At 38.8% G+C, this 285,340-nt stretch overlaps 10 protein-coding genes and 1 long non-coding RNA gene across 15 annotated transcripts; 6 read left to right on the top strand and 5 right to left on the bottom strand.

Moving 5' to 3' along the window:
* The first annotated feature begins 5,738 nt into the window (after window positions 1–5,738).
* LOC131689993 (uncharacterized) lies at window positions 5,739–15,145 on the top strand. Of its 2 annotated transcripts, none has more exons than XM_058975424.1 (4): window positions 5,739–6,745; window positions 9,450–9,729; window positions 13,120–13,234; window positions 13,513–15,145. In XM_058975424.1, the coding sequence occupies exons 1-4, from the start codon at window positions 6,697–6,699 to the stop codon at window positions 13,675–13,677; spliced, it is 609 nt and encodes a 202-aa protein (XP_058831407.1). In that variant the 5' UTR covers window positions 5,739–6,696; the 3' UTR covers window positions 13,678–15,145. The 2 variants fall into 2 exon arrangements, with proteins under 2 accessions (XP_058831407.1, XP_058831406.1); XM_058975423.1 differs by having other exon boundaries at window positions 5,740–6,741.
* Window positions 15,146–18,756: 3,611 nt separating this feature from the next.
* Window positions 18,757–19,665, bottom strand: LOC131686874 (sex-determining region Y protein-like). Its single transcript, XM_058970875.1, has one exon. It carries the CDS (start codon window positions 19,663–19,665, stop codon window positions 18,757–18,759), a length of 909 nt encoding a protein of 302 aa, XP_058826858.1.
* A 22,826-nt stretch (window positions 19,666–42,491) lies between these two features.
* On the top strand, window positions 42,492–44,496 carry LOC131691515 (ATPase WRNIP1-like). The gene is made up of 4 exons (XM_058978001.1): window positions 42,492–42,595; window positions 42,654–43,643; window positions 43,704–43,875; window positions 43,932–44,496. Exons 2-4 carry the CDS (start codon window positions 42,670–42,672, stop codon window positions 44,454–44,456), a joined length of 1,671 nt encoding a protein of 556 aa, XP_058833984.1. The 5' UTR covers window positions 42,492–42,595; window positions 42,654–42,669; the 3' UTR covers window positions 44,457–44,496.
* LOC131691516 (uncharacterized) lies at window positions 44,480–46,123 on the bottom strand. Its single transcript, XR_009305787.1, has 5 exons — window positions 45,911–46,123; window positions 45,667–45,763; window positions 45,438–45,484; window positions 45,206–45,243; window positions 44,480–44,881 (listed from the first exon to the last, which is right to left on the bottom strand). It is a non-coding gene; the product is annotated as an uncharacterized LOC131691516 (long non-coding RNA).
* An 8,840-nt stretch (window positions 46,124–54,963) lies between these two features.
* On the bottom strand, window positions 54,964–55,491 carry LOC131686873 (uncharacterized). The gene has a single exon (XM_058970874.1). It carries the CDS (start codon window positions 55,489–55,491, stop codon window positions 54,964–54,966), a length of 528 nt encoding a protein of 175 aa, XP_058826857.1.
* A 3,804-nt stretch (window positions 55,492–59,295) lies between these two features.
* Window positions 59,296–133,210, top strand: LOC131688099 (sarcolemmal membrane-associated protein). Of its 2 annotated transcripts, none has more exons than XM_058972252.1 (10): window positions 59,296–60,301; window positions 120,427–120,759; window positions 128,682–128,837; window positions 128,909–129,258; window positions 129,321–129,633; window positions 129,699–129,845; window positions 129,909–130,046; window positions 130,108–130,237; window positions 130,300–130,781; window positions 130,923–133,210. In XM_058972252.1, exons 2-10 carry the CDS (start codon window positions 120,430–120,432, stop codon window positions 131,919–131,921), a joined length of 3,045 nt encoding a protein of 1,014 aa, XP_058828235.1. In that variant the 5' UTR covers window positions 59,296–60,301; window positions 120,427–120,429; the 3' UTR covers window positions 131,922–133,210. The 2 variants fall into 2 exon arrangements, with proteins under 2 accessions (XP_058828235.1, XP_058828234.1); XM_058972251.1 differs by lacking the exon at window positions 59,296–60,301 and adding an exon at window positions 99,689–99,840.
* A 15,860-nt stretch (window positions 133,211–149,070) lies between these two features.
* Window positions 149,071–151,321, top strand: LOC131691688 (uncharacterized protein F21D5.5). Its single transcript, XM_058978267.1, has 4 exons — window positions 149,071–149,284; window positions 149,381–150,300; window positions 150,369–151,000; window positions 151,061–151,321. The coding sequence occupies exons 1-4, from the start codon at window positions 149,080–149,082 to the stop codon at window positions 151,182–151,184; spliced, it is 1,881 nt and encodes a 626-aa protein (XP_058834250.1). The 5' UTR covers window positions 149,071–149,079; the 3' UTR covers window positions 151,185–151,321.
* Window positions 151,165–152,008, bottom strand: LOC131691689 (perlucin-like). The gene is made up of 2 exons (XM_058978268.1): window positions 151,688–152,008; window positions 151,165–151,628 (listed from the first exon to the last, which is right to left on the bottom strand). The coding sequence occupies exons 1-2, from the start codon at window positions 151,784–151,786 to the stop codon at window positions 151,245–151,247; spliced, it is 483 nt and encodes a 160-aa protein (XP_058834251.1). The 5' UTR covers window positions 151,787–152,008; the 3' UTR covers window positions 151,165–151,244.
* A 9,438-nt stretch (window positions 152,009–161,446) lies between these two features.
* On the top strand, window positions 161,447–162,264 carry LOC131690385 (C-type lectin 37Db-like). The gene is made up of 2 exons (XM_058976100.1): window positions 161,447–161,649; window positions 161,713–162,264. Exons 1-2 carry the CDS (start codon window positions 161,542–161,544, stop codon window positions 162,091–162,093), a joined length of 489 nt encoding a protein of 162 aa, XP_058832083.1. The 5' UTR covers window positions 161,447–161,541; the 3' UTR covers window positions 162,094–162,264.
* A 2,835-nt stretch (window positions 162,265–165,099) lies between these two features.
* On the bottom strand, window positions 165,100–185,533 carry LOC131692662 (leucine-rich repeat-containing protein 15-like). Of its 2 annotated transcripts, none has more exons than XM_058979827.1 (2): window positions 185,422–185,533; window positions 165,100–166,401 (listed from the first exon to the last, which is right to left on the bottom strand). In XM_058979827.1, exon 2 carries the CDS (start codon window positions 166,230–166,232, stop codon window positions 165,201–165,203), a length of 1,032 nt encoding a protein of 343 aa, XP_058835810.1. In that variant the 5' UTR covers window positions 166,233–166,401; window positions 185,422–185,533; the 3' UTR covers window positions 165,100–165,200. The 2 variants fall into 2 exon arrangements, with proteins under 2 accessions (XP_058835810.1, XP_058835809.1); XM_058979826.1 differs by lacking the exon at window positions 185,422–185,533 and adding an exon at window positions 166,786–166,830.
* Window positions 185,534–185,792: 259 nt separating this feature from the next.
* Window positions 185,793–277,769, top strand: LOC131694300 (diacylglycerol lipase-beta-like). Of its 2 annotated transcripts, XM_058982925.1 has the most exons (12): window positions 185,793–185,936; window positions 186,561–187,206; window positions 226,895–227,204; window positions 249,923–250,020; window positions 250,228–250,443; window positions 250,533–250,645; window positions 260,082–260,634; window positions 260,702–260,825; window positions 272,822–273,325; window positions 274,331–274,483; window positions 274,542–274,654; window positions 274,712–277,769. In XM_058982925.1, the coding sequence occupies exons 4-12, from the start codon at window positions 249,926–249,928 to the stop codon at window positions 274,896–274,898; spliced, it is 2,058 nt and encodes a 685-aa protein (XP_058838908.1). In that variant the 5' UTR covers window positions 185,793–185,936; window positions 186,561–187,206; window positions 226,895–227,204; window positions 249,923–249,925; the 3' UTR covers window positions 274,899–277,769. The 2 variants fall into 2 exon arrangements, with proteins under 2 accessions (XP_058838908.1, XP_058838907.1); XM_058982924.1 differs by lacking the exons at window positions 185,793–185,936; window positions 186,561–187,206; window positions 226,895–227,204 and having other exon boundaries at window positions 249,884–250,020.
* The last annotated feature ends 7,571 nt before the right edge of the window (window positions 277,770–285,340 follow it).

The following is a 285,340-nucleotide window of genomic DNA, read 5'->3' as shown; positions in this document are numbered from 1 at the left end:
CGACTTACTATTTGTGCTCGTGAAATAATTCACGAAAACATAAAATATTATTAATGTATTCGCGAACTGGTTCACGATTCCTAGTACATGATTTACGATCAATTTTGCGTGATGGTAATATTTAGAAGATATCCCTAATCATTTTCAATTCCATGTAACATGGTAATGAAATTTTCAGGTGACACAAAGTTTGGGGTATTGTTCGGGGAATCATTTTTGTATCGTGTACTTTTTCACGAAATGTCCAGCTGCTAGCGACCAGTAATAGGTACGAGCAGTAGATAAAAAGAATACCATTGATACCTCAAACATCTTTATTCATTTAATAAGATTCAGTTTGATGTCAGGACAGAAAACGAAAACTTTTATGATCCAGTTCACATTGTCACGTTACTCCGATTGAAAAAAAAAACTATAGCGCGGAGATCAGATATATAAACTAGAACAAATTTTTCCGAAAAACCTGTGTAAACATTTGATTCGAAATACGTTGAAAATAATCATCGCACACAGGATCGCATGCGTGAATCACCATTGTATTCAAGTTTTCATTCAAAGTTCGTATAGCGTTTGCTACCCGATCGTAGCGCCGGCTAGTGACAAGTTGCTACTTGCTGCTAGCATTTTAAATTGACAGTTTTATTTCTTACACACATTGAAATCTTGATTTATATGTGCTTATCGTAACCAAAAAAGAACACATCGCGATAAGGTGTAGATAAATTACAAATACCATAATAGAACTTCTGAAATCATGAACCAGAGTCACATTACTCCACATGTAAATTTCAAAAGTAAGCTCTAGAATAAAATATCACGATAACGTGAATAGCAATTACGAAAATCGTGACTATGATCCTGAAATCATAAACACAAATCTCACAGCTCGCGACAAAAATGTCAAAAAACGTGACCAAGATCCTGAAATCATGAACATGAATTAGTCTACTCATGACTAAAATATCACGATAACGGAATAGAAATTACGAAAATCGCGATAAAGTTTCTGAAATTATGAACATATATCTAGGTAGTCTGGCAGAAAAGTTCGACAGTGAACGTATGATTAAAATAGCATGGACACGTGATGATAAATCACAAAAATATCGAATAAGCTCCTGAAATCATGAACATCGTTTAACTGTCGGCTGTGTATTCCCAAATCATGGACAAGAATCATAACAAAAACTAAACATGTGCAGGGAATAACAACAGTAACCCAACCAAACATTCGAATGTAACGCCATGTACATATTCAGGGCGAACTAGTCTTTTGAAAACACAAATAGTTTCATGAATACGAGGTTTATTATTCATAATTTTAGAAACTTGGTCACAGTTTTCGTAAATCGTTCACTTCACGAAATCGTGATCTTTCGTTCTTGAATTTATGAACGGATTTTCTTCTACGCAGACCTCAATTTCCAGCACCTACTCATCAACCCCATTCCAACCATAAACATACTGTTGAGGTTTTTGAAACTTCTAACCGGAAGTCGCGATCTTGAGTGTCAAAAGAGCTTCAGACATCGATTACCGTCATCTAATCACCAACCCCATGCCGACAATGACAATGACCATATCGTTATCGGTTATCGAGACTTTATCTAAACCCGAGGTTACCATAATGGGATTCAAAATGGCTTCAGACACGATATTCGTCATCTACTCTTCAACCCCATTCCGAAAATGCCTATATTGTTAAGGTTATAAACAATTTGTCTAATCCGGAAGTCACCATCTTGGATTTCAAGATGGCTTCAAACATTGATTACCGTCATGCACTTGTCAACCCAATTCCGAAAATACCCAACTGTTATTAGTATAAGTTAGCTAAAAATATGTTAAATTCTATACAAATTCATACTGTACTGTACGCACTCAATTTTTTTACGAATTTGGTTCAAATCTTACCATCGCGTTGGAGTTTACGTCATAGTGGAAAATTTCGCAACAAATCTGCTTCTGTTTCTTCCAATTCTCCTTCCTCCTTGTCGATTTAAATAATCACAAAAACGAGTCCTGAGTTCTGATCTATCTCTTAGGTGCCAGTCCTGCATTCCTTCCCTGAACTAGCCTCATATCCAAGGTCATAAGAGTCGACCACTAGCAGAATCCATATGCCCCCCCCCCTCTCCCGTCCCACCCCACATATGCGAATTGATCTAATACATTTACAAATCGGAACACACATCTACCAACCAGCCAAGAAGACTTCCGAACCAATGAGAATGGACCATGCCTGTCGAAGGCCACAGGCCCGGCGCCATCCCGTACAGTTCCTGAAATTAAATGTATGTTAGTGCTACTTACAGATTTCATTTCAGTGGTAGTAAGCGAGTGTCTAGACAACATCAATTGACTCCCTTCGACACCAGTTTGGCCTTACCAAGCCATAACGCGAGTGGCGGCGTGAAAACTGCCGAATAGCTTGAAACAACCTCTGATGTTGCTCCAAATGTATTGTGGTCCAAAAATGACTTGGATAGCTCCTGCATACCTTACATAGCTAGACTCACTGTTATCCATTCACCCACTTCTTAAGAGCATGAGTTAATTGGATGAACTCTCGCAGTTCGCATAGGGTAAGAGGGTATAATACGGCCCACCGGGACAAAATGACTCCTGAATTATCTGAAAAGGTAAAATGACTGATAACTGTATAATAGTATGAAATCAGCGTACTAAGTTAATTTGGTATTTTTTATATTTTGGAAAACAAAAATATAGAAAAAAGTTTCAAAAGATCTATTTCGTTGCCTCTTTTCCATTATTTTTCTATAAGTATTTCAACCAATTAGAAAAGTCGGATGTGATAGAACTATTTCCAGTAGCTTAGTAAAATATTAAAATTTCTATCTTGGACTTCAGAATGGCTTAGAACTATGTGTGCATGTAGTATTATTCAAGTCTTCTCAACGGCTAATAGGACATCGCAAATTTTTTTTTTTTGAATTCTCAAAGGCCCATCTCATATTGTGAGAAATGTCAAAGTCCCGTCCACTTCGCTTGAATTTGGTGCTATGAGAAAATCTGGAGGAAAAATATAATGCTATAACTTTTGAAGTAGCAATCAGAAAATTACAATTTATACCTCTTTTTAAAGGAAATAATTAATTAGTATTTGAATAGAGATATTTCTGTTTCTAGAAAAATACGGGAAAGTGGGGTACTTGGTCATTTTGGCCCCACAATCTTCTATTTTTAATAATTTTTCTGCTCGGTGCTGTAAATGATACATATTTTGCAGTTTTTCTAATGTGAAAAAACCTCAGAAATCGAACGGAATCTTTTTGATTTTTGTGCGAATACGAGAAGTTGGGGTTATAGGGCCTTTAGTCATTCATATTAAATTGTATCATTCTCTCGTGCATATATCTCTATTGTTCTTCATTCAATTTTCATAAAATGTAGTTTGTTGAGCGTGGAAAATTGTTAGAAATACTACAAAAATAGATTCGTTAACGGTAAAATTCAGAAACATCAAATTTTTTGACATTAACTCTAAAAATCACATTTTTTTTCTTTAAAAGTCCTAACGCCTCAACTTCCCCTAATTTTCCAGGATGGAAACTTTTCTCATGTAATCCCCAAACGTATTTTACACTAAAAGTAGTAAATTAAAAAAGAATTTTGTTGTTAAGGGATCATTCATAAATAATGTAACGCAAAAATTGCCCAAAATTGACTCCCCCCTCCCCCCATGTAACAAATTGTTACAAATGTCTCCATCCCCCCCTCCCCTATTACGTAACATATTCCCAGAAAAAAAAATTTTCTTCGGTGAAAATATGTTACGAAACGATCTAGCTAACTCCCCCTCCCCCCTATGTCACAACTTGTTGTACCCCTCCCCCTTAAAAGCGTTACGTAATTTATGAATGGTCCCTAAATGAAGTTAATATGTGCGATTTTATGATAAAAATGTGAAATCGAGACTATATGTCAGATAATTTGATGTTTCTGAATTTTACCGCTAACGAATCTATTTTCATTTTGTTCCAAAGGATTTTCCACGTTCAACAAGGTACAATTTATTAAAATTTAATCAAAGAATAATAGAGGTATATGCACGAGAAAATGATAAAATTTAATATGAACGACAAAAGGCCCTATAACCCCAACTTCTCATATTCGTACAAAGATCAAAAAGGTTCCGTTCGATTTCTAAAATTTTTTCACATTAGAAAAACTGCAAAATATGTATGATTTGCATCACGGAGCAGAAAAATTATTAAAAATAGGGGATTTTGGGGTCAAAATGACCCAGTACCCCACTTTCCCGTATTTTTCTAAAAAAAGAAATATTTCCATTCAAATAATAAAGTTATTTTCTTTAAAAAGAGGTATAAATTGTAATTTTCTGATTGCTACTTCAAAAGTTATAGCATTTAATATATTTTTCTACCAGATTTTTTTATAGCGCCAATTTCAAAAATTTCAAGCGAAGTGAGCGGGAGTCTAGAATTGTCCAAATGGTGTGAAATTTACTAATACTTTGACATTTGTCACAATATGAGAGGGGGGCCTTTGAGAATTCAAAAAAAATTGTTTTGCGATGCCCTAACGGCTAATCACCGGACAAAACGCCCTACTAAATTCTTGATGGTATTCCCCATTATTAACACAACTGATAAGTAACTATTTAGGAAATTTTGTATTGTAAATAACAGTCATGTTGATATTTTTAAGTAAATCGAGGTTTTATACATTGTGCGACCTTCTTTCAGTATAATAGAAATTTTGATTTTTGCTATGGGGTATACCATCCTTTTGTTGTAAAGTGGAGCATTTTGGGTGAAAGAAGAAACTAGAAGTTGAGCGTGTAATAATACTTGTATTAGGATGTTTTTAATAAAAAATGAAGCAGGAGCTAATTTTTAATTAATATAGGGTTACTGCTCCCTAATTCATCTTAGCTCCTCTATTCATCTCACCCATTTGAACACGTTAGTTAGAGCAGTATCTGCTATCTCTATTCAACGCATTAGCTTAAATGGTAGGATGAATAAGGGTACGTTGTACTCGACTTTTCGCTTCGCTCAAACGGGAGCATTTTACATTTTACATGCAAAATTTTTACATGTTCTTCTTCTTAGGTACGTAGCAAAGATGATGATACCTATTTAAGCGCAATCCTATCCACTATAAGTCGAGTTATCAATTAAATAATGTGATATACTGACTAATAAGATGAATAAGGGCACGTCTACCCTAGCATTGAATTAGAGTACACTCAGGTTTTTTTTTACGCGGGGGATACGAGCCGCGTAAATGAAAACCGCGTAAATGAAAACCGCGTAAATTTCAAAATCCGCGTAAATGAAAACCGCGTAAATTTCAAAATCCGCGTAAAAAAACCGCGTAAAAAAATACCGCGCAAAAAAAACCGCGTAAAAAAAAACTTGAGTGTAGTTGATTCGGAGATCATGTGTCCAACGTTAAAATATAGCAATTTTTGCTTAAGGGGACCGTATTAAACCTGTTTACTCAAAATTCAACTTAACTTTTCTTTATGTCGTGAGATTAAAAAATAAATAAAAAAAGAGATGAAAACAAATTATTCTTACACCATTAAAGTGGTGAATTCAAAGAAACAATTAATTGGTAGAAGTTTTTGCCAAAATAAAAAAAAAACAATTTCCAATCGTTAATTTTAATTTTTCCCCTACAAAAAACAATCGAAAATATACAATTGGGTTCGCAGTAATACGCTATTTCAATGCATACTGATGAACTTCAGTATGTCCGTACGGCGCACAGTCTTTAAAGCAAATAGCATTGAACTTTTGCAGACTACCGAGAATTCCAATTTCGGTGTATGTACCTACATAAAATGGTTGCATGATGTACGCGATAGCTTCTGTAGCTAGCTATGGAAGCACGTGTCACAAGTTCACACGCATATACCCACTATAGCAACAGGAAAGGATGGACATCTGTCAGCATTTGCGAAGTCACCCAATGAAATATAAATGAGTGTACAAACTGCCGTAAATTTATTCGCACCAAATAGAGTTGAGTGAAAAAAAAATCCAATCCTACCTATACTATTCTATGTAGCAAACTGTACAACAGGAGATGACAACCTTCCTGGGACGGACTTTCAATATGTTGCAAAGCTCTGGACTAAGACGATTTACTGAGCGTAGGTCCAGGACCGGCCCCGCTGGATGATATGGCTTAGAACAAACAAGACAGATGGGAACGGTTACACATGTAATATGATTTTCCCTGCCGGCAGGTGTCTGTTCCTTTCTGGCTTTCACTACTTGTTATGTAAGCATGCAGTGATAGCTCAGCGCAGAACGAACAGACACATCTCAACTTCTTATCTGTGACTTTTGACATAGGCGTGTGTCGTTGCTGTGGCGGGAGTGGAAATTAATCGATTGACCTTTTTGACACCGTTGGCTAATCTTTTTGTCATCTACTTGAACATGATACTTGTTATGTTTAACTTTAGAGTTGAAAGGGTGCGATCAGCTCCATTTACGTTTTAAATCCCTTTGTTTTGTGTAACATCTGACCCTAAACAAGTACACAATGCTAGAATAATAATTTACAATAATACAGATCTTCTCTTACTATCAAATAGTGACCTTCACTCCGGGCTCCATTGTATACGAAGCTACACGCGACGCTGCATGAACATACACCAGAGGGATCACTTCAACAAGCTATACCACGGCACCAATGAGGTCATCCATGAGCTGTGCGAAGAAGGATCGTATCAGGAAGGCACGTACGTATTGTACTAATTATATTCATGTTACTTGTGATCCCACCGCTGCTGGATAATTGCATTGTCACTGCTGTCCGCATTATACAGCTTGTTACATTCCGTGTGTGGCATCATTCAAGCACCAAAACTCATAAAAGTTTCCCGTTCACTGTGCTAGGCTGGGTAATTAAGAATACAAATAATTTGTGTATCTTCCTGTTTGTTCAATCTTTGGGACAAAGTATCTTCAAACTATTCCCCATTCGTCTTTAACTCGTTAGAATACAGGAGAAAAATGCCAAATTGCGCAAATAAGTAGGTTATAGAAAGTTCACGGGTTTCCTTATAATCCCTTGACTCTAATCCCATTGTGAATTAGTTTTATCTCGTGACATATTAGCTCAGCCCATCGTAATCCGGCATAACAAAGTCAACCTCGCGTCCAAACAGTAGAGCTCTATTTTGCTCACACGTAACCCCTCAAAATATGCTTATGCCAAACTCAACGAAGCACAATAGTTCATATCCTATCGTATCCACCCCAAGGTACGTGAGCAGCAATAATTACGTGGAAAACATCAATCCTTTTGTGTGTTACCTCTGATCTAAGCATTCAATATATCGTTCCGGGTTGGTCGTCCGAAGCGCCCTTCCTAATGCACTTGACTGACGGTCCATCCATTTTCAATAAATTCACTACTGGTTGGTATCGCAGAGAATGCAATGTTGGACTGTGCCTATATATGTACACTAGAGTGACAGGAAAAAAATGACCCCTATCGGCCCACTTTTGAGTCGATTCCTAGGCCCACCAGGAGTACTTGCACCAAATTTGAAGCAAATCGAACAAGTCTAACTACCGGACCAACGTGGCTGAAGTTTGTATGGGATTTTTCAACAATTTACATGGAGAAAACCCACCAACTCACATGTTCGCCGCTAGGTGGCACTGTATGCATCGTATTATCACTGTAAGTGAAAATAAGAAAGATAATTTAATTGTCTACAACTTTGTCGAAGACTGCTAGTAAATCCGGCTTTGTTGAAAGAAGTTATTAAACTTTTAACGAAGTGATGTCTGAGTCAGTTTTGCACGGGGCCTAACAGTGCATGGTTGTGCATCAGTACTCGATTCACACGAACTAATCATTTTTGTGAAATACTCGTTAGGTTTAGCTCAATGGTATGTTCAGAAGAATTATAGTAAATAATACGAGTCATGCTCTGATTAGAAAATTTTAGTTCCACATGATACCGTATAGAGGGCGCCAACACTAACTTTTCAACGGAGAGAGATAGAAATTTGGTGTCTTCTACAAAGGTATAGAACAGGCATTTTTAAGTATTTCTTCCGAACATTTTGATACTCTATCTCTCTTCTATGAGAAGTTAGTGGTGGCACCCTCTATGCGGTCACAGTTGGAACTAAAATTTTCCAACCAAAACATAACTCGTATTATTTACTACAGTTCATGTAAACATATTATTCAGCTAAATCTAACCATTATTTCACAAAAATGTATAGTTCGCGGGACTCGAGTACAGATACACAACCATGCACTGCTAGGCCCTATGCAAAACTGACTCAGACATCACTTCGTTAAAAGTTCAATAACTTCTTTTAACAAAGCCGGATTTACTAGCAGTCTTCGACAAAGCTGTAGACAATTGAATGATCTTTCTTATTTTCACTTACAGCGATAATACGATGCATATAGTGCCACCTAGCGGCGAAAATACGAACTAGTGAGTTTTCTCCATGTAAATTGTTGAAAAATTCCATACAAACTTCAGGCACGTTGGTCCGGTAGTTAGACTTGTCCGATTTGCTTCAAATTTGGTGCAAGTACTCCTGGTGGGACTAGGAATCGACTCAGGGGTGGGCCGATTAAGTTTTCAAAAATTCATCATTTTTCTGGGCAGTCTAATGTACACACAGGTTTGGTCGAACACAAGAGAGATCAGCAAAACGATGGCTATTCATTATTCATTCTCTAGAGCCAAACAGAGGCATTCCAACAGAGTGTGTCTTTACAGAATTCAATTTTGTTTGAGGACGAATATCGCATACAGGGCCACTGACTAGTCCGCCGGGCACGGTGAGCCCTCTTGAACTCCAGTACATCCAGATACAGAGCCTGACCAACCATCCGTCCGTCTAAATACGTGCCACAATGTGTTGTACCGAATCCAAGAAATGCTCCCCCATTGACAGGATGCCCACCATGAATAGCTCGATATCATATCAACCGTCCCCGTTGGCTCTGGAGCCGTCACAGGGACGCCACACATGTGTTTATCCACTTGTTCCTTGTGAGCGCTTTCAAACACTTTTCATTATCGGTTGTAAAATGTTGTCCGTGTACACTACACAATGCATATAACAACAACCCGGGTCAATCCATGCAATGAACCAAACGGCACACCCATACACCAGCATCGGTGGTACTTTTAATTTTCTATAAAGCATTTCCAAATCAGCACGCTTTCTCATGTCCTTCGCTCTGTTGCATTGTTGTCAATATAGGTACCTTTCCGTCTTAAAACGAGACGGGATTTATTTTATCATCTTTTTCAATGAGCAGCGCAACATCACAAATACATTATGCCCTTCATGCAAGCATGACATGACCTGAAAACTGGTGAAGAAAACTCGTCTAGCTCATCTAACCTTATCTCTTTTCTACTCAAAAACCCCCCTGCCACATCCGGTTTTTGGTTACAGACTTTCTTAGACATGCACCCTGCATGAGACACGTGAAAAAAGACTACGAAGTGTGTGCGGTCAGCTATCAGAGCACAATGGCCAAAATTGGACAAACGGTGGCCAGCAGCAGTACATCGAGGCCCCCCACCCAGCCGACACCGAATGCTGCCATGTCGCTCTCAATGAATGACATGCAGCAGGAGCAGCAGCAGAACCAGCAGTCTCATCATCGCCAGCAGCGGAACTACACGAAAAGTGCTGAGGATGCGGAAGAGGAGCGACTCAAAACTGTTTGCTGGTGAGTTGTTGGTTTGTGTTGTACGTTATTTGGATTGCTTTGGTTTCGGTTCCACAGCTGGGAGAAATTTATATTGAATGGGGGAAAATTTTGCTTAGTAGTTTCAATACTCCACATTCAGGTGCGAACTTAATTTTGCTCCTGTTAGATTCAATATTGTGTAATTGCATATGGTCAAAACTTTTGTCTGTCACGTTACATGTTAGCGCACTTTTCATGAGTTGAGTTTTCAAAACCGATAAACTCAGATTATATCATAATTACGCATTATTAAGGTCTCTGAACCCTACATTTTTCGATTTGTTAACATTTTAATGCGTCTGTCAGTACAAAATCTTCGCACTGAGTTTTAGGGGTGTCCAACAGTTCTAAATTGTAGTTTGGAGCATTAAGAAGTGATTTGCCTGTATTTTTTCGATGTATAGTTTTTCTCAATTGTCTGTCAACCAAAATTTGTCACGTTACACTTGTATATTTTTATACATTTATGAATATCTGCATAGTGTTACACAAATCACATTGGTCGACAGCCATTTTGGTGCAAGGTTGTGATGGTATTTTCTTAGGTAAATCAATTTCGCTGATTTCAAAAATTACCATTGTTTTTACTGCTCCTGTTTTAAGTAAATTCCGTAAATTCGTTTGTTACTGGTCTGCGTTGAAAAAAATTTCAAATTTTTTTGAATTTACAAACTGTATCAAATCTATAATTAAAAGTTGCTAGAAACATCTGACAAATATTTGGAAATCTGAAATGACATATTCAATACTGTCAAATTCGAAAAAACACGTGTAAAAAATGCTACTTTTTGACGAAAATTTGACATTTCGGTGTGCCGGGCATAACGTACTGAATAAATACAACGTATAAATACCTGATCGTATTTACTTCTTCAATACACATCCCATGAAATATGCAGGTGACAAAGTCAAACAAAGTGAAACGCCAAGAACTATGGAGCTGAACTGTCAAAGGCCTTCAATCGTAATGAAGTGAGGTGCAAAAATTGTTGTCTCTTCGTAACTCTTCAACCACGTGTTTTTGTTTGAAGTATAATTATTACAAAATAAAATTCTTTTAGGTTTTGTTAAAATGTACCCATAAAACGACTTTATTACTTTTAAATTATATTCAGAACATCGAAGACTATTAAACATTTATTTTTAATAGATTTTCCGAAGTTTTTGTCGTGTGTGTAGTAATACAAAAAAATACCAAAAAGCGTTGTTTTAAAGATTTTTTTTCTTCAATTAAGTCAATCGATCAGAACTCTGACAATTTTCGTCTTTCTGGCTTGATCTTTTTTTCCGCTTTTAGCTACAAATATGGCTATTGTTGATCAAAATCAATTGAGAACTTTTGTTATGGCACCATTTTGAATTTCGCAAAATGTCAAATTTTCGTAAAAAAGTGTCATTTTTTTGTTCACTTGTGTTTTTCTAATTTGACAGTATTGAATATGCCTTTCCAGATTTCCAAATATTTGCCAGAAGTTTGTATCAACTTTTAATAATAGGTTTGACACGTTGCAAATTCGAAAAATTTTGAAAAAAAAATCAGCACTGACTAGTAAAAAAACGAATTATTTAAGGATGAAGAGTACCTCCGTCAAGTAGGAAAAATGTTGGAGTAGAGCGGCTGAAACGTTTATTACCTGAATCTGGACAAGATTAGCAAAAAATTCTTCTTATATACTCCATAATGTGTAACTTTAAATGAAGCGAAGTTGTTTATAATTTCTGAAATACTTCATGTACCTTTAAGATATTAAATCTGAAATTCCTAATCTTAAGACTATTCTATGCCAGTAGCTACGAAACTTTGTTAACTGATAGGCAACTATTGCTATTTTAGAAGACTGTCACTAAAAAAACATATTTTTAATAGACACTTAGCATTAAAAATGTGAAAATAATAATGTTGATAGTTTTCAAATGTATTTTCTATAGATTTTTATGGAGTTTTTCCCCTTTCTCTAAAGCAAATGAAAGCCTTTTCTAGGGGCGGGCATAGCATAGTTGGTAAATCAATTGCCTTGTGCGCAGTTCACGTGGGTTCGATTCCCAGCCCCGCAGATAGTCAAAGATTTCTCTAAAGAGATTTCTCTAACTCGAAAAATAGCGAAAGACCTTATTTTATTTTATAATTTTAATACCTCTATAATCGAAACAAAAAAATCCATTTTTCTAGAAATATACACGATACAAAGCACTACAATGTCAAGGATTCACATTCACATTCATGTCTATTTTGTTTACGATCCAGACATGGTAATGTCGTGGAACATATCTATTTTTTTCCTTTTTATTTCGACCAATAAGTATAGTCACATTTTCTTTTATAATTAGAATTTTAATTAGAGATTACTGAGTAGCGAAGTTTTGAAAATTTAGAGCCATAGTACTCAACTGATAGTAAGGATGTGAAATATACAGATCGGATAACTAGAAGTGGCTGGGTCATTAAAAACAGGCTTAAAATCGTAGGATTCAAGCTTAGGTAACATTACTACGAATCGCTTAAGTCTATCAACATGACTCACGGCAAAGACAGACTTGTCCTTCTTTACCGTGAGAACCGACAAAAGAGAAGTCACATAAGATCACCACTGAAAACCTCTCGAAGATTCACAGCATCAATGAAATGCTGCTGTTCATCTCTATTTGCCTTTCGAATGCCAGGGTAGATTTTTATTAGACTATTGCCATTGCTCTTGCAGTGGTAGCGGATTTGCAACTGTGTGTAAGACTCGCAGCTCGCAATGCATATCTATTTATTTCAGAACTTAGACTAGGAAATATACAATAGTTACATTGTTCCGTTTAGTGTTATTCTCAATTCTCTTCCTGATGAACTGGTCGGAACTTTGGAAAAGCCAGATTTTTTCTTTCAATCAATATTCTACTTCGCATTCAAATGGCCGAATTTTGCAACCTTTGAAATCAATCACCGCGTTACGTCGTTTATTTTTTGATGTTCGCATTCCTTGCTGTAGGAATAGAAATTACGATTCTTTGGAATAATGTCTCTTTTTTAACGGATTGTTAGTAAAGTAGACTTTTGTAATATGTTGTCCGTGAACTGAGGTTTTAAATTTAGCAGGGGAAAACTGTATTCAAAACAAAAATAAACGTTTTGCTTGTGTTATACATACTTTTGCTGGGAGCACACCACAATACAAGAAAATTTATAAAAAATATTTTTCCTGGCAAAAATATTGAGATTAATTGAAAAAAAAATGCACTTTTAACTAGATTTGCATTGAATGTAAAAGCATTATTTTTATGATTACAATTTGATTTTCATTCTAAAACAGAAGTACTATTGTATAGCCAATCAAAATACTACATTAATTAAGTGATCCTTAACTCGTTCAATCTTTTTCACAGTGCATTCCACAAGTACATGCAGTGTTCGGAGTTCACCGTTCGTCACGCTTGCGGAGATGAAACAGCACTCTTCACACGGAAATTCCTCGACAAGATGTCCAACACACTGATGAGGGTAAGAATCACTACTTCCCATTCCCTAACTTGCAGTCACCCATGTAATAAATATCCCGATTATCGTGAGCCCGTTCAAAACAACCCAAGCGAAACGCAATACATAAATCCAAGTTAATCACTGATTGTTCGCCAATTTGACAGCGGCATAACAGTCACTAGTCTCACGCATTAAAACGACTTACAGTCATCTGTTGCTCCAACAACAACATCCTAACAGCCACCAGCATTTACATCGAATGATGTTATCCTATTTTTTTTATCTCATCACTCCTACAGATGCACTGTGTCGATTACACACCGGAAAGCGGAAAATGCCGGGATTATTTCAGTTCACACGCGACACGTGTCCGGATGACCACCTTCACGCTGCTGTTCAATATTCTAGTGGTCTTCCTCGTTGCAATGGCAGGTCGCGTGCTCAACTCCAGCAGACTAATTTAATCGGTTCTGCACCTAGGACTGGCCCTTGGGCGAAATAATAGTGCTACGAGCTACTAACACAACACTATCCAATAGAATGGCATGGCATGAGTTTAGTGCAATAGTTGTACGAGGAAATACCCATTTGTGATCGCATTGTCATGTGTGCGAATGAAGCGATTGAGTGAGATGGGCACGCGTGTGAGATGGGGTAGACGTTGAATAAATAAATTATGTAAACAAACAAAAAGCTGTTTGAAACGCACCGGGAATGACTTTGGTGCGTCGATACATACTGTATATAATTGTTGAAAATTAATTCGTTTTTGTTATCCCTGGAAATATATGTTGACGCATTCTGTTAGAATAAAAGCATTATTTTATTATTTTTATGATAGGACTTATTTTGTGCGGGCTCGATATTCTAACAGCACTTATTTACTCATCAACATTAATTTGTTTTGTTCTATAGAAATGACCATTTAATCTTGGCTGACTTATAGTTCAAAGTAGTTAACACCTGTAAAAGAAGGTGTTCGAAATATGTTTATTGACAGGCAATAGACTTTTCCCGTGAAACAATCTCATTTTTTTCATCGAAGTGGAGTCTTTTTTATAGTTTTGAATGATTTTTCAAAAACACACCTCCAAGAATTTCGTCATCACATTTTGCGAATTTATCACCTTAGGATTTCAAGGCAACGTACGATTCACTGAAATAAATCGAATTTTTAACAAAATATGCAATGAATAACGAGCTCCACCATGCATATAAAAATACTGATAATACCGGTGAAGAGACAAGGCAAAGTGATGAAAGAGAGCAGGAGGCGGATTTTCGGCCACTACTGTATCGTTGATCCACCTACTCTGTTAGCTTGCGTGAAAGCAGTTTTTATTTTATATTTAAAATAAGTGGAGCGCGATTTTTGAAAGATAATATCAGAAAGTAGAAATAGTCAAAACTGTATTTGACTGATCATAAAAAATAATTATAGCAAAATTAAAAATGGACTAGGTTTGACGGGATTGGTTTGTTGTTACAAATAACACTTTTAATTAATTTCCTCATAATTTCGCAATGAGCAAAAAATCTATATCGAAATACTTTTGTAGTTATACAGATTGAAATTAATCAGTTTCGCAACAGCATTTAAAGTATCTGTATCATAAAGCAGCAAATGAGCACCGCAATAAAATATATATCAATTTGGACTGGTATTACTTTAAATTAGAAATATTACACTTTTGTTGAAATTGTGAAACCTGTGTTTAAAGCTTCAGATTTATTCTATCATATTTGCGAACATCACCTGAAAACGAGCAGAAACGAGGAGCGTATGCAGAAGTGTACACCCGCTGCGGGGTGTTTATGTGTGAAGCAAGCGGAAGGAACATGTTTCATTTAAAATCAGCCCTGTGAATAATGGGAAAATGTTGAAAGCTAGCCATAATTTTAATGAACAAATAAAAGCACATTATGAACAAACGATTTTTCTCCTTTTTGCTAGTTTGGGTGCGCAAATGTAAATAATTAATAACTTTATGATTGAATGAACCAATAATGACCGCAGTGGAAATGGTAGTCCACATGACGATCGGATCCAGCATCCGACTGGCGATGCATAACATGAACAGAGAGTCATACTATAATTAGTTTAGACAATTATCAAAGCTGTAGCGGAGGAATACATGACGCTCTACGGTTCAGCGAGTAGGGATAACAAACGGTTGGCAAAAAAGGTGATACTCTAACCGTACCGTAGACACCCACATGCAGCTCTAAATTCAATAATCATATAAATGGTTGGATGCGTGGAATTCTGCGGACAAATAAATTAAAACCTGTGGGGACTCCAGAGCTGTGTATACATATAGGTATGCAAAAAAAAAGCCTCGTTCGTCGTTTAGCGATTTTCGTTTACGAGTGCGATCCTGTTCTATGGCTATTGGATCATAGTAAAATTCGTTTGTTTCTGGTTTGAACCTTGTAATCCTTTGCGACTCCCATAGTAAATGAGATATTATTATAGTTAATTTCACACTAGAGTAGAGCTTTTAAAACAAGATAAGAGTTTCGTTGAATAAATTTATGACATAGGTAGTCATATAATGAAAAGAAAAGATATTTGTATGTAAGTGATAATTTATGATTTGATCATAACAAAATACCTGGAATATTAAAAATAGAGTCAATAGTTTTAACTAACCTCAGGACAAAAGCTTGGATAATTTCTTAGATGACTGCCCTCCTGTTTCTTCAGTATTTGACTGACATCCTTAGCAAACGAAACACCGTTATCACTCATATGCTCATGACCAAATTTACAACCCCTACCCCTCTGGCCCGATGCTTCTACAATTTTTAAGATGGGATCAACCCAAGACGATGAACATCATCACTATGGTCCATTAGATTTCATATAGGAACGAAACACCATATGTTGGTGCATTTATGGGTTCTACAGACCATGTTATAGGGTTTTGATGGTTGTGAAATATGACACGGACCATGGTTAAGGTTATTGAAAAGGCGGTGAGGTTTTTTAATTCGGTTATCATACTTCTAACATCGAAATTTGACCGGTTCTCGTGTTTGCAGAGTAGACGTAATGAATCAACTTAAGTGTTTTGTAGCAAGACCAAGGCAAATCCTTGTATCATTAAATTTTCCTGCTTTTGTCTCAAACGATCCATTGACCGACGCCTCAGAAAGTCTTCAACGGCACCTTGAATGGAGGTACGTACTACTTCCTATCAGTTCAATTCAAAGCTTACCTTTCAGTGGTGAAGTCTTTACGAACCAGAACTTTTTTACGTTTGGAAGAAAGTTCTTCAACCAAACATTTTGCCTCACCATGGGCAGCAAACTTTCGCCTCTTCTGGCAGATATTTCCATGAGCGACTTTAGAGGTGGCTTTAGAAAACGACAAGATTTTTCCTCGAATTTGGATACGCTTCGTCGATCATATTTTTTGCAGCTGTAAAAGACTGCATCTCAGCCGGTTGACCTGTTGAACTCCCGCCACAGCACAATAAATTTTACGGTAGGGAAGGAAACTGAAGGAAAATTTTCATACCATATAGGGATAACATACACAACGCTGCTGAATTGAACGGGTGAAAGAAGGAATTCGCGAACAAAATACTAAAATAACGTGAAAGAAAAAGCTTAGACAGAACGCAACAATGTTACAGCCGGATAAGAAACAGGAACAACGAATCTCCCTGCCTAAAGCACCATGGTTAGTATGTCGCATACAAAAGCAGAAACACTCTGAATGATCTCTTGTGTAACCATAAGGATAAAGTTCCGGCTGATCAAAAATCAGGGATCTACCAAATCCTTGCAAAGACTGCCATGCAGTGTGCATCGGTCAAACCCGCCGAAAATTCAAAGTTCGCCGTCGAGAACACAATGAAAGATTTAGGATATTCATCCCCTCTCACTCTTCCTTCATAAGTAAAAAGTACCCCTCCCTCTGCCTCGGTTGATGTTGTTCAGTTTTCCATTATGTTGAAAAAAATTGGATGTTTCATCTTTTAGACAATGTAGTTTATGATCAAACTGTCACCCCTGGTAACATCATTATTTGTCATAGTTGGGTAGATCACTACAAGAATTCTTGCGAATATGCTATATATATTGGAAATACATCTTTATTTACATATTAATAGTTTTTTGGTTCTTTATTAATTACTCTGAGCTTTCGGCACTCAATATTTTTCTTTGGAACCAGTTATGCTTTTGTTCCTAAACCGCTCATATCAGTGGTAATTTGACCGGTGAGCTCGCAGTTATTGAAGATGCTGGTCCCTTCTTTAAATCATGGAAGAATTAGTTCAATTTTTATATAAAAAGCTTCACTCGTGTCTTTGGTTTGGGGCGGATATGCTATGCGCACTTTTACCCCCCTGTCAGTTTTTTAACTTATTCAATTGTTACGAAAATTACTGAATTTTTTTCATCAAATCAAATATATCTCGCAACGAACCATATGTTGAAGATTTTTAGGGTACTGTAGTTTTATAGATCCTGATTTATTCAAACAGCCAATTTATGATTCCCAAAATTCAAAAAATAATATCAAATCAGCGAAAAATGGTCCTTCCCCCTTAATTTCAAGCCACTATATTCAAACCTTTCATGCTTATATGTGCGATTAGTTGACTTAATGATACACTAAATCCATACAGAGTTTCCAGGTTCTAGCGCTTGTGTGCTTCTAAAAGTCCTATGCGCACTTTTACCCCACGCGCACTTTTACCCCACCTTACTCTACGTAGACCGTGACACTATTCAAGTTAAGCTACATGACTTGGCACTGCGTACTAATCCCGCTGCTATCAAACAGCTCATGTCAAAATACGGTGAAGTGGAAATCGTAACAGAAAATACTTGGAGCAATTTCTTCCCAGGTCTCCGCAACGGAGCTTAGTTCTGTCACTAAGTTAGTGTCAGATTCTGATGAGACGAAATCGAAACGGAAATTCCATAACTAATTTAGTTATAGGTTTTGTGCTTTTCAAGCGCAAAACCGGTTTTAAACCATTTTCTCCTTAATGGAAAAAACATAGTTTCTACCAAAATTGTTCTCCACTAAAGCCTAGTGTATCTTGCATTGGCTTGCTAAGCCAAATCAAATGTTTCGTTTTCATTACCTATCAGCATAAAATGAGCTCCTTTTCTTACAGGACTTGACAAGGGATTTGCTCAAGAACACAAATTGTGTCTCTGTTTTTGGAAACTAGCGTCAATCCGGTGCTAGCTTAGTCCTGTCACTAAGTTACTAAGACTTCTGACCAGGCGTAGTTGAAAGCGCAAATTCTATAACTAAGTTAGTTAAAAGTATTATGCCAAGGTTTTGCTGTTTTATTGGTAGTTACTATAGTTCCGAAATCCGGAATCTTATCAAATACATTTTATATTTAGTAACTTAACACCAGTGAAAAATAATTGCCGTTTCGGATTTGTTAGAATCATTAAATTCCATTAAGTTAGGTACTATGGTTGTGCTTGTTTATTTCAAGCTAGCGAATAATGAAAAATCCACTTGTACATGATGTTGAACCAAATCTTAACAGATACTAAATGCAAAATTACTGATGATAAATTTTGTACCCATGCTCATTCGCTCCAGTATTTCCATCTCTTTTATGGAACTCCTCTCTGTCATGATATTCCTTCTCATCTTTGCGATGTTTCTTGAACTCGTGATGATTGTCGTCATATTTTCCATCCTCGGAGTGGCCCTTTCTGGACTTTTTCTTCTCCGAATGCGATTCTTCTTTATGGCCTCCCTTGGCAAACTCCCCAGCATCGTTGGAATGTTCCTTGTGAGAAGATCCGTACTTTTTAAAATGTCCGCTATGATCGGCGGTATCGTAGAATATTTGTTCTTTTTTGAACTCGTCCTTATGGTAGACGTTGTGGTAGCCCGTGGTTTTGGATCCTTTTTTGTGGTGCTTTTTTTCACTGTGACTTCCTCCCCGGGTTCGGTGAGCCTCATCGTGGTGATCCTTGTGGTAGGAATCTTCATCGTGATACGACTTTTTTCGATCTCCTTCATCAGCATACGATGTCGAATGATTCTCATTGCCGTAGCTACCTTTACTTCCTTTTTTTATTTGATGGTGAGAGTTGAAACCTTTACGATCTTGATCACCCTTCTTGGAATGGTGCCGTTCTTCAAAGGATTCATCCGATTCTGACGAGTGTTTCAAATCTTTTAAGTGTAGCAGCACCTTCGGTTCGTCTTCGTCACTATCTTCAACTCTACCCGTTTCTTTACTGCTCTCATCTGCTTGCTCTAAGTTCGTTTTCACTTCGATTGATTCACGTTTCTTCAACGATGGATACACTAGTCTCGATCGGGCCGGACTTAAATAAACTATCTGGCCGGGGCTGGAATCAAAACTTCGAAACACATACGAACTAGCCAGTGGTCGTTCGCTAGCACTCACTGTGATCAAGGTACAACCAAATATTAGCAATACCTTCCAGTTCATGTTTACTCTAGTTGACGCTGTTATGCGACGCAATTTCTCAACCAACTAACCAAGATCGAGCCACAATGGATAGTTTTATATTAAGGTCCGATTATGTTTACCGCGTTCCACCTGATTGGGCATTACCGCGTGTTGCCCGAGGTGGTCTCTTGAGTTACGCTCCAATGGTTCGCGATCAGCACGCGAAGCTGCTGTTGTGAGATTTGTCACTTCAACACCAAGAACCCGATAGATGCGTGGCTAAAACATAATATCTAACCGAACCTTTCAGCAGCACATGACCTTCTGCAAGTGCCATGGAAAATCATTGTCTGTCAGCCGCCTGCGTGAAGGTGTGAGGAAAATCGCCCTGGTCTTGAGGAAGTACGATGACTTTGCGATCGGAATTTAAAGAGACAATTTTATTCACGGTCTCAGTACCAAAGCTGTCCCGTCGCGTCAGTTGGAAACGGTTTTCAACAAAGGTTGCGACGGAAGCTTGGCACCGTAGAAAATTTTCTTTATTAATAATCTAAATTAAATCTATCGGAACCTAAAGCATTCTTACCTGAACGTTAAACTAGCTAAAATGAGATTGATAGAAAATTGAAATATAGTCATTAAAAATATAACAACAAATGTTATTTCGTTACAACAATGTTGCTACTGCCGTGCCCGGAGTTGTGAAGGGGGCCCGGACTTCGAACAGAAGGAATGATTCTGTCAAATATTATTTCAATAACAAATAACAAATGGCCTGCGTTAGGCCAAACAGAGCTGAGTGCCATAAATTTTTTCTAGTATTTTTCATGATAAAATGAATATTTAGATAACTTACCATTAACATAGCAAGTTAAGAAAGACTTATTTGCTTTCGTGTACTATTTGCGTTCCCAAAAATAAATAGTTGCGGGTATTGCAAGTGCTATGTTGAATGCGATAGCGTTTTTAGGGCATGTATCTCAAAATGGCGCTTGGTCCTCTTTTGCTTAACACAGGCCAATTTATTTAAAATTAAATCAGAGTTTAAATATTGGTATTAATTTCCTCCAATTTTTATCATTAAGTTAATCGTAAATTATATCATAAAAAAAACTTAGAACCCAAAAACGATTTTAACACGCAGTGGGCAAAAAGTCAAAATCGTTTTTTGTAAATTGTTTATTAAAAGACTAAAATTGATTTTCAATTTCATACTTTACTCCAATTATCTTATGAATTTTGACCGACTAATAAAAAAAATTCAGTATTTTTGAGTTTCGGGTTCTCGTAAATGATTTTGATTCGTATTCTACTAAACAATTCGAAACTTTGCATCTATGAATAGGTTTCAAAAAACAGTGTTTTTTGCTTGAGCTATACGATTAACGTAAAATCATTAGTCCAATTGCGATTTCCTATCTTTTTAGGACGATATGTGACTTCTATTTCTACTTATTTCAATCCGTCGTAACTGCTAAATAAATCACAAAAGAATCTATTAGAAGGAAGAAGAAAACTCAGTAATCTTTTAGAGTGCACAATTGGTCAAATAGGACATGAGAAACCAATTCTAAATAGCATTACAAAACAAGAAAGACCACGAAAATCCACCAATAAAACGATTCATAGTAATTTTTCGTGTTCACTTTGAAAAATATTATTTAAATACGAGAACCAGAAAGTTTTTTTTCCATTTTTCCATTTGTTTGACATTTCGTCGGAGAAATTCTAAATTCTTCCTATAATGTAGAGTTTCTGTTGTATTCAATGTTTTCTCTTTCCATTGTTTCATATTTGCATTTTTGTATTTTTTCCATTTCATCCAGGTTTATCATTCGTTCTATTTTCTCCATTTAATCTTATTTTGCCCCTTTTATGTATTTTGCCATATATTTTCCTTTTCTATTTCTACCATTTTTGCTTCTTTTTTAAAAGTTGTGTTTGTCCCATTTTCTTAATTATTTTCATCTTTTCATGTTTTTCTCATATCTTTTCTTTTATCTTTCGTTTTATTTGTTTCTTTTTCATGCGTTTGTTCAATTGGCTGCATTAAATTTATTTAGTTTATTTCACTAAACATTTGAATGGCTGGCGTCCAAAAGGGTTAGCCCCTTCAAATTCTTTCCCAAAATTGACATTTTTGCATTTTTTAATAGTTATAAGTAATCCACGTGGACTGTGGTTTGAGAAATTAGAAACTATTTTTTAGATTTTTTGCTATTAGCAGTCAAAGTTGACCATGGAGGTAACCCCAGTACTAGCTAGTGTCCAAAAGGGACTAACCCCACATTGTGTCTCATGGAAATTCGAGTTTTCTCGTTCGTTTTCTGAGGATTTAAGAAAAAGTAGTCGATTCGCGTTCAATAAATGTTATGTTGTAGCTCACATATCGGTGAACTCGATATAATATTGTTTTTAGATGGATCGTTGACGTTTCGGCCTAAACAGTCGTTCCTGAAGGTGAGTGCGGCTCAGATACTTGCTATGCATGGCTATTTTCTATCTAATATATATTTCTTGCTCGAATGTATATTAGTGAGCGTAATTTTTCGAAAATACAAGTAAAAGTGTCATGTTTCTACTATGAAAGTTGACCGAGCAATAAGGGATCAAGAAAAAACGGTACAGTATGGTCGGAAAATAAAAAAAAAATGAAATCCACTATTATCTTTCATTTAAAGTTATGGTGTCTTCCGCAAAGTTTCTGTATGACACTTAGCGCTTTGTTTGGTGGAACTTATTGGTTCAGAGTTCAGTTGCTAGGGCGACTAAAGCTATATAGAAATATGGTGTCTTCGAGAAAGTAGTAGGTCCTATCATTTTAAATATATCTTCTGAAGATGAAAACTTTGTTGGTCCTGTATGTTTCGAGATAGAGCATGTTCTAGTTAAAAGATTTATTTTCATATTAGGATTTCAAAAATGCGCCATATTTCAAAACATGTAAGACCTACAAAGTTAGCATCTTCAGAAGATATACTTATAATTACATGATATACAACTTTGTCTTAGACACCATCTTTCTTTCTTGTTCCTTTAAAAAGTTGATATCAGCGCCACCCTGGTGACTTAATTCCGAACTAATATGAAATGATCAGATGATGCGCTAGATTCCATACAAAAACTTCGCCAAAGATACCATAACTCTAAAACGAAAGATAAGGAAAGAACGTGTGAATTGTGGGTTACCCACTTTTGGACTCTAGGTACTTCCGAGGTTATCCCCTCGTACTACGAAAATGCTCGTGAATTGAAAGGTAGTTCATGTAATGATCTACTATTAAAAACGTGTATGTTAACAAAACAATGTTAATTTGGAAATACGGAAGTTTAATCCTGTAAAAAATAGAAAATGTGGGTTAGCCTCTTTTGGACGCCCGTCATTCATTTGTTTTCTATTATTTTTTTTTAATTTTTTTAAATTTTTCATTAAACCTATTTTAATATTTCTCTATCCGCCTTTTCCATATTTTTCATTTCAAGTTTGTTTAAAAACATCATTTTTCTATTTTTTCATTTTGATTTTTTCATGTTGTGAATTTTTCTGTTGTTTTTTTATCAGTTCTGAAATTTATGCTTTTCTTTTACAAAATTTCTTCAATATTTTCCTGTTCTTCTTTATTTTATGTTCCATTACCTGGATCCATTTCGTTAATTTCTATATTAAATAACTTTTTGGTGTCACGTTTTTATATTTTTTGTTGTTTAATTTTTCTTCCTTTTGCCGTTTTTCCTATTGTCAATGCTCATATCTTTTTTTCATTTTGATGTTTACCCGTTTTTCACTATTTTAACCATTTTGCAATAATTTTCTATTTTTTTAAATTTTTATCTAATTTCCTTTTTCATTTCTTCGCTTAATTGGATTTTTCAATTGTTCAATCTGTTTTGCCATTTTATTAAATTGTTTACATACTTACAAATTTTTCCACTTCTCCATTGCCTAAATTTTGTCCATATACTGTTCTTTCTTCGTTTAGAATTTTTGCTATTTTAGGATATTATTAGGTTTTTCACTATTTGCATATTATTAATCTTTTTTCCATTATTTGATGTCATTTTTTAAATTTCTCTTTTTGTATCATTTTATCTATTTACTTGTTTTTCCTGATTTGTTCCTTTTTTGTTTTTCTCTCTTCCAATTCTACCTCCATTAAATGTTTTATTTGTTTTTTTAGATTTATTACACTTCTATTTTCACGATTTGTGTAAGGTTTTAATTTAATATTGTACCAAATATATAAATGAACGACTCTCAAAAACACTTGAATTAGTTTTCCCCTAAACGAAAAAAGGCAGCTACACTATCGATCAAATGAGATATTGTATTTTTAGAAGTAGGCGATGTTGTAGTGCATCGACCTGGCCGAAAGTGTTGTTTCTTTAACAAATTCTAGGTGAAATAAGGCAAAAATCCGACCAAATCCATGTAATACCGACACTTGGATAAATATTAATAAATCGGCTACTTTCTACGCTTTTCTTTGCACGATATTCAACAAATTTGAAATCCCATCATTTACCTGCATGCAGAAAGATGCCGATTTTTTATTTTGTGATTTCAGTGATAAAAGTGTTGTTCAAGCAAGAGCAGCAACACAGAGAAATTTTGCTCGCATATAGCCTGAATCCGAACTACTTGCAGGCCATATTAAGGACATCATTAAAAGTGACCAAATCAACTATCACAGTAATGGCAACCGGAGGGAATAGGGGTGGATATTTTCAAGCATATGAAGCTATTAAAGTTCACACAGAATTATCTGGTTTGGCAGGCTTTCTGTACCTGTGGTTTGAAAAGCGGCATTTTTATTGCGACCGGGCCCGTCACCAAGGAAAATTACGTGAAAGTGCGAATGAAAAATCGTCTGGTATCTATCCAAGACGATTGTTAAACGCTATTTTTTTGCTGGATTTTGAATTCTGCCGTTACTGAAAAAGGACATGTGGTGGTATGACACCTACAAGGTTCAGGTGGCGCCTAAGGACAAGAACCCTCCCAACACACTAAAGCTCGGCCCAATCGTGGAATATTGGTCCATTGTCAAGCGGAACCTTAAAAACGACCCAAAACTGTGTAAGTAAACGGCACTGGCGAACAAAGTGGACGAGGTGGCTGTACAGAATTTGATGGCAATAGTTAAAAGATGCTCAAACGAAAGCTTAGCTGAATATTTCCTTGTATTTTATACTAATTGAATTTATGAAAAATGGCTTTTTAATAAGAAAAAATACTCATTCTTGTTTGATCAAATTTTGACCATAGACAGCGTCGGTGGTTGAGTAGTAAGCGTGACCGCCGCCGTAATATTTGGTTAGATCCACTAAAATATCAATTTTACAAATATATCAACAAATGATGAAAAGATTCATGGGTGAAGTCTATATGTTAGCTTTCAATCACTATTTGATACAATAAGACTTATCTAAACTTACCTGATTTCAGGTATACAATATCTCCATTTTTTGTCAATTTTTATATATTCAAATCACAACGCTTTCGTCGGTCAATTAACAGGTCAATCTTAAAGACACTCGATTTCGTCGGTCAAGTGCGCAATTTTGCAACTGTAAATTTTCTATAGGGAAGTGTCTAAAATAACATTTTTCATCTCTGGCGAAGCTAGAACAATATTGATTGATATCCAGGGCAGCGTGATTTACCCAATTCTTCACCACTCTCTACGTGTGCACCTTGCCAGGAAAGGAATTTTCCGAAAACGACAATATCTCCTCGTTATTCCAGTTTAGATTTGCACAATTCTCATACCGTATACAGTTCACGATTCCCATCTATCCACGTTTCCCCCGAAAACATTTCAAGTGTAAATTAAACATTTAGTACGCACCAGTTCATTTGCACCCACTTTGGGCTTAACTGAGGTTTTCACCCATGCTCTCAGAAAAACAGCTTCTGTGTCCTGACTTGCATATGTTAGTCTAGTTGGTCTTTATCCGGTCGCAGTCGTCCCACGTTGTCACTATACAGTCGTTAGAGGCAACAACATTTACCAGAGTGTAAAAAGCAGTCGAAAAAATTAAAAGAAACAAAAGCGAAAGACAAATTTCACAACTTTCCGCACAAAATGGCACGAGACGTGAGAACGCTACAGAGAAAAGATCCCGGAAAACCACATATTTTCCTTTCACTTCCATTTCGGTCGCATTCGTTGATCTCTTTCCGGTTCCCATCCTTCAACCGGTGTACGCGCCAGTTGCTGGCAGGAAGGCGACACTGTTTAGCACAACATCAGAACAGCAAACGATCTCTGTACCGAAAAGAGATAAACCGTGTCTTTGTGTGGCCGTGCGCCGGTTTTTTGGTGGAACGTGAGTGAAATTCTCAAAAGTGCAAACTTTTTGAAGTGGCTGTAAATTTGTGGTGGAAAAGTTTCATTTTCTGCCCTGGTTAGCGTTGCGCTCCCACTACCGTGGTGGAGGAGGAGAATTAACACATTGTCATCTTCCGGAATGGCGGGAACTAGCACCACCCGAATTGTACACCAGACGGTAGTAATCAAGTCAGCACGTACCGGTTGTAAGTAATTGGTCTTTATCGGGACATTACGGGGATATTTTAGGAGGATAAGGAGCATTAGGTATTTCAATGTTGATCGTAAATTGAATGATAATGGTTACATTGATTTGTGTGCTCGCATGTATGATTCGACGCTCAGCATGCCAGAATTGTTGTCATTTCTAAAGAAGAGGAAAATGTTAACAGTTTTAACATATAATACCCTAGTAACAATTGTAGTTTTAAGGCGCTTTTGAAGCCGTTCTTAAAACTTGGATTGCACTTGTAGTGTGCTACAAAACTTTAATTATTACTAGGGTATCTTAACATGGGCATGGGGGTGTTTCACAATAAATTAGTTCCAATGATATATTATTTATTCTATTCGAAAATTTGAACGTTCCGCATGTCATATACAACAATTTGAAGAATCATCCTTAGAACCACTATGTTCCAACAGTTAACGGTGCATAGTGATCACCTTGCAGACAAAAGTCTGACAAATCCTCAAAAATTTCCCAAATTCGATGAAAACTTCACTTAATTTTGTGACGTTGAATTTATATTTGAAGCTTATTTATTTTTTTCAACTTTATTTTGGCACTTATAGTGGTTCAAAATGAGCTTGAGCATGAGCATGATGACCGTACAATTCGTAATTGCTACTTTATGATTGACCAGAACAAGCGAAATTGCACAGAGATTCAACGAATAGGGCCCGAGTAGCTAACCATTCTTAATGTGTACGTTTCGAGAGCTCTATACCTTTAAATGTCAATAACGGTGCCGGCCACATCCTTACAGTCATCGGGGAAGGAAAGGCATGCTAGTACAGCAAACGTTGTTATTGAGACCGTGTATACCTCTGCATCTCCGCGTTTGCCACGGGAAGGAGTTTTTGGTAATAGAATAGGGAAAATAAGTACACAAATCTGGATTCACCTTGATAAGTGATACGATCTATGCAACTTCTAGAAGTATTATCATGTATTTTTGCTCTGGACAGCCGGCTACCGTGAATTTATGATAGATTTATCTTTTGTTAAATTATTTGGAAATGCTCAATTTGTAAAAAAGCAGCTTCAGCTCCGGACAAATCAACAGTCGGGAGTGTTGCTTATGTTTAAATGAAACAAACGGCATGCGAAGATTAAATTATTCCTTGTTTCTTTATTCCGACGAAATACTACATTCCAAAAACAATACAGTATAATGAAAAGCGAAGCGACCTTTACTATACTAACTGAAGCTCATTTTAACGGTATAAAATAAACACTAATGAAAATAATTGTATTGGAGATAATAAGAACGAAAAGAAGCTAATTTAATTTAAAACAACAATGTGCCCAGAAAATACTGCAGCGGCAAGAAATAAAAAAGGAACTACTTATGTGGTCACTTTTTATGTCAATAATCAAGCTATAACATTTTTAAGCTCATGCAGAAACAGATTTGACATGAGAATCAACAATGTAGTGTATTTACAAAGTTTTCAGTATTATGAGAAAAATTAATATAATTGAATGATGATTTAATGGACAAAAGTATGCCAATGAATATGACAATATTTATACTTGCCAGATCGTAATAGCACACATGTTCCATGGAAAATGTCCTCTAGACAAAAACTACAAAGCATTCTCAGAAGCGACAGAACGCTTTTGAATGATATAGCATCAATGGAAGGAAAAGCCCAAGTTCTTTGTTACGCTCTGACAATTGCAATTGCTCAATTAACCGAATTTCGTGTAAATAATTCCTGCAGACCAAATAAATGGTTTGGACCTCGTTTGGCATCGATAAAATCCCAAAGAGATAGTGCTTATAGATTATTTAAAGAAACAAAAAGCTCCGAGAGCTGGCAGGCTTATAAAATCCTACGCAACAACTATGTGCGTGAACTTTATTTAGCGAAAAACCTATCAGTTCAGCAAGAAATAAATGAATGTGCTGGCGATTCCAAAAGGCTCTGAAAATGTTTAAAAGTTCTTATTAAACCTGGAGATGGAAAAAAATCAAAGGTTATTTTTGTTGGTTCGGACGAGGTGTATTCTGACGAAGTTACGGCAGAAAAACTTAATAACTTTTTTATCAAAAGCGTTGAAGAGATTCACGAAGCCATTCCACCACCTACAGGAGGTAACCGAAAATCAGTTTTGTGTTTTCAAGCCTATCAATATACTTAAACTTAAAGAAATTGTCCCGGACCTTAAAAATTGTTCGAGAACGGATAATGTTACTAAGCGGGTGCTGGTGGATACGTTTGACATAATTGCTGATAGACTGTTAACAGTTGTTAATGAGTCACTCCGGAAAGGTGTTTTTCCGGAAGCGTGGAAGAAGACGCCCAACAAACATTTCGTGGTTTTATAAACGTTTTAACAGCTGCTTTATTAAGCTCTAGCTGAACATTCGAAGTATACGTGTAATCATATATCGTTTATTCCACCCTTAAACATCCAGGATTTGGAGAATTTATTCAGCTTGTCTGATTAAGACACATGAAAGAACAATTCTTCAGCACGTATACAGCCTGAAGAAAACAACAGTTAAGCTTTATCAATAAACCTTTTCGTTACCGCTATTCAGCTGAGAGAATTATCATAGGAAAATTGTTAAAAAAGACATTTATTTCAAGTTACACACGCCATCAATCTCTTTGGAAGCCATATTCTTTTATTAGTGTTACGTTACAGTTAGAGAAAAATTGTATTACCTTGTTGGATATCATATCACGTACCTGGGGGGATCCGAACCAGCAACCTGTTGAATTCTAAGCACTTACCTTACCACCAATCTTGCATACATCGAATGCTTAAGATTTTACCGATGTACCGACAAGTCTAGGCTGCTGAATAGAGTCTGTACAAAGGCTACAGTAGCCTTCTATAGATTTGAGTGAACCTAGTTGGCTTGGGTTCGAATCCCAACCTACGATAATTTATTTATTTCAATTTTTTTTTAATTAATTTTTAGAACATTCGGGAATTTTAAATTAGATAACATATTTATTTCAAAAATGATGATTACAGTCGTTTTTGTTTCCAAGGTGAGGATTTATGGTTGTCACAAAACAATTAGATAAGTAAAAATGGGTGTTATATGAAAGTGGTGGTAACTGGCGTCGGTTCCGACAGCATGAAGTACGCTTGTCCGGACATGCTGTAGACTCAGGTGATTCGCATTTCTAATGCCAAAAAATCCTGACTCCTACTGTAGCAGACAAAAAGTTAAGTCGCCGGTGAGCTCTAAGCTTGCATATATGATCCTTCCACGCTTTTCTAAACTTCCTCCCTTCAACACCTTGCTCTCCCTTGAGTACTATGGCTCTAAATATTAAAAAATATACTTCACCTTCCAGTCCCTTGCTAATTAAATGCCGTAAAAACTATTGACAAACTGAATGATGGATTGAAGTCATTTATAATTCTAAGGTGGCAATCTCCTCAATTTATTTACCACTCCCTGCCAAATGATTTTCTTTCCATTGTGATTTTTTTTGGTAAGCGGAAGTCGCTGTTCGAATTCAATAGTTTATTTATTTATATCAATTAAGTTCGCCAACGTGAATAATCATTTCATTGTACCTTTGTTTGCAAGTCGATGGATAGAAAAAAATCATGGTAACAATGCTGGTGTCAAAAATCTATAGCAACGCTGGAAAAAAAATTTCTCTTGTGTTCAATATGAGAATATTCATGTTTCACATGTAAACAGACCGTTTCCAATTAAAAGGCAAATTTACATAAACGAGGGCGCGTGTGATTTGGTAAGCTTGTACATTGAAAAACTGTAAATCGTGTATTTCCCGTGGTGAAAACTCAGTAGATATAAAAAAACTAAATAAACTTTCTTTATTTCTTTATTCATTTATTGATCTATTGCTCCTTAACTGTAATATATGCAAAACATCTCAATTGGAATATACCGAAATAATAAAAAAAATCCTTCACTTAATAGTAAAAAAAATTGTGTGTATATTGGGACTCGAACCCAGGTCGGTTGCCATTCCTCATGATTTGCTAATCGCGCCAATTTTTGTAGTAGTTACAATTACCTTTGTTAAACACATAATTCAGCTAAAAGTCAAAGGTGGCATAACGGCAAATGTAAAGGTAGAAACAGCCTTTTGAAGACATGTAGTGCAGCTTAATGATTAAAGGTAATAGTATTGGTAACAGTATCGTTTATTCAACTCGCAATTCAGTCTAATTAATATGGTTGAATAAAAGCTTTAATATTGTCGCTATTACATTTATTAGCAGTATAGTTCAGCCTAGTTGGAACTGGCGAATACTGGATTTTAAATAGGCTGAATAAACTGTTAATGTTTAAATAGTTCAGCGAAAGTTTTATTCAGCTTACATAACCTTTAATCTGCTTTAAATCAACACGTAGTCTTATAGTTCAGCTCCTAATGTTTGTTGGGAATTTTCAAGTATAATACAGTAAAAGTCATGTTTCCAAACCATTTCAAATAAAAGTGCAACCACTTTGAACATTATGACTTTTATTTAATGCACGATTAATTATTTATTCTACATGTCTAAGCTAGAAGAAAGGCTTATATCAACTAAATCGAACGGCAAGAATAAGAAAAACGAATAACCTTACAAAGCATCAACTCCGCCCGAAATGTGTAACTTCTTCCGCCCACATTTCAGTAGCGTTTTTTCTAAAGGAAATCTATTATTACACCCGCTACAGTCTTCAGAGCATTTTCTAGGCTGAAGCCATCGTCCAGTCCAGCGCCCGATGAAATTCCACTCCCATGCACAGTGGCTCAAAACAGCGTATTAATTCATTGGAGTCAAATTGTTCATATTAGCGATTTTACATATTCTACAATGTTTGTGTGTGTAAAAAGCGCCATCTTTTGGCAACATTGTTGTTTTAAAAAATTGATCATAGTAGGCTATAAAAAATTTATCTTTTGAACCGGAAGAGATAGCGCTTAGCCGTCTTCGACAAAGTTGTAGAGGAGAGTATTTTCATAAATTTTGCACAATACATGTTGTCTCTGTCACTCACAGTTATTGAGTTATAAGATATTTTCTATGATGAAGTCCTCCATTTCTTATTTTAACTTATAACTTTTTTGTTTCTGACTTTTCGCGTTAACAATGTTCAAAGGTATTTTTTATCTTTACAAAACACACAACTTTTTCGAAGAAATAAAATAGCTGTGAATGCTGTGTAAAGACTTATGGCTGATTTTGATTTTATTTTAACCTGTTTTCGAACCTGTGTAGCTTTCCTATCGGCAAAAACTGTAATTATACTATCATAGACGCGTGTACTAGCAGACGCGCTAGTACACAGAGTGCGCGCCACTCAAAAAAACAAGCGAAAGCGTCTTTGAACACCAGCGCCTACTCGTTCAGTGAGCCAAACGCGCGACTTCAAGAGGTCCAGACATATAGCTTTCAACAGGGTATAACTTCTGAACGGGTGATTATGGACAAACGGTTTTGCCTTCGTTATGTAGGTGAAATCCAGTCCTATTAGAATAATTGATAGTATAATTACAGTTTTTGCCGATAGGAAAGCTACACAGGTTCGAAAACAGGTTAAAATAAAATCAAAATCAGCCATAAGTCTTTACACAGCATTCACAGCTATTTTATTTCTTCGAAAAAGTTGTGTGTTTTGTAAAGATAAAAAATACCTTTGAACATTGTTAACGCGAAAAGTCAGAAACAAAAAAGTTATAAGTTAAAATAAGAAATGGAGGACTTCATCATAGAAAATATCTTATAACTCAATAACTGTGAGTGACAGAGACAACATGTATTGTACAAAATTTATGAAAATACTTTCCTCTACAACTTTGTCGAAGACAGCTAAGCGCTATCTCTTCCGGTTCAAAAGTTAAATTTTTTATAGCCTACTATGATCATTTTTTTAAAACAACAATGTTGCCAAAAGATGGCGCTTTTTACACACACAAACATTGTAGAATATGTAAAATCGCTAATGTGAACAGTTTTGACTCCAATGAATTAAGTACCTCAAAACGCTGTTTTGAGCCACTGTGCCATGGAGGGAACCCGCCGAGCTACATAGATCGCTATAAGCTTATTGACCTCAATCTTCTGTCTGTACGACGAGATGTTTCAAAGGCCATTGTCATTGCCAATCTATTCCAATCTCGAATCGCCGGCTCCTAACTTCTGCAACTTTTGGATATCGACAAGCTCGGTATGCTCGACAAGCAGACAAATCTACTCATAAAATAGCGGAATTTTTCATTAAAAATAGCAATTCCGCCATTTTATGAGTAAAAACCCCCTTAGCTGACGTAGAGGTTAGGTATTTTTTACATAGAATTTGTATACAAAATTTGAAATAAATGTAGTTTTTGGCGGTGGTCAGCTATTTTCGTCCGCGTCCCTTATCACCTATTTTTATAAAGTGATTCATCAGCAGTGCTATCTTTGAAAATGAACCACCTTGGTTATGCAACTAATTTTTCCGGTCTTTTTTTAAATGCAAATAATTAAGCAATCTTCATTTCGTTATATTCTGAATTGCACATATTTTGTCGTATGTAATTTTAAATGTACTTTCATTTGATGGCATTGTAAGGGAACACGTATCCGCCGGTTGATGCTAATCGAGCTGACATTTCTTTAGACTGAGCAAACTAAGTTATTTGTTTGTTTAGTGTTTATTTGACCAACTAGGTAACGAATCCACTGGGTCTTTAATGCGTGTGGGAAATACGCATGGTCTTGTCTGAGTGTATGACTTTTGAATTATGTATGAGGGTGGAGAATTGACAATTCGCAAGATCAATTCAAATCCAATTACCAATTTGCGGCAATCATTTCAACATAAAAAACAAATTTTTATGGTCATATATAATGGTTTACTTTTAGTCCATTAACTCATCAGTTAATTATACTGAGCTGAGAATAAGTACGTAGTATTTGGAAACGGGGGGTGTTTGATTCGTGCATCATTAACGAGGTGGAAAATTTCAAGTTACGGGTTCACAATATGCTTAAGGACGATTTATAAATTCTGCCACGCTATTAGGAGGAAGAGATATGACTAATTGTGACATAAATGGGAGGGGAGCACGTCATGTGCTTTGACGCAATCGGCCGTTTTACGCACGATTGCGCCATGTATATAAGAAATTCCATGGAACATGAACACTTTTGCAAGTAGCGGCATTAATCTGCTACTACAAAATGAAGGAAAAACTAAAATCATTTGATTCGTATTAGACCAAGGATAAAAATAACGTGGTAATATGACAGAGACTTAGTTAGTGTTGGGTAATCTTTGCGTGACATAATTTATGAATGTTCCACAATACCACTTTTAAACTCATTGTTTGCGGTCCATTTTACATTGTCGACAACACTCCCGACAGCCGGCTGTTCGGAGTTCAAGTTGTTTTCGATGAAACAATTTCGATAGACGATTGCCCAGAGTTTAAACGCCTAGAACATTTACGTATCCTTCAGTCAATAAACTATTCAAACATCTTATGCACGAAACTGACTAACAACCCACCCACTACCCAATCCGTGGTACTTATGGGAGTGTCACTGAGTCGGGGCCTTCCGTTAAGTAAGTACCACATCAACACTTCCTTTCTCATCCCAAGTTACGGTAAAGATGGTCGTGGCCCGCAATGGTGGCTCTCAGGCGAAATTCTCGCTTGAACTGCATCAATTGTTATTCCCAAACAATGCTCCTCAAGTAGTCTGGCTGGAAATGAGAGTCATCAGTCTGCAATCTACGAAGTATACCGTGCTTACGCAACGAAACGCAACGCAAAGTTTGAAATAAATGTAGTTTTTGATGGGCAGTTAACACCGCAAATCGTGTTTTCCCCAGACACATTCTACAAAAAGTTTCGTCACCGAGTCGCTTGCCGTTTTTTGCACATAGAAAAATTTTAGAATGGTGTTCTATATATGGCCAAAATACTTTTGTTTTGCATCTATCGTATATGTTTAATAAAAGCATTGTTGCAAAATCCCTAGCGGTATGGTTTTGCTAGCAGAGGGTATTGTTTGAACTCCCCTTTGTTTCAACTTACCTCGGTTTCCCCTACATTGGGACTAAAAATAATCTGCAAGAATCAAAGAAACCCAAAATAAACATAAAACGTTCGCTTCGAAATCGCTTAAACCGCAGACAAGGGCACCAAGGCTATTTAGATGAAATCCGTATGTCGATGATGGTCAAACATATCAAATTCACAGCTCAAATATCACACACACTGTGACAAAATGAGGTCATCGGTTAAATAGCCAAACACCGAGGCGCTTATTTTGAAATGCATGTGTAAATTGAAAAACAGAGTGTGCCGGAAATTGGAATATTAAATCTGCAGTTCCTGATGTTGTAGCTGAACCAATCAATGTGTAATCGATCGCTGATTCAGCTGAACACGTCCGACAAAAAAAAATTCGCTTAGATTTTTTTTTTTCAAATCACACAGTGCATGATATATAAATAATTAAATATTCATTGGACCATTTCGTTTGACGTTCTGTTAAATGTATAGTAATAGTTTCTTACAGGCCTAGAATGTGATACACCACGCAAAAAAAACATTTCGATTTTCTTTGTTTTGATCCGTCGCCAGTCATTTTAATGTGGACGCAAGGAGTTGCGGTCAACTCAGCTGCCAAGTACTGAAGACATAAAATCCAAACGTTTATCCTGCCTTACCAACCTATTCCCTACTTAGAGAGAGATCAAACATAGCACAATTTTCTTCGATAGAAAAGAAACCGTGTCAAAAATAATTATTTGGCTAACTAACTAGCGGACCAGTTTTTTTTTTCTCGCTGTCATATCCTGTCGACAGTTATCACTATTGGTACGCAACCATGAATAAACAAATAATTTCCGGTTTATTTTAATACTCCACGGCCACACCGGTTATTTCACCTCTCGTTACGCTCACAGCGGCAGAAAGAATCCATGAGATATGTCTTGTGAAAATAACTCACGCGCACAGTTCACCGGGTCGTCGAGAAGAACTGCCACAAAAAAGCGTCCACAGCTCACTACCATTCCACCACCTACTCGATGCCTATAGCCAAAAAAGAGACGGCCCATACAACCATACAACACAATACAACAAGCATAATTAATTTATGTTGGTAATTTTGCTGATGGGGATGAAATGTATACAATTTAATTCAAATCCCTTTTTTTGCTGTGCAGTGGAGTTGGCTGCAGCAGCTCAGCCCGCCAACCAAACATAGCATACCACCCACCCTTTTAACTGACCGGAAGATTTTCCTGGTTCCCCCTTTCCACAGTTGGTGTGGTGTTTAACCTTGGATTGGAGTCGCACTCGTTGCTGTTTTTATCACATTTTTTCCTCGGTCTTCGGTGCCTACCCCTTCAGCCAACACTAGAAGAAGACAAATCTCTGCTCATTTGTGGAATGATACTATCCGGTCGCTGTGAACCATTGCTCGCCGTACCTCGGCTGATGGACGGGGAGGAAGTGATTTTTTTTTGTCGGAGTCTCACGCCACCGCACACCCACCTGAGAGTTGCTTTTAGGCATTTTCACACGTCGTTTCCCTAGGTTTGGATGTTCAGTTCCTCAAGGGATACCTAGCTAGCTAGCTGGCTGGCAATTATCTTTTGGTGTCCGGTCTCATTTTTTTGTTGTTGTTACTTGGGGACGATCCATAAATGACGTAGCATTTTTTGAGTGATTTTTAACACCCCCCTCCCCCATCGTAGCATTTCGTCTCAAACCTTTAAATGCCCTCTAGTTATTACGTAGCTTGACGGTAATTCTCCCCCCCCCCCCCTTGTCCCCGCATTTTTTTTTTAAAAATATGAAAAACGATGTTAGTTATTCCCCTTTAAAAAAGCTACGTAGCATGACATGACCCCCTACCCCCCTGTCGTCACACATCATCACAAAATACAAAACTCCCCCCTCCCCCATATAATGCTACGTCATTTATGGATGATCCCTTGGCGGTTGTGGAGTTGTTTGACTGAGTGAGAAAAAGTGTTTGAGGCTGAGGATAATCACCGTCGAAAAAGGTCACTCTTGCTTAACACAAAGCAAGATGTTCTCATTCCTTCTGAGATGATTATGAAGTGTGGAGCTGTGGAAAATTTGGAGAAAGGATCAAAGTGGAAAGAATGGGCTTTTAATTGTATTGTTAAGGACGAGGAAACAAGTCTCTCAGAAAGGCAAGGTTTCCCTTGTGGATATAATTAGAATTTGGATAAAATATAATTTTCGACATTTGTGTTTGGCTTTATGGTTTTTACGTTTAGTCAAAACCAAAACCTACAACTTGCAATATGGTTCAAACCATCTTAAATCAATTAACAGAGATTTAGTTTATTTTGCTTTTTCGCAGTCTTGCGAGCTCCTAAAATTTACCCATCATTTCTGTTGTTATATGTCAGTTAAGAAAACGTACTAGGAACCTCTTATCATAGACAAAATAAAGGGTGTTTTTAATATTTTGTTTTTTTCAAAATAATATACAACATACAAACAATCGTTGACAACAATTGTTTGTCTATTTTGGTGTTGTATGACAGGTAATTTTAAGTTTAAAATTAATTTTAGACAAATGTCCACCGCGACTAAGATTTGTATATCCTACTCCGTCGATCCCATTATGGTCAATTTTGGCCTTTTTTCGAGAACGACTGGGGAAATGTCGTGAATAACGCACTCAATGTTAACTTCTAGCTCACCAATTGTTAGCTGTTCGTCGGTGTAGGCGAGAAACTTGACGTAGCACCATAAAAATCTTAAAAGCGTCCAATCGCAAGAATGGGAGTTCCAAACGGCATTATCGTTTTTTCCGATAGGAGTCATCTATCGAACATTGCGTGCAACGAATCAATTGTTGCAACCCCCTTATGACTTGTTACCCATCTTCTTTGAACTAAAAGTTTTCCAAATCTTGTGTAACAACAGTTGGAAGACAGCAGCCATCGACCATGCCTCGATATTATAAATAAATATTATAAATAAGTATTATAAATAAATATTATAAAATATTATAAATAAATAAATAAATATTGCCCGCCAGTGATGTTCACGGCGCATGCAATGGAGTCTCTAGGATCTGCTTCGGCTGCCCCTTCATACCGAATAGGCAGTTTCGTTTGTTTACATAGCCATTAAACCAAATCTGAGCCACATCTGAAAAGATAATTCTTTGGCAGCAACCTACGAAAAGGTTGATTGAAAATTCCAGAATTTGGATACGTTGTTTATGCGTTATTAGTTTTGCATGATAAAATTGCTAAGAAAACTGAACGAATAAATAAAAAATTAAGATTATATATCAACTCAGTTTATATCAGCTAAGTTGTCATAAAATCGCACACGAAAAAATGTTAAAAAACACCCTTTATTAGCTCTTGGTTGACTTGTTCTGATTCAGTCGATTCTTCGGTTATAGATTATTTATGTGTTTATTTCCGATTGTGGAAAATCCAAGTTTCATATCTGCATCAGCACAGGGCGGCAAAGCATGCTCATAGAGTTGACAAGACGTAATCTGGTTTCTGTAGGTACATAGAGTTGGTCAAGTGTAAACAGAATCTTCACTAAGGATACACGCAGAAAAATGTATTGTAGATATAACAGTATTCTGGTTCAAACTCAACAATAATTATTATTATCTCAGGTCTAATAATGCTAATAATATTCAATAATTGGTTCAATCCATACTATTGTTATTTCTACAATTAATTTGGGTTTTGACGTTTCTAGATTTAAATCACATAATCGGTTACATCAACAATGGAATTGTTGAAACGATAGACACTGTGTTATTGATCGAATGATGTGAATACGATTAGTTCAACAATATTCTGTTGTTGAAGTGACAGTTAATATAGTAAACAATAACTATTGAAATGTTCTTCTTTTCAATATGATAAAACAAAATATTTTATTTTTATTTATAATCAAACGTACCAAAATCTTACAGGTTCATTTGCCTGTCGTTATATCAGGATTGTTCTGGAAGCTAGCATGTTAATGTTACTTTCAATATACTTAAATATTTTAATATTGGCACTTACCCAGAGAGTATCCAGTTTTTACGTGCCATAATGGCGGTTATTTGACATTAACCGTTTACGTCAACCGCCCAGTGTGATTAAGTCATCCTTTGTTAGTCCAATGCGTTGGATGTTTATTCAACGAACGCCCGCCATTTTCAACTGGCCGTTGCTGTCAAGCTGGCGTAAACGATTATTATCAAAAAAGGGCAATTAAACGTATTACCAACTGAACAATTTAGATCGCCATTATAGCTATGTTTCTTCCGGTATTCGTGTCATATGCCCAATAGAGTGGGACACGGTTATATGAAAAAAAATAAAATTTTGCTCCGAGTAACTTGTTGGGTCCCATTTAGCTCCCAGAACAACTCTGCAAATTTTAAGCTCGATCGGTGAAACTATATTTTTCGCCCACTGTTTAAAGTTTACATGGGATTTCGTATGGGGAAATCGTCTTTTGCAAAATAATTCGTCCAAGAGTCGCCCGCTACCTCCTAAAAATATATAGATGTCTAATTTTAATAGGAAATTTGTTAATGAAACAAATTCTAGAAGACTGTGGAACGATCTGATACTCGTGAAAAAAATAATTAAGAAAAAACCGATTGATGCCCTGAAGATCGATGAAAATTTCACTTTGCATAGCATCACTGCTGCTGACGATCAAATTATATGCACAAATTTTGACTTTCTCTAATTATGTGGTAAAGTGGCCAAACAGTAAAGATAATTGATTTAGACACATTTGGAAAAGATCAAAATAATATTTCAAATAATTGGACAATCAACAGCAGTGGTGCCAGAAAAAATGAATATTTTATCAATAGTCAGAGCCTCAATCGGTTTCAGCTTAATAACTTTTTTCTCAAGCGTCAGATCGTTTCATGGTTTTCGAGACTTTGCTTCTTTATTAAATTTCTTATAAAAGCCACACAACGGTTTATTTTTAGGAAGCAACGGGCGACTCCTGGAGGAATTGTTTTGTGAAAGTTCATTTTCCCATACAAAATCCCATGTAAACTTTAAACAGTGGGCGCAAAATATAGTTTCAGGGGAGCTAAGAATTTGCACAGTTGTTCTAGGACCTAAATGGTACCCAAAAAGTTGCTCGGAGCTGAAATGTAATTTTTATCTCACCCTAATGCCCAATGGACTGTAATCCGCTTGATTTATCAACCTTCCGATGTCAGCGTGTCCGTACACTGGGAACAACTCGTAGCCTGCATCACTCTTCATTCACAATTGTGCAGCCAAGTATTGATCCTAGAATTCTTTCAAACGCATCGAATGCTCGATAGCCTTTCCATTAATATCCCATGTCCGTGCAGTGCAACATGGAGTATCAGCGAATTGTACAGAACAATACGTGCACCTCTATTGGCTTCGCTGCTTCCACTGACTACGCAAGCCATCGAAAGTACTATTTGCAGTTGCAATACGCTGCTATACCTCGAGGCAAACATTTTAGGTGATCTACTTCATGAGCTTTATGGTTTGCTCCGATTGTTCCAGCGCTTTCTCAAGCAGATATATATCAAGAGAAAACCTTTAACCTTCGAAGGAAATCTCATCTGCTTATAGTTTTAGGAGCAGTAACAGATGTTCCATCAAGATCGTTTAGATTGCACTTTCCTGGACCAAAAGAGCATAATGATTTGTCGTTATGAATGGTGTCTTTAGTATTTTTTCAGAAGAGGACTTAGAGCGTCTTTTAAGGGAAAACTTCAGATTCTTTGGCAGTGTTTGTAATAAGCACACCTTATAACAGTCATCGTAATGATTCCCAGCCTAGCGGCAGACCACTTGTGATGCATTTTAAAAATCAACAAAATTAAATGCATTTTCTTGCCATCAAAATAGAAATTTAGAATGTATTTTGTGTTGCGTGTAAGACGTCAAAACCCTACATGAAACTAGCTATACATCCAACAAAACATCGAAAGAAGTGGATAGTCGTAAGGCGTTTGTCGAACAGACTTGTCTGCGAGGGAGTATAAAGTTGATGCAAAAATGGAAAATAAATGCATTTTTCAAATTCGAAGCAAATTTTATGTATATTTCTTGAGTGATCTGCTCCTAGTTCTCAGCACACTTGCCACACAGGGCCTTGGCGCTACAATGGTCAATTTGCTTGCGTTTATTGCAAAAAACAGAACGTGCGGTACTCGAACCTTATCGAAGAAGACGTAACTAGGAAAAAGAGTCCCGCCAAATGTCACCAGATACGAGCTTTAAAGGACATACAATTTCATCTTGTCCCGTGCGATTACCATCCCGGATACAAATCTACAACAGTGTTTACCCTACAAACAATTACAAAACAATAGATATTATGGTTATTACCGTTTCAACATTATTCGACGCAGAGTCATCGCAGTAGATTTGCAATAAAACTTCATGTAACAACTAACTTTATTGTCCAGCAGAAAAAAATAATACAGCAAATTCACATTAAATGTTACTGTTTCTGAGCAATGCATGGAAAAAGTCGTTTTTTTATGTTAAGATACATAACGACCCCATTTTTACTGTTAAAGTCGATTTTACATTAAAATTTACAGTAGAAACGTTGAAGTTTATTGTTTTTGTATTGTAGCGAAGCATTAAACTTTATTGTAAATAGTTGTAAAATTACTGTACTGTTACAGTAAAAATCATAGTTTTGTTATTGTATATTTCTATTCGGGAATCCAAATCATCATTCACTGTAGCAAGGAATCCTATAAACAGTCAACCTAGAATCTCAGTTGATTCATGCCCAACCAATTCAAATCGGTGACCACACCGTCGATTTCAATTATGTGATCATAGAAGCAGTTCAGAACTTTCTAGATATCTGTCAATACTTTATACACAGACTAACAGACATAATACTATGAAGGAATTCCCTCGATCCGGTAAATTTCTCAGAACACTAGCTCAATCTTTTATTCACGGTCCCAAACACTCATTTGCCCCCTCAGGTTTGAGATCCATCTTTCACTAGTGGTCTAGCCTAGGGGCACATCACTCTAAGAATGTATAACAAATTTGCATCAAATTGAAAAAAATGCATTTAATTTCCATTTTTGCATCAGCTTTGCACTGCCTCGCAAAAAAGTTTGTTTAACAAACGTCCTACGCTGATCCACTTTGTTCGACGTTTTGTTAAATGTAGGGTTAGTTTTTCTGTAGGGTTTTGACGTCTTACACGCAACGCAAACAACATTGCACGCAACGCAAAAACATTGCACGCAACGCAAAATACATTATGAATTTCTATTTTGATGGAAATAAATGCATTTAATTTCGCTGATTTTTAAAAATACATCACAAGTGATCTGCCCCTAGGGTCTAGCGCTATAATTGCAAATGTGGCTACAGTCCCAACTACAAATATATTTAAAATAACCATTGTTTTTGAGTGTAATGTCTGTTAGTCTGAGCTTTAAATATGTTTTTCTACCGTTTAATTCCACTATGTTTGTTTATAGTTAAATCACAGAGAACAGACGTCCATCTTCAGCATTCAACTTGTGTAAAATCTCTAACGGTTTCGAAGGTAGTTGGGATATCCAAACCAGCTGCGCTACTATCGTCATGTTTTTAGTGGCTGAGTTCGATAGAATTGACAGCGGTTATTCCTCTACCCAGTCAAACTAGTTCAGAACCAGTTCGGACTTCCAGCATGAATTTCAGCTCAAATGCATCAACCGATAGAGTCGGAATCGGTTGTTTTCTTTGAGCAAGATTCCATACTGGATTTCAGGATTTCGAACCGGTTCCGGAATGAATTTGACGGATAGTTGGGATAGATTGGTGTGGCGGCGCTAGTGTTTATCGTATATTAATTCAAATGTTTACACACGTTTTTTAAATATTTTTGTTCGATCATGGATGTCTGTTCTCTGTGGTTAAATGCACTTGCACTTCACTGTTTAACAGATAACTTGTATTTCGATTACTACTTGTAATTTTCTTCAGTGTTTGTATCAAACACTGAAGAAGATTATAAGTTTTAGACATTCAATTCGCTAGAGATTACTGGGTAGGGAAAGTTATGAAAATTAGAGCCATAGTACTCAAGTGAGAGCAAGGATGTGAAGTAAACAGATCGGAAAACTAGAAGTGGCAGGGTCATTAGAACAGGCTTAATATCGTACGGGCTTAATCGTTGTCTTTTGTTAATGAGGGTCGAGCTTAGGCAGTATAACTACGAATCACTCGAGTTCACTAATATGTGTCCTGGTGTCGATAGACGTGTCCATCATTACCGTGACAACCGCCGGTTTAATTTCTGATATTGCTATAAACTGTGGCCAAAACGTTCCCGGTCACTGAATACTGTTCGACTTTCCGACAGGCCACATGATGCGTGACAGCGCGCAAATGTTTATAAACAATCTACACCACAGCGCAAAAAAAGGATGAGTCAGTCACGTTTTGAAGCGTTTATCGTGATATTTCTGTAGATTTTCGGTTTTTTTAGTTGTTACATCTCGAAAATGTGTGACGACCCACAACCATCGACTTCCTGTTTGCGTTCGGCTTGTCCGGTATGTGACAAACTGTTTTCCATGGACGAAATCGAAAATCACGTCGATCGATGTTTGTTCCTAAGCTCAACGGATTGTAGCTCTTCAGAAGCAACTTCAAGTAAGGGACAAAAGAACGATCAGAACCAAAGTGTGTCTCGAGATGCAAAGCGGAGCTTTAGTATTTTCGAAAAGTCACCCTCGATTGCTTCCAAGCGAAAGAAAGGCGATCGAGATTCAAAAAGCGTTGAAGATATGGAAAAACAGGTTATTGATCTGTCCGACGATGATGGCCAAACTGAAAAAAAGGATTTGGATTCCACGCAGCAGAAAACGGCAAAGATTGTTAAGGAAGTTTCCAGTGTCCCGTTGGCAGAAAAGATGAGACCAGATGACCTCAAGGATTACGTTGGTCAAGAGCATATCATTGGAAAGAACACCGTATTAAGGACACTATTCCAGAACAACATTATCCCGAGTATGATATTCTGGGGTCCACCAGGATGTGGCAAAACAACAATGGCCCACATTATCGCGGCTCATTGTAAAAAAAGTGAAAACATGCGATTCGTTAAACTGTCGGCTACGATGAGCGGCGTGAATGACGTGAAAGAAGCCGTTAAAGTGGCTAAAAATGAGATGAAATTCAAACGAAGAACAATCCTGTTCATGGACGAAATCCACAGATTTAATAAATTACAACAGGACATCTTTCTGCCTCATGTGGAAAGCGGAACGGTCACGCTGATTGGGGCCACAACAGAGAATCCGTCGTTCAGTCTTAACTCAGCTTTACTAAGTCGCTGTCAGGTTATTGTGCTAGAGAAGCTGGGTGTCGATGGGATGATAAAAATTTTGCAGAGAGCTCTACCAGAGTATGAAACTGTGATGTTTGAAAACAATAATGAGCATCCCGATATTAGCAAACTGCCGTTTGTACCTAGGTACGTTGGAAATTTGAATTTGTTTCGGCAACTTGTTTTCAGTAATTGTTTCGTTTGTAGAATGATGATCAGTTCGGAGAGCATTCGATGGTTGGCTGAAGTTTGCGACGGAGATGCTCGCATCGGGTTGAACAGCCTTCAGTTGGCATTGAATACTGTAGCTACTCGGCAGAAGGAGGAGGGTGCCGACCTTAAACTTATTTCGCTTGACGAAATCAAGGAAGGACTTAAGGTAACCGTAGGAATTACTTATCTCAATTCAAATCCAATGACATCATTTCTTTGTAGAAATCTCATCTCCTTTACGATCGCAAAGGAGATCAACACTACGAGTTGATATCGGCCCTGCACAAATCGGTCCGCGCATCGGACGATAACGCAGCCCTCTACTGGTGCACTCGGATGCTCACTTCCGGTGAAGATCCACGGTACCTGGTCCGTCGGATGATTCGAATGGCAAGCGAAGACATAGGTGTGGCCGACACAAATGCCTTAACGGTGGCCACATCTACACTAGCTGCGGTTCAAGCTGTCGGGATGCCGGAAGCGGATTGCATCATCGCTCACTGTGCCGTTTATTTGGCAAGAGCTCCCAAAAGTCGCGAGGTGTACAACGCGTTCAACCGGTGCAAAGCGGCCATCAAAGAGCAGAAAGGACCGATGCCAGGAGTGCCGTTACACTTGCGGAACGCCACCACGAAACTGATGAAAGATTTGAACTACGGCACCGGGTACAATCTATTGCACAAAGATCAGTCGGGTTTGTGCTACATGCCGGAAGGACTGGAGGATGAGAATTATTTTTCGGAATAAGACATGTTGGATATAAAATAAACTTGTTTATGTTAACAAACATTGTATTATTTCCTATTTGTTATTTTTTCTACATTTTCGATGGCGAAAAAAGTCATCTATTGTCGATGCCGCCCTGATGTATGAAGGTCACTTCCGGTGAAAATTTCAACGTGTCGACATGTTGGTTTTCACCGAGTGCTAGATAATTCGCTTTTTTCACCTTGATTGGGCGAATTACTCGTGCTGTGGTGGACCAATTTTGTGGCGCTGCGAGTTTATCGTCGGTTAGTCACAAAAAGTAAAGTCCATTGGACTATAAACGAAAATTAACTGGCAATATAGCTTTATATGCTGTGCCATTTTGGGCTTTGTTTCACAAACAAGCCAAACAGAAGCGAAGAAGTCTATTGTCGATGCCGCCCTGATGTATGAAGGTCAAATATCTAGAAAAGAAAATAATTTTAGTAACAAAACCTTTCATGAAACAAGCATGCTATTTAATTATCTAACTTCAGATAGTGGTGCAAAATGTCAAATCATTTTAAATTTCATAATATTTTAAGGATATTTATCATCATTTAATAGCGGTACAAACACTAACAATATTTTTAATTATTGATTATTATATCAGTAAGTCAATCTCATCTGAAAGCATATCGTCAATCCGATTGTCATTACACCATGAAACGTATTAACAATAGGATTGTGTCGTGTAAGAGCCGCTAGAAATTATCACAATTTAATAATATGATTTGGATTTGATTTACCTGCTATGATACTGTTCCCATCTTGCATGACATTCGATCTGAAATGTAAACGAGCACTTAGTTTGAATATAAACATGGTTAAATAATATTCAAAGCTAACATTATAACTCAGATAGTGGTGCATAAACAAGGATTAATCATTAGGTTCATTTATTCAAAGGAATTTTATCATCATATGGTAGTTTATATCAGTTATTTGAATTCTGAATTTGGCAAAATTTTAGTAACTTACCGTTTAATTGTAGGGTCTTCGAAATGGTATATGTTCAACATTCACATCTGCAAAAAAAGAGAATAATGTTATTTTTGGAAGATATCACAAATGGAGCTGCTACGCTTTCATGCAATTTTCAGATAGTGGTGCATAGAAATTTTGAATCACTTTGCTTCATAAATTTGATAAGGATGTTATCATCATAACTTCAATTGTGATTGAAAATTAAACAAAAAAAATTATTTACCAGATGTGAATAAATTGGCAGCTTCTCCATTCTGGCCATTGCCTCCTAGTAATTCATCCAATTACATGCGGATATTACATCGCCGAAAACATCCTTTCTGCAAATAACAAGACGTACTCAGATTAAATCTACAATAATTAAAAAATTCTCTTCTCGTGGTGTAAAAAAACAGCAAAACGGAGTAAAAAGGATAGTTTTTTGCTCCGGAGCTACAAGCATTAAGAATAGAAGCAAAAGAACTTACCAGAGTCCGAAAAACACGTGGCACAAGGCCAATCATCATTATGAATTGTATTCAAAATCCCAGATTCTGATTATTTAATCAAAATCTCTCAAGTCGTTGAAACTACATTTTATTCAGCGTTTTTATTTGTACTAAACCTTTCTGACTCAAAGTTAATATTTTCAGCAATTACAACACTTCTCACACCTCGCAGATCAACTATTCAAAACGAAATGGACGACTCAGATTCACGGTACACGGAAACGAAAAACTACCTAAAATTGAGTTCCTTTGACTCAATCTCGTGGTATCGTGGGGGAACCTACCCAGTTAAGCTCAGCCGGAAATGAACCGGAATTCTGGCTGGTTCCAGTTCGTATTCCGGCTCCAGTGACACAACCGATTCTAGTTAGAATCGGAACCAGCCAGAATTCCAGTTCATTTCCGGCTGAACTTTACTGGGTAGGATAGGATCCGCCAGCTGGCTTCTTCTTATATTTTGCTAATCCCCACTGAGACGTCCAAAAAATTGTTTCAAAATCGTTCAACACGGGTCCAACGATGGACGTTCGTTGGACGGTTATTTGGACGATGTCAAAATTGGTCCAACGAATGTCCTTCATTGGACGATTTTGAAACCAACCGTTCTTAGAGGGTCCCTGCTGAAAACGACATACCCCCACTCGACCAATGTTGCCAAAATATTTGTTTTGTTACAGTCGTGTCCAAAACTTAAATTGTTCTGATTAAAATATTCTATATTATGTATCAATTTCACGCTCCGGGAAAAATCAATGATTTAGTCTTTATATCCGCATTTAAATGATCATTACGGGTCTTCCATCGGAATACAGCAAAGCAAAATAATAGATATTTGTTGTTGGCCATTACGAAAAATATTTCCATGCTCATTTTTGTAAGTTGCTTTCTGAGTCGAGCAACCTCATTCACAAGATCAATCTTCTCTGTTCGCATTTAGTTTAAATATTCTAAAACTACTTTTTTGCAAGGCTTAATTTTTGTTTAGTTTGTATAGGTGTTTAGGTTTGTTCCAGTACTTCATGTGATTTTTTCGGAGAAAACAGCAGTAGAAAATAACACTCTCCTATTTACAACGATGATTGATGCAGTTGAAAACTGTAAAATTCAACTGTATCGATAATACTAAAAGAAGAACAACAAGCGATTTCCAGGATAACTTTCTCACGGTTTGCCTCAAAATATTGCGAATCTTTTCTTAAATCCACATTGCGACTTTTCAGCCATGCGCTACCGGGCCGTGCGTTGAATTACGCGCCCATCTAGTTTGCATCAGTGCGAGTGAGAAAACATTTTGACGTTTGTTTTTGTTTCGACCGCACTCGTGTGTATCCTATATAGCAACAACTCGACGAAATCTCTCGGAAACCTGTAGAACTCTACCGGATCTCTCGGAAACCTGTAGAACTTCAGTTCTGGTTAATATGTTTGAATTCGTCTGCCAGAAAATGCCTTGCACTTCATAATTACAGACGGACGTTATGGAAAGAAAGCGGTATCTCGAGAAAACAAAAAAAAACAACAACACAGTAAACAAACGTCGTTTTACGTTTTATATCACAATACGACAACACTTCCAAGCAGCCCTTTAGTACTTTTAGTTTCCAAGCCGAACGTTTGCCAATGTCACTTTCGTCCAATCACGAGCTGGTTCAGAAATGGTTCAAAAACAGAGGACAGAGCTGGCGGATCCTATCCTAGGGGGGAACTTAAAATTAGGTAAACCTATAGTTGCTATATTCATAGTTAGGCGGAGACACTGAGCGGAGCCAATTGAACATGTCAAATGGCGGAGCCAATCGAGCATGACGTCACATAACATGTTCTCTTTGGATGTATATGGAAAAGATATTGTGATTATGGTCATAATTTTTATTTAGTGAAGAGAAACAAAAAGAACAAGATTTTTTTTTTAACGCAAAGACATATTCGCACAAGTATGAAATCATATCATCAGATCTTCGAATTGGTTTTCCATTCGTATATGTCAAGTTCTTACTCACGACGACAATGAAATCATTAAGCTAGAGCTTGAACATTGGCATGGGTTGCCAGTGTTTTCTTCCTGCAATAAGAGCTGCCAGTTTTCCGGCTTTTGTGTCCGCCTAACTCTATATATAGGAACTCTAGGTAAACCGTGTTGAAGGTACCCACACTACTTTTACAGTAAACGGCAAGTTACGGCGGATAGCCTAGAACAACGTTTCAATAGCCTACCGATCGCCAGCATCTAGTTTAACCTGCCTGTCCGCCATTTCGTTTACTGGGTAGTTTCCATTTAACCACGGCAAAAATTACAACTCATTGATAGGTTTTTTATACTCAAATTTAAGTTGAATTTACCTAATTTTGAGTTCACCTCAAACAACTCAAGAGTACCTTCCTCCACGGAAGACCTCGACTGAGTCGAATCTCTCTTTTTGATTTTGACACACTAATAAGTGCGAAAGCGACGCTCAACTCAAAAGTAAGTTAAAAGAACTTATTCTGCAGGTTGTTTTATTTAACCTTGTATAAAGTGCGATCAGGGTGGCCAGATAGAATTCCTTAACATCGGTAGGGTAGAGTTCCTATATATAGAGTTAGGCGGACACAAAAGCCGGAAAACTGGCAGCTCTTATTGCAGAAAGAAAACACTGGCAACCCATGCAAATGTTCAAGCTCTAGCTTAATGATTTCATTGTCGTCGTGAGTAAGAACTTGACATATACGAATGGAAAACCAATTCTCTGATGATATGATTTCATACTTGTGCGAATATGTCTTTGTGTTAAAAAAAAATCTTGTTCTTTTTGTTTCTCTACACTAAATAAAAATTATGACCATAATCACAATATCTTTTCCATATACATCCAAAGAGAACATGTTATGTGACGTCATGCTCGATTGGCTCCGCCATTTGACATGTTCAATTGGCTCCGCTCAGTGTCTCCGCCTAATTATGAATATAGCAACTATACGGTAGGGTCACTAATGGCGATTTCGCTTGAACCAAAGAGAATAGGAAAAGAGACGAATAGTGTGAAGCCAAAAATACCTTATTGAGCAGATCAATCGTGCAATGTAAATAAACATTACTCATGCCTGAGTTGGAGGAGATAAGTATTGTAAATCTATCAAAAAAAAATTTGAATTTTCGTCAGAATTTAGTGCAATCGTGATTGTAAGGTGCATTCTAGAGTCTATGTATGAGTAAAAACAAGTTTTAGAATTATTTCATCTCTTTGTTTCGAAATGCACATCGTTTGATAAACAAATTCAACGATCGACAAAAGGTTTGTTTTCAAAATATAATAGGAGTCATTTAAAGTGCTGCCTTTGGAAACGGTTGCCAAATTCTAGTGTTGAAATAATCGTAAAGGGAGTGTTGCCGTTTTGACTGATTTTCACTCTGCGTCTCTTTCACTATTCTCTTTGGCTTGAACCTGAAACTGAGTCGTTTATCGGTAGGCCGGGTTGTTGTCCCAAAAACATAGTATTGACATACACGCAGCGAAATTTCGCACGATTAAACCAACAATTTTCACTTTTGATTCCGTTCGACATTCTATCGTTGGATCAATAAATTAGTTTATTGAATACATATCATTTTATTGTTAAATTAACAGTATTATTGTTATTTCAACTATATTTGATTTTATTTTGATCTTACGTGGTAACAAATCAGCGTGTATTACACGCAGTGAAATTTCGCACGATTAAACCAACAATTTTCACTTTTGATTCCGATCGACATTCTATCGTTGGATCAATAAATTAGTTTATTGAATACATATCATTTTATTGTTAAATTAACAATATTATTGTTATTTCAACTATATTTGATTTTATTTTGATCTTACGTGGTAACAAATCAGCGTGTATTATATTTTTGTTTTATTCAGATTGAAGTAGCTTTAGGAGAAATGTTGTGATGTGAATTAATAATTAATAATGTTCATTTGCTAGCACGAATCAGTCAACCGTAAGTTTAACACTTATTTTTTAATATATTCAATGCAACATTTTAAACTTTCAGCGCAATCTCCAGCTACTTAAGTTCGTTAGCGAAAAATGAAGAAGCTGCCCCTTGTTTTAACTCGATTCTATGGGTTTCGGAAAATGCCGCAACATAAGTAAATAAATTTTGTACTTATTTTAAAATAAAGCTAAAATGCTAAATAATATAAGCTTTACATATGAAAAATAAATAAGTATAAATGGGCAAAGCACATATTTTAATTTTATTATAATGTTATTTCAACAATAATGTATTGTAGAGCATATCGTGTATACGTCATTAAAACAATGTCATAATAATGATCGTTTCGATAATAATATTTTTGATTCAACCAAAAATGTGGTTTTAATCAAGAAACGTCAAACGCGGATGTTATTGTAAAAATAACAATATTAGGGATTGATTCAAACAACATATACTATTAGCTCTGACATAATAATAATTATTGTTGAACTTGAACCAGAATATTGTTGTACCTACAATACATTTTTCTGCGTGTAGAATTGTAAAATACTGACAACACAGATCTCAGACCAAATCCAACCCAAAAAATGAATGTTGAGTAGGATGCGTCAAATATCAATAAAAATCGGTAGTTTTCGGTAGGAATAACAAAATATCGGTAGTTTTGCCTTGGTCGTCTGTGAATCGGTAGGGAAGACCAAAATCGGTAGGACTACAGATAAATCTGTAGGTCTGGCCACCCTGAGTGCGATATACACGAGTTTTCCGTCACCGTATGAAGCAGTACACGCTGCGTTACATACACGCTGAATTTTATTTATGCATCGATAGCATACTTTTCTATCTGCCTCTCGTTTCTTCTGCTGTAAATTTTATGCATTGGACATATTCGGTCTATCCACTCATTGAATGCTTATTAGAAGTTTATGCATGAAAATGCATAAAAATCACAGCAGAAAAAAAGAGACAGGAATAGAAAGTATGCTAACTATGCATATTTTTGTTTCTCAGTGTAGCGGTACTTTCCGAGCCCCTGCTGGAACGGAATGACATTTGCTGCGCTCTTTGTTTACTCTTGGTGATCAGCTGTTCACAGGTTTTCTAAAGAACAGATGATCAGCCAAGTAAACAAAGAGCACACCAAATGTCATTCCACCCGGTCAAAACATGCGGACAAACATGGTCAGGTGATTTAAACAGTTTGACTCAACTCGCCTTTGCTAATTGCCCCTATACTGAAAAAACTTAACACGTTAACATGATGTAGGAATTAGAAAAACTCTAGTAAGAGAACTGCGGAGAGAAAAACAGCATTTTTGGTAACGTATGCCCCGGCATTGTATGGCAACACGTCCAATGTTATAAGGATAGGCAATGTTCGATTGGATTCGTTTTTTGACAGCTAAACACGAATCCAATCGATCCAAAATGGAGTCTCCGCTGTTCTCTTTCTAGAGTTTTTTTTTTAGTAGAAATCTATTGGATTATTTCAATCCACAAACACATGAAATGCACACGGTTGCCACTTGCATATCCATTCGAGCGTGGGAAATATGGTTTGCAAATGAAATTCATGCGAACAAGGTGTGAAAAGCACATCAAAATCATAAGACATACCATTGACTACATTTTCCAAATGAATTACATGTGAATATCTCGTTGTTTTGCGTATAGATTTCATTGGCAGAAGAATTGGTGAAATCCTAGGTGAAATCAATTATATTACATGTAGAAATGCACTACATGTTTTTAATTCGAAAGTCATGTGGAAAGTTCATATTTTACGACTCAATAGCATGGCAATGAACATTCAATAGGTAAATATGTCGTATTCACGTGGAATTTGTTTGAAATTAATTTGAAACACCATATGAAATGCTGTTCTGCTAGTCTGTGGTTTAATTGCATATGGTTTTATCGTGTCGATTATTTTCAGTGTAGGAACAAATGCAATTTGCGAATGCGATTTAAAGGCAATTTCAATACTTAGACAAATTTTCTGGCGGCTGAAATGGACTTGGTTGTTTTTCGCGTTTTTCTAACATGGTGGTCACCACGATAGATCTAAATACTGGTCGCAGTGGTTCGTCTCCAACCAAAAAAACATGGCGGCTCATGTTTGGCTTAAGCTTAAAATTGTTTTTTTTTTAGACAATTGGCGTTTTCTCGCTTGTATTTTGTTTGTCTAGTGCACTTCATTTAACCAACAAATGTGGAACGAGTTGGCAAATAGGGGGCGTTAGTCATCAACTTGCCCTTTTTGGCTGAGCAGTCAAGCTGGGGCTCGGAAAGTATCGCTATATAACACTACGTATTTTGCATGATACACGAGAAACGCATTCAACCGGGGGTCTGCCCCAAAGGGAAGAAGAGCGTGTCCGGATAAGAATAAGAAGAGTGGCAGATTTGACAAACGCAAAACAGATTCAAGATAATCTGCATAAGGTGTATGCATGTGTACAATAATATTATTAGTGAGTATTAGGCCTTGAGAACCTCAAAAAGAACCTCATTCACATGTTCCGTACGTCAAAACCAACTTGACAGCTCCTATACAAATCGTTGAAACCACTTTTTTGGGTCTGTGGGTCTAAAATTGCGGATCAATCTTTATTTAAGACCAATTTCTAAAAAAAAGCGTAAATTTGTTTACAGTGAACATTTTCTCATCCAGATTTTTTTAAATTTCGATAATTCATTTTTGAAGATATTTTAGGGGTTTGGTGTTTTTGTTTTATAAAAATAATTCATCTGTAAAGCGATCAATCACTCCTGAAATTCATGGTAATCTTTGCACCGTAAATGTTACACCTGATAGGATAGTTAGATGATATGCTGTCAAAAATAAGCAAATTACGCCAATCCCGGCTTTGTTAAATGTAAAGTAAAAAATGACAATCTCAAAACTAAATGTATTTAAGGATTATCGACGAACTTTCGAGAACTGTTATATGCGAAAGATATTGGACACTAGAAGGCACTCAAATCAAACCATGCATTTTGCATTTTACATTCGGCACTATTTGTCATCATTTTATGAAACAACAAAATGACGAATTAACTTGTTTGCGTTTACATTAAATTATTACGCTGTTTTGAAATTATTATCTTAATTATATCGTCCGAATGCAAATAAAAAAAAGTTCGTAAAAGACGTCACGGAATTATTTTCTCGCGTGGAAAACTTGCAGTATCACAATTCCTGGACGGCATTCTAAACACGGTGGTTTCATGCAACTTGGGCTAAACGTCAAGCTGCGGGAGGGCTGGTCAAAACGTTCCATGCCGTTGATGTTGTGTGTGAGATGCTACATTCAACTGCATGTAACTAATTTTTAAGTTCCGTTAACGCTCTGTATCGGTGACGAAAGCCTGACGTATCATGTAAAATGTAGATTTACTATATTAAGAGTTAGGCGGACACAAAAGCCGGAAAACTAGCAGATCTTGTTTTAGGAAAAAAAACACTGGCATCATATGTAAATGTTCAAGCTCTAGCCTTATAATTTCATTGTAGTCGTACACACAGAAAAAAAATGTTGGTAAAAATAAGAGTTTTTCACTCTTAGCAAAAACAACCAACGCATACTCTTTATTTAAAAATAAAACTTTTGTTTTGAGTACTATTCTTCATTTGCTTAAAAGGAAAACTTTTACTTTGATTATTATTCTTGATTAATTTAAAAGTTTTACTTTCAACCTAATAGTTAGCGTAGGTTGTTTTTTGCTAAGAGCGGAACACTCTTACTTTTACCAATATTTTTTTTCTGTGTGTAAGAACTTTACATGCATGAATAGAGAAACCATTTCGAAGATATGATGATATGATTTCATACTTGTGCGAATATTTCTTTTTGTTACAGAAAAAATTGGTTCTTTTCGTTTCTCTACACTCGATAACACAAGATAAGAGAAATATAGTTATGACCATAATCACAATACCTGTTCCATATACATCCAAAGAGAACATGTTATGTGACGTCATGCTCGATTAGCTCCGGTATTTCACATGTTCAATTGGCTCCGCTCAGTGTCTCCACCTAACTATGAATATAGTAACTATAATTTGACCGAAATGGAGTCATTACCCTCTAAGAACGGTTGGTTTCAAAATCGTCCAATGAAGGACGTTCGTTGGACCAATTTGGACAACGTCCAAATAACCGTTCAACAAACGTCCATCGTTGGACCCGTGTTGAACGATTTTGAAACAATTTTTGGACGTCTCAGTGGGTATGGATTTCAAATCAAATGCAACAACCGATTCCGACTCAATCGGTTTCAGAATCGGTTGTTGCATTTGATTTGGAATCCATACTGACTCCATTCAGGATTCCGAACCAAATTCCGAATGGTTTGACCGGGCAGTAAGCGAAAGGGCGGCTAGGCGGGTTAAATCACACACCAAAAATCAGAGTGTATGTAAGGAGAGTGAAGACAACTGTCATGATTATCTGTCAGTGATATTCCAAACAAACAAACGACCTGTCAAAATGCATGAATTTGACTCGTTTGGAATGACACTGATAAATAATAATTGTTCCAATTTTGACAGTATCGTCAGAAAAAAATAATGAAATTTGAATTTGAAAATAATCGTGTGTATTTGTGGTGGAACTTAATTTTACATTTATATTCATGCTTTAAATATGTGCATGAAAATAAACTAAAATTACAAAATATTTTTATATGTGTAGATGCTGGCGTTTGGTAGGCTATTGAAACTTTGTTCCAAGCTACCCGCTGTAACTTTCCGTTTACTGTGAAAGTATGTGTGGGCTGCCAACCAGCGTTGTCCGATGGTTCAATTAAATATCGGTATAACTTTAAGTAGAAAACCGTGGACGATGAACTTAGTCGTCTTCAAAGTTTGGGTATCATAAAGCATGTTTATTTTGCTGATTGAGCAGCCTCTATCGTCATTGTTCGGAAGCTGAATGGGTCTTTTCGCAGGTTTATAACGCAATTTGTAATGTAAATTGCATTCTGTTACAATTCTATCTTTTCGACATTTTAAATAAACGTATTAAATTTAAAACAAGATATGCATTGATATCTTCAGAACAATTCTTCAGCCTTCTTTTGCGAAAATACCTAACACACTAGCTGCTTTGAGGTAAAATGCATAACGCTTTTTTGCAGTCGGATTGCTGAAACTATCCTCTTCCGTTCCGTTAATAGCCTTTGTCGTCAGATAAAAATTAGTAAACGGTGCTGCTGTTGGGCGTACTCTCTTTATCCAGAACCAGACGGATACATTCATACTCGTTTCCGGGTCACTGGACAGCAATTCCGGATTTTGTACTAAGCGATCATCGCCATAGATTTCACTAGACGCCGCTTCGTAGTTGTACTTCCAGGTCAACTGAATATACCCTCTACTGGAATATGGAGCATCAGGATGACCCTTTCCCGGCCTGTCTCGATACTTGAAGCCCCCACTTTGTTGGATAAGGTGAGCTATGAACATGGCCGCTTCATTACGGTCATTGATTGCTATGTTGATCTGGCGAACGATTATGGTAGCAAGATCGCTACTCACTTCGTCGAAGCCACAGTTAGAGAGTATATTGTTCAACTGCGCTACTGAGACAACCATGGTTGAAATAGAACTGCTGTATTTGCTGAACTTTCTAATGATTTATTCGCTACGTTTGCGCTGTTTTGCTTTAAACACCGTAAACCGGAGTGACGTTGACCACTCGAAATATTTTTTGTAGATCGGTTTTTAAGTCTGAATGCTCCATCAAAATCTATATGTTTCAATTAAGTTTACCCCAAAGCATATTGACTTGTCATACTTTTTCAGAATACTGCCATACTCAAATATTTGAAATGCTACATTTACTTATTTTCTTAGGGGGTCATAAAGCTACTATTTTGAAATTTTTCTCACTCTGGTGTACTAATTTTTTTTAAAGAGCTTATTAATTTTAAAATATTAAATTTAGAAAAATTGTGTTGTAACAAAAAGCATGCAATGAATGCTATGAAAAAGTGGTTAAAATCCCCACTGTTTACGGTACCTAAGCTCTATAAAACTGGTGGATAATCATAAGTAATAAACCAACGACGTTGAATAAACCTTATCTTTTCCGTTAATAAAACGATAGGTGTTCGCGGAAAAGGTAAGACGCTCTAATACGAAGAAAGATAACGAAATAATATAAAAGGTGCAAAAATATCATTTTTCGATAAAATCAATAAAAATTCTACTGTATGTGTCATTTACCCGCCTTCTTCGATGTTCACCACACTGAATCGTTTGCTGTGAATTTTATCAAACCACATAAATCTTGCAATATTAATATTAAAAAAATCCTGATGTTATTCATACATGGTTTTCATTAAGCGATTCAATCGGCAAATTGAACAATATTGTTCTTCTTTAATAGTACACTATTGAAAAATGTGTGTAAATTGAAAATTTATACACGTTATTCAGTGCGTTTCCGACCGAACCGTAAATATGATGAACGCAAACGACATACTTGTAACAATGACTAGCTGGGTAGGCATGAAAGATATGGTAGGTATAAATGGCCAAAAATAGAGAAATGCTCGCGATTTAGCGCAATGAAAATTCGAATCAAGAGCACAGACTAACAGACATAGCAATTGTTCGTTTTGCTTTAACAGTCATTTTAAATATATTTTAGTTGGGACTGTGGTTGCATTTGAGATTATTGCGCCTCTGATATATGGGCAGCTAAACGGTTGATAGACCACTAGTGAAAAATTGTTCCCGAGCATGAGGGACAACCCTTTTGCAAATGAGTGATTGGGACCGTGTATGAAAGGTGGAGCTAGTATTTTAGTGAAATTGGCGGATCGATATTTTCTGAAGTAATTGAAGTAAGTAATATGCTCATTACTCTATTTTAAAATCATTTGGCATCAAAATGAAATTTTTGAATTCCAAAAAAATATATGAAACGATTTTTTAATTTTTTTTTGACGTTTTTGCTTTGACAGTAAATTTCGACGTTTCATAGTATTTTTATTAAATTTCTGTCGAAGCGAAATTATGGATTTTAAACGTTCAATGTTTTAAATAAATTGTCGGTAATAGTGTTTTAATATAAAAGGTTCATGAAAGATAACATAAAGGCACGCAGAAAAAAATTATTGTAGATACAACAGTATTCTGGTTCAAACTCAACAATAATTATTATTACCTAAGGGCTAATAACCCGGTAAAAAAATGCGGACGAACATGGTCAGGCGATTTAAACAGTTTGACGTTTGACTCAACTCGCCTGTGCAAATTGCCCCCAGGAACAAATGCGATTTAAAGGCAATTTCAACACTTAGACAAATTTACTAACGGCTGAAATGGGCTTAGTTGTTTTTTTGCGTTTTTCAAACATGGCGGTTCATGTTTGGCCTAAGCTTAATATAGTTTTTTTTAAATAATAGGCGTGTTCTCGCTTGTATTTTGTTTGTCTAGTGCACTTCATTTAGCCAACGAGTTTTGATTTGTATGAAAGAATATTAGTGTCCGTGCACGGAATTGAACCGTCACTAAATCGGATCGGAAAGGTGTAAATTTGGCTTTAGGCTTGTGTATTAATAATATTTTTTCTAAAATTTTACTATTTTTCATTGATTTGATTTAGTTTTATCAATATTATTATATTAAAAAATCAACCTTTCTAATTCTGTTCATTTATTCAAAATTTTGTAATTTCATTCGGTTTATTCAGATTATTCATTTTATTTAGGTTGTTAAATTTTATTAAGTTTGTGGGGCAATCGAAAAACTGTAAAGGATGAAAAAAGTTTATATCATTGTTTCGTGAAAATAACAGAATCATTATTTCGAAGAAACTGTCGCCTTTTTTTATTACTACCGCTCATCGTCCAGCGCACATCTTCTTAAGTCACGATCTTGACTAGCTGATTTAACTAATTCTTCATCCGACCAATGTGGCGCTGGTGACAGCCTTAATCTTCATTATCACCCAATGCTTGTCTATTGGATACAACTGGGGATAATTTGGTGAATTCTGCTCTTTTATGGCGTTTTCGCTTGAACCCGAAACTGAGTCAGGTTCTAACCGCTGTCAGTTCATACATTTTGACAGCAGTTGGGGTTAGAAACTGACTCAGTTTCGCCTCAAGCAAAAACGACATTAGGATGAGCTGAGCTCCATTGCCGTTGAACCTCGTCGCACGCAGAGCTGCCATTTGTACAGATTTATCTGTATTATGCTGATTTTTGAGTGCCAATACAGATCTGATACAGAATACAGATTTAGTACAGATTTTCATAAGATTATACAGATTTTATAAAATCTAATCGGAAACCACCAATAGCTATTATTGCAAAGCAAATCATTATCATCATTATACCGGAATATTATATTTACACTATACTTTGCAGTTCTTATTTCACATTATAACTCGTTGAATTATAAAACTGTCCTTTTTTCATTGAATACAGATTTTTCATTGAGATAATACAGATTTTTTAACAAAATCATCTGGCAGCTCTGTTCGCACGTCCTTGCTGAAAGGACAACTGGCTAGATCTGTTCAATGCGTAATAGATCATCATTCTCGCCATCATGGGACTCGAAAGTGTAATAAATGTCAAACGTACGCTTGAATTGTACTTAACGGGCAGTTATGAAAGTTTCCAACTACTTTTTAACTCATTCATGCCCATGTTGTTTGTGGACAACAACGTTTTTAAACAGCTATAACTTTTGATTGATGCAACATTGGTTCACAAAATAACATTATAATAAAATTAAAATATGTGCTTTGCACATTTATACTTATTTATTTTTCATATATGTCAATACTATGTTTTTGGGACAACAACCCGGCCTACCGATAAACTTTTAGTGACCCTACCGATATTAAGGAATTCTATCTGGCCACCCTGATCTGAACTTATCGAGCGGCGATGCCAGATTTGAAGACATGTCTTCATTTTAAAGTCAATTGAAACGTTGTGAGGACATGCTTTTCATTTTGAAGACAAATTTTTCGGATGTCTAACTGATTTCTGGCTCAAAATAAATAACCGATTTTGAATCCTGACTGTTGAAGACAATTTTTATAAAATGTAAAAACATTTGAAAAATATAGCTGGTACCCCTATTATCCGGTACGCAGGCGCTTCATCCATTAATTGAATAATAATTCCACTTTTATTACATGAGTACTTTTCTACGCAATAATGAGCACTTTATTTTATCAGTGCGGATATAGGATGTTAAAATCGCTTGGGTCTGGCCACCCTGCTATTGTGCATTGATGCAATGACAGAGTTGTCATCTATTTGTCAAAAACTTCAAAATACTTTCAACTTTCACCACTACATTTGTACTGAAAATCAACTGTGATTACGTGTAAAATGACTGAATCGCTACGCTAGTAGTTGTGATAAGTGGCAGTGAAGGAGTAGAAAATCGTAGTTGCTTTTGAAGTCGAAGTTGTGTCGTCCCGCAGTTTGCGTAGTGCTCTGTTCCACTTTATGTGCTATACTATTCTTTTTTGTTTTCAATGCGATTAAAATTTGTCTGGGGAAAGAAGTGAGAGTTTTCCAACGACCACGAAAAAAGTGAGTTTTCCTTCGAACGACGTTTGATTTTTGTTGAGGCAAATGTAAGTGCGTTCTGTGAATACCTCATCGATCGCCCTTGTCTACAGGGGCTGCTAAAAATTTAGCTTTCCTCTGCGGAAGAATTCAGAGTGTGATATTTTTGTTCTCTATACCGACCGTGCAGTCACAATTGCAAAACCTGTCACTTGAAGCTTTCTTCGGCAGGGAAATATCATCGTAATTGGTATGTCCGTCGTGTTACTGGCCGAGAAGAAAATACACCCTGGTGCTGTTGAATAGACGTTTGTTTGTCTAACACGGAATTATCTCGGTGTGAAGCGGAAAGAAAAGATTTTCAATCATAGTAGGTCACAATATTGCATACCAACGACCTGCAGAAAAAGGCATTCAATTTCGACACACTAGTTTCCTAGGTGAAGAGGAGTGGCTTTGAAAAGTGAGAAAGGAAGTTGAATAGAATCACCTAGAGATGTCATTTTCGCCAGAGCAAATATTGTGTGTTTGATAGAATATAAATCAGTGACCCCGTCAGGTTAGGTGTTTTAGGTATGTGCGAAGTTGTCCCGAAGTGAAGTGATAGTTCTGGTGCATGAAAACCACACGGAATAAACGAAAAGAGAATTCCCTTGGCGAAAACAACAGCGCTTCCGGTACCTGCTTTGTTTGGATATCCGATCGATACAGCAACCGTTGGCTGCCTGCGATAGATTTTGGATGTGTAAAAGAACAGGTTATCACCCGGCTTAATTACGCAGAAAACCTACTGGAAACGAAAGCATAGCCAGCCAAAGAGACGAGTAGTCTCCGCCGATCATTCAATTGATCAGTTCAGGTATATTACAATTATTTAATTTGTTGGCCTTAATTTGCATATAAATACAATAAGGAGAGTTCGGAAGTCGGCTATTTCGGATTATGTTATTTTGTCCCTTCGCTGTGTCCCATATAGGTTTAGAAATATTTAATTGTCACATACTCATGTACAGGATAATTGACAGTTTAATGCCTGCTAAAGGATGTATTTTAACTGCTTACCAAAACATCCAGCTGTGCAATTAAAAACCACCTCAACTCCCGGGGTGACGTGAGGGTAAGGCAGGTCTAGTCAACAAAAAGCATGAAATTGAACCAAACAACAGTAAAGCAATAATAATTACTTGGAAAAATTTATTTCCTTCTCCTGTGTCGGTATTCGGCGCGACCGAACGGGGTGCTGCGAAGAAAGTTCGATAAATTTATTAATGGATGCCTCTTGAAAGCGTCCAACTATCACGTATCGCCCACCATACACAGACAGACATGCGTTCGCTCAACGAGGCCAGCCGGACTGTCTTCAATCCGCACTAATCCATCGCGGAAAATTCGCACAAGCTGCTGAAATTTAGAGTCCAGCTGGTCCGTTGGTTGATTATGACCGGATCGCGAGTTTTTTTTGCGAATAAACCTAGCACACATATGCTCACAACTCTTCGGAGTGAATTTGGAAAATTCAATTCTCAAGTGTGTCGAATACAAATCAGATCACGTACCGTATAACATCTATGGATTTATACCAAGTCTAAATAGATGTTTGCTACAATTTCGAAGGGGGTTTGCCGCCGACATTCCGCCATCGTCATGATTTTAAGTGAATTTGATAAACAATATTTGGTGCTTGAACTTAGGGACCATTCATAAATTACGTAACGCTTTTAGGGGGGGGAGGGGGTACGGCAAGTTGTGACAAGTTGTTACATTGGGGGGAGGGGGTGTTAACTAGATCGTTACGTAACATGTTTTCGCCGAAGAAAAAAATTTTTTTTCTTGGAATTTGTTACGTAACAGGGGAGGGGGGGATGGAAAAATTTGTGACAATTTGTTACATAGGGGGAGGGGGGGGGGTCTATTTTGGGCAATTTTTGCGTTACGTAATTTATGAATGGTCCCTTAGCGAGTGAAGGGAAAACAGAAACACAGCTTATACATTTAGCAATCGGTTTTAACCTTCAGAGCGTAAAATGCTGGTTTAAAAATTTGAAATTTAAAGCTTCGATTTCAGCACAATAATTCACACACCAAAGCTTGGAACTGTCCGTGCAAAAAAAAATATATATTTGGTTTATACAGTTTGGAACAAGCCAATTGTTTTTGATCAACTACATTCTATCTGAAAAATTAATGTGGTATGCTCGTATTCAGGAAGCATTTGAACTTGAATACACGAGACTAGTAGGAATAATCCATACATTCATAATCAACCGTGACGTTGAATTGGTTATTTTCTGACACACTCTTCAAAATATTTTCTTGATAACCAATGTACAACAAGAACCCGGTCAATTGATTAATTAACCCTGAGCGCAAATTGAATAAACCGGGAGAAAGTCTGTAGTGTAGCTAGTTGAATTGAGGAGTGTCACATAACAAAAAGTTCTGATTGGACTGGCACTGATGACGTAAACACTGCGTACGTTGTTTCTTTGTGTAGTAATGATGTCTTCTAGAGGAACCCTTGGAGAAATGTCGAACTTGCTAGACTCAAACGTTATGTATAAGAGATTGGACTCGCAAAGATTACAGAAATGCCCTTCGATGCTCTGAGCAAAGTGGTTGGAAAGTCTTTGCACAAATGTATCAAAGTTCGTCGAAGCTAGTAGATTCAAATAATTAGCTATTTTTGAAATAGAAAGACTTTTATGTCAGTTTAATAAGAACTGCTAATGGAGAATACTCAACCGACGAATTTGTACTAAGCTGCCTTTTTGACGGCTTCCCTGAAGGGGTGGGGGAGCCGCTGGACAATTCTTCTGATCATCGCACCATGTAATAAGTACATTTAATATGTATAACTATGAATGAGATGTGCCACTTGATTATCTGACAGGCACCCTTTCCATGGGATAATATTAATAATTATATTCCGATTCGGATATCACATCGGATCAGCGATAGAGTAGTGAGTATGCGGCCAAGTTCCTCCCGGATAGTACTAAACTGCCGTGATAGGCATAACAGTCCCACCTGCATAGGAAACCCATAGCAAATGGGACTGTTATGCGGATCACGGCAGTAAACTGATAGGCCACTACATAAAGTATATTTTTACTTTATTCAGGTCGATAAGCTAAGAACTGATACATGGGGAGTTTAATATGCAGGGGAAATATGTATTGCTTGGTCTGAGTAGGATGATGGTTGAAGTTTATTGTTATCAACCAATAAGTGATTACTTATCAAATGGGGCTTTCGAAGAGTTAAGGACTGGCGCAAATATATTTTGCTGAGATGGAATGGGTTGTTGTTGAGCCTGTGGCATTCGTTTGGTATGGTCCATTCTTGTTGGTACGTGCGTCTTCATGACTGGTTGGTGTATGTATATGTTTATTTCCTATTTCCTATCACTTCGCTTGGGTGGGGCTACATATGGGTTCTGCTTGTTGTCGACTTTTTTGATTTTTGGTATGTTGGCTACTTCAGGAAATGAGTGCGGGACTGAAACCTGGGGGAATGCTGATTGTTTTACTCGATCAGTCAAACAAAAGAGGTTTTTTAATTCGAAATTTGTTTAGTACACATAACGACGACTACAACGCGCTGACAGGAGAACATGTTATAGGAGTAGACAAATTAGAATACGTGACTTCATGCTTTTGAGACAAACTTGTGCAAAAATTTTGTCCTCCCTAGGACAAGTGTTTACTTGGCAGACATTCGCCACTTCGTCCGATTTTCAGGGTCGTTATGAAAGACAACAATAAAAACGCCAAATCGACACGAGATTTTACGCAGTTCCAAAACAAATAAAGAACCTATACATCTTCAAAACATGAAATTGTTTTTATTTGAATATTCTAGGAAACTTTCTATGTATTGGCCACCTTCATCTTTTATTAATAGGTTAAACATATCATGTCTTGTTACTGGAATTTATTCCTAGCATTCAGAGCTATTTTGAAAAATTACAACCCAAAATGTTTGCGATAAAACGTTATAATTGCTGCGTTAACGATTTTAGTAAGGGAATGCAAACAACATTCATTTTAAAAAGCGACCGTCATAATACAGAATAAGGCTGATTAGCAAAAATAATATGCGCAGCAATATATGGGCGACAATAATTCTGACTTCATTCTTCTTACTGCACCGTCTAACTGTGTGCCCACGTGCTTCCTATTCGACTAACGATGAGTGAAGTGCGTAGCACAAAAATGCATGCGGTCTCTTGGGTACACCATATTGACGGCTCTGTTTGAAAAAGGCTAATAAACTTTAGCTGTTCCGCGTCACTTTCGAAAGTTTTTGCGCTAGTTATAGAAATCATACGTACTCACAAATTTAATGCAAAATTGGTCACCATTTTTTCAACTGATTAGCGCAAGTATAATGTATTTCCGTTTAGTGCAACGAAAGCAACTAACGTTCAGAAACTTTCCCTCCAATTTCTTCTAAAATAAATTAAATTGGTCTCTATATTAAATAGTAAGTCCAACAAAAAATAATATGAAATACTTGGATCAGACACCCCACAAGTTACTAGAAGTAATTGTAGTTTTTTTTAGAAATTAATATGAACTCAAATGACAGCAGCTGCTTTGATTGCGCAGGAATACCTACACTTAGAACACATATTCAGTTTTAAGGAAAGGTTCTCATTCAGTATTTTAAATTTTTTCTACGCATTTTGTATTAATAACTGTCTACTACATTTTATTCAACGGATTTTTTGATCCGCGTATCAAAATAGTTTCTACAGGTCATTGTTCAAAGTGGCGTTCTGGCTCTCGGTTTGGAACGCGCACTTCAGATAGAAACCTTTTCATGGCTTTATGCACGTTCCCAGACTGCTTCACGTTGCACTGTACGTGCGTACGGGTCTCGAGGCTTGATCTGTAGAGGCATTGCAGACAAATCATGAGTTTTTAAATAACCACAGAAAACGGCGAAAAACGAAAAATTTTGTTCAAAATTGTCAACCCTTTCATGCACCATCTTTTTTCTGGTGTATGTTCCTTATTTTTCCTTGAGAACCGTTATGTTGAAAACACGAAAAGCCTTTTTTCATAAATATAGGTGCTATCCTCGCAGTGCTAGAAGCTGCTCAATTTTTACCTTCCAATGCTCAATAAAATTCTTCTAGAATATTTACAATGGTCCAAATGCGTGGAAAACGTAGTCAAAGACAGTCTAAATTGATATGTTTTATCAGCTTTCAATAATATTGCAACATGACAAGAAGATATATGAGAAATTAATTTTCCATCGCCAACGTAAACCGTCCTTGGCAGCACTGCTCCAGCGGAATCCAATCAAACTAATAGCAATAACCTCGGTTCTGGAGCTGATCTTTGTAACTGTTAATGCTCAAATGAAAGGCAATAGTCACATTTATTAGCCTTACTTGTTTTTGTGAGCAAATCTTGCTTCAATCAAAAGTTATAACTGTTTAAAAACGTTATTGTTCACAAACAACTTGGTTCTTGAAGCGGTTAAAGTTACATTTTAGTCCACCATATTGGAATCGCCATTTTTATTTTTGATTTTGACACATATTAATTCAAATGCATGGTTATAAATCACAAAACCTTTTTTCTCGCTTTTGGCTGAAATGCCACATATTTTTTGTGGGTGTCTGGCATATTGGATCAGCCATTTTATATTTCGAAAAATTAACTTTAAATTCGTAATTAGCGATATCCAAAACCCATAATTCCATGTAGATGTTACAAAATATTGACATCCTACTACGTATAATTAATCTTTTCTCACAACATCGAACGCCTTTATCTCAAAAAATGATTTTTCAAAATTGCGTGCAGTCTTATTTGAAAACGGTTCAATTTCAAGACTTTATCTTTTGACTTCTCGCAAGAAAACCTTTTGTCGTTTGAAGGAATGAACTATACAATCTACAAATTCTTCGTATTCACTATTTTTAGTGAAGCCTTAAAGTGGAAAAAGGTTAAAAAAATCGATCTCAAAGTTTGAGATCGCACCGTTACGTCAAATTTGAGGTTTTTCACCTGTTTTTAGGTTCTTCCTCCAATAAATTTAATTTATTTTAGAGCCTCATTATTAGTTTTGTGTTTCAAATCGATGCTGAGGAAGCCGGCTGTACGCAGTTTCGGAATTCTACGCGCATCTAACCTTAGACAGAACTTCACTACGGGCGCCATTTTGTTAATTAAGTTTTGTTTTTTTGTGTTTCGAATTCATCTCGTCAGTAACTAGCAACCATCTGGGTGTCTAGTTAGACGATGTATCTAAACTAGTACCCAAATTAGCACTAGTTAGACACAAAAAATTCCAAACAGCTCACACGACATATGTGAACGCCTAAAGCCACGTGTCCCGAGTTGTTTTGTTTCTTTGTTTCTTCCGTCTTGAAAAAAAATTGTAAATTAAGAGGAAAACTTTTTAAATTTTTAAAGTTTTAAGTTTTCTTATATGTTTTTTTAAGTGGCCTATAAAACATTTCAAAATGTTGTTAATTTTTTCGTTATTGGAATGAGAACCTGCCCTTAAAAAATCAAATAGTTCTAAACAAGCGTGTATCTCGGCGAGAGTTTTGTGTATCGTGGATAGCCTACAAAAAGTTTGATAGAAGACTGAGCATTAAAACTTTCGCAAGACAGTGCATTCTCGCTAGTGATTTCCATGGTTAACGAACAACGTAGAAAACAATCCTACCTAATCAGGTGCTCGACACAGGTTAAATGGTATGCAATTTTAGCTACGAGAGCATATGATGCTTTCATCTTAGCTAGAATTAGGTTTGCATGTTTTTAAATTGTAAGGGGATGTGGTCAAATTCGGTCCTAGTAAAGGTTTTTTAGCTATTGGTATCTTTATGCAGAAAAAAATATAGGAGCGCTACATGCTTGAAGTGGATGTTTTGCGAATAAACTGTCAGATCGGTTGAAAATTTTCAAAAATTCACGTATTGCATTTTTATGAAAGTTAGCCATGTCCGTATAAAAAACTTAAAATAAAGACGAAGAAGATGTAAACAAACTGTAGTATATTTTTAAATTTTTATTTAAGAACCGGAATAAAACCACTTTGTACAAAGTTGTGTATGCTAGAAATGACAGCTACATATTTCTTGCCAAAAGTGAACTTATATTTATTATGCTTTGATGAGTTGTTTGAATATTCTTAAATCGGGCGGTTCTAAACCCTAACCTAGAAGCACAGTATACACATTTTCGAAGTTTTCCTAATTTGAACTTTAGTGTATCCACTAAAAACTATTATTATTAGCTTCCAAATCGTTTTTTCTTCCCCTCTGAGTCCATTGTTCACTATGATGGATGCGTAGGGGAAACCGAGAAGATTTGAAACAGAGGAGAGTTGAAACAGTGCTCATTATTAGCAACACAGTACCGTTAGGGATAAAACAATAATGCCTTGTTTTATTTATATCGTACCCACAAACCCTCCAATACACGCCAACTACGTTAAATGAGTGGTTGAGTACTTACGATAAACACACTACAAAAATTAGCAAACGTAAGTTTTCGTTATTTTCTTCAAATTGGTGTAAAGAGGATATTAAGTGATGTTCAATCATGGAAATATCACTATTATCTAGTCTGAGCGTTAACATCTATGATTTGTATGCGATTCTTTCTATCTTTGCAATGTATAATTTGCACTTACTTTTCGACCTAGGAGAGTTGAAACACTTTGTTTCAACTCTCCTCGATGATGAACTTCTAGTCTTATGGTAATGTTATAATCACATTAACGACCTTGAACAAATAATAATAATCAAGATTCTTCTTTCCTGAATTGACAACAGTGGTCAACGTTCTCAATTTATTCGATCTAGGTCATTGAAAACCACGGAATATGCATTTGTTCTAATTGTTTACTCCTATCAGTTTCTGAAGCATGGTGACCATAATCCAAAATGAACTAAATACTACCGACATGGATACCAAATTACCTGTTTTCATAAACCCGTATCACTTGTAGTCATAAATAGTATCATTGGTCATATCAACCTTTTTAATAAATGTAGAATGTTCTAGGTGAAGTGGTTGGAAAATAATACATACTATCCAAATATATGAAAAATGGGTATCAAATTTCTTGATTTTACAGTTATACTTAATTAGTGGTTAGGTAAAGTATCTTACTGCTATTACTGTTGGGATGAGTGCAGAAATTCCTGCATTTGTAACCAAAATCAAACATTAATTTTTAAAACAAGTGTCAGTTTTTACAAGATATACACTGTCAAAAATAGTGTTAAGAATGCATGTCATTTTAAGGAATTATCTTAGCGTGAACGAATAAAAATGATACGGTAGTAGAATTCGATACTTTAGAAAAAGTTTTGATAATATTTAAAGTAATTGGTTACTAGTTACAACTCACATTCATTGCTGTTTCAACTTACCTCGGTATGGGGAGAGTTGAAACAAAAAGAGCACTGTTACAAAAATCAATATATTGATGCTTTGTTATTGATTTGTACCAGTTATTCTGATGTAATTTGATAAAGCACAAACAGAAGTAAGGAACTTTAAATTAAGCAATCATCGAATGACAGTTTTTGTCGATTTATCTAACAAAAACAAAAAATTGTTTCAACCCTCCTCGGACTCTCCTACTTACGGAAAAATATAAAAAAATATTTCAAATCACTTAGCGTTGATATGAAAAACACACAAACATCCACTTTATCTTGTTTATGCTATTAATCTGTAGATGTCGCAGCAGGTAATTGAGCTTTGCAGCAAAATGCCAATAGAACTGAATCGTGTCAACCTTTTGGCAAAATTAGATGTTTTTCTGAAAGCCTCATTAATTGTCTTGCGTCAATTCGCAGTCCCACCCGAAAAGTCTGCTCCAAATTTAAGCGAAATCGGCCAAGTCTAAGTACCGGACCAACGTGCTTAAGGTTTGCTTGGGATTCTTTCATAGTTTACATGGAGAAAGCCAATCTGGACTTGTTTTCGCTGCTTGGTAGCATTGTATACACTAGAGATTGGCGGGTTTCAATATTTTCGAACCCGAATCCGACCCGAACCCAAGAGTTTGAAAATTGAAAAACCCGATTCAAGCCCGTAATTACAAAATTAAAAAAAAACACCGAACCGAACCCGAGTCCGAACATTTTAAAATTGAAAAACCCGAACCCGAGATTGAAAACTTTGTGAAATCGGAACTCGAGAAATCAAAATATGAAAATCCAAACCCGACCTGAACCAGAAAATTTAAATATTTGAGAAACCCGGCCCGGATCTTTCTTGTTAATATGGCTCCTTACTTGTTAATATGGATCCTAGGCTCATCTAGGAATGATAGAATTACTCGAATCCGAAGTAGCATAATTCGCGTCCAGTTATATCTGGCTATGGTAAAACGAATTACTGGGGAATGGAATTCGCATTTATATTTATTATTATTGGACGTCAAATTTGTAATGTTCTGGGAAACTTATAAATCGTCGATATCTTAACCGGAGAGTAGGTTGAATCGGCGGCTAACTTAAGCAAAACTTCTATTTTTTTTTATCGAAAACCATTCTAAAAAACCAAGAGTAGTTTTGTATAGATTATTACATGTATTCAATTAAGCTATGGCAACTCCTATTCGATAGTTTTCACGATGTCACCCGCATTGCTGGTTGGCACAGCCAAACTTGTGTGTGTCGAAGGGTGTCAATCAAGATTCTCTGATGCGTTATTGATGTCGCATCATTAGCATTAGGACGATCGTCTATGTACAATGGGCTATATAATTTTTTTATACTTCAGGTAGTACAATATGCGCGCCGGTAGGATTGCTTCGATATTTGTAATGGAGTTCTCGGAAGCACCTCAAACTTATATAAATCCGTTAATGACTTGAACAGAACAAGCAATATTTTTACGATCAATACCCTAAGATTGGAAGGAATCCGGGTTATCCCTGGGACAATCTGACAGAAAGTGCTTGTTTCAAATTTCAAATACCCGAACAGGAGAAATTGTAATTTATTGAACTCGAACTCGACCCGAACCCGTCCATCTCTAGTATACACTAGATTCTCATGATAAAGAAGTTGGTGTCTTCCATACAGTTGTATGAAATGCTTTTTGGAGTGATTCGTCTGAAGAAGTCAACGGCTTATCTATCTTCGTTGGAAAGTTAGTGGTGGCGTTCTATATATGATGAAATTGGGAACTAATATTTTCATGTATTAAAATTTTTCGAAGCATGGATACTATTTTACTAAATCAAACAATTTTTGTTAAAAACAAAATATATCATATGGATATCGATTTCTGAACCACAACCATGCGCGGCTAGGTCCCGTGTAAAACAAACATAGGGACCACTTCGCTAAAAAATTCAATATCTTCTATTTAAGTCGGATCGCTTTGCAGTCTTCGACAAAGTTGTCTCCCTGGTCTTGACAATCTGGTGTATACTGTGCTATACAGCGCTGAAAACATGACCAGGTTGGCTTTCTCCATGCAAATTTTCAAAACCGGAAATCGCCATCTTGGTTTTCAGAATGGTGTAAAAAATAGATCTCTGGCATCTATTCGGAAAGTCCGTTCCGAAAATACCCATATTGACTATGTTATAAAGAACTCTGCATTTGCCACAAAAAAGGGGTGCCGACAACCGATTTTAGTAACCCTTTTGAGAACTGAGTAAAAAGAAATTGTGACGTGCATTTCAATGGCATTCAATTTTCGAATAACAAAATAAAATTAATTCACTTTAAAAAACATTAAAAACGCTCATAGGGTACACGAGCCCTTATACATCTCATTAGTCACGATGTCACACTATTTAACTGATAACTCGGCTTACACTGATTGGATTACGCTTAAATAGGTATGAACATCTTTGCTTCGTTCTTAAGAAGCAGATCAATAAAAAATCTGGCTAGGAAAATGTAAAATACTCGCGTTAGAGCGAAGCGAAAAGTCGAGTACAACGCACCTTTATTCATCCTACCATTTGAGCTAATGCGTTCAATAGAGATAGCAGACACTGCTCTAACTAATGTGTTCACATGGGTGGAATGAATAGAGGTGCAAAAACGAATTAGGACACATTTTCGATCGATTTACTTCTTTCTATAAAACTAAGCAAACGATTAAAAAAAAATTTAATTGGATTTTCACTTGTTCAAAAAATATTGTGGTTGTATAGCAGAGCAAAAAGAACGTGCTAATATAACACACAAATAATATTTGTTAGAATGACCATGTCTGCTTTCTGTCAAAAGTTACGTCGCGCTGCTGAAAACCGACCACTTTCCCTTACTAATACCAAAAGAAATCTGTTTAAAAATTCATGAAATGAAAAAAAATCGTGAACTGAACGATCTTATAAAAATCGTAACCAAGCTCCTGAAATCGTCAATAATAAACATCGTTTTCATGAAACTATTCGTGTTTCCACAAAACCAGTTTACACTTAAAAAATACACGGCATGACTGTTTGATAGGGTTACTGTGGTTCTGTCCTGAAGACGTTTAGTTCTTTTTCTGATTCTAGATCATAATTTGGGAATACACCGATTAGTATTAGCTATATCGACTAAAAGCGTCGAATGGAATGAACGACGTTCATGGTTATATTTCGTGATATTTGTTCATGAGTTTACTATCGGATTTTTCCAAAAAGGTGATGCGATTCATTCATTCGTTTCATTTTATGATTCATCATTCATTTCATTGAATTCATGCAATGGGGAGAATACAACGGATCGGGATGAAATAAATATGTGTGCTGTTTGCGTACTTAACTGATACGTGAAAATCTGATTTTCATAAGTACACAACGCGGTCTGAGCCAGAACAACACGAACATGAAGGTTAATGACGGTGATAAAACATTCAATGTTTGATTTGGATGAATTCCACTTCTCCCTATTGCAACACGAATTATATTTGAATTCATTGTGGTGAACGATGTCAAATGGTCGGTGTTAAGTCAGACCGGACTAAGTCGCAAAACATCAAAAAATGAGATAATGACTGGATAAGGAATATCGTCAGCTACATTCGACTTTTGCCAGATTTGAAATATGTAACAATAAACAAGAATTATGGCAAATCCTTTACATTATTAAGTTTTTAATTAATTATTTCCAATCATAATGTAAAGGATGCTGCGATTCAAACTTTAAACTAGTTTTTCTCGAAATCAATATTTTATCACTTCGTCCGGTCTGACTTAACACCGAGCAAATAATGTATTTTTTAAACTTCATTATGTTATTGTTTAGATGGGGGGATTTTGGTTGTAATGTATTGTTCTCTTTGCGCGTGGAAGTAGGAAAACAAATTGATAGTCTTTGATAAAGTTTCATTTGCTGTCTAGCTTAACATTTTAAATAATAACGCGAAGCCTAGCCTTCTCCATCGATTAGAATGTTGTTCTCGCGATAGCACCAACCACATCTTCGTAATTTCTAAACCGAAATCTCACATTTGCATTAGCACCTTATTTTTTCCTCCATCCACTGGTACCAGACTTAACACATGTCATCGCTGCATATTCGCATCAAACCAAATTGCTTGGTGTGAAAATATCTGGCTTAACAAATGCTTGAGCCCAGCTGCTCAAATTAAGATTTATTTACACATATAGTGAATAGAAAATTCAACTGAATGCGATATACAATGGTCATACCAGCTGATGCAATTTAGAGCATTGCATTCACTCTTTGCTTAGAAGCATTACTTTTTGCCCCAAGTGCACGAGAAACTTGAGCAGCGGGGGCAATCGCTGATTTCATTCAATTTACATTATAGAAACGTACGCCAGCTGCTGGGATCAGATTCTTTAGGTTAAGCTTTCATTTTCGTCGTTGCTGACGCAGTTTACTGCGCGACCAAACTGACAAAGCATTTTTTTTGTCAATTTGATGCAATAAAATGAAGTTTTATGTTCTGCGGTGTAAGTCTTTTCGTGCGGGTCGTGCGAGTTTTACGACGCAGTGATTATAGTGGATGACGGTTATATAGGAACTTGTAATGTTGGCTTTCTTCATGATTTCACAGCACGTATTCGCCAGAATCACTTTAGCCAAGCTGCGTTTGTTCTAACAAAGTCGACTGTGGTGCACACAAAAGTGGAGCATACTTTCCTAACTACGAAGGAGAACCGGTAACCTACTTTGGGGATCAGAAGTCTGTTTTTGCTGGATACCGGCTCTCTCTATATGGATGATAGACTAGTGACCATTATTGGTGTTGATGCGATAGAGTGCTAGCCTCTTACGTCAAAAGGCAAAGAAACTCGAAACTAACGAGGAGAAGGATGAAATTAGAGACAACCCAGACAAACACTATTAGCCTGCCGAGGTGGCTTTTAGTCGGACGAGTGGACTATATTAGCGCGTGGGGTCTTTCTCTTTCTCATTCTACCATTCATTCACTACTCTTTTCAATTGGCAGGAGACTATTCAGGCAGTAAAGTAATATGTCTCACTAAGCTAATAATAATAATAATTAACGTACAGGTGTGATGTTTTTGAGATACAGCACAAAGCAATGTGGAAGGCATAAATAGAATATTTTAAAACTACTGAACGCCACACTAATCTTTATCATTAAAATCAACATTTCAGCGCAAAACTAATCAGTGTCTCATTCTGCTGATGAAGGCGTAGTATTTATTTCTTGAAACGACATTCCGCGCTGCATGGAACAGGCATCACTGATCCGTCGTTGCACCAGCACTGACTATGAATCAAGACATTCTATTGCAATTGAATCTGTTGTACACACAAAGGCTTGCATTTACCGATGCTCATGAGCTCCGTTAGTATCTGTATAATTCAGTCATGAGAAGCAATCGAGCAATTTGCATAAATTTATCTCCCCAGGGATGAACACTTTAATTAACATCGCACAACCAACATAACTGCTAGAGCCGGAATTCCTGGATTAGTTCTTCGTCGCGTTGCGATATTCGTAAGTTATTGCCGAAAAACCGGAGAATCAATCTGTTCTGCTAATGCATATAACAGCTGCGTTCTCTGTATCCAAATCCGGCGGCAGTCGGGCGGTTGTCGGGCAACAAAGATAAAGTTACTTGTTTCTAATATGCGTCGCTGTCTGATGGTCGTGTATTTAGCGGCATGGCACGCTGTTAGGTCACCACTTTTCCACGCTCGCTCAATGGGTGTATTCCGAGAGCGGTGACTCAGCCAGATGCGTCGCGACGATATAATGGATGGATAACAAACAGAGCGCGTTAGCGAACCGGAGCGCTGTGTGATAGCTTCAATCGGTACTGTTTGGGGGAGCATGTGGAATTTGATGTGATGTAAACAACAACAATTTATGGATATTTGATTAAAATTAAATCCAGTGTGTATATTCATATTGCTGGAAAATATTCCAGTTTTCCCATTTTTATCAACTCATTCAAGGTTGAAACAATGGAAAGTTGAATTTTAATGTTTCATGTTCCACTCGTCAGTAACTGATACCAACTTGCTGTCAGTTAGACGATGTATCAAAACTAACACCAAATTGGCGACATTAAGTCCAAACAGGTCACACAACATGTGTGAACGCCTAAAGGCACTGGCTGGTACCAAGTGATGTCTCGGTTAACCAAGAACTGGGTCGCTGACGAGTATTGGGGAACGAAATCTTTCAATATTGTATTACGAACGAGTTACCAGTGACTCTGTTCAAGGATTTATTGTATCAAGGGCACAGTACCATACGACAAGGAATATACAGTCAAATTCAAAAAAAATACGAGGGACATCTAAATGGAATTGTACGAACTGTTGACGTACTACTGCCCTACTAAATATGGAATGTTTTGAATTTAGCTGTTTTGCACTGGTGGCGGCACAAGAATTACAAAAAGAAGAGGTATTTTTATGAGTATTCATGGATATTGAAAAATTCACAATTTTAACATGTCGTATACAAGAAAATATTGTTGTACTACTTAAATAAAATTTCTGTTGCCTAGAAAACCTCAGTATACTGACAAACGATAAAAGCAAAGTGAACATATAAGCCACGTCGACACGCACGAGTTTTCTATTCCTACATAAAAGAAGATTAGTGCAAGAACGTCCGAACTCCAAAAATCCTGTTTCGGGATACAGCAGAAAAAAGAAAACTATCGAAAATACTCTTTTTTTTGTGTAACAGTGTAACTAGAATACTTTTTTCGTTTCTGTTTTCTAGAATATATTTATGCGGAACCCGAACCAAGTTGTTGGCCAAGAATTTGTGGCAACAAATATCTCTGCGTTATGTTTCTCTCACCTGCATCCGCGTAAAGTAATCTGCAGCTAGCAGTGTATTGACAAAACTAATACGTGACAATTTGGCTTTGGTGATTTAATGGCATTTTCCTAGGATTAAGAATGCATTCACTAAGAAAGACGAACGATGAACTAGAGCCGGTTAAACGCATATGCACTGTTTGAACTCCGTTGTCCGGGGCAGAATAAATCTACGTAAATGACGAAGTTTTCATGTTGCTTTCGAAAACGAAACGATCTGTTTTCTGCGATTTCTTAAGTATTTCAAGTAGTGCGATTTTCACAAGTTAAATGGTTAAAATCGAAGTTTTTCTATGTTCGTAGATGCCAAACTGCGTTAGCGGATGTACAAACATTAGTCACTAGAAAAATCTTTACCACAAAAAGAATCTGTAATAAAACCAGTAGTCTTATTTATAAAGTTTTTCAACTTGGACCGTTCTTGAACTGAACTTCTTGTATGGGTGACGTTGAAATGAGTTATATCACTCTTATTTCTAGATTCGAGAAATTTGAACAATTAGCTTTGGATGCACTTTTAGGCAAACATTACGTAACAAAGAAAACATTGAACACCTTTTTCGATGGATGAAAACATCAGTTTGTTCAGCAGAAATCGTGTAATTTCGTCTATATCTAGGGGTTTGCTCAGAAAACACAATTTGTAATTATTTTAAGAAAAAGAACATTTTCTTACGAGAATTTACATAAAAAATATTCTGGGTGGAACCAGGTATGATCAGCTACGTATTAAGCATTTGTTAGCCTTGAATGCACTGATTCAACGTTAAAATCAACGAGAAAGTTGTGAATTCCCTCCTGACCCATAAGAGAAAATAATTTTGCCTTGGGAAAAATAAGATATCGGTTCAGCCTTGCGTATGAAATTTCATACCTTGAACTACCAGCAGAATTTTCGCAATTGTTTCACCAATTTCTTCCATTTTTTCGCACTGAGCCACATCTTTCACACCTCTCATGGCCATTCGTTCACAATCCGAAACAAGAATTAGTGATTTAGAAGATAAAATTGATAATATGTATTGTTCATATTTTGGTTTGAATTTTGTCCAACTTTGACACCCGAAAACACAATGGAATCTTATAAAAAAGATTATTGAGCATACACATTATAAACTATAGGGTATTAATTAACGTTCTCAGAAGACCAGAAGTTTGAAAACGCCGTTATCGTATAACAAGTATGATCTTGAAATGTGTTGTTTTTGCGTATGAAATTTCATACGCTAGGACGTAATGGGTTAATCCAACTTATTGACAGTGGTAGAACTGGTTCTGGATCAACGATGTCAGTCGCAGCGCCTAGCTAATTCGTCCGCCTATTTATTTCCGTAATACCGATAGTTAAATAGCATTTGCAATGCTAAGCTTTTCAATATAAGTTCGACATGCGATTAGTAATCTCGATCTCGTATCAGCGAACTAAGTTCCTTTAGGGTAGCCTGAGAGTCAGAGCAACAATCAATTCATTTACCGCAAATTCCTTGTCGAAGTACCGATTGTACGCCTCACAGAATCGCGAAGGTTTCTGCTTGGAGTACGGTACAGTATCTACCAAGCGAATGGGATTGGTCTAATCTCATTTCACGACAATAGACACCAGTACCGGCTCGGCCCTCCAAGACCTTAAAACGGTATGCACAAGAAAGTGCTTCTTGTTTCAGAAACACATACAGTGGTTTTACGTTCAAGAGCGCCTCCAGAGCAGCAGTAGGTGTTGTCAAGAACGCACCAGTCATCGCCACCAAGACTATCCTCTAAATATAGTTTAAATTTGGTTAGATTATCGTGACTTCTCCCTTCTGCCACCACATAAGACACCAGTATACCAGTATTGGTCTAACAATTGTGTAGCTCCACTGAATGTACTTGGGTTTGAGCCCCCAAGATTTTCTGAAAACCCGTCTACATTGGCTGAAGGCCATGCAAGCTGTGTTGATTCTGAAATCGATGTGGACCGCCCAATTAAGTTTTGAGTCAAAAATTACCCCAACGTACTTAACTTGATCTGCAACACCAATTTCAGAGTTGAAGAACTGCAACGGACGAGCTCCGGTTGGAATTCTTCGTTGCGTGACAAGCACCGTTGATATTTTGTTTGAATTAACTGATAGTCCAACATGAAGAAACCATTGCATAAAATCAAAAAGTGTGTTAATGAAAATACCGCTGATCATTATATGATAATCATCGGCGAAACCATATGAAAATCTGTAAACCCAAGCTCATTAAATTGCCTTAACAAGCCATTAGCGACAAGGTTTCATAGAAGTAGCGACAGCACACCACCTTAAGGACATCCGCAGACAGTCAGTTTGCTCATCGCTACAACCGACATCTTTGCTCATCGTTAAGGTTGGATAGAGAATGGGCAAAAATTGAAAACGAAAAAGGCAGTTTTTTCCACACCGTATGTTAGATCTTCATAAAAATCAATCAGCTTATGTAGAATGTTGTTACAGTACTGCTGATTGATTTTATGAAGATCTAACACACGGTATGGAAAAAACTGCTTTTTTCGTTTTAGATTTTTGCCCATTCTCTGTTCAACCTTAACGATGAACAAAGATGTCGGTTGCTAAGTATTGCGTGTATCCAGCCCGTGATAAATGAAGGTACTCCATGACTTTGTGCTGCTTCCGATACGAATTCAAAAGACACGTAGTCAAAATCACTCTTCAATATCAAGAAAAACTCCTAAGCTTGATTGATTTTTCAATGTTGTAGACAACATTGTGTAACAGGGTGGTTCCCTCGCTGATATGTATGTTGCATTGCATGCAGCGGGTACTCGCCCAAGCTAATGTCCCGAATATAGTGGTCGATTAAACGTTCCACTGATATGAGAAGAAAGGAGGTCAAATTGATCGGTCTAAAGCTCTTTGCCTCCTCATAAGTGACGTGACCACCTTTGGAAATTAATTTTACAGTTATTTCGCGCCACGCTAATAGAATGTATCCTGTTGCAAGACTATAAGTAAGAACCTTTTTCAAAATATGCTTGAAGTGTTCATATCCTCGTTGTAGTAGAACTGGAATGATTCCATTTTTTTCCGGAGACTTATACTGATCAAAACTTTCATTCGCCCATTTCATCGGTTTGGTTGTCACAATTGTACGAGCAAATTCCCAAGAATCAAAACTACCTGAAAAGAACTCAGGGGCACGCGTTGGTGATGGCTCCGTACAACCTGGAAAGTGCGTGTCAACGACAGTTGAGCACTGTTTCTTCGTCAAACGAGTATTCACCATTAGCAGTTCTAATCGAATTGACATGAAAGTTTTTCGATTTCGAATGTAACTCATGAAATCTACTAGTCTCGTTGACTTGATACATCTGTGCAGAGGCTTTCCAGCCGTTTCGCTCAGAAAATCGTGGCAAATTTCTGTATGCTTTGCGAGTCAATTTAAATGCCTCTGACTCGTCCCTGTGTCTACGATTCCAAGCTATTTTACATTAGTGGAAACCCATTTCTGCTACAGTATGATACAACCCTTCTGAAATCATCAGATGGGGATGGTTCATTGTGCGACAAATACAATAAACATATATGATCAATGTTCATATTGACTGTGACAGCACAAATATCGCGAGTTGTGATGTCGGATATAAGACATGCGTCAATAGCGCTATTCGCCAGTATACATGCACGAGGCATTTTTCGTGGATTTGCCATGTCATTTTTGTTGAAAGCTACGAAGACGTGGTTTAATAGCTTTGCAACATAAGCTTTTCCTTTGTGGAAATTTGGTTCTTGAGCTGAAAGTATGGAAGTTTTTCCTTCCTGCACAAGGCGGGATAGAAAATTTGCTGTGCTGAAGATTAACTTGTACTACTCTAACCACACTCATATTTTATCGTCAGCACTTATGGTACAGCAACTAGAAGATACCAAACACGTTGGATCTCATGAACCCAGTGGATCAATTCTTGGCTGAACTACTTCAACTTGACGGATGAAACACGGCCTTTAGGCTGGTTTTGTCCAGAGAAAGATAATAGGCTGTTATAAACCTCCTACACGGAAAAAAATCCGTTTATAAATTTATAAACAAAAAATCACGTGAACTGAACGATTTACGAAATTTCAGAAACAATTGTGGATAATAAATAATAATTGTGGTGTTGAAACAAAATTTTAAATATCTCGAGAAATAGTACATTTCAGAAAATTTTTGTTATGAGCATTTCAATTTAAAATGGCGTTCAAATATTCAAAAATAAAATTGTTTTTTTGTCTGCATATTTGCCTTTTGGAAAACCTATTTTTGTTGATGGAGAAGCGCGAATAACTTATGAAAAGGTTGTAAAAAAACAAAATAATTGCATTGTTGAAACAAAACTGAAAATATCTCGAGAACAACTACATTTAACAAAAAAAAATATTAAGAGCATTATGATTTTTTTTTCCAATTCGTTTATTTGATAAGGCAGGTTTGCGTTAGCTTAAAGGTGCCAATTTTGTTTTACATTTTAAATTACTTAAAACTAGGGGATTACATATTGATTAGCTATACATATACACAAGGGGGTAATATAATTTTCGTAAGATTAGGGGGTCATTTAGTTTTTATGGCAATATGGTTTGACATTTTTAGCAATGAGATTATTGGAGCAAATAATGTTTAACTAAGGGGGAAAATTTATACGACTATCTTAAAAGTAGAAATAATTAGAGGGCGTGATTAAATTTTGTAAAGATTCGGAGACATTAATTAGAGTTATTTTATGTGGTAGTAGAGTTGGGCATTTTCAACGAGATCATATAATATAATAGTTAAAACTAGAAAAGGCAAGAAGAGCTAAATGCTTCAAGAAGATATTTGGGGGGGGGGGGGGGGGAAGGGGTGTTACTTCTGTGTATAAGAGTCAGGGGAAGTAGGGTGGACAAACATGGCAGGGTGAGAACATTATTTCAGTTTCAGACTTCGGGAGATCAACGGATGCATTACAGAATCAGGGTGGCCTTCATCAGGAAGAATCATGTTCTGGGACGCCGGGTGGTCGTTCTTAGATGGCAGGGGTTTCTCCAGACGATTTCGTAGTGCGGCTCAGATGTTGATCGGCTACATTTCGAGTTGTGCGTGTGATGTTCGTGCTTTAGGTCCCGTGTTTGTTGGCTCATTTGACAGGGATGTTTTGTGTCGCCTTGGAGTCGCATCAAACCATCGTGGGTGTATGGTACAGGTGGAAGAGAGCGTTTCTGAGAATGATAAGGAAAAAGGGGCAGTTAAAGTTGGATATTGATGGTTTTTATGAAGGTGTATATAAGGGACATATAGAGGACATCGCGGCTTGCCAACACATCTCGAACCGGGACGTTGGGTGGTCTTCCTTGGGCCCGGAGGGTGTCCATAAGCCGAGACCTGGCGAAACTGTACTCGGTGCACGCCCAGACTATGTGCTCTATATCGTGATAACCGTCGCCACAAGCGCAGATACCACTCTCCACGAGCCCAATACGTCGGAGATGTGCATCCAGCGTGTAATGGTTCGCCATGAGTCGGGACATCACACGAATGAAGTCACGACCCACATCCATCCCCTTGAACCAAGGTTTCGTCGATACCTTAGGGACTATCGAATGTAGCCACCTTCCTAGCTCTCCATTGCTCCACGAGGTTTGCCAACTTTCGAGGGTTCTCTGATGAGTAATACTGAAAAATTCGTGGAAGCAAATTGGTCTTTCAAAAACGTCACCTTCAATGGCACCCACCTTAGCTAAGGAGTCCGCCTTCTCATTGCCCGGAATGGAGCAATGAGAAGGGACCCACACCAAGGTAATCTGGAAAGATTTGTCAGATAAAGCACTCAGTAGCTCCCGTATTTTCCCCAAAAAATACGAGGAATGCTTTCCATGTTTCATCGAGCGAATAGCGTCAATAGAACTCAGACTATCCGAGACGATGAAGTAATGGTCTGCGGGTAATGTGTCAATGACTCCAAGGGTATACTGAATAGCAGCTAGTTCTGCGGCGTAAACTGAAGCAGGGTCACTGAGTTTGTAGGAGGCGGTGAACTTTTGATTGAAAATACCGAAGCCAGTGGACCCTTCGAGGTTTGATCTGTCAGTATAAAACATCTTAGAACAGTCGACTTCTCGGAATTTATTATAAAAAATATTTGGAACCACTTGTGGGCGTATGTGGTCCGGAATTCCACTAATCTCATCTTTCATGGATGTGTCGAAGAAAACAGTAGATTCAGAAGTATTTATGAAATGCACACGGTTGGGATTGTAAGAAGAAGGATTATTATTTTGCGCCATGTAGTCAAAGTACAGGGACATAAAACGGGTCTGAGAATTGAGCTCAACAAGCCTTTCGAAATTTTCAATCACCAACGGGTTCAAGATATCGCATCGAATGAGCAATCGATATGAGAGTTCCCAAAATCGATTTTTCAGCGGGAGAACGCCCGACAGGACTTCGAGACTCATCGTATGGGTCGACTGCATGCACCCTAAGGCGATACGCAAACAACGATACTGAATTCTTTCGAGTTTGATGAAATGTATGTTCGCGGCGGATCGGAAGCAGAAGCATCCGTATTCCAGTACCGACAGTATCGTTGTTTGATACAACCTAATTAGGTCTCCTGGGTGGGCACCCCACCACGTTCCGGTTATTGTACGAAGAAAGTTGATCCTTTGTTGGCATTTCTGTTTCAGATACCGAATATGGCATCCCCAAGTACCTTTCGAGTCGAACGAGACCCCTAGATATTTTACTGTGAAGACCTGAGCTATAGTTTGACCCATTAATAGAAGCTGTAGTTGTGCTGGTTCACGCTTCCTAGAAAATACAACTAGCTCAGTTTTCTCCGTTGAGAATTCGATACCCAGCTTAATAGCCCATGCAGACAAATTGTCCAAGGTATTCTGTAATGGTCCTTGTAGATCGACAGCTTTGGGTCCCGTAACAGACACCACGCCATCGTCTGCAAGTTGTCTTAACGTGCAGGAATTGTCAAGACATTCATCAATGTCGTTGACGTAGAAATTGTATAACAGGGGGCTTAGACATGAGCCCTGGGGAAGGCCCATGTAGCTAAATCGTGATGTCGATAAGTCACCATGCGAAAAATGCATGTGCTTATCAGACAACAAGTTTAGTAAAAAGTTGTTTAAAATCGCTGAAAGACCATGCTGGTGCAGCTTCTCTGAAAGAATGTTGTTAGAAACTGAATCAAAAGCCCCCTTTATATCTAGGAACACTGATGCCATCTGCTCTTTACTAGCATAGGCCATTTGAATTTCGGTTGAGAGCAACGCAAGACAATCGTTCGTCCCTTTGCCTTTGCGAAAGCCAAATTGTGTATCTGACAGTAAGCCATTTGCTTCGACCCAATTGTCGAGGCGGGATAGGATCATTTTCTCGAACAACTTCCGGATACAAGATAGCATTGCGATCGGTCGATACGAATTGTGGTCGGAGGCTGGTTTTCCTGGTTTTTGGATGGCGATGACCTTCAATTGCCTCCAATCGTGTGGGATAATGTTAGCCTCAAGAAACTTATTAAATAAGTTCAACAAGCGTCTCTTGGCAGAGTCTGGCAGATTCTTCAACAAGTTGAATTTGATTCTGTCTGGCCCTGGAGCTTTATTGTTACACGACAAGAGAGCAAGTGAGAACTCCACCATCGAAAAAGGTGTTTCGTTCGCGTTATCGTGACGGGACGCGGCGCGGTAGATCTTCTGTGCCGGGGCGGAATCCGGACAAACCTTCTTGGCGAAATCGAATATCCAACGGTTTGAATATTCCACGCTCTCATTAGTACTGTTTCGATTTCGCATACGTCGGGCTGTTCCCCAAAGAGTGCTCATCGATGTTTCTCTCGTTAATCCGTCGACGAACCGGCGCCAATAACCGCGTTTTTTGGCTTTCATCAAACTCTTCATTCGCTTGTCTAACGTCGCGTACTGTCGAAAACTAGCGGGTAACCCGTCGTTCCGGAAGGTCTTAAACGCGGCGGCCTTCTCTGCGTACACGTCTGAGCACTCTTTGTCCCACCAGGGATTGGGAGAACGTTTTTGTATGTTCGCGCCGGGTACTGGCTTAGTCTGAGCTTGATTCGCGCTGTCGAGAATCAAGCCAGCCAAAAAGCTGTACTCTTCCTCCGGAGGAAGTTCTTGAGTAGATTCGATGTTGTCGGATATCGCGGCAGTATAGCTCTTCCAATCGATATTTCGTGTGAGGTCATACGAAATATTGATTGTTTCCAATGGCCTTGAGCCGTTATTGATTGAGACTACGATCGGCAGATGGTCGCTACCGTGGGGATCAGGGATTACCTTCCACGCGCATTCTAACTTTAGCGAGGTCGAGCAAAGGGATAAATCTAATGCGCTTGGGCGCGCAGGTGGGGGAGGAATCCGTGTCATTTCACCCGTGTTTAGAATTGTCATGTTGAAGTTGTCGCAAATATTGTGAATTAAAGAGGAACGGTTATCATCATAAAGGCAACCCCATTCCGCACCGTGAGAGTTAAAGTCGCCTAAAACTAGTCGCGGTGCAGGCAGGGATTCTATGATGTCATGTAGCCGGCGATGCCCAATCGCGGTGTTGGGGGGAATATATATGGAAGCTATGCAAAGATCTTTGCCTTTGGTTGTTACTTGACAAGCGACAACTTCAATACCTGTTATCGAGGGAAGGTTAATTCTGTAGAAGGAATAGCGCTTTTTGATCCCCAAAAGCACTCCTCCATAGGGGGTGTCTCGATCCAGGCGAATAATATTAAAGTCGTGGAAGTTGAGATCTATGTCGGAAGTTAACCAAGTTTCACATAATGCAAATGCATCGCAACTCAAATTATTTATTAAAATTTTGAAGGAATCGATTTTCGGGATGATACTTCTGCAATTCCACTGTAGAACAGTGATCAAATCCGTGACCTCGTTCGATGAGTTAGCCATCGAAGGATACAATCGCTGAAAGGAGGGGCCATTTAGCAGTCAACTGCTTCAAAAATGTTCTTACTGTAGGGAGAAAAGCTAACATAAGACTTTTAATTGGATCAGTTATATTGAAAATTTTTATTATCCAGTCCACAATGTCCGAGAGTTTGATAATTCCAGTGCCGCGATTATTCTCGAACTGAAACAGAGGAACACTTGTGATTTTTGATGTTCCGGGAAGTGCTGGGAACTCCTTCTCTGAGTTCAATCCTCCGAGACCAGGAGCTAATTGCTTCGGTTTGGTTGCAACACTTCCAATAGATGTGACTTTCGGAGTCCCGTCAAGGGATACCTTCTGGCCTTTACAACGAACTTTAGGAGAGGAAATGTTCCTCCTCTTCCTATAACTTCTAGGCGCCCTAGTAGATGTTCCCTCTTGTGGGTCATCAGCCTCGCCCTCGTTAGGAGGCAAGTGAGCATAGATGTTTGTTGAGGTTGGTGGTGTAGCTTTCTTTAGCATTTCTGCGAAAGAACGTTCGGATCGTCCCGCAAGGGAACGTTTTAGTTTATCCCCGCGTAGTTTGTACGCGGGACATGCCGAGATATCATGCAGATTCTCTGCACAGTAAGGACACTTCTCAGCATTCTTACTGCACGAATCATCTAGATGATTCTCCCCGCATTTTCCACAGCGGGCCTTATTGCTACAATGGGTGGCTGTGTGACCCAATTGTTTACACTTTGTGCAATTCATGACCCGCGGCACAAACAGACGCACAGGCAGACGAACCTTGTGCAAGAGGACGTAATTTGGCAAAGCGGTACCAGCGAAGGTCAACCGATAAGAGTTTGATTGGGGGTACGTTTTTGAACCATCCCCCGCAACTACTACTGAGTGCAATCGCTTGCACTCGAGTATTTTCACTGGCTGAAGTATGCGGTCTCTAAAACGGCCAACCCCGTACTGCAGCAGATCCTCGCATGTCAAACTGTCATCGGTGACAACGCCTTCAGACTGTACTTTTACAGCTGGAATATACACGTGATAGTCCTTCGTAAAGTGCTCGCAGCAAGCAATATCGTTTGCCTGCTTTGAGTTAGTCAGCACGACCCTCAGCCTGTCTGAGCGGACCTTTTTTATTTCGGTCACAGCCGAGAACCGTTCCGTCAGGTCTTTTGAAATCTGTAATAGATTCAGCGATTTTGTTTTGGGCCGAAAGAAGACCACAAAGGGACCGGTCGAGAGCTCTGGATATTGTTTCGGTCGGGGGAGAGCCTTAGGAGTCGACTCGATCTCCATTTGGCCATCCGGGGAGGAAGCCATCGACACCGTCAATGCACGGGGTCAGCACCCGCGCAGACGGGAAAAAGCCGTAAATGTATCAAAAGGTAGATTTCACTTATCTGTATACTCGTTTCCCACGACGCACCAGTCCAGCTTAAATAGCTGGTTATTGTTCAATCCTCGCTTTACGAACAAAAGGTTGAGGAATGTGGCCTAACGGTTAACACACGCACAAAAGAATAAAAGTCCAAACCTCGAAGAGGCAGAGAATGGCAAAATAACCTTGAACGCGGATTACTGCACTGTTCTTTTTCCAACAGACCGAAAACATAACACTTCTATCTCGATCGAGCGATGCGTAGAGACTGAGCATTATGATTTTAAATGGCGTCTAGAAGAATATTCAAATATAAAATTGTACTTTTGGCTGCAAATAGTATGAATTATAAAAATGTGTCAAAAGTTGTTGTTAGGAAAACGTTTTCATCGAAAGCTTGTCCATGATTCGAATACACTGAAAAAGTTTCTTTTAAGTCTTCAAAACGATAAACATTAGATTGTTGACATTCCATGACGGGCAAATAACTTTTAAAAAGGGCTCAATTACACGAATTAATTGTTTTAGTTGGAGCGAAATTCCAAATATCTCATTCTTTTCTCTTTAGTTTTCTGTTAATAAAATATAAAAAATTAGAAAAAAGGGAATTTGTTGCAATTTAAATTTTTAGTTTTGTATTAAATGACACAAGATTTTTTTCAGCGCATATTTTTTTTCGCGCAGAAGTGTACATTCCCTGTAACTCGTTCTCAGATAGTTTTGCTGTATAAAATACAGTAATTGGACAAACAAATTGAAATGGCAAAGAAAATCGTGGAGATTCATAAAATGACTCCAAACTCCAAAGTTTCGTTCGAAACGTCGATGGTCATATTTTGCGGTCGGCTGATTTCTCATGGAATCCCTTATGTGTGTTTTCAAAAAACTAGTTCGAGCAAAAATGGACATGGCGTTACATTGAAATGTTTGGTTGGGTTACTGTGGTTGTTCCCTGGACATGTATAGTTGTTGTTATGATTCTTGTTCATACTTTAGGGATACACTGGTTTATAGTATATCATTTAAAGCGATGTTCATGATTTCAGAAGCTTAGTAGGGATTTTCGTAATTTCTCATCACATTACTGTGATTCATGAGTTCACTTTCGATTTTTTTTTTTTTGGTAGAATAGCACGATTTATATTCATGATTTTAGGACTTTAATCGCAAAATTCGTAATTTATATTGACATTTTCGTGATATTTTATTCACGAGTTTCGTGTTTGATTTTTCTGGCAGAGTAGTGTGAATTGTGTTCATGAACTCAGTCACGATTTCCGTAATTTCTATTCGCGTTATCGTATTTTTATCTCAAGTAGAGTGATTCGTGTTCATGATTTCATGATCGTAGTCACAATATTTAATGTTTTAGTCACGAGCTGTGTATTTTAAGTTCATGATTACACGATCTTAGTCAGGATTTTCGTAATTTGTATGCACGTTATCGTGATATTATGTTCTTGAGCTCACTTTCGAGTTTGACACGTGGGTTAATGTGACTCATGTTCATGTTTAATTACTATCGGGTTTTTTACTCGGAGTAACGTGACAATATGGTTTGGTTCATAAAGGCGTAACAGATTCGCTGTATCTTGTTTTGTGAACTACATTACGAACACGATAATATTTTTGGTGCCCAGCGCAGTTTTCATTTTCTGTCCAGACATCAGATTAAACCTTATCAAATGGATAACGATGTTTGAAGTCCTAATAGTTTTGTTATATCTGCTGTTCGCACCAATTGTTAGTCGCTAGAAGCTGTACATAGCAATATATATGATATTTCATGAAAAACCCCAAATTTTGTAAAACAGTTCATGTGAAAATTTCAAGACCATGTGCAGAGTTGCATTAAATTGAAAAAGATGACGGATGTCTGCTAAATATCATAAGCACTCAAGATAGGTCGCGAATCATGTATTACGAATCATGAAGCAGTTCACGAATACACGAATAATATTTCATAATTTTGTTATCTATTTCACGGGTATACATGATCAGGTGTGACTTTTATACTGGGAATCAGTTCACGTTTCCATGAAAATGATTTCATGTTTTTGTGATCTGTTTCACGAACACGTATCATGGATCAGTTCACGTATATACGAATAATAATTTTCGATTTTGTGAACTATTGCACAAGTCCAAATGGTAAGTCGTGACTATTATACTAGGAGTCATAAACTAGTTCATGAATACATGAAAATTATTTCATGGTTTTGTGACTAATTCGCTAGAATTCATTAAACAGTTCACGCAAACATGAAAAAATTAATGATTTTGTGAACTATTTCACGAACACGGATATTGATTGGTGATATATTAGAAGTCATGAACTAGTTCACGATGATTGAAAGGATTCATGAATAATATTCCGGATTTAGTGAAAAAGTTCACGAGAAAATGTTTTGATTTTGTGAGCTACTCCACAACCTCGAAAATCAGATAATCTTCAAGATGAATCATGAATCAGTTCACGTCGTGTAGAAGTGCTCTGAATAATGTTCCTAAAGCTATGAATAAAATCACGTTTGAATCTTTGGTTTAATGAAAAATGTTCGTAAAATTGGGAACCAGTTCACGTATAGAAAATCCATTTGATAATGGTATGGCGGAAATCGTGACTGGAATTAACAAAACAAAAACAAATATATCCACTAATAAAAGCGTTATATAGGCGTTACTGAATTGAAATGGAACATAATTATGAAACACATGATTTTATTTTGCGCATGTTTTCGTAACGTAAAAAAGTGATTGTTCCAGAATTCATGACACTTTATTCGCGCTTTCGGGAACAGTTTTTTCCTGGTAGTGGACGTACGTCGCTGGAGACATCATATTTTAATATACAGTTAACTCTCTCTATGTCGATATTGAAGGGACCATCGACATAGGGAGAGATCGACATATAGAACACAATGATTTTCTTTGAGACAACTTTTCCTTCAGGACATCATAATGCATACCGGGAAATGAAGATAGATGCTCGTATTGGGGGGAGTATGGTAGTAGCCGACGGGGTAAAGTGCACACGCACTGCAAAACATCAAGTTTGCCGTTTGAGAAAGTATCCCTTATTTGCAGTTTATCATTCTGCCCCACATGTAGGGGAACATGGGGAGACTTGACCAGGTTTTTTTTAGAGATTTATGTAGGTTTACTACATAAATCTCTAAAAAAGTTTTCAATCCTTCCAAAGTCATTGAGATATAATGTAAAAAGGTATTATTCGTGTTCATAATTTTTTGCGGAATTTTTAATTTACTTTTTCAAACGTTATAAAAGTTTGAGATCGTTTTTTTTGTCAAGTCTTCCCAATGCGGGGAGACCTGACCAATGCCTGGGGAGACTTGACCAAGAGAATTTTGAAAAATCAGAACAAAAAATATTGACAAATAATACTGTAATCTTTTTTTCCATATTGTCGAGGCCATTAGGTAGCAGTAAAAAAATATAAAAAGGGTTGCATTTCATAAATTTCGACTGTGTTTAATGCATTTCCTTTTAAGGATTAACTGTTCTGCTTACATTGCATATTAACACGTCACGAAATCAGCCACATTACTACTAACTTTGTTTACTAGTACAACAAGATATAGACTGATGTTTGATGTGGGATTTTTTTTGTGAGGTGATTAACACTAACAGTAGGTACGACAGCATAGTAAATATCAGATAAATTTTATTTTTCATCGGCCTATTGCCACTTGGTCACGTCTTCCCATAAAATCTTAGTCAAGTCTCCCCATCATTAGTTATTGCGTTCAATCTCGTGCAAATTTTAGTAATAACTATTTAAATATTCCGATGTATGTAAAATCATTTCACTAGTTCATAAAGTATATATAATGTATGAGTATTTTATAAGTAATTATTAGGCGAGTAGATATGTCCATACAAAGTTTGATAAATTACATAATTTAACGCGAATTTATTAAATACGGAATCTTTTCTATAAGGAAAGAATTTTTCATTCCAAACTTTTAAAATTACCTTAACGGACCGAAACTAGCATAAAAAAATTTTTGAAAAAAATTTAAGAACCTAATAGAACACGTCATATCCAATAATCGAATTCTGCGCTTGGTCAAATCTCCCCATGTTCCCCTAATTGAAATTTTTTTGACCACGAAAGTATGATTTCCGTGCTACAGATGGCTACATTTTAAATATTTTTATAGCACGTCAAAGTCAAAACTTTGAACCCAAAAATGCATAATTTCTAGAAAACCTCGATATATGCAGATTAAGATGAATTCGTTTTACAAAGTATCGTAGGAAAACATTGAATATCCACTTTCCGCAAATCATGTCTTTACTGCCCCTACATGCAGAATATTGATATTGGACTTAGCGCCCTGATCACCAATTTTCATTTCATTATGTATATGCTTTGTGATGTCCTGAGAGAAAACAAAAACACATCGACATAGAGAGAGAATAATGCAGGCAAATATAAAGCTAGGTACATCGAGATAGGGAGATGTCGAGATAGAGAAAATATCGACATAGAGGAGTTTTTATACGTGCGATCTGAAGGGACCCACGAAATAATCGAGATAGAGAAAAATATCGACATAGAGAATATCGACATAGAGAGAGTTAACTGTATTGTAAAAATATCAAAACGATCAAAAATGATTTGTTCGAGTTACGTGTTCGGCATGCTCAAAAATGTGGAAAACACGGTTAAAGTTTTCAGTACGCTTGGGGTATACATAAGAAGTGCTGCGACGGATTCGAAAGTTTGAACATTTAGCTATTACTGTTACCATCCTTTTTTTTGGCATATCACTTTTAAGACTTTGAAGGAGATTTTAGAACAATAAGAATTCGCTTTTTTTAATTCTACTGTGGTTCTATGGTGAGCCAAGTATCCGGAAAGTAGCTCAAGCTGGAAGGGTACGGTGGGCGGGGCATATTGTGAGGATACCGGACAACAACCCCACCAAGTTGGTTGTCATCTCCAACCCGGCAGGTACAAGACGGAGAAAAGCGCAGCGTTCCCGGTGGCTGGACCAAGTGGAGCAGTACCTGGCGAGTATCGGGCACCTGAGAGGCTGGAGACAAGCAGTAACTGACCGAGTGACGTGGCGGAATATTGTGCAACAGATTAAATCATGATAATATGATGTACAATCAGGAAATATAATATAAATATATGTGGTGTAACCCCTTAAAAATGATCCTAACAGCATTTTTTGAATTGCAAGACTAGATCGTAGATGGTCATAAACGGAAACCCTGGCCACATTTAACTATTTTGACGGTTCCGGAGACCCCGGAACGTTGTCCGAAATCGGGTTTGAATAAAAACATTATGACATTATGAGTATCTTGGAATAACAGGACTAAATCATTGCTAAGCATGGAGAGGCTCTTTAACTCAGTTGGAATCTTCCGAATGCTTAGTTCATTCCGTATAGCACAATTTTTCCACATAATAATAAAATCAGGACACGTTTGTTTGAAAAAAGTTCCTTATTTTGATACTTACAATATTTTTACAGGACCTTGAAAAAGTTGGATTTTCAGGTTTACTCAACCCCTATACCATGTCGCACCGACATCCGCCACAATCTAGTCGGTTTTAGTAGCACTCGCTAGGGCCAAACGAACTGCCACTTAAAGCGACTTAAGCGACATTGCTTGAAATATTTAACATAGAAACAAAAGTTGATAAGCATTTTTTTCTAATGCTAAACGAGCTTCTGTAGAGATAATCCGGCGTTTGATGAAATATCGACCAATTTTCCTGACTGAACAAATAGGCAGTGTATTAGCCCTTTCGGGTTTCTGTCCAATGTGTTTACAACTGACTGATAGCGCTGACAGTCGGTTAGAGTGTCAATTAAAAATCTTTTCTGATTATTACTTGATAAGAAGTATAATTAAGATCACTGCAGGCGATAGATTATCATACTCCATTAGAAATTCGTGTAGTACTGGTTTTTGTTTCCAGTCACACTTACTTTGCTTGTAGTTCTTCTCATATAGCAGACGGTTACTTGAGGAATTGCTTAGATCGATCAAACTATTTGCGAAGATTTGTAAGGATTTAATTTATTCGAACGCGATTATCGTTATTAACAACACGTAACGACAACGCTGCTAAATGGATATCAAATTAACAGAAAGCAAGTGGTAAACAATCGTGTCGGAATCTGAAAAATGTTCCCAGCACACGGAAGTCAGTTGCCATTTCGCCCGACACTCCGTCGTTGAGGTCACCGCGTACAAGCAACACATGGCAATAATAGATGGAAACTAAATTAAATCTCGACCCGTCACGCTACGGCTTTTCGTCGCTACCTTATGTGTTACCCACGCCCATCTCTATGCCAGCGCAATTGTTTTGATACGAAAAGCAGGTTTTACTTTCGAAACTGCATCGAACCGCGCACTGAGCCGTTTGGGAAGCCAATGCAATCGTTTGAAATGTCATTACAAAAACAAGCAATCGAATCGACATATTCCGTGGAGGAAAAATCATTCCACTCTAAGTTTGTGATTGTTGGTTTCAAACTGAAAATTATGTCAAGGATGGGTGCAGCTTATGACTTCCCAAGCGTGGATTGCTGAATTCCTTTGTCAATATACTGAGCGGTATTGATGCTCAAATGCCTCGCCTATTCAGATCGGATTAGTTGTATGTAGCAATGTAGCACCGCCCAGTAGCGAACAGTTTGACTGTTTCGTGCTCACCTCAACTCTAATTCATCCGTAAAAGTCACGAAAATATCGCGGAACAACGTGACAATTGCAGTCGAACGCTGTGCAATGCATTATGGCGCGAGATTGTGTTGCTGAGGGGTTTCCCCTCTTTTCGCAACAGAGACTGCCGTGATACGCATAACTGTCCCATCTGCATAGGAAACCCATAGCAAATGGGACTGTTATGCGGATCACGGCAGGAGAGCTCTCGGCCACGATTGAATCTTACCAAAACAATTCCGGCAATGTTAATTAGTAATTAAATTAATGGCTTATACCACGCGTTACCTCGCGATAGCATCTAAGCCCAACGGCTGAATTTCGTCACAAACAAAAACAGACGTGTGAATTATTTTTTTTCCGAAATAGTTATGTATACATTTAAATCAAATTAAAAGTCCCTGTAAAAAAGATTTTCAGCATTTGCTAGTCGACCGTATCGCCATGTTTAAGTTGTTACTAATCGCCAATAATTTCTAAACGACAGTTAAATATATTCCTCCTACACACATTTTAAATTTAACTTGGTCATCTGTTTTCTGTGGTTAAGTGGAGACGCAATATTTAGTCGCTGAACTGCCAGTGTCGGATCACCACAAATTGAAGGGAAAAGCTACCTACCAACTTATCAACGCACGCAAGATTGCGGTCTTCGTTTACAAATTAAACATAAAAAATCAACGACGCCGTTATTTAATCTTCCGACGTTCGCTTGTGTTGTGGTTGTGCGGTTAGCGGCCCGTAGGAAATTTTTTTTTAGATAATGGTTAGTTTGTCACATCTTAATAATCTATTTTTTGTTGAAATACTATTGATAATTCATATATTATTCAAAACTGATCAAACCTTTCAATTTAGACTGTCTTTGACTATTTTTCCTTGCAATCGAGCTATTTTAAATGTTCTAGGCGAATTATATCGCGCATCAGAAGGTTCAAATCGTGTAGTAGCTATTAAGGTCAAAACAGCTTAAAGTGTATTCTACTTCACTTCGGTTATGTCTTTGACATTACCTGCCCTTCATTTTCATGTTGCACATTTTTTCCTTTTCTCACCTACCCAAAAAAGTTTTGCCATTCGTTTGTTTTTCTAATATTTGAATGGAGCAAGGCATACCAATGCACAGTGGCACGACTTAGCACAAAGGGTGGACTAAAGTCAAAACTTTGCCGTATTGGTCCAAATAGGACGGTTTTTGGTACGTTGAATTCGTTTTCGAATAAAATAATATTACAAATAAACATTTACTATTAATTAGGGTATCTCAATAATATCTATTTTACCGAAACAATTCTTAAAATGTTAAAAATTTTCGTGCGCCAAATCGTTTATATTAACTCCTGTTAAAAGAACCTTCATTATATATTAGGGTGGCTCAAAAATAATTTTTTTGCAGTATCTTTTTTTAAGTAATGTTTGTGTGTTGAATTTCTTTTTTGATTATGAACTATATTAGAAATTAACTTTACACATTATTATGGTGGCTCTATGTATTTTGTTTTTACGAGCGTAATGATTTTTTAGTAGTAATAATAGTAAGCTAAATTTATTTTCAATGTTGAAATGAATTAATTTACAACTCATTTTGATGCTTCAGAAACTGTTATTTAGTTTTTACGAATTAAATGAGATGTGTTCGAATAATTTTGAAACGTTAAATTCATTATTGGGTTACTTGATATGAAAAATACATTTTCATTAATTTTTAAAACAAAACTTTTGAACATCTTAGCTTAATTGCATGCACTAATCAATAGGGTGGTTAACGAAATATATTTTCGTGGGTGTGCTTTTAAGTAAATTAGGACACTTATTTCATATCTTACTTAAAACATAAATTCAAAACCCTTTTTTGCGTAAAAGAGCATTAAAAATGATCTTAATTGATTTAAAAAAGCATTAAATATGATTTTAATTGATTTGGATAATATTACTTACCCTTAAGATAAATCAGTACTATAAAAATTCTGATCAAACTAGTTGTATCTAATGAGTAGAGTACAGTTTCTGCGTAAGTTATCAAAAAAATAGCTTCAGGAACATTCAATGACTTGTATCAATAGGATGAAAATATTTACTGAATTTTAAACATACTCAATAGTTTCACCACCTAAGAAATCACTTTCTACTTGGCTCCTGTCTTGACCACTAGTAAAACCCTTGTAGATCATACTCTCAATGTTATTTGAGAGTTGTGCATGTATCCGTGTCATTATTCTAGCTATAAAAGGATGAATAAAATCATAAATTTAATATCAGTAATAACCATGCGTCTCCATTCACAATTTTTTTTAAATTTTGACTGATTATTGCAAGTTTTCGCAAAACTAGCATATATTTATTTCAAAGGGAAAATTAAAAGCTTTCGAATGAGTATAGTGTGACCGTGGGTATTTACGGGCGTCGTTGTTGTTATCGCATTAGAAGTTCGAATCCAATAAAATTTCATGACAAACCTTTAATTTATGCCCTTCAACAAGCTGTCAAAAATTCATTTCACGTCCAAATCACCTAAAATCTCTTATCTCTCATAGCTCAACTGACACGAAAAAAATACTAGCGAGGCTATCGTGTAACCTTCATATATGAACTTAAATCCGGGCTCCTCCCACTGGGCAAAGTTCTTTTTTGTCTTGTGCCTTTTTACCTTTCTCATCTCTCACGTCGATTACTTTTTGGCCGTTCTGCACATGACTGTCACAATATCCAATAGTTTTCTCTAATACTGATAGTTTTCTCTCGTATACTACAAGTTGTACGTCCATCTAACCTTTACTATATGTATGTCTATGCAAACGCGACTGTTCACGCATACCTACGCTCCTCAAGTGCCAAAATACAAACACCAACTCTCGCACGATCTTGAAACGTGCTCGCCCGGAAAATCACACTCTAAAATACGAAGCTAATATAAACTAGACAACAAGTTTCAGGGCACCATAGCTGGAGACTCCAGTGAGAACGGGGAGCTTACTTTCTACCTTAATCTGAACGGTACTCTCAAAATTAACCATCAGAATGACGGCCCGCCAGAACATTCAAAAGCCCACGCTAATACGTGTACAACTATACTGTTATATAAACGAAATAACGCTAGCATACGCAACATAAATACGTCTACGCGATCAAACATGTTAACCTTAAAACGCTTGTACCCTTCGCGATAATACAAATCTGGTCCCGCATGAGAATATTCAATGGAGATCATTCGCGCACATCAATGTTCACGATCTATATGAATTCATAAACCGGTCTCAAGTGCGTTTATACCAATGCCCGTTCCCACGTAATCATGAATTCGTCATTTCAGGAATCCCTACTTTTAGTACTAAATTAATACCTTCAGCAAAAAAGATAGGTGGATAATGTCTGTGACATAACCGGAGTCTCGTAACTACACTTCGGCCATCTTAACCTTTTTTTACCGCTAATAAGGATTATTTTGCTTGGTAAAGAAAAACGTCAATGTAGAAAGATTTATGTCGTACTTTTCCTATCTTAGACCAATATTTCATTTGATTGATCCTGTGGTTTCATTTGAAACCTGCAATACACAAAAAATGGTAAAATTATAATCGGTTGATGATCTACATCTGCACCAATAGTTTCATACTGACAGAAGTCAGCAGCATCCTATGATCTTTGAATTCAGCACAGTCACGACATTCCGGTTATGTCTCAGCCATTACCCACCCGTTTTTTCCAATCTGCAACATTCTTTGAAAATATTGTTGGAACGTTATTGATGAAAAGCTGAAAATGCAAGTATGGCAACACTGGCTAATTGGTTGGATGGATAGTGGGGGATAGCTGACATATTCGTTTTGTTTATGTATTTGTATTAGTAACCGAACGTATGGAACATAGAATGACACAAGGCACTAAAACGAGCGAGAGAGCGATAGGCACGCCATCTATAAAAATATCTGTTGGTCCGATTTGCTCCTCATTTGTTATTCGACCGTCATTGTGTACTACCCTGCTAGCCAGCATCAGCAGTAGCAGAGCAGCATTTCTCGCATCATGGCCCGTACGAAACAAATCGCCTAGTCGTTACTCACTATAAGAAACAAATTAATATACGCCGGACATCTCAGGGCGCTTTGACCGGACACTCTAGTAATATGGGGGAACTCACTCCCTTCTCAATCTGAACCGTACACTCAAAATAGCGATTCCCGCGAACATTTTAAAACCAACGCAAATATGGAAACGATTACACGGTTATACAGACGAAGTTACATACACGCGACACACACTCCACGCGAAAAAACCCGTTAACATACAAGCGCTCGAGCCCTACGCGATAATACAACATCGTTCACAAACGCGAACATGCAATGGTGGTCATCCCCGCCAACCTACACCGCGATCTCTTAATCTTGAGAATACCCATGGGAACTTTTAGCACCTCCGAATCTTTTATCGCGCTTTCAAGTGCGATTATATTAACCATGCGAACATGAATCGGTCACAGCTGGAAGCCCCTGGCAGCCTACGTCCATGCTTTCAATTGGATAATTCTCAAAAAATAAAAAAAAATAATCATATATACTAGAAAAAAGTTTCAGAATAACATGGCTGGGAACTCTAGTGATATGGGGGATCTCACTCAATTCCAGCATCCGAATCGTATACATCAGACTGGCGATCCGCGCAAACTTTAAAAAACCCACGTGAATATGCAAATGACTACACTATTATTCAGCCGCATTTATACACGCGAACGTACAAACGCCGACAATATTAAACACGTTAACATACAAACGCTCGCGTCCTTCGTGATCATCCACACACACCTACGTTCATGAAAACGCCCTGGTGATTAATTTTCAACTTGAATTCGGTTTTGGGTGATTACAACTTACATCATTTAATTTGACTGTTCAATAAAGATTCGCCAGTTCGCTCTTGCCAATCAACGCATCCACTGAACAAGAAATCATGTTAATGGAAAAAAAAAATTCAGAACATTGTTCGATGTGGCGTCCTGGACGTCATGGGAGCTCTTGGCTCGAGACGCGCATCTCAGGTAGAAATCTCTTAATGACATGCACGTACCCAAAATGCTTCGCGTTGCACTGTACATGTGTACAGAACTCGAGAACGTGTTTCACGGCTTGATCTGTAGAGGCATCGTAGACTAATCGTGAGTTATGAAACAACCACAGAAAACGGTGAAAAACGAAAAATTTTGGTCAAAATTGTTAGTCACATTTTAGTCTGCCATATTGGAATAGCCATATTTATGTTTTGATATTGATACATATTAACTCGTGTTTATAAATCACAAAACTTTTTTTCTCGATTTTTGCTGAAATGTCACTTATTTTCTATTGGGGTCTGCCATATTGGATCGGTCATTTTGAATTTCGAAAAAGTGACTTCAGATTCGTAATCAATCATGTTCAAAGCTCATAATTCCATTGTTACAAAATATTGACATTCTACCACGAATAATTCATCGAAAGTGTTCTCAAAACTTTGAATGCGTTTTTCTAAAACAAGATTTTTAAAAACTGTCCATGTACATAATTAGTACAGCCCGTGGTTCATGTGTATGCGCCATCCTCTATTTTCTACTTTACCATACCGAGCACTCAATAGTCAGCTTTCTTTGCCCATACCTCGTCACGGTAGGCAGCAACAGGAAGTTCTATAGATTTGTATAGAACAAGTTTTGTATGCATGTGTAGGCTGCGGGACTTCTGCAATTGCAAACTCGCATTTTGAACTGCTCTAATACCATGCGAAATGCACGAATTCCTCTTCCACAGCTCTGCGATCAACGCCATGAATGTCGATGTAGTCCGCGAATCCAAGAAGCATGTGGGATCTTGTGATGATGGTTGCGTTCCTTTACACATCAGATCTTCGTATCGTACCTTCGAGTGCTATGTTGAACAACAAGCTTTAAAGTACATTGTCGTGTTAATTCATCTAACGTCACAAACGAACTTGATATATCACCGACCATTTTTACGCTTGATTTTGAACCTTCCAGCGTCATACGTATTACATGTATCAGTTTTGTCTGAAAACGGTATTAGAGCATTGACTATTTGTCAGTAATTTATGGTTTATTATTCATTATGTAACATGTACTATTTATTATTTATTATCCATTATTTATTGTTTATTATTTATTATTTATTATTTATTATTTATTATTTATTATTTATTATTTATTATTTATTATTTATTATTTATTATTTATTATTTATTATTTATTATTTATTATTTATTATTTATTATTTATTATTTATTATTTATTATTTATTATTTATTATTTATTATTTATTATTTATTATTTATTATTTATTATTTATTATTTATTATTTATTATTTATTATTTATTATTTATTATTTATTATTTATTATTTATTATTAATTATTAATTATTTATGTTTTTATCATTTATTTATTTGTTTATTAAAGTTTTAACCTAAAAGATTATTCACCTTTTTGAATAACATTAACAATATACAATTTCAATAATACAATTAAAAAAATAACAAAATATAAAAATTTATTGCTACCACCTGTTTTGGATGTACTGTGTGCCACTGCGTGGTAAGATATTCCCTTTTAGTGAGAAATAATTTGTTGCTTCACCATCTGATTGATTATCGTTGAGTCTATCTTCTTCCTGGACCTCGTATACGTCCATTTCGTCTTCGCTAGGGCAGTTTTGGTTTTCGCTGTTGACTGCTGCCTTTTATGTTTCTGGGTGGCTCTGGAATAGCCGTGGCATTTCCCGCCTTGTCTTCAGTTATTGTGAGCGCTTCTGGCAGGTAGCTTTTCCGAAATCCAAGTTCGACAGCTCCGATTGGGCAACACCAATAAAATGTCCCTTAGCTGTTAGAGCAGTAGAGCCTAAACTATTGTGGAACATATGGAGAATTTCATACAGCGAAGAAAGTTGCCTTGAAAGTCAAGTTTGATGCTATGGGTTATCAAGATCAAGGAATTTTTCGGAAAATGTTTAATCGTACTAATGATGAAGAATGTAAGTAGCACGGTAGGAATAATTCAAACTTACGCTCGGATGGCCAATTATCTCTAATACATTATTCTGCAGGTCCCGTTGGGCCGCACTAAAAATGTCCCTTATGTCTGTTATAGCAGTAGAACTTAAACTAAAGTCGAACATATAGCGAATTTTAAACACGGACTTTCTTGGAAGTCAATGTTGATGCTTTGAGTCATCAAAATATCGGAAAATGTTTAATCATACTAATTTTCTGATCTTTGCCCTTAATTTGATGGAGAATGGAAGTGGCACAGCAGGAATAATACAAATTTATGCTCGGATGACCAATCAAGTCTAATTCTTTTTCTAGCAAATGGCGTTTGCTTTTCTTCTGCGTATGGTATCGGTATGCGGGGGAAATGATAAATACTATTTATCAGGTAACTGAATTGTTTGGTTCGAAAAATTAAGCAAATGTAAGTATGGTTTACATTACCATAATAATCCCACTTGTTAAGCTAGACTACACCTTTTGTCTTCTTGAACATCCCTTTGGACCACGTTCAACCAACTTCCTGCATATCGTCTAATATGTGCTCGACAAAGCGAAATACAGGGTAAATGAACTCAATTCAGGCTTAGACGATAAAATATATAAAAAAATATTTAAATAGTCTTTATTACCGGACGATCACATTGTTCAATTGCGGAGTTAATTGACTAACTACATCAGAAGTGTGACTAAATCAACCCCCCATACCCTATACTGCCCCAATACAAGTCCACTAACCGGGAGGGGAAATCACACATAGAATAATCGACCGGTACGCCACAGACTGTGTGTACATGCCGGGAAAGAGTGAACGTGTGGTTTAAAAATAGGTTCCAAATAGAAAAAAAAATCGCTAAAATTTAAACTAGAAACAACCAAAGTCGTTCACTCCGTTGACGAGCAATACTCGTCAGTGCGAAGTGGCCCAGGGTGAGCGGCTTGTTTTCGAGAATGGCATGTCGCTCTTTGGATATAATTTTATAGACACGTATGTGATTTTATTGATGTGCTCAAAATCAGCTGTGCGCAGTGTTGAACTAAATATGTAACGGAACATGCTGCAATGGAGACATTTAAACGTTGTGTCGATGGTGAGCGAATTAATTAAACAAGGAACAATCCTAAGGATGATAGACTTCCGTGGTTACGCTGTTCGGCAAACTATCACAGTTATGTAAAACGTGCGTGCGCACTTTTGCGTGCTTCGGTCGCTCCTGCTTCGGTGCTTGCATGTAATCGCACAGTAGGTTCTGAGTTTTAGGACCTGTTGATAGCAGAATTTTCAGGTTGGTCACAACATGTGTGTGCTGCTGGCCATGATTTTAATTGGCTCAAAGGTTCCGGATAATCTGATTTAATACGTGCATAGACCCGTCCGATGAACCGACTTGGATCCAGCTTTCAGTCAATGCCGTAATGCAACGATATGATAATGATATATCATGTTGAGTTGAACTATGCCTGAGCATAAAAAAGTCATGGATTGTTAAAAGAGGCCGCTATTATAGACAATCTTTTCTATGGATTGCTTAGAGAGTCGTCGTAATGCGCTATCAATTGTTTCATTTCATTTTCATTTGCTTCGGCGAAATTTGAAACGGTTACGGTTCTAAAGCAAGGGAACGCTTTACGTTCATTCGTGAAATAGGTTCGTTGAGCGACTGCATGCATTCTGACGAAATTATTATTTTTGTCTAATCCATTAGGACAAAGCTAATAATAAGACTGAAGTGAAGATATTTATGGATATAGCTCATTTAGCTCATTGGGTTCCTCATCTGCCCGTACTCTGGGCAACCGGCAAGATAAGGTCGTTTTTTCCATTGCACTTTTGGGCTAGCATCATACAGTTTTTCGTGCTTCTTAGCCGATTGCCTTAGTTCTGGTTACAATAATTGTCGGCGTTTTCATTTATGCGTGCCCTATCTGTATGATACTATTAACTAGTGTATCAGTCAGAGCACTCAACTACAATTGGAATACTTTCTTTTGTATCTCTTAATGAAGTAATACTTGAAGTGAACGTTTTTAGGAAGTTATGGAAACGAGTAGTTAGATTTTTACTGAAAATTTTCCAGGTTTCAGGAAGAAATATTTTTTCTATTTCGAAATGAAAATCTCCATTTATAGTATAGAACACCAATTTCACATTAATTTCTGTCGATGTGAAACATACTCTTTAAGGAGGTCAGGTTTCCAAAGACTAAGGATTCGTAAGGAATACACCCCAAAAATTTATATTTGCTGCGATTTTTTGTCAACTGTATATTGTCACATTTGGGGATTCTTTAAGCATAAAGGGAAAGGGAAGGGAAAGAAAATGCTCCGCAAGAAATGTATAGACGGTATATGGCGACCATATTAAGTAACCAAAACTTGTACATAAAAAAGAAATATCTTAACCTGTTATTGTCCAACTTATTTTTCATGCGCAGCTTGAAGCTTTCCGGTCGAAATCATTTGAGCTTTATTTTTTTATTTAGATTATTTGTACACATATAAAGTTATATATTGGTTCGTGAGATATCGTGTTCGCTGCAACAAAAAAATACAATTCAGAGATAATTGAGTTCGATCGCAGTCAACGGTCCCGCGTTTTGAACACTTAGCGCCGTCTTTAAGTGGCCAACAACTACAGGTCTATAAGTAGCTATAACTCAAGTTTTAGTGCTTCGGTTTTAATGATTTTTTGAGAGAATTTTCCTCATTGTATGTACTTTTAGAATATCTGGTTTAAAACATCACGCTAACAACAATTTGTGGGCCCTCAAGGGACAATCGAATCAACTGGTCACATCGGTTTGACCAATCTAATGTGTCTAAACATATTCAGCAAGTATATATGGACCAGAGGCGACGCGTCGGCACGTTCAACCTGTTCATTGAACGGGTAAGCGAAATCTGACGACCCGAAACCCATTTTTAGTTAATCCTCCGGAAGTCGCGCAAATGGCACACTGAACGAGTAGCCGCAGCTGCTCTAAAATGATTTCGCTAGATTTTCAGAGCAGCGTGCACTGCCGGAAGGTTGAAATAAAACTACAACAGCAGCACGCAAATTCATTTATATGAAAGTTCGACAATTTGATCCGAACGATAAATCAACCCATCATATCAAGCAGGTAAATTTCAAAAAATCTGTCTACCCATGATCGGTTCAACCTCAAACATGCACGCATCTCGTAGTCTCCCCGCATGCTCTAGAATGGATAGAGCAGCTGCATGAGCGACGGCTGGAACAGTAGCGTGAGTGTCATATGCGATGGCTTTTTCTATTTCGTTTTGCACCGGTTCAAGTCAAATATTGAACCAGCGTTCATTGGTGCGATGTCCATATGAGTTGTGTGCAAACGAGAGTGGCTTATAATGTTTAAGCGCGTGTCGCCGTACGTTCATAACAGTCGGTCAAACGCATGTTTTCTTTGGTAGCCTAAACAAATGTTGGTGCACTTGGGGCATATTGGTTTTAGGCGTGTATGTATTTCGTTGGTTCAACGATAATAATGAACCGTCTACTTTTACTTCAAAGAAATTGTTTGCTCTTTGCATTTACATGTTGAAAACTTGTCTACTGAGAGTGAAAAATGGACATAAATCCAAATCAAGGGTTGTTCGAATGATTTCGCGTTCTATTGTAATAATGAACGGGTTGATGTTGGATGTCTCATGCCAACAATATTTTATGAGAAAAATATTGTTTTCTGGATTCAACGAATTGCATGAGGCACATTCAAATTTCTATCCCATTTGAAAGAATTGAGGGATGACTTTAAGCCGGATGACAAATATTTCAATCATTCTTATACAGAACGACGATTATTTCTTGGTGTGTAGAACATAAGATTCTACATTTCAAGTTAAGTCATATCATGTCATGATTTATAAATATTCAATGATAGATTTACAAATATTCGAATTCATTGAGTGAAAATTGATCATATTTAATATTCAAACGTATCAAAGTAGGCCCTGCCACAATATAAGCGTTTTCAGCCGTTCAAAAAGAGCTTCGATTATTTTAACTCTATTCGATGATACTTTTATACATGATTGTTTTTCTTAAATTTTAGTTTAGATATCTTTTAAATTGCTCGATTCTCGGGTATGTTATATATTTTTCATTCTTTTAAGCATTCTACAAGACGTTTGTTTGACAATTTACCGGTGGGCTTTGGCAACAAATTTGTTTTACTCAGCTCTTTCGAACAGAGAATCCCGTCAACCCAAGTAACGTCAGAAGAGATAAACAAGAAATAATCAGTTGATCTAAAACGTCTCATGCAGTCAAATTAAAGATGTTTGTGACGTTTTGTGGGCCTTTGTGATATATTGAACAGGTTGACGGTGAAACCACGCGTCGCCTCTGATATGGACATTATTAACTTATTGATAAGTTTTTCCATCATTATTACTTGAGTTATAGGATTTATTTTTATTATCTACTATATATTATTGGATGGGTTGGTTGGGCCATTTTCAAACGAAATTCTTTTTGTTTACCACTCTACTGTCTATAATCTATAAGCGTCCCATGTTGTAAAAGATTCAATAGAGGAAATTACGTTATCAGTTATTAACCCTCTTAAGCCAGATGTCTTCCATCAAACAACATATACCAGTTTTTCGACTACAACGTATAGTCTTTTTCAGTGTTCATATCAGTCTGAATAATATTCGGGAAATGTGTTGAAATGCCTTGAATATCCGTTACCTTCATATCGATTGAGTAAAGACGACGGGGATTTTTGAAATTTTCCAAGCTCTCTGGAAATTTGTCGTTGAATATTTATATCTTCAGTGGATAGGTGTTTTTTGAGAAAGGTGTGTTCCGCTACCTTAGATTGGAAGTGAAATGGTAAATCTTAATCCGACTCCGTAGAAGCATTAGTGATTTCTGCGATTTGTTCTAATATAAATTTTATCGCAATGAGAACATGATATTTTGTATATGCAAGATTTGCTTAGAGTATCTAGTGGATCTAGTATTGATTTTAGTTGACAGTTTCTATTACTGAAAACAAGATCCATGCCAATGTGTGTGAAATCTACTGCTAACCTTTTTAAACATTCAATTGTTGGTGTTAAGGTTGTAAGAGCTTGTTTTTTAAACATCTTTGATTTTTTTATGAATTGTTGATTGGATTGTTTGTTCTGGATACCTGTTGAGCATGCTTATATCGAAAATAAATTCTGTTTCCCTAATTTTCGCTTCTTTCTCTAAAGGTGAACTAAGCATTCTATGGACCATGTGATGAAAAGCGGTCATTTTATGCTGATGAAAATGGTTTGAAGTATTTGATATAATTCTTTTGGTATTTGTAGGTTTCCAATATATTTCGAAAATCAAGAACCCACTCTCACTCGTTACAAGGACAACCTAAAAGGGCAATTTGTTATCTTTCTCCTCCTCAAGTGTAAGCTTGATATTTTTATGGATGTTGTTAATGGTTTCCAACATCTGGTATAAATTTTTACGTTTGATATTGCAGAATGTTTTTTCATTCAGACATTCCTCTAGGTTTGCCATTTCTTGTTAGTTCACAAAGAAATGAAGAGAGTGGGTTACCCATTGGGGCACCCTTGGTTTGTTTATAGAAGACACCCCAAAATGCAAAATAATTTTTTTCCAAGCAAAGGCGTGTAAGTATGATATAAGCTCTTAAGTTATATAATTTTTTTTCATATGATTTCAAGACAGATGATTCAAGGCTATCTTCAAAGGATTACCGCATGGTCAAAGTTTGAACGAAATATCCAACGAATTGAAAAATTTACTTGGCTTTTCTCATTCACAAGTTATTCTAATGATGAGAATAGCTAACGGCTCCAACGCGCCACAACGCTCTGCCATTATCCAGGAGCTTTATTTAATTCATTTGAACAGTAATGAGGTTAATTTGAAAGTACAAAAAGCATGTTTTATGTTCCACGTACGAGTAAAGTAGAAACATTACACTAGTTTTGCAAATTCCCTCTCCTAGGATGCCAGGTTTGACGGTATTGCAAACATTTTCAAGCATATATGTGCATCAGTTTTAAAGAACCTCCGACAGACAACTGCTTTACGATGCTTATTACATTACGCCTTGATAGTGGTGCATCGAGAAGAGCGAGAGGGCTTATGGGGATTTTCTATGTTTTGTGTTCTTTCACACTCTGCACCAGCCCAAACTCACGGTCAACCATTAGCCTGCGAAAGCTGTCGTAGCCGACTAGCGGGTCGCCGTGGATTGTCTTTTCTATGAGCTATGTTAGCAAACATAGTTTAATAGCTTATTAGCAGTGTCTGTGAACACGGCTCGTAGTAGGGGTTATTGTGTGTCAATTTATCGGTCGATTTCGAGTTAAATAATAATAATTGTAGTTTTTGATACTAGTGTACAATTGTTATCTGGTAGTCGTATGTCTATCTGTGTATTTGTTCGTTTGAGTATTTGTGACAGTTGGGTCAAGGAATGGATATAGAACTGACGTATATGATAGAATAGTGAGTAATCCTTCTTTGGATTCGCTGGTCCCTTTTTGGCGGTTTTCAATTCGATCATTCGATTTGATTTATTCGGGAAGATAGGACTGGATAAATTAGGGTACGGTTGATTTACCTACATGCGTGAATCATCCATTCCCAGCTGGTTATGTTCAATACAATGTTGGAAATGTGTATTACATATTCAGCACGATTTGCATATACAGTACGATTTGCATCGACACTGAAACATCGCTTAAAACCAGCGGCGGATCAAAGAGGAAGGTTCGGGGGGTCCGGACCCTGCCGAAAATTTTCAACTTGTTAAGAAATTTTAAACTAGTTTTAATTTTACAGTAGCAACCCTTCATATCCGGGATTAGGTTAACGATTTTTAGAGTGATTGCATAACCTTTCTATATGAGAAAGGCAAAAATATGTAAGAGTCCAAAAAAGTCAATTTTTGTTAAAAAAATGTTTTTCGGGATTTCATAAAATCTCAACGTTTCATGCATTTTAAAGTCATTTGGCATCAAAAATTCGATTTTGAAATTTTGCCTTACTCCCCCCCTTTGGGAATTTTTCATTTCAGATTATATGGAAATTTACTGCGTGGTCGCACTCTTCAACCTGTAACTCCGGAACCGGAAGTCCAATCAATAAAAAATTCAATAGCAGCCGATGGGAAGGTCGTACCTTTCATTTGAGACTAATCGGTCCAGTCATCTTTGAGAAACATAGGTGACATTTTTTTCCACATACACACAGACATTTTCCGATCTCTACGAGCTGAGTCGAATGGCATATGACACTCGGTCCTCCGGGCCGGGATTAGGTTGACGATTTTTAGAGTGATTGCATAACCTTTCTATATGAGAAAGGCAAAAACGTTAACATACAAACGCTCGAGTCCTTCTCTATCTTCCACAGTCACCTACGCTCGCAAACAGGATAACACCCCGGTGACTAAGTGAACGGTTTAGCACTTAAATATTCACAAACGCGGTCTCAGGAATAAACCTCTAAACGCTCATGTTCGCGCGATCATGAATCGGTTACATCCGGAAGTCCCTATCCTCGGCTTCTTGTAGCATAGGTCCATTGCCTTCAGGTGGACCAAACAAAAAGATTACGCTCATATCCTCAAAACAACACGTTTCATGGCGATATCCAAATCGAATTTATAAACACGGAGTCACATACACGTGACAAACACGATAACATACACATGCTTGAGCCCTTCTCGATCATCCACGCAACATGCATCCGCGTTTTCGCAAACATGATAACATCCCGGTGATAATATGAACGTCTCAGTACTTATAATAGTTCAAATGCGGTATCAAGCGTAAACCTACAATCTCCCGCGCTCGCGCTATCATTAAGAACACTCGCGTGCAACACGGTCATGAAATCGAATTCATACACGCGAAGTCACATATACGCGAGCACATGCGACAAACACGTTAACATACGAACACTTAAGCCAATCGCAATCATCCACGCAATCTAGCTGCGATCGTGAAACTTGATAACACCTGGGGAATAAGGTGGAACTCTAGTGATATGGAAGCACTCACTCTGTTCCAGCATCTGAACACACGGTCATAAAATAGTATTTATACATACACGTTAACACACGCGATGGAACACGTTAACGTACAAACGTTCGAGCTCCTTCACGACGATACACGCGATCGCGAGTCCCTACGCCCGCACATGCCTGAACCGTACAATGAATATTACATTCAGAATCACGGCCCCCTGCAATTGGCTTTAAGCAGTGTTTTAGTGTGTAACATTACATTACGTGAATGATTCTGACGGGGAGCCCTTCCGAGAATCTAACTCTACAGTTCCAGTAAGACAAGTCTCGACAAAAGTCTATTACATAATACTAATTGTTAGTAAAACAACCGTTATTTAAACTGGTGTTGTCACGAATCATATTTCCTCTGACAGTACGAAACGCTAATGGCAACGGTACTTTGGGGTATAAACGTACCCCACGTCAACTTTGACTCCTGCTTCCACGAAGGCCAAAAGTAAACTGGCTTTACCACCTTTTCTAACTGTTACTATGAGCTCTAAATTGAATTATGTTTAAGGTCCCATGTCGGTAAATGCCGAATTCTCGTTTTCACACGGCTCCAAACATGGCGTGGGGTACATTTGTACTCGAGTGCAGTGGGTTAAAATAACTGATTTATTAAGTCACCCTAAATAAAACAAATAAGTCGCTGTAAAATTAAAACCGTTAAAGATTAAGCTATTTTCAGCAAAGTTACTCATCTTTTTTCGTTCAGGAGAATCAAGAGAGTTTCAAAATCAAGAGAGTCACCCTAATTTTGTTTACACCAAAATAAAATGCACTTATTGTGGGGAATTTGTTCCGAAGACGCTGAATGGTTTATAAGTACTGGATTTTTGCCCAAAACATCGATTTATGGCCCATGGTGGAGTGGAGGAAAACTGTTTTTCGCTGATGAGTTGGAACTTAACTGCAAGCCAAAAATTTAAAATTTTTGGGTTTGGGTCAAGTACAAATTTATGACAAATCGTAGTTTCAGATCTGATCCACGTTCTGTTGAAAAAGTATTTCAGCATATGATGTCAAATATTTAACATTATTTGTCCTTTTTTTTCGACCATTCCTGAGATTTAGCATAACCATTTAAAATTATGCTTGACTTAAGTCGGACCTTTAAATGAAAACTTATCTACTACAGAAGCACTCACGCAAGTGACAATGTTTACACCAGTACCAGGCGAAAATTGTATTGATGTTTCTTTGTATGTAGATTCCAGTCACATCAGCTTCAATTATATCTACAAACAGTGTATATGTATAACTGAAGCTGATGTGACTTGAACATATCAAGCATAAACCGCAGTCGGCAGTGTAAATTAGAGGTGAAATGGTCACCACTGGAAAGCACTCAACTCGATGCGGAGTTATCAATTAAAAGCCTCATCGGTTTCATTGCAAACGCGGGGACACTACATGGCTGGCGACGTTGCGAAAAATTCGTCACGTCGCCTACGCGTGGTATTTTTAGATCAGCTTCCACGCCCACCCAAATCGGTAGGGACGACATTACGATGAATATTAAAATCGTGTCGGCTAGACCTTCCTTTGATCATGTAAATGTGTGGCTTCAAATAAATATTTGTTGAACGGTAAAATCGATTGACGTGATAATTTTCTGAATACTATCATTATGCAATATCTCAACAAAATAGTTCATTGCTGCAGAGACAATATATTGAGTTCTAACAATTTTCGCTGGTCAATCAACGAAACGATCAATATATGAAATCAATCGTGTAGTGCTCCAATTATCCGAAATGCTAGATACTAACATTTCGTATAATTGGAATACAAAATTATGGGTTTCACTGTGCAACTTTGCGGTCTCCTGCATATGTGACTCAATTGTAACCACTCTACGCACAATTGGCTGCCATGCAGCTCGTCGTTTTGAACCTTTGCTTGCTGATTTTCTCCCCATCTGCACCATTCTGAACCATGTGAGTATGAGAAAGCAGAAGCTTAAAAAACCTTGCAAGGAATCGAATTTCCTTTTGTAACCTGTTTACCCTTTCAAACCGAACAACCTACTTGACGAACCTTTCAACTGTAGCTTAAAGAATACTTGAACTCATGACCTGCTGATCCGTAAATTCGACATGTCATCAACCGAAACGACGCATAAATGTTATTTATTAAACACTGTCAATGCGACATAGTTTCGTCTTGTTGGCTGCTGCTCTGGTTTGGAATGGTCATTGCTTTGGAACAGTGCCAATGCGACATCCATAAAAAAAAGTTTTATCCCACAGCCGAGGGGGCAATTACCTCTAGAATAACGCATGCTTCTTTCGGCACATATTGCACTGGCTGTTTCCGTGTCGCGCGGTTGCCTTTTTCCCTAATTTAATTTTGCGGTTGCCTTTTTCCCTAATTTCGAGAAAAAAGCGACGTTTCAAATATGCTGGTGCAAGGATAACCGATCCGAAAAGTGTTTTTAAAAGAAATGGTTTCACACGCGTCAAAACAGACAAATGTTTAACACTAATTTCAATCATTTGATAAAACATTCTCCTGCAATAAACATTTAACTAATAATCAAATTAATTGTAACGTAGGGGCTGATGGAGTATCTGAATATTTAAGAAGAGACGCTCTCCCTTGTTTCTTAACAATTGTTTACTTTTTTCAACTAATATTCGACTCGCACATCCACGCATAAGCGTTTTCCGTTCCGCACAGTTTGAAATGGACTGACTACCCTACATGTTTTGAATTTATTCTGTGTAAATTACTTAGTAGTCTGCACCTCGTAGCCTTAGCTCCGCGGTCTATCTCACATCTGCTGAGGTGTGCGTTGATCTTTTACAAACTCTGTCAGTCAGTCTGGGCACGTTTTCTTCCGCACATCGAGATATCTACCTTTACTAAACGTATACCTTACTAGGTCTCGATAGTCATGCACGTCGGCTACATCGGCATCGGTGTGGTGAAACATGGATAACCGCTGCGTTACAGTTACCGGAATGCATTCACGAATGGCCGCGATGTTAAACGGTTTCAACCGTGGCACGCTGATGGATTTTATTGCATTCGTACTGCATGCATACCCCAGAGCAGGAAGTGTCTGGGAAGGGGTTTGATGTGACTGGGGATGCGAGAGAGCGGTAATTTGGGACAAGCAGATTACCCTTCTGGGCCGACTGGTGTACCGTGGAAGCAAACATTTGAATACAATTACCTCTCTTGTAAGCGATCGCTAGGGTAATCTGAAAGATATTTATTCTGCATGTTCTACCTTAATGCGGGCAGCAACAGTAGCACCAGCTGTTGAAAGGAAATATCATGTTACGGGAATGCTCCGGCTTGGATGACATGTTTTGGCTTGATGAAATTTCATAATATATAGTGAGTCACTATTAGTGACGTAGAGTGACATCCCGATCAGAAACACATAATAGAAAGAGTTCAAAACTATTTTTCGCACTGTTAGTTGTTATAATTTTCAGTTATTTTAACTGCTAATGAGACCAGATTTATAACACAGTTTACTACGAAAATTTCATTCTGTTATAATTTCGTTATTGCATTCTGATCGGGATAGAACGTTAAAAATAATCCTTGTTTCAATTACAGTTTTTCTGTACAATTTCCGCATTAATTCTACTACAAACACAGAAATAAGCTTGTATACTATATTTGAACATGGAGAGATAAATATGCTGGCGCATTACAAATACACATGCACTTGCAGTTACGTATTTGGATTACGCCTTGTAGTCTTGAACAGTGTTCGTATCAATTATGTTCCAAAGTTTGCTGGCCTTGCAAAACATAAAATTAGTATTTAGTGTTTCGGATTCTCCTTATCGGTAAATGACACTAGATTAGCGGGTAACCCGGAAGGGTTAAATGTGAAATTGGAACTAAATGTGAAATCGATACTAAATGTCAGAAAATTTGATGTTTTTGAATTTTTACGGTAACTAGTCTATTTTTATTGTTCAAGGTACAGTTTATTAAAATTGAGTGAAGAATAATAGAGAAATATGCACGAGAAAATGATAAAATTTAATCTGAATGACAAAAAGCCCTATAACCCCAACTTCTCGTATTTGGACAAAGGTCAAAAAGGTTCTGTTCGATTTCTGAGATTTTATCACATTTGAAAAAATGCAAAATATGTACATTATTAAAGATAGGGGATTCTGGGGACAAACTGACCCAGTACCCCACTTTCCCGTATTTTTTGGGAAAGAGAAATATCTCCATTCAAATACTAAGGTTATTTCCTTTAAAATAGGCATGAATGGTAATTTTCTGAGCGCCACTTCAAAATTTAATATATTTTTCCTTCATATTTTCCCATAGTACCAATTTCAAAAATTTCAAGCGAAGTGGGCGGGGGACTAGAATTGTCAAAATGATGTGAAATTTGGCATGTGAGCTTACTTTGATATTTGTCACAATATTAGAATTAAAAAAATACTATGCGTATGAACTGGCGTATATGACAGATTAGTGGGTATCCCTTCCTGGGATTCGTTGGTCACTTTTTACCGGTGTTGAATTCGTACATTCGATTCGATTCGTTCGAAAAGATCGAATTGGATAAATTAAGGTAGAGTAGAAAGAGGTCAAATAGGTATGGGGATACAATAGGTATAGGGCATTATCTTTGCTATGTTATTGCAGAGGTCGCTCATGTTGCATGAATTAGATACACGGTAGATAACATCGTTGATGACTGTCATTTCGGCTGTTACTGTGAATCAGCTGTATTAGTTACGGCATCGTTTTTGTTTTCGTGTGTTGTTATGTGTAAACGCATTATCTTTTGTCCTCAGTACAGTACATATAATCAATGTATAAAATTCAAGTGAGTTTTTCTTATGTAAAAATTAATGCTGAACACGAGTTTTGCGTTGGTTTTCGATTTTTGTTTTTGAAAAAAATACTGATGTCCGCGTCATGAAACATACACTTGGGGGCACGATAAGCCGTTTGGTGACATTATAGGTCACTATTATAATGCAAATTAAAATAATTTTGAAAGGAAAGTTGTGCGTAATTTAACCCATTATTGCCCAACCTACTATATATAGTAGGTGCTAAGAAAAACTCCTATTACTCAAGCAATAATGCAGAAGAGGCATTATCAATGAGTTAATATTGTTAATGTACTCTAACAGAATACGTTTAAAAAAGTTATAGTGGTTGAACCGGTATTTATGCTTTGTTTTTATTAAATTTTCCCTTAAGGGGTTACACATTTTTGCAGGATGAAAAAAAAATCGAATTTTTGTAAATTAGATATTCTGAAACTACATACGCTGAGGAAAGTTTTCTCAAAATTTCATCAAGATCGAAATACAACAACTTGAGTTGCAGCTTTTCATATACCGCTATCCATTGACCACTTGTAGGCGGTGCGTAGTGTTTGATACGCTAGATCGCTGACTCGTTGTACCGACAGTAAAACTCGATTATCTCGAAGTTGTATTTTGTTGAAAAGTTCATTCGCGGCGATCACCATATCTCAGGAACCAATTATTCGATCAATTTGAAATTTTCACTTGTTGTTCCTTATTATATCAGCTACGTTCAGTACAAAAATAATTTGACTGGAATGACCACATCATTTTTTCCGATTGGAAAACTCAATTTGTGATGCGCGTGAAAAATAAGTTGGGCAATAATGGGTTAATGCGAAAAACGCCAAAACGAAGTGAAGAGGACATAAAAAACACTATTGCATCTGTTCAAGATATCGGCAGTATTCGATCAGCCTCTAAACAATTCAAGGTTCCGTTCAAAACATTAAGTGCTTGTATGAAAGGAAAGTTCTCGTCATGAATGAAAGCTCGTCATATATTTCGCACGAGTTAACAATATAATAATTTAGGAGTAGTTGAAGTATATAATTGAAGGAAATACGCTCGGAAAGGAGAACGAAAAGGAATCCAAAAAATGTTCCAAAGCACAAACGTGATCGTCACACAGCTAAACAACCACGTTAGTCGAAAGGCACAACTTCAATTTCACACTCTGGCGACGACGAGGACACCGAAGAAATCATTCGCAAGTACAAAGCCATACGCAGCTGCTGAAAACCATGTTTTTTCAACATTTCCTTCCACGGTTTCATGATTTTTTACATCATTTGCCACTTTCTCATTTTTTTACCTGAGTGTCGTGAATAGAATAATTTTTCAACAATCTGCCGTATTCATACTCTTCAAATAAAAGTTGAACTTCTGATTTTCTTGGCGGGTACATTGTTTATTTAACCTCGAATATAGTGACCTTTCGTACCCCCACATTTAAAAAATATCGAAAAAAAATTGCGTTCGCCTTATTGGATTTAGCTTGAAAAATATTTATGCCAGATGTATAGCCTTTCCAACGAATGCTTGTTTGTCAAAATCGGTGCAAAAATATGATTGCACTAGCTCGCCAAAAAAACTGACCTACTTGACCCCTCTCTACTCTACTATTAATTCACCGACGCACGTCAACCACCCATTACCAGTCAGCATAGCATGGAAGAATTCTAACAGAGTGCAATTGTCGTTAATGGTAATTAAGAATCATTTGTTGGCATTTAAACGAGTTCAAGTAGTTTAATTACATGTTACATATGTTCTTTTCTTCTACTTCATTAATCTGTTTTTGTTGTACTTCTAGTAATTAGCTTTTCCACTACTAATGTGCGTCAAAAATAATATCGATCAATTTATACGCTTCTAATGAATTTCCCTCCCGTTTTTCTTTATTCGGCGTGTTATTTTTCTAGTTATTGCCATATCTTAATTATATTCATAATAACAATCACTATCACAATAAATTGCATATTCTCTCATATACACTCACAATCTCTTTCATTCCAAACGTACAAACGCTCGTGTCCTTCGCGATAACACTAACCTGGTCACAAACGCGAACATGCAATTGTAATCATCCCCACATACTTACGTCTGCGATCTCGTCAATATTAAAACACTCCGGTAATTAAGTGAACGAATCAGCTCATATAAATTTACAAACGCGGTTTCAAGCATTAACCCATCCTTTGCGCGTTCATGAATCGATCACGTCCAGAAGTTCCTACCCTCGGTCCTAGCTTGGTAAACTCATACCTTCATGACCAATAAAAATGACACTCATATTCACTAGACAATATGTTCCGTGGCGACATGAGCGGGAACTCTAGTGTTATGGGAGAACTCTCTTCTAGTATCTGAACGGTTCACTGAAAATTAAGTATCAGATACACGGTTCGCGTGTATGTAACTTCGCGTGAATATATTTCTTTTTATAATTGTGTGACCATTCGAATATTTGTGTGTGCTCTTGAATGAACACACGCCAGCAAAGGCGATAAACACGTTAACATAGAAACGCTTGAGTTTCGTCCACGCACCACTACGCCCGCAATCTCGCTAATATGGAAGCACCCCAGTGATTAAGTGAACGTTTTAGTACTTATAAACCCAGAAAGGCGGTTTTAAGTGCGGACCTACAAACACTGAAGCCTGCTCACTCCTGAAATGCTCATTCAATCCCGGCCCAGATGGCATTCCATCGATCATTTTGAAAAATTGTGCAACTAATGTTGTGTCTCCATTGGCAACTATATTCAACCTCTTGCTATCTACAGGACAATTTCAGAAATCTGAAAGAAGGCGTATCTTTTCCCAGTGTACAAAAAAGGAGGCAAGCGTATCATCTCGAACTGTCGCGGCATTGCAGTTTTATGTGCATCGTCTAACGGGTTCTTTCTCAAGCGTTCAACAAACACCAATTGTTTGTTATACTTCCTACATAGTCCAAGAGATCACGAGATTAATCACGAAATTGCAATAGCGAAACTCAAACGTCTCGATTTCCACGGAATGTTACTCGACTGGCTAAACTCGTATCTCGTTGGCTGTGAAATGTCAGTGAAAATAGGAGATAGTATCTCTGAAACAATAGCCGTTACCTCTGGTGTACCACAGGGAAGTCACCTTCGACCTCTCCTATTTCTAATTTGCATCAATGCCGTCAATCTCTCTTTGAAATGCTTAAAGCTTTCTTACGCCGATGATGTTAAATTATACTTAAGAATTTGAAATCTAAATAAGGCCCAGTTTCTGCAACAACAGCTCGATATCTTCGCTGGAGCCAATTGAACAAAATGGTGCTGAACGCATCAAAGTGCTCTATTATCACCTTCACTCGTAAACGGAACTCAATCATATTCCATTATTCGCTGCTAGGATCCAGGACTTGAAACGGGAAACCTTCATCAAAGATCTCGGGGTCATGCTAGATAGGAAATTGTCCTTTTATGATCACATATCATCAGTGATGTACCAAATCGGTTTTTTATAATTTTGTGGAAAAAAACCCAAGGTTTTTTCCCGGTTAAAACGTTTTTTTCGTGGGAAGATTGGGTTTTTTGCAATTTTGTGATATATTAGTAATTGAAAATTAATGTATTGTTATCCAAGCACTTTTATTTTATTTATGAGCATTGTTGTCATCAAGTTTTGCATGTATATAAATTCTGAATGGTTTTCCTCGATTGAATCATTGCTATAGCGGTGATCCAACATTTCTTTACAAATATTGTGGTTGAATAAGTGATAAAACTTTTCAACACGTTTTGGGCTAAGTCGATTGCGTTTCTTACTGTGAATCCACCTAAACGTACTAAACATTTTTTCTACTGTTGCTGATGTAGTTGATGCCAAAAGAATTCGGATTGCGATTTGTGAGAGTTCTGATTACGGTTCATACTAATGACGAATGTCAAGGCCACTCGCTTTCTGGATATTACTCACTTTTAGTTTTCACCGAACTAAATAGGTATTTTCTAAATTTGGTATAAATACCTACCTCATTTCGCTAAAACTATAGCAACCCCTAAAATGAGTAACAAGCAGAATAAAAGTAGTTTGGACATCATACGATTATTCTAATTTTCACTAGTTTGAGTAACAATGACTATTGTTCCCAGTATTATATGAAACAAGTTGAAATATGGAATGGACCGAAATTAAAGTCGCAGGAACAGAAAATGCTTCGTAAAACCCGTTGTAAATATATTAGAATGTGAAAATTGGATTTAAACTTCAAGTTTAAAAATCGGCCAGGAGCTTTTCGATTATGTTCTACATAATTAAAAACGTAAAAAGTATATCCGGTTCTTAAAAAGGACTTTTCGTTATATAACTTTTAATCTTGAATGTAACGTACGGAATTTCCCGTGAGCGAATTACACTGGATGTTCATCCTTGCAGACTTTTTCGGGTGAGAATATTCTAAGCGATTCTCATGCTCAAGGATCTCTATCCGATTTTAACGCTTGATGTTTATATTCGATTTTTATATGCATCTGGAGTGGGTTCTACAAAGTATGTTTTATCCTTGCGACTTTTATTTTCGGTCTCTTAAATGTAAATGCATGTGTTCGCACAATCATGCATCGCCCACATTTGAAAGCCCCCACCTTCGGCTCTAGTAGCATAGGTTCATGGCTTCAGTTGGACCAATCAAAAAATGACGCTCATATCTACTAAACAACACGTCCCATGGCATCATGACTGAGAACTCTAGTGACATGGGGAAAATGACTCTTCAAGTTTCTGAACCATACACTAACAAATATCTAAGTATCGGTCTCATGGACCGCGTGCGATCATTCGAGAATACACATGAATATGCGAATGGCCACACGGTTATAAAATCGAATTTAGACACGCGAAGTTATATATCCACGCTAGCACAGGCGACAAACACGTTAACATACAAACGCTCGAGCCCTTCGCGATCTTTCACACACACACACACCTACACCCGCAATCTCACAAACACCCCGGTGACTAAGTGAACGTTTTATCACTTATAAATTTACAAACGCAGTTTCAAGGGTTCATGCCTACAATTCGACAAATCAGAAAAATAACGTTCATATCCACTAGACAACACGTTCCATGACGACCTGACCGAGAACTAGTGTTTTGGGAGAACTCACTTTCTTGTAGCATTTGAATCGCACATTGAAATTTGGATTCACGGTCCGCGCGATCATCCAAGAACACGCTTATATGCGAACGGTCACATGGTTATAAATTTGAAGCACACGCGAAGTTACATACACGCTAGCACACGCGACATACAAACGCTCGCGCGACATGCAAACACCCATACGATCAAACACATTAACTTACAGCCCATCACGATGATACACAAAAACGAACATGCAATCGCGATCATGCACAAGCACGCCCAAGATTTCGCAAACACAAAAACGTCCCGATGATTTAGTGAACGCTATAGAACTTATAGTCTGATTAACACGGTTTTAAGCGCCCACAAATAAACGCTCATTTCCGCGCGATCGTAAAGTCCCTATGCCCGCAAATCCGAACCGTACACTCAAAATTACAATCAGAATCATGGCCCGTTGCAGTTGGCCTTAAGCATTGTTTTAGTGGGTGCCATTTCCCGTCCCGTCTGCAATTGTAGCGAGTGATTCTGACGGGGAACCCTTTCGAGAACCCAGCTCTACAGCTCCCGAAAAAAAGGAAATGCGCACACGGAAAATGTTACTAAATACAGAGAATTTATCCGAAACCTACGGAGATCCTACATTATTCGGAGTAATCTTATTGCTTTCGTTGTGTTTTTTTTAAATTACATTTTTTACGAACATCTAATTTGTTAGGACAGTTTAACACTGATATGGGGATTTAGTGATAATTATTATTTTTGTAATGTTTCATTCCATATTATAAATAAATGCACCATTTTGAAATTTTTTGTGAATTAATCATGTGACGTTTCGATAGGATAATGTGCCTATTATGACAGTAGAGCATATAATGACCCTATTTCGCACTTCGTGGCTTCTAACCAAGCATATAAGACAACGGTTATGTCTATGTGGCTGAAAACGCGTGCAAGAAAAAGTGCAAGTTATATTCTTCATTAGTTATGCACATATTTATTCAGTTTTGGTTTATTTGGTTAAAATGAAATTAGCTTCTTGAAATATCTGCTAATTCACCTCATTCACACAGTGAACCGAAACGAGGCCCATCGGCGTTTAGCAAAACCACAAATGCAACCGGTCAATTACCGCCTCATGTCTCGTTATTCCGCCACAATTATATTAAACATTGCACTGATACGTACCTTTTGCCGGAGAATCCATGTATGAATAATTCATATTAAAATAAAATGGTAAAAGCTAGAGTAGGTTTAGTTTAGTAGAATAATACCTGATTTAGGAATACGACAGTTCCATTTTTCGCCATGTGTGCTTCAGATACACTACCACAATAGAAACAATCATGCTACATCCAACACACAGGAAAGAATCAGCAGTGCGGCCAAACTAGAACGTAAAATTATTCTAATACAATTTCACGTATGGGTAATCAATTACTTTAAGTTATTTAACTGATTGCTGATTTTCATCTTCACAAAAAAATTCGGCTCGTGACAATGCAATGATTTGATGTGAAACTATTCATTACCAGTTGTTAGCTTTTATTCTGAGAAAGCTTCATTTAAAAGTTGTTCAAAAAATAGTGCGGCTCTCTCTCTCTCTGATAGGACAAGAATTGGCATATTACCCTACGTACGCTCAATGAAGTGAAGGTGTACTTGCTGTCGATGTATACTTGGCACATTCTCAGCATTTGCTCAAGGCGCCAATTCTATATAGTGTATTTTTCAAGATTGTTCTTTATGACTATTCTTTTAATAGTATGATCCCACGTGGTAGCTATTTTTAAAATTGGTAATCAAATCTTCAGACGCCCAGAAAACTGATTATGACTTACAAGAAAGAAAAGAACACAGAGACATTACATTACAAATTTTTCTTCTATTTTACGAAATGCGAAATTCGGTCTTAGCACACCTAAGCTTTTTTTCGTCGTTAATAGGTCAAAATCTGTGAAAAGTGAATACTGGTTGACACAACAACCATACAACAATGATTAAGTTTTCTATGTTTTGCACACAAGCAAAGCTTTAAATTTCACATACATGTTTTTCGGTCATCTTGCCTTACTTTGAATTATAGTGGCATTTGTCAGCGCAAAGTTCTCCGCCATTCGCATAATTGTTATCTTATTTCAGCTGCAAAACCAAAGCTGAAGAAAAGCGCCGAATCGTCTGTCGTTGATTTGGATCACCTTATCGTGTTCTCCGGTAGTGATAGGGGGAAGAGGGAGTGCGAACAGCTGATGCCCCAATCGCTGTCATTTCATATATACGCGATGCGGTAAAACCGTTCCATTATCACCCTTACGACTAACGCTACGGCGTTACTTTCGCGTTCACTGGTGGTTGATTGATGGGATGTTGTTCTACCGGCAAGATGCAAAGATCCCCCTTTCAACCAGTACAGTACGTGTTTGGTTTATACTGGTGCCGATGTGAACTCTGCTAAAAATCGTCACTCTGTGCGCATCAGCCGAGGCAGGCAGACAACCGGGAAGACCACCCTCAACCGCCGAATGGGGGGCCATTCTGGTTGATGAGTGACACTGTTGTTGATGTAACTTAAATTCCGGGTGTATTTTTTTGCGGTAGGTTGAATCAGTCAGCAGCACAATACTACTATCAGCTTGGGTGTGTTTGTTGCTTGAGTTTAGCCAGATGTGATTTTCGTTGATTTATGTTTCAGATAATAGTGGAGCGTATATTTTTAGCGGACGATGTGCGGTTTAATCCGTATTTGTGGAGTAAAATATGATCTAAGGCAGATTACTAATTGAATTTAGGAGGTCTGGAAGTAAGCCAGTCTTCAAATGTGAAAATACTTTTCTACTGATGCATTAGCAATATTTCCTTCAATAATATTGACATGAGTACATTTCTGACATTTTATTACCATCAAACATGATGATTCCTGATACGTCATATTCGAATTTCTTGTTAATAGAATATAAGGAACAATTAGAGTCACACCAATTATTTTGATTTTAGTTACTATATTATACAAAGATCTAAGGGCAACCGTAAAAGAAACCGTGAACAAAGACATTCTTAAATTGAAAGTTGGACTCAACAATAAGTTGTATAAATTTATCCAGCAATAACCAAACTTGAACGATGTTAAATATTTTTAGTATTCTATTTTATCGATACTGTTTCATTTATGACTACATTCGACCTGCTTGTGTCGAACACGTAAACAATCACTCATGCTTCCAACCCATATGGGTAAAATTGCCGAAACCACTGTCAGCCGATTATAAACGGGCATACAGTTAACTCAATTTTATTTTAATTCATCTCATCTCAGAACTGCACGAAATAACGTGAGCACTGTTTCTGAACTTAAAAAAAGAACCATTGAACATGAAAACGAACAAGTTGTGTTGTGTGAGGTAATTAATCGCAGAGATCAATGTATCCTTCGCCCGCACCACCAAACAGACTTTCAACGAATAGCGGGCCGGAGGGATCTGATACCACATACCACACCTATTGGGATCGATTACCGCTCCAGTAACCGTTTGGATCAGGCCAACCCGGCAATGGATCTGATCGTATACTTGTTCATGAGCATAGTTTTTCAACCTGTTAAAATGATTTGTCAGTGGTATTTAGTGTTGCTTTCGACAACTTTCTAATCGAGCTTTTCTCTCTACGTTTCCCTCTCTTTTGTTTCAGGTCATGGTGATTATAAATAACAGAGATGATTACTTATCCTTCCTGAAAGTGCCAGGAGTAAGAATGCAAACTCCTGTAGTGAGCAACAACAATTCCACGACGACGACACTGATTCATGACACGGCAATCCAACCGCAGCAGCAAAATCAAACATTGAACATCAGCAACAATAACACGCTGCTACATCACAATAACAACAACAACAGCATCCTTCTCAGCACTAGCAACAGCAACAATAGCAGCAGTAACGGTGTGAATATCGCAAACAATAATAATCATACCGGATTGGCGAAAGCGGTGCTCATCTGTCGCCAAAATTCACATCCGTTCAATGTAAGTATTGTACTAATAAGGGGAAGATTTAAGCATACATGCGTTTTAAGTAGGGTTGGTGGCACGTGTTTCTTTTTTTACACTAATCATTTGGAAATATTGTGCAAAGCATTGGTTTCTTGCATTAAATTTTACTAAGAATTAGTTTCTCTTTCTCCTGCGGAACAAAACATCAGAATTATATATGAATTATGGATGAGTATAGTGTCACCGCGGACATTCGCGGGCGTCGTTTTTATTGTGGCATTAGACAATCGTGCTTAGTAAAAGTGTATAATAGACACCTATCTAAAAAATAATTGCACCAATTAGTAACTTACTTTTGGGGATTTCACGATGTAGTTTTAGTTTAATTTAATGGATGATTTTACTGATGCAGTATATGCCATAAAACAACTATTTTTTGGAAAAACGAAAAGAACCGGATGAAGATCCAATGATCAATTTATGCAATAAGCACTGCAACTATGCGCTTCAAAAAGCTGTCAAAAATTAACTGGCGCCGGTTTTCTAAAATCTTGCAGAAATGTCTTATAGCTCAGCTAAAACAAGAAAAATACTAGAAAGCAATGTCCACATGTTAATGCCGTGTGGTATCCGGCGGCTGAAATCTCTCGAAGTATTTCAGCAAACAATTGACCAACTGCGTTTTTGTTCTCATGTCGCAAGAGTGGACTCTTAATAGCTGTGGTTCACTAGAAGGTTGATAAAAGTCTATTGTCTTTCTCCGGACAAAATCAGCCTAGAGGTCGTGTGGCATCCGGCGGGTTAAAATATCTCAGCCAGGATATGATTCACTGGGTTCCTGCTCCCATGTCGTACGAGGCGACTGAAAACAGAAGTCCTCAAGTCAAGGTGTTTCTCCGTGCTGATCGTGGGGACTAAAATACGCCGGTCGCGCACGGAGTGTCGTGGGTATTATCCTTGCTGTGTTAAGCGAATCTCTTACACAGTGAACGTTTGTTTCTTCGCAAATCGTGGGATATAAATGATGGTCATGCCACTAATGCCCATTTCGGGGTTCGCTATAGGCGATTATAAGCCAAAGTGTTTGGTATCTTCTAGTTGCTGTATAATAAGTGCCGGCGATGGAATGTGCAATGCTTTCATCGACCATGGTCAGAGTAGCACAAATGATTTTTCAGCATAAACGTATGAATCTATTTCACTTTTTGCAAGAAGGAAAATATTCCATAGGTTTAAGAACCGTATTTCCATGAAGGAAACTTCTATGTTGGAAAGCTACTTAACCCCGTCTTAGTAGCTTACAACAAAATGGTATGACAGTCTCTACGCATCGCTCGATCGAGATACAAGTGTTTTGTTTCCGGTCCGTGCAACAAAGAACAGTGCTAATCCGCGTTCAAGGTTTTCTTGCACATTCTCTGCCTCTTCGAAGTTTTGGACTTTTATCTTGTCTTGTGCGTGTGTTGGGCCGCATTCCTCAGCCTTTTGTTCGCAAAGTGAGGATTGAACAATATAAGCTGGACTGGTGCGTCGTGGGAAACAAATATACAGATAAGTGAAATCTACCTTTTTTGATACATTTACGGCTTTATCCCGTCTGCGCGGGTGCTGACCCCGTGCGTTGACGGTGTCGATGGCTCCCTCCCCGGATGGCCAAATGGAGATCGAGTCGACTCCTTAGGCTCTCCCCCGACCCAAACAATATCCCGAGCTCTCGACCGATCTCTTTGTGGTCTTCTTTCGGCCCAAAACAAAATTGCTGAATCTATTACAGATTTCGAAAGACCTGACGAAACGATTGTGACCGAAATAATAAAGGTCCGCTCAGACAGGCTGATGGTCGTGTTGAATAGCTCAAAGCAGGCAAACGATATTGCTTGCTGCGAGCGCTTTACGAAGGACTATTACGTGTATATTCCAGCTGTAAAAGTACAGTCTGAAGGCGTTATCATCGATGAGAGTTTGACATGCGAGGATCTGCTGCAGTACGGGGTTGGCCGTTTTAGAGACCGCTTGCTTCGGCCAGTGAAAAAAAAATACTTGAGTGCAAGCGTTTGCACTCAGTAGTAGTTACGGGGGATGGTTCAAAAACGTACCCCCAATCAAAATCTTATCGGGTGACCTTTGCTGGCACCGCTTTGCCAAATTACGTCCTCTTGCACATGGTTCGTTCGCCTGTGTGTCTGTTTGTACCGCGGGTCATCAATTGCACAAAGTGTAAACAATTGGGAATGCGGTGAGAATCATGTGGATGATTCGTGCAGTAAGAATTCTGAGAAGTGTCCTTACTGTGCAGAGAATTTGCATGATATCTCGGCATGCCCCGCGTACAAACTACGCGGGGATTAACCAAAACGTTCCCTTGCGGGACGATCTGAACGATTTTTCGCAAAAATGCTAGAGAAAGCTACGCCACCATTCTCAACAAACATCTATGCTCACTTGCCTCCTGACGAGGGCGAGGCTGATGACCCACAAGAGGGAACATCTACTAGGGCGCCTAGAAGTTATAGGAAGAGGAGGAACCTTTCTTCTCCTAAAGTTCCTTGTAAAGGCCAGAAGGTATCCCTTGACGGGGCTCCGAAAGTCACATCTATTGGAAGTGTTGCAACGGTCTCGGAGGATTAAGCTCAGAGAAGGAGTTCCTAACACTTCCAGGAACATCAAAAATCCCAAGTGTTCCTTTGTTTTAGTTCGAGAATAATCACAGCACTGGAATTATCAAACTCTCGGACATAGTGGACTGCATAATAAAAACTTTCAATATAACTGATCCTATTAAAAATCTTATGTTAGCTTTTCTCCCTACAATAAGAACATTTTTGAAGTAGTTGACTGCTAAATGGCCCCTCCTTTCAGCGATTGTATCATTCGATGGCTGACTCATCAAACGAGGTCACGGATTTGATCACTGTTCTACAGTGGAATTGCAGAAGTATCATCCCGAAAATTGATTCCTTCAAAATTTTAATAAATAGTTCGAGCTGCGATGCATTTGCATTATGTGAAACTTAAGTAACTTCAGATATAGATCTCAACTTCCACGATTTTAATATTATTCGCCTGGATCGAGACACCCCCTATGGAGGAGTGCTTTTGGTGATCAAAAAGTGCTATTCCTTCTACAAAATTAACCTCCCCTGCCTGCACCACGACTAGTTTTAGTAGACTTTAACTCTCGCGGTACGGAATGAGGTTGCCTTTATGATGATAACCGTTCCTCTTTAATTCACAATATTTGCGACAACTTCAATATGACAATTCTAAACACGGGTGAAATGACACGGATTCCTCCCCCACTAGCGCGCCCAAGCGCATTAGATTTATCCCTTTTCACGACCTCGCTACAGTAGGATTGCGCGTGGAAGGTAATCCCTGATCCCCACGGTAGCGACCATCTGCCGATCGCAGTCTCAATCAATAACGGCTAAAGGCCATTGGAAGCAATCAATATTTTGTATGACCTCACACGAAATATCGTATATAATATTGCTGCCGCGATATCCGACAACATCGAATCTACTCAAGAACTTTCTCCTATAGGAAGAGTATATCTTTTTGGCTGGCTTGATTCTCGACAGCGCGAATCAAGCTCAGACTAAGCCAGTACCCGGCGCGAACATACAAAAACGTTCTCCCAATCTCTGGTGGGATAATAGTACTTCCGGAACGACGGGTTACCCGCTAGTTTTCGACAGTACGCGACGTTAGACAAGCGAATGAAGATTTTGATGAAAGCCAAGAAACGCGGTTATTGGCGCCGGTTTGTCGACGGATTAACGAGAGAAACATCGATGAGCACTCTTTGGGGGACGGCCCGGCGTTTGCGAAACCGAAACAGTACTAATGAGAGCGTGGAATATTCAAACCGTTGGATATTCGATTTCGCCAAGAAGGTTTGTCCGGATTCCGCCCCGGCACAGAAGATCTACCGCACCGCGTCCCCTCACGATAACGCGAACGAAACACCTTTTCGATGGTGGAGTTCTCACCTGCTATCTTGTCGTGTAACAATAAAGCTCCAGGGCCAGACAGAATCAAATTCAACTTGTTGAAGAATCTGCCTGACTCTGCCAAGAGACGCTTGTTGAACTTATTTAATAAGTTTCTTGAGGCTAACATTGTCCCACACGATTGGAGGCAAGTGAAGGTCATCGCCATACACAAACCAGGAAAACCAGCCTCCGACCACAATTCGTATCCACCGATCGCAATGCTATCCTGCATCCGGAAGTTGATTGTCTTGCGTTGCTCTCAATCGAAATTCAATTGGCCAATGATAGCAAAGCGCAGATGGCCTCAGTGTTCCTAGATATTAAGGGGCGTTTGATTCAGTTTCTATCAACATTCTTTCAGAGAAGCTGCACCAGCATGGTCTTTCAGCGACTTTAAACAACTTTTTACTAAAATTGTTGTCGGAATAGCACATGCATTTTTCGCATGGTGACTTATCGACATCACGATTTGGCTACATGGGCCTTCCCCAGGGCTCATGTCTAAGCCCCCTGTCATCGATGAATGTCTTGACAATTCCTGCACGTTAAGGAAACTTGCAGAAGATGGCGTGGTTTCTGTATCGGGACCCAAAGCTGTCGATCTACAAGGACCACTGCAGAATAACTTGGACAATTTGTCTGCTTGGGCCATTAGGCTGGGTATCGAATTCTGCACGGAGAAAACTGAGCTAGTTGTATTTTCTAGGAAGCGTGAACCAGCACAACTACAGCTTCTATTAATGGGTCAAACTATCGCTCAGGTCTTCACAGTAAAATATCTAGGAGTCTGGTTCGACTCGAAAAGTACTTGGGGATGCCATATTGGGTATCTGAAACAGACATACCAACAAAGGATCAACTTTCTTCGTACAATAACCAGAACATGGTGGAGTTCCCACCCAGGAGACCTAATTAGGTTGTATCAAACAACGATACTGTCGGTAATGGAATACGGATGCTTCTGCTTTCGTTCTGCCGCGAACATACATATTATCAAACTCGAAAGAATTCAGTATCGTTGTTTGCGTATCGGCTTAGGGTGCATGCAGTCGACCATACGATGAGTCTCGAAGTCCTGTCGGGCGTTCTCCCGCTGAAAAATCGATTTTGGGAACTCTCATATCGATTGCTCATTCGATGCGATACCTTGAACCCGGTGGTGATTGAAAATTTCGAAAGGCTTGTTGAGCTCAATTCTCAGACCCGTTTTATGTCCCTGTACTTTGACTACATGGTGCAGAATATTAATCCTTCTTCTTACAATCCCAGCCGTGCGCATTTCATAAATTCTTCTGAATCTACCGTTTTCTTCGACACATCCATGAAAGACGAGATTTGTGAAATTCCGGACCACATACGCCCACAAGTGGTTCCAAACATTTTTTTATAATAAATTCCGAGAAGTCGACTGTTCTAAGATGTTTTATACTGACGGATCGAACCTTGAAGGGTCCACTGGCTTCGGTATTTTCAATCAAAATCATCGCCTCCTACAAACTCAGTGACCCCGCTTCAGTTTACACCGCAGATAGCTGCTATTCAGTATACCCTTGGAGTCATTGACACATTACCCGCAGACCATTACCACTCGTCTCGGATAGTCTGAGTTCTATTGACGCTATTCGCTCGATGAAACATGGAAAGCACTCCTCGTATTTTTTGGGGAAAATACGGGAGCTACTGAGTGCTTTATCTGACAAATCTTTCCAGACTACCTTGGTGTTGGTGCCCTAGAAGGTGACGTTTATGATAGATCAATTTGCTTCCACGAATTTTTCAATATTACTCATCCGAGAACCCTCGAAAGTTGTCAAACTTCGTGGAGCAATGGTGAACTAGGAAGGTGGCTACATTCGATAGTCCCTTAGGTATCGTCGAAACCTTGGTTCAATGAGATGGATGTGGGTCGTGACTTCATTCGTGTGATGTCCCGACTCATGGCAAACCATTACACGCTGGATGCACATCTCCGGCGTATTGGGCTCGTGGATAGTGGTATCTGCGCTTGTGGCGATGGCTATCACGACATCGAGCACATTGTGTGGGCGTGCACCGAGTACATTTGCGCCAGGTCTCGGCTAATGGATACCCTGCGAGCCCGAGGAAGACCAACCAACGTCCCGGTTCGAGATGTGCTGGCAAGCCGCGATCTCCTCTAGGTGTCCCTTATATACACCTTCGTAAAAACCCTCAATATACAAAGTTAACTGCCTCTTCTTATTTTCTTAGCATTCTCAGAAGCGCCCTCTTTCACCTGTACCATACACGATGGATGGATGCGACTCTAAGGTGACACAAAAGATCTCTGTCGAATGAGCCAACAAACACGGGACCTACAGCACGAACATCATGCGCACAACTCGAAATGTTGCCGATCCACATCTGAGCCGTACTACGAAATCGTCTGGAGAAACCCCTAACTGAAACTGAAAGTTGATAATTTTCTCCCCCTGCTATCGTTGTCCACCTTCCCTTCCTTGACTCTTATACTCAGAAGTGTTTTAGGCCTTTGTGAGCTTTTTAGATCTGTTGGTTTCGCTTGCAGTGTATGTAAAACGTCCATACTAACGTTTCTCTCTTCGAGTTGCAGTTACTTCAACACGCTATAGAAAGCGTTCCATTTATAATGTCAGCCTTCCACATTATTGATGGTCCTGCTAAGCTTTGGAGTGGATTAACAGTGTGCTTGCGAGAGCTATTTGGTATATAGATTCAAAGAGCTGTTTGAAAGAAGGAATCAACCCTAATGTTTGAGTCAACCGGGCAAACGAGTGGATCAAAAGTTTCCTTGCAAACTTATTTGCCATGCTGATTAACAGAACTGCTCATGTTTGAAAGAAGGAATCAACCACTAAGTGTGAGTAAACCGGGATAACGAGTGAATCAACACAATCAATTTTTTACTCGCGTAAGCTATTTGGTATGTAGATTCCAAGAACTGCTCTTATTTGAAAAAGAATCATCCCTTATTTGTGAGTAAAAAGGGCGAACGCAATGGCGGCGTTGATATAGAGCATGATAAAGATGGGCGTATGATCATGTTTGATTTTAGTGGCACCGATATGGGTAACACGATTCGATATACAATTCTTCGTTTGCAAAAATCCCGAAAAATCGATTATCCGACATTTCATGAATTGACCAAAACAACAAAATCTAAGGATAGCTAGAAGCTTGTTGGACACTAGTCTTGTTATTTAGTTTTCCTTTTCTGGAATTGAAACAATGATAAACGGTCTTATAAGCGTAATGTTACCTTCCGTTGGATTTGATTTTATATTATGGTCTATCCGGATTTTTAAAATTCGGGTAAATGGTCCGTTCGAGTTAATAGCTTTCGGGCGAACATCATTTGGGTAAATGTCTTTCGGGTGAATGTTATAGAACCATTTGAGTACTTAGTGAAAAAATGGTACCCAATTTGGCATAATGACCTTTGGTATAGAAGTCATTTGACATAAATGATCGTTTGGAATAATGGTTTTGGCATAATACCACTATCGACGCATAAATAAAAAAACTGCCGCCTTCTAATGTGGCTACGCTGCTTTCCTTCTCGTGCCAAATGACAGTTCTGCCCAATTACCGTTATGTCAATTAACCATTATGCCAAATGACTATTATGTTATTAACTTTATGCCAAATGACTTATTTTAAACGAATGTATGCCAAACGGCCTGACACAGCAAACATATGTTATGTTTAGCAAGCGAATGTTATTTACGTCACAATCCTCAATCCACTATTACAGATATTTTAAAATTTCATTGAAAGGTTCTTGAATTGCGAATAAGATGTATTTCATGCCCCAGTAGGCACAAATCTATGCATAATTTGGAGAACGTGCCAATCTATTCTGAGTCCGGACCCCTTTTATTTATTGGCTAAAGCCGGCATAATCTTGAGTGACGCGATTAAAATCAATCACAACCGATAACACTTCATCTTTTCATCTTACAGAATCGAACACTCTCCCTCGAGCCACACCAAGAGGTAAAAGTTGGTCGATCGGTTGCGAGGAATCGCGTTTCCGAGAATAATGCCATCTTTGACTGTAAAGTACTGTCGCGGAACCACGCCGTTCTGTGGTACAGCGATGGCAAATTCTTCGTCAAGGTCAGTATTTCGGCTCGACATCGACATTAAACACGATCCGTTAATTCGACATATCGATTGATACCTTTCAGGACACCGGGAGCAGCAACGGTACCTTCATCAATAATGTCCGCCTCAGCCAGACCAGCACCGAGTCGGAACCGTACGAGGTCAGCTCCGGTGACATCGTACAGTTCGGCGTCGACGTTATGGAGAACACGCGCCGCGAAACGCACGGTTGTATAGTTGCGACACTGAAGCTGTTTCTCCCGGATGGCCGGGAGACGAAAGCAAGCCAATCGATCGGCGTCGGTGGCCAGAGCACGAAAATACCTCCGGTTGATCTCTACCGGCTCAACCAGTACATTCAGGAGGCAAATCAGCGCGAACAGATTCTGGAAACGAAGCTGACTAGCCTGCAGAAAATGGTTGAGGCTACAAAGTATGTATTTCTTTAAACACAACCCATAGATTATCAGTAATTTTGTTCGATTCTTTATTCAGGCATAATTCCGCACTCGGATGGCAAGCGATGATCGACGAAGACCGGCTGCTTAGTCGAATCGATATGCTCGAGAAAAAGCTGCAATACTTCCAGAAGAGCATGACCGACGACAGACTGCGGGAGGAGGTGCTAAAGCTACAGGATGAGAAAAGTCAGTATCAGAGCACGGCAAAGGAAGCCCTATGGAAGGTGCATCAGGAACGACTGGATGCCACTCATAAGCTGGCCACGATCGAGAAGGCCTTGTGCAGCAGTGAGGACGAATGCTCACTTCTGCGGGAACAGCTCAACAAGACGCAGCTGCAGTTGCAGGTGAGAGAAGTGACGCTGCTCGAAATGCGTTTGTGTAAAGCTAATGTGGTTCTATTCAAATGCAGGAAGTAACTGGCAGATTGGATGCTCTGCAGGGACAATATGACGAAAAAGTTTCATCAAGCGAGGAGCTACTCAAGGCGAAGGAATCAGAAGTGGCTGGTCTGAGTCACGAAATTAACCAGCTGCAGGAGAAGCTTAGTTTTTATGCGGTGAGAAAAAATGACTTTAGAAATATAGTTGGAGTTTGTTTGATTTTTTTTGTTTGATTGTAGTTTTATGCGTCCGATGAGGACGATCAGCAACCGCAACATGAGTACAATAACTCAGCTGTCTCTGATTGGCTGCTGAAATCTGATATTAAAAAACTCGAAGGATCTGAAGATATTATTAAGGCCATTTGTAATGATGCTGTGAGTTGTTACGTTTTATTTAAGTTCTGTTGATTCATGACTTTTGTTTCTATTCGTCAAGGAAACTGAGGCAAACTCCGATGAAAAGGAAGCCAATATGGAAGATAGTGTAATGCGACTGCAGAAACGAATTCTAACGTTGGAGAGAAATATTTCAATCTTCATGGAAAAGGATAACAAAGAAGCGAGCGGTGTGTTTTATAGTTGTGTTTCTTTTTCTAATGATTAAAATAACCACTGTTCTTACTTGTAGAATATAACGAGCCAAACGATAATGCCAGCGTGACGTCTTCATCGGCAACAAGCACGACGACAGCCAACCCCGGTAGCTTAGTTAGTGCAAACGATAACGGGACGCTCGATCCAGCATCGGAGGCTATGGTCAACAGCGGTGAGGAATGCGACGGCAATCAGAACGTGAACAGTATCAGCAACGACGACAACGTAAACGACCCACAGCAACCGCCGCCGTCCACAACCGATACGAACGCGATAGTGACAACGACGATGAGCACCACCACCAGTGCGATAAGGGATCAACAGCAGCAAAAACGACTCTCTGTAGGAACGAAAATTTCTTGCGAACTGAATCAAAATGTGCTTCGAAGAAATCTGAAACACATCAAAAGTGAAGTTGCACTCCTATTGCGACAAGTTAGTAAATCCAAGGAGGATAATCGGAAGAGTGAAAATAACGTGGTGGCCAAAGCTAAATACGAAGAAATGGAGACAGAGGTAAGTTACTATTTTAGGTCAAGTTAGGGTTTGAACAGGTCAAAGATTCATCACATTATCATGGTTCAGAATTTTGTACTAGTTTTTCTCTACTTTTAAGAAAATACTGTTTACTTAAGCTTACTAACTTTGTACTTTTAGCTATGGGCTCTGAAGCAAGAACTGGATTGCCGCCCCCTGCCGGAAGAGCTGGAAAAGAAGCAACAGCTTTGCGAAAGCCTAACGGAGAACTTAGCCTTGCTGCGAATCGAAGCGGAGGAGCTGCGGGCCTTGAACGATCGATGTCAGGACGAGATGGACCGCATGGAGAAAGAGCTGCTGAAGCAGAAAAATGATGAAAATGACAAGTTGAGTGCAATGACTGCGCACCATGAACAAGAATCAACGACGGCAGCGGAAAGCCTTCACGATCAAGCTGTGGGGAAAGAAGGTCATCCGCAGCATCTAAGGAGTGATGTGGCACTGGAAGAAGTGCACAAGCATATCGAACTCGTTGATGTCGACACGCAAACTGATATAGAAGAGGACAAAGCTGTTATTGCCGATCTGAACGAGAATGATTTGTCGATCGGCTACAGTGTAATGGATTTGGATGATGATTACGATGGAGAGGAGGACGATGATGAAAAGACGGAGACCATCGACACGACAGAGATTTTCGTAGGCCAGCGTCTGTTAAATGACTCTGAAACAAGCCTAAATTGCAGTAGTTCTGGCACAAATAATCTCGCGACTTACAATAGTCAGGAAATCAGTAGTCCTAAAAATAGCAATACGAGTTTGATTTGCAATGAGTCGATGTGCGCAATGTTAGAAACGACAAAACCCCATGGTAGTTCGGCTGGAGAGCCTAATGGAGCCATAATGGAACGGGTGGGAGACTCACTGCTGGAAAGTAGCATTGAGCACGAGCTGGAACTCATCAACCATCCGGATGTGCAGCGGGAGGAAGAAATTATTGCGTTTAAGGAGAAGTATACTCATCTCACCCAGGAGAATATCCGGCTCAACCAGCAACTGCAAAAGTTGAACGAGGATTTCAGTCAGTTCAAGAGCAAAACATTTATGAATCTTCTAATGTACATAGCACCCGTCATTGTTATCGTTGGTTATATAATGTTTAATCATGTATCATCGTAAAGGCACTAGGATTTTGAGTTTAGTTCAGTTACAGAGATTAGAGAATTTTATAAAATATTTATTTGGAATCCAGCTAAAAGCAGACCAGCACGATTTGTTTTTTTTAGTTTATATTTCTTTCTTCCGGAAAAATGGTAAAAACTAGAATTTTTCTTTACAACTACGTTTTTCGGCAGATAGCTTTAAATTTTAGTTTTTCCACTCTTTCTGTAATTGTATCTATAGCAAATATGTATTTATTATCAATGAAAATGAGGAACTGTACTAATAGTAATATAGCAAAATCCAGCATGAATAGAGGTTCAACAGGCAACAACACGTTAGACGATATAAGCGAGGGACGTTTTCTTTCCTTCATCTCTGTATATGAGTAATATATTAATCATACAATATCGAAGCAAACAATCACTCTCTTTACATATAATACACAAGACACAAACTCTCGCCAACGAACACACTAACACACAAACATTTTCAGACACCAAATTTTGAAACAACTACCCCCCTATGGCAATGCAGTATCCTTCAACAAGTAGTTATTCTTTTGAAAATGAAATAGCTTTTATATACATTCAGTGAACAAATAGTGCGCCCTAAAATACTATCAAAATTTTACGTACACTGGAAGTTCTTCTTGAGTAGAACTTTCGTAGGATGCATCGTTTGAATTCTAACCAAAAATACTTCAAGTATGTCTTTGAAAATTTTTTGCTATCAAAAAGATGATAAAAAAGCAAGTTTCTTGGGACATGTAAATTATCTAGTTATTTAAAAAGAACTTGTGCGCATGGTCAAACCAGACAAACTGGAATGAAACTAACACCTGTAGCAAACATTACAAGAGTACAAATACGAATTAGCAGAGAACCTGAGAGATGCTGCTCAATTAGAACGAAGCGTAAGTGAGCGAGCAATACATCTTATAGGAACAGCTTAAAATCATGAATGTAACAATAAGTCAATATTTTTGCTTTGATAGAGATCATGCATTGTTCACCCGAAACTGAGATAGAAATAATCGCTCGAGGCCACTATATTATACCAACGAAGTGTTTTCGAAATGGTTCCCTCTGCTTCCTGTTGCCAATTTAATAGTGACAGCCAACTCTCGAAATGAGTGTAGGAGAAAGGTGAGGAGTGATTCTTCATGCTCGTCACATCCGGCGGAAGAAGTCGGTGCTTGAATATCTGAAATAAACCATGTACATTTATGAAAGCCGTATATTTCATGACGACCAGTAGTGCAACCCAAGAGTGTTGCACCTGTGAATAAATAGAGATAAAATTAAGCTGGTGTCCTGTTGAGTAATCCGAATGAAGTCATCCATGTGCCGTTTTCACCTACTTAGGGTTGTTACCACTGCGCTGATTAGACTATGATGACGCCCTAAAGCGCACATACCTACCTGCACCGTCATCATTATATTGAAACACTAATACATATACACAACATTTCATTCCAATCAATCAAAAATACACGTACCAAAAAACTTATTTAATGTAATTAAGTGTTATTCCTCGCGACAAATTCGCCCACAAGTCTTTGACCCGGAGATGTTACTGAGCTTAGAGTAGTGCTCAAGAAAAACACGAGTATGTACGAAAATCAGACAAAATTTCTATTTCTAAGCAAAGTGATTGTTCGATACAATTTTAGAACGGTTTCATCGCCTTTTTGACTCTATAAGTTAAAAGACTACGAATATATTTTCTTTCGATGCTTCTGTAATTCTTCAGGGTAACCATTTTGCACTGTAGCGAAGAGTTACCTAAGTCTACTCACATTCACCGTAGAGCGCAATATTTTGGCAAAACTCTTCACATTGAGTTGTACTAATGGCGCATTTTTATAAAATAAATCCGGTTTTTCAATGTGAGATGAAAACTCATCTGGTGTTACGTCTATTTGTCGGTGTCTGAGGTATTATGGAGAGGCTGTTGCATGATGCCGCGATAAAGAAAGCTTGAATTCACTGCTCAAAATTGCATTAGAGATTTCTTGCTGGTTTAAAAAAGTCAATTAGTTTCGATTTAATTCAAAAGACCAGCTCATGTTCAAAAGAAGGAAAAATGCCCTAAAAATTTGTGCAATAATGAACACAATGGATTCTCTAAAAATCTTTAAACGTTTATTGCTACGCACTTTTCGTTAAAATGTGAATTCAATACGAGAAATCGAGTGAAGCATAAGCTCACTTTAAAGACAGCTTAAATTCATGTTTAAAAGAGGGATATATTAGTACAATGGTGAACTCGATAGAATGTTTGAAAATCGTTTCAACGTTAAAACATACATTACCCGCACTGCTCATTTTCGGATTTCAACCTTTTGTAGTAGGTAAGAACAAATTCGGCAAATCGTGTTTCGGCCTTTCGTAATTCAGCCTTTTGTTTTCCTCCCCATACCGAGACATCACTCGGGAATAATCATTTACTTTACTGCCGTTCTACGCATAATTGTCCCATGTTGCTTTTTGGCCATTTTTTTTTTCATCAAACAGTCCTTTTTGATGTATATTTTCAGAAAACACATCCAAATCATACAGTTTGTTCGAAGACTTCGTGAAAACATACCAAGTCTGTTTGTCCCATTGTTGATATTCTACGCATAATTGTCCCACTAACAAAAATCCCAAAAAAAGAGCGCAATAAAAAATAATTACGTAGCGTTTAGTTAAGAAGTACATTACGCTAGATGTCGGGTACTGAAAAAATTGATGGAAAAATACAGGTTCATTAAAAAAGAGATGGCAGTGGCAATATTAATCACAGCAGTGAGAACAATCCTGTAAAGCTCTTCATCACTATCGTCGCTTGCATAACATGGCGAACGCATCTAGGACAATGACCCTATTTTCGCAATGCTTCTATTATCACGCTACCCAATTGAAGCCGTTGGTTAGTGCAGCGTTTGCTTTGTTCAACACATTTGGTCAAATGGTAGGGCGACAATTGGGGCACTCGATTGGAGCTTTTGTTGCGATCAAACACTAGCATTTCATTGATTTTAGGCCATTTGTGTTATTAGATTGGTTCTTAAGAACGAAGCAAGGTTGTGGATGCCAAATTATATGCACTCCATCGAGTGTAGGCAGAGTAATTAATGATTTTGTGAGGTACCCTTCTAAATAGAGTAAAAATAGGTACTTTACCCTATTTCCAATTTTGATGAAGCAAAACATTTCCCGAGTTACAGAAAAACTCACGACATACACTTTTGTAAAAAAATGAGTTATGAGCATCGTTTACATAGATCGTTTTGGGACTTATATGCGTAGAATTTTCCGGTTTCCGTTCGATTTCTCGGCATAACAGTCCCACTTAACATTTTTCGTAAAAACTAACGTTAATTGGATCTCTATAACGAAAAACCGGACTGATTATATTGGAAACGATTGCTATGAACGTAATTCCAGACAATAAAGCTTTATTTGTTACACCGTTTCCCTTCAGATTGCTAATACAATTTTCATCTACAATCGCGTTTTTCTCAGTTGCCAGTTTTGCAACATGGGACAATTGGGCGTAGAACGGCAGTTTAGGCGTCATATATGTCGCATAACTGTTTAGATCTAGTGTCTAACTAGTGTTAATTTAGGTACTAGTTTAGATAAAGGGCGAACACGAAATTATTGCGACACATTCAACAGGGCATAACTTTTTTACCATTGGGTAAAAATCATCCAAATTTTGCACACTTTCTCATTGATTTGTATTGTTTACATGCTGTCAAACTCGAAGTCGTGTTTTTCGATTCAACGAAAATGGAGGTGAACCAACGCGAGTCGAGAGATCAAATTCTTTCCAAACACCTGGTTGACCAAATTCTTTCCTGGAGCGGTTGACGTTGTACCACGGCAAAGGAGCTGGAAGAAAACCGGGACCGGAGAACAAAAAGACGGAGGGAAAGATGAAGCGGATGATTACAGCAAATCCCAACATCTCAAGCCGTGATTTGGCTAAAAAGATCGGCATGTCGCAGAGCTACGTCCAGAATGCAAAGAAGAGAGCTGGACTACATACATACAAGGTACAGAACTTCCCAAACCGCGATAAGCAGCAACAATCGACGGCTAAAACTCGGGCACGGAAGCTATACGAGAAGATGCTGACAAAATATGGGTGCTGTGTAATGGACGACGAAATGTATATAAAAGCCGATTTTAAGCAAATTCAGGGGTTGGAGTTTTTCACCGGCAAGAGCAAGTTCTATGTGGATGACAAATTTTAGAAGACGAAAATGTCGAAGTTCGCCTCCAAATATCTCATTTGGCAGGCCATCTGCTCTTGCGGACTGAGATTTGGCATCATGTCACTATTCTAAAAGTGTCCTGGAGTGGTATGAGGCCAATTCTCTGGAGCTGCGCCCGGTGGAGCAGTACTGGGCAATAGGGTTGTGGTACCGGTAATACCGGTACCGAAAATCCCGGGAATACCGACCCATTTTTGGTACCGTAATACCGGTACTGAACAAAAGCCAGTACCGGTATTTTCGGTACCATACAATTTTTTTATGAAAAATATGTGTACTCTCTAGGGGGACCTGTTTCAGAATATCGGTCTGCAAGATGATTTTTAATTATATTAATTACCTTCTAGATATATCGTTGGATCTAACACCTTTGTGGGGGAATGAGGTGGGGCCATGATCATAATAATTCTAGAAGTTAAACATTGCTAGCTCCCGTTGCACTGAACGGAATGTTCAAATTCGGGCATTCGAAATTAAATTTTACCGATCTTTTTTTTAAATAGGCCCGCCTATCACCCCACACCAAAAGGCTCGCACAGAGACCCCCCTGGTAGGGGACACATCGGTTCTCAATGACAAAAAAGGCAACACATGAAGAAAAAAAAAAACTATTCGCGAATGCGCTGAGTAATTAAATTTTAACGATCTTGTACTAAATTTCAAAATATTCACATCTAGTGTCAAAGACGTAAAAATTTGCTATGATTTTTTTACTAGCGACATTTTAATTGGTTTCCATTATTCACTGGGTGGCGCGTAATAAGACTATGGTCTAAGTCATGTCTGTATTTGGTTTGCTCTTAAAGCTTTATCTATAAAAGAGCGAACAGCGATTTAGTAGCTAACAATTTTAGACTTGGTGAACTGCTTCAAATGGGGCGATTTGTAATTGTTGATGACAAAAAAAAACTCCATAGTTTACAGGAAAGCAAGGGGCGTTGGTATACATTAGAGAACAGTAGGCAAACGACATAAAGGTCGAACCCAATTTACAGAAAAGCAAGAGGGGAAATGCGAGCAGCCTGCTCGGAGATCACTTTGATTTACTGTTGTTAATAGGGTTTCTTACATTTGCAATCTGTGAAATCGAAGAAAGTCGCTCCGCTTAGCAGTTATTGATTTCAAAGTGGCACAGATTTCGAAATAAAAAAGGTGCTGCATACGAAAAATATCTTCTGCTGAAATGAGTCATGCCATACCGGAACAATTAAAAACAATAAACATGTTTTTTTGATCAGCACAAATCAATCATCTGAGAATAACGTCATCAGTTTAAGCATTCAATTTCACTTTGAAGCTTTTTTCGATTTTTTTAAAATATTCGTAAATATATGTATAAAACTACCTTAAAATTTTGGTTTGATTTTAAACATTATAAGAAAATTGGCATGATATTTTCGGTGTCGCAATAATTTCGTGTTCGCCCTTTATATCATCTATCTTGACCCCAAGTTAGTGCTAGTAACTGACGAGATGAATTCGAGACAAAAATGCAACCTAATATGAGAGGCTGAGAGCAAGAGTGGGTTAAAAATTTGCTGCGAGAAAAAGCGGTATACGTTTTATTTAGGGCAAAACCGGTTTAAGTACCAGTCAGAGCAAAAATGGGATAAAAAAACCTTAGCGCAAAAGTGGGTTAAAAAGATATACCACTTTTGCCCTGAGAGGATATATATTCCATTTTTATTCTAAGAATGTTTTCAAAAATGATTTATCACCAATCAGGGAAAACCATCATCAATATGGGTATCATTTGAAAGGAGGTGGTTAGTAGATATGGGAAATCGATAATTACGCCATTTTGAATTCCAAGATGGCGACTTCCGGTTACCACAAAATAGTGAGAACCACCATCAATATGGGTGTCATTTGAAAGGGGATGGTGAGCAGACACCGAAAATTGACCATTACCGCCATTCTGAATTCCAAGAAGGCGACTTCCGGTTTCCACAAAATAGTGAGAACCACCATCAATATGGGTGTCATTTGAAAGGGGATGGTGAGCAGACACCGAAAAATGACCACCACCGCCATTTTGAAATCCAAGATGGCGACTTCCGGTTACCATAAAATAGTGAGAACCACCATCAATATGGGTGTCATTTGAAAGGGGATGGTGAGCAGACACCGAAAATTGACCACCACCGCCATTTTGAAATCCAAGATGGCGACTTCGGGTTACCACAAAATAGTGAGAACCACCATCAATATGAGTGTCATTTGAAAGAGGATGATCAGCAGACACCGAAAATTGATCATTACCGCCATTTTGAAATCCAAGATGGCGACTCCCGGTTACCATAATATAGTGAGAACCACCATCAATATGTGTGTCATTTTATAGGGGATGGTCAGCAAACACCAAAAATTCACCATCACCGCCATTTTAAAATCCAAGATGGCGACTTCCGGTTATCACAAAATAGTGAGAACCACCATCAATATGGGTGTCATTTGAAAGGAGGTGGTTAGCAGACACCGAATATTGATCATTACCGCTATTTTGAAATCCAAGATGGCGACTTCCGGTTACCACAATATAGTGAGAACCACCATCAATATGGGTGTCATTTGAAAAGGGGTGTCAGTAGACATCGGAAATCGATTGTTACGCCATTTTGAAATCCAAGATGGCGACTTCCGGTAACCACAAAGTAGAGAGAACCATCATCAATATGGGTATAATTTGAAAGCGGGTGTCAGTAAATATCGAAAATTGATTATTACGTCATTTTGAAATCCAAGATTGCGATTTCCGGTTACCACAAAATAGTGAGAACCACCATCAATATGGGTGTCATTTGAAAGGGGTGGTCAGTAGACATCGGAAATCGACAACTAGGCTATTTTGAAATCCAATATGGTCACTTCCGGTTACCAGAAAATAGTGAGAACCATCATAAACATGGGTAACGTTTGAAAGGGGGTATTCAGTAGTAGCCGTTTTAGATCCGATTTTCGTTCACTGCAAACATTACATTGCAACAACACGGTTTTATGCCTAAATGATCGACAACGACCAACCTGCTCTCGTTTACAACATATGTACTCGATGGATTTACTGACGGATTGCGAACCGATGCTATTCACATGGATCGGTTCGGCCTTCGACAAAATCAACCATGATGTCGCAATAGCGAAGCTGGACAAACTCGGTATTCATGGACAACTTCTGCGTTGGTTCCTCGATGGAAGGCAATTCCAAATCAGCATTAAGGACTGCCTATCTGCACCATTCTTCACTATATCCGGCATCTCAATAGGTAGCCATCTCGGTCCATTAATTTTTCTCCTCTACTTTAATGACATCAATATTAAATTACAAGGACACCGCCTTTCTTTCGCCCATAATATGAAATTTTTTCGACAAATACGGGATAAAACCGATTCCGAGTTTCTTCAGAGTGAACTGGAGAGCTTTAGTACGTGGTGTGACCTAAACAGAATGGTTTTACATCCGAGTAAATGCTCAATCGTTACGTTCACTCGGAAACGCTATCCGATTCAGTTTAACTACCATTTATTCGACTCGAGCATTCCAAGCCACTCTCACGTCAAGGGTGGTGGAGTCATCATGGATGCAGCACCACACACTTCATACTTCGTGGATGAGGCATGAAGACAATAAAGATAAAACAACCCAATGCAAGAGCATGGGAGGTATGAGCCTAGAAGCGCAAGAGCATGGGAGGTATGAGCCTAGAAGCAACCGGGCCCACTATATGTTGGATACTGTCAACGTCTGTACATCAACATACGGATGCCACCCCCTGGATAAGAATGATCGACCCGCGCGAAATTAAAATTTTGTGATTTGTTTCTCGCATCAATAAAAATATTATATATGCAATTCCATATTAATTTTAGTGGGTTTAAAATAGGTTATATGAGGAAAAAAGCGAAAAAATGCTAATTTTCAATAAAATTGCTTTTGGTTCACTTCAATCCATTTTTGGGTTTATTAATATTCCTTGGATCTTCAAATTTTAAAGGTGTATGAAATGACACCCATACTGATGGTGGTTCTCACTATTTTGTGGTAATCGGAAGTCGCCATCTTGGAATTCAAAATGGCAGTAATGGTCAATTTTCGGTGTCTGCTGATCATCCTCTTTCAAATGACACCCATATTGATGGTGGTTCTCACTATTTTGTGGTAACCGGAAGTCGCCATCTTGGATTTCAAAATGGCGATGAAGGTCAATTTTCGATGTCTGCTCACCATCCTCTTTCAAATGACACCCATATTGATGGTGGTTCTCACTATTTTGTGGGAACCGGAAGTCGCCATCTTGGATTTCAAAATGGCGGTGAAGGTCAATTTTCTATGTCTGCTCACCATCCTCTTTCAAATGACACCCATATTGATGGTGGTTCTCACTATTTTGTGGTAACCCGAAGTCGCCATCTTGGATTTCAAAATGGCGGTGAAAGTCAATTTTCGATGTCTGCTCACCATTCCCTTTCAAATGACACCCATATTGATAGTGGTTCTCACTATTTTGTGGTAACCGGAAGTCGCCATCTTGGATTTCAAAATGGCGGTGATGTCTGCTCACCATTCCCTTTCAAATGACACCCATATTGACAGTGGTTCTCATTATTTTGTGGTAACCGGAAGTCGCCATCTTGGATTTCAAAATGGCGGTGAAAGTCAATTTTCGATGTCTGCTCACCATTCCCTTTCAAATGACACCCATATTGATGGTGGTTCTCACTATTTTGTGGTAACCGGAAGTCGCCATCTTGGATTTCAAAATGGCGGTAATGGTCAATTTTCGGTGTCTGCTGATCATCCTCTTTCAAATGACACTCATATTGATGGTGGTTCTCACTATTTTGTGGTAACCCGAAGTCGCCATCTTGGATTTCAAAATGGCGGTGGTGGTCAATTTTCGGTGTCTGCTCACCATCCCCTTTCAAATGACACCCATATTGATGGTGGTTCTCACTATTTTATGGTAACCGGAAGTCGCCATCTTGGATTTCAAAATTGCGGTGAAGGTCAATTTTCGATGTCTGCTCACCATTCCTTTTCAAATGACACCCATATTGATGGTGGTTCTCACTACTTTGTGGGAACCGGAAGTCGCCATCTTGGATTTCAAAATGGCGGTGGTGGTCAATTTTCGATGTCTGCTCACCATCCTCTTTCAAATGACACCCATATGATGGTGGTTCTCACTACTTTGTGGGAACCGGAAGTCGCCATCTTGGATTTCAAAATGGCGGCAGTCGTCAATTTCCGATGCCTATTGACCTATACGGATCCTATATTACACGATTTCTAAGGCATCGAAAAATTTAATAAAATTTCATTTCCCACAAGTCCGAATAAGAAAATTTTGATTCTTTTCTTAGCGCAAAAATGGGTTAATATTCTATACCAGTCTTGCCCTGAAAATTTTGTCGAACCATTTTTGCGCGAATTAATATTTGATCCACTTTTGCCTGAGGTGTGATGACTATACCATTTCTGATCTAACAGAATATTTTAACCCACTTTTGCTCTGAACAAAATTTTAACCCACTCTTACTCTCAGCCTCTCATATAAAACTATGTCTGAAAAATAACTTGACGCGATTAAATTCCGATTACTTTAATGCACTCGCTATTTTATATCAACCGTCGATGTTACTTCTTGTCTCTTTCTTCTTTATCTCGGACTGTTATGATACTGCTTCGGAGACCACTTCCAGTGTAGTATACTGTCGTCAATCTCCAGCAGAGTCAGTTGTGCGGCTACCCGTCTTTTCCGATCACTGTTTGTTACTACCCACGCCTGCCAAAGACGTCCGTCGCTCGATACGATAGGTTCTTCCATTCGTCCGCGGTTACAGAATTTTGGGTTGCTACCTTCTACGATGTAAACCAAATTGCCACGCCTTACCAAATCATTTTGTCCTTTGGTTCAACATTGGCGCGGTTGCAGAGTTTCCACATCACGATAGCTGGCTCCTGGGATCGATGGAACGCATCTCGCAAAACCGACACTGTGTTACGGGAAGGCAGAGATGGTATCATGTCCGGTTGCTTAAATCAGGTAGTGCTTCGATTGTCCAGTTTACCTTCCCTAAGCTGGGATGCTTCGGGTGCCCAGTCTGCAGGTCGGAACCCATGAACGCAACTAACAAAACATGAAACAGCATTTACTACATTTATTCACAAATCCTCAACACACCCCTGCTTAACCATTAATGGTTTACTTCCTAGCTACTACTACTCATGTATAATTGGCTCATCTTTCTATTTGTCTGACTTGCATTAACTATCCCGTGCCATCTAAGCCAACACATTGAGGCTTTTCCGTCCTCCGTTATATTTCCACCACTTTGGCGAATACTGACACCGCGGCTCTTCGAAGGACAACTTCAACAGCGACCTGCCTTTGCTTGACGGTCGATCCGGTGGTGTGACTGCCACTGTGTTGTTTCTCAGCCACTCCGTGATGGCTTCCACTCCACCTGGAGAACCTCTCTTCGTTACTGTCTCCGTTCCGTTTAGCAGCCAATACTGTTGCCTCGTGACGTGCACTGCGTTTGGCAGAAGAAAGTCACTTCCTCGAAGTTTCTGCTGAGTCTGTCAACAAAAAGCTTCCTTCGTTACTATCTCCGTTCCGTTTAGCAGACGAAACCCTTGCTTCGTAGCGTGTGGCAGAAGAAAATCACTCCTTCGCAGTTTCTGCAGAGTTTGGCAACAAAAAACTTCCGACTTCGGAAAGCTTTAAGAATTCGTCCTGCCGGCCACGTCCTTTGCCTGGACAATCTTACTTTCGTCGTTCCGTTTGATTGGAGATTTTGTCTTCTCAATTAGCTCTTAGCACGGATCACGCGAATCGATCTTGTGCAGTAGCCTCAATTCTTCCGAAAATGGTGCTGTCTTACGAGATCGAACTCGAACTTAGCCGCGTGCGTTCCTCACGGAAACGTTCCTACCTTCACAGATTTTTGTTCGATCAACGCTAGGTTTGAGTTACGCCGTCGTCTGAATGCTTCTTGGAATTGAGCTGCTGCAGAACTCAGTCGAATGCCTTTTAGGTTATATTCTCCTCGTGGAGATGACAGCTTTCCGTCTGAAATTTACAATGGTTACATATTGCTTCTCGTTGCTGTCGTGATTTCCGGCCGCCGATGCCATAGGTTGCGTAGTTTTAGGATGGTCCTTCATTGTGATGTGATGTTCTGCTACTCGAATTTGGGGAGAGACACTCGACCCACTACCGCTGCTGCTGCTACAAGGCGATCCGTTTACCGCATCGTCCGAAGGAAGATTGAGCGACGCCGACCAGAGATGCCAGGTACTTTTTTCAAATGTCTGCAATAATAATTTTAAAAGTCTGGGAAGAACAAAAAATGTCAGGAAAGCTAGTGTAACCAGTGCCTTTATGTTCAAAAATCTGCAAATATCTGCAACAAAACTAAAAAATCTGCAAATATCTGCAACCAAATTAAAAAATCTGCAAATATCTGCGTCATCGAAAAAATCTGCAGCTTAAATTAAAAGTCTGCGAATTTGCAGACTTGTCTGCAAATCTGGCATCTCTGACGCCGACGACACCGCGTCGTATATGCACGCTTAGAGAGAGAGGGGAGAAGTACTCGATCCACTTCTGCTGCTGCTACCAGGCGATCCGTTCGCCACGCCGTCCGATGAAAGAATGAGCTCCAGAGATGCCAGATACTTTTTTCAAATGTCTGCAATAATAATTTTAAAAGTCTGGGAAGAACTAAAAATGTCAGGAAAGCTAGTGTAACCAAAAGCCTTTATATTCAAAAATCTGTAAATATCTGCAACCAAACTAAAAAATCTGCAAATATCTGCGTCATCGAAAAAATCTGCACTCTGTCGAAACTTATTTACTTCATATCTTGTCCGTAACATCTACAGTTGCGACTCAAATGATAGGTTTTTAAGGCCTATAGCAGTAGGTTTTACTCTCACCTACTGTTATAGGCCGTCCCGACGTTTTTCGTGTGGTTCCGTCGCCGATTGAAACCGAGATCGACACTTCGTTGCGCGCTTCTGTGAATTTTCTTCAAAGCCAATTGCCAAATTACTCGGTTAACTCCACGTTTGCTCGAGTTTTTTCCTCGCCTTGATAGAAATGCGGCCGATCCTCGAGGCGGAATGTGATGTCACCAGCGCAATGCCAGTAAAATTTTGTGGTTTCTTTTGCTCTGGTTTGGTCCTACTTACACGCAGAAAAAAATCAGTAAGAATAAACCATTTTGACGTAGGACTACGTCTTTGTTTTCGATATGGGGATGCACTCTGCAAATTCTACAAAAATGGTATGTAACGAAAAGTGGTCCAATTTTAAACGCATATAATTCAGCCATCTCGCGATAAATTTTTTGCGCAAATCGCTCCGAAATACTTCTAAGAATAGATTCCAACAGATAAACCCAAAGATTTTTGATATCATAGCATTAAAAAATTAAATAATATACAACCTTGTCAAAATATCGCGCATTAACACACAGAAGATAGCGCTTCCCAAGCCCTGTACGACAGATTGGTGTACCTAGCGCGCTACGCTTCTATGAATGACGTCATCATCGACTATTTAAAGAACGGACTTGGCCAGACACGCTCAGTTCCCTGTTGAACGGCTGGCGAAGCAGATCACTGCGCTGTGTTTTTTACAGCCAGTGTAGCTGAGTTAGAAGTCCGTTACACTGGTTGTGGAGGGACGCTACACTGTGTCGTCCAACAGGCGACCGCTCCAACTGCTTCCTAAATGCCGCTGTAATGTTGCCAGTAAATTTTTGGTTTAACTAGCACATGTATTTGCTATTTGCGGTTGAAATTAAGTAATGTAGTGGTGGTAATAAGCTTCCCATTTTGGTTTAAACGTAAGGACAGTTTTTAAAACAGGATTTGATTAATTAGTTTAGCTCATCCCAGCAATTTTATCAATTCTGTAATTTAAAAGGAATTTTACGGAACTTGGTGAATTTGGTTGTCACTTGCAACTGATATAATCAACCTGCACAAAGTGTTGCATAACGCAGGGCTGTTTTTGGAACAAAATGTGTTATCATTCAGCCCTTCGCTATGCAAAATCACGATATTATGACAGATGGGCTAAGCGCGGCCGTTCCTTTCAATCGGGAATGGCCGCGTTGAATTTTGGTGAAATGCGCTAATAGTGTCGTGGTGGTACTAGTTGTCTCTTTCGCTCTACCCATCATCATCAGCGTTGACTCATTTTGCATTGTGCGCTTGGGTTCAATGTTTGGGGCGAATGTGTTGGTAGGTAGGGGAACTGGCGGTAAAATGAACACGTTGAGCTAAGTCATAATTTTCTAACTAATAAGTGAATGAGATATTACAATCACCTTATATGTTTCTTGTTAGACATGTTTTGTACATATCTGGTAAAAATACTTCGTCATAAACACATTTTTTCAAACATGATTCTTGATTTCTAAACGTGTCCAAAAATGAGACATGTTTATAGCGAGTGGGTAAAATGAACATGTGGCGGTGGTAAAATGAACAGCTTCTGGTGACTTGCAAAATGTTCTGTATGTATGCAATGCGCAGCGTTGGAAAGCATTTTTCCGATCAATACTAATATCCCAACAAATCATGAGCTTTGCATACACACAGGGCATTTTGCAGGCAAAAAAATGTGACGGAAGAATTGAATTTTCATGACGTAATATTAACCATTTTACAATCCATCTACAAACTTAGGGTTATCCAAGGGTGTTTGAACTTTTAGGATCTGTTTGAGAGCAACTAGAAAGCTTGGTCTATACGTGAGATGTGATTATATTGTCTAAAATTTGATTTTTCTTCACCGGTCCGGGTGTTTTTCCCACACACTAAGTACTAAGAAAATAAATGTTTTACATTAAGTAGTATAGTCCTACGTCTACAGTTCGTGCAACCCCATAGGGCTGCCCCTTGTAGTTTTTTAATTTATTTAACAATTTTCCTGTTTGATAATGATAAACAAGATTCAGGTTTCATTCAAACAATACCGTTTTTTTTAAATGTTGCCCACCACACTCCCCCACACCAAAGAACTCATACAAGAGCCCCCTGGTAGTGGACGCAATTTGTCTCATCCCATGAACAATGGCAACAAAAACAAACAAAACAAATAAAACAAACTGAGCTGAGACAGACATTTATTGATGTGCAATTAGTTTAAGATAATTAACTAAGGTGGAATCCCAGTGGAAATAGATTTCCTGTTAAGGGATCTACATTATAAATTAAATTAAAGTTAAATACTGCTGACGGATGTTTACATTTACTGTTGCTTGAAATTACCAACAAATTCATTTGTTGGCTTTTCGATGGTTTCAACAAATGTTTCGTTTAAAACAACAAAATCATGATTAGTTCAACCGAACAAACAAGTTAGAGGAATAAAAAAAACTCTAGTATTAACCAAAGGAGAGAACAACTAAAATTTAGTTGAAATCAAACAAAGATTTTGTTGGCTTTAACAAATTTTATTTTGTTTCAACAATGTTTGTAATTAAAATGCAAACAGAAGTATTTGTTGTACTAAACTAAATACATGCTTTCGAGAAATGCCCATTTCGGATTGAAACAGTCATTTAGTCAAATTTGAAATTCAACTAAACGTTGTGTTGTTTCAAAAAGGCCTGATTCTTCTGCGTGTTGAATAGAAAGTGTAAGTAGTCTTGAGAAAGTCTGATCGAGGAAAAATATAGGCAGTCTTGAAACAGACTTGCTGTCAAAAAACTCTAGGTAAACCAGGAGCTATCAAGTTTTGTGACCAGATTTAACGAAGGTTCAAGCCGGACATGGCGTAATTATGTTATTTTACCTAGAGCTTGAGGCTTAATTTCATTTGGTAATTGTTTACTTTAGGTACTTTCCCCCCTGTAAGTGGAAAACATGTTTTTCATTCGTAAATATGCTAGTTTAGTGTTGCAGATTCATAAAAAAGGGTGGGAGACGAAGATTTCAATAATTCATTAATAAATTTAAAAATATGTTATACCTACTAACCTTGCTCGTATGGTTATTATTGAGCTCCAGAAAGTAAGGTTTTTGACAAACAACACTAAAAAATATGGATGCGGCGTAGCCATATTAGGCATTAACAATGTTTTATTTTGTAACAACAGGATAGTATTCATTGACATTTCGTTGGTCTATCCTCTCATTGAATGCTTACTAGAAGTATATGCTAGAAAATGCATCAAAATCACAGCAGAATAAAAGAAACGGGAATAGAAGGTATTCTATCTCTCCATAATTTTATTTCTCAGTGTATTTGTCAGTCTCATTTTTTATATCAGTGTTATATTGCGAATCTTTTCTTAAGGACATTATACATGCGAGCCACAACATAGCTCCTTCGCCGCACACACCCCTCTCCACTGACTAACCATGTACCTGACATGAGCAAATATAAAAAAACTTTTTTCAATACATTAACCTTGCCGGTGTACCACGAAACTGCTACTTGAGGAAGCTAGAACATTTTCCTATATAATAACCCGAGTTTTTGAAGGAATTCCATCTGTAGCCCTTATTTTGTGCGAAAATATCACCCTTCTGCTCTTGGGGTTTCTTTTCGAAACACTCTTATTTTTCTTCTTCTCATTTTCCGAACACTTTTTCAAATGCACTTTAATCACACACCACTGAAAAAACACCCGCGAATCTTTAATCGTTTTCTAACTAAACTTCAAATTTTCTGCCAATGTGCAGATGACCGAAGGAAAATGTCCGAAAACTCTCATTTGTGCGTTTGAATTTTCACTTCGAATTCCATTTTTTCTCAATGTAAACAAGCGCGTCGGTGCCTAGCAACAAGCGTGCGTTCCTGGCTTCCACATATCTTTACCTTACCTGAATAGAAATGTACAGTAGCAAAACCATGATTTTCACTGTCACAATACAGTAATTTTACAATAATTTACAGTAAGTTTTAGTGTTATGCTACAATACAAAACCAATAAATTTTATCGTTTTTACAGTAAATTTCAATGTAAAATAGACTTATACAGTGAAAAAGGGGGGTGGTTATGTATCTTAACATTTAAAAAATAATTTTTTCTCCATAAATTTTTTTCTCGAGGACAGTAAAATTTAATGTAAATGAACTGTATCAGTTTTTTGCTGAACAGTGAAATTTATTGTTACATGAGATTTCATTGTAAATCTACTGTGAGAACTTGGCATCGAACAATGTTGAAACAGTAATAATTATAATGTTTATTGTTTTATGATTGTTTGTAGGGTAAATGCTATTGTAAAATTCTATTCGGGTAAATCCACATTGCGACTTTTCAGCCATGCGCCACCGGGCCGTGCGTTGAGTTACGCGCCCATCTAGTTTGCATCAGTGCGAGTGAGAAAACGTTTTGACGTTTGTTTTTGTTTCGATCCCACTCGTGTGTATCCCATATAGCAAGAACTCGACGAAATGATAGATTATCTCCAGATATATACACTCAAAAAAAAGTAAACGTTATGCCTATTGATTTTACACATAGATTTTTGCAATTAACGGAGGCATATAGGCACTATTTGCTGGCACATAAACCTAATGTGTGTATTTACAAGAAATATTAATCTTACATTCACATTTCATAACTATTAGGCACATAAAACCCCATTCTATAATAATATGCACATATAACTTATTTGTGTGCATACATAGTTTATACAGTTGACACATAGAAGGTATGTGTGCGCGTGATAACAATAGCATTTTTTCTTCATATGAATTTTAAGCGGTTTGAGGCAAATAGAATTAACGTTTGGATTTTTTTCAGTGTAGTCTATAGACAATTATTTCGATTTTTTCTCTTCAACATATCGATATTCTTGGTATCGATACAGTATCGCCCAATACTGCAGCAAACTGTCAAATGAATGGCAACACTGTGCTGGGACAACTGCGAATGTTGTCTAATTTCTCCTTACGGCTGTTTTTAAAATCCGGTAGAATCGTTCCGGCAAGATATAAAATGAGCAAAGTGTTTAAGGAGTGTTTCTTGAAACCGTTGGCGGATCGGCACCCTCCCATTCGGATCGAATCGGAACGGAAGTTTGTTGGCCGAAGCCCCGAAACCCTTATCCAGGATCCGTGTTGTTCGCGACAGCAGGGTAAGTGCAGTTGTAATTTGTCCAGGTCAAGGAGAAAATTACATTTTGTAACAAAAAAGAACTAATGTTTCACAAACGTGATTTATTTCTTTATAGTTTGTCTGAAAGCCAATTTTAAGGATGGTTATGTACTAGTTAAAAGTTTAGGTTCAAACCCCTCAGTACTGAACGGCAAGCAGTTGGAGAAGAATTTGGGATATGAAGCATATCACGAAGATATTCTAGAGTTACTCCCGGGAACTCACCAGTACGCATTCGAGTTTAAATTTGAACCAAGCGAAGTTCCTACAGAAAATAATATAGGTCGTAGTGTGAAGAAGGACGAAAAGGTGAAAAAGGATACGAAGAGTGAGAAAGTGATTAATGAAGATCACAAAAAAGAAAAAGTCAAAAAGGATACTGGTAAGAAAGATAAAGCAAAGAACATCGAGCGAAAGCAAACAGACGACAAGGAGAAACGAGATTCGCACAAAAGAAGTTTATCGAAAAATGAGCAGATACGAGATAGGGAGGAATCGCAAAATAAAAAAATACGACTCGATGAAAAGTCTAATGGAAAGGATAGCAAAGCAGGGCTTAGTACGGGTCTTAACAGTTATAATAAGACACCTGCAAAAGCCCAGGAAAACAAGTGGGAGGACGTTGATTCTAAACAACTGTACATTTTTACTAGCAAGGATGTGGTGGCTTCGGACAAGATTGCTGCCTATGATATGGACGGAACGCTGATTAAAACGAAATCGGGGAATGTATTCCCCAAAACGATAGATGATTGGCAAATTGCCTTCTCGGAAGTGCCGGGAAAACTGAAGTCGTTGTTCAAAAGCGGGTTTAAGATTGTTATTTTCACTAATCAGGCTGGTATATCGAAAGGAAAGTTGAAGATTGAAGACTTCCGGAAAAAGATTGAGGCTTTGCAGTCAAAGTTGAACGTACCGATGCAAGTTTTCATCTCTACAGGCAAAGGAAAGTACCGGAAACCTCTAATGGGCATGTGGGATATCCTATGTCAACTAGTGAGTATTGCATTTCAAAATACATTTTGTTGTGATTGATATTTGAACTATCTCCTGATATTTTCCAGTACAATGATGGCATAAAAGTGGACAAAGCAAGAAGTTTTTATGTTGGTGATGCTGCCGGGCGACCAGAGGTGAAAAAACCTAACAAGCGAAAAAAGGATCATTCATGCGTTGATCGACTGATGGCTTTAAACGTTGGAATTTCTTTTCTAACGCCGGAGGTTCATTTTCAAGGTGCCAAAGACAGCGAGTGGATCAAACCGGAGTTCGATCCTACAGCTGCATGTGCGACTCGTGAGCTCCTGTCGCCGACGGGAAGTAAACTGCTTTCCACTGATCCGGAAGTAATTGTAATGGTCGGTTTCCCCGGGTCTGGCAAGAGCTTTTTCGCTAAGACACACCTGGAGACGAAAGGCTATGTGCTGATCAACCGAGATGTGTTGGGATCTTGGCAAAAATGCGCCTCATTACTGGAGAACACTCTTCGAAGCCGGAAACGGGCTCTTGTGGATAATACTAATCCGGATATTGAAAGCAGAAAACGGTTCGTTGATATCGCAAGAAAAATGAACGTTCCTTGTAGGTGCTTTGTAATGAGTGCGAGTTATAAGCAGGCTAAACACAACAACGTATTCCGGGAGTTGACAGATAGATCCCATTCTTCGATCAACGATATGGTATTCAATATGTACAAGTTAGTATTTTTCGTATTTACTTTAGCATGTATGAGTAATTCATTTATTCTATTTACCAGATCTAAATATCAGGAACCATCACTGAGAGAAGGCTTCAAAGAGATTGTAAAAGTGAATTTTTTGCCCAAGTTCGACTCCGACTCTGACGCAAAACTCTACAAGCTATATCTGCTGGAAAGTTAATGTATCCAGTTTATTTATTCCGAAAAACGATTTCATACCGTATTTTCACAATTAAGATGATCAAAAATTCGTTATACAATCACAGTTCACATTCTCACAGATGAAATAAAGGGACTGTTCGGCACAAACATTGTCGTTCCAACTCCAAATATATTCATATTCCGGTATGTATGCCAGCTGAAGACAGTCCTCGCTTCCGTTCTCATCGTTTGGCTCTCCACGTCTCCAATTGGTGTAGGTCAGCTGTTCCCCGGTTCCGGTCCAGATAAAGGTGCCTTCTTCAGCTAGATCCGTTGCACCGATCCAGAAACTGCAGCTTTCCTCGGAAAATTTATCCGTTGTCTTGACGTACTTCGCTATGGCATCGTTCTCCTCCTTGGATTTAATAGTTGCCAGTCGCATCTGGAGCGAGTTACAGAACTCGTTTGCCTTGAACCAGTTGGCCTGCAAGAACGGTGGAAGAGTTGCAAGTAATTTCGATGAAAGTTTATGCAAATGCTTACGCGGATACTGGGAATGAAATATTTTTTACCGGCACCATCTGATAGAAGGAATAGATTCGCTGCGACAATAAAGCAAACTGTTGTTATTTTGAAATACATGTTTGATTCGAGCACTGATCTTCAAGAAAGCTGACGAGCAATTATAAGCGAACAAGATTATTCTTCAATTTACGGTGGTGTGTCCTCTTCTTCGTTGTAGGAATAATACCAATACTTATGCGATTTGATAACAGAATGTATTTTATTTTTGTCGGGGATTGTTGGGCTGTGACTAGCACGAGCTTCTCATAGATCGTGGTTTAGTGCAGTGTTTGTGGCTTTATGACACATTTATAAATTATCTGACCGTACACCAAGTTCGACCATGAACTGAAGAGACTAGAATAACAAGGAGACGTTTTTCAATTTCGACTTGACTGTCACTGTCATTCCAAACGATCATGAGAGTTGTCAATCGCCAATGTTAAGCATTATAATTGAGGAAGCATTGTTTTCCAATCTATTAAAAATTATTAAATAATTTAATGATACAATTTAGATTCTCGAATCAAAATCGAACAGTCCACAGTACTGAAAGAAAAACAGACAGTGAAATGGTTAAGAGTGCAAGGGGCTTAACCGATTATCTGCGAGTTGTGGAGTCTTGCTAGGATAAGGTTGGGTAAGGCCATGTTAAGCTCTGCTAACCCTCTATAGCCATATAAATCCGGAAGCAGCTCAGTTGAAGCGAGTCGGTGCCGCTTCCGCTAACATTTTAGCATAAAGCACCCAAACACAACACAACCGGCACATTAGGATCGATAGCAGTAAGATCCTAATTATGGCATACTGGCGGCAGAACACGGATGCGAATGAGGATTTCATCGAAATTGAACCTCGGACCGACTGCCATGCCATTCCACTATCCTAGTAACGATGGGTGACACTCCCCCCGAAACGGCAAGTGGGCTAATGGTCAAGCTGCTCCTCGTCCCGTTAAAACTTTGCTAGGTCTCCAAGTACGTTCGAAACCCGACACCCTGGCCGGTGGAAGTAGACTCAGTTGAACATTCTTGACTAGCGCCGATCCTGCTCTGAACGCGGTAACCCATGAAGGACCCGTCAACCCCCGCATGCGACCTCACTGCTTGCAAACGGAGCCAAGGGGTCATATAGAGGCGATTACTTACTACGAGTTTGAGTTGGAACTCAAATAGCATTAAAGAAGACAAAATAACAAAATCGGAGCAAGTGTGGTGATCCTGTTCATCATGTTCATCAATGATGGGCTAGCGAGGTCGCCGACCTAGCAAACCGACCAAGTGCAACAGCAAATGTAACCGCTACAGCAGCAGCCCAGTGAGGCCATATCGTGCACGAGCGGCGTCAAACCAAGGAGACGCCAAGGAAAGCTAGGGTTTCAGGTGCGCGTGCCGAAATCAAGCATCACCCAAGAAGATCAGCAGTCTGGTTTGCCTAAAGTGATGAAGCAGTGACAAAATATCGAAGAGTTCTACGTATTCGAGAAAAGCCAGGGTAATGTGCACGGACAGTTCAGGGATCTAGTGATCAGCATCAAATCCGCCGCAGCAGCAGCCGAATGCGAACAAATGGCGTTAGTGGAGAGAGCTGAAAACTCTGAAAAGACACTGAAGACCATGGAGATAGCGAAAGCAGAAGCCTATGAGACGCCGAAGAGTGACCGAAATTTCCACTCTGTGAAAAGAGTAAGGGAAGAGGAACCGAAGAAGTGAAACAGCCAACGAATGCAGAGTGAATGGTGAATCGTAGAAACCGCCAAAGAGAGGAGGAAAAAAGAAAAGGACGAAAAGAAGAAAAAAGAACACCTTCGGCCGCCCCAGAACAGGTATAGGGGAGACGCTCTAGTCGTTAAAGCAAACGACGGCGTGACGTATGCTGTGATCCTCAAAAGGGTGAGAGAGGATCCCAACCTGATGGAGCTGGGGGAGAACGTAGTAAGAACCAGGTGCACTCAGAAAGGCGAGATATCGTCCGAGCTAACGGAGGAACCATTAATCAAGAGTTCGACCTGTCTAGAACTCGCGGCAGAAGCGGTTGGACTTGAAGCGAACATGAGATCTTTAGTTCAGAAAGCAGTTGTCGAGTGGAAGAATCTTGACGGGATCATAACGAAAGACGAGGTGAGGAGCGATATAACCTGGAGAAAGAACAAATGTCAATCAAGTTGAAGAAGGCGTATAGTGAAGATTGCAGCGATACAACCGCAGCCAACCAGCTGTTGGTACCGGTAAGATTATAGTCGGATGGTCGATGTGCTTGCTACGATTTATACCTAAAGCTACTAAACAAACGAAGAGGTGTTTCAAGAGCAGGGGTTTTCGCCATCAGGCAAGGACCGGACAGTTCTGATTTGTGCAGGATACAGGGGACAGGGGAAGAAGGGACACACTGTAACAGACTGCACAAACCGAAGTGCTTGCTCTGCACAAAGGAGAGCGGAAATGACCACACGACGGGAGGCTTCTCATGTCCAGAATACAAAAAGGCGAAGGCAGGCTGGAGATATCTCAACCATTGCAATATTGCACAGTAACTGTTGTGGCAGTCAACAGAAGCGAAGTGCGACGTTATAATTATTGCAGAGCCGTATCATTTTTCTCCCGATAACGGTAACTAGGTTGTGGTTAATGCAGAAATGACGGCAATCCAAGTGATAGGCGGGTCTCCCATCCAAGAGGTTATTGATAGCACACATGAAGGTTTCGTGATGGCCAGAATCAACGGCGTATTCGTATGTAGCTGTTATGCACCCCCAACGTGGACACCGGAGCAGTACAATCGGATGCTGAACACACTAACCGACTCGTTAGTCGGACAAATGCTGACAAATGTTATAGGGGACTTTAACGCTTGGGCCGTGGAGTGGGGTAGCAGGCTGTCCAACACAGTTACAGCTTGTTGGAAGCCCTGTCGAAGCTGTAAGGCATGCAACAAAGGTTCCGTTAGCACATTCCGTAAAGACGACCGGGAATCCATCATGGACGCAACATTCTGCAGCGCGTCGCTGATGGAGAACATGGATTGGCGACTACACCAATGGTCGGCGGAATTGTATTGTAACGCAGAGGGTGAGGACTTGCGAGTTGAAGTGGAAAATAAAGGACTTTGATAAGGACCCTTTTGTGGAAGCATTTCGTGCTGACATCCTCGTTCCTCGAGGGCGTGTGACGTTACAATGTCGAGGAAAATGCAGTCGGGAAACTGCCGGCGTTCGGCGTATTAGTGGTACGAAAGGCTCAGCATTCTCCGTGCTATCTACTTGAAAGCCAGAAGATGTGTTCAGAGAGCAAGATTTTAGGCAGTCAGAGAAGAATGCGGCTTTTAATCGCCACATAGTGCTTTGTAAGTCCACCTGTTCCAAGAAGCTGTGCAGAGAAGTAGACGCTAACCTCTGGGGCCGCGCTTACCGTGTCGTTATGGCCAAGATCTAGGGTCCAACGACACCAGCTGAAATGTGTGTTAATAAATTGAAAATATCTTAAAGGGTCTTCCCGAAGCACGACGCCGCCTACACTGTACGTTGATGCAGTCTGTTGGCAATCGAGTCTCCAATGACGAGCTCCTTATGAAGACCGCGATCCTGGCGTTTCCAGACATTTTCAGGCTAGTTCTAAGGAGAGGCCTCGACGAAGGCTAACGAACTATGCTGAAAGTGAGAACGGACTATTGCAGAGGCAGTTCGGATTCCAGAAAGGGATCTCGACGCCACCTGCACAATCATCGCGAGCACGGAGAAAGAATCGAAGCAAAAGAGAAGAGGTGATCGTTACAGTGCCGTGGTTATGATCGACGTGAAGATCGCTTTCAACAGTGCCAGCTGGGTGGCTGTCGCCTTAGCGCTGCACAGAGTTTCGGATCCCGAACTATTTGTGCAAGGTTCTGAAAAGTTTCATTCCGAAACGAGTACTTGTCTACGACACGAAAATGAGGCAGAGGTCGATTAGGGTCACGGAGTGAGTACCTCAGAACTCGATATTCGGCCCAATGCTCTGTAATTCAATGTACAACTGAGTTAACATTGCAACTACCCAGCGGAGTCGAGATCATCGGCTTTGCAGATGACGTTGTCCTAACGATAACCGGCGAGACCCTCGGGGAAGTGGAGATGTTGACGCAAAGGTGTGGCGATTTGCTGGGCGTATTTCACCCCTACTCGCCCACAAAGGAGATCTGGCGAAGAGTGAATGCTCTCAGTGGAAACGGCGGAACAACGGGTTCTACCTCCAAACCAACATCATCGCAACTGCTACCCCCAGGAAATCGCCATCAAACTAGGACGCCACTTCGCTACGCTTTCCGCAACCCCATCACTGCCACCCAACCTCTTAAAACAAAAAACCAATGCACGAGGCAACACTCATGACATTCTACCTCACCCCCCCCGGAATGGAACCGACCATTCTCGGGGGACTTGAACTTGCCTTTCCCGCGGGCGAGGGAAAATCGCCGTACTCGACAACATTGGTTACCCATGGCTTAAGAAACTGCTTCCACAAGGCAAGAATGTGTGCGTCTTAGCCACAATCGACTCCTGAAAGGCACATCGCTCCAGATTCCTGGCAGACGGCGCAAGTAATACCGATCCCCTAAAGGAGCCAAGAGATCCACAAACCCAAGGATTTCTGGTCAATCAATCTCCTTCCTTGTATGGCCGACACCTGGGGGAGGGGGGGAACGAATTTGACATCTTCACTGAGAAGAACGGGGTACTCCAGGGATCCGTCTTGGCGGTTACCCTCTTCCTAAACAGTAAGCATCTTTGGATGCCTACCACCGAGAACTTCCCCCCTTGTATATACCGACTACATCCTGCTGGTTGTTACCGGAAACACTAGGCTACCGGATTTCGATCTACAAGAGCTTTTATTCAAACTGCTGCAACACCCACAACAGACTGTCCGATCAAGATCAACAAACCGATCCGGTACTGTAAGGAATCAAAAATCCTCGGAGTTACAATGGATCGCAAGACAACTTTTGTCCCCCGCCTCTGGAAGATTAAGAACGAGTGCGTAACCCGGAAAATACGCTTGGGTACAATTTGCACCCGTCACCCCAAAATGCACTCGGAACTGGGCAGTAACCATTAGAAAGGCGTTTATCCATAGTCAGATCCACTAAGGGATCGAAATCACCGGACGTAACCGCGATGGAATGAACCTCGTCATGTCACATCTATATAACGGTTCCATTCAGACGGCTTCCAAACTGCTACCCAGCAATGTAGCACAGAGAACGCCTGCGTCGAAGCTGGTCTACTACCATTACCCTGGTATCCTTCATGGCAAGCGGTGTCCATATTACAGAAAAGATCCGGAAACGAAGAGTCCGTAACCAGCGAGATGGTTAAAAGAATCTACTCAACTACCGCTGCTCGCACGGTTCCACCGAGTATGGTCTCTGGAAGGTGAGACCTCCGAAGATTGACACAAGCCTGTCCCTGACGATCCAGGCTTGGGGAGCCGCACGATCCACTTACAACCAACTCGTACTGTGGTGTTTCCCGAATCACAGTCGGATTTACATAGACGGATCAAAAAATGATAAAGAGATTAAAATCGGAGTCAGTGGCAGCGAGACAGACTCGTCTCTCCAGTTCTGACCCGAGTGCTTGTTTTTCCGTCGAAACCGTAGCCATCGTCTGTGCTCTGTCTAGAAAACCAGAAGACACCGCAACAGTGATATTCTCTGCTGGCATAGCAGTATACAGGGAAACGTTCACGCAGACCATTTGGTAGTGCGGGCCGCTGTACTAGAAGGAGCCTAACGAAGAAAGTGCCAGCCACAGACATCATAATGCATTTTGTACAAGCCTTTTACACCAATTTCACCGGTCTCTGGCAAGCATCCCACAGCACTCACAGAAAATTAAAGGGCACCTTGTAAATAGGACGACCGCGAAGACTGGAGAGAACAGAGTGTTCTTTCCAGATTGCGGACAACCAAAATCTCGCACGCCCACACTTTCCAACGTCAAACCTCCACATACATCACCTGCGGGAGCCAGAACACGGTCTTTCCAACTATTTGGAATTAGTTCGAGCAAACAAGGTTCAAGAGAGCAACATTGCAAACAGAATGCTGCCAAAAGATTCCAGAACCGACTTTTAATAGCACTTTAGCGGACATATTGATTTTATTGAGTTGGTAATTATTGCGACACTTTTAAACCTGATTAACTGTTTTGACCGAAATTAACAAAATTCTATCTAGTTTCCATTTAGAGTGTTAAGTCATGGGATGCGTTTCGTTTCGTTATTAAGTTAAGGTCTATTTACACCCACGGTGAAAATGAACGTGAACTCAATGCGCATCAAATTGTTTTTTTTTTTTTTCAATATCTCAATTAGTAGTGTATAGAAATTGATGGAAATGGAACTAATGCAATGCAATAATATTCACATTCCCCGATGATTTTAAATATTCCACGGTGATGTCCGCAGTGGATATTTCACTCGTTCACCGGGAGTGTAAACGCGACGGAATTGATGTAGAGCAGTGAATATAAATGTCATCGGTGTTCACGGTGAACGCCTTCGAATACCAGATTGCATTCTGACAAATTGTAAAGCACTATTTAGACTCTCAGTGAAAATGAACGTGTACAAGTGTTGAATACCTTCCATTGTTCACGGTGGACGACGTCATTGCCGGCCGCCCCATTCTCTATCGTTCACGAGGAAGGATAAAGGATAAGGTAGACAGGAAGTGTTGATGCTCCACCTACTTAACGGAATGACGACGATTCATCAGACTCTTCCATAGGTGTCGCGGAGTTGGTAGTTTGGAAGGGTATCAGGTCTAGGATTCGCTCCAAGCAAGCGATGCGACCTGTAAAGCATATTTTATTAGGTAGTTGTTTAGTTAGTCTTCGAGTGCACGATCACTCGAAAAAGAGAAGATCTTGTTTAGTTTTTGGTTCTTTTTAAACTCTGGGCAGCCGACTACCGAGAGCATACTATGTTCCCTAAACAAAAGCAATTTGAACTCCACACAGCCGACCGTGGGTGTATTGCCTAGAAAAAGCTAATGTTATCTGCGTAATGGGCCGGATCACTATTTATTGCAACAGTATTTGGACAAAATTCGCCACTTCTTCTCTACGATATATTTATTGGCTTGAAAACTACCGAGTGATAACACATTATACAGGCAAAAATAGCGCGAGATGTTATACATCAAGGAAAGTATTTCTTATTTTCCATATCGGATTGTTTGTGGAATACAAGTATACGAGCGATAATAACGAACACTGAAGGGAAATATGAAGGATTGTTAACCTGATGCACGGGCTTGTTAGCAATAACGGAGCTTGAAATTAGGTTCATAAAAACACGCGGCGAATTTTCAATACGTATTAACCGTGATCATAGATACTAGTCAGATTAGTCGTATTGGGGCTAATTTCCGATCAACTATTCATTTTTACGGCAATGTTTTCTCGCCTAGATCTGTTCACACCCTCTCATTCTGCTACTATCGGCAGAAGGCTGATAGCACCCAGTCGTCGCCGGTCTAAGGACCAAATGTCATCAATAGACTTAGACTCGCGTGGAGGCATGAGATAGGAAACTTGTGAGAATTTTGTTGTCCCACCATTTGTCGATCACCATTTTCATCAATTTCGAGAATGTAAATACGCCTTAAACTGCCAGTTGAGAGTGAAATCGTTGTTCGTTGATGAAACTGATCACGACTTCGTCCACAACGGAAGGTATTAATCACTTGTTCACGTTCATTTTCACGGAGAGTCTGAATAGTGCTTTAGGATTTGTTCCCTTCACCTACAAAGAGGGGTGTCATCAAAAATGTTCGCCCTAGGGAGAAATTTTGATTTTTACCCATTTTTTCTCCTTAGGGAGGGATATAGCATAGTCTTTAGAGTATATTGTTTACATCTACTCAGTTGTGCAGATGTCAGTGAGATTCCAGTCGAGATAGAAGTATACATATCAGCAAACCATCCGCGAAAGGATTTTGTTCCTAGGTTTTCGCCATGTACCTTGAGAAAACTGATGAATATACATCATTCGACCATCTCAAAGGTCCTCCTAATGTTCCGGGACCGCAAGTCAGTTGCTGGCCGAAAATCGGGAATACGGCGCAAAATTTCCCAGAGAGCGCTTATTGTTTTTTTTCAAGCAGAATACGAACATGTCGACGCTCTGCCTGGCCAAAAAACTTGATGTTTCACAAAGTTACGTCCAGTGGACCAGGAAATAATCACGATCCAAAGCGTACAATGTGCAGAACATTCCTAATGGAGACGATCCCGGAAACTGTACATGACCCTGCCAACGAAATACTGATGCTGCGACACTGATGAGATCTACATCAACGAGGATTTTGGGAAGTTGCCGGAATACGACTATTTCAGGGTGAGGACAAATTTGCTGTAGATGGCCGTTTCAAATGGAAGCAACTGTCAAAATTCGCATCAAAGTATCTGATTTGGCAGGCCATTTGTACTAAAGCAAACGCAATGAATTATTTGTAAAAAAATGCACCATAAACGATGAAATTTACAAAATTGAGTGCCTTCAAAGCTGATTTTAACACGACCAAAACCCGTTGATTTTGCCTCATGCCTCTACTCCAAAATTGCTACTAATACTTTGAATTTTGTGCCGAAAGATATGATCCCACCAAACTATCCCGAACTCCATCCTATTGGGCCATGATGAAGTGCAAGTGGAAGTGGAAAAAAATTAGAAGAACTTGCCCAAAAATGAGTCAAGCGTTTGTGATTGACCATAAGCTCTGACAAGAAAATCGCGTTGTAGCTGGTAGTGAGCGAGGTAGTCCGAACAATGTTGGTTCCGAGGTGGAAATGGATGGGCTAAGGTCTGGGGGTAGATCACTCTAGGAATGTATAACAACTTTGCATAAAATTTGAAAAAAGGGCATTTCATTTACAGTTTACATCAACACGAGAGCGCATCTCGCATTAAAATCTGTTCATCAAACGTTTTACGCCGATCCACTTCGTTCGATGTTTAGTTGGATGTAGAGCTAGTTTCTTGCAGGGGATGGTTTTAGGACAGATTTTCCAACGCATTTAGAAATAGTAGTATACTTTTATCGTTACAGTGTAGAAGCCAGTTTGAAAACTTCTACATAACAGATGAAGCGCATTATACCGCCCATATTTATACAATCGAGCAATTTTGATGTTTCAATTTAAAAATATTTTGATTTGTTGTGCGTCGTGAATAGGGTATCGGTAATGAGTGTTGAACGCATTACTTTTGATTCTTTAGAGGGATTAGCATTGTAATGAGTACGGAGAATGTTCTTAGTGTCCTCTAAAGTTGTGAAAAGATACGTCAGCGCATCAAAAACACGGCATGTTCATGTCTAACAAACTTTGATCACAGTTTTTAACAACGAGATGAACAAGATCAATTCATAGATCTGTATATTATTCTTATTCTATTATATATATTGTATAAAAATTCAATCGAATTTTATTCATGTGAAAAGAGTAATTCTTCAATAGAGCATAAGTGACTTTCGTTAACAAACTACATTGAATACAAACTTCATTCCACTGCAGAAAGAGATTTCTTTTAAAAAAATCATCAATGTACATCCACACAGACAACACATTTGTTTATAAAGTTCGTTAGGCCCTTTGAAGAAATAATATTGAAATATTGAAGATCTGGGGATTTCAATATTCGCACAAACATATACCAGCACAAATTATGGCTTGTTGATAATTATTTTGAGCTTCTTCTCACTTAGTACATGCATCGATGGTGTAAGATGATAGTGAGCCGTTGTTTGTCTGGAGTTCAAGTTGGGAAAGTCTCTTCACAGTAGAATAAACCATGCAACGCGTTCATTTTACAGGGTTGATTTTCTTCATCATTTTTGCTATGTTTTTCCACTATGGATCTCAAACTGCACCGAAGAAGTACCATATTCCCAACTTTCGGGTAAGTTTTTAAATAACTCTGGTATTATAATAATGTGTTATAAAAGATTTGATTGAATTACAGACAAACTGGCATAAGGCCAATGAATTTTGTAACTCCATCGGGATGCGGCTGCTGACGATTCGATCTCGCGAGGAGAATGATGCTGTAGCACAGTTCGTCCAAAGCACCGACAAGTTCAACGATGTGCAGTGCTATTTCTGGATTGGCGGATCCGACTTAGGTGAGGAGGGTGTATTTTCATGGGTAGCCACAGGAAAGCTGGTGACGTTTACCAACTGGTCTCCGGGGGAGCCTAATAACAACAACGGGACAGAGGATTGTATGCAGATGGTGTTTATTCCCCGGTTTGCACAGCGATGGACCTGGAACGACAATAATTGCAAAGGATCGCATATGTACTTTATTTGTGAAGATGCTACGGATTGTGTGATGGAATTTTGAAACTTCAGAGCATGCTAACACGCCATAAAATAATTATAATTATGTTGCCAACATTTTGATTCAAAAATACCAAAATTTGTTCTTTAAAGAATCGAAAATTTTTTCCCAACAAAACGAACAAAAAATAAAAAGGAATAGAATCTAGATAAATGGAATAATTTTTATTCCTTGCATCTTGTAAATATATAAAATACCCACGGCTCCTGTAAGCTAACGTATTGAGCTGTGTCAATGCCGAAACGTTCAACATCTACGAATCTTTTGTCGTTCACGACCTATGTGACAAATGCCATGTCTGACGGCCTTGAAACTGACGTAACTTATACCGACCTTTCAGTTGTTTTCGACAAGATTAACTACGCCATTGCAGCGGCAATGTTGGATAGACTTAGCTTTGGTGCCAATCCACTCCGTTGGATGCAATCGTATCTCAGTAATCGTCCTTCGAATGCCTTAGGTTTGAAAAAGCTCGTAGGGGTATACCTGTTGTGACAGTTGACAATATCGTCGAAGAGATGTGCCACGACGAGCATACCTCGGACGCTATTATCAGAGGGATTATGAGCAAGGGACAAACAAGAGGCCACAAATCGGGTTTCGAGAGAAATTCCGCTGCCGGGGAACTCTCCGACTGTGTAGACTAGGTCCACCGCCTAGGACTGGTTGAGTAGTACGTGACGTAGCACCAAGTTTGGGTCGTCGGGACACCTGTGAACCGGACGTCAAGCTTCACCGGAATCGCCGGACCGTGTCGCACAGCTAGCAGTGGGTCGTTGGAGCGCTGGTGAACCGGAAGCTACGCTCCACCCGGAATCGCCGGATAGACCTCAACACCTACTGGCTGGCCCGTTGAGTAGGCTAGATCCACCACCGGGGACTAGATCGAATAGATCGGGACGACGCGGAGAGCCAAATGGCTCACGGAAACGAACATCGGTATCAGGAGAAATCTACCGCTCGGTTTCGGGAGAACCTCCCTCGCCGGGGAATTCTTCGTCGGAGTAGGCTAGATCCATTGTCGGGGACTAGACCGAGTAGTTCGCGAACAAGTAAGGGCGGGAGCTGAATGGCTCATCGGGAAAGTAGAGCGAAATGGAACGAGAGGGAGTCAAAGGGCTCAAGAAATGGTGATGCTAAAACCAAAGAAGAATCGGTATCGGGAGAACTTCCTTCGCCGGGGCACTCCGTCGGCGTAAGCTAGATGCACCGCCGGGGACTAAACTGAGTAGACCGCGACTAGACACCGCCAGTCGCGGGGCACCAGCGAACCGGACGCCCTGCTCCACCGGAATCGCCGAACTGACCTCGACACCTGGCTGGTTGGCTCGGTTTCGGGAGAACTTCTCTCGCCGGGGAATCCACCGTCGGAGTGGGCTAAGTCCACCGTAGGGGACTAGACCGAGTAGTTCGCGAACAAGTCTGGAGCACTACGAGTAAATGGCGCTGAATTGTACGAGAAGGGAGTTGTGGTGTTAACTGGCACAAGAGAGCCGAGTCGTTGTGTTGAATGGCACAAGGGAGCCCAAGGGGTCGGTGAATTTGACAATCTGAAGTTTGCCGCCCAGATTGTCGTTGTAGAGGAGGAGCACCAAGTCTCGACTCACAGACAGCTCTCCGACTGCCATGCAGAAATTGCCAGTCTGTGTGGATGGTGGACAACTGGTCGAGGAGTGGGGCTGTAACACTACTGAAGGAACTAACAAGTAGAATTAGAGTGGGTGCTGTGCACATAAAAACCCCTCCCCGAAGTAATGCCGTAAGGTAGTGCCGTGGAGGAATTAGGTTCTGGGCAAGAGCTATTGTGTTAAGCGGGTCGGGTGATGGCAGCCCAAACTCGTTCCCTGAGACATGTGGGTTTTTGTACCTTTTTTCCCGTCTCAGGGTTTTCTTGAAATTTGTTTTTAATGCTCTCTTAAAACACACACACACACTCTCTCTCTCTCTCTTTCTTCTGATACGCTGATAGCACCTTTAAGGTTGCACAGAGAATGCACAAAATCCGCAAACGAAAAAAGCAGTTTTTTTTCCACACCGTATGTCAGATCTTCATAAAAATCAATCAGCGTATGTAGAATGTTGTTACAGTACTGCTGATTGATTTTTATGAAGATCTGACATACGGTGTGGAAAAAAACTGCTTTTTTCGTTTGCGAATTTTGCGCATTCTCTGTGCAACCTTAAGCAAACTCAACCGTGTCTTATCCAATAAACGAAATGGATTTCAAAAAAATCACGCAATTTTTATCCTCGGTCTTATCGAATCAACAATTCGATAGTTGTAACCTTGACCATGAACTGTGGAGATAAGCCTGTATGTTTTCATTTTCGTTAATGATTCATCGAAGCCGAATCTCGTGTCCAACAAAACCGAGCCCGCTGAAGCGTATTGTTTGTAGGGTTACGAGTTATGACGCGCATGACTTTATGTTCCACGAAACTATATAGTAAGTTGGGCTGATCTGCGTTTTGTTTTTATTTTGATGTCCGATTGAGTCATGATAATCAGATAATCAGTACGGCGTTGAAACCAGTGTCAACCCGTCATAGCATGTAGGTAGTTGATAAATAACGTTTCTGCTGTGTTACAAATTATTTGAAAATGAATTTTTTCCTCGTGGTGTTTTTTCTTTCTACGATAGTATTAATATCAGGTATTTGTTTTAGTTTGTCAAAAACCTCACATTGATTGAATATCCTGTTCCACAGCTAATGCTTACAGGGTACCGATTTGTCAACCTACGACCATTTTCATGGACAGGTGCAATATATGCGTTTGCTCCGAAGATGGGTGGACCAGGCAGTGCACAACTTTGCTTTGTTGGCAAGGAAGGGAAGTGTTACAGTTGAACTGATTACATTCTATTTACACTACAGGTTATTTTAAGTGTTAAATACAGTACTCTAGAGTCTAGGCATGTGTTTATTGTACGAATACTTCAATTGTTAGTTACGACATACTATTTTAGCCCTTTCATTAATGAATGTTTCAGTGAAATCAATGTCTTCATTTAGTCTAGTAGAATTCGGATTACTGATAGACCGTTGCAACATTTTCAATCAAAGTATAAAATCGTTCCGATTGTTTCAACTATATTTGATAGCCAACCTCAGTTAACTGATCCCGTGTTAGTTCCGTCATCACTGGGAAGATGTTTGCGAATAACATCCGAAATTTCCGAAATCAATTTAGCAGCCAATCCCTTGGGTACAACACCAACAAATGGCGAATATGAACGTTCAGCATTGAGCTCAAGTTCCTGAATTTTTCCCAACATTTCTTCGATTGATTTCTGCTGATCGAGCGTCTTTTCGAGCAATTCGGAAATTGTTTTCTGTTGTGAATTCAGTAATTCCTTCAGTGCCTCTATGTTAGTTGCGTGTGTTGTCACATCCATAACTAGACTTCCGATTTGTGTTTCCAGCTGTTCTACATTGTTTAATGTGAATTGGAACTTTTTAATAGTTGTGATGTTAAGTTTCCGATATGCTGCTTCACTTAACTGTGTCATTTTCGTACATTCGATTGAAGTTTGAGCTCTATATCCTTGTGATTTGATATTAATGGTGTCTAGAACTGGAGCAAAGCTGTCACGCCAACGACAATCCCATAGGTTTCCGTACAGATCAAAACTTATCAGCGATGGAAAGTTATCTAGGTCGAAATTCATTAGAAAAGTTAGATGATTATCACGTATATTCAATGTTTGCAGCAAAGGCATTTCCCAATTGATCATATCTAGTTCCGTTAAATAGTTACGTGATAAGTCTAAACTTTTTAACCGATGCAATTTAACATCTTGATTATCCATCAAGATATACAATCGATTATTGGACAAGCTGAGCTTTTTGAGATTACTAAGTCCGTTAAATTCGCTGAAGTTTGCATATTCAATCATATTTCCATCGAGAATTAGTATGGATAGACTTTTCAATTTCGCTAAATTTTTGGGAACCGATGTTAAAAGATTTGAAGTGATGGATAGCTCACTGAGCCGATCGTTTTCTTCCGTGCCACTAATCACCACTTCAGTCGTTCTGCTGTTTGCAGCACTAAGCACCGTCAAATCCGATTTGAGGAAAATTTTGCTAATATTCCCGTCCTGGATAGTGAGCGTCCCAATCCACTTCATTTGATCCATAACCTGAGGTGAAAGGTAATCTACCGTGCAACTCTGTAGCTCATAGTTTTCGTGAACTGGAAACTTAACCGATGGGGTTATATTCAGGCCTTGCAGCACACACCTCTCCAGTGAATAATAACCACCATTACACTTAGCATCCAATGCGGACGAGCTCCCAATAATAGCTCTGAAATAAAGAAAAATATATTTTGGTAGTAGTGAAATTTAGGATCCGTAAAGAACAGGGTGGTATAATCATAATATATGTTGTTAATGTTTCTAAGGCCATTTTTCATTGAAAAACACCGGGGCAGTGGATTACACTAGAAAAAAAAACTCTAGTAAGAGTACTGCAGAGACTCCATTCTGGATCGATTGGATTCCGGTTTAGTCGGAGTTAGTCTCTCTTTAGAGTCTTTCTAGATTTCACTGGCGTTGCTCTTTCGAACAGAAGTTGGAATGGGTTGCTCAACTACTATAAAATGCAACACCAGTGCAATCCACTGCTTCGCTTTTTTTTAAATGAAAAACAAAATATGTGTGTAGATTTTTTTCACTCGTAGATCCTTACAGTAACACAATACTTGTAAATAACCATTGATCCATCCTCGTTGACTTCTCCATGCATACTGATACTGGTTAGAAGTTATATTGAGCACGATTCAATCTTTATCGCATTGACTCTGGCGTGTAACTGAAAATTTCATTTTTCTTCTATAAAAAAGGTATTGAAAACGCTTTAACTATCAAGATTTTTCTTGAAGCTCGGAATGATGAGACTTGTATATCAATCAATTCTGCTCGATGAATTGGACAATGCCTGTGTGTGCATGTTCAATAAAGGATGAAAAAAGGACATTTTTTTATTCGATTAAAGTAAATCGGATACGAGATTGTAAGTATCAGATTTACAAAGACAAATAATGATCGTTCAAAAAATTTATTCACAGCTCTAGCTGATTACGTGGCTGCGAGAATTCTGAAATCATCATGAACGGCATGCCCAGCCTGGCTAAAAGTTACCCTTAAAACGCAAAAGGATCTGCAATTCGCAATTAAAATTGTGTAAAAGTGTAAATTTCAATAAAGCAAATCAAATCCTCTGGAGCGCAAATGCATTTGTTTTTTTCCCTTCGAACTGTAAGCGAACAGCTTGTATATGTGTAGATAGCTTTCAACCCGACTCATACTTTCATAATATAATATCGAACCCCATTGTACCACGTCGTAGGCTACACGGTTCAGAGATAATTTAAATTTCACATACCACCGTCTCAGTGCTTACCCACTCGGAAAGGTTCTAATCGCTGCTGTAATGAAGTTTATATAGCTCATTCCAAGAGAGAGTAGTTATGTGTCATTGTGGCCTAGAGGCAATTTTAGCGTTTTTGGGCGTTTTTTGTCGGTTCTACTCCTGATGATGTACCCGCTAGTTTTTTGGCTTTCTCATATAAAGAAAGGCTATGCAATCACTGTAAAAATCGACTTTTTAACCGAGGCCCGGAGGGCCGAGTGTCATACACCATTCGATTCATTTCGTCGAGATCGGCAAATGTCTGTGTGTGTATGTATGTGTGTGTGTGTATGTGTGTGTGTATGTGTGTGTGTCATTTAAACTCACACAATTTTCTTAGAGATGGCTGAACCGATTTTCGCAAACTTAGTTTCATCTGAAAGGTATAACGCTCCCATAAGCTGCTATTGAATTTTTAGTTGATCCGACTTCCGGTTCCGGAGTTACGGGTTGAAGAGTGCGGTCACACAGCAAATTCCCATATAAACTGGTACCACCATGATGTTCAAATGATGTAAAACATATTAAAATTGATGTAACATTACTCTAGTTTGCGGGTCTGGATCACTAATGATCAATCAAAGCAGCTTTGACCACATTGGCCACCTATGACGGTTCATGACGCCCCCGGGGAACCCGCCAAGTTCCTAAGCTAATATCACACCCATTCCCCAACGAATTCTCTACCGATTTTTACAAACTTGATTTCAAATGAAAGATACAGTAATGCCATTGACTGCTGCTGAATTTCATTCTGTTCTGACTCTTGCTTCCGGAGTTACAGGGGTGTTAGTAAGGATACACTGGAATTTCCCATATAAATCGGTACAATCGTAATACCTCAGAGGCTAAAAACTATTGAAATGGTCACCAAATTACTTCTAATCGCAGATCTAGATCACTGATTGCCAATCAAACATTCTTTGAATATATTGTCCACTATCGACGATTCCGGAAGTCCGGAATTCCGGGCATATTCCACAATTAAAGTCACATCGGTTCTTCGGTGATGACTGAACCGATTTTCTCAAACCAAGTCTCAAATGGAAGGCAAAATATGCAGTTGAGTATTACGTCGACGCCCCTCCTACCCCCGCCTTGCCCTTACACCTCCCTCCTTCATCACTCCCCTCCCCTTGGACCACCCTCACGCCCGCATTTCCTTCATCCACCCCGTATACCGAAATAAGATGAAGGATTTCTGACGCATCCTCCACTCTCACTCTACTAACCCCCCATTCCCTCCACTTTCAAACCCATTCCACCAACATTTCAAAATATAATTACATGAAGATAACATTGAACTCATGCTGATTAAGGTAATTAAATACTATTCTTTTGCCTTTCTCATATAGAAAGGTTATGCAATTGCTCCAAAAACCGACTTCCTAACCGAAGCCCGGAGGGCCGAGTCTCATATAACATTCGACTCAGTTCGCCGAGATCGCAAAATATCTGTGTGTATGTATGTGTGTTTGTATGTGCGTATGTTTGTGTGCATGTATGTATGTATGTATGTATGTATGTATGTATGTATGTATGTATGTATGTATGTATGTATGTGTGTGTCAACAGTTTTTTCGGCATTTAATTAGCAAGGGACTGGAAGGTGAAGTATATTTTTCAATATTTAGAGCCATAGTACTCAAGGGAGAGCCAGGTGTTGAAAGGAGAAAGTTTAGAAAAGCGTGGAAGGATCATATATGCAAGCTTAGAGCTCACCGGCGACTTAACCCTTTGTCTGCTACCGTAGTGGTCAAGGTCTTTTGGCATTAGAAATGCGAATCACCTGAGTCTACGGCATGTCCGAACAAGCGCAAAGTAACTTGTTACTTCATGCTGTCGGAACCGACTCCCTTGAGTACTATGGCTCTAAATATTGAAAAATATACTTCACCTTCCAGTCCCTTGGTAATTAAATGCCGAAAAAACTGTTGACAAATTAACTCAATAGGTCGTTAACAAAAATGGTTAACAAAAAAATGGTAAAAATATGTGTGTGTATGTGCGGATTTGTTAACAAAATGTCCACATCGGTTTCTCGGAGATGGTTGAACCGATTTTTAGAAACTAAGATTCAAATGAAAGGTATACTATTCTCATAGGTTGCTATTGAATTTCATTTTCAACCGACATCTTGTTCCGGATTACGAGTTGAAGAGTATGGTTACAAAACAAAATTTGTTGATTTGTCCACATCGGTTTCTCGGAATTTTCTGAACCGATTTTGACAAACTTGATTTTAAATGGAAGGTCCATCAGCTGCTGTTGAATTTTGTGTGGATCCGAGTTCTGGTTCCTGAATTACAGGGTGATACGTACGATCACGCAGCAAATCTTGATTCTAACGAATTCTGCGATGAATGTAAAAAGGTAAAATTTTTGCCTTTCTCAATAGAAAGGTATTGCAATTGCTCTGAAAACCGACTTTTTAACGGAGGCCCGGAGGGCCGAGTGGCATATACCATTCGATTCAGTTCGTCGAGTTCGGCAAATGTCTGAGCGTGTGTATGTATGTGTGTATGCATGTATGTGTGTGTATGTGCGTCTGTGTGTGTATGTGACCAAAAATGTCACTCATTTTTCTCAGAGCTGGCTGAACCGATTTTGACAAACTTAGTCTCAAATGAAAGATACAACGTTCCCATAGGCTGCTTTTGAATTTCTGATGGATCCGACTTCCGGTTCCGGAATTACAGGGTGGTGAGCACGATCACGCAGAAAATGTCGATTTTAATAAATTCTGCAATGAATGTATAAAGGTGAAAATTTTTCCAAAATATGACCACAACTGCTTCGATTTGTAGTATTAGGTCACTAACATCCATTCAATGTCTTTTTGGCCCCATTGGCCACCATCATCGGTTCTGGAAGCCCCGGCGGAAGTATCCAAATTCAGAATAACAGTCACATCGGTTTCCCGGAGACGGCTGGACCGATTCAACCAAACTTAGTCTCAAATGAAAGGTGTTGCGCCTTCGTAAATGGTTATTTAATTTCATACCGATCCGACTTCCGGTTCCGGAGTTACAGGTTGTGGCGTGCGATCACATAGCAAATTGCGATTCAAATCGATACTCCGATGAAAGCAAAAAAGGTAAAAATTTCGCTAAAATGTCTCTCAAACAACTTAAATTTGCTGTTCTAGGTCATCGACGGCCAACCAAACTTTCGTTGACTACATTGACCACCATAGACGGTTCCGGAAGTGCCCGGGAAAAGCGGCCATCTTTCAAAATTGACGTACTCACATCAGTTTCCCGGAAATGGTTGGGCCGATTTTCACAAACACTGTCCCAAATGATAGCTATAGTATCCCCACAGATGTCTATAAAATTTCGTACGGATCGCTTGGATGCGTCCGGAAATATAGACTAATCCATCCGGTCACATATGAAATTCCCATATAAGCCGGAACTAAATTTTTTTTCAAAGGGGGGACCCCATGAAATTTCAGAAATCAAATTCGTTTTTGATGCCAAACATCTTTAAAATGCATGAAACGTCGAGATTTTATGTTATCTCGAAATTTTTTTTTTATGAAGATCGACTTTTTGGGACTGCCGATTTCGCACCTTTTTTCAATTTAATATTAATGTAGCTGTTTTTTCTTTTACAAAATTTTAGAACTCGAATAGTGATTTTTTCTTGTATATTTGTCATGTCATGTATAATAATAAAATGTAATATATTCATTTGAAAGCTTTTAATGAATATAAACAACGCAAACATTCACGTGTTCATGATTGAGAAAGGCACAATTGCACCGCTAGGTGGATTAAAATAGGTTTTTCTAGTTAGGTTTAGCTACTACCACATACATACAAAAGAGCTATTTATAACAGTTAACAAACGAAATGTGTCAACCTATTTCGTTCAGAGACTCCCAGACCGATAGGTCGATCATCCCTGTCCGTGCAGTGTAATGCAACAAAGAGTAGTGCTAATCCGCTTTCAATGTTATCATGCGCACTCTCAACCTCTGACGTTTCGGATTTTTTTTCTTTTGCGTGCGCGCGTTGACCGTTATTCGACCAGCAGAGCAGTGAAACAGCAGTGTTTTTTTTCTTATAGGCCGCCTGGATACCGTTACAGGCATTTTCCATTCTTGTGTCTAATACCATCCCGTAGTGGGCAATAGGTCCGTGCCAAAATGGCTTCCCTAGGCAACGATTCGCCTCAAGGTAATAAAATCGTTTCCTGACTGAAATTGTCCCCGCCCTCCTCAACCGTTCGTAATTTTCGTCCGGATCAAAGACATTTTGCCTTTCTCATATAAAGAAAGGCTATGCAATCACTGTAAAAAATCGACTTTTTAACCGAGGCCCGGAGGGCCGAGTGTCATATACCATTCGATTCAGTTCGTCGAGATCGGCAAATGTCTGTGTGTGTATGTATGTGTGTGTGTCATTTAAACTCACATAATTTTCTCAGAAATGGCTGAACCGATTTTCGCAAACTTAGTTTCATCTGAAAGGTATAACGCTCCCATAAGCTGCTATTGAATTTTTAGTTGATCCGACTTCCGGTTCCGGAGTTACGGGTTGAAGAGTGCGATCACACAGCAAATTCCCATACAAACTGGTACCACCATGATGTTCAAATGATGTAAAACATATTAAAATTGATGTAACATTACTCTAGTTTGCGGGTCTGGATCACTAATGATCAATCAAAGCAGCTTTGACCACATTGGCCACCTATGACAGATCATGACGCTCCCGGGGAACCCGCCAAGTTCCTAAGCTAATATCACACCCATTCCCCAACGAATTCTCTACCGATTTTTACAAACTTGATTTCAAATGAAAGATACAGTAATACCATTGACTGCTGCTGAATTTCACTCGGTTCTGACTCTTGCTTCCGGAGTTACAGGGGTGTTAGTAAGGTTACACTGGAATTTCCCATATAAATCGGTACAATCGTAATACCTCAGAGGCTAAAAACTATTGAAATGGTCATCAAATTACTTCTAATCGCAGATCTAGATCACTTATTGCCAATCAAACATTCTTTGAATATATTATCCACTATCGACGATTCCGGAAGTCCGGAATTCCGGGCATATTCCACAATTAAAGTCAAATCGATTCTTCGGTGATGACTGAACCAATTTTCTCAAACCAAGTCTCAAATGGAAGGCAAAATATGCAGTTGAGTATTGCGTCGCCGCCCCCCGCCCCTCTTGCCCTTACACCTAACTCCTTCATCACTCCCTTCCCCTTGGATCACCCTCACGCCCGCATTTCCTTCATCCACCCCGTATACCGGAATAAGATGAAGGATTTCTGACGCATCCTCCACTCCCACTTTACTAACCCCCCATTCCCTCCACTTTCAAATCTATTCCACCAACATTTCAAAATATAATCACATGAAGATAACATTGAACTCACGCTGATTAAGCTAATTAAATATTATTCTTTTGCCTTTCTCATATAGAAAGGTTATGCAATTGCTCCAAAAACCGACTTTCTAACCGAGGCCCAGTTCGCCGAGAGCGCAAAATATCTGTGTGTATGTATGTGTGTATGTATGTGTGTATGTATGTATGTGTGTATGTGTGTATGTATGTATGTGTGTATGTATGTATGTGTGTATGTATGTATGTGTGTATGTATGTATGTGTGTATGTATGTATGTGTGTATGTATGTATGTGTGTATGTATGTATGTATGTATGTATATATGTATGTATGTATGTATGTATGTATGTATGTGTGTATGTATGTATGTGTGTATGTATGTGTGTATGTATGTATGTATGTATGTATGTATGTATGTATGTATGTATGTATGTATGTATGTATGTATGTATGTATGTATGTATGTATGTATGTAGGTATGTATGTATGTATGTATGTATGTATGTATGTATGTATGTATGTATGTATGTATGTATGTATGTATGTATGTATGTATGTATGTATGTATGTATGTATGTATGTATGTATGTATGTATGTATGTATGTATGTATGTATGTATGTATGTATGTATGTATGTATGTATGTATGTATGTATGTGTGTATGTGCGGATTTGTTAACAAAATGTCCACATCGGTTTCTCGGAGATGGCTGAACCGATTTTTACAAACTAAGATTCAAATGAAAGGTAAATATTCCCATAGGTTGCTATTGAATTTCATTTTCAACCGACATCTTGTTCCGGATTACGAGTTGAAGAGTATGGTTGCAAAACAAAATTTGTTGATTTGTCCACATCGGTTTCTCGGAATTTTCTGAACCGATTTTGACAAACTTGATTTTAAATGAAAGGTCCATCAGCCGCTATTGAATTTTGTGTGGATCCGAGCTCTGGTTGCTGAATTACTGGGTGATACGTACGATCATGCAGCAAATCCCGATTCTAACGAATTCTGCGATGAATGTAAAAGGTAATTTTTTTCCAAAATGTAAACACAGCTGTTGAATTTGTAGATCTAGGTCACCAACAGTCATTCAAAGTCTCTTTGGCCACACTGGCCACCATCGACGGATCCGGAAGCATCCAAATTCAGAATAACGGTTATATTGGTTTCTCGAAAATGGCTAGACCGATTTGATCAACTTAGTTTCAAATGAAAGGTGTTGCGTCCCCGGAAACTGATATTAAATTCCATCTTCATCCGACTTCCGGCTCCGGAGTTACGGGTTGTGGAGCGCGAACTCCGATTCAAACCGATACCGCGATGAATGCAAAAAGGTGCTCTTATATATACTTACCAAGTGTAATAAGAATGAAAGACATTTCCATAATGTTATATTGTACGAACCAGCTATTAAATCATAGTTTGGAGAAATGAGAAAGGCACAGTTGCACCTCTAGGTGGATTAAAACAGGTTTTTTTAATCTGTTGCAGATTTCTCGATTTCTGACGGAATGATATTCGGCCTTGACAGAAATGTCGAAGATTCGCCCCGATAAGCTTCGAGTGGTGGTGAATAGCTTGAAGTAGGCAAATGATTTTTCTGGCTATGGGCCTTATACAAAAGAGTACAGAGTATATGTACCAGCTAATCAGGTTGAAAGTAACGGGGTCCTCACCGATCCGTGTTTGAATTGCGAGGATCATTCATCTCCTAAGCTTAGTTAAAAAGACCAAAAAGTGGCTCTTCACGATCCTCCAAAACAATTAGTCGAGGAAGAACTGGTGCAAAACCGAAGCAAATAGCTCCCGGTCTCAGAAACCTGAGATCAGAAAAGAAGTTCCCAGCACATCAAAAAACCAAATGTCCCATGTTTCAGACGGAGAATGAAACCAGCGCTGGATAAATAACACTCTCTGACATTGAGGATCATATTTTTATAGTTTTAAATATTTCTGATCCTCTTCAAAGCACCTTGATAAGCTTTCTCCACGCAATACTAGCATTTTCGATGCAGTTCACTGCAAAATTGCCCCTCATTTCATCGATTGTATCCTTCGATGGCAAATTCATCGAACGAGGTCACGGATTTGATCACTGTTTTACAGTAGAATTGCAGAAGCATTATCCTGACTTCTTTTAAAAAGTTAATAAATAATTTGAAATGCGATGCGTTTGCATTATGCTAAATATAGCTAACTTCAAAAATAAACCTCAACTTGCACGATTTTAATATTATTCGCACTCTTACTTTTGGAGATCAAAAAATGCTATTCTTTCAATTGATCCGACCTCCCCTCGATTCCAGGTAGTTGTGCATTTTTTCAATAGGCTCTAAACGGAAACTTGAATATCTTCGAAATATTATCAAAATTCTCTTAATTAGGATTGAAAACGTAATTGAGATGGAAAGGTAAAATAAATGCAATATATGCCGCATAAAACCATCATAAGACTAATTATTTGCCCAATAAATAAAATAAGAAATGTTTCGCTTCACTGCGAGGTGGATAGAATCGGGATTTTCTTATCTTATCTTCTGGAGCAGTAAGGAATAAAAAAACATATTTTTTCTGTCAATTTATTCATGCTTTTGAAATCGGTTGTTTGTTGATAACTCGTGCCTTTCTGTCGCTACCAGTTTCTGTATATATACATCGATCGAATTTTCACAATTGCGGCCTCAAGGATTACTCTTTCAAGCACCTTGCCGTCCAACAAACATATCGGCCTGTATGCTGAAGGATTTCCAGGGGGCTTGCCTGGCTTCGGCAACAGCACCAGCTTTTGTCGCTTCCAGATGTCGGGGAAGTTACCGTCGTCGATGCACTTTTGCACAGTCCTAAACATATCCGGGCTCATTAGGATCGCTGTTTTAAGGGCTACGTTGAGGATACCGTCTGGTCCCAGGGCCCTACTTGGTTCTCAAGGCTTTTGCTACCATTATTAAGTCCTCTCTGGTTACCCGAGCTTATTCTTCTTGGTCATACTGATTCCCGTATGGTGTGGGCGGCCAGGCCGTCGGTTAATGCTGTGGAAATAGCGCTTCTACGATGACTTTCATCCTCCCCGAGCACCTCTCCAGTGGCACTGCCAGTCCTCTAATCTTCATCATAGAAACTCTATAGGAGTTGCCTCACGGTTTTGAATTAACGTTGCGGTAAAGCTCCTCTATGCAGGCTTTCTAACTGAGCTTGATTTCTTTGTTAAGTGCGGCTCTTGTCGCGTTATACGCTGGTCTTAGAGCATCTCTTTCAGCGAACTTGTGGTCTTTCTGCATTTTTCTCTGGATTCGGTGGCAACATGCACGTAGGTCGGCAATCGCCGAATTCCTCCAGAAGGCTGGGCGGTGACTGTACCGTGGTTTACCTTCTCTTGGCATGATTGCATCGCACGCTCTTGCTAATGCCGTTGTCACTTCATCTGCGCTGAAGTCAAGGTGATTGCACTTTGACGAAGCAGACTCCCTTGTCGAGCTTCGTTGTTTTCCACCTCTGCTCGTGTGATTGGATCACATTCGCTTTAGACTGTCTATTGCTTCCGATAGTGTACCGGATCGCTATGTGGTTGCTGTGGGTGTACCACTCGCACCCTCTCCAATTTAATTTTCCAACCAGCTCGGGGCTGCATAAGGTAAAGTCAATAATTGAATGTCGACCTTCACGGCGGTAGGTGCAGGTTGTACCAGGTTGCAAAGGCCTCGAGTAGACTACTCTCCCTTGAGTTGGTGAATCGGCTGCCCCATTAAGATGTTTGCAGCACATCCTTTTTTATGGTCGCCCTTGCCACTTGAAGCGATACCTGTTGTCATCATCTGATGAACGTTACAGTGATGTGCGCACTACAATGCGAGCATCTTTGCTGACAGATAAATTTACATGTTTAAAGTACTATCATTAAGTTTATATATAGTATTATCTTTTCATCGCGAAACGTCTATTATTTGCGTGAGGATGTACACGGAATGCTGCTGCCGCCGAAAACGGCTTCTTGGTTCTGTGTATTCCGATCAAAGGTTGATTCAAATGTACAACATAGGAACTAGCCACCACATTGTTTCCCTCGTTAATCTGTCGACGAACCGGTGCCAATATCCACCGGAAGTTTCAAGTGTTTAGAAAATAGTGGATATGTAGCTCTTTCTTTGCTTCTTTTTCTTCATAAAGGTGGTCATATTGAAATTGCTGCATATATCATGCAGTAAGGTAGATCGGTTATCATCGTGAAAATAACCGCATGACATACCGTGGGAGTTGAAGCACAGACTAACAGACACAACACTATGAGGAAATTCCTTCAAAAATATCGATCCGACAATTTTACTAGAACACTAGCTCCACCTTTTCTTCACGGTCCCAACCACTTATGTGCAACAGGGTTATCCCTCAGGCTCGGGAACAATTTTTCACCAGTGGTCTATCCCCCGTATACTTGCCCATATATCGGTGGCGCCATAATCTCAAATGCGGCCACAGTCCCAACTAAAATATATTTAAAATGACCGTTCAAGTGGTCGAAGAATTGTTTTCGAGTGTTAGATCTGTTAGTCTGTGGTTGAAGTCTTCTAGAACCAGCTGAGGTGCGAGTAGGCTTCGGTGAGATGTATATGGAAGCAATGCATAAGTCATTACCCTTGATTCAGGCTTCTCAAGCGATAACTGCAATCGTAGCCGGTGGTGTAACCCTTTTTAGCATTTGTGGTACCCCTCGATCATACGCTGTTAGTATTGGTACGTGTTCGTATCTCACACTGCGCCCTAGCACAGGCAACACTGGGCTAGGCAGTCTTACTTCACACCTCGTGTCAACCGGTTGGGATAGTTGGTTACCACATATTGGCGACGAGGAAGGATTTCTTTTTACGGAAAAAAATTGCTGAAGCAGAAAGCAAATAGTACAATTTTAGAAAATGCAGGTAAGGAACAAAGTTTTACTCGATACTGTTTGTTTTACGTCGGGAAAATGTGCCGAAAAAATTTCTATTCCGACTCACGAAAAGACGCCATGTTTTTCTTCGATGTCTAAAACACGGCCATAAGAAAACAAGAGAAAAAAAGAAAAAGTAAATATTTGAGATGTCGATGATTTAATTCGTCGAAATTATGTCAATGATTAAATTCGTTGGTGCTGTTCACAACTAGTCGAGGATTGAATACACCGAAAAAAAAAATTAAAAAAGGCCAATGATTCAATTCGTTGGGAGATTTTCATAGAGATGTCAATGATTAAATTTGTTGAAAGCTAGACCCGTAGACAAAATAAATGACTTTTTCCTTCGCATTTTTTTAGGAAACTAATCAAAATGACGCACAGAACCAGGTCGTGCTGTTGCAAACTACATCTGCATTTAATCCAGCGGCATATAATTTACCTCAATTTCGGTTCAAACATCTTCCTTTCTCGGAAGTGCGCAGTGCCTGGAACGGATGGATTCGGGGATTTGAGCGTGTGATGGAGGCCTCGAGTATCACGGACGGTTCGATGAAAAAGATTCAGTTACTTGCAATGGGAGGATTAGAGTTGCAGAACGTTTTTGGCGGTATTCCGGGAGCCGACATAGAATCAGAGGAAAGCGCCGATCCATTTGCAGCGGCAAAAGCGAAACTGGATAATCATTTTTCCCCAAAGCAACGCGAGAGCTTTGAAAGGTATTTGTTTTGGATGATGTCACCTGAGACGGAGGAACCAATTGAAAAATTTGTAGAACGAGTCCAGCAAAAGGCAGAAAAATGTACCTTCGGGAAAAGCGTGCTGGAAAGTCGGCAAATTGCGGTGGTTGATAAGATCATACAGTTTGCGCCAGGGGACCTACGAGAAAAACTTCTAGAGAAGGAAAATTTGACGTTGGATTAATGTACAAAAGTCGTCAATTCACATCAAGCAGTAAAATATCAGGCGTCAAAAATGAACGGAAAATCTGCAGTCCAATTATCTACAGACGTGCAGAGAACGCACACGAATTTAAGCAGGACAAATTTTGGGCAACCAGATTCGTTTCATAGAAATTCCCCGCGTTGCACAGTGATCACCTTCCATACAAAAGTCGGACAAAACCGCCCGAATTTGATGAAAACTTCACATTACGGTAATTTTGTGACGCTGTATTCATATTTGATGTTTATTTTTTTGTTTTTAAAATCCTCAAAATTTTGGCACTTAGGATGGTTCGAAAATTCAACATTTACGAATATAAAGTGCACTATTTCCGAAAATTCATTTTCAAAAAATTGGTTGCGGTGAATTTTTTAGCAGAATACACATTTTTTTCAATTGTTGATAATGATATGACACATCTATAAATTATATTGCGAAGCCTGGGTAGTCAAAGGCTTCCATGCGTCTCCTTCAGACGTATCATGAAAAATCACCTTTTATCATACCTCGGGGCAGAAAGGGATAACAAGATATTCATTTTCGGAAAGTACACTAATTTTCAAGTGTAATGAACAACAAGCAATCTTTCCGAACCGTTTCAAAAAAAAACAGCCACTTTGAACATTATAACTTTAAACTATTGCTCAATTTATTATTTGTTGTTCATGTCTGAGCAAGAAGAAAGGCTTGTATCGACTAAATCGAATGGCAGCTATAAGTCCAGCGAATAACCTTTCAAATGAAATCAGTTTGTCCCCAATCGGAATCTTAACTAAAAAGATATATTCATTTGAATAACTTAGGTTTGAAAAGAGTTTTCCTCAGAATTCATCATCTATTTCACCTTTGAAGTTCTGTAAAAAATTGAACTCTCGTCTTCGGGACTTAATATTCAACCTGTTAAGAAATAGAGAAAAATGTTAAATCACGAAAAATCTAAAATAAAATTTTGAGGTTTTGTCCGGCTAGGCGACACTGTGGTTGTACTAAATGCGGATACAACCAACATAAGACAGGCGAAAGATGCCCGGCTGTTAATCAACTTTGTGTCCGGTGCCGTGGAATAGGTCACTTTAAAGCCGTTTGTAGAAGCTCTAGTCGTGGATCGCTAGAGTCTTTTCCTGCACCGGGTCATTTGAAACGTTCATACCCTTCACCCGCTTCCCGCAATACGAATGTTTTCAAAAAGCCGAGGAGCGTGATGCACATTGAAACTCCAGAGGACAACAATGAAGGATCAGATAAAGAAGAGCTGCCAGTATACAACGTTAGCGATACCAACGACGAACTCATTCAATGCAGAGTTTGAGATGTTGATTGACTCGGGTTCGAAATTCAATTTAATTGACGACACGACCTGGCAAACAATGAACATGCGAAACGTTAAAGCCAAAAATCTACGAACGGATACGAGTAAGAAATTTCTTGCATACGGAAAAGTACCTTTGAAAGTAGTCGTCTTTGATGCAGAAATTGAAATATTGGGAACCGATAGAAAACTGGCAGAAGATACTACTTTCTATGTTATAGAGAAAGGGCAACAACCGCTTCTCGGCAAAAAATCAGCTCGTCAGCTGGGAGTTCTGCGAATCGGTTTGGGATCCACAGAAGTGAATCGTGTGGATGTAGCGAAACATCATTTCCCCTATATTCGAGACGTCGAGCTCACATTGCCGATTGATCGAAGTGTGCCACCAGTGATTCAACCGCTCCGTAGATAAAGTAAGGGCCAAATTGGACGACCTTCTCGCTCAAGACATCATAGAAAGGGTAGGGAAACCGACGTCTTGGGTTTCACCCCTAGTACCTATTTTAAAGGACAACGGAGATTTGAGGATGTGCATTGATATTCGTAGGGCCAATCAAGCGACACAACGATTAAACCATCCACTCCCTGTGTTCGAAGAAATTTTACCCCGAATTCGCAACGCTCGATTCTATTCCCTATTGGATATGAAGGAATCATACTACCACGTTATGTTGTCCGAAGGATGCAGGTATGTTACTACTTTTATTACCAACTGGGGATTATATCGATTTAAAAGACTCTTTTTCGGCGTTAATTGCGCTCCTGAGCTCTTCCAAAGCTTAATGGAGAGTCTATTGGCGGCTTGTCCCAATCTGGTAGGTATAATAATCATGTAAAAAAAACATTTTTTTAGACATCATTATCCCATTAGATCGGTTTCATCGACGATTTCCTAGTGTTCGGTGATACGGAGGAGGCTCATGACAATGCGTTGAGGACAGTCGTTCGTAGGTTCGAGGAACTTGCATTTTTGGTGATTCAGTTGAACCCGAATCACCTAAAATGCAAGTTCAAACAGCACAGACTTTCAGAGAAAGGAGTTCTTCCGTCAGACGATAAGATCCGGTCTATTTTGAATTGTCAGTCTCCGAAGTCGAAAGAAGAGCTACGAAGCTTCCTTGGCTTAGTAACTTTTGTGTCACGCTTCATCCCTGATTTAGCGACGGCTAATCATCCATTACGCGAACTTGTCAAACAATCCACAAATTATGTTTGGAACCGGCAACATGAAGATGCTTTTAATTTAATAAAACAACGAATTGGATGCCTAGAGCACCTAGGTTACTATGATCCAACAGATCGATCCATAGTAGTAACCGACGCATCCGGCGTTGGTCTGGGAGCGGTCCTCATTCAATTTAAGACGAATAATCCAAGAGTCATTAGCTTTGCCTCCAAAAGCCTTTCAGAAACGGAGATGAAATACCCTCCGATTGAAAAGGAAGCACTCGCCATTGTGTGGGCCGTTGAACGATTCAGAATCTATTTGATTGGCATCACGTTAGAACTTGAAACTGGTCATCGACCGCTCGAGACAGTGCTTACTAAAACCTCCAGACCGACTCTTAGGATTGAGCGATGGCTTCTACGACTTCAAGCTTTTTCGTTCAACGTAGGTTATCGAAAAGGATCGGCAAATTTAGCTGATTGTCTATCCAGGCTGGCTTCTCACGTGGATGACCCTTCCTGGAATGAAGAGTCAGAGGTTTACATACGCAGAATTGCAGTAGAAACGTTGGCTTTGTTAAATGGTGATGGTGTAGAAGAGTTCGATAAAAACACAGATTCAAATAAAAGCTATCCAAGAAGCCGCGGCAATCGACATTTCAGAATTGTGGAGGAAACTAAATGCGATGAGGAACTAGGTACAGTACGTAATGCGATAATGTCAAGCAATTGGGGAAGCTCGACACTAAAACCATATGCCCCATTTCAGAACGAATTAAGTTACATGAACGGATTGGTTATGCGAGGTTCAAAATTAGTTATACCACGAGCCCTCCGAGACCGGATGTGCCAAATAGCACATGAGGGTCACCCTGGCCAATCTGCCATGAAAAGTCGTTTGTGAGATAAATGCTGGTGGCCAAACTTGGATAAAGAAATTATAAAACTTTGTGAAGCATGCGAAGGTTGCCGTTTAGTACATTCTGCAAACCCACCGGAGCCGATGAGCCGACGATCTATGCCAGAAAAGCCATGTATTGATATAGCCATTGACTTTCTCGGCCCATTACCAAGCGGGAAATATATTCTCGTTGTGATTGATTATTTCGGTAGATATATGGAACTTGAAATAATGACCAGGATTACAGCTCAAGAATCAATTCAAAGATTGAAGAGGATTTTCAGGACTTGGGGTTATCAGAGGACAATTACTTTGGATGATGGTAAACAATTCGTCTCAAAGGAATTTGAAACATTTTGTGAAAAGCTTGGAATCCATCTGAATCACAGAACACCTTACTGGCCACAGGCGAATGGTGAAGTGGAACGCCAAAACAGATCCTTATTGAAGTGACTAAAGATATTCAATGCACTATATGGCAATTGGAAGGTGTAACTTTACGATTATTTGATTTTATATAACAATTCACCTCACAGCGTGACTGGTAGGGCACCGAGTGAACTTCTTCAGAGTAGGAAACTTAGATATAAACTACCACAAATGGATGACCTCAACTCAATGCCACCAAGTGCTGACTTCCGTGATCGAGACACTCGAAAAAAATTTGAAGGAAAAATTCGAGAGGATGCTAGGCGTGGGGCGAAACGTCATAAAATAAAGATCGGAGACACTGTTCTGATGAAGAACCTGCATCCAAAGGATAAACTCTCCACTAATTTCCTTAAAGAGAAATTCTCTGTGGTAGACAAGAAAGGTTCAAACATCACAGTACAATCGGAAGACAATGAGAAGCGTTACGAACGTAACACGTCTCATCTGCACAAAATTTCAGAGCCACTATGTAATGATCCAATACAAATGTGGTCCGAAGATTACGGAACGGATGCAATGACTCCAAAACCACTTCAGGTAATAACAAACATCCCACATAATACAAGAGGTTCACCTCAATAAAATAATTAAGTTAATGCTAACAAATTATCACAGGTACAAAATCAACTACACCATAAGAGCCCATTGATCGCCACGCAACCGATAGATACGGAGTCGGAAATGATCTCATCTGGAGATAGCCACTTTGAAGCACCCATCCGAAGATCAGGTCGAGTACCGAAACCAAAATGTTGCTACAGTCCTTGACGAACGAATCAAGTATGAATTAAACATTCCTCACACCTTGCTAGGTTCTAACAGTAATAATCGCAATTAAATTATCAAACAAAATCAAATAAAAAAGGGTAGATGTGGTACCCCTCGATAATACGCTGTTAGTATTGGTACGTGTTCGTATCTCACACTGCACCCTAGCACAGGCAACACTGGGCTAGGCAGTCTTACTTCGCACCTCGTGTCAACCGGTTGGGATAGTTGGTTACCACAGCATTTCTTCTCGGAGCGTTCCTTAAAAGAATGCTTCAGTTTTCCCCCGCATGATTTGTACGCGGAATATGTTAAGAGATCATGCGTAGTTTCTCCACAGTAGGAAGACCTTTCGTGATTCTTTCCGTATTTACCATACTGTGCCTTTTTTATAATGGGTAGATGTATGGCTCAATTATTTACAACGACGGCACTTCATGCCCCGCAGCACAAAGAGGCGAACAGGTAGATGAGCCCAGTTCAAAAGAACAAAGTTTGGAGGAGCAGAACCGTCGAAACACCCTAAGGGCGCTATTGTTTGCAATCCAGAAATATCACAGACTGAAGCAAAGGGTTCTTGAAGGAGCCAACCCCATTCTTCAGCTGATCTTCGCAATTAATGCCCCTGTCCGAGGTTACACCATCAATCTCTCCTTCACCGGCGGGTGCGTAGACAAGATATTTCTTCGATAAAAAGCTTGCAGCGAGCAATCATATTTACCTGTTCAAGATTCTTCACTGATAACATACTTTCGTCTGATCGGACCATGGCGATATCAGTTACGGCCGAGTAGTGTTTAGTCAGATCACGCGATATATTGGTGTTTAATAGCTTATCTTTGGTCCGGAAGGAGACTTATCGGCATTATTTGCCTGAAGGGATGTCGGTCGTCGAAGATGCCTTCCTCTTAGCCAACACTATCGTGCGGGCTGTACTATCCGAAAAGAATGTTTTATCGGAGGGAATGGGAATGGGAACGATATTTAATTCTAACAGGCGCATTGCGAGTGATTTTGTGTTTTTAATATAAGCGTGCATATTGCGAAATTGCGGCAAATTTCTAGTCCCACCCTAAGTCATCGTGCTGCCCACTCGGGCAAAAAAGTGTTACGCCGGCCCTGAATGGAACAGACTTCTTCAATTTCGTCGGGCAACCTCAAATATCACTGCGAATTAAGTCGCGTAACGTAAGGTAAAACATCAATAAAACGAATCCCGTTCGAGCTTGAGCTTGTGCGACCACCCCTGGCTGCTACTCCGTTATCGATCTGGACTAGCTGAAGTTGCACAGAGAATAAGTAGATAATTATGACTGGAAGTAGCGAAACATCTTTCAGTGTGCAACTCCTGGTAATCCTAAAGTATTGATCAATACCGGCGCCGGCCAGGCCCGAACGTAGATCGCGGAAGGAAAGGGATGGAATGGTTAGTCCGATACTTGCTTTTGCTAGAGGCTACTACTACTGCGCACTCCACAGGTGTCAGATGAGGAGAATATTTTTGTTAGTAAGAGTATAGAAGTTGGACCACTTCTTCTTTACCGACGCCATAGAGGTGACTTCACTATCTGTACTAGATATCGATCCACCAAACTCATAGACCGGGGACCAACGGCTTCTTTACTTCCCTTCCGAAGGAAGACGTGACCACAGATTTTTTCACCTCAGAAAAATTTCTGGAAATCCAATTGGAATAAGTGGCGGTCACGCTTACCACTCAACCACCGGCGCCGTCACAATAAAACCTATCCCGTTCGTGATAGAAAAACACTCTTCTTAGCAATGTGCAATTGTGGTAGAATCTGATTTTAACATTTTTGCAGATTTATGAAATATGCGTAAACTATTAACGTGACAGACTACAGCCTTGACCATAGCAACTAGGTTGAGAACAGGTGTCCTGGAATAATTGTTTGGGCGCTCAAATATTAAATCCAACAAAAAGTCAACTTTATTAGCTCCTGATGGTCAGACCCTCCATTTTAGATGTAAAATTTAAAAAAAATGCACCTGAGTTCATATTTACAATATGAGTATCAGTTCCGCTGTATTTTGGTTACGAAACACCCGGTGAATATAAAAAAAAGCTTACCTCGTTTTGAAGTGTTTATTGTTCTTGTAAAAATACCAACTGCTTTAGAATATTCACAAAAATCGAGATTGCAGCATAATTTTTCGAAAGGCTGTAACTTGGAAGGTTTCAGTAAACCGCGATAATGGTATCCACGACTGTAACCACTGACTGCTGCTGCCGCCACGGAAAGCTTCGATCTGAGCTTTCGCTCGCTTTTTCGCGACGCGTGATGGTATTGCGATTTGCTGCATATAATCGTTTCGCTACACGCCGAAGTAAAGTTTTGCGCCCACGCTGTTGCTGCTGTAGTAGTGGAACAAGAAGTGCTCAACGCCAAATCCAGTCGGTAAGTAGGTAGGTAGCTGTGCTGTAGTCCGTCCGCGCGTCAGCCAGTCCAGTTAGTCGCGAAAGTCATCTCGGTGAGTAAACGACAACACGGCGAAGCTGTCTGTCTGTGTCTCTGCGCGGGTTGTTCGTTTTGTTCGGTTGAAAAGCCTGGTCGTAGCCAGCGGAAAGCGGTGGAAAAGCTTTCGGTTAGTGCGGTAATTCTGTTTTATGTAATCCTAGCGAGGAAAACATTCTAGCTATATTGCCTGCTTGTCGATTGGCAGAAGCAGGTGACAGTAAACGATTAAATTGTGATAATGGAATGTAGTGCGAATAGTGATGATCTGACAAGAAATGTGAATACATTCCAAATTTTGGAAGCCCACATCTCGTAAATTCTATGGGGTTAGCTATTTTGGAGAAGTTCTGCGAAATACTAAGAATGATCTGTGTAGCCATATCGTATTTAGTATAACTGCCTATTTCATCAAATTACGATTAGGCGATCTCCAATGCTGATGCAAACATTACTACATGCTTACGTTTAAGTTTCGCTGAGTCGAGTTTTGTTCTTAATTGCCTCAAAATATTGCATGCATAATCGTTATATCAAGTAAATTGCCTCGGATTGGTATGTATCGATAGTGAATTCTGACTACGGCAAATATCGTATCAGCGTGTGATTTGTTCTCATATTATATGTATAGCAGCAAGAATAAGTGTATATCTGAACTGTGTTATCCTCGCGTGCTGTGGAACTGAAGTTCGCTTTGAATTGTTTGTTCTGGAATCTATTTCACATTCCATTTTGCTATCATCATTCTATACAGTAGTGGTTGGTATCCGAACGTGTCGATCATCGTGAAACGAAGTGAGTAACCAAAACAAACCAAAAATCGCTAAAAACGTATGGCAGGCAGCGCACGAATCGCGTTCCATGTGAAGTGTTAATCAAACAAAATCAGTGAAGCTGATCCCACGACTTATTCGTATGTGGGATCCGAACCTGACTCGAGAATTATCGTTCGGTTCAAGCTTTTCAGCACAGTTGCCGGTGGAGTGATTCCTTCAAGTTTATCCTTCGAATGTTGTTAGATAGCGTTTCAATAAGTTGTTCAAGTCTAAAGAGGGGAAAACTCACAGCCAAGCATAAATAAAAGCCAGTGAAGTAAAGTACAAGAAAGAAGATTTTACCGAGGGCAGAAGTGTAGTGCAAAGTTTTTGCCTCTTATTGCAAACATTCGAAGCGAAACTCGTTTTCTCTGCTATACCTGTACCGCGCGCCGCCGGACGGATTCCCCGCCAGTGATTGCTTGTTGGATTAGGCCGAAGGGGGCCACAAGACAGAAACAGGGGGTGCAATTGTGTGCTCGCGGGCGGCGCTCGTCTCCCCAATGGATGGTAGACGGTAAGCTGTGCATGGCTGTGGCTGCAGCAAAACAAGGCATATGCACACTTGCGAATAGACCGAAAAGAGTAAGTGAAATGTAATGAAAACTAATAATAAAAGTAAAACATATAATGAGAGGGAAGGTGAAATAAGACGAACGTTATGTGGAAAATGCCGAGTGGCCTGCAGTACGGACCAGTCGTTGAATGGGGTTTGATACATGCTTGCGTTATACAAGTACATGCAAAAGTTTGAGGGTAGTTGGCCATCGTCGTTCGTGGTCGTGCTGTAGGTTTTGGGCTAAATCGATTAATATTAGGAATTTGGAATCCTATCAGATTGACTCAATCGGCACGTTCCACGTATTTTATGATGATATGTGTCTTTCTATTCCTTTAGCGGTAAGCTCTGATATTACTAATACAGCATTTTCGATGGCAGAGTTGGAGTTTGAAAATGAAGTACCTACAAGGCAATCAAGTGATAAACTACGCTATGCCCGCCCTCAATTTCTATTTAAAAATTCGTATATCGAATAGTAATTTAGATTTTTTTTATTCATTTCGTTTATTTGATAGGCACAAATGCGTTAGCTTGGCGGTGTCAAATTCTTTTGTTTTTACATTTTGAATATCTTAAAACTAGGAGGTTACAATGTTGAAATATTTTTTTTTATAAAAGAGAAAAATTTTACAGCTATCTTAAGACTAGAAAAAAGATTCTATATACAAGAGAGGGGGCAAAAGATTTTTTTAATGAAAAATTTTAAAACAGCGAATTCAATAGTAATAGTTTTTTTAGGAAATATTTACAGTTATCTTAAAACTAACAATATAGTTTGGTACACAAAAGGGGGAACAAATATTTATGAAAAAATTCACAAGTGTTTTAAAACTAGGGATACAATTCTATTTACAAGATGGGGGACAATAGTTTTAACAAAGAGTAGAAATTACAACTATCTTAAAACTAGGAATACGGAATACAAATTCGATTTTTTATCGGAGACTTGCTTGGTCATTTCCAAAATCGGTGTAGAAGTGGTTGTATCAAGAACAGGGGAGAGAAGGCGTAGATGGTGACCGGGAGAGAAGAGCAAAACTTGCAACTTTCGGGCAAACGGGAGATCAGCGAAACAAATTAGCGCCTCAGTCTAGTAGGTCGGATTAGCGGATGGTATTCTTCGGACCCGCGGGGAATTCTTCAAAGAGAATCCTTCGGACCTCGAGTCGCTCTCGCTTCAGTTTCCGTAGTGATAAGAGCGACGGTGGTTACATAGTGGCAGTCTGGAGCTGATCGGTTCCACAAGGCAGGAACTTCTAAAAACGAGAAATAGAAAGAGAGGGGCTAAATTGGAATATTTATCGTTTTTATGAAAGTATAAATAAGGGACATATAGAGGAAATCACGATTTGCCAGCATATCTCGTACTGGGAGAATACAGTAGAATCAGAAGTATCTAGGAAACGAACACGGTTGGGAGTATATGAAGAAGGATTAATGCTCTGTGCCATGTAGTCGAAGTACAAGGACATAAATCGGGTCTGAGAATTAAGCTCGACGAGCCTCTCGAAGTTTTCAATCACCAACGGGTTCAGAATGTCGCATCGGATGAGCAATCGATATGAGAGTTCCCAAAATCGATTTTTTAGCGGAAGAACGCCCGCCAGCACTTCGAGACTCATCGTATGGGTCGAGTGCATGCAACCCAAGGCAATGCGCAAGCAACGATACTGGATTCTCTCCAGTTTGATGAAGTGTAATTTAGAAAATTATCGTTTACTTGAAACTTGTTTCGAATAACTTCATGAAATTTTATTGTCTATTCCTTCCAAATATTGAGGAAGTATATCATCGTCGTATTATCGTTTTGTGGCACAAGTTATTGGAAATTTGGTAATTTTTAAAATATATTAAAATACTTACTGAAATGAGAACTGGCTAAAACTAGTAAAACACATTTTAAAACAATCGCAAAGCTTTAGATTGAAACAACGAAAATCGTTTATTTGACTCAGCTCTGTGCATTGAAAATTAAATGGGTCGTGGATCTTTTATATGTTCATGCAATGAAGAAATAAAAAATCTGTTTTAATCCAGCTAGTGGTGATCTTATTTGTTTCATGCAACCAAGATTTTTTCTTCTACTAGTTTCACCTCATGTACGAAAGGACGGATACTGCAGCATTTAAAGTGCACCGCTACGGCGTTGTTTCGAAATTGTGCCAATTTTCTGTGTCTAGTATATTTACACACTCGATCCAGATGCTAGCTTCATGAGTTCTGGTACAAACTATCGAGTCGAAGGTAGAGAAGCTGTTATTTGCTTTACTTTACGCTTCCTGACTCCGACATATACGAGCATCAAAAATGGCTTAAAAAAAACAACAAAAAAAGGGAACACGTATCCGCCGATTGATGCCAATCGAGCTGACATTTCTTTAGACTGAGCAAACTAGTTTGTTTGTTTGTTTCGTGCTTATTTGACCAACTAGGAAACGAATCCACTGGGTCTTTAATGCGCGTGGGGAATACGCATGGTCTTGTCTGAATGAATGATGACTTATGAATTTTGTATGATGGTTGAGAATTGACAATTCGTAAGAACATTTCAAAACCAATTAACAATTTGCGTCAATCATTTAATGGTTTATTTTTAGTCCATTAAATGGCCAGTCATTTATAAAAGTACCTACTACTTGTGTTTAATTCGTTCATGATATTAATATCGTTTAGGAACTCAGCGTCGATATTTATTCTGTTTCGCGTCTTCATTGTAATATCGCAACGTTTACTCGAACGGTCCATTCTATATTGTCGACAACACTCCCGACAGCCTGCTGCCCGGAGCTCAAGTTGTTTTAGTTGAAACAAACGGTTACCCAGAGCTTAAACGCCTTAACATCTAGAACATTTACGTATCCTACAGTAAATAAATTATTCAAACTTTTTATGCACGAAAATATATTCTCAGTCGCATCGCTTGCTTGAGGCGAATTCTGACTAACAACCCGGGGCCTTCCGTTAAGTAAGTACCACCTCAACTCTTTCTCTCTCGTATCCTAAGTTACGGTAAAGATGGTCTTGGCCCGTAATGATAGTTCTCAGGCGAAATTCTCGCTTGGACTGGATCAATCGTTATTCCCAAACAATGCTCCTTAACTGGTCTGGTTGGAAATGAGAGTCATCAGTGTGTAATCTACGAAGTATACCGTGCTTACGTAACGCAACGCAACTAAGGAGAAATATAGCATAACGAATAAAATATCGCTATAGCATACATAGAAATTACAAAAATCGGGACTAAATTCCTAAAATTTTGAACTTCGGTTAAATATTTTCGTCGATATAGTCTGAAAATTATGAACTATAATCATGAAACAACGGTAATCCAACGAAACATTCGAGTGTGACATCGTCAATTTGTTTTTGGAAAGACAGATAGTTTCATGAATGCGAAGTTTATTATCTATTATTTCAGGAGTTTAGCTCCGATTTTCGTAAATAGTTCAATTAACGGATTTGTGATTCTTTCATGAATTTATAAGATGGATTTTTTCATGTGCTTTTATGGTCTGTTTATTTAATATGGTGCCAATTTTTTTCGATTGACAGGTCAAATTTCTCAAAACTAGGTGGTTACATCATAAAATATTCAAATACTAAGAAACAACATACATGGTCTGCTTTAAATTTTTTTTGCATTATGTTTGCATTATGCTGCATTCAATATCAAGGAACTATTAAGATAAACCATTTAAAACTAGCGAACATTTTTAGACTGTCGCTAACTATGAATTAACTACAGAATACATGGGGGATCATTTGAATTTTTGTTATAACTAAGACTGCAGAGGAAGGAGAAGTGTAGATCGGTTTGGTTTTTTTTGTTTGTTTTTGAATAGAATTTAATTTAATAGAATATACGATGACAGTTAAAATGAGAACATCACGCTTGCAACCTTACGAAAAATGGAAGATCAGCGATATCCTCGGACTGCAACGAGAGCAACCAGTAGAATGTCCGGTGGTCCTATTCAGATCCGATTGAAATCCTCCAAAACGAGTCAGATCTTCGGGTTGTTCTCGGATTCAATTCGGTCAATGTAGGTTCTATAGTGTGTAATGAAGCCAATCACGCAGGAGCACTTTGGTGCGAGTCGGCACTATTAAAGCAGTACAGGCGATTCCTACAAACGAGAAAATGAGAAATGCAGGGGCTAAATCTTGGTATTGATTGTTTGTAATATGAGGTTGATGAGGGACATATAGGAGAGATCGCGGGTTCATATTACATCTTGAATAGGGCCGTTGGGTGGTTTTCCTTGGACCCGACGGGTATCCATTAGCTTAGACATAGTGGAATGATATTCAGTGCACGCCCAGACAATATGTTCGATATTGTGATAGCCGTCGCCACAAGCGCAGATACCACTATCCACCCGCCCAATACGTCGGAGATGTGCATCCAGCGTGTAATGGTTTGACATGAGTCGGGATATCACAGGAATGAAATCCTGACCCACATCCATGCTTCGTTGACTATCGAATGTAGCAATTTTCCCATTACTCGACGAATTTTGCCTATTTGGACGACTTCGAGACTTATCGTAAGCGTCGAGAACATGCACCCTAAGGCAGTACGCAAACAATGAAACTGAATCCTTTCAAGTTTGATGAAATGTATTTTCTTAGCGGCGGAGCAAAAGCAGAAGCGTCCTTATTCCATTATAGACACTATCGTTGTTTGATACAGCTCAATTAGATCTCGAAAGTGGGTACCCCACCATGTTCCGGTTATTGTGCGAAGAAAGTTAGTCCTTTCTTGGCAATGCTGTATAAGATACCGAATACGGCATTCTCAGGTGCCCTTCGAGTCGAATCAGACCACGATATACGTTACTGTGAAGACCCGAGCCATAGTTTGACCCATTAAGAGAAGCTGTAAATGTGCTAGTTCACGCTGCCTAGAAAATAAAACTAGCTCAGTTTTCTCCGTAGAGAATTCGATACCTTGCTTAATAGCCCAAGTTGACAAAATGTCCAAAGTATTCTGCATTGGTTTTTGGTAGGTCGATAGCTTTGGGCGCTATAACTTAAATTACACTGTCGTATGCAAGTTGCTTTAGCGTGTAGGAATTGTCAAAGACATTTATGAATGTCATTGACATAAAAATTGTATAGAAGGGGGATTAGACATGAGTCCTGGGGAAAACCCATGTAGCTAAATCTCAATATTGACGAATATGTGCTTTTTCGACATCAAATTTGGCAAACAATTGTTCAAAGTTGGTGAAGACCAGCATGGATGCAGCTTCTCGGAAAGAATGTTGATAGAAACTGAATCAAAAACCCCTTTAACATTCAAGAAAACTGATGTCATCTGCTTTTTGCTAGCATTGGCAATCGTTCATCCGTTTGCATTTGCGGAATCCAAATTGCTATTTGCTTCGACCCAATTGTCGAGGTGAGACAAGATCATTTTCTTAAATAACTTCCGGATGCAGGAAAGCATTGTAATTGGCCGATACGAGTTGTGATCGGAGGCTGGTTTTTCTAGTTTTTGGAGGACGATGATTCACACTTATATCCGATCGTGTGGAACAATGTTTTAACCTCAAGAAGCTTATTAGATAAATCGACAAGCGCCTCTTTGCCAGAGTTTGGTAGATTCTTCAATAAGTTGAATTTGATTTTGTCGAGCCCTGTGTTTGTGGTTGATAACAGTCTATTATCTTTCTCCACTCTGGCCTAGAGGCCGTTTCAACAATAATGGCATGACAAATCTACGTAAAATGCCACGTGCCTGTATACTTGAGAATAGTGGTATTTACACATGATTTACACGGTCAATATGACTGAAATACGTCTATTGTTCGGCATATTTGCCGCATAATGAGCCATCACCTTCTGATGATTTCAAAAGGGTTATATCGTACTGTGGCAGAAATGGGTATCCCCTCATACTCGGCTGTGATGCAAATGCCCACCACATAATGTGGGGCTGGTCAGATATCAATTTGAGAGGCACCGAATTGATGTAATACTTAAGTAGTACAAATCTGCACATACTTAATGTACGAAATCATCCAACATGTGCACGATCTGGCAGAGAAGAGGTGTTAGATGCAATTCTCTGCTCTCACACTATTTCGCATGAGTTGGCAAACTGGCTCGTACCAAACCAGCTCGAACGATCGTCATCTGATCATAAGTACATCGTCTCTGATCATTTCAACGTCTCGCTGGATATCGTCACATATCGTAATCAACTACGAACAGGGCTTGGCGACTAGGTTTCATGAGAATCTCCCGACGATTGAATCTCCAAGTGACTTGGATGAGGTCGTGGATTAAACAAACTCACTCATAGCAGCAGAATACCAAGAGGTTTGTCCGCATCGAGTTATGCGCGCTTCTAAAGGAAAACCTTGGTAGAATACCGAACTTGACTCAAAAAGTTATGTAGAAGAGCTTGGAATCGCAGACACAGGGACGGCTCGAAGGCATTTAATATGGCTCACAAAGCATACAGAAATGCCCTTCGATCCTCGGAGCGAAGTGGTTGGAAAAGCCTCTGCACAAATGTCTCAAGTCTCTTGTAGATTAAATAAGTTACTTTCGAAATCTAAACACTTTCATGTCAGTTCAATTAGAACTGCTAATAGTGAATACTCGTCGGACGAATTACATATTCTCATATACTCAACAGTCATTTTGACACACACTTTCCAGGCTGTACTGAGCCACAACTAACGACTGCCCTTGAGTTTTTCGGGGAGTTCTGATTCTTGGGCATTTGCTCGTACAATTGTGAGAACTCAATCGACCATATGGGCGATTCAAAGTTTTGCTCCGTATAAGTCGCCAGGAAAAGATGGAATCATTCCAGTTCTACTTCAAAGATGATATGAACACTTCAAGCATATTTTTAAAAAGTTGTTACTTGTGGTCTTGCAACAGGATACATTCCGTTGGCGTGGCGGGAAATAACTGTAAAATTCATTCCTAAAGATGGCCGCGTCACTTATGAGGAGGCAAAGAGCTTTAGACCGACCAGTGTGAACTTCTTCTTTCTCAAATCAGTGGAACGATTAATCGACCACACTGCTGCATGTAATAGAACACGCATTTCAGCGGGAGAAGTATACTACCACCCTGTTACACAATGTTGCCTACAACATTGAAAAGGGTTTTCGCAAAAGGAATCAAGCTTAGGAGTTCTTCTTAATATTGAAGGTGCTTATGAAAACGTATCTTTCGAATCCTTTATGGAAGCAGCACGAGGTCATGCAGTACCTTCATATATCACGTACTGGACACACGCAATGCTTAGCAACCGACATCTGGGCTCATCGTGAAGACAAGCAGGCTTGTTATTTGCTCACACAATGTGCCACAAAGAGCGAAATACACTGATGAAAAATAGAGCAGCACAAAAACACTGCGATGTGCAGAACGACCGCACAAAGATAAACTTGAAAAAGAGAAAAATCTGTGCACCAAGAGCTGCATAATTTCGTTCAATGAGTCACCTTGAAGAGCCACTTTTTTGTGCCTGGCAAGCAGGTAGGAAGGCGAATCAAACTAGAATTCAGATAAAGTTTGATCGGAGAAAACGTTTTTAAAATGTTTTTTTTTGGTTGCCTTCTCTGCTGCTGTACGCGGGGGACCAAGATTCACACTAAAGAGGTTTTTATTTCTACTCTTTGAGGTGTGCAGCCATGGAGTAGAATGCACATATTGGAGCAACACACATCGGTGGTTCGCATGAAAAGTGCAAAGAGCGTTTTTTATTCTTCTCTTTATTTGCTCTGAGGTGCATTACATCCCTGAAGACAAGTAGAGATAGGAAATTTTATATTTCGTGGAAGAACTGAATGTTTTTTTTTGGCCAGCGTGGGCTTCCCCAGCACAGTCTTCAATATGGAGCTACTCGTTTTGAATATATTTTCTGGACAGACCCGCGTATTTTTACCAGATAGAACAGCTAAATAATGCTAATCAGCTAATGGGCCAATTGAATAATTGAAATAATAGATTAGTGTAAAAGTGTAGCAGAGAATATGGTGTTGTACTGTTACTGCTGATTGTTACTGTTAAATGACCTTCAATAAATTATGTTTTATTGGGGAGGGTGTATAGCAAATTGTAACATATGCGAGCAGGAGAGTGAATTATATTGCAAACTCTTGAAAAAAGCAACATTTTCAATATAACCGTAGTCGTCATTCATATTGTTTATTATTAGAGGATGTATACGTTCGGAAAATAAACAATTTGGTGCAAAAAATGATACATAATTTTCCCCTGGGGTTGCAATTTTCGGAACTAAGACTATATAGACGATATTTTTTCTTCTTCCGTATTTCATATACAAATGACGCTGATATGCGTTTTGCGGGGCTCATCTATAGATTCGAGTGATTTTGATGTTTCGTTTCAAAATATTTCAGTCCCAATACCCCAGCATTTTGACTTCGCAGGGTGCTCCAAATTCAAAAGCAAATTATCGATATTCGGCATTTTGTAAATGTTCCTTGCACTAGCGAGATATGCAAGAAGAGATTTTCTTACTTTTGAATGAATTCTATTCTTGTGTGGACAGTTTGAAGGCAGAAGTTGTCATCTTCTACATTTTCTAGCATAAGTGAACTGCGTAATTTATATCTGATGTACTTTTCCTCAATAATCCCTCTTAGAGTTAGCATAGAAACAAAATTCAATTTGCTGCTAAAACCGGACATCCGAACCTGAATGCGCTGTGCCGGGAGAACGAATGACGAGAGAAACGAACTAAACATTTCATTCATCGCGGCGGGCATGAGTTGTATTTCGTTTCTCTTTCAAGTTCACGCAGGGATGTCAATTTTTTAAGCTCTGACCCCAACCGCCAACTCCGCTACTCATTCATATTGTTCGCTGCAAACAATTGATTAATTAATTAAAAAAGTCAATAAGTTGATGTATAACAAGTAGGTGTACACTTGTGTAAAGATCTAAAAAAATCGCCAGTAATTTGTACCCTGAGGGTTGGTACACATCTCGACGGTCTTGCTGAAGAATTCTTGATGTCATTTGAGTCGTTGCACTAGTAATGTCGACTGCAAAGTTTGCCGATATAGAATGTAACGCTCCGTATCGCTGACGTGTTACTGTCATAAATTTTTACTCGAAAATACTTGCACTGAGCCCACTTAATTCATATATTGGGTTTTTTACTCCAAGAACTTACTGACCTGATGCCTTTCGCTTGAGCCTGAACTGAAATGCGTTGTTCTTACCGTGAAAGGCAATGATTCAGCCAAACCCACGTTAGTGTTGACACTAGAAAACAAGCATTGTTTAACGTTTTGTTTTTGTTTTGTCTTAAACACGTGCGAAGGCTCTTCTGTAGATATATTATGGTAATTCTCACGAAAATCGCGGCAGAACTCATTGACGCGATCTGAAAACAGGTAGAACAAATTCTTTTTGGCAAAATTGATTACAAACTCAAACATTTGTGCCTTAGGCGGGCTGAAAAATCACTTTTAGAAAAATCTCCAAACCTATGTGCGGGGATGGGAATCGAACCCCAGGTGAGCTACGTACAAGGCAATGGATTTATCAACTACGCTATGACCGCCACCCAACTTTTCTGTTAAGGTTAACCACAACTAGTCACAAATATCTTTAAAACCAAGCAACCAAGTCTTTGTACTACATTTTGTTGGGGTTTTTCGTCTATTTAGATAGACTTGATATTAGTTTCTTGGAGTACAGGACCTTGCATGAGTAGCATCAGAAAATTCCGTATTGTACCGAGTATGATTTTTTAGTGCGATGGGTTTAATCATAGCGTACGTAGCCAAGCGCTGTCTCGCTCTGCTGATGTCGTGACTGTGATACCAACACGGCATTGGGTCCAAAAACTGCTTGGAGTAATAGATGTGAAGCTTCGCGCTCTTTTTGCTTCCCTCCCTTCCCAGCTGTTTTTGGGTAATGGCTAATATGACTAAGGTGCGCACTCGAACAACGTTACTTGTTTCTATATATGATTATGTAAACACAGTTTTGAGCGGTTCCACATGAGAAACATACTGCGTTTAACCATGTACGCATTTATGAGTACCGACCAAACTAACCTTTTTCAACTCCACTCACCTCAATCTTCATCAAATGTAGCAATGGTCCCGGATTAATTCAAAACATTACATTTAAAGTGATGTGCGCCGAAAAAGTGGGGAATATCCAATGACGTCATCTACTTATATACGATTTTGGTATTTGCACAGATGATTACTGAAATTGCGGATCAATTGGCAGACAGAAAAAGCCACCATAGCCCACAAGAAAAAAAATAGAAAGAAACGAGCACTAGAAGTTTGAAAGGCAAACACAAACATTTCATAAAGCTGCAACACAGAAACCTGTTTTTAGTTTAATAAGTTTTTTTTCGTTGCCTTGGAGCTTCTGCCCGCGAAGATCGCGCATCAAAGGCGGACTGTAAAATTATAATAGGAAGGTAAGTAGGGTAATTTAGGTTACGAGTGACTAGGGTGACGAGCGCATTTTGATACATTTGTGCTCGTATTGTCTCTGCACAAGGGGAATGATTTTGCTTTATCGCGTTAGTTGTGAGTTTGTGTGTGAATAAAACATTAAGGCGCATTTGATAGGGTTAAAAATCGGTTTTGAAGAACTTCTGCGAAACAAGGGAAGATGCTTTATATGATCGGGCTTAGCAGGTTGATGATGATGAGGCAAGAGATTCCTTGTGCCATGCATACTTGAATTGTCTAATGCGTTTTTCTGAAACTAGTTTTACATATAGTTAGCGCAATGGTTAAAAAACTAATTAACTTATTGCGCTGAGTTATTGAGGGTTCATACAATATGTTAACAGTTTTTTCCGGAATTAAAATTATTTTGATATTTTTTGTTTATAAATTGATAAAGATTTTACTTAATTTGGTTCCGTTATACTCCATACGATTAAACCATTTTGATAAGCAGAGCAACCACAACTGGATAGGCTTTTAAAAATAAAATATTAAAATACCCAGGTATAAAGTGACTAAAATCCTTCACAACGGAACAGCGTAAAAAATGTTGAAAAAAATCTCTTAACTGTACGCTTGATGACGAAGTATTTGTAGGAATGTGTCCCTCTTCATCCGAATTTGATTCGAATAACCCGTCACCTGCGGGTCGAGGACTAACTCGTGCTATTTACTGAAGACTTAAGATCCCACACAGCACGAAAAAATGCTTCCTTAATTTGCTATCCATCATACGGGCAGCAGACGGCAATCACAGAGGTGACAATCGCTGAAACCTAGGCACAATCAGTCATCGAAAGACATCGTATCGGTTTGGACGTTCCGGTGATCGGCTGTTCCGTTCCAAAAAATACACGTCGATTGTTCGTCGAATTTCGAGAATTGTTTATTAGGATGAATGTATCAGTTCTCGGATCAGAGACAGTTTAATTCGATAAAAACTATTGTACCAAAATAGCACACGATCGACGGTATATTCACATCACGGCTTCAGTACTGCCCGAATGCTGTGTGCTGGATCGAGTAAGACGCGATGACTGCAGTTATTCTATTTTTTCGTATATTGCTATATTGAATTGAATAATTGAACAACAAACATTTATCTTCATTTGGATGCGCGAGGCGTTACGGGTTGGTTGTGATTTTTTTTGCGAAGCATACTACGAACCTTCATCAGTAGAAGAGATCTCGTACATATCTAGATATTAGAGAACCAGTATTTCCTCTTTTTTGTACGGTTAGGACGCTGATGATTTGACGAAGATCACATCAGAGTAAATTTTTCGAATGTTGTGGAGGAAGAATTAGCCGTTGGAGGGTTCTTGATGTCGACGGGAAATGTACGCTTGAATTGGTTGGTAAACATAGGGGCAGGCATGTGGATTTGTAATCACTTGTTGACCGAAGCGGATTTATAGAGGGATGGGAGGGGTATCCAAATATATCTTATTGATGAAATAGCTGTTTTTTGAAAAGTCCTTTATAATTTATAATCTAGCAACTATTTTGAATATTTAAATAACTCCCGTTGTTCTGAATGTAATAAATACTAGTTCTAGCAGTGCCACCATAAACTGTCGCTTGATTTAAATAGAATAGAATACGGCTACCTTATACATATTCAAGAGAGGATAATATAATATTTGTAAGATTAGGAGGGTCTTTCAGTGCTATTTTTGATATAGTAATGCACTTTAGGATTTTCAGCAGTGAGATTATTGAAGCAATTATTTATTAACAAAGCGGAACATTTTACAACCATATTAAACCTAGAAATAACTATAAAGAGTGATACAATTTTATTAAGATTAATGGTATTTTTATGGGCAATTTTTATGAGTAGGCATTTCTCAACTTGAATATACATATTTAACAGCTAAAACTATAAAAGACAGGGGGATATAGGTGTTGGGAAGACGTTCAGAGGGGCGGGGGGGGGGGGGGGGGTATTTAAGCTCCTGCATGAACAGAACCGGCGAAGGTCGCCCGATAAAAGTCTGAATTGACATATGTCCTCTCCCCGCCAGCAGGCGACTCGTGCTGAATGCAAAAGTTTGTACTCCAGGCTGGAGCATGGGGTCTTTAAAACAGTCCACCCCCTCGTGACAGCAGATCCGCGCAATTCACACTGGAATCGGAGACGACCCCGTCACATTCAACTCGATTTGATGGTACATATACTCTATACTCCTACGTAAAAGGCCCGTAACCACACACCAAAAAATATCATTGACGTAATTGCAAACATGACATAATTTAACAAACCGTAATTCACGAAATGGCGAAACATTACCGTGTTTCGTTTAATCTTACATGAAACATATACTTTATATGCACAATGACATAAATTACACTTACTGCCATTCAGAACAAACGCCACATGTGGAGTAAAATTACATGATTTACAAAAGTTAATGTCATGTTAAATTAAAATCAAACGTAAAACAAAGTCATTTTTGATGCTCGTATATGTCAGGGTCAGGAGACGTAAATTTTCTAGGATTTTTTCTAAGTGTGCAGGAATATTATTTGCCTGCTTCAAACAGTTTACCGCACTATTCGAAGCTTATCAGGGCAAATTTTCGATATTTCTATCATAGCTGAATATCGCTCCGTCAGAACTCGAGAAATTTGCAATAGATTCAAACATTTTTTGTCTTTGGTTCAGAAGAAGATCACAAATGGTCCCGTTGCGGAGGGTGGGTATATTTTTAGTCGGCGAGGTAATTTTATTTCTACATCCATCTCGTCTTGAAGCAAATCATTATCAGTGGAAGCCATTTTTGCACTGCCCTATTGCCCAGTGTAGGCTGGCATTGGAGATAAGAAAGGGAAATGTAATATTATTGCGTTACTTAACTTGTATATACAACAGTTTCCAGATAGCTTACACAAAAGAAGCGAAAAATCCTGAAATGTCCACGAGGCGGAGTATGTGAAAGATGATGGATTAGCACTATTCTTTATAACGTTAAACTCCACGAACCGGAAAGATCGACTTATTGGTCCGCGAGTCACCGAACGAATGAGGTTATTGTTCAGTAGCTCAGGCATGATTCTTTGTGATTATTTAACTTATTTCCCGTGTGTAATAGATTATATTCGAACTAGTTCTTGCTCTTAATGAACAAAACATAGATTAGACTAATTTGTATGTATAAAACATTACAAATCGAAAAACTGCCAAGTTAAAATCATAAAAATGCTTTTTTCGATTGTTTCTCGCGGTAAATGAGTTTGTATGGTCAAGGCTACTGTCTGCCACATTACATGCTTACGCATATGTCATAAGATACGTCAGCAAAAAACGATAATCCGTCACCACAGTCTTTCGAGTCGTCCTCCCGTTGAACTTCTTAACTGGTATTAATAACCGCGACACATTTAGGTCCAATTATTGAAGAACTCGCAGGACTATCTCTTGAACGTTTCTTATCTCCTTCTCTTCTATTTCCCCTTTTCTGAGTATCTCTCTCTTTTTCTCCTTTTATCGAATTCGGAAACAGTGGTTCTTCGTCGGTGGGATGTTAGTAGATTTGATTGTTATTTGGGGCGGACGCGTTTAGAAATGTTCTTAAATTCTATATTTTAATGTTATAATAATTAGTTAGCACAATTTTACAAGAAACACTTAAAACTAAATAAAATGAGCCTTTGAAAAGATACTACATTTCATAATTCAATGAAAAAAATATAGGTTATTTAACTGAACTAAACTAAAACTATGAATTTAATAAATGTGGTTCTGAGACACTGTTCAGGTGCCAACGGTAACAAGTGGCATTGCGAGTTGTCAATGCGAAAAATAGTTGAAATGGGGTATCAAGAATTGGCGCTCGTACGTTGATCGGAAATGAAAAATGTGGATCGGTAATATCCGCAATGAAGTAGAATATCAGTTTTTCTCTTCTAATTTGTGCCACAAATTGTCATCGGAAACTTCAAGTTAGTCGTTTGGAATGATTTTTATTTTTCGAATTTGGTAAATAACTACATATCTCAATCGTAATTTAGCAAATTCGAACAAATACCGTCGTACTCTGTGCTCTGGAATATACAAGCACTTTGAAACAATGAACGTTTTCTCTAGGACGATATTCACAAGGGCTATACATTCTACATTCTTTCATAGTACCATTACTTAAAACAAAAAATCGAACACTGAACCAATTCTGAACGTGTCCTTCGGTCTTTACTTGACTCGATACCAGTTTCAAAGTTCGCAACAAAACTGTTTGAAATAATAAATTAAAAAGTTCTGCTGGTGATGTGATCGTTTCCGCTCCAATTCCAACTTGAAACTCTTATATAAAATTCCACGCTGTTGAATATGCTCTAAGGAATTTGATCAGTATAAAATACTAAACATTGCAAACCTGTAATAAAAATAACCAATCAGTGCGTTCTGCTCTAATATAACTCTCCTCTTCGCACTTACCAAAATCTCCAACTAATCCGCGCCTTTAAGTAAGCACAAACCCAGTTGAGTCCGCCCGTGCTCCGAAATATGCAACGTATTTGCCAATAGGTTCATTACCCCAGGTACCCACAAACTGCCAAATCCTGTTGACATGAGTACTACCAGCCCACAGTACACACATGTCGCACCCTGCCATGTGTTGAACTCAATCCAAACCCACCCTACCCATCTACTTCGCACTTGTGTACACGACTCGAACCATACCATAGCGTTTCTATACTCGCTCGTTTCAAATCGCGTGCACTATAAGCTTTGCACTCAGCAAAGAAACGGGTGCAAATTCAAACCCGGTTAACAGTGTTCAACCGCTTAATTGTACCGTCCGGACGTTATAGTCACGATGTTGCTCGTTTGGCAGGCGAGCGACGAATGATTCAAACGGACCCGCAACACCTCTATTCGTATCATCACATATTTGATTGAGCCTCTCAGGTGTCCCATCCTCCATTTTGACGAATTTCGCGGCAACTCGAACAAATGTTGGCAGCACCCTCTCAGATTTTAATGAAACTTTCTGTACATGAGTACTTCGTCACAAAAAGCCACTTTGCGTACCTTGTTTTTTTTCCAAAAATGGTCTAGGCTGTCTTTTGAAAAGGATCGAACTTTTTAAACCAACTTTTTCTACTTGCTTGTCTAAAAATGATCAATCCTACAAAAAAAGGTTGTAGCAGTGATTTTCACAAAATTAGTCCAATTTTTGAATAAAAAAATTCTTCATGGACTCCTACACTAAAAAATCGATTTTAAAAATTTAAAGTCGATTTACAAAAAACATCTTTGATTAGAATGAAATTTTGTTCCAAGATATGCAATTATGTTCCCTACCTAAAAAAAACAAGTTAGGCACTTTCAAGGAAAAAAAGTTATTTGAAAAAACCTTTCCTTGTCCAACTTGAGTTTTTGACGGTAGGTAGGGAACATAATTACCTATTTTGGAACACAATTTCATTAAAATCAAAGAAGAATTTTTTCAATTTTTTTTTCAAAATTTTTGTAAAAATCACTCCTACAACATTTGTCATTTTTAGACTATAGTCATTTGAAAAAAAGTAATTAAGAGAGTTTGATCCTTTTCAAAAGACAGTCGAGATCATTTTTGGAAAAACAAAGTATGCAAAGTGGCTTTTTGTGACAAAGTCTTCATGTACAGAATGTTTCATTAAAATTTTTAGAGGGTTCTGCCAACTTTGTATACGATTTGGTGCGAAATTCGTCTGCTTCTAATTAGTGCTTTCACAAAATCCATCAATTCCGTCGTTTGCACAAATTGTACATTCTTCGGAATTAGTTACAAAATTGTTGTTCGTATTTCCAATCGGATTGTGCGAACATTTTGTTTCAACCATTGCAACGGCTGATATTCACGCTTAAAAAATAGGCAAAAAGTCGGTCGAAAATTTTGAAATGGACCCTGTATTGAAACGTTAGAATTTCCACTTTAAAAAATCAAATAGTGTCTTCAGTTATTTGAACCTTGGCCCATTCTTTCCATCAATTAAAATTATAAACAAATTGTGGGCATTCAAAGCGATTTTTTTGCTTTATAAAATTGTTTGGCATTCTTAAAATTATAATTATTCTTTTATCGCAAAATGAATGGGTTAAAGACTAAATAATTCAATGAGTTTTTAAATAACAAAAAATGAAAGGTGTAACTTGAACGGTTCTTACAATATTGACGGTACCGAGTTCAAAGACATGTTTACGTGTCGCGTGTAAATGTAATGATGTACGATTTGGTTCTGTTGAGGAGAAAATATACTGTTTTGACACTTAAAATGTCATTTGAGTTCGTTCACTCTAGAAACAAATCGTTGAAGAAACAAGGAAGAAACCTGGTGGATGGAAATGGATGTAAGTAAAGTTGGTCGGCATCTCCCGATCGGTTCACGAGTCGACAAGTATCGACATTAGTAACCGTTGTGAGTAGACCAGTTACACAGTAAAGGTGGTAAGCGGGAGCTAAGGAGGAAAAACACGAAGTCGGAGAAAATCGGGATATCGTTGTCTGGAGAATTTTTACCGCCAATGATTTCTGCGTCGGAGTGGCTGACAGCTAAATTGCTCACGAAAATGGGCATCGCTATCGGGAGAAATACCGCCGCCGAGAAACTCTCAACATCAGCACGCAGAGAAACAGGAACGAGTAGCGCCAAGAAGGATAAGAAACCCTGCTAAAGTTGTTGTAAAGAGATTTAAATCATTATGGTCGGCACCTCCGGATCAGTTTGTGTCTCAATAGGAGACGATATTTGAAGCAGACCAGAGCAGGTCAGTTATACTGCAATGTTTGGAAATCAAGCAAGAAAAAGCAGTAATGAAAAAACATGAACAAATTACACAACATAAAAAGCGCAAGAGCACAATAGCTGACGGTTGCCCCGGATGGATGAGAATTGTGAGAAACAAGAGGTTTAGGTTTAGTCGGGAGGCTTAACTACTACAAACCAATCCGACTCTACTAAGAGCCAGTAGGTAGCTATGTCTGCTGATGATTCCATCTCGATAACGGACAATTAGTTGAGCTGAGTCGATTGGTACACAAACCATCAACTCAAATCACCTATCCCCGTGGTTCACCTATCCCCACTTTCTCCCACATAGTATCCCATCGATGAAACCTATTGGATTCACAAGTTCCGCGCAGACTCTTCAGAGAAAATTGCATCACATTATATTTCCTACTGCCAACATGTGTATTTTAATATCGAGAATCTCTCCGAATTAACAGCAGTATGAGTAATCATCAATTTAAAATAAGTACCTATGATAAAATGAAATCATTAAACTCTTGCGTGCTGCTGCTGGCCTTACCGTGCACCTGATTATTGCTGCTTTTATAATCATACACGATAGGGCTTCCGATACAGGCGCACCTTATCCAAACATTAAACTTCAATAAATAAAGGTAACATCCACGGTAAAAAAGCAGAACTTCAATTAACCGGAGTGGCTGCGTGGCTATTTAATAATGTTTTGTCTACCGTCGTGTCGCAAATGAAGAACACCTTCATCGAAGCCATCCACCGACATTGATAGGGGGTCTATGTATATTGTTGCAGCACTAAAGTGCTGCGTCGAGATTACACTCAAAATAATTTAACTCAATCATATTCACGCACTAAATTTTATACTCGAAAAAGTGTGTTGACGAATCCGAATACAAAATTAGTATTATCATCAATGAACATCATAATTCGCAGTGTACGATGCTAGTGCTTGCACGCAATTCCATGTCGCTTGCCTACAAGCCTTCTTTCCCATTCTGTGTTTAGGCATGACGGATGACCTTTTTTATGTGCATCAGAAACACTTTCTGACACATCGATAGATGTAAAATGTATATTTGCAATTAAGTGAATTTTGCGCAAACATAAAAGTTAATTTTGAGACAAGTGCCATTAGGAAACAAACACTATTCGACGTGCAGAGAAGGGGTCGAATCAAATCCAATTTTTGTCAAAAAAATGTTTTTTTCTGTCAAAAACTTCGCTACGACAATAAGGGTCCCCCTAAATGCCAAAGCCGCTGCTGCTACCATATATATATTGTGGTACACGGGGTGGGTCTGCTGATGTTTGACCTTGGCCATCGCAAAAATAATAATAATGCCGACGGTAGTGAAGCTGTTAATGACGGTACTGACGATATGTACGGGTATCTATCTCCCACCTATATGGGGAACTTCAACACGGACACGTTCGGCTGTTGAAGCACTCCTTGACGACTACAATGGCTGGTAATGTGTTCGATGCTTGAACTGAATCTGTGTGGATGGATGCTGCGGCAAACGAATGAAGAGTGAAATTGCGTCATATCTTCAAAGTCATCAATTTTGCTGGGTACCACACCGGGTCGCACCGATGCTGTTTAATAAGGTTGTTCAATTAAAACCCGCGACGATGACGGCGAAGCCGAGCAGTGCGGCGTGTGAGCTGCGCGCAAATGTACCGGCGGGTATATAGGTATGAAGGCACTTCAAGCTAAAATTGGTGATTCATTCACGTACAGGGACAGTGTAAGTCTAGGTCAAGAAGGACATGTCACTTGGTAGGGTAGCAAGCGAGCAATATCAACCAGCGTCAATATAAGGACCGTGCCATTGTTGAGGTATTTTTCTTGGTTATGTGGTTTTACTATTTCCACTTTGATGCTTCTTCTTAATGGGGACAATTAGATTATAATCGAATCATTGGAACATTGATTTTATCGAACAAACAGTAAAATGACATTCACTTGTTATCAAACCTCAATATGATAGTACGAACATTTGGTAGTTTTATTCCAATGTTAACGATGATACATGGATGAATTCTGTCTAAGACTTTACTTGAAGGTTGGTACATGGTCTTCTTTCGTGGCTCTGTACGTTGCTACTCCATATGCTTAAACCACGCAATATAATACACACCTAGCTTAGCTTAGGTACACGAAATATACCACAAACTACGCAAAAAAACCAGCGCGGAAAAACATATGCAAGAAACTACCTCCCTCAAAAGTAACACTTAGGCTTCACTATAACATGATGGTATGTAGGGTTTCGAATTCAAGTCGTCAGTAACGCACACCAACTTGGGGTCATTTTGAAACCAAAATTCAAACTATTCAATCAAGTCTGTTGCTTTAAGCGTTTACAATTGGAATTAACTGTTTGGGCTTAACTCTAAATGAGGTCAAGTTGGCGCTAGTTTGAATTTACCGTCGAACCGGCCCCAAGTTAATATACTTCATAATCTCTCAGATTAAGACAAAAAAGTGGGGCAGAACTGATATAACTACTTTAGTTGGAGCGGAACAAGCAGAAAATGATATCAACATAACGAAATAATTATGAACCAAAATTTGCAGGGACTAACGCCACCATTAAAAGTCTCTAGCAACGCGAATTAATTTTCAAGTGACACCCGACCCAAAAAAAAAAATGATTCGTGTTGTTTGAGTGATTTTTATAACTTAACTCTATTTTTTATTATATACAACATAAATGGTATTATGGATAAAGGAGATGTTTATGTTTATGTGACCTATTAGAAGATCTATAACTAATCGGTAGAATCACAGTATCCATAAAAAACATTTGAATTTAAATTAGTTATGGAGTTTGCGTTTCGACTTCATCTCATCAGAATCAGAAACTAACGTAGTGATACGCTAGCACTAGATTGACGCTAGCTCCAAAAAACGGAAACACAAATTGTGTTCTTAAGCGAATGTAAACTTACTTATTTTTTAGTCGTTTTTAATAAGAATTTCCGTATAGTAAGTGCTATATGCATTCTAAAGTAACATTTGCCACAAGATTTTTTCCGCTAAAAATAACTTCTGCAAATTCTACATATGCTACACTCGGTTCCAGTCACCCTGTATATTTAATCATATTATTTGCAAAAACGCAGTTCAACAAACCGACTTTCCGTTCAATAACCCGATTTATGTTTTCCTACTAGACTGACCAGCTCAATTGTGGATTTTTTCACGTGCTGCAACGTACATTCATCTCCCTTAACTGAAGGTGAACGTGAACTAAATTGTGCATGCATTCTCTTTACGTCGCCATCAGATTTTTCGTAGCAGCTGGCCCATTCTTCCCGGGTCAATAATTCCACTTTTTTACGGGTTGATTGGGTTTTATTCTTATTTCTTCGCCAGCCGGCGGATACGTGAATTTTTGCAATCTGGTTCCATTAGTTGTGCATGTTTCATTCTTCACTGTATAACAACAGAAAGCATTGATTCAATTTGCTATCGCTGTTGCCATCGTCGTCTTCACCGTCGTCGCCGTTGTCATTGGCATCAAATCGTTCCATCTCATTAGCGATGCAAGCGGTAGAAAATTTCTCAGTCAGAGCACATTAACATTGCGAATCCGGCTGAGTTCACTATAAAAAGAATTAGAGAAGAAACTGCATGTTCATTCCCAAAATTTCACAATGGTGAACTAAAAACTTTTTTGGTATCTTCTCGTATTCAAGTCTGATTTTCCTATGATTTTTTTTTCAACTTTGCTCCAAAATAACAGTTAAAATTTTCTTTATTAAATAAATTATTTATGGTGTTCAGAATGCTCATATTCTTCCTAGGGAGAAATTTTGCAATTATCCAGTGTATTTCGTCGTTGTCTACAAGTGCACCTCACGTTCCGGATCGGAAGAATATCATTTTAATAAACATTTTGATTGAAAAAAAAATCGAAGTTGAAGTTTCATATACCATCAAGAAAATAGAAAGCCTCAAAATATGGTACAGTTTCTATCTATCGTAAAACTTACAGTTTTGCTAAAATAATAAGTTACTATCTTTGTAAATCTGTTGAAAGATAGATAAGATATGAATGTTTCGAGAATGATGAACCACTTTTTTGGGGAGAGCCAGAACTCAAAAGCATATTGATACGAAAAATTCAACTATGATTTTATATAAATACGAATACGAATCTATAGAGTATATACATTTTGCATCGATAGTGCACCAAAAACTCTATGTAAGATTCTGTAAACCTTAAAAAAATGGGATGTAATTCAGGAGTCCTAAGTATTTCACGAGAAATCCTTCAAATTTTACTATGCAGTTTTACGAACTGCAGCCAAGTATTTTGAAGTACATCATAGAAATCTATCGAATATAATAAAATCGTACAAGCATTAGGGACGATCTACAAATATTAAAAAAAAGATCTGAAACAGTTAGGTATATCAAAGTTCGCAATATGAGAGATATTCTTAGAACCTCAGGCTAGTTCTACGTTTTTAAAAACTTTAAAATTTGGTTTTTAAATTTCAAAATTTCAAAGATTATTTAGAAAAGACCTTAAATCTACTGAGAATTTCAATGAACAATTCCTATAAGTATTCATTCACTTCAGGCATATTCTACGAAGCTCAGTGGACTTCAGGAATGTTCTATGAATTTTAAGAGAACCTTCATTAATAACGTAACTAAAATCTATTAATTTTTAAGGTACCCACAAATTTTATAAAATTTCTTCAAACTTGGAAGATATTCTCACGAACTTCAAGGAGATTTAAAAAAACTGACAATTCTCGACAAACATATGATTAGGGCATATAAACCAACCACCAAGATTCAATGTGAAGCGAAATTCGGACAAACCATTATTGGCCGAACACAGTTCGGAGCAGTTCACGCAAGAGTGAACTTTTTTGTTTTGTTCAGCGGTCATTGGCAAGTAGCGGTTCGTCCGGTATTTCCCTCTCAAAGTGAATTTTGACAGTTGGCCCATGCGCCCTGATCATGTGATTGTCGAGAATCGTTCTGCGAATTCCAGCGAAGCAAGTCTTTCAAAATTAAATTCTTTAAAAGTTTGTTGATCGTAGAGTTGTGTCTTGCCATGATTTGTTTTTTCATTGTTTTTTCTTGTGGGAAGAATTGGGGAAGTGGTAAGGTTAAGAATAAGGAAAAGACACAGAAAACATAGACAGTACGGAAGTGTTCTTCACTCTTAAGGGAATCAAGACACTTCTCAATGATCGAATACCTCAATACTTCCGAAGGGATATTGAGATAACAGAATGACAACGTCCCCGAAGAGATATTGTCATTCAAATTCGGCTTAAGGGGTTGCACCACTGTAGATTTCGAAAAAATAGGCATATTTTGAGAATTTTTCTTGACACAATAAAGAGGTGAATCGAGATCTTGTTAAATGGAATTTATAACGTTAGTATTGAATAGCACAAAATAATTTTTCGTGCAATTTCATCAAAAGATGGCTGCATTTTCCCCCATTCGCGTTTTTTTTTGCAAGGGGTCCACGGCCGGAAACACCGAAAATATCATAAAAATCGACACAAAATTGTTAATTAAAAAAAGTTAAGCAATAAAAAAGTGGTTTCGAGAAAAACGCGGTTAAAGTTTTCAGTACACACGGGATATACATAAGAGGCGGCAGAATTGAAAATTTGAACATTTATGTATTGTTGTTGTCTTCCATGTTTTGGGATATCATTTTGAACATCTTAAAGCACATTTTAGACTAATAAATAGAGAATCATTTTTTTTTCAAAAATTCTACCGGTTTAGCTTTATAAACTTTCGCCGTGACTTTTTGGAAGCCATAGCTCAGTTTATAACCCTTTTTCGCCAGAAATTCCAGAGAACGGTCGTCAATACTGCTAACATACTGCTATATTTTCTCTGTAATTGACTTGGTTCTATGAACTTTTCAGCAAACACCAACCTTGCTTGCACTCGATAAGAATTGAGACTCGAAGGCTCTATACAATGAGCCGAAGTATTGTTGAAGAGAGCACCTCTACGATTGTGCCTTTTTTCTTTGATTTTGATTTTTTTCCCCATTTTTAAGGAATTAAGAGGAGCACGCTTTTCGCAACTGGCAGTACCTGATGTGGTGGGAAGCTAAAAAAATTGGAAAATTAAGGGTTTAATAAAAAAGAGTGGGAATTTATATTCACATACAAAAACCAATTTTTTGCAACAACTTTTTCAAAATTAAATTATTATACAGTAGATATAAATCCCATTTAAGAATATCCTGATTCACCTCTTTATTGCTACAAGAAATACTCGAAATATGCCGATTTTCTTTAGTTCTACGGTGGTGTAACCCCTTAATATCAGTTATTCGAATTGAAGTGATTGTATTTTCTTCTATCTGATATCAGATGGTATACAGCTACTATTCTTAAAAAATACTCTGTCGGTGTATTGGAACCTCTTTGTCATCTGTTTTGTTTGTCGCTCACAGCCGGAGTATTTCCCGACCTCTGGAAATCCTCCTTCATGTTTCCAGATTACAAAAAAGGAGATAAAAAAGAAGTTGACAACTACCGGGGTATTACTAGGCTAAGCGCAGTTCCTAAGCCATTTGAAATGGTCGTGTTGAAACTCATCTTCAATCACTGTAAACACTACATCACCGAGACTCGACATGGATTTATGCCGAAACGTTCAACATCTACGAATCTTCTGTCGTTCACGTCCTATGTGACAGATGCCATGTATGATGGCCTTCAAACTGATGTAATCTATACGGACCTTTCAGCTGCTTTCGACAAGATTAATCACGCAATTGCAGTGGCAAAATTGGATAGACTTGGCTTTGGTACCAATGTACTCCGTTGGATGCAATCGTATCTCAGTAATCGTCGTCTGGCTGTCAAAATAGGTGGTTGTGTATCCGAAGAATTCTTCGCTACATCTGGTATTCCGCAAGGCAGTCATCTCGGTCCTTTGATTTTTGTCCTGTATTTCAACGACGTTAACTTTTTCTTAGAAGGACCACGGTTGTCGTTCGCTGATGACCTTAAGTTATATCACAAAATACGGAAAACTGACGAATCAGCTTTTCTTCAACGTCAATTTGTAAACTTTGCGGGTTGGTGTGAAATCAACCGAATGACCCTAAATTCTAAAAAATGCACGTTCATTACGTTTTCGAGGAAAAAACGCCAATTCGATTCGAATGCTGTCTAACATAATTCACGATTGACAGAGCAAATTGTGTCAAAGATCCCGGAGTTTTTCTCGACGAACAATTGCCATTTAAGCAGCATATCAGTTATATTGTCGCAAAAGCATCACGCTGTTTGGGGTTCATCATGAGAATATCTAAGAACTTTTCAGATATTTACTGCTTGAAGTCTCTTTATTGCTCACTCGTTCGATCAACATTGGAATATTGCTCTGTTGTGTGGAACCCTCATTACCTCAACGGTGTCCACCGAATTGAGGTTTGTTCGGTTTGCCCTCCGCCAGTTGCCTTGGAGCAACCCACACCAGCTGCCAAGTTACGAAAGTCGCGGACAGCTTATCGGACTCGATACATTGCAAGTGCGGCGGGACCTGCCCCGTGCTATGACGATTTCGGATATTCTAAACGATCGAATTGACTGCCCCGAGCTTCTTAGGGCGATAAATATGAACGCTCGCCCTCGTGCTCTCCGTAATGATTTATTCCTCCGACTACCTCTTCGCCGGACTAACTATGGAGCCAACGGTGCCGTCATTGGTTTGCAGCGGACTTTCAACAGAGCTTCATCCGGATTTGACTTTCACATCCCGCGTAGTAGAGTACCTACAAACAATTTTTTTAACTATTTTAAGAAATTATCACTAGGACCATACTGTGTCTGTTGATATTAACTGTAAATAAATAAATAAATAAATAAATAAATAAATAAATAAATAAATAAATAAATAAATAAATAAATGAATAAATAAATAAATAAATAAATAAATAAATAAATAAATAAATAAATAAATAAATAAATAAATAAATAAATAAATAAATAAATAAATAAATAAATAAATAAATAAGTTTTGATCCCACCACTACAAAACATTCAGTGAAATGATACAATGTTGGGGAACCCGGACCTACCTAAGCAAATCGCCCTTTTAGGCTGATAGATGTCAAAAATTTACCAAGTAAAGGTTCTAATTGTTAGTTTGAAACCTCAGCTACCTTTTGGTGTCATAAAGGTTCATTTGCACTATTCCATGGCAGCGCTAGGCGACGATTTGCAAAAGTCTGTGTTTTCACCCAAACAAAAATCTTTCCATAAAATAAGAGCCTCAAGCTTTCACAAACACTTATTTGTTATTTTTCCCCCTTTAATTGACGCTTTAATCACGGTTTTACCATTATAATGATTTTTTTTTTGAATATTGCAAAAAAGTGAAACACGTAGTATCTCCTATCTAAGTAAAGAATTCGATTCAGCTATGAAAATTAATGTTTTAGTATAGCAGTTCCACGAATATGTACGATAGTCAGAAAGTTTTACGATTTTCTGAGAAATCGAGGGGGTTCGAGACCTTCACTGTGTTAATAGCCTCGGGTCCCCTTACATTAAAAAACAAAAAGCCATACAATTGTAACATTCGAATAAATTGCCCTTGACCAATTTGCATTTGACCAGCTGGTATTCGGTCAAATGAAATTCGATCAAACGGCATTCGGCCAAACGGCCTTCGACAAAATTACATTCGGCCAATTGACCCTTTCAGCCTAACCGCTTTCGACCAAATGGCTCTTTCGGACAAATGGCATTCGGCCTAACGGAATTCGGCTAAATAATCCATTCGACCGAACGACATTAGACCTAACTGCAGTCGGCTGCATGACCCATTCGCCTAAACGAAAATGGCAATTCGACCAATTGACCTAGAACTGTTTGATTGAGATTTATTGTAATTTTTCTTTCAACTAAGTGAAGAAAATTCGAGAACTTTGCCGACAAAATATATCCTTCGCGCATAAGTTGCAAACAACATAGCCGTTTAAACTCAGTGAATTTTGACTGCACATTAAAACATTTAAATGTACATTTTTGCTGTCCACTTGAACATGATTCCGTTGAATATCGTTATGCTATTATTCCAGAAATTACCCACCTAACTTTTTTTCTTCCCCCCCCCCCAAAAAAACGGCGACCACTTTGTGAAGAAACCACACTTGTCGACGATTCTAGGAGTGTTTCGACGCCATAAGCCTCGCTAATCCGCTAGCGTGAAAATGCCTTACTGCTTACTTACAGAGTATCCCCTGCAAGCGGATGAATGACTGTTGCGAAAACGTCGGTAGAGGCAGAAATTACATGCATGCAAGCCTGCAATTTTAAATTATGCATCAACTGATCGGTGCAGTGGCGGCTAACGGGAGAGATAGACTGATAAAAAACAAACACTTTTGAACCGGCTGAAAAAATCAATACTCTCAGAACTATGGAAAAAATGGTAAACTCGCTTCTATCGCGGCTTTGATTGGCTTTGATATTGAATCTACACATGTAATGCTGGCGAGAATTACCATGAAAAACCCACCAACCCACCTATGGAACAACCAAGCAACTGTTTCCTGCAGCAGCCAGCGTGCGTTACAGCACATTGCAAGAACATCTAATAAATGCTCGCATGCAGCTAGTTACAAGTAAAATACAGGAAAAGTACATGGATGCGCTTTTGAATTCATAAATATTCAGCAGTAAGTGGTATCCGAGATTGAAACAACGCAGCAGCTGCTATTCCGCAAGCAACCTGCATTCTTGGTGGCGCTGTGCGGCGGGTTTTCACGTTTCTATTGCCATTTTTCCCTCGATGCCTGATTTCGCAAGATTTTCCTTTCCAAGGAAGACAACTTTTAAATGCCACCGCCAGCCATCACCCAGCTGGAAACGCGATGGAAGTATCATTCTTATGGATCAGGTTTTTCAATAGAACAAGTTTATGCAGAATGTGGCTGAAAATCGAATCCACGGCTCCGCTCGTAGGCTTGGTTTAGTTAGATTGCGCTTCAAGCAGGGCAGGACAGAGAAGCAAAGCAATTTTCCAATAACCATGTTGTCCGTACCACGCGAAAGACGACGTTTGCTTAGAAGGAACTGGAATTCTCAAGGCTGTGGTGTTGCGATTCTCGGTGGATGGAATGTCGAACCCACTCGGTGCGGTTCTGTGAGCGAACTAATACCTTCATTACACGGCAATAAATCATTTCTTACTGTTCGTCAATGAACATGAAATGGTGAGCTGGTAATAATAGCTCATGTATCTGTCGGTGTAGCCATTTTTTATCATTCATGCGTAATCCGCAGTAATCTCTGAGGATGAAAGTTGGTGTCAACTAACCGAATGTAATATATATATATATAGAATAAAAACGACACACTATCAGCCTCCAAGGAATCATAAAAATGAGAAATTCGATACACAGCATGTTCATTTTGTGCTTCCCTTTTTTTAATTGCTGCTGTCTGAAAAGACAGCCATTAGTATGCATGGCGCAGTAAAATGACTTGTCTTACGGGGTTTAATAACGACTGTCCAGGGCCGTGTGCCATCAGGCTGATTAGTATGGGGTTGAAAGTTTTTTTTTGTGAAATAAAAAGCGGGGCCAGTTTAGGACATGTAAAATAAGTAAACAAGCTGCAATCAGCTTCATTCCCAGTATGCATTATGAGAAAGAAGGGCTTTTTCGAGGTGTACAGAATATATGTGTTATGTTACAGTTATAAACGTGAGTAAATTCCCAGTTTATCTAATAGTTCTGATACTCCACCGGTTGGTACACAGAAATCTGCATTATTGAAGTATTTTTACGAACCAAATTTGTCAAGAAAGTTTGATTGCGAACCAAGCCGAATCTTGATTATCAGTCTACTTTCTCATCTCAATTTGATCAAAACCTGAAATTGCGTTGTTTGTTAACAGTGCAGTGTAGCAAACGAACAAATCGATCGTTTATTTCACGATGAGCGAAGCTCATCAGCAGAATGTGTACGATTATCGTTACTATACAGGGGTGGGGTGGTCTGTTATTAAATATTGCGCAATCTGTTCTAGTGTTCGTAAAGTGGAACATTTATAAAGGGGTTACATACCTTTTTATTTTTCAAAAAATTAAAAAAAATTATTACTTTATCTAAAAGCACAACATCTTGAGAATATTTTCCCAAATTTTTATAGAAATCCGCAAAATGGATCGAAATTTCGGTTGACACCATCAAATATAATTTTGTTGGGTTTTGAATACTCTTTCAAGCGGTACTAAGTTATTAGAAATCGGATGTAAATTGATTCGCGTTTCACAGAAATTTACTCACCAGCGCCGGAAACAGAACAAACGTGTTCCTGTATAAACGACACCACCAAAACACCTGAAATTTCGTCGGTACATGGATGACCTAATACCCCATCAAAGTCACTATAGACGTCGCTACAGTGCATAATGGTCTTTTCATAAAAGACACTCGGCCAACCAGCCCCGGTCACACCTACTTCATTTCCTGCGTTTTCTGGGTAATGATGTCCTTTCCTTAGCTTTCGTTTCAGAGTTATGGTGTCTTTGGCAAAGTTGTTACATAGCATCTAGCGCTTTATTTGATAATTTAATATTAGTTCGGAGTTTAGTCGCTAGGGCGGCGGTGTTAAGGGGTTACACCACTGTAGAAAAAGAAAAAATAGGCATATTTCGGGATTTTTTCTAGACGCAATAAAGAGGTAAAACGGAATATTGTAAAATGGGATTTATAATACTAGTTGTGATGTACAAAAAATATTATTTTCAAGTGATGTCGACACAAGATGGCGGCTGTGCCGCATTTTCCCGTTGACACTTCCTTTTGGAAAGGGTCCGCGGCCGGAAACCTATCTACCGTAATTCCTTATAACAATAGCAAGCGACGAACGTAGGATTTTTTCGTCGCTAAACTTTTCTGCACTCCTTTGTTGATAACAGAGATGCCAATACCGACGAAATAACGCTTTTGAGCGCTACTGTAAAAGAATGAATATCAGAATATATTAGTTAGATCGGCGCGTTCCCCATGTTATTCGGAGATTTGTACCTTCAAAAATTTTCGCTCATTTTCTCAGTTTCATAGAAATACCGATGGGTAGTAAAGTAGGCCATATCCCTGAAGCTGTAGCAAAGATCGTGAAGTATACTAGATTATTTATCAGCGAGAAGACAACCAATGGCATACAGTGAGAATTGAAGTTTCTTCAGTGCTGGGAGGTGTTCTGCAATACCGCAAACTTGCCGGTGGCCAACATAGTCCCAACAAGTCTTGTACTAAGTTGAATCTCTGGTTGAAATGTCACATGAAATATTGGTATTTATGGAATAGATTTGATGTCAAATTTTTAAGACCGGAGGCAGTTTGTTTTGGCTTTCTGTCGGAGCTTCCCCGATCTGTTATATTCGGCGGCATTTCAAAGGAAACAGTAAACTTTTACAATGAATTTCATCTACCTATAATACTTAGGAGCAAGGAAAGATATCCCCGCATGATGACCGTCAGAGTCACACTCTTTGTGATCCAAGAGAGCATAATGATTTGTCTTGGTCAGTGGCGTAGCTCTTTATAGTAATTCTGCAAAAGAGTGCAAAGGGAACGCTTCAGATTCCTCGGGCGCTTTTTGTACACGGGGCATGGCAATAGATCATGTGGATTCTTCCCAGATTACGTATTCCCATTGCAAAAGTCATCCTCATGATTATCTGTGCGATTTTCGCACCGAGTCTCATTGCTACAATGGTTCATTTCATGGCATGGCAAACACGAATCAATGATTACACCGTCGATCTCAACTTTGTGAGCGGGCATCTAGACGCTGTCTTTCATAAATCGTCATTTGCTTACTTTAGACACAATATCACAATTGTGAACTTATTTGGGCACACTTTCAAGATATCTATCACGGCTGAATAATTCAGCATCAGTTTTTTTCGAAATCTTTAGAATAATTTGCTTTAGTCCCCAAGAAGATCAGATATGATCCGACCGAGTTCAATTCTTTGATGACGTATTTTGATCGACATCTATTTTACCAAAACCTGAAACTTATATGGAAAAATTATTTATACGTGGACCAGAGCCCGACGCAAGAAAACTTCTGGAATACAAAGGTAGAGACAGCATTTACGGGAGATGTAATAAATTGAAGGTCAAATCAGAAGTGAAGCAAAAATGTGGTCACTTACCTTCACCCGTTGTATGACTGGATGCTATCGTTTTCTTGGCAAACTTGCATAAAGAATGTGCAAAGCAATAGATAATAAAATTCATCTTTGTTTCATTCGCATGTGCAACAATATGGGTGAGTAATTCCAGCTATAATGTTGTGACGGAACTTGGACCAGTAATTCAAATCGATCCATATGCACTGTAATCAACAACCCACCAATCAGGTCACAACACCTAATATGTGTTTCCTTAATATGCTGGTCTTGATAATAAAATATCAAATAATGATAAATATAATTGTTGTATGATAGAGGCGGGTCCTCAATAAATAGTCTACTTAGTAGACCGATCTGCATGTGAGTCTCTCGGAACAACTGATTTCACAAAGTCTCCCGAAAAATACCCTAACCATCACCTACAAACTCTTGACTTCCGCAAGCTTTAAGAGATTGCTACAATCTTGATCTGCTTTACTAAGTGATAAAGGATCATAAAAAATCAAGATAAGTGTTCCATTCAGGGTTGCGGGCAGATCATAGTTTGGTGAATCGATTGCATTGTATGCAGTTCACCTGGGTTTGATTCTCAATTCCGCACATAGGGTTTAGAAATTTTAAGGTTGGAACCTCTATAATAGAAATAAAAAAGCGTGCTATTTCAAAGTACACACTTCTGTCTACAGCACTCTATTCGCAAAACCTGATCCTGACGATCTAGAAGCGAACAGAAAACGCCATTTTCCCTCTTTTTCCTTCCACTTTTCGAATAAAAATATACAGTATTAGCAGTTGTTTTTTGTCGAGCAGTGTAATATAAGGTATTTTTGGGTAATCGAAAAATTATCTTCTGATAGCTTACATACATCAAAAATTGCTATTCGTTGCCATTTTAAAATCATAAGTGGCTGCATTTGAATTGATTGGATGCTCTATCATCTTCAAGAAGGGCCACAAACTCGAGTGTAATAACTACCGAGGCATAGCGATCCTCAATGGCGCCTACAAGGTACTCTCTAGTGTTCTGCTTAGCAGACAGCGCTCGTTGGTTGAATTCTTTTTCGGTGAATACCAAACCGGGTTTCGAGAAAAACCATCAACGATTTTAGTCCATCGTTTATCATGTGACAAATTGTGAATAAACTCCGTGAATAAAACTTGCGGACTCACCAGCTGTGTGTGGATTTCAAGACGGCGTGCGATTCAGTGCAACGAAACGAACTGTTGCAAATAATGCTTGAACATGGTTTTCCGATAAAATTGAAAAGGCTGATTTGCAAAGAAATGGAACCGTCATCACGAGATCTCACATGCTTCTTGCCTTCGCAGATGACATCGACATCATTGGCGGTGATTGCAGAACACTTGAAGAGGCCTTTCTCCCTTTTAAAAGGAAGATTGGGAGAATCGAGCTGACCCTAGATTCGGACAAGACAAAGTACATTGTAGCTGGTAGAGAACGAGGCAGTCCGAATATCCTGGAACACTAGTCACATGTGATAAGGATGTTAGTCGCGAGGTAAAAATGCGTGTTGCAACTGCGAATAGGGCTTTCTATGGTTTATGTAGTCAGCTGAAGTCCCGTAGCCGCGCACAAAATTTGTTTTAAACAAATAACTGATACTCCCTCTGGCTTTGTATGGCTATAAGGCATGTGCGTTTATGAAAGCAGACTTTCCAATGCTCGATGTGCTTGAGAGAAAGAGTCTGCGTTCAAAACTCGGCGGCACAGTAGAAAATGGAGATTAGCGCAGATGCTGTACCAAGTATACAAACATGCTGATATTGAAAAGCTGATAAAACACAAAGATTACAGAGGGCTGGACATGTAGTGCGAAGACCAGAAGAGAGATAAGCTAAAGTCAGTCATTTAACCGGGGCCTGTGCAAAGCATTATTTGCTTATAGTAAATGTTTTCCACTTCGTTGGTTTCAAAAGAACAATACGACAAGAAAGCTCCACACGAATGCCGTTGGAAATACCAAAGAAAAAATCTCCAATCTTTTAATGCAACCTGAACTAGTCCACTAGTAATGTTCTCGATATTTTTTAAATGATTCGCATCAATGATCTTAACAATCGGTGTGTCGTCGAAGCCAATGTCGCATGACCGATGACAAAGAACGTAAATGGTGAAATTTCACAGGCTTTACACAGAACGAGGTGGCCTCTTGTAAATAATTCTGAGATCCCCTCGAATGATTGGTTTATTCAAGCAGAAAGATTATCTTTTATTTCAAAATTGGCAAATAGTTGGTATGCTGAATAAGGGCAGAAGAAGAACTGCTAAAAATTATACCAATAACGTTTAGTACAACTAGTGTTCTACAACATGACCTAATGCCAAATAACACAGAATGACCACAATCGTCTGAGCTCTCGATCGAAGCAGATCGTTGTTCTTGTGCTGTGCATAGAGTAAATCACTATATATACATTGTGAAGGTCAACCATTGTTTGAGGCTGGCTTTGTTCGCCGGTGCCTAGGTTGGTGAAATGAGTAGTGGAATAACCGGACAAGCCGCTAAATAAGCTAAGTATCTTTTTTTTTTTTTTTTTTTTTTCATTTCCCTTTCCCCCGATCGGTCGCTACTTCTTAGATCCCTTTCCCCTGAATATAAGTTTCATCTCTCGTTTACACCACGTGCTATCCTCGTGCCTAAATGGCCGAGGGCGAAGTAACATTGGATGGGAATGATATTCCCATGGATATACCGGATAAACCCGAAATTACTCCCTCCCCTGATTCCCCCAGTCCTCCCCGTATTAAAACATACCCAGCCAGTTCGACTGGACCCTGGGTGGTCTATTTCCGGCCCATCACGAAATCGCTTAATATTTTAGAAATCTCACGGGAGCTGACTGCTAACTACCCGGCCGTAGCTCAGATAACACGTGTTAGAGCTAATAAGATACGCATATTAGTGAATGACCTCGACCAGGCAAACCAGATTGCTCGCAGCGAACGTTTTACAAAGCAATTTAAAGCGTATATTCCTTGTTTAGCAGTGGAGATCGACGGGGTCGTCGCCGAACCGGGTTTGAAGTGCGAAGACGTGTTGAAGTACGGAGTTGGTTGCTTTAAGGACCCCTCACTTGAACATGTGAAGATTCTGGAATGCAAGCAATTGTATTCCGCAAAAACTGAGAATAATAAGACAACTTATTCATTGTCAGACTCGCTTCGGGTGACTTTCTCCGGGTCTTCCCTCCCCAACTATCTCCTCCTGGATAAGGTTCGTCTACCTGTTCGCCTGTTTGTACCGCGGGTAATGAACTGCAGCAATTGCAAGCAGCTGGGCCACACAGCCACCTATTGTGGCTATAAGAAAAGGTGCGGCAAATGCGAGGGAGAACATGAGGATGACTCTTGCGGTGGAGAAACTGAAAAGTGTATTTACTGCGGGGGCCTTCCGCATGATCTTAAATCATGCCCCGCGTACAAACAGCGCGGGGATAAAATTAAGCGCTCCCTTAAGGAACACTCGAAGCGCTTTTATGCAGAAATTCTTAAGAATGCTTCGCCATCTGTCCCTTCCGAAAATTCCTTTGCTCTTTTGGCTGGCGTTGAGCAAGAATCTGACGACCCACAAGAGGGAACATCTTTGGTTAACTCAGGGTAGTCCAGGAAGAGGAAAAATCTAGCCTCCTCTAGATTGCCTCGTAAGGGTACCAAGGTGTCGTCCACTCAGAGTGCGCCAATTACAATCAATAAATCCAATGGAAGTGATGCACTAAAGCCGAAGCAAGTTGCTCCAGGACTTGGAAATTTTAATTCTAACAAGGAGTATCCACCACTTCCAGGGACACCAAAAACCCCAAGTGTTCCCTTTTTTCAAACAGATACTCAGTCCAGTAGCGGACTAATGAAATTTTCTGACATAGTGGACTTAATTTTCACAGCTTTCAATGTTACTGATCCTCTTAAAAGCATTCTGATACATTTTCTCCCTATGGTGCAAACATTTTTGAAACAGTTGACTGCTAAATGGCCCCTCCTTGCAGCGATCGTATCCTTCGATGGCTAAGTCATCAAACGAGGTCACTGATTCGATCACTGTCCTACAGTGGAATTGCAGAAGTATCCTCCCGAAAATCGATTCCTTCAAATTCTTACTAAACAGTTTAAAATGTGATGCTTTCGCATTATGTGAAACCTGGTTAACTTCTGATATAAATCTCAACTTCCACGACTTTAATATAATCCGTCTGGATCGAGAAAACCCTTATGGAGGAGTACTTTTGGGGATCAAATAGTGCTATTCTTTCAACCGAATTAACCTCCCTTCGACACCAGGCATTGAAATTGTCGCTTGTCAAGTTTTAATCAAAGGTAAAGACCTTTGCATTGCTTCCATCTACATTCCTCCTAGAGCCTCGGTAGGGCACCGAACGCTTTGTAATATCACGGAATCCTTACCGGCTCCGCGGCTAGTTCTGGGAGACTTTAACTCGCACGGTACGGTATGGGGCTGTCTTCATGATGATAATAGATCAACATTAATCCAAGATCTTTGCGACAATTTCAACATGACCATCTTAAACACGGGAGAAATGACGCGGATTCCTACACCACCAGCACGCGCAAGCGCGTTGGATTTATCGCTATGCTCGACATCGCTACAGTTAGATTGCAGGTGGAAGGTGATCCCTGATCCCCACGGTAGCGATCATTTGCCTATCGTGATTTTAATTGCTAACGGTTCAAGACCATCGGAAACAATCAATGTCTCGTATGACCTCACACGGAACATTGATTGGAAGAGTTACGCGACCGCGATATCCGTTAACATCTAATCCACTCAAGAACTTCCTCCGGAGGAAGAGTACAGGTTTTTGGCTGGCTTGATTCTCGACAGTGCGAATCAAGCTCAGACTAAACCAGTACCCAGCGCGAATACCCATGGACGGTCTCCCACCCTGTGGTAGGATAAAGAGTGCTCACTGCACTGCTCAGAGCTGTACGCGGAAAAGTCCACTGCATATAAGGCCTTCCGGGAAGACAGGTTACCCGCTAGCTATCTACAGTACGCGTCGTTAGAAAGGCGAATGAAGAGTCTAATGAAAGCCAAAAAACGCAGTTATTGGCGCCGGTTCGTCGACGGGTTAACGAGAGAAACAGCGATGAGCACTCTTTGGGGTACGGCTCGACGTATGCGTAACCGTAATAGTACCAACGAGAACGTGGAATATTCAAACCGTTGGATATTTGCTTTCGCCAAGAAGATCTGTCCGGACTCTGTCCCGGTACAGAAAACGTGCCGCGCCGCGTCTCCTCACGATACCGCGAACGAAACACCGTTTTCGATGGTGGAGTTCTCACTTGCTCTCTTATCATGCAACAATAACGCCCCAGGGTTAGACAGAATCTAATTCAACTTGCTGAAGAATCTACCTGACACTGCAAAAAGGCGCTGTTGAATTTATTTAACAAGTTTCTTGAGGGTAACATTGTCCCTCATAACTGGAGGCAAGTGAAGGTCATCGCCATCCAAAAACCAGGAAAACCAGCCTCCGACCACAACTCGTATCGGCCGATTGCAATGCTGTCCTGTATTCGGAAGTTGTTCGAGAAAATGATCTTGTTTCGCCTCGACAATTGGGTTGAAGCAAATGGCTTACTGTCAGATACACAATTTGGCTTCCGCAAAGGGACGAACGATTGCCTTGCGTTGCTTTCTACAGAATTCCAAATGGCCTATGCTAACAAAGAGCAGATGGCATCAGTCTTCTTGGATATTAAGGGGGCTTTTGACTCAGTTTCTATCAACATTCTGTCAGAGAAGCTGCACCAGCATGGTCTTTCGCCAATTTTAAATAACTTTTTGCTAAACCTGTTGTCTGAAAAGCACATGCACTTTTCGCATGGCGATTTAACAACATCGCGATTTAGCTACATGGGTCTTCCCCAGGGCTCATGTCTAAGTCCCCTGCTCTACAATTTCTACGTGAATGACATTGACGATTGTCTTGCCAATTCATGCACGCTAAGGCAACTTGCAGACGATGGCGTGGTCTCTGTTACAGGGCCCAAAGCTGCCGACTTACAAGGACCATTACAAAATACCTTGGACAATTTGTCTGCTTGGGCTCTTCAGCTGGGTATTGAATTCTCCACGGAGAAAACTGAGTTGGTTGTTTTTTCTAGGAAGCGTGAGCCGGCGCAACTCCAGCTTCTATTAATGGGTGCAACGATCAACCAGGTTTTCACATTTAAATATCTCGGGGTCTGGTTCGACTCTAAAGGTACCTGGGGATGTCACATTAGGTATCTGAAACAGAAATGCCAACAAAGGATCAATTTTCTCCGAACAATAACTGGAACATGGTGGGGTGCTCACCCAGGAGACCTGATCAGGTTGTACCAAACAACGATATTGTCGGTGATGGAGTACGGGTACTGGAGAGAATCCAGTATCGTTGCTTGCGCATTGCCTTGGGTTGCATGCACTCGACCCATACGATGAGTCTCGAAGTGCTGGCGTGCGGTCTTCCGCTAAAAAATCGATTTTGGGAACTCTCATATTGATTGCTCATCCGATGCGACATTCTGAACCCGTTGGTGATTGAAAACTTCAAGAGGCTCGTCGAGCTTAATTCTCAGACCCGATTTATGTCCTTGTACTTCGACTACATGGCACAGAGCATTAATCCTTCTTCATATACTCCCAACCGTGTTCGTTTCCTAGATACTTCTGATTCTACTGTATTCTTCGACACATCCATGAAGGAAGAGATTCGTTGAATCCCGGACCATATACGCCCGCAAGTGATCCCCAATATATTTTATAATAAATTCCGAGAAGTCGACTGTGACAAAATGTTCTACACTGACGGATCAAATCTCGATGGGTCCACTGGCTTCGGTATCTTCAACAATACTATCACCGCTTCATTCAAGCTCAATGATCCCGCTTCAGTTTACGTCGCAGAGTTAGCTGCAATTCAGTACACCCTTGGGATCATCGACACTCTGCCCACAGATCACTACTTCATCATTTCGGACAGCCTCAGCTCCATCGAGGCTCTTCGTGCGATGAAGCCCAAAAAGCAATTCCCATATTTCCTGGGGAAGATACGGGAGTCCTTGTGTACGTTATCTGAAAAATCTTATCAAATTACCTTTGTTTGGGTCCCCTCTCATTGCTCTATCCCGGGCAATGAAAAGGCCGACTCATTAGCAAAGGTGGGCGCATTAAATGGTGACATATACGAAAGACCAACCTGCTTCAACGAATTTTTTAGTATTTGTCGTCAGAGGACACTCAACAGTTGGCAAACCTCGTGGAGCAATGGTGAACTTGGACGATGGCTACATTCCGTTATCCCAAAGGTATCAACGAAGCCTTGGTTCAGGGGGATGGATGTGGGTCGGGATTTTATTCGTGTAATGTCCCGACTTATGTCCAACCACTACACCTTGGATGCGCATTTGCGGCCTATTGGGCTTGCGGAGAGTAGTCTGTGCGCTTGTGACGAGGGCTATCACGACATCGAGCACGTTGTCTGGGTATGCGCCGGGTACTTGGACGCCAGGTCTCAGTTAAAGGATTCCCTTCGGGCCCGAAGTAGACATGTCCCTTATTTATACTTACTATAGGTATCAACGAAGCCTTGGTTCAGGGGGATGGATGTGGGTCGGGATTTTATTCGTGTAATGTCCCGACTTATGTCCAACCACTACACCTTGGATGCGCATTTGCGGCCTATTGGGCTTGCGGAGAGTAGTCTGTGCGCTTGTGACGAGGGCTATCACGACATCGAGCACGTTGTCTGGGTATGCGCCGGGTACTTGGACGCCAGGTCTCAGTTAAAGGATTCCCTTCGGGCCCGAAGTAGACATGTCCCTTATTTATACTTTCATAAAAACGACAAATATCCCAATTTAGCCCCTCTCTTTTTATTTCTCATTTTAGAAGGTTTCTCCTGCCTTGTGGGACCGATCAGCTCCAGACTGCAACTATGTAACCGCCGTCGCACTTACCACTACGGAAACTGAAGCGAGAGCGACTCAAGGTCCGATGACTTTTGAAGGATTCCCCGCGGGTCCGAAGAATACCATCCGCCAATCCGACCTACTAGACTGAGGCGGTAATCTTTCGCTGATCTCCCGTTTACCCGAAAGTTGCAAGTTTTGCTCTTCTCTCCCGGTCACCATCTACGCTTTCTCTCCCCTGTTCTTGATACAACTGCTTCTACAGCCCCCCTCTGAATATCTTGACCAACCATAAGTCTCCGCTAAAAAAGTTCTAATTTGTATTCCGTATTCCTAGTTTTAAGATAGTTGTAATTTTACCTCTTTGTTAAAACTATTGTCCCCCATCTTGTAAATAGAATTGTATCCCTAGTCTTAAAACACCTGCGAATTTTCTCATAAATATTTGTTCCCCCTTTTGTGTACCAAACTATATTGTTAGTTTTAAGGTAACTGTAAATATTTCCTAAAAAATTATTACTATTGAATTCCTTGTTTTAAAATTTTTTCATAAAAAAAATCTTTTGTCCCCTCTCTTGTATATAGAATCTTATTTCTAGTCTTAAGATAGCTGTAAAATTTTTCTTTAAAAAAAAAAAATATTCCAACATTGTAACCTCCTAGTTTTAAAATATCCAAAATGTAAAAACAAAAGAATTTGGCACCGCCAAGCTAACGCATTCGTGCCTATCAAATAAACGAAATGAATAAAAAAAAACACACAGAATGATGTCACCTTTGTTCTGTTTCCAAGTTTGTTTCCAGCTTGAACACTAATCGAGCTCATTTGCCTAATGCATTGAAAGCAAGTTCATTATCCATTCAGCATTCTCCATTTTTCACTTTCGATTCTACATTCTCTATTCTCAAGTCATCATTTTCAAGCCTTCATTCTCAATTGTTCAATCTTCACTCTCCATTATGCCTTCTCAATTTTCTATCCTCATTTTCCTTTCTCCGTCCTCTATTTTACATTCTACATTTTTCCTATTTCATGTTAATTAATTTATTCTCTCTTATTCATTTTTAATTCGTCACTCCTTATTCGCCATTATCTATTCTCCTTTACCTTATTCTATTTCTTTATGCATCATTCCCCATAAATCTCACATTCATTTGTCTGTGTCATAACGGCAATTAACATTTTCCGCGTACGACGACGAATTGGTCAACATTTCTTTCCCCGTAAACCTTTCGACCCTTTTTTGAGACGTATTTCGTCTGGCCTGCCATTAGTTTAATGATTGGTATCACCTGTGTTACATCAACATCACCGACGACGATGTTTATAGTGTTTCCTTCTTTTTTTCCCATTCTTGCTCTTCAGATTTCGACGGGATAAGTTCAACACGGTTCCGCAGATTGAAAAAAAAAAAACGGCTGGCCTCGCGCGGAGGTTGATGACGACAGCGATAACATCTCACCGCCGGTGCGTCACGCGACAAAAAGGCAAAAGCTTCTCACGCAAAGCTCGTTCAATCTTCTTCCCGTGGTTCGAGATATTCGGTGACCGACCGCCGCGCCGACATGTGCAAGCAGTACGGATCAATTTCAGTGAATGTTGGCAGCGATCGTAAGCTTCGGTTTGTGGTGTCCGTGTTTTTCGTGTAGCTGATTAGTGGTATCTACTCGAAGAGGTAAGATTTTGGGCGATTTGTGTGTGTGTGTGAGTGATTAACTATTAGGGTTGTTTGGACCCGATATTTTGTTTTAGAAACTGGAAATGCGATTTTTATCGTGAGTTGTTTGTTGTTGATATACTGATGTTATGGCTGATTGATTTTGAATAATTGGTCAATCACTCATCCATCACGCGATAAACACGAGTTTCCATTATCCGCTAATGGTAATTTGTTAGCGGCGGTAATTGTACTGAGGACGGCCTCGCTGATATCGGACAGTTTTATATTTATATGGTACAATTTATTTCAACTTGAAGTCCACCTCCACTAGGCTTTACTGAATTTCTATTAGTAGCACTAAATAGGAAACGTTTTTCCCTTTTTCATTTTTGGTTTGTGACTAAATGAATATTACAATATTTTCTTATATATAAAAATATTCGACATGGAATGAGAAGATAGAGAAGATCGGATTGAACTATTTTTTACACAAAGAGCACAATACCTAACTTTAGTAGTGAAGAAAATTTTCGACTTGTCTGTTTTACTTGTTTTAACTAAATCTTACAAGTAGTAAATGTGTATTATAGTTTAAGTTGCGGAAATGTGTTTGTTAATCTTTAGTATAATGATATGGCCAGGAAAGTAAAGTACACAGTCACAATATAAGACAATCATCGTCGTCGGATAGCGATTACTGCTGAAACACATATAGAACAATCTGTCACAACATTTATCCACCCCTCTTCGTTCTAAATTTTTGCTATAATGAAGCTTGGTTCGTTCGACTAATCCTCCACAGCGAGAACGGTCAGTGCTTTGGATCCTTCACTTTTAGCCCAGAAAGCGACAGCGCTGCTTTGCGGTTGACTGTCCCAATGAGCCAAGCTCTCGTACACGAGTGCTCGAACTGCGAACCGGTATTTTTCGACGGATTAGCCTTATCGCCTTGAGTAGTGAATTCAGCCTGCATTTTTGTTTACAGGAGTAGAATCGGTGACCATTCACAACAATGCACAGTGGTCTAGAATACCAATTTAGCAGGAAGACCTTTTTCTTAAACTAAACAATCTTGCCTTATTAAGTTTTTGCAAAAGTTTTCGTAGTTTGTGAGGCCCTTCTTTTTGTTAAAACAGATCCAAATTTTAACTTTTTAATCATTCTAGCTAGTGCCAAACGACCTTCAGTGAAGTGGTAGAACGATAAATTTTAGAAAAGCTTACTGAAAACATGTAAACTCTATCTGGTATACTTTTAATTTTTCATTAAATTCAGAATCAAAGGTTAGGTTTTTGTAGTGTTTCTTAGAAAAACTGTTTTATTCAAATAACTTTTGCGGTATTGATTTAAAACTGATGTAGTCTGCAGACAACTTTAAGATTGTTTTAAAGCGAACAATTTGTATCATGACACCACATATCTAACAATTATCGCTGAAAAGTTATGAACACTTTTTCGCCAAAAATGTAGTTCTGTGTAAAACCAATATCACTCATTGGGGCAAACAAAAGGTAATTATTTTTCAACTATATATGAGTTCGTGATTCGAGGAATAATCGAGTGAAAAATAGCGAATGAGTTTTTTTTAAATTTCACAAATTATGTACTTGTATCTTTTGAATAATAGAAGTTAGAGCTTTGATTTATTAGAAGAAAACGTTCTTCTTCGAAAATTCGGGAAAACTTCTAAAGGATATGTTATAAAAAATGAAACATGCAAAAGTTATATTAAAAATTTGGTTTTTCATGAATGTTTAGATTTTTCTATTATTTCAAATAGTAAATTTATAAAAATCAAAAAATAACTTTTTAATGGTTTTAATGGTGGACAGAGTTTCACAGTCCTCCAAAAAAAACGAAGAAAATCAAATTTTAAGAAACTTTGCCGAAGGCAATGGAACTCTATGTCTTGTATTTTTCATTTTACAGGAAATTTACCTAAAAAATAGGGCGCTTCTTAAAAAATGGTTTTGTTCATATAACTTTTGCAGTTTTGATTTTTCATTAACATGACTTTAAAAATACTTTCAGATATTTTGAAGGAGAACAGTTTGTCTTAATATATTGAATCTTAAGCTTCTTTCGTTAGAAAATTACACATACTAGTTACTAAAAATTGACTACTTTTTGAGTTAATATTGCAACATATAAAATCATATCGTATTTCCCATTTCGATATTTCATATGGCAGCAAAAAAAGTTATATTGTTAATGTAAAAGTTCTCATAACTTTAAAACGAAAAAAACATTAGTAGTTGGTGTATAAAAACAAAATATGCGTCCTAAAATAATGGTCAAGTTTACTAAAGGGAACTTTAGTGTGAAATAAACACTGCTAAAGTTATAGAAATAAAACCGTTATTTTAAGGAACACCCTAACATTTGGAATTCTCGTGCAATGGAAAATATAAAATGTAGAGCTTGTGTGTCTTTAATAAATTTGTTTTTAATGTGTTTCTCTACAAATTCATCGGAGGCAGTCAAGCTCTATTTCGAACTGTCAAAAAGTTTAAATTTTGCTAAAATTAGAACCACCCTAGCTTCTGTTTAAACGGAAAGAAGGGCCTTGCCAAGTACAGCAGCTCTCCTAAATATATTGTAAGACTACCCGAGCAAATGAAAAGCCCATAATACCCCCATGCTCATGGGGTTTGACATGGGCCTTTGAAATGGGTTCAACCCATGAAAACACCATCAACATGGTTCGGTAGATCCCATATAAAATACCATATGTTGGTGTATTTATGGGTTATTGAGACCATTTTATGGTGTCTTGATGGTTGTGAATTTTGGCACGGACCATGTTTAAGGCCTTTTCAAGGGGCTATGTGGTGTTTGAACCTATGAGTATTTGCTCGGGTAAGTCGTTTAGTTTTAGCAAAAAGTTAAAATTCCTGCAAAATTTACATTCGGGACCACTGTACGTTTTATTAAATCGCTTACATACACGAAAACAAATAAAATTTACTGTAAAACAAGAACGAAGCAAAACAGTGACGAGTATTATGCTTTGTAAAAAAATTACCCTCTGCGGTGAATATGAGTAAAATTTGGTTATTTTCGACATGACCCTGACAGGTTTCATCATATAGGGGGAACTGGCCCAATTCGGATCTAGTAAGGGTTTATGAGCAATTGAACTGAAACGAGTCAACCGATTTGCAAGTAATTACCTTTTTTACCTCAGAGCCTGACAAATTTCGATCTTATTCCATATTATGTATAAGCACACTTGCGCAAAAGTATATCAAAGTTCCGATTTATCCTAACCCTGGTCCAATTCCAACCTTCCATTTCATATATATTTTATGCAATAGATGAACATACGAAATCAATCCTATTTGTATTTTACCTAATTTACAATTGTGAAATGGAAAGTTTTGGCTGAAATGTAAAATTTTATGGTAAATAAACTATATGGAGTAGGAATTGTACCAGATTGTGTGTATGGCAAAAGATCCAAATTGTACCAACGCATGTAGCACAATCCATAAATCGATTAAGTGAAAAGAGTTGATGGTCTCACCTAAAGCAAGACATTAGATGGGGTGGGTCCATATATACGATAATGCATTTGCTATAATGAATTGTTTTTGCCAACTAAAATCTAGCTATTTGGCATGCAAATTTTGGCGCAACATGTGTACCTATACCTAGTGAAAACATACGAAAATTGAGAAACGTCAAAATTTGTGTCAAAACTGAGAGCTATATGATAGCCGTGGAAATGATATATGCGCTTTTCGTAGTATTACCATGGCTGAAAACAGCTGAAGGTCGAAAACATTAATAGGCCCGAAGAGTGACTAAAATTTTACGACTGGTTGCATGTTTAAGTTGCTCGTGAAAACATATCCTTCGAGAGAAACGATACGTTACGATGATGGAACAAGTAGTCCATACAGTCCCCAATAAAACATGGAAAAATACTGCACTTCATGAATCAGGAATCAGTGGTGACTAGGTCAAATGGCACGTTCCCCCTGTTGATCGGAGATTTGAGCCTTGCCGTTTTTTCATCATTTCCTGGTGAAAAGGACTGGGGCAGTGGTAAGGTTAGGGATAAGGAAAATAACGACACAGAGAATATTGAATTCCAGTATATTTTTCGACGCCTTAGAAATCGTGAGATATTGGATCAGTATAAGTATGTGGCCAACAAAAATTCTTTATTGACGCCACCGTGAAGGCCAAGATGGCGGCTTCCGGATACCACGAAACAAAGAAAACCATCATTAATATGGAAGTCATTTGAAAGGGGGTGGTCAGTAGATATTGGAAATCAATGACTAACGCCATTTTGAAATCCAAGGTGGCGGCTTTCTGAAACTAGAAAATAGAGAGAACCATCATCAATATGGGTGTCATTTGAAAGCGTTTGGTCAATAGACATCGGAAATTGATGATTAAGGCCATTTTGAAATCCAAGAGGGCGACTTCCGATTGCCACAAAACAGTAAAATCCATCGTCAATATGGGTGTCATTTGAAAGCGGGTTGTCAGTAGACATCGGAATTCGACGATTAACGTCATTTTGAAATACAAGATGTCGACTTCCGTTTAGCAGAAAATAGAGAGACCCATCATCAATATGGGTGTCTTTTGAAAGCAGGTGGTCGGTAGACATAGAGAATTGTTGATTAACGCAATTTTGACTTCCGGTTGATCAAGGGATATCGAAAATTTATGATTAACGCCATTTTGAAATCAAACCTGGCGACATCCGGTTACAAGAAAGTAGAAAAACATCAAAATGGGTGTTTTAAAAGTGGTGATCAGGGGTGAATTTATGATTAACGCCATTCTGAAATCCAAAATGGTGGCTTCCGATATCCACAAAACAGTGAAAACTGTCATCAGCATGGGTGTCATTTAAAAAGGGGTGATCAGTAGGAAACGGATACGGATTGATTAGTCGTTTTGAAACGCAAGATGGCGCTTTGCACCTTACAAAATATTGACAATCATCATCAATATGGGTATAATTTGAAAGAGGGTGGTCAGTAGAACCAGAAATTCATGATTAACGCTATTTTGAAATCCAAAATGGTGGCTTCTGGTTACTACAAAACAGTGGAACCCAACATCAATATAGCTGCCATTCAAAAGGATGGCCAGTACATAAGGGAATTATGCCACTTTGAAAGTTAAGCTGGCGACTTCCAGTTACCAGAAAATGGAGAGGATCATTATCAAAATTATTTGAGAAAAGGTGGTCTGTAAACAAGAAAATTTATAGTTAACACCGTTTTGAAATCCAAGGTGGTTATTTCCGCCTACCACAAAACAGTAAAATTCATCATCAATATGGGTGTCATTTGAAATGGGGTGGTCAGTAGACATCGGAAACGAATGACTAACGCTGTTGGGGAATCCAAGATGGCCACTTCCCGGTACCATTAAGTTGTGAAAACCACCATCAATATGGGTGCTTTTTGAAAGAGGTTGGTCAGTAGAAATCACAAATTGATGGTTACTGCCATTTTGAAATTAAAGATGGTTCCTTCCGCTTACCACAGAACAGTGAAAGACCTCGTAAATATGGGTGTTATTTAAAGTCGGGTGGTCAGTAGAAACTAGTATTGACATATGTTGAAATATGTAATGTGAATACAAATGAAGACATAACTGGATATCACTCAAGGGAAAAAGGCAAAGTCGTGGTACTGCATTCCGTAGCGGATTTTGATACATGTTCCAACGGTTTTTCGACGGCAGTTTTCGTAGATCTTTTATGAGTAGCGATTACTTTCTTGCTTTAAGAAAGAATGCGCAAAACCACGAACAACAGTTCAAATCTCTATTCTATTCAAAAGCAATGATTCATGTTAACTAATATTTAAAAGACTATAACTTAAATGGGATAGGATGAAATTGAGTCAATAACACTGAAAGGAAGTTCCAATAAGAATGTTTCATTCTTACGTTACTGAATTGTTTATTTGTAGCTTCAGCAAACTTCAGCCACCATTACGTCAAATATTGTATTTAAAAAATCATCATTAGCAAAGCGTAAAAAGATTTGCAGCCTTGTTCAATGTTAACATTAATTCACCTCTTTCCTGACCCCCACCTCAAATCTGATACCCGGCTGATGGGATACAAGTTTTGCATAGTCATGCGACGCACCGTTTTGGGGATTTCCCACCCCACCATAGTGGACCTCCGGTTCGGTGGTTACAGTCGGTGTCGTTTAGTGTATATTAAGCCGTAATTACATCGGAAGTACAACGGAATCAACGAAGCTATTTACTCGGTCGATCTATTTCCATTAGCTGGGATAGATTAGTGCCGGAACGTCCATTAGATTGTTGGTTCAAAGTTCAATTCAATTTCTCGCTACGATGCCTGCACTTGCTTGCTGGAACAAACAATACCCGGTCAGGCACGAAGCGCTCCGTTCGAGAGACGAGGGCTAAAAAAAGCAGCCGAGTAACGCTGACTGCCAAGATAATTCCGATAACAAATTCTAGTCACGCTTCACCGATGCTCCCGTGTGCCTGCCTGCCTGTGCTTGCACTCTACCGATCCGTCCGTCGGTCGCGACATCGCTGATGGCTGGTTCTGCTAGTGGGGTCACTTATCTTATCCCGAGCTAATCAAATGTAGAGACACTGCTGGCTGGGACGAATAAGTGTCGGTTTATGCTCTCGGCACGAATGACACGGTTTAGGGTGGTCAGTGCAAAGAGATGTCATGTTCTTCTATCGCAGAGAGAAGCTAAAGGAGAACTACAGAAATACGTATCTAGCAGAAGATAATGCAAAACTACGGGCAACGTCTAACGAATGGCTCTATTTTTAATTTTAGCACATGTACAGCCCATCCTTTGTGGTGACGGATAATATTTCTAATTGAAGTTTCCTGCGTGCCACTTTTCCAGCAGACATATCGGTAGCGGTTTTGTGGTTTTGTACTTTGATACGTGTTTTACGTAGTTATGGTCTAGATTCGACTGATGATGATGATGATAAAATGATAGTTACGTCAAATTGCGTCTGCCATCTCTTCCGTTGCATATTTTATCTTGATTGATTGAAACGTCATATAAATTTTGATTTTAGGTATTATGTTGTGGTGAATTAAATGGTTTACTTTTACACTATTTGATCAAAAATAGTTGCATTTTCTAGTATTAAATTTGGATGCGTTAACACCTAGCATAAACAATGGAAACATGTTTGACGATTATTACAATGCTAGGAACAAGTCTCAAAGCTTAGTTGAATGTATCTTTACGTTTCTGATATAAATCAGAAAATTGATACCGTGATTGCCAACGGATTCCTTAAACGACTGTTTTGAATAATTCATGCCCTACGTGTTGCATAAGAAATAGTGTTCCCTTTCAAAGAAAAAAGGGAAACGCTATTCTCTATCCAAATGGTCGCGATACAGTTGTTCCGGTTTACCACTCAGAGATTCAAATGAACGTTAATTGAAGTTCTTACTTTCAAATAAAGAGTAAATTATATCTCCGTCAATCGTATCAGAGTGATCGTGACCTTGTTAGCCTTGTTTGACGCCATCCAATCTTTATACTGGACTAAGATTGTGCTCTATATTTAATGACCAATTAGATGCAAGATATGATGACTGTCTATTAGGGTGGCTCGATTCTCCGGTTTCAATTGCAAGGGCTCAAATAGTTTGAGCCGTGTCATATATCGGATAGAACTGAAAAAGGGGTGAATACGAATTCATGGCGATAATTGTTTTTGAAGACATTTCGTTTCGAAATTTCACCATTGAATTTTTTTTCGCTTTCCACATGTACAGATGGCAATCTGCTAAATAAGGAATTTGTATGCAAATTTTGATCTTTTCTACTTTATGAAATGATCGTCCACTTCATTTCGGGTATAAAATTTCTGTTCTTATGTTTGTTGGAGGTCAGTTTTGACGATTGTATCGTTATCCATCACACATTCATCACTGTATCTGATAATAATCTGCAGAGCTTCCTAGCGCGTGTTTTTGGTAACAATTTGTTGATATGAATCATGGTTAGGGAAGCTTTGAACTCCGCATGTATGTATATATTTCCGTTCTTGTATGTACCTTCTACAGTCATTACATTATATTTAACCCAGGCATTGCATTTATCACTTATATGAGTAAATGTGTCCGGAAAATTAGCCAATTCGACAATAAAAACTCATATTTTCACACGAAAAGTTATTAGTACTCACACAACTTCTCCTGATAAATACAACGCATTATTTCTCCGGATAAATAAATCCGCCGGAGAATGAGCGAATGAGTTTAGCACGGTATCCTTTTTGCGCTCTCAGCCTCTGGTGAGAAGGAAGAAATTAGATACGTTTTATCGGGAAAATTATTCTCACGCTATTTGTGGAGACGGAGCATTTTGCGACTCACCGTATCTCGGAAAAGTTGGACATCGGATAAGCTTCTTCTCGCGTGATTTAACTGAAAAAATCATGTTTCCGCTGTTTTAGCAACATTTCTATTACATTGTAGTTTTAGTTAAAACTATTGAAGTTTTGTTTAAAAAATAGAACTACTTTTTGTTTATTTACGTTGTATGTAATATATATGTTATACTATTTGACGACTACCAGGTGTTTATTAATTTATTTCGCGTTTTCGTGTCTCACTGCTGCCATATCTGTTTGATGGTTTCAAAAACTGTACAAAATGTTATAAGTAAAAGTGAGAAAATAGAAGTTCTGTTGAGAGATAGTCACGGCGCGGGTGGTTGAATGGTAAGCGTTACCGCCACTCACCCCAGTTGGTCTGGGTTCAATCCCAGCCGAAAATGGCGAAAAAATCTGCGGTCACACCTTCCTTCGGAAGGAAAGTAATGCCGTTGGTCCTCGGTCTAAGAGTTTATGGGTCGATATCTAGTCCAGATTGTGCAGCCAGCTCTCTGGCGTCGGTGTTAGGCCTCGTAGCGGAACGGTGGAGTCAAGAGACACGAAAAGCCTTTTTTCATAAAGATAGATGCTTTCCTTTTTTACCTTCCAATGCTCCATACAATTCTCCTAGAATATTTACAATAGTCCAATTACGTTACCAAAGACAGTCTAAATTGATAAGTTTTATTAGTTTTTAATAATATTGCAATATAACGAAGATATATGAAAAATTCATTTTCTGTCGTCAGCATAAATTGTCCCTGGCAGCACTGCTTCATCGGAATCAAATCAGACTAATTGCAATAATTTCAATTTTAGAGCTGATCTTTGTAACTGTTAATACTCAAATGAAAAGCAATAGCCACATTTATTTGTTTTACTTGTTTTTGTGAGAAAATCTTGGCTTAATCAAATGTTATAGCAACAAACAACATGGGCATGCAGAGATTAGAGAGAAGATATGCATTGTTTGGTTAATTTCTGTCTAGAAGGAAAAAGGATTGGATAGCATTTGGTAGGATTGGATAAGATTGGATAGGATGGGATGAGATTGGATAGAATTGGATAGGATTGGATAGGATTGGATAGGATTGGATAGGATTGGATAGGATTGGATAGGATTGGATAGGATTGGATAGGATTGGATAGGATTGGATAGGATTGGATAGGATTGGATAGGATTGGATAGGATTGGATAGGATTGGATAGGATTGGATAGGATTGGATAGGATTGGATAGGATTGGATAGGATTGGATAGGATTGGATAGGATTGGATAGGATTGGATAGGATTGGATAGGATTGGATAGGATTGGATAGGATTGGATAGGATTGGATAGGATTGGATAGGATTGGATAGGATTGGATAGGATTGGATAGGATTGGATAGGATTGGATAGGATTGGATAGGATTGGATAGGATTGGATAGGATTGGATAGGATTGGATAGGATTGGATAGGATTGGATAGGATTGGATAGGATTGGATAGGATTGGATAGGATTGGATAGGATTGGATAGGATTGGATAGGATTGGATAGGATTGGATAGGATTGGATAGGATTGGATAGGATTGGATAGGATTGGATAGGATTGGATAGGATTGGATAGGATTGGATAGGATTGGATAGGATTGGATAGGATTGGATAGGATTGGATAGGATTGGATAGGATTGGATAGGATTGGATAGGATTGGATAGGATTGGATAGGATTGGATAGGATTGGATAGGATTGGATAGGATTGGATAGGATTGGATAGGATTGGATAGGATTGGATAGGATTGGATAGGATTGGATAGGATTGGATAGGATTGGATAGGATTGGATAGGATTGGATAGGATTGGATAGGATTGGATAGGATTGGATAGGATTGGATAGGATTGGATAGGATTGGATAGGATTGGATAGGATTGGATAGGATTGGATAGGATTGGATAGGATTGGATAGGATTGGATAGGATTGGATAGGATTGGATAGGATTGGATAGGATTGGATAGGATTGGATAGGATTGGATAGGATTGGATAGGATTGGATAGGATTGGATAGGATTGGATAGGATTGTATAGGAAGGTGAAGGTGAAAATAGTCCAATCACCCTAATCAATTTTTTAGTTGCCTTGGATAACTTTAAGGTTATGTATTTAGTTGTGCAGTGTTTGAATTACAAAACACGGGTTTGTCGTTTCGATCCATTTGGGATCTACGTCAAGAATTCGATATGAAGCTCTTGAAAATGGTCCCGAACGGGCCGAAACGTCGGATTGAGGGTTCTGATTTGTTCGATCATCGAGAAGTGTCTTTGTTCCCTTGGGAGTGGAGAATACTTCCGTATTGTCTATATTCGCTGTTTTTTCCTTTTTTTTTTATTTCGACTATGTTAGTCACATTTTCTTTTTTACGTTTTAACGACATTCAATTAGCTAGAGATTACTGGGTAGGGAAAGTTATGAAACTTAGAGCCATAGTACTCAAGTGAGAGCAAGGATGTGAAGTAAACAGATCGGAAAACTAGAAGTGGCAGGGTCATTAGAACAGGCTTAATATCGTACGGGCTTAATCTTTGCCTTCTGTTAATGAGGGTCGAGCTTAGGCAGAATAACTACGAATCACCCGAGTTCACTATCATGTGTCCTGATAAAGGTAGACGTATCTATCTTTACCGTGACAACCGGCATTCGCTGTGTCGTTATTTTCCTTATTCCAAACCTTACCAATTTCCCAATCCTTCCCACAGGAAAATAATGAATAGACAAATCACGGCATGACATAAATGTTCGATCAACATGGGGAGCGTGCCATTTGAGCCAATCTCTTTCGGTTTCTGATGCGAAAACCTACGATACACTGATTGTTTTCGACAGCTTTGAGTAATTCGAAATTTACACTACCATGCACTTGGGCATGTTGGTTGTGTTGGAATTTGTGTAATTTCGCCATATTCAAGAAAAAGTTGTCGCAATGATCTTGTAGTATGGTAGATCGGTTATCATAGTGTAAACCACCCCCTGACGTACCGTGGGAGTTGAAGGTAAATACTTTTAGTGGCAATGTTGACTGACTTTACTATCCAGTTCATGATGTCAGAGAATTTTTTCTGTCCAGCACTAGTTTGAATCTTCTGGCTGAAATATAGGACACTTGGAGTTTTTGATGTCGGAGAAAGCGCTGGAATTTCCTACTCTTTCTCAAGATTTCCGGGACCTGTTGCTTAGGTTGATTAACAGCACTTCCTTCAGGTATTACCTTACCAGTCTTCCCAAATCAACATCGTACACAATGTTCGGTCTGATTCTGTGCTCATATTAATCCCACACAAACTCAAACACACTATTTCGTACCAAAACACGTGCGCATGTTCGTCTGCACAACCGTACCCCATGTACGTACACGGTGTGCATACACATAGGTTTGTGGGATCAGTTTTCTCTTTCTCACTCATCATCACTAGTGTTGATTCGTTTAGCCTTGTGCTAATTGTTTTCGTGCACGCAGCCGGTGTACGTACACGGAGGTTTGAACTAGAGTTTGCACATCGTTCGCTTGGGTTCGATGTTCGAGGCAAACCTGTACATCGAGGCGAATCATGTTTGAGGTTGAACGCGAGCACGAAATTTTTTACGCATGTACAAATTTGTCGATGTTCATGGGAAGTCTGGTTATTACATTTGGTGGCTCATCGAGGGACACCCTCGGGCCTTTACAAGCAAGCATAGGGGAGGAGTGATTTGCTTCTGCCGAGAATGATTTGCTTCTGCCGAGAACTTTTAGGCACAGCTTTTGCTTTCAATGAGGTCACCAGTATCGCATTTTACATTGGACAAGAAATCATAGAGATTAGGCGTGATCGATAGCGCAGTTCTTTTTCAGCTAAAAAGCGCTTTGAACGTTCTTTAAGGGAAGTTCATGCGGGGTCTGCCCACAGTAGGGACACTTTACAGTATCCCTGTTGCAAGAATCATCCTCATGAACATCTCCACATTCCCACATCGTGTCTATTTACTAAGGTGGTAGCTGTATGACCGAATTGTTTGCAACGGAGACAGTTCATGACCCGCGGCACAAAGAGGCTAACTGGTAGACTAACCCGATTCAAGAGAATATAAACCGATATAGAACAATCCAGAATTGTCTCTGACTGAAGCATGTGGTCTTTGAAAGTCCCAACCCCACAGCAGATCTTCGCAGATCAGCCCTATTTGGCTGATAACTATGTATATTGACTTCAACTGACTTTGCAGGTACGAAGACACGATATTCCTGCGTAAAATGTTTGTAACAAGCAATCTTGTTTGCCTGCTTATCATAAAATACCCTCAGCTTATCTGGCCGAATCATAGTTATATCAGTTAAATCATCCATTTGTTATATGTGGAAAACTCCTCTCAGAGCCAGCACAGAAACAAAATTGAGTTTGCTACCGAAATTGAATTTAAACCAAAAATGCTTGATTAACTACACTGCAGCGAGCGAATGAATGATGAGGCAAACAAACGAAAAATTCCATTCAGCGGGGCGGGCATGAATTGAATTTTGTTACTCTTTTTTTATTTCGATTGTAGAGGTTTTAACCTTAAGGTCATTCGCCTCTTCGGGTTAGAAAAATCTCTTATGAAAAATTTCTAACCCTATGTGCGGGGTCGGGACTCGAACCCAGGTGCGCTGCGTACAAGGCAATCGATTTACCAACTACGCCACGCCCACCCCTTGTTACTCTTTCAAGCTCACACGGGGATATCAATTTTTTTGAGCCATCACGGATGCTGCGCAGGACGATGAAACCAGCAGCCGAAATGAATACCCTTGGTGTCGGATCGGCAGCTCGATTTAAGTTTTTCGAATACTGGGACACCCACCTCTGACGGCAGCTGCGGTCCACGTAACTATTTTTAATGATCGTTTTCTTCAAAAGATATTTTTTGTGTCATTTTACATATGAAAAAAAAACTTTTTGAGTTCATCAGTGTTAAAAACGCGATGAGGTTTCGGAATTCTAGTGGGGTTTTCGATTGATTGACACCGGTGTAGTGGATTGCACTAGTTTTGCACTTTCTAGCAGAAGTGTCAATGGAACATACCCAGTTTTCTGCACTTCTGCTAGAATGTGCAAAAACGGTGCAGTTTCAGTGCACTCCACTACACCGGTGTCAATCAATCGAAAACCCCATAGGTATTCATACATTTAAGTACAACACCCCATTTACTGTAACAATCAGTTACGATAATGCTTAATGTCTAGCAACTCAAAAGTACAGTTTTCGATTATAGTATTTGAGCGTCAATATGATTCACAATCAAAGGTTGTTGTTTAACGTCTGGCTGAAGCAATGATTCACACCTTGCTGCTGCTGTAAATCTACTTCCATCAGATTCCGATGAATGGAAATTATATTCATTATCGATTAAACCAACTATTACAAGCTTCTAGTGGAAAAGGTTGTTTTTTAAACGCGGGAAAGTACAGCTGCGTGCGATTTATTTCCGTCTATGTAGTCTGAGGTGGCCGTCTGAACAACAACAATTAGCCTGCAGGTTTAAAGCTTCATAACGATACGGAATCACCTTTCCAAAGAATTGTTTGTTATTTTCCATGGACCGCATTCAGCTATACAGTTAGTATAGTTATTCAAGAGGAAACGTGTGTCTATTGAATTAGTTGCCGTAGGATAGGACAGCCGTTGGATTTATTTTTCGGTTGTCCTTCTGCCACGTGTCGTCAACAGAATATAGCAATATTTAGTCACGCCTGAGGTTAACTCTGAATGATGGTTATCATTGTTTATTCTTCTCCGTACACACGTTCGGATCGAGGAAAAAGCAAGATTTGTTATCCTATGCATAACTCACACTTGTACCAGTTAGTCAGTAGTCAGTCAGTAGCCGGATGAGGTCAGGGTGTACCGCTGAAATTCCGAGACGCAAGACAGTCGCGAAAACTCGTGTACTACTTACTGCCAGTATACCAGCTTGCAACGTTGCTCAGGTGTGGAAATCTACTGTTCTCAGTCTCTCGGTGCAAGTTTCACAACATCCACACCGAGTGACACAAACATGATTCTGATCTGGCCAACATTCTAGACTTTAGAACCTGCATTTGCGGTAAAATTTGTTCAACACTAACGCGACTGTTCAGAATAATTCTATTGGTCGCAACTACACTTTGATTGAGAATCGAGTGGCAGCGATTGGCAGATTGGAAAAAAAATCTCAAGGACGCGGTTGCTTAGAGACTGTGTGCTTTTCCACCTGCCTACCAGAAGCTGCTGTCTTCGTGCTTGCCTGATGCCTTCTGGTGAGATGTGGTCTGCACTTTTATGGGTTTCCGCGAAAGGTTAAACGCGATGCCAGCGGATGCCAATTGAATCAATAAGATACATAAGCAAGCCTGGTGGTGCATTTGGTCCGTTGTTGCATCAGCTGGGTACTTGACTTGGCACGGTTTGCAATCTGCGCTTCGTGATGCGATTTATGCTGAGAGTTTCAATTTGCTGCCAATTGGTTTTGCGGTTTCGCACGAGGGAAGTTGAATTGCTAGATTCAATTTTTTCAACGGAAGAGGGCTGCTATTTTTATGCTTCTTATTTTATGAGTGCTGTGGCATGAAAGATGCTTTCACGGAAATTAAAATTCCATTCTGAAATATGATGTGGCGAAATTGGCTTATATTCTGAACTTTCAGGCAGTTCAATCATTTGCCAATGACCCACTACTGTATACAGTTGAGTAGATACGCAGTGAAACAATGTACTTTGATTATTCTGAGGTCAAAAATCGCTCTCTGCTATTCGGGGTGAATGGATCAATAGTCTAATTTATTCGTCCTAGCTTCGTTCTCTCGTTTTCGAATGTTGTTCTTTAATTATTTCTCGTTGCTCAAACCCACAACAGAATTGTATCGATATCGCTCCATCCTCACCTTGCTTCGTCTGGCTTTTCTCATCATCTGATTTATGCAATCCCATTATTCTCACTCACCTCATAACCGTCTGATATACGTGCTCCGGTTCACCTCGATCCTCTCGAAGTCAGTCAGTTCGATTGAGGTGAGTTCATTGCAATTATTACGGATGCAAATTGATGTGTTATCGAGAAACAATAATGGTGCATCATCTCACCGGATTGAAGCTGCAACTGCGCGAGAGTGCAGTAAATTAGCTACCGCCGGGGGGTTTCTGAATAGCAAGTGCTTGTTGTAAATACTGGCACTATTCCGACCGTAAGCTGCCCCCTCGTTCGGTGAGCGACCAAACTATCTTCCTTGAGGCGGAGCTTTACTGCAGATATGCAGTGGCAAATCTCCTCCCTCTTGGCTTAATACTAGTCAATGATGAATTGAGTGAATCCTCCTGACCAGACAATTAATTATCACACCACATTAAACACCCTGACTGGCTGCAGGCGCCATCCTCTTAGATCTGCCATAAACATTGCATGCTCCCACGGTCAGGTAGGAACTAGAATCGCCTCGGATGGCTTGTATCACCTAGGGCTATTTTCATCAGAACAAAGTTCATGGATCATTAATGAATATAGTTATAATAACTTGATACCGGCGTGGATCGTAAATTTCATGACAGAAAAGTTCAAAGTCAATGAATGTACCGAGGGTATCCGCATTATTCGTGCCCAGGTCATACACAATTATTGACAGTCTATTATTGTGCTGCTTGGTAGAGACGCCATTCCAGTGAGCAGAGAAAATATGAGGCACGAGAAGCAAGAAATATTGCTATAGAAGATTTTGATTTATCTTCTGTAATAAGGAAGATTAAAGACAATGAGAGATCTTTTATTCTGTTTCACACGGGTGCACGTTTCAATTAGCGATCGAACTGGACTTTCCCGCAATTGACAGTAATTATTGCCAACGGTTGAATAAACCTGCATGTGTGAAGCGACTTCAAGGTGATGCTGTGAGTGCCACGAGTTCATACGGTCGTGCCAATGCGCCTGGCCGTTTAGAAGCAAACAGTTACAACAATCACAAATCTTGTAAGGATCATGTATGTATGTAATCATGTATATTGGTCTCGAAAACGGAATTTATTAATGCGGTATTTATTGGCACGAATTTCTACTTTGAGTCATCAATTACTGTATCAGAATTACATTTGTGACACTTCAAGAAATTGGTTTTTTCATCAGATCTCGAGCACTCGTTTGCATACAGTCAGCACAAACTCCATTACTAATTTAGTTAAAGGTGTAGTTTAAATCAATTTTCGCCTTAGTGGAGAAAAAACAGTTTTTACCTAAATTTTCAACACTAAGGAGACATACAACATAGTGAAAAATGTGTGTTTGGAAAATCTCTGGAAAAGTATTCGGAAAATGTGTAAATTTCCGGCCCATCTTGGTTAGAGCCATCAGAGCCAGCACCGACTGAACATTTTAATAATAAAAAATCAAATATAGGTCCGCTACAGATTTGTTCCTATTATCATTCGTATTGAGCTGTTGGAAGCGAACGGAGCATCTCCTCAAAGGAGTGCGGCTTATGGATTGTGATTTAGTTAGTTTGTGTCATTCTGTGCCTTGCTTCTGTTACCGATGGTTGGGAAGTAAAATACACAACGAAAAAAAAAACACTTTTTAGTCTCCGACCGAGACTCATTCCTGCCACAAATCTTGAACTGAATTAACAATGAAATCAGTCGAAGCCTGCTGTTTACACCCGTCAGGTGTATGGGAAGACTGCATATAAAAACCGGACTAGCAGAGGATTAATAGGATGAGGTCTACTCGCTTGACTGACTGCGTTTTTAGTTTGTCCAGCTTTGTGCTAGTAGCGACGCCAAATGGATGAAATCAGGCATTTTTTTAATTGTGAGTCGCCGGGATAGCGTTGAAGATGGTTACATGTGCAATTTTGTTCCCAAGCTACGAGCCATTCTTTTGAAAAATAGATTTGCGCCTTTAAGGGTTAAGTACCGCTATTATCTTACCCTGTCTATTCTTGTCTTTCCTATAATCCTGTACTGGGATTTAGGTCCGTGACAAAAATGACTTTCTCTGACAAACTATATCCAAGCTTCTAAACTGGCCCTCTGTGATTTTTTTTCCGGGCCAAGGACACCAAATTTTTGAATTTCTCTGAATTTCTCGAGCTCTGACGGCCGTGACAGAACTATCGAAAATTCGTCCTGATAAGCTTTGAGTGGTTGTAAAGAGTTTGGAACAGGAAAATGGTATTACTGGTTATGGACCTTTTACGAACGAGTACAGAGTCTAAGTACCACCAACCTGGTCGAAATAGATGGCGTCGTTTCCGATTTGAGTTTGAATTGCGTAGATCTGCTGAAACACGTGGTTGGCTGTTTTAAAAACCCTATGCTTTAGTCAGTGAAGATACTGGACTGCAAACGATTGCATTCAGCTGACGGGTAGAGGACCTATGCCAATTCAGGCTCTTATCGCGTGATGTGCGCTGGGTCTGCCCTACCTAACTAGCTCCTTTTTGACAAGGTTCACTTGCTTGTTCATCTCTTTGTGCCGCAGTTCATGAACCGTCTAATTGCAAACAATTCGGACACACAGCATCCCATTGTAGCAATAAGGTTCGTTGTCGGAAAGGTGGTGGGAATCATGGAGGTGATTCTTGTAGAAGGGATGTCAATAAGTGTCTCTACTGTGGGGGAGTGCGAGAAGAAACTGAAGTGTTGATGATCCCCATGAGGGAACATCTTTTGCTGTGCCTAGAAGCGATAGAAAAATGAGGATTTTTTTCTATCCAAAGTCCAGAAGCTCGAGGAAGTACTGGTGAAAAACTGAAGCAAGTAGCTCCTGGTCGCAGAAATTTGAGTCCAGAAAAGGTGTTCTTAACATTTGCTGGAACAAGAAAAACCCAAGTGTTCCTATGTATCAGTCGAAGAAAGAAACTTGCACTTGTTGTTTTCCTGGAATGTCCTCATGTGAAGATTCCCTCTCGAGAGGAATGTTTGTCTGGCTATATGGAAAGACAACAACAAACGCAAGTGGTCTGTTACACTGACGGTTCTCTGATGAAGGGACGTGCTGGAACTGGTGTCTACTGTCGTGAAATGAGATTGGAACAATCTCACTCACTAGGTAGATACTGTACTGTATTTCAAGCAGAAATCTTTGCGATTATGTGCGGGGTACTAACGGCCCTTCAACTGAGTTTGTCCGGCAGAGTTATAGACTTCTGCTCCGATAGTCAGGCTGCAATCAAGGCCCTTAGCTCAGACAAATCCCGGTCCAAGCTAGTGATCGCGTGCCGAACCCAAATCGAAGAACTAAGCATTGTCAACACTATCTACCTTGTTTGGGTGCCCGGATATTGCGGGATTACTGGAAATGAATGGGCTGACGAATTGGCCAGGGCAGGTTCAGCGATTGACTTCGTTGGTCCTGAGCCCACGCTGCCAATTTCGACAAGTTGGATAAGGGAAAAAATACAGTCTTGGGCTTCGTCCGAGCACCGCAATTATTGGAGAAATCTACAAACGTGTCGCCAAACAAAGGCGTTTCTAGAACAACCATGCCCGGTGGTTTCGAAAAATCTCCTACATTTTTCGAAGCTCCACTGCGGCATGCTGACCAGGGCTTTAACCGGCCACTGCAAACTCAATTATCACATGGCAACTATTCAGCGCGCTGAGTCTTTTTCATGTAATCTTTGTGAATCCGACTACAGAACCTCATATCATCTGATATGCAACTGTCCAGCGGTAGCGCAATTGCGATTTCGAGTCTTCAGCCGTCCTTATATAGACGAAACCATGTATGGACGACTGAAACTCAGAGGCATACTAAAGTTTCTTATCCAATGTGATAATGAGCTTTAGGCTTATTCGCAGGCAAGTTGAACTACTTGTTTTAAGTTATTTTAGCTCCTGCAGTATAGCTTAAGGTTGTCTTCATGATGATAATCGATCTATCTAACTTCACAAGCTTCGACATAACCATTTTGAATACGGGTGGAATGACATGGATGCATGCTTCCTTAGCGCGCCCGAGCGCTTTGGTCTTATCCTTCTGTTTGATATCGCTGTGATTAGGTAATCCCTGATCCCCATGGTAGCGACCATCTGCCAATCATTATTACTATTGCTAACAGTTCGAACCCAAACGAGTGCTTCCTGCGGAGGAAGAGTATGATTTAAGTTCAGTTTAAACGCGTGCCAGACACGAAGTCCCGCGGACCATCTCCCAACCCGTGGTGGGACAAAGTGCGCTCAGACGTTATTCCTGAAGATCGGAGCGCCTGATCACTACAGGAAGTACTCAGTATTCGAAACAAAAATGACAAGTTTAATGAAAGCCAAAATACGCGGTTATTGGCGCCGGTTCGTTGGCGGGTTAACAAGAGAAACTTGGATGACCACTATTTAGGCCACTGTCCGGCGAATGTGCAACTCAAACAATACCAACGAAAGCGTAGAATACTGGATATTCTATTTACCAACAAAGTCTTAGGAAGGAATATAGAATAGAAAAAAAGGTCTGCCCGGATTCTATGCCAGCCAGAAGACCTACCTCGTACCTCGTCCTATCACGATACCGCGAACGAATCACCATTTCCGATGGTGGAATTCTCACTTACTCTTTTGTTATGCAGCAATAACGCTCCAGGGTTGGATATAATCAAATTCAACTTTCTGAAGAATCTACCTGGCTCTGCGAAACAGTTTAACAAATTCCTGGTGAGTAACATTGTCCCTCAAGACTGTAAACAAGTGAGAGCGATCGTGATTCCAAAACCGGGAAAGTCAGCCTCCGATCACATTTCGTATCGGCCAATAGTAAGGTTGCTCTGCATTCGGAGAATTTAAAAAAAGAAAGGATCCTGTGCCACTTGGACAATTGGGTCGAAGAAATGGTTTTCTGATAGACACAAAATTTGGCTTCGCCAAGGAAAGAACGAACGACTGCCTTGCGTTGCTTTCAACAGAAATTAAAATGGCCTATGCTATCAAAGAGCAGATGGCATCAGCGTTCTTGGATATTAGGGTTGCTTTTGACTCAGTTTCTACAATCGTTTTCTCATAGAAACTGCACCAACATGGTCTTTCGCCGATTTTAAAATTTTTTTTTCTAACCTTGTTTTCTGAAAAGCACGTGTTTTTTTCACACAGTGGTTCATGTCCCCTTTAATTCTAGTAGTCGAACATTGATAAACAACGTTCGCCTTTATTGCTGGTATGCCCGTCATTTAAAACAGGGTTTTCTTACAGTTTATGCTTATTTTCGGACGCTCAAAATTATTTCATATTCTTGTCGCGGATACAATAGATTTTGTTTTAGTTGTAACTTCAGTTTGTTTACATTTTTTCCAGATTTTTTGGTGCATTTTATTTTTTTGCTAGTTTGTCTTCTGTAAAATTATTCGAATTATAGATATTTTCTCATTATTCGTCATTACGATATTTCCATACTGCATTTTAGGCACCTAATGATTTTCCTGGTGGCAGGGCGCCTAGAGACAGGTAAAATCTTGAACCGATGTTAGGTTTGATCACCGTTCGATTCTGTTTACAGGTTTCAGTTGATGTTTTTCGGTGAATATTAATAATGAAACTATTTTTGAAGTAATCGTTTCAGCCTGCTCATTCTTCAGCCATACTCAGAAATTTAAGCTCTTTCACTTCACGCTCGCGGGACTGTCTAAACAAAGCCAACTAGTTACGAAGGGAACAGGCGTGAATTTGTAATGATGGCTGAAGAATGAGTAGGTTGAAACATTAACTATAAAAAGAGTTTCATTATTAATATTCACCGTAAAACAACTTAACTTAAACCAGTAAACAAAATATCAAACTATGAACGAACGTCAGCACAAATTTTAAACGTCTCTATCCCTACTATTAATCTGTTTACTTCCGTGATACTTGTGGAGTGCACAGTAGTATATACGGACTCTATCAAACCCAAGTATCGGACTAGCATTCCTCCCCCTTCCAGCTGTAATCTGCGTTTGGGCCTGACCGGCACCTGGATCGCCACCCCTGCGGGTTTGACCCGGAGACTCCGGTTTTTGGAGATAATCTCCGGGCTTCCGGGTATTACATCAATTTCTCCGGATCTGGTGAGACGATAAATAATTTTAACTGTATTTGTTTGTTTCGAGTTCTTTCGGTGGTAATGGTCCTTAACTGGTGACCCTTTGTTGGAACTTCGCTAGCAACTGTGATGACGAATAATCGATTTTTTGCGCCTAGTAAAACATTTCGAAAGACACCACAGTGTGCTTCCCAGGCGAAGCAGCTTTCGTGCCTGCTTCGCTCTACTTCACCTATTAGCTGTGAAAGAGAGCAATCCTTGCTCCTCCACAGCGAGAGTGGCTGGTCTTTTCGAATTTTCTGTGAGTAGCCGGGCAAGTGAAATTTCCACCTCCACGAAACGGTTCATAATCACGAGAAAATTTCAGCTCAATGAAAAAAGCCTGAGCTTTTCTCATTGAGCTGTAATTTTTTCGTGGTCAGAAAAATGCTTTATGCTTTGCCAAATCGCTAAACGGTGAATGTGAGCCAATTTTGGTAATGGACACCTCGATGAGTTACAAAAAGAATGAAAGAGTTTATGCTTGTCGTATACTAGTGTTTCTCTAAAAGCATATCATAGAACAGTAAAATTCTACGGGCGAAAGCCTCTCCGGAGGTGGCAACCCTTGGCACCACTATTGATCAACAAACAACTTGGGGCTACCAGAAGTTCTACATTGTAAGATAATTTGTTACCCTCATGCATTATCATCTATTGATTCCCTGTACAATTTCAGTTAGTACCAATCAATAACAGAGTAGTAACAAGAGATAGTCGCACAAGCTCAAGCAAGCTCTGATATTTGTCAGAACATTAGTATATATGTACTTCCTACCCTAGCTGATGGGCCGAGTCAGGCACTCAACCAGGGCAGTTTTTCGCTCTTATAAATTTTGCAACATCAGCACCGTACTCTATTTTCCTCTTCTGACACCAATTGCAAGTAAAACGTTATTCATTCATCGTAACCGTTATACAACCACCAGAGGTAAATACACGAGCATAACATTTGAATGTACCACCGGCGGCGGTGTCTGTAACTACGGGCAGTATGGTTGGTCTTAATGGTCGGGGTCTTACGAGCTGCAACTGTTTCTACTTACGTTTGCATTGTCAACTTGGATGATGAATGATGATGACCTTACTAGCCGCATGCGTACGATTCATCCACTTACTGCTTATCAAGTTTAAACGGTGTTACTTGTACGATCTTTCGAGATGAAGCGAAACTATCACCTGGTGACTTACCTGGCCTCCCCGATGCTTAATTGTAATAGAAACCTCCAGATTTACGTAAACACGCTACAAATGATTGCATATTTTCATCGTCTGTTGTTGCAATTGCAGGTCATGCCAGCGCTGCGTTTGTTCGGCCGGAAATGGTTAGCCGCATCGGACGACCTTGTGTTTCCGTGCATTTTCGAGATCGTGTTCCGTATCGTGTGGTAAGTAATCGCCACGGCTACTCGCCACTACAATTGCCCATTCTACCTTCTCATTCAATTTAATAATAGCAATAATAATGATAATCGTTTTCACTGTTGGGCTCACTCTCACCTTGCCGGTGGTGCGGTTCGGTGTGGCGCGCTGATTCACTTTCCCATGCTGAGTAGCAGCTGGTGTACCTACCTATAATTCAATTTCATTTGCAGGCTCGGACTGATATCATGCGTAACGTCGACGTACTGGAGCGTGACCGCGGAGTGCGATGAACAGGCCAGGCTGGCCGTCCGCATCTATCTCGTAGGGACCCTAGTGTTAATTAGTGTAAACATGGTTCTACTGGTATTGCTGGTGAACCGGAGTGCCCGGGGTTGCATTACCGAGGTGCAGAAGCGCTGGCTGGTGGCACCACTTCTGGTGATCAAGTGAGTTTCCATTGATTTTCTTACAATTGGCGCACGGGGGGTTGCCACACGATGATCGAGTAACGTTCAATTTTTGCTTTCGATTTCAGGATATTGTTAATTCTGCCAGAGACTGGACTGAACATCTTCGGCACTATGTGGGCCTTCTGCGGGACCATCCAGTGCAAGAGTGATGACAAAGTTACGCGAACTGTGATCGAAGGTAAGTTGGTAACCCTCATAGACACATCAGTATTAGTGTCGACCTCCACATGACATTTATTTATGTCATTTTTTATTGACAAGCACTGGGGCAATGGATTGCACTGGTGTTGCACTTTCTGGCAGATATGGGAATGAAACACGCCCAGTGGCCTGTTCTTCTGCTAGAAAATGCAATACCAGTGCCATCCACTGCCCCAGGGCACAGTGGTCGGAAGCCCCAAAAACGTGAACTCTAGCTAATTAGAGGCCAAACTATCGAATATATTCACAGGGTGTCTTTGAAGGATTGTTCGTATGAATATTATCCATAATCCGACAAAGATTTAAATTTGCCATGGCTTACTATGATCGAATTAAAAGGAATACATTTTTATACTGACGAGGTAGAAAGTTGGTGTCTTCGACAATGTTTTAGAAATGCTCGTAATGAAGAATTTTATTGAAAAACTTGAATTTGTAGGACTAAAGATTATCGATTTATAAAGCGTTTTGTATGGCAACCCTCTTAAATTTAGTTTTTTTTAATATAACTTTTTCTACTGTGACTTTTCGTGCAAATGATGTTTCAAACGAATATGGCGGTATTAAAACCACATAATATTGTTGAAGACTGTATGTAAGAATACTTTATCGTTTCAATGTTTTTGAAGATTTTTGCATATAAGAGAAAAAGGTGCAAACCAAAATGGACGGCACTATGCATAATAAAGGTAAAATGGTTTGATCCGTGGTACTCTAGAACCCTGTGAATAAAAGAAGCTCACATGAAATGTTTTTTGACATTCTCCATATAAAATAAATAAAAAAAAATTCCAGATTTTTTCGTTAAATTTGGCAATTGATGGTATAACATTCTTTTGTAAGCATCCAATTCATTATGACATGTGTATTTGTGTATTATCGTTTTGGGATCTCCAAAAATATTCAAAATGCTACATTTTCGCTCCCCGTTTATAGAATAGGAAATAATCACGTATAAGTGAAAATAATACTTGTAATTGAATATCAAACCAAGAATTACTAAAATTTGAGAAACAATTTTTTTGCTGATTTTTGTATCAAAAAGGTTAAAAAACATAATAAAGTAAGTCTTTCTTATTCATAGAGTTCTAGAGTGCCACGGATCAAACCTTCTTACCTTTATTTTGCATAGTCTAGACATTGAAAAATATGTCTGCTCGTGCATTTTGGTTTGCACATTTCATTTTTTACGTAGTTGAAGATGGCGTAAAACAATTTAAAAACTTCAAACTTCAACAATATTATGTGGTTTTAATATCGTAATATTTGCCTGGAACATCGTTTGCACGAAAAGTCATGGTGGAAAAAATTATATGTAAAAAACCAAATTTAATAGTCGCCTTAAAAACCTTTTATAACTTGATAACTTTTAATTCGACAAGTTCTTCGACAACATTCTTCCTTACGAGCATTTCTAAAACTTAGTCGAATACACCAACGTTGTCAGTTTAATAATTTTGTTTTTTTTTCAGCTCGATCATAGTATGCCATGCCTAATTTTAATTTTTATCAGAGGGAATGCTCACGCGAACAATTTCTCCGAAGACACCTTATGAATATATTGGATGGCTTGGCCTCTAGTGAATTAAGGTCACACTTTTTGTTGGTGGGTTTTAAATAAAAACGAGATTAATTTTAACATAGTGTTTCGTACACGGTTAACTGGATACATCTAGCCTAGTGCCTAAAAGGAGGTAGAATTTACCAATTAATTGGCAGAAATCTACATAATATTTAACTTATTTCAAGTAAAAGATACTTAGAATTAATGAGTAATTAAAGAGTTATGTAGAGTTAACCAACCTACCACAAAATATCACAAACACAGCACCAACTAGATAACTTAAATCTAGTTAGAATTAGTTGCTTTTATCTGGTAAAAGATAAATCTTATAATAGTTGGTATTTCCACCTGTTTTATGGGTATACTAATTTTCTAGCTACATCTAGTTTTTTTTCCTTTGTTGGGTACATTAACCACTGCGACCAGTTATTTGATCTATTGGGGTATATCCCCTATTTACTATACGCTTACCACCTCAGCTAGTTACTATTTGTTTGAGTAACCGCTGTTACTGGATTTTTAGCATTTTACCAATCAGGTATTATATATCGTATGAAATTAACTACCTTTTTAGAAGAGATTGACCAGATTCTCGATGGTACAGTTAGTCCCAATCCGAAGAATTTGTTCCTTTTTGTGAATAGTGCAAGACAATTGCACTATAAGTGTTCCGAAGATTCTCTATCACTATTGCAAAAACGACAAGTGTCATCTTGAAGCCTCCCAACTATCTTCATGTGATGATTACTACCACAGTGTCCAGTAATTAACCCAGTATAAGTACTGAAATCCTTCTTAGATAAGCTGATAAGTTTTTGAGCCACTTTATTATCTGGTGTACATCTAGTTTACTGTGTAGGAAGAAACCCGAGACTGCAATGTCTTTATTGGTTTGTCCGATGCTGTACATCGATTCGGTATTTTAATTAACAGCCTTTAGTATATTCTGCAACATTCCAAGTATATCCATAACATGACTCATTCATCTTATTTTTTTATTCGTTTATTTGTCAGGGTTCATTTCGGTAGCTGAAGAGAGCCGTGGATTTTAGGGCTTTTTTACAAAATGTGGGGAATAAAAATAACAAATATTATTGATTATCCAACGGAACTTTTTATTGCGCACGGAGACCTTCTTTCGCGGGGGCGAAGCATTTGTCTGCTCTCCTACTGTGCCAGTGGGGTCAGTTTTGCAAATCGTCGCCAACAGCTAGGATGGAGAGGTGTAAATGAACTTTTATGGCTCCAAAATGTAGCTGAGTTTTCAAACAAACAATTAGGACCTTTGACCGATAATTTTTTGCACATCTATCCACAGAAAAGGGTGATTTGCTTAGGTAGGTCCGAATAGCCCCGGGTTTCCATATATTGACGGTCCGCGCGCGATCATTCAGAAATACGCGAACATGCGCATGGCCATACGCTTATATAAAATAATGTATACACGCTAAGTTACACACGCGTTAGCACACGCGATAAAAATGTCAACATTCAAACGCTCGAGTCCTTCGCGATCATCCACGCACATCGCACGCGGTGACAAAGTGAACGGTTTAGCATTTATAAATTCACAAACGCGGCCTCAGGAGTGAACTACCTTTTGGTGGACCAAACAGAAAAATGACGCTCATATCATACTCTCGTACTAAACAACACGTTCCATGGCGACATGAAAATCGAATTTATACACACGAAGTCACATACATGCGACAAGCACGTTAACATATAAATGCTTGAGTCTTACGCGATCATCTTCGCAACCTACACCCGCGTTCTCGTAAACATGATAACATCCCGATGATAAGGTGAACATCTTAGCACTTATAAATTTTCAAACGCAGTCTCAAGCGTGAACCTACAAACTCCCGCGCTCGTGTCTATCAGCTAGTATTGGTAGTCTAGGATCATGCCTCAATTGGATCAATTAAAAAAAGACAACTCGTATCCACTGGACAATACATTCCGTGGCGACATGACCGGGAACTCAGGTGATATGGGGTTACTCACTCCCTGTCAGAATGTGAACCGTACACCGAATACTAAATATCACAATGACGGTCCGCATGACAATCCTAGAACGCACGGTTACAAAATCGAATTTATACACGCGAAGTCACATGCACGCAACCACACGCGACAAACACTTTAATATACGAACGTTTAAGCCCTTCGCGATCAACCACGCACACCTACGCCTGCGATCGCGCAAACTTTATAGCACCCCGGTAATAAGATGAATGAATTTAGTGCTAACAAAGGTTCACACGTCTCGAGCCTTCAAACGTCCGTGTTCGCGCGATCATGAATCGGTCACGTCCGGAAACCATTATGCTCCGTCTCCGTCCTAGAAACTCAGGTCCATACATTCAGTCGGACCAATAAAAAAATAAAGCTCATATCCACTAGACAACGCCTTCTATGGCGACATGACCAGGAACTCTAGTGATTTGGAAGATATCACTTTCTTCTAGCATCTGAATGGTACACCGAAAATTAACTATCAGATTCACGGTCCGTGCGCGATCATCCAAGAACACTCGCGAATATGCGAACGGCACACGGTTATAAAATAGAATTTACACACGTTTACAGTTATGTATAGGCTAGCACACGGAACACACAAACGCACACGCAATCGAACACTTTAACGTACAAACGCTCGAGTTCTTCGCGATGATACACGCGCTCGCGAAATCTCTACGCGCGCACCTATCTGAACTGTACAGAGAGTATGACATTCAGAAACACGGTCCGCTGTAATTGACGCGAAGGGACCATTCATAAACTACGTAACGATTTTAGGAGGGGGTACGACAAGTTGTGCCATAGGGGGGGAGGAGAAGTAAGCTAGATCGTTACGTAACAGGCCCGTGCGCAGTAAATTCTCAAGGGGGGGGGGGGGTTGATTTATTAACGTTTATTTTAAAAGAAACGTACATAAACCCTTGAACTTTGAAGTTTATTTTAAAAGAAACGTACAGAAACCCTCAAACTTTGAAGATTTTTTCAGAGGCCTGGACCTAGTCTTGTGAACCAAACGACTCTGCTCAACAAATTGGGTAAATGTTTGTTATCGAGCAGAAGTCATCAAAAGACACCGCAGCATAGTGGTCGGAAACCCCAAAAACGCGAACTTTTTTCACTAGAGGCCAAACCATCGAATATATTCACAGGGTATCTTTGGACGAATTGTTCGTAAGAATATTCCCCACAACCTGATAAAAATTAAAATATGGCATGGCTTACTACGATCAAATTAAAAAAATGAACTTTTTATGCTGACGAGGTAGAAAGTTGGTGTCTTCGACAAAGCTTTAGAAATTTGTTGACCTAGTTGAACTTGTAGGATTTAATGTTATCGATTTGTAATGCGTTTTCTATGACAACACCCTAAAATTTAGTTTTTTTAATATAACTTTTTCCATTGTGACTTTTCGTGAAAACCGTGCTCTAGACAAATATGGAGGCATTAAAATCACATAATATTGTTGAAGACTGTAAGTAAAAATACCCAAGTAAAACATTACAAAATGAGCTTAAAACCTTCTTACCTTTATTTTGCGTAGTCCGGAAATTGAAAATAGTGCCTGCTCGTCCATTTTGGTTTGCACCTTTCTCCCTTATACGCAGTTGAAGTTGGTGTAAATTTTTTTTAAATTCTTCAATAACTCTAAAACGAATGAGTATTTTTACAAGAGGTGTGCGCGGCGCCGCCGATTTCATGTAAAAATTTTATATGCAGTGTTCAACAATATTTTCATATGCAGTATTCAACAATAATTTAATTTTTACATGCAGTCTTCAATAATATTATGTGGTGTTAATACCTCAACATTTGTCTGGAACATCGTTTGCACGAAAAGTTACAGCGAAAAAGCTATATTAAATAGCTAAATTTAAGGGGCTTGCCTTCGAAAACACTTTAAAAATCGATAACATTAAGTCCTACAAGCTCAAGTTGTTTAACAAAATTCTTTATTATGAGCATTCCTAAAACTTTGTCGAAGATACCAACTTTCTACCTCGTCAGTAAAAAAAGTAAATATTTTTTTCAATCATAGTAAGCCATGCCTCAATTTAATTTTTATCGGGTTGTGGGGAATATTTTTACGAAACATTTCCTCCAAAGATACCCTATGAATATATTCAATAATTTGGCCTCTAGTGACTTTTTTGGCATTTCCGACTGTGTTGAATGCTGGCTCGTGGTGGATTCGGATTGGTTTGTAGTAGTTGTTAAGCCAACCGACTAAACTTAAACCTCTTGTATCTCGTAATCCTCATCCATCCGGGGCAACCGTTGAGTACTGTTTTAGTACTTAGTGTTCTTGCTTATTTTGTTTTGTGTGAATCATCATGTTTTTATCCATAGCTACTTTTCCTTACTTGCTGTCAAACCTTCGCGATATATCTCACCTGCTCAGGTCTGCTGCAAATATCGTACCCTGTTGAGACATGAACCGGTCCGGGGGTGTCGACCATAAGGATTTACATCTGTTTACAACCACCTTCGCCGGGTTTCTTATCCTTGTTGGTGCTAGTCGTTCCTATTTATCTGCTAGGTAGTGCTGAGAATTTCTCGGCGGCGGTGTTTCACCCTATACCGATGCCAATTTTCGCGATCCATTTCGCTGCCACTATAACGGAATAATCATCGGCGGTAAAATTTTTCTGCCGTTGCTAGCCCTCTGACCGACATCTGCTGTCTATTCACTACTTTTGCTAATATCGAAGCTTGTCGATGCGTTAACCGATCCTTCAGAAAAGCCGTCCAACTTGACATATCCCTTTCCAGCCACCCTCGCAAAGTTTCGTCCTTGGTTTCTTCATTGACTTGTTTCTAAAGTGACCGAACTCAAATGACATTTTATGTGTCCAAACCGTTTGCAGTTTGCCTGGATAGGAAAATAATAAATTTTTAAAAGTAATTCAAAACGATCATGGGGGGGTTTAAACCCCCAAACCCCCCCGTGCCCATGGGCCTGTCACGTATCATGTTTTCACCGAAGAAAATTTTTTTTTCAAGGAATTTGTTACGTAATAGAGGAAGGGGATGGAGAAATTTGTGATAATTTGTTATATAGGAGGACGGGGGAGTTAATTTTGGGCACTTTTTGCTTTACGTAATTTATGAATGGTCCCCAAGCAGTGTTTTTAGCGTGTGGCATTACCCGTCTCATCTGCAATTGTAGTGAGTGATTTTGACGGGTAGCCCTTCCGAGAATTTAGATCCACAGCTCCAGTAGGACAACTCTTGAAAAAAATTGGTCCGTACAGTAACCCAACCAAACATCCGAATGTAACACCATGCATATTTTTGGCGTACACCAATTTTTGGAAAGACAAATAGCTTCATGAATACGAGGTTTATTTTTCATAATATCAGAAAATTGATCGCAATTTTCGTAAATAGTTCAGTTCACGAAATCTTTATTTTTTTCGTGAACTGATGAACGGATTTTTTGCGTGTGCATGGCTAATGTTGTTGAATATAACCAGTACCGCATGACGTAGATGGTGAAATTACACTATCGCAACATCTGCTATGTTAAGCCTCATGTTTATCTTCGAATCGATGGTCTTGCCAGACATTTGCAAAAGTCAACAGCAAAACAGTTTGACCGCATCAGGGAATGAACTAGTGTTGCATTTGTCGCAAACACCGCCTAAAGCTCGTCGCTTGCCATCTGTTGGTGTCTTTCAGTATACTGCCACACTTATAAAAGAAAGTTAAGAAGGTAAAGCATGTAGGATCAATTGATCGAGCCCCAAATGGAGGCGAAACTGGGAACATTTTTTACGCGCATCCTAACAAGGACCTTATTCTCACACACTCTACCAGAGTGCTCTGAGCCTTGAACGACATGAAGTACAATACGGTTAGAAATTCTAGAGAAATCGTTATAAAGCTGCAACCGGTTGTTCAAATGTAGTAAATGGCGAGACTTCCGGAAGGTTATTGCATGTGAGTTACTAAACCCAATAAAAATAAGCACAAAGCCATCGAAAGGAGAAGTCTTGCGATGAATGCAAAGATGAAAGGATACTTGAATAAAAAGAAAACTTCCGTTGTGTATGTATTATGTTACAGCATCTGTGGGCAGCTTAAAAATAAAATACCTGTAGGAGACATGCGCAATTTTCAGTAAGCAGCTGATTGCTTCTTTCACAACGTGTTTTATGACGTGAAAAATGAACGGCTAGAAAACTCCAAATGAATTCAAATTCCATACCATGTTCGCTTTTGATACACAGTAACATATTTTCTATACAATCTGAGATATGATGTGTTGCGTGTTACATGTGATAATTTCTTGCGTAACACACTGTTTGGATTTGCATAAAATAAATCAAGAATAAAAAGAGACGACGTCACTCATATTAGCTGCCATCTTGTGATAGTGATCACAATGTTGTGAAATTCATGCAAAATCGTCGTAAAGTTTAGGACGGTTACCCTACGGCCGGAGGGTTAATAGAAACTGAATCACCAGCGTTTTCCAGCTCGTACAGTTTTGTGCTAGAATGATGGGCTCATATTCTACATCACCATTTCAGTGGCTAAAATTACATGTTTTGTATCAAATTTAGCTTAGTGCGAACTGAATTAAGTAAAAAAACACGTCCGACAATGTTTGCTACAATTGACCCTTAACTGATCACTAGCTAGAATAGCAAACAACAAATTGACTCTCGACGCCGCACAGTGGCGGGTCTTCAAATAAAAGTCGGACAAAACCTTTAATGTTACCTAATTTGGCTGAAAATCACAATTTAAGCTAATTTTGAGGTGCTGAGCTCATTTTTGATGTCAAAAGTCGTAAAATATTAAATGCATTTTTCCATACAGTGTCATTTAACCTTTCTTATATCTATGATCTCGTTTTTATGATAGATTTTCCGTTACTGTTCACCAATGTCGGCAATATCATAAAAAATGAAGAACGCTACTTTAAATCCATTGTAAAACGTGTTGGTTTACTGTAGATTGTCTAACTATTTTACACAAAACACCTTGCGCCTCCATATCAGCAACAAAGCTTCAAAATCTCCTTAAACCTTTTTGCGCACCTAGGCGCAGAACGAGACCATGATATTCGAAAAGTAGAGGTTATTTCCCATAGAATGTATACTATGTGGCCGTTCCGAAATGATTCCGAAATTTGTACAGAATACATTAGTGAAAAAAGTATTTTTGATCTGACCACCTCAAACATATTTAAACTAAAAAGTCATAGTTCCAAGCGAATTTACCAAATGTATTTTATTCACTAACCAAGTTCTTTCGTTTCTCTACACAATGAAACTAGTTGTGCTAAAATCGGACCAAAATCAAAAGAGCAAGATGCATTTGAAGTGAACAGAGCAACGGTGATTTCGGAAATGAAAATCCTTAAAAAGTCCGGACTTTGTTACGTTTAAACTCATGTTAAAAATCGTATTCTTATCCAATGATAATAAAATTTTGAATATACATCATTCAATATAGGAGTCATTTAGGAAAAATATAAAATATCAATATTTCAAAAATAATTTTTTGAGGTTTTGGCCAGCCTCCAGCCACTGTGCGCCGTCACCGTCACCGGTGGCTCGAATTTGTAATCACGTTGCAGTGACGCTGCACTTGCATGTTCACCTGTGTCATTGAAATCAGTTAGATATATTAATTACATCTCCCAGCTACATCAAGGGCAGGCAAACTGTTCCTTCGGATCAGCTATGCACATTAATCCGCGTGGCATGTCATTCTGTATGCCGCTTTTTGCATTCCGCTCGACTGCCTCCATGTCTTCACTCAGTTTGTGTAACCGTCGAACGTATTAATTTTTTTCTCGCTTTTTCATTACAGCAATCGTACTATTCAACTGGGTAGTATTTGCGCTTATTATCTTCGGATTAGCTATAGTATTTGACCCGCTGGGGTCGGCCAAGTATAAAAATGGTAGGGATAGCAATGACAATGGACCGACGGAGTCGGCAATACACCGCAAAGTGTCGAAACTGTGGTTCCGCCGGTTTCGGTGGGCATTCTGCTGCCTCCGGAAGGACGAATTTGGCCATGAAGCATTCACTCAGGTGGCCAGTTTGCTGAGTGCTTTGTTCCGGGGGACGGATCTGGTACCGTCGGATATTATGGCCGGATGTGTTCTGCTAAGGGTGCGACAAAAGCGGGAGACGAGAGAAATGCGACGAATACGAATGCTGAATGATGATGGACCGAGATATTCCACCGATATTACCAGGGTATTCGCAACATCGCCGGCGTGGATGACAATTAAAAATGCACGACACTTCCTAAGGTTTGCACTGGCTGCCTACGGTTGGCCGATGGTTTGCTACATGCACTGCTGTACAGGACCCTATCGGTTAGTGCCGAAAATGACATGCTGCGCGTGTTTCCGGTAGGTGTACTTTGGCAGTAGGTAACTTGAACTAGGTAACTAGGTATTTAACATTTTTCTATTTTAGGCGAAAACCACAGATCATCATCGACGACAACTGCTGTCTATGTCATGTGTCCGGTGTTCAGTATACCTCCCGGGTTCGCAGTGAAGATGTGCTGCATGCTTCTTTTAAAAATCATGTATTTGAGGTATGTGCGCGTTAAGTAATTATAATTTATTTTGAAACACTAAACCCGTACACAAAATGGATAACATGAAAAGGGATTTTTAATTCACTGATAACTCTTCGGAGCTTCGATCCACTCCGAGAAACTTGGAGTTTTTCGCCTTCATGTAGTCATTCCAGGTTTGCTCATCAACATGATCCGGTGACATGTCGGAGTTCGGATCGTCTGAAATTGTCAATTTAGTTGGTGGTTTAAGTTTTAAATTTAATCAATTATTGAGCAGTCAATTACCTCGCATATAATCCGCTGCGGGAGGCATCTTCAGTAACTCCACATATCCATCTTCTGATGTTGATTCACACATTACCACTGCCGCGAATAGAACGGCTAACAGCAGACTGATCGTAATTTTGTTCATTTTGTTTGCGTAAAGGGTGATGGCGCCACGTTGTTTTGATTATTCTGAACAATTGTATTACTACGTGAGCAGTTTTTATAGTAGAAAGTGGGAACAATAAATCACTTCGGCTCAATTTTTGTGCCTTCCGTGTGTGTCCGATAAGGAAGTTGTAATTCCGGTTGGCGAATTAGAACTGGTTTCTGAGGTTTCCACACCGTTTATCGGTCACTTGCTTGGAACGGGCCTTTGATTTGGTTCTTATAGTACCAGCAGTGATGTATAGAGTGTTGTTTTTGTGGGTGAAACTCGAGCGGTTAGATTACTTTTGCTTCGAAAGCTACGGTACTTAAATAATTTGCTTATTTAGATAAGTTGATTAGGCGTGACTATACGAAGGTATAGTTGACTTCGTTCGCATATAATTAGAATGGTTTATGGAATTTGTCAGCATGGCTGTTTGCATAGAATTTATCGATGAACTCTTCTGTGACAGCAGCGCTATCCAAATGGCAAACAGGGATCTACCTCTAAAATCGCACAATAATTGAATAAATGAATAAAGTTAAACTTTTGATTCCATACCACGAATATTACCGGTACTCGCATAACAGTCCGATATGCAAAATCATCATGTTGAGAAAATGCGCCCATAATATTTTTGTTTTATTTTGTACCCAGGAGAGCCGGGTACGATTTATAATTACACTATGCTCTACCACGGCTCCAATCAGTTTCGCAATGCAAATATAACAAATAAATATTGTATGCAGCTTTCATCCAAAATGCATATGGGACTCGTATATAGGTACTTTTCATATGGGACGGACATTAGTTGGGGACCATACATAAATGACGTAGCATTTTTTGAGTGATTTTTAACAACCCCCACCCCCTCCCCCATCGTAGCAGTTCGTAACAAACCTCTAAATACCCCCCTCCTTTTGGAAATTACGTAGCTTGACGGTAACTCTCCCCCCCCCCCCTTGACACGTAATTTAAAAAAATAAAAAACGCTGTTAGTTATTCCTCTTTAAAAAGCTACGTAGCATGACATGACCCCCTACCTCCCTGTCGTCACACATCATCACAAAATACAAAACTCCCCCCTCCCCCATATAATGCTACGTCATTTATGGATGGTCCCTTGGTGTTTTTTGCACATTTTTGAATAAATCAATAATTTTTAGTGCGTTGTTTGATAGTACAATAAAAATGAGACCTATCCCTGAGGGTAACTCAAAACTTATGAAAATGCATATGGGACTGTAGTGCGGGTACTGGCAGAAGCGGTGCGCATTAAATTGCTGTGTATTTAATGTATCTTGTATATTTGTAATAGGTCAAAAGCATAAATCTAGACCTTTTATTCAAAACGACATATCTACAATAAGTCACTCTCTTTGTTTACTTTCTTTTCTGTTAATAATTCGGTCGCTTTAACATTTATCCCTCAATTCTTTGCATAATATGCTAGTCAAAACCACCGTCTTCGATCTATACTGTAAAATTAGTGAAAAGTGATAGTGACGCCGTAAAAATCGAAAGAGAAAGTAAACAAAGAGTCACTCATTGTAGAAATGTCGTTTTCAATAAAAGCTCTAGAAAGATGGAAGGTATTCCAAGTAAAACAACTGTCGTGTGCGTATTTGTGCTATTATATCTTATTATATTATCTTTCTATTACCGCATTTTTTACATAGAAACTGTAAAGTGAAATCGCACTAAGTGAAGTTAGGGGCTATGTCCGGATTATCAAAAATTACATCTAAAATGATGATTTTTCTTTTTGGACCGATCGATAAACACCGGTGGTTTTAAAGTGGAAATGGATGGGTACTGTATGAGGTTGTTGACAGGTTCATATGGCTTGAAATAGTAGTTGTATATGATAACGATTTTAGATGCGTAATAAGAATGTGTACTGCAAATAAGACTCCACAGTTTGTGTAGTTACTGAAGTTCCGAAGTGTACAGAAGCGCAAAAGTCTTGCTCTGTACAAATCACTGGTACTCCTTGTTGCACTGTACGACCATGAGGAATGGACGTTAAGAGATGAAGAGGCATTTTGGAGAGATGAATTCTCTACTCAATACTTGGCGGCCGAATAGATAATGAAGAATCACGCAGGCTTGAGGAGCGCTAGGGATTCCACGAGAACCATAACTAAAACATCGCTGTAACTGCAGTATAACGAGTCATCCCCTTCTCATGATTTCAAAAGCGAATTGTCAAATTCTAGCAGAAATGGGCTTCCGCTCATTATCAGCAATGATGCAAATGATCATCACATCATTTGGGGCAGCTCAGAAATCAGTTTGAGAGACTCTGGACTGATGTAGTAAAAAAGTAGTACAAAACTACATATTCTGAATGTAGGAAACCGGTTAACTCTTGCGATGTCTGGGACAAAGGAAGTGTTAGACATAACGCTTTGCGCTGGAAAAGTTTCGCATGAGGTGGAAAATTAACAGGTTCCAAATAAATCTGAACCGTCTATCCGACCATAAATATATATATTTTTCGATCATCTTGATGTCGCTCTCAATGTGGTAATATATCATAATCCTGAATCTACAAAAAGGGACCTCTTTTTGGAAAACTTGGCGACTAAATTTCTTGGATATTTTCCAACAATTAGTCAACTAGATGACTTGGATGACGTCGTGGATACGACAAACTCATTCATAGTAGCATCCTACTCTAATAGCGTTTTCGTTTTTACCTGGTGCTACACCGGTGTAGTGCAAAAAAAAAGGGATAGACTGATTACACCCAAGTTTGAATGAGTGTAGCTCCGACTACACCGGTGTAGTGCACGTCAAAAAACGAAGACGCCATAAGTTTGTCCAATTCGTACTGTTAAATCGACTAGTGGAACCCCTTGGTGGAAGGCTGAGCTTGAAAGAATGAAGAAGGATGTGAGAAGAGCTTGGCTATCAGGCCAGCCGGTAGTGCATATAAGAAATGTTTTAGATCTGCAGAGCAGGCTGACTGGCAAAACTATGCTCTAATACTTTAGTCTGAACGAGGCCTTCAGGTTAAATAAAATTCCCTCGAAATCGAAAGATTTTCAAACTCCATGAAAACCAGAGATGGTGTTTATGCGATGGACGAAAAAGATGTTCTTTGTTGTCTTTTCGACGCATACTTTCCAGATTGTATCGACCTGGAGGTGAACAATGTTCACAGATCTCATTCTGGCGATTCGGACTCGTAGGCGCTAGTACTGGTTACCACTGAATCGGCCAAGTGGACAGTTGGCAGCTTTGCTCCATAGAATTCACCTGGAAAAGATGAAATCTTTCCCATGCTGCTACCAAAAGGATTTAAAATTCTTAAACATGTCTTGAAACATTTTGCTTATCAGTTTTGCTACCAGATACACTACCAGTCAAAAGTTCACCGTACAATGTTAATGTGATATTTCAAAAAGCTATAGTTATTAAGTATCATTATTCAAAATTATTTTTCGACCCATTTCTCTACGATCGACACATAAAATATGTAATTTTTTTCACTTTTCAATGAGATGATAATCTTCGAAATAGGTCAATTTGAAGAATAGATATTTTTTTCGATAGTTACGATTTTCAATATAAAAAAATTCTACTTACCTTTTAGTAAAGAAAAATAGAAAAAAACAATTTGGAATATAATTTTTGTAGTGAGCTCTCGCAATACTAAGATGTTACACGCATTATGTACTACACCGGTGCACATCAATCGAAAATCCCATGAAAAACCCACTCAATAATGTAAAATTTAAAAAAAAGCAAGTGAACTTAAACTTTTGACTGGTAGTGTATATCCCGATAGCATGGTGAGAAACAATTTAGATTTATTCCCACAGGTCGGCGCTCAAGCTATGAAGAAGCCAACCGTTTTAAGCCTATCAGCTTAAGTTTTTTTTCTGAAAGCTTTGGAACGGATAATCGATCATTACCTCAGAAACGTTAGCTTAGGTCAATATCCACTGCACAAAATGCAACATGAATATCAGCACCAAATAATGTTCCAATCTCAATTCACGACAGTAGAAACCGGCACCAGCACGTTTCTCCATCAGAGAGCCGTCAGTGTAACAAGCGACTTGCGTTTGTTGTTGTCTTTCCATATCAGTCAACCACTCCACTCGAGAGGGAATCTTCACATGGAATGTCCTGTAAGGAAACCTACATGTGAGTGTAATATCGCTGGGAGCAGGAATATCTTCACCCCATGTAATCATTTGTGACAACAGTCGTGTATGACTGATAACAAGATCAACATGGTTACTGTTCCCAAGCCCAGTAATCTATAGTCTGTATGCACACGGTGGTGTTTTTGTATTGGTGTATTTGTAATTGATTGATATTTGGAAAGTCCTCAAGGGTAGCAGTCGGAGTTGTGGTAAAAGCACCAGTCAGTCAACGCCATGAGCGCTATTCTTTGCAGATGGTTTAGCTGGAGGGGGATGGCTGGATCGTCCTCATCTCTCCCCTCTGTCACCACACAAGGCATCCGTATGACAGTATCGGACGTACAATTGTCGTGTAAATTTAATTGATGTATTTTGAGACCCCAGGTCTTTCCAAAAGTTCGTCTGCACTGCCTGAAGGCCATGCACGTTTTTTGGACTTTGATCTCAATGTGAGCAGACACATTCAGTTTGGAATCCAATATAACTCCAACGTATTTGACTTGATCTGCACACAGTAGCTCAGAATCAAAGAACTGCAAGGGACGAACCCCGGTTGTTATTCGCTTCTTCGTGAAAAGAACCATTGAAGTTTTGCTTGGATTAACTGATAATTTAACTTGTCGACACCACTTTTCGGCAGCTCTTAATGCTTGTAGCATTAATTCAAATATTGTTCCACACACCCGTAGATTGGAAATCCTAGTTCATTGAGTTTCCTCGAAAAAACAGGTTTCAAAGCAAAGGTGACAAAACGCCACCCTGAGGACAACCGCAATTACACAACTTCCTTATCTCTGTCTATCTCAGTGACGCGCGAAGAATGCGATTACTAAGCATTGCATTTATCCAACCCGAAATACTTGCAGATACCCCATGCCCTCGCTTCGCTTCCAGAATAAACTGGAGGAACACATTGTGAAAAGCTTCCTCACTATCTAGGAATACACCCAGAAGGCCTTTCAATGTTGTAAACAACTTGGTGAAGCAGAGTGGTCGTGGATTTCTGTACCGTCATACTGCTGGTACTTGTCAAATTTGATGGCATCGATATGTTGTTTTACATATAGCCTAACTTCGTCTTATGTCTCATAAGTTTGCGTGACATGCATCTGATGTACCGGCATATAGCTTGTATTTGTTGTAGACTATGGCATACACTTAGCATTCCTTTCGCACCATTATTGGCTGACCCTTCCTGCAGCCGTTGTCATTAACAATGGCCATTTCTTAGATAGACTATTGTCAATTGAACCATAACACTTTATATTCAAACAAATACAAAACTATTGAGCAGGGAAATGTACAGATTACTTTAAAGTACTCATTTTAATCTGCTTTAGTGCTTGAATTTATAGTAGTCAATGCCTCAAACTTTTTATTGTTTATAATAGAGGAGACCGGGGCTAGTTGGCGGTGTTTTCAGTTTTCATTTTTTATCGTTTTGAATTAGGTAGATCGTGTAAAATAAAAAAAACGTTGCATAATAGGGTAGACTGTTGACAACAACTCTGAATTTTTTCGAAGTGTTTGTTGCATTATGTTTGTTTTTATAGATAAGTTTTTTTATTTCGATTATAGAGAGGTTTTAACCCTAAGGTCAATCACCTCTTCGGGTTAGAAAAATCTCTTATGAAAAATTTCTAACCCTATGTGCGGGGTCGGGACTCGAACCCAGGGTGCGCTGCGTACAAGGGAATCGATTTACCAACTGCGCTACGCCCACCCCTTATAGACAAGAGTATTTGGCGCGGTAATCCTGCCAACTTACCTCAGCCCCGGGGAAAGTTGGCGGTATGTATTGGGGTTTTCGATTGATTGACACCGGTGTAGTGAAGTGCACTGAAACTGCACCGTTATGCACTTTCTAGCAGAAGTGCAGAAAACTGGGTATGTGCCATTGACACTTCTGCTAGAAAGTGCAAAACCAGTGCAATCCACTACACCGGTGTCAATCAATCGAAAATCCCATATGTGTTCGCCAGAAAATAAGCATTCAAGGGTCCTTATGGAACGTGCTGAATGTTTTTTTCAATAAAATTGTATCTTAACCAAAATTTGCTCTATATTTCGGTCTCTATACCTTGACCTTTCAACTTCAACGGGTACTTCATATTCAAACGTACATTTTCGATATTCTTCAGGCAATTTTTCGAAGTAAATGTTCCCTGAATTGACGAGATACACCAGAAAAGATTCTCTTACTTTAGAGTGAATTTCAGAAATAAAAAATATTGATGACTATTTTTGCACATTGAATAGTACCGCCAACTTGCGCTGCGTGCGAGACCGCTAACTTACCCCAAACGAATTTTTATAAAAAAGTGTTTGAAAAATACAATTTTTGTTTTTGGATTTTTGCAATGTCTATACGTATGCTGAAGGCTCTTTTCACGTATTGTCGAAAAATATATTCATTCATGAGAAACAATACAAAATGTTTAAAATTATGAAAATTTACTTAGTATGCTCGAAAACACAATATCGCTCATAACTCTACAAAACAAAATGTTATGCAACAAAAACACATTGGACAATTTATTTCACACTACTTGAGATACACACCGAGAAACAATGCTATATGTCTAATAGAAACTGAGAAAAAGAGACTCCGCCAGCTTACCCCAACTAGCCCTGGGCTCCCCTAAGGATTCAGATTTCAACAAAATCATCTGGCAGCTCTGTCTGCAGCTACACTTAGGCCAAAGGCGACGCTTTAAATATAAAGACCCGCGGTGAGAAAAACAGTAAATTTGGCTACACGTTATTTTGTGTGCTAGTTTTGACAACCAGGAATTTTGTGTAAACAGCGAGTGACTTGACGAATTTCTTTTTTGAAATTTGTCGTAAAATACTCAATCATGCAACTCGGAAACGTATTGGGTTACGTTGCTGAACATACATGTTTTTTGTTGTACAAGAGAGGATTTATCGAGAATGCAGTTGATGGGTAATCAGGGGCGGCGAAACACTTTACGCCCGAGTGGGTAGAAAGCATAGGGTGAGGGGTCCCTTAGTAAGGATTTTTTCTCTTTTCGCAATGCACACGCTTACATTACATTCGCATTAAATCACGTTCGTTTAAGCAAATGGAATGGTGGTACATCGATGTTTTCAAATGTGTGTAGTGCGAGATACATGCGTTGTACATCTAAATTTTTTGAAATGGTTCACAATTTCGAGTGGGTATTTACCCACTCGGTTATTTTCGAGTGGGTAGTACTACCCATACTACCCACGCTTTCCGCCGGCCCTGTGGGTAATTGCAATATTGCCGCCGGATTGGCTACTTTGCTGATGTCATTCACAATTCCATATTAACTTTTCAAAAGGGCTAATAAGTATTGTAAACAAATTTTTGTTTTGCAGATTACTCGCCAATCACGGATGTCGGTAGTAAACAAAGGAGAAATGTTTTCTCTATCAGTAACTGTTGTGAACTGAGTTCGACAGTAATGGTTTGACCGCATTTTCCTTCCAAAGAGAATTTTGACACTTGTCTTTGAAGCCGTAATCATTTGTTTGTCGAGATATGTAAACATAATGACAAACCTTTCTTTTTATTTCAATCTCAATACTCCCCACGTATTACTTCCAAAATCCGCTATATTTGTTTACATTGCTCGTTTGGAACTGTTATTTTGGGTTCGATTGGAACTTTTGGTTTCAGTCTTTGTGCATCTCTATACACTCAGGTTTTTTTACGCGGGGGATACGAGCCGCGTAAATGAAAACCGCGTAAATTTCAAAATCCGCGCAAATGAAAACCGCATAAATTTCAAAATCCGCGTAAATGAAAACCGCGTAAATTTCAAAATCCGCGTAAATGAAAACCGCGTAAATTTCAAAATCCGCGTAAATGAAAACCGCGTAAATTTCAAAATCCGCGTAAATGAAGACCACTTAAATTTAAGAATCCGTGATAAAGGGAACCTCATTGATGGATACCGCGTAAATTCCAAAATCCGCGTAAATGAAAACCGCGTAAATTTCAAAAACCGCGTAAATGAAAACCGCGTAAATTTCAAAAACCGCGTAAATGAAAACCGCGTAAATTTCAAAATCCGCGTAAAAAAAACCGCGTAAAAAATACCGCGCAAAAGAAAACCGCGTAAAAAAAACTTGAGTGTATACGCATAATCTCTCACGGTGTGTTTATTAGAACAACTTTATGCAAAAAAATTCAGCATCTCTGAAACTTCGGAATATGAAAGAATGGACTTTCCCCTTTCATTTGAAACTAAGATCAAAATGAGCCGTCGGGGGGTCCAGAGCAACTTTTTTTGAAGTTTTTTCGTAACAATATTGGTTTTACTACTCGATCTAGTTCATATTTCTGTCCCTAGATGGTGCTTTAGACATTCGAAAAACACTAAATGTGAGAATTTGATAGAAAATTTAATTGTCTATAAGTTTGTTGACAACTAAAAATTGATCTGAAATCATCCGGAAAAGTTGTTTAAGATTTTAACGAAGTTATATCTAAGATAGTTTCACACGAGGCCTAGTGGTTTGGAAATATATTTTCTCGCACTTATTTCACTACCAAAAAAATAATTGGGTTTAGTGACATGAAAATATTTGACGGGATTCATTACAACTTCTTTGACAATTCCTATTGACCTTCTGAAAATTAGGATGTTTGACAGAGACAGAAAATTATTTGTGCTTTTGGTTCAAGTTTGTAATCTTTCCCGATAGGCCCGAAGGAACTACCATTCACCGAAAGGTATTGCTTGGTTACAAGGGTTTGCTTACATTTATGTTTTAGAAAGGACCATCCGTCGCATAATTTAGGTTATGGTCGTTTAAGTCAGCTATTATAATTCTGTTCAAGACGAAATGTTGGGACACACAGTTTATATTTGAACGGAAACCACAGAAGTAACTGTCCAAATTAGTGGTTAGCGTGAAACGATTTATTCAAATTTTTCCGCAAAGTATATAGTGGCAGTTGGATTTTACGGCCATTTTCTATGAATTATGCGGGAAATCGTTAATAAATTGATCCTAGATTATGCGAAATGTATTACTTTTGAAAATAAAATATGATTTGAGTACAAGAAAATCCTTATATACATACAAATCCACGAATATATCCCAATAAAATATCTTGATAAAAAAAACTCAAAGTTTTTTGTTTACTGTTTGTCACATTGAGTTAATTTTGAAAAAGATAATCAGCGTTTTTAACCAAGCATTGCAATGAAATTTGCGAAATATTGCAATAATGTTAACAGTTTCATTGAGTTTGTTCAAATATAAAGGTTGAAGTTCAGGACAAGTGAATTTTATACGAAGATGCTAACAAAGTAGGAGGTTCATGCAAGAATAGTTATCAGTCATCCCCGAGAACAATCTCAAAAATGAAAAAAAAGGCATACATCATTGAAAAAGCTGTTTCTGCGGGAGGAATCACTCACCATCTTGGAAAAGAATATTAATATCATACTAGTTTGGTCAAAACTTATCTAAAACTTTGCATCCCAAAAATATTAATGGTGCCCTATATCAGGTGGAATCTGGAATTATAATTTTCAGCTAAAAGATGAGACTTTCCAAGATCTCAAATTCCGCTGAATGCACTGTTCAACTATACACAGGTATTTGGCAAATGAAAAAAGTGTGTGTTAATTGATTTACAAACCATTAGGGTTTCTGTGAAACTAACTTAGACTACGTCAAAATATTAAACAACTTTTCCGGATAATTTCAAATCGGTTTTTAGTAGTTAACAAAGTTGTAGACAATTAAAATATCTATCAGATTCTCATTTTTAGTGTTGTTCGAATGTCTAAAGCACCATCTAGGGACAGAAATATGAACTAGTTCTATTGTAAAATCTATGTTTTCACGAAAAAAAACTTCAAAAAAAAGTTGCTCTAGACCCCCGACGGATTATTTTGATGTTGGTTTCAAATGAAAGGGGAAAGCCCATTCTTTCATATCTTGAAGTTTCAGAGATGCTGATTTTTTTTTGCATAAAGTTGTTAAAAAAGACACCGTGCTCTGACTTAAACTACTCTAAAAAGTATGGTAACACTTATTCTGAAACACCCTGTACATTAATCAATATTTTAAGCTAATCGTAGGCCACAAATTTTACAGCATATGTGTCACAACTGAATCCAATCTGTTTCGTAATTTAAAAAGTTAAACAAATTTTGGCCAACTCTTGTTCTAAGTTGCATCCCCATGCTAATTTTAGCGCTGAAAGGTGCAAACCAATTTATTTTCAAATTTTGTAAAAAATTGTTTTACAGTTTTAGTACGTTACTACGATAATTTTGCGATGTTTTCCACAATGTTGTTTTTAAGAGACTATTTCTTTGTCTCGCCCTTTCGCTATTTTCACTACATTCTAGTAATTACCACAAACACTGATATAATCAATTTGATTACTCTTAATTGGAGATGACGTGAAGATCTGGCAGTTTAGTAAAGGACTTGCGTCTGTCATTTTCGTCTGTTTTAATCTTCTCTGGAACGATATTTTGTACTGAGCCGTTTTGACCGAAATGTATGAATTAATAAATAGAACATCATGTTTGATTGCATTTATTTACCCTAGTATCATATCATGAATACATTTTTATCTATGTTATTGTGTTAACAGTAGGAGTTGTGGCAGCGGAGGATTTTTTGTTGGTTAACTTCTGGCTACTATCGTAATTGTAGTGGAAATAGCCTTGGGTGTCTTTGGTGTAACGACTGTCGTGACTCCCCATTACTGAGATTTTATTGAAGAATTCTTCCCAGCTAAATGCAGCTCGTTTTTTACGACCTAACGGATGCATCCATTGAGGTAGTAGTGGTTGAGGCAGTCGATTGCAGGGAAGTTGTTGTCCGTTATAGAAACAGGCACTGGTACCTGCTGGTACGACTATCGTCCCTATATTTTGTTGAGTATAACTTTAACACATGCACTCACATACACATGTATATATTTATATATATATATATATATATATATATATATATATATATATATATATATATATATATATATATATATATATATATATATATATATATATATATATATATATATATATATATATATATATATATATATATATATATATATATATATATATATATATATATATATATATATATATATATATATATATATATATATATATATATATATATATATATATATATATATATATATATATATATATATATATATATATATATATATATATATATATATATATATATACATATATTCTGCCATTACTTACCAAAACACTGAACTGAATATAGTGCCAACACGATAATTGTTAACAACTTCATGATCAGTGTTCTGTCTCAATACTGCAGCCATCTGTTTCTCTTATACTGACAGAAAACCAATAAACCGTGTTCGTAAAATATTTTTCCTAATTGCAATGCATTCCTCCCAGTGATAAGGTATTTTCTCGTTCACACAGTTACCATTCTGCGTACTGGCAGATCACAGCACTAAAAGCATCGTCATATCGATTCGAGGAAGTCTCTCGATGCGTGACGTTTTCACCGATCTGGTTGCCAACGCGGAACGTTTCGACGCACCGGGAATGCCACCGGATTCTTCCGCCCATCGCGGCATGGTGGCCGGCGTTGACTGTATGCTGAAACGGCTGCGGGAAGGTAACATGCTCGATCGGATCTTCAACACCTACCCGGAGTATACGCTGGTTCTAACCGGACACAGTTTGGGAGCGGGTGTTTCCATTCTGCTGGCTGCGAAGCTACGGAGCCGTTTTCCGGATTTGCGAGTTTATGCCTTTGCCACTCCAGCTGGTCTGCTGAGTCGAGAGGCTGCGCGGTACACCGAGGGATATGCATTCACCATAGGCGTTGGGGATGATTTTGTGATGAGGCTGGGTGTGGATTCGATCGAGAATCTGCGAACTAGTGTCATCGAAACCATCAGGGCCTGTAAGCTGCCGAAGGTGAGTTTGAATTTAGTTTTATCTTTCTGTCGTGCAATGCAAGCGCCGCTGTATCATACAATCATTGTATACAAGTTAAGCCGTTGCGTCGCACAGTGGCGGGTCTTCAAACAAAAGTCGGACAAAACCTCAAATGTTACCTGATTTGGCGGAAAACCGCAATTTAAGCTAATTTTGAGGTGCTGAGCTCATTTTTGATGTCAAAAGTCGTAAAATATTAAATGCATTTTTCCATACAGTGTCATTGAACCTTTCTTATAACTATGATCCCGTTTTCATGATAGATTTTCCGTTACTGTTCACCAATGTCAGCAATATCATAAAAAATGAAGAACACTACTTTAAATCCATTGTATAACGTGTTGGTTTACTGTAGATTGTCTAACTATTTTACACAAAACACCATGCGCCTCCATATAAGCAACAAAGATTCAAAATCTCTTTAAACCTTTTTGCGCACCTAGGCGCAGAACGAGACCATGATATTCGAAAAGTAGAGGTTATTTCCCATAGAATGTATACTATGTGACCGTTCCGAAATGATTCCGAAATTTGTACAGCATACATTAGTGAAAAAAGTATTATTGATCTGACCACCTCAAACAAATTTAAACTAAAAAGTCATAGTTCCAAGCAAATTTACCAAATGTATTTTATCCACTACCCAATTTTTCGTTCCTCTATCCAATGAAACTAGTTGTGCTAAAATCGGACCAAAATCAAAAGAGCAACATGCATTTGAAGTGAACAGAGCAATGGTGGTTTCGGAAATGAAAATCATTAAAAAGTCCGGACTTTGCTACGTTTAAACTCATGTTAAAAAATCGTGTTCTTATACAATGATCATAAAATTTTGAATATACACCATTCAATAGATGAGAAATTTAGAAAAAATATAAAATATCAATATTTCAAAAATAAATTTTTGAGGTTTTGGCCAGCCTCCAGCCACTGTGCGTCGTACCGAACATTGTTTTCAAGCTTGTACCGTTTTTTTTATTTCAGTGGCGCATAATGTTGAATGGCTTCGGCTACGCATTGTTTGGCGTACCATCGCGTGATCTGGAAACCACGTGGCATGATGTGACGGAAATAACGAAGAAAGCCGATGAAAGCCCGCTTCTTAATGAACGACCCATCCAAACGGTGACAGCCGCTGTAAGTTTCTCTAACTTAATGTTTTATGGATATTCCCTAAAATTCGTTCGTTTTGTAGGAAGGAGGGCTTCTCTCAAGCGAAATTTCGAAGCGAAGGTTCGCCAAAACACGCCTGTACACCGGAGGAAGAGTCTTGCACATAGTGAGGCGCAAGAAAACTGAGTTGGAAAAGTATGAATTTTTAGACAAACTAAACTCATGCCTAACGGTATCGTATTCTTTTCGCAGAAAAACCAACACAGGCGGTCCCACCTTCGAGATGCGCTGGGCCACTGCCGAGGACTTCACCGAGCTTAGAGTGATGCCTCGTATGCTGTTGGACCATCTGCCCGATAACGTTTTCCGAACGCTGACCAAGATTCTCGAGGAGCAAAAAACTCACAACGGATCGATGCTCTCTTTGCAGGAGATTTGAGGAATCGACAGAGATCCTCCCCTATGCCAAAACCGTAGCGGCTGAGTAGCAGCTGCTGTAAACAAGTAAATCGAACAATTCCAATCTGTCCCGCGCAAAAAAACAAAATTAAAACATACAAAGACAGTCCCCGAGTGCCTTATGAAATTTGTTAATCTTGCCGTCTGTATACACATGTTAGGTTTAATTTGATAGGTAGTTTTGTTCAACATCGCCTAGCAATAGTTGAGGTAGGTTAAAAATATTTTCCATAGGAATAGAAAACCTATCAAATAGGAGTAATTGACTCGGATTCATCGTACCTTAGATGGTATATTATTTATAGGTTGTAGTATGCAAAAATGTTTATCAGCCTCCATCAAAACATCAGTGTTTGAACAATGTTTTTGGAAAAAAATGGTTACTTATCGGCCCACCCCTAAGTCGATTTCTAGTCTCACCATGAGTACTTGCACCAAATTTGAAGCAAGTCGGACAGATGTAGCTACCGAACCAACATGCATGAAGTGTGTATGGGATTTTTCGACAATTTACATCAGCCCGGGGACAACTTGACAGCTCCCATATATTGAACTCGTCAGCAAATTTTGTGGTGATTTGATGATGTCATGGCGGCTCAAATAGAGCAAAATTTGAAAAAGGAGTATCCCATATAATATTTTCCATATCTGTAAAAAATAAACAATTTAAGCATTTATATCATCAAATGTATTTCGCTGTTCAAATTGTAGAAGCTCTTCTCATTCCGCTATACCTAAACAGAGACATAGATTCCATTTTGAATTTAAAAAATCCAAAATAACAAGTCCGATTTTCGGAAATACAAGAAGACGACTTTCAAAATCAAGCCACTTCCACTTATACTGGAATTCCCGAAAATCTTCCGGATCCAATAAACATTTCCCCAGGCATGAAATCCTCCCGTAGTTGCCGTTCCGATAGGTTTCTATCAGACTGGAGTAAATTCCTAGAATAATTCTGAAGGGATCCGCACCAAAACCATCGCAATATCTGCCGGACAGAATAGTTGCAAAACTCTGGAAGGTGTCGAACAAAATTGTACATTCCTGGTAGCATTCTTGCTGAAACCGAGCACTACCGGTTTGCTGCCAGAATTCTGATAAAAGCACACATTCTATTTAAAACCAACTTTACTAAATAGGTAGAAAATACTACATGCATTGTTTATTTTCCCGATCAAAATTCTTGACGTTCTTAAATTCTTGACGTTCTTAATGAACTTGAAACAAGATGTCGTAGGTTCACGAATTGTTAAGCTTGGTGATTTACATTCATTGGCCAATTTTTTTTTCATTTATATTTTTCGAGAAAAAAGCAGCAACGATTTACCGACTACAAACTTCACACAACAAGAAAACTAAAACATTTTTAGGAAGGAGGTAAGCCGGTTGCTAAAAACAACGACTTCCAGCTAAATGTATAATAAGATTTATGTGACATTGCTGACGGTTTCCAATTGGGGATAAATTAATTCTCTAATAATAGTTTTCTTAATCCACATTTTGGAATACGCTTTTTCTAAATGTTGTTCTAGCCGCATTGACGGCGTTCATAACACACGTAACGAAACACGCTTTTCTCTTGAAACTTTTTCGTTTCGTTGTTCGTGGTACTCATACAGAGAAGGCATAGTAGCGCCATCATCAAATCGGTGGTACATATATTAAACAAGCATTATCTGTCACAATTGTCCCTGGGTTGATGTATTTACATGGAGCAAAACCCACTAGCTCACATTTTCACCGCTAGGTGGCACTATATGACTCGTAGTATCACTGTAAGTGAAAATAAGGAAGATAATTTGTCTACAACTTTCTCAAAGAGTGCTTCAATTCGGCTTTGTTGAAAGAAGTTATTAAATTTTTAACGAAGTGATGACTGAGTTAGTTTTGCATGGGGCCAGCATTTTGCATGGTTGTGTAGCAGTATTCGATTCCCACGAACGATACATTTTTGCGAAATATTCTATTGACAAAATTGTAGACGATTAAATTATCTCTCATATTTTCCCTGAAAGTGACGAGACGATACATATAGTGCCACCTAGCAGTGAAAATACGATCTAGTGGGTTTTCTCCTTGAAATTGGCGAAGAACTCCATACAAACTTCAGGCACGTTGGTCACCGGACTTGTCCGATTTGCTTCAAATTTGGTGCAAGTACTCCTTGTGGGACTAGGAATTGACTCAGGAGTGGAGCGATTGAGTTCAAAACTTCATTATTTTTCTGGGCAAATATGCAATTAAAAAGTATCTTTCAACGATTTTGTTAAAAATATAAAACAACTACTGATGAATCGATGGGAGGTGGATACGGTCATTTGTCATGTTTGTAGTTGTTCGTGTACTATAAAACGATTGCTCACTACAATTTCGCGTGTCTCGATTTGTTGGTCAAGCTCGTGAGGTATTCCGTGTGATTAGAATCAACCCATTTCATTAATTAGTGAACTAAGATGAGAATACATTCCAGTGTGGATCTGAGTAGCTGATATTTTGTTGATATTTTAGGTTTGATTTAGATTTTCGGCGGAGCCTATTTTGTTTTCTAGCATTGTATACATGGTGTTTTCTCCAGTAGAAAATCGAACTCGATGGTATTTACCCAAGTATAGTTTATAGGTGATTATGAGAACCGTAATTTGTAGAATGTTTTTTCCGATCCATAAGAAAATTGAAGTGATACGAGGGTAATTAAAATAAACGTAAAACTTTGCAGCGGTTTTTAATTGTGTTTTGGTTGTGATATGAATGCTATTTATTATTTATAGAAAGTTAAGGTAAAGAATGTGGTATTCTGTGTAAGTCTAATGTTGAGTGAAAAAGAAGTAAATGTAGTTTTGTGAATGTATTATGGTTTGTTATCCGTGATATCACACGCATCCATATCCAAATTAACCCTTTCTCGGTCAACTTTTTTCTACCGTGGATAGGGTTCAAAAACTATTTTTGCTTCGAACTGTTGGGGTCCTGAAACACGGAAAACCTGTTTTTATCAAGATATATTCTTCTTTCGCAGCGCTACGAGCTACTCAATTTTTACATTCCAGTGCTAAACAAAATTCTCCTAAAGTATTTACAATAATCTAATTGAATGTAAAAGATAATCGAAGACAGTCTAAGTTGATGAGCTTTATCAAGTTATATCAACTTGATTTTTCACCTTCAACTGAAGCTGTCCTTGGTAGCACTGTTTCAACGGAATCCAATCAATTTTATTGCAATAACTTTAGTTCTACTGAAACTGTGAAATGAAAGGTGATAAAAAATCTTTAGATCTGCAGTTTTAGGCAAATAGTGCGATGCAGATACAATAATTGTGTTTTTGCAACGATTTGTCTAGTACTTATTTGAGCATTTATAAGAACGCTATTTGAAATAAGTTGCTGATCTTTCAGCACTGGTGACCAATCTGGAAATCAGCTGATTCTGTTCCGGTATGTTTTTTTGTAAACAAAGCAAGGCTTTTGTTTCCGCTGCAAGACTGTGCGTGATTTGCCGTTTGCACATAAGTAGAAATAATTGTGTTTGTGTTTGTGCCGAAATATATTTTAATGGATTTTTGTTAAACAAAACACTTATTACTCAGGGGAACATGGGGAGACTTGACCAGGTTTTCAGTTAAACCTACGTAAATCTCTAAAACTCCATAAAGCACTATGGGTAGGTAGCGGAACAGGGTGTCGTTGGTTTTTGTCCGATGTGTGTGGCATCCGTGAGTCATCGTTGTATTTGTTGTAATTGATGAATTTCAATCATTTGTACCTGTCAATTCAGAAACACATGAGTAGAATATTGTCTTTAATTTTTTTTATGTATTATAAAAGTATTCTATTGAAAACCTGTAAAAGTGAAACATGCATGGAAAACTGTTTTAATCCACCTAATGGTGTGATGGTGCCTTTCTCATTTACCCAAACTATGATCCAGCTGCTGCTTACGTTCCATATAATTGTGAAAATTTCTATTACATTTTTATTATACTTAGCACGTATCCCACGACTACCACGAAAGTAGACGCTGACACACTTTAAACAAAAAAGTACAATATTTATTTTGCTTAATCAGTATGAGTTCAATGTTAACTTCATGATCATATTTTGAAATGCTGGGAGAATGGGTTTGGCATTGGAGGAGGTGGGGACGAGTAGAGTGAGAGTCGACGATCCGTCAGAAATCCTTTATGTTATTTCGGTATGCGGGGTGGATGAAGGGAATGCAGGCGTGATGGTGGTTCTAAGGAGGAGGGTGATAAAGGGGGAGGTGCAAGGGTAAGGGGAGATTCAACATCTAACTGCATATTATATCTTCCATTTTAGATTTGGTTTGAGAAAATCTGTTCAGTCACCACCGAAGAATCGATGTGGCTTTAACTGGGGAATATGCCCGTAAACAGGGACTTTCGGAGTTGTCGATAGAAGAAAATATAAATATAAAGAATGTAACGGGAGAGAGCCACGAAAAACTCGCGATTAATACCGAGGCGTTTGTTTGCATCGAAAGTGAGTGAAAAGAATTTTAACAAAGCGAGATAATATTCAGTCGACATCTTGAATATCCTAATCGAGCTGTTCATTTAGGTGAATGACTCCGTTGAACTTATCATTATGTTGTGAAATTACGGTCGCCATATGTCCAATTCAGTACCTTTTTATTATCACGTGTTTCTACCTAGCAAGACGAATCTGTCCTCGTCTACCCGTCAAGGAGGTATTGTAGAGCCCTGCGGACACTCGGGCATTATGAATTAAATGCCGAGGAGAGCGCTTCCCACATATCAAGTTAAAGAAGGAAGTCGCCGTAAAGCTGCATTACCTTTAAGCCACGACTTGAACCAACGGTGAACTAGCAGGGGCGGCGAAACACTTTACGCCCGAGTGGGTAGAAACCATAGGGTGAGGGGCCATTAGTAACGTTCGTTTATGCAAATGGAATTGTGGTACATCGATGTTTTCAAATGTGTGTAGTGCGAGATACATGCGTTGCGCATCTAATTTTTTTTGAAATGGTTCAAAATTTCGAGTGGGTAATTACCCACTCGGTTATTTTCGAGTGGGTAGTACTACCCATACTACCCACGCTTTGCGCCGGCCCTGTGGACTAGCATCGCCTGGGATCAGCAGCGAGCGCTCACCATCATCGCACATAACCAGCAACGCAGGATATCGTCGGTACGACTTGTGGAACGAGAGCACTGCTTGTTCCTCACCTGACGAGCGTAAATCTTGCGCTCTACTACTGTGAGCGCACCTTTTGTTGTATGTGCGTACCTTGGTATAACGCCAATGATTCCGACCGCTATCGAATTGCATCATCCTAAAACTAAAACGTGCTTTCCGACCATCAGGATCGTTTAAAATAAAGTTGTTCACTAAAACTTATTTTTCGCGTAGTTTTATCGTTTATTCCGCGATCGAAATCCCATAACAGCTTCTACTGATCCGCCTGAACTCTCGCCGTCACGACTTAGAACTAATTTTATTCTAAATAAAATTTCCCTTTTCACTATAAATTAGCTTTTCTTTTTGAACTATAGAACATCCTAAGAAGCCAATAGTTTTGTGCACAACTTTGTTCCGTGAAGCCCTGCCTATTTCCCAGTAGCAAACCGACCCAGAGATGACTCGGAGAATTTGTCGCAGAAGTGATATTAAAACATTCTAATGTCTGCACTTATTTATTGAACCGATTATTCAGTCAAAAATTCAATTATAATTTTATTTTATTTATTTATGTGGATGTCCTAATACATTTGTTGGATTCCACGATTGATGCGGTGTTGGAGCATGGACCGTTTTATTATCATAGCCGTTCGAAATTGGCATTCCGTTATGATGGCTATGTATAGTCAGATTTGGATAATGAACCCCATTTATGCTAGCGTTCACCAGACGAACTTTGCCTTTGCCCAAAATTGATATACGAATACGATTACTGATGCCTACTAATTCGGGAATCAGTTTTTCTGTAAGTATATTTATGCATGTTTTGATACAACTTACCATTATCATAGCAATAAACTGAATATAGTCCCAAGACAATAATTGTTATCCACTTCATTGTCATAGTTCTGGGTCAATATTGCCGGGATCTGCTTCTCTTATATCGATCGAAAACAAATTAACCGTATTACTAAAATGTTTTTCCTAATAGCGATGCATTCCTTCAGTTATGTTGTATTTTCTAATTCATACGGTGGTTATTAGGCGTACTAGAAGACCACAGTATCAAATGCATCGTCATGATCGTTTCGAAGCAACCAACTCAGGCGGTCACACTATACCAGGGACTTTATCGAGCTTAAAGTGATGGTTCGTATTCTGCTGGACCATCGCCCTACCTTTTCCGAACGCTGACCAAAATTGTATAAGTGTAGAAAATTCACTACGGATTGATGCTCTTTTTGCAGGAGATGTGAGGAATCAGCTGTGATCCTTCAATATGCCAAAATCGAAGTGGCTGAGCCGAAGTTTTTATTACTACGCATAATCAAACAATTCACAGCTGTCCCGCCCCAATACATACGTTCACTGACAGTTTATGACCATCTTATGAAAATGATTACCTTTACACCTACTAAGTAATATTCAGCGTACATATTTCTAGTGATTGTTTAAGCACTGAGAACTGATGCACAAGTACAGTTTTCAAATTATGTAAGAAATAAAACTGTCGCTTTGAAATGACAACAGCAAGTAGCAACTTGCCACTGGCCGGCGCTACGATCGGCCAGCAATCGTTATACGGGACTTGTGCACAAACTTGGATACAATGGTGATTCGTGCATGCGAACCTGTATGCGATGGTAACTTTCAACGTATTTTCATTTAAACGTTTACACAGGTTTTTCGGAAAAGTTTGTTCTAGCTTATATGTCTGTTCTCTGTGGTTTAACTCACGAGTTTTGTGAAAGTTGAGATTGAATGTGAATTTTCATGTTAGGAAGACAACATCGGGTCAAAAAGCTAATAAAATCGGGTCTTTACTGTACAACATGCACTCAACAGCCAAGTTCAGTACAGCTACCCGATCGAATTTAGTGCTTTTTGCCTTGTATGTACCGGTTATGCATGATTAATCTTATGGAATTCAGTGTTATATAATATCGTTTTCGCTAAATAGTTAAAAAAATAGAAGAAAAGCAGTTCAACGCGTCTTTCGTTCTTAAAAATATAATTATTTTCTAATCGAATAACTTTTTGATAAATTTAATCGAATAATATTGAATCGGTTCACTCAAACAACCTATATAAACGACAATTTTGCTTTTAGAAATGGGATCGGTTACTATTCGTCACGTGATCGGTATTTGAGTTTACGCTCGTACGAAACACACATTCTTACGAAGAATGGCGCAACCAAACGTCGAAGTTATGGAGACGCTTTCCGCAATGATCGCGGAAACTCTCAAAACGACTATCGGAAGTGTAGTGGCACAAATAAACGCCAGCCGCAATAATCTATTCGATGACAATGCTGGTCCTACTCCAAAAATTGTGCAATTCAATATGTCTGAGTACCGCCCATTAGAAGGAACATTACTCGCTGATTCCTTCGATAGATTTGAATGGGCACTCCAACTGAGTCACATACCTGAGCCTCAGAATTCGAATTATGCCAGAGTTTACATGGGTGTAGACAGTGGCGTAGCCAGAAATTTGGTTTGGAGGGGGTTTTGATGAAAATAGCAATTTTTTTGAAAAAATGCTAAAATTTAATATGAGTTTGATAAATTATTGAAAACTCAAAAACATAAGTAGTCTAACAGATGTCATTCCAGTCTACAAACAAGAAGGATCAACATGGAACAGTTTTCATACCTCTATAGATTATTTTCTTGTATAATATGTCAATGAAGTCAAAAATTGCGATCTTTTAAAGTGGGATAAATGATCTAAAAAATTTTCAACGTTCAAGATCACCTAATATAATAATCCTTGACTTTGAAGGTTTGACAACTTCGGGAAGTTATCAACATAAAACAGCGCCTGCTTTGATATAGAAATTTTAGTTATTAACTCTCATAGAGGTAATTATGGTGAATTAATTTTTCAAAAATATTAAGAGACATGGTGCCTTCAGCAAAGTTTTTGATAATGTCATTTCAAACAATTTTGTTGAAAATATGAAGGCTACATGAATTCAATTGGGATTTAAATGGACTGGGCCTGCTATATTTCTTCTTAGTGAAGAAAAATTTAGGTGAAAACTATTTTTTTCTGCGCTACGGATAAAATTGTTTGAAACAATCATTGCGAGTTCAGAACACAAAACCTATAACTAAATTATGGATGGATGGAACTGAAACTTGCGTTTCGACTTCATCTCATCAGAATCCGTCACTAACTTGGTGGGCGGACTAAGCTTGCGCCGAATTGATGCTAGCTCCTGAAAATGGAATCACTCTTTGTGTTTTTGAGTCCTTTTAATATCTGGGAATTGTTTTATATCCAGTTCCCTTATTTTTTTTGTAAGCTTCAAAGGCACCTTGAACGCAATGTGAATTTATTATTTAATTACCGCAGAAGAGATTTATCTAATACAGTAATTTCAGAATAGCTTGTTGTAAAGGTTTTTTACTACTATATTTCGATACTCTGAATATGTGGGATATTTATGTCTTTGACAAAGTTGTTTGAAATAGCACTTTCGAAAACTTTGCTGGAGACATTAAGTCTCGACCCAAATTTGGTTGAAGAGTAATTCTTGTCTATAATTACTTCTTGGAGGATTAACCGTCAAAATTATTCTATCAGCAGATGAACAGTTTTACGTTTTGAAATTCTTCAATGTTACTTAACATCGAAATTTGGCAGTTTCGAATGAATGTGATCGTGACCGTTAAAAATTTATCGAGCATTATTTTTCTTTTCTTCATTAGTCAACCTCACAACTTGCAGTACTAGTACGTAGCACACAAAATTTTAGTACGCCATTCATTGCATCCTGCTAAGAGGCTATTCATATAGTTGATAATACAACAAAAATCCAATGCTCATAAAACCGAGCCTGACCTGCTAGAGACAAAATTACATCAGCTTTCAACTAGTTTCTGAAATGTTATTCTTGTTGTTAACCATATTGAATTGTTGTCTAAACTCTACACAATCTAAAAAAATACATTTTCAGCAAATGTTGAAATGTATGTAAGTTTTCGGTAAACAAGCTTATGTTTTATATGCAATCAACCTATTCAAATTTAGATTTCCATTCGAAAAATTGTCTCTAATCCATATTTTGAAGCATCTTTCCAAAAATGAGCTCATAATAATACAGACAGTTATTTTATTTTACATTGAAGTAATTTGACAACTATGGGCTTTTGGCTAAGAGATAAGTTACAAGATCCCCTTCCCATAATTTTCCAAAAGTTCTCATGACGCTTTAAACACAGTTCTCAATGTAGTGATCAGAGAATATTTTTCCAAAAATATTTTATGGAATATTAAATTAAATTCGTCAGCATCAATTTTTATTTCAATCCAATTAATTTTGGTTTGGGGGTGGGGGTTTTAACCCCCAAACCCCCCCTGGCTACGCCACTGGGTGTAGAGTAAAACAAATGCCTTGAAATGTTTGATGTGCTCTCGCAATCTAGCAGACATTAGTTGACGAGATTTTCGTAATGCTCTCATTAAACATTTCGATCGAACCAGAAACAAATTCGTCTAGAACATAAACTTGAGATACATACACGCAGAAAAAATAGCATATTTAAACCAAAAATATGTGTTATTGAATCCAATCATTTATTGTTTATCACTTTAACAAACAAACTTATTGGTTTGAAAATATTTTTTTTTTAGAACAACAACAAATTTTTGCTTTCAATAAATACATTTTAGTATCAATAATTTTCTTTTAATTTCAATAAAATAATTATTGAAAAACGGAACGATAATTTTGTTTTATTGAAACAATAAATAAATTTTATTGAATTCAATAAATAATTTTATTGTCTCCCGACCAATAATTTAATTTATTGAATTTAATGCATAATTTTATTGAACCTACAAATCTTTTTTCTGCGTGTAGGTCAGCGAAGAGAAGAATCGGTCCAACAAATCGCTTTACGTTTGAAGTAAGCTTCTACCTACGGTGACTATGGGGAGTTCCGGGACCGGATGCTGATTGAACAACTCTCGCACTAAATTAGTTATGGAATTTGCGTTTCGACTTCGTCTCATCAAAGTCTGACACTAACTTAGTGACAGTACTAAGCTCCGATCAATCTGCCACTAGCTTAGTCCTATCAGTAAGTTAGTGTTGGATTCTGATGAGACAAAGTCGAAACGCAAATTTCATAACTAATTGTTATAGGTTTTTTGCCCTTAACGTGCAAAAATGGTTTTTAAGCCATTTTCTCCAACAATTTCAAGTGTGTTGGACAACTTCAATGACATCCAGGGAAATTGGGGCCAT

Source organism: Topomyia yanbarensis, chromosome 3, assembly GCF_030247195.1.
Source record: "Topomyia yanbarensis strain Yona2022 chromosome 3, ASM3024719v1, whole genome shotgun sequence".
Classification (NCBI taxonomy): Eukaryota; Metazoa; Arthropoda; class Insecta; order Diptera; family Culicidae; genus Topomyia; species Topomyia yanbarensis.
This window is presented reverse-complemented; position numbering and strand designations above follow the sequence as displayed.

Excerpts from the sequence above, each read along its gene's own strand:
- LOC131688099 (XM_058972251.1), top strand. The coding sequence starts at position 99,805 with ATGCTGCAATGGAGACATTTAAACGTTGTGTCGATG. Across the intron at positions 99,841-120,426 it reads ATTTAAACGTTGTGTCGATG|GTCATGGTGATTATAAATAA; the intron begins GTGAGCGAATTA and ends CTTTTGTTTCAG. Across the intron at positions 129,259-129,320 it reads AAAATGGTTGAGGCTACAAA|GCATAATTCCGCACTCGGAT; the intron begins GTATGTATTTCT and ends TTCTTTATTCAG.
- LOC131691688 (XM_058978267.1), top strand. The coding sequence starts at position 149,080 with ATGTTGTCTAATTTCTCCTTACGGCTGTTTTTAAAATCCGGTAGAATC. Across the intron at positions 149,285-149,380 it reads GTGTTGTTCGCGACAGCAGG|TTTGTCTGAAAGCCAATTTT; the intron begins GTAAGTGCAGTT and ends ATTTCTTTATAG. Across the intron at positions 151,001-151,060 it reads ATGGTATTCAATATGTACAA|ATCTAAATATCAGGAACCAT; the intron begins GTTAGTATTTTT and ends TCTATTTACCAG.
- LOC131691515 (XM_058978001.1), top strand. The coding sequence starts at position 42,670 with ATGTGTGACGACCCACAACCATCGACTTCCTGTTTGCGTTCGGCTTGT. Across the intron at positions 43,644-43,703 it reads AAACTGCCGTTTGTACCTAG|AATGATGATCAGTTCGGAGA; the intron begins GTACGTTGGAAA and ends TTTCGTTTGTAG. Across the intron at positions 43,876-43,931 it reads AAATCAAGGAAGGACTTAAG|AAATCTCATCTCCTTTACGA; the intron begins GTAACCGTAGGA and ends ATTTCTTTGTAG.
- LOC131694300 (XM_058982924.1), top strand. The coding sequence starts at position 249,884 with ATGATTGCATATTTTCATCGTCTGTTGTTGCAATTGCAGGTCATGCCA. Across the intron at positions 250,021-250,227 it reads ATCGTGTTCCGTATCGTGTG|GCTCGGACTGATATCATGCG; the intron begins GTAAGTAATCGC and ends TTTCATTTGCAG. Across the intron at positions 274,484-274,541 it reads TCCAAACGGTGACAGCCGCT|GAAGGAGGGCTTCTCTCAAG; the intron begins GTAAGTTTCTCT and ends TTCGTTTTGTAG.
- LOC131691689 (XM_058978268.1), bottom strand. The coding sequence starts at position 151,786 with ATGTATTTCAAAATAACAACAGTTTGCTTTATTGTCGCAGCGAATCTA. Across the intron at positions 151,629-151,687 it reads ATTTCATTCCCAGTATCCGC|GCCAACTGGTTCAAGGCAAA; the intron begins GTAAGCATTTGC and ends CCGTTCTTGCAG.
- LOC131686874 (XM_058970875.1), bottom strand. The coding sequence starts at position 19,665 with ATGAACTGGAAGGTATTGCTAATATTTGGTTGTACCTTGATCACAGTG.
- LOC131692662 (XM_058979826.1), bottom strand. The coding sequence starts at position 166,820 with ATGGATCAATGGTTATTTACAAGTATTGTGTTACT. Across the intron at positions 166,402-166,785 it reads TTTACAAGTATTGTGTTACT|AGCTATTATTGGGAGCTCGT; the intron begins GTAAGGATCTAC and ends TCTTTATTTCAG.
- LOC131690385 (XM_058976100.1), top strand. The coding sequence starts at position 161,542 with ATGCAACGCGTTCATTTTACAGGGTTGATTTTCTTCATCATTTTTGCT. Across the intron at positions 161,650-161,712 it reads ACCATATTCCCAACTTTCGG|ACAAACTGGCATAAGGCCAA; the intron begins GTAAGTTTTTAA and ends ATTGAATTACAG.
- LOC131689993 (XM_058975423.1), top strand. The coding sequence starts at position 6,648 with ATGAACATACACCAGAGGGATCACTTCAACAAGCTATACCACGGCACC. Across the intron at positions 9,730-13,119 it reads CGACTCAAAACTGTTTGCTG|TGCATTCCACAAGTACATGC; the intron begins GTGAGTTGTTGG and ends TCTTTTTCACAG. Across the intron at positions 13,235-13,512 it reads TGTCCAACACACTGATGAGG|ATGCACTGTGTCGATTACAC; the intron begins GTAAGAATCACT and ends TCACTCCTACAG.
- LOC131686873 (XM_058970874.1), bottom strand. The coding sequence starts at position 55,491 with ATGGTTGTCTCAGTAGCGCAGTTGAACAATATACTCTCTAACTGTGGC.